Source organism: Brachyistius frenatus, unplaced genomic scaffold (genome assembly GCF_029030835.1).
Source record: "Brachyistius frenatus isolate BFR_SWC_R1_liver_20210118 unplaced genomic scaffold, ASM2903083v1 Contig_125, whole genome shotgun sequence".
In the NCBI taxonomy this organism is placed as follows: Eukaryota; Metazoa; Chordata; class Actinopteri; family Embiotocidae; genus Brachyistius; species Brachyistius frenatus.
This window is the reverse complement of record NW_027210724.1, coordinates 259,468-547,825: the sequence shown is the minus strand read 5'-3', so window position 1 is coordinate 547,825 and position 288,358 is coordinate 259,468. Positions and strand designations below refer to the sequence as shown.

Genomic DNA, 288,358 nt, shown 5'->3' with positions numbered 1-288,358 from the left:
TTTGTGCTGACACGGGATTCTGTATTGGACTGACAGATGTATTACAGGCTTTGGTGTTATGCAGGGTTGGTATTTTAATAGAGCTTGTTACAGGTCACATGACCGGAGTTTACTGAAGGGCATAACTGTAGCATTGTGGGTCAGAACCAACATGGACGCAAAGAAAAGACCCACAGCCCCGAAATAAGATCATTTTACGTGTGGTCCAAGCGGTGCACACGGTAACAGCCTTTCATTTGTTTCATAAATGGGATTTATTTTAAGTTTGTTGATGTGCCTTTCGATGGGCAGTGTGCTGGGTTTTTAGTCATTTCATTTCATTTCATCACATTTGTGTTGTGCTAATCTGTTCGATCCTGCTTATCATCCAACACTAATGGACACTAGCCTGAGAGACTTTAAAATGAATGAGATGTTTATTTTAAACCTTTCTGTCTCGTCTTCTTGTCGTTTTCACGGCTTCTGCTGACGAAAGAGAGAGAGAGATAGAGAGAGAGAGAGAGAAAAAAAATCAATCTTCAAAAGACATCTGTATGATGCATGGCCATTATTTCATTGCGCTGGTGTAGCTCGTGTTTGCGGTAGATGGATTAGGACTTGACTGTGATATAATTTGCTGTTCCGTACACACACACACACACACACACACACACACACACACACACACACACACACACACACACACACACACACACACACACACACACACACACACACACACACAGAGAGAGAGAGCTCTATTGCACAACCTCTGAGATTGTTATGTTGAATTGTGAATGTCTGATGTGTTGAAAGTGAAAGAATGGAAGGGGAACAGTTATGGAGCAGCTGACACCGAGCAACAGCAGAGTGTAGTCTTATACATGCGTGCATTACAGGCCACACACACACACACACACACACACACACACACACACACACACACACACACACACACACACACACACACACACACACACACACACACACACACACAGAGTGAGACGAAGACGATATCTCACCATTCAGTCTCCAAGAGAGGTACTCATCCTAATCCCTGATTAACAATATCAGTCTGTGGTGACAGTTTAATTTAACACAGTGCTTCTCAAGGATTAGTCGCTGCAGGAGGGTGTGTGCACACACTCATACACCCACACAGACGGACGCACACAATTCCCCTGTAGATTCAAGATCACGCTTATGTATCGTTCACTTTAGAATAGCCACGGAGGAAATACGATGATATTGGCTTCAAATATCATTTTTATGCAACACGACGGAGTTGATGAGAAAGAGACCATAGCACATACGTCAGGAGATTGTGTACATAAAGGTGAATATTAAATGTGTGGTTTTTTTTTTTTTTTTTTATATGACTATAAGCACCAGGTTGTGTTGAAGGTCTTCTTTGCACTAGTGTTCCAGCAAATGTTGGCCGTTTCATGATTCTATTCGTGTGTGTGTGTGTGTGTGTGTGTGTGTGTGTGTGTGTGTGTGTGTGTGTGTGTGTGTGTGTGTGTGTGTGTGTGTGTGTGTGTGTGTGTGTGTGTGTGTGTGTGTGTGTGTGTGTGTGTGTGTGTGTGTGTACCGTGTCTAAACCCTGCAAGCACATTTAGTTTGAACAGAGATCAAGCAGAGAGTTGCATCATCGGCTCTGATGTGCGTGGAATGATTGAGATGGATGCCCTTTAGCCAGGGATCAAATGTTCTCACAGGCCATTGTTTAATAATTACTGTGCACATATCAGGGAGTCGGAAAAATATGTATACTCAAATAGCCTCAGATGTAGTCATGGTAATGTAAAGCTTTGTACATCATGGGAGAGTTTTTTTTTTTTCTGGTACTGCCCTTCAAACCAGCTTTCAAGTCTGATAATGTTCTGCATGTGTGTTCTTGCAGTTATCTGCCTGGTTGGTCTTGGCCTGGTGGTCTTTTTCTTCAGTTTCCTGCTCTCCATCTTCAGGTCCAAGTACCATGGATACCCCTACAGGTAACTAAGGCAACCATACAGTACCACTTTACATATGCTATATACACAAACTGCATGCAAGCATCCGATGGACCCTAAAATCACTGTAGCTAATTCCAAATCACCGCAAAGATGTTGCAGACGGTGCAAAAACAAAAACAAAAATCCAAAATCCATCTTTCTTTCGAAACAAGTCTTACAGCTGCAACTTCAACAGAGATTCGCCGTCTCATTGTGTCTCTTTCATGTTTGGCAGTCCATCCAATATACAGTATGTTCACCTATTCTCCCCATTCCCTCTCATCATTAGACCTCATTGGATCCGTCATGGATGTTTTCTAAAGGATGTCTTGTAGCGAATGCGTTTGGACACTAAAACCCTGAAGCTTAGCGAGCCGGAAAAGCAGCAATTTGGTCCCACTTTGAGCAAAAGGTCGCCACTTCATAAAAAAAAAAGATTTAATGTATGACAGAAAATACTCTGCAGAGTCGCAGTCCAATTCATTGCCACTTGAGCAGCTGTAGGATATTACAGCACATCACACAAAAACCTCGGAGACTCGCCTCCGGAGCTGGAATGGATTCCGGGATGTTGCAGGCTCTTCACCGGGGCAGATCATTTACTGTCATAGGGGCTTGAACCCTGGTGTGACCTGTGGCTTGAAATAGGCCTAAATTGTAGTGTTCCAGTTCAGTGGAGGGGTTTAAAATGCAATAATTGTTGTCGAGAGACTTGAATGCATTTGGTGGAAGGTTTACTTGTGATATGAAACTGGTAAACCTCCATTTTACAGGTCTGTAATTTGCAGGTCTAGTTTACCGGATGTTTCTTGTAATTTGGTACAAATTTGGAAGTTGGAAGAAAAACATCACTTTAAAAATGAGTTTCTTGCTCACTTTATTCCTCATACATGTTGAAATTAAGTGAGTTCTTCTATAACACTAAAAGTTTACCAACTGAAGACCCCCTATGTTCCCTATAGTATTTATCATATCATAGCTGCAGAAACTTTATTAAAAAAAATGGTGAGAAAAATATGCTGCAGGAAAGGTCTGTAAAGTAAAGCATTTGCCGCAAGGGCCTTATTAATATTCCCTTGAGTCGATTCCTCCTCGTTGGCCATCAAACTACAGGAAGAAAAAAAATGTTAGCGATATTTATGAGCACTAAAATAGTGGCGAGATCTTGACATGAAAATACAGCCTGAGAGCCTTTGGGAAGCATTTTGAAATTCCTCGGAAATTAGATCAGTTTAGTGATGTTTATTATATTCTTTATACTTTTATAAGAAACACGTTAACATTTGAAATGTTAATCAAAAAGACAAACCGTGTAATGAAGGGGCTGTCGGTACCATCTCTGCAAAGGTCTGAAGCAGATTTTGTATTTAGTATAATTATGCCGCTGCTTATGTTGAGCTCCAAGGAGTGCCCTTTTAAATTGCCGTTATTTACATTTGACTGTCACGTCCTGTTTACGATTAAAGTACAAGTTCTGAATTTTGAATGGCATCCAGAGGTGCTGCTCCTCACTTCTCTCCCTGCGTGATCAACACAGATGCATCTTTGGGAAGCGTTTTGAGTAATTTTGCCTGATTACATGCTTCCAAAAACTGTTTGAACTCGCAGTAAGTATTTCAAACAAGATAATCACTGGCAGCCACAGGTTTTTGTTTTTTTTTCTTTTTGCAGAAAATGTCTTGTTGCATTATTTATATCCCCTCCTTCTTCTTTTCCTCCCTTGTTTCTGTTTCCTCCCCTCTTCTACTCCCTTTCAATCCATCTCTGACTCGCAGCTTCCTTATTAAGTGAAAAAAAAAAACACACGAGGAGGTCGGAGGATGGCGAAGAGGCGCCGTAGGTGGGGGGGAAAAGACGAGTCGAGGAACATACTTGAAGAGGAGGAGGCAATGTCACAATTTAGTGTAAAGTGCATGGTGTGGTTTGTTTTTGTGTGTTATTTTTATTTTATTTTTTCTATCAACTGCTCTCATCAAATGTTTAAGATGAGAGGAGGGGAAAAAAATGGTTCCTTTCGTACACTGGAAAATAAAGGTGGTTTGCATGTCTCTATCTTTTTTTTTTTAAGTCTTTATGACTCCTTTCAGCGGTGGAATACTGTGTGGGTGGAGTATTCAGTAGTCAGGCTTCTTTTTCTTTCTTTCTTTTTTTTTTTTTTACTTTTTCATACACGCATTGAAGCTTATTTATGATAACTGTAACTCACAGGTGACGCCGAGAGCTAAAGATTTTCAGTGGGTAAGGAGGAAGGCTCATTAACTAGGTGCAAAATCTCTAAATTCAGCCTCTCCAAGTACTTGACGTGTCTTTATTTATGTTGATGCTACATCGCTCTGCTTGCGCAGAAAGCACCGATAAAGATTTTAAAATGCAGCTGGGGATTTCCTGCATCACCTTCGGAGCTCGGTCAAGTTTAGTTTCGGGAGGAAACCCGTCCTTGATGCAGTTAGGGTGAAATATGAATGGCTCAAACAGTAAATGACGCATTGATTTGTACAGGCACACGTTAAAATGCATAAATGCAGTCATTTATAACTGAGGCGGTCGGGATTTCTGTTGGTATCCGAGATTCATGCCGAGACTTTAATCAGCCTCTGGTGCCAAACTGATCATAATATATATATATTTTTTTTAAAGGATAAAAACATGTTTCCTCCCCTGTCTCCAATCCTGTAATCTCACTGAACATGTATATGATATGTATCTGCATAATGTTGACTGCAGAAGTCTTATCGCCTTAATAATACTGTGTTTCCATCAGGCAGCTAAATTGTAGTTCGTGGGAGGCGACGGAAACCACTTGAGGGAGGGAAAGATTGTGATCCCAGTTTGATACGAGTACAAAATATCAAAATCGATAAATATGAAACGGGACACAAGCTCCGAGATATAAATGCGTTGGACCAAAACACTTTTTCCTGTTCACTTTCTTTCTCTTGCTGCTCTAAATGAACGATCCCATCCTTCCTGTGGCGACACGGGAGAACGGCTGCGAGAGTGGTGGAGCTTTTCTTGTAGAAAGTCAAAAGCAAAGCACAGGGTCACGTAGAGAATACATACATTTCTAATTCTTTTCACTTGTGGACTGCCCACTAAAACGGTGAGTGGGCTGAGCATTGCAACCGTTTATGTAAGCTGCTGTCGTGGGCAGGCAGAGGAATGCGTCTGTAGATAGACCCGTTTTTGGCAAGTGTAACAAAAATATTTCCGTTTTTGTTTTAAACCTTCGGAAGAGTGAAGCGTTGTCTATTTGTGTATTTGTGCGAGGTGATCTTACCAAACCAAAAATACATCATATTTGAATTCAGCCGCACATGCAGGCAATTGAACGGACTCGAAGGTAACGGAGATCTGCTTACTGCAGTGTTATAATTAAAGTGACTACATTTAGATAGACTGTAATAAGCAAAGTCACCTTGTAAGAGTGGTGATGTAACTCTAACACCTGGTCTCTTTATGCTCGTAGGAAAAGGAAAAACTTCCTTATTTAGAGTGAGTAATAATCAGTGTAATATCTAACTTTAGCGATGCCACACTCAGCTGATTGGTTTGCCCAGAATAAGGTCATTTTGTTTCGAGGGCAGGGCTGTCTCGAGCTAAAAGTTCCTGTGCTGCGATATATTTAAAACAATAGAACAATGCTGATCGTCAGCGCAGACAATTTCTCATATGTTTTACATTTATCTTTGGCCTTCACGTGTGGAGGAAGAAAGCGGAACCAATGTCACCTTCATGGAAGGATAAGTATTTGGAAATGGAATGAAATCAATGTGGATATTAGACAGAGGACAGTTGGAGAACAAAATACATAATGAGATGTAATGTAATCCCTCTGCAGCTTCAGAAAGTCCCAGTTTGCCTTCTAAAATCAGCTACGTATCTTTTACCATTAGATCACTGTGTTAACAACGGGTTTGAACATGGAGCCTACTGTTAATAATGTAATCCACATAAAAAGTGTGGCAAATGTATGTTTAACGTTATTGTAATTCCACTTCGGTGGATGCCATATGTACACTTGATCAGTGAAACCACATCATATGCAGTTTGATGTATGCGCTTTCATGAAGTATGTTTTAAAAGAAAAAGGTGCCGCTTGCAAATATGTGCATGGTGTCACTTTTGTAAAGTTGCTTTCCTTCTTTTCACTTTTTGCGGTGCTAATGTCACAAACTAAAATCAATGATCAACTCTCGTAACGGGAACAGAGTTTAATCTTTGAAATTAGCTTTAGTTCCTTATTGTTTGGGTCTTTCAGACCTCACTGCAATGTGTGCACATTGAGGACAATAGAATTCAGACTTTTTTTTAAATCTTTTTAAATGCAGTATTGTTTTTACTAAGGCACTGCACTTATTGTCCCTATTCCAAAAATGGCACATTCAATGAAGGTGACAGTACTTCGAGTCAATACTTGGAGTTTTTTTGACCCTATAGGGTGGTTTCAATATTTTTCTCTTTTTTTTTTTAACAGAGCTTAAAAGACTTGGTAGCTTCAGTGCTCGGCTGGAAAAATGTTTATTTAACTATGTTTTACTTCTGGCGAAAGATACTGGACTGGTTGGTCATGTCAACACTTCAAAATCATATTAATATCAATATCAAAGTGTTACAGCCAGTCTATTTTCATGAATTTAATGAAGCGGCATCCTGTTCAGGATGCTTTCAGTGCAGTGCATGCTGGGAAAGGCTTCTACCCCTGTGAATAGAGAACATTCACAAATTTAATGGAAATCTGCGGTACAGTTCAAAGGGATAACCTGTCCCCCTGCATAAATCCAGCCAGCTGGTCCCAAATTAAATCAGCTTGGTTAAATCAAATGAATAGGCTTTCTGTGAATAACAGAAGAGCACATTCAAAAGAAAGGAAATCTTTAAAAAAAAAACATAATGAAAGAGTAAATAGTGAAAATTGTTCTTTTTGTACAAGCTAATAGTCATTTTTGTGCTTCCATCTGACAATTCAAAATCTAAGAAATTTTATGGAGACAGAAGGTTTGACATTTCTGAGTCGCGGTAGTCAGACAAATCTTTCTACATTTTCAGGCGCCTCTTGTTTGTTTTCAGTCTGCAGCCAACAACCTCTTCTTGCACCAGAAAAAAACTGGTGCGCTTTCATCTTAGTTTTGAATTTTTTTTTTTGAACAGGTGCTCCTGCCGCGGCTGCTTTTCAGTGTCACAGCACCTATTCAGTACCTCTTCATTGCAACCTGCTTGTGTGTTAACTCATTTTAAAGCTTCACTTGGCTATTTACACTTCCATTCATGGACTGCTGTGTGAGGTTACTATATTCACTGGAACGAAGCTGGCATTACTTTTTTTTTTTTATATATATATATATAAACACCTTTTCTGCTTTATGACACTTTAAAACTGTCTATCACTTCTATTGAACTTCTATTTCCATTCAACATCATTTAAAACCAGTTTTTTTGTTTTTTTTTTTAAACCACTTCTCCGCCGCTGGTTGTTTCTCAGCTGCGATGCTTCAACCTGATTCGACTGCGTTGTCTGATGTTCTTGATTTGTCTGACCTTTCTGTCGGCGTACCGCTGCGTCGTGAAGAAACTCTTCTGCTGCCTGTCTGTTCGGGGGCATGAGGCCACCTCACTGTGGGCCAACCTCTCCTCTCATGGTGCACACGCACTTTCTCCAGGCAGCCACGCCTCGGCTCCAGCAATCATCATCAGAGAGGTGCTTCAGTCGTTGCTCTTTTGTTGCATCACTGTGTTTGTGAGTGTACGTTCCTGCTTGTATCTCTGTTTGTGTACAAGTATCAAAGCGTGTGTGTGTGTGTGTGTGTGTGTCCGTGAGCATGTTCATGTTTTTTTAATTTAATAGTTGGGTAAGACATGTGCTTTAGGATGAAACAGCTGTGTTAGATTGAAGAGTACAGGACCGTATGAGTACATCTTTTCGTGGTTCATCTCATCTCTTGTTTGAGCAACTTTCCCAACTTGAATCTTTTTTCCACCAGGATGGGCCAGGTTGCTACAAAAGTTAGTTTGTATTGGAAATGACTGAAAATGTATTTGTTTTTTTTTTTTGTGGAAGATTTTAAGAATAGATAGTAATGATTGAAATGGAGATCACTTCACAATGATGGCGCTTTCTTTTTCTCCCCTCTAATGATGCCTGACTGCTCAGTTCAACTGCTATTTTCTTAAAAACTCACACATAAGAGATTAGCTCTGTGTGTGCGTGTGCGTGTTTTTTTATGTGAATGACAAAAATCTTAATTAAAAAAAAAAAATCCCCCATATCTTTATCTCCCAGTCGATTTTTCTTGTTTAAATGGTTTATCAGTCATAAAATAAAGTTATGTGCTATTAGATAAAGTCAAATTCTGTTCTTTCTTTCTCTCCATTTTCGGTGGCCACAAAATGAATGTAGTTATTAAAATGCTCTTGTGAGCCAAATGAACAAGTGTCTTGCGCATGACATGATGTATGTATGAAACCTAATTTGCTCTGTCTTCAATCTCCGAGGGCCTGTGAACATGCTCTACAACATCCTACAGCAATCACGCCACTGATGAGAACAGATACTTCACGGAACTCAGAGTGGGGATGACAGAGACTCGGCAAAGTAGGGCTTTGATTCCATCCCCAACTCTATACCCACCGCTGATACCGCCATCGCCATTCCTGCCAAACCCAACCTGCAGATAAGCCTGGCTTTGCCCTGAGACTTAATCACTAAGATTTATAGCAATCACAGCAGCATTACCTGACACGGAAAAAGACGGGGGAGAAATGGCATAGTCTGTTCAGGAAAGAAAGACGCATGGATAAAAATGATACATTTACAGATGATGCTGACAGCCTGAGAGATGTGAGATTCAGAAGTACCGTCTACCGCATATGATATTACCACCTCTATTTACAGGGGAACTCATTTTGAGGAGACATTTCATCTATTTTTCTGATCATCAAACAGTAAGGAAAAAAACGTCAGAAAGTGTGTGTGTGTGTGTGTGTGTGTGTGTGTGTGTGTGTGTGTGTGTGTGTGTGTGTGTGTGTGTGTGTGTGTGTGTGTGTGTGTGTGTGTGTGTGTGTGTGTGAGAGAAATTAGAAGAGGACCTGTAATGTCATCCGTTTTGTGAAACTATTTGTTTTTTCTTTTTCTTTTACATAACTTCTACACAATGTGTCAAGACCTTCTTAAAAGTTCTTCCCACTGATGTTCCACTTTCATCAGTCAATAAGAACATGTATTTTTTTTTCTAAATCTGTTTAATTTGGGTCATGAACAAACACTTGTGCATTCCCATGAGCATCATCAGTAACATCTGCATCGTGCCAGTATCCACTGAAAAATAACTTGTGTTCTTTCTTCTTTTTTGAGGGGGGTTGTTTGTATCTCAGTCAGCAGGATGACAGGAGAACTAAATGCCCAATTTTCATAATACAGGGTGTAAGGGTGTAGCACGGGCAATGGAAGAACCCATACGATTTTGGAGCAGACAATCAAGAGGAGATCTGCAATTTTCTTTCTTTTTTTTTTTTTTTACTTATCCTATTTCTAGAATTGCTTATGTTTAGTCACTATTGAACTTTACCACCAACTAGGTTTGAACACGTATGGCATTTAGGAAGCCAAATGCCCGATCTGGCAATGTTAATGAAAGTGGAAACAATTATTCGTGGATCTTCCCAGCGATCACAATCCGCTCCAAGGTTTGATGGCTTCTTCCTTCCGTTAAATTGCGTGATAATCATTCCGGTAGATTTTCTAAAACAGTCCTCCTCCAAAAAAATGACCCCACCGGTCTTTTGCGCAAGCAGCTTATTACGACCCACAGTTAACGTTTTAACGCTGAGCGACTTACAGTACAGCAGTCGACTAAATAACAACAACCTGGTGTCCCTGAAAAGTGACGCTGTTCAGATGACGTCTATATAATGACATTTTTTTTTACCTGTATCATCAAGTCTAAACCCAAACTAAGCGCCTTGTGTCTCTGACCGACTGCCTGTCTGTCTGTCCAGCTGCTGTATACTTACTGACTGATGTGCACTACGATATATCACGTGACGGCCGTTTCCGTTTTAAAGAAAAAGGAGTGCGTGTTGACCACACTATTAAATTAGATTTGAAATATCTTAATACTTCAATCCGAGCTGCTCTGATTTTAAATAGATATTTTTGTGGGTTTTAAATCCTTGGTTTTTCTAAAGAATGAGCTGACGCAAATCTATTTTAAATCTTTTTTTTTTTATTTTATTACTGTGAAATTGTCTCAAATTCACATTGCAGCATGAATAGTTTGATGCAAAATAGCTGTCTCTGTTTTTTGTGTTCTTATCGGTCACACCCCATGTGTGTAAAGACCTTCACCGGGAGGTGGGCTGTGCAGATGGTTCAATACAACATTCCTTCCTATCTCCAACCATAAGTTGGAAAACAGTGTTTAAAAAAACAAAACACGTTTAATGTTGCGATGACAACGAAGTTTGCCTAACTTTAAGGACCTAATGCACAAGAAGTCACTTATCCAGTCAGATTTCTTACCGGGGATATAATAGTTTTTCTGTAACATGAATATCTGCAGTACTTTTAATAAGTGAAACTCATCTGTACTGTTACTATGCATTTTCTATTTCTCCGTGCATGACTCCCGTATGGTTTGAAAAATCAAGAGTGTACAGAACACAATACATGCATGAGGTCTGTTCCCGTTTGAAACCGCCTTTACTCTTCACAGCTTCACTGAACGTCCTGAATCCATCAAGAGACATCAGTCGACATCCTAAACAAGTCTGAAAGTTTCCTCTTGCAGCGACCTGAAAAGCTGTTGATCCTTTAACACCACAAAACATCTCCATGGTAACCACTGCCCTCAGACCTACGATACGGCATCCTCATGTCATCGAGATTGAGTGTGTCGGTATATTTTCTAAGTGATGTACGGAAAAGAAACGGGAACAAACAAACTGCTACTCAAACCGCCCGACCAAAATCCCATTTGCATTTCCTCCTCGTGCCGGCTAAATATAACTTTTACAGCTTTTAATTGTGTTGTGTTTAAACAGGATTTATCTCCATGTTTTTGTGTTCTTTCCTTTTTAAATAGCTCATTTTCATTGCAGTCACGGAGTTAAGAGGGTTCGTCAAGATTTGTTCTCCAGTGGTAAAGCTGTAATTGCACTTAACGCGCACACACAAATCGACACTTCCACGTTTCTACTCGCATACACGCCATACCATGCAGACTGTAATTACACACGCTTACAGAGGAACCTGTCAGGCTGCCACTTGTTCTAATACCTCAAGTAGGTACACCGTGTTGCCCAGAAATACACTCTCGAACACACACACACACACACACACACACACACACACACACACACAAGCAAGCAGCACAGTGATATTCAGCTGGTGCAGGAAAGTTAGATTTCAAGGTTGGCTCTTGACAGGCCCAATTCATTTCCTGTGAAGTGTACTCACTCGCCCATTTTCACCAATATTATCACTGTCTCTTAATCATTCTCTTCCCCCTTTCGCTCTCTCTCTCTAAGGATGAGGAAAAAGAAAACAATCACAACCCATCAAATCACCATCAGTTCCTAATTAACAGTATAATTGTAGATAATTAATAAATTGATTAAAGTGCCTCGGCGGGAACCAAACAGATCCCACCCTTCGTCTCCCAGAGGGCTGACAGCAGCGATGCCTCTCTCCCCAGCCTCAACACAAAACAAATGCCCCCCCCCCTCCACCACTTCAAAGGGAGGAATTAGATAAGTCACTGGTTGTCCTGCCAGGGAGCAGTGAGCTAATTTTCCTTCACAAACAAACTGTCAAAACGCACGTTTCATACCACGACCGGAGGGGTCTGAGATCATCGTCAACGTTGGCGCTTTAAAGAGAAGTGCTGTATTTAGCTGTGCAGTGGCTGGGAGTTGAGAAAAAGAGCCCTTCAAAGGATCGCCTTCAAAGGGAGTTTTAATTATTACACAGAGACTCTCCCTCTCTGTTGTCATCTCTCTGTTTCACCCTCCCTCTCTTTTCTCTGGTCCCCCTCCCCCTCCCCCCCAGTCTCATCCCTCAGCAACAACCTGCCAGATTTAGATGAAATAAGGTGTAAAATGAATAACCCCCCCCCCCCAAATTAGTTTTTAATTATATCAACACTCTGTATCTCTTGTCACCCACCGCCACCTCCTTCTCCCGCACTTGCCAGATTCACTAACAAGGTGGAGAAAGTATCGTGACACTTAGTTAAATGGTTCAAGACGCACACGAGTATCAGTCTCTGTTGTTCACTTGACCTCAGCCAAAAACAGACAGATGCCAAAACAGCGGTTAGCGGGTTTTGAAGGCTGATATATATACTGATAACTGCTGATGTAAACACTGTACACTTCTTCATTTGCTGAAATATTTACAGCATAGATTCGCTGGCTGTCATTTACGGAGCCCTCAAAGGGTCACGGCGAGGATTTCTTTTGAGGACCCCTATTGCGTTCCCTCACAGTAGCTGTTTTCAAACCGCAAGAGCTATTTCACAGTGGGAGGGTGCTCGCCTTTTAGTGTGTGTTCGCACAGGGGGAACCTAAAACCTTTTAAGTACCTATAACTCCATTTTGTGGTACTTTTTTTTTTTTTTTTTTAGCTCCTACCCGCGGTTAGGTACTTATCTTGTTACAATAGGACCTGTGGTGACGTAAGTGTTCAGTGATTGGTCGAACACATTAGCACAGGCTATCGCGGTGTTTAAAACACCACATAAAAGCTTGTTTAAAACAGCAGAGGAAAGAGGCGACAAAGTCCAGGCTTTATTAAGCCTATAGGCTACGCGTTGGAGCAAATACAGCGTGACTTCGAGTCCAAGAAGAGAGCTATCAGTTGCTCCGTTTGCAGCTTCAGATTCTGAGAAAGTCAAAACTACTTCTACACAGTTTTAAGATGTGTGATGTCGTCCAGGTTTGACCTGTCAAAGTATAGTGGTTTTAGATCTTTTTCACCGCAAGACTGTGGTGAAAAAAAGCAGTTATATACCTTTTTTTTTTATTTTTCATTTTCACAAATGAAAAAAAAAACGTTTCCCAAATTTGAAAGTGCGTTCCAGACAGAGTTAAGGCTTCATCTAATATGTATAAAACACTTTTACAACATTTAAGAGGTGCAAAAAACTGAGAATTAAGAATGTCAGAGGAAGTCAGGTATCCCCTCGAGTACTGAATCGCAAGCTTTGAATTAGAAGTTACAGTCGAAGATCGGCCTTTTTAAAATGAATAAGCACTGAATGCATCACAGTGTGACATCATCCTCCCTCTGTCCCTGTGGTATCTGCAGTGTTTTAACTGGTTCATGTGGAGAAGGGCAGCTGAGGACAAACAGACATGTGGCTCAGAGGAAACAAGAAGAAGAACAAAGAAGAAAAGTATCGCGAGGTAATGCAAAAGTGGTCCCCAATGAAATTCTCACTATGACCCTTCAGGGGCTCCGTACTAATGTGACAAATATTTCATTAAAAAAAAAATAGCCACCCTTCAACCCCCCCGACCTCACCCCCCTGCCAAAAAATTATGAAAATCATGGTAGCAGAATTAAAAAGCTTTTGATTTGAAGACACATAAAGACGATCAACAAATAACAACAAAGCATTAAGTAAATGTCCTGTCAGATTTAATCAAAATATCATATAATCAGTTAAAATATTTTGCACAATTTGACATTTTTTCCCCCCATGTACTCGCTGCTTTCAGTTTTCAGGCAGCAAAATATGAGAATAAACCCTTGGAGACGCTGTGTATCAAAGTGAATTTTCTCCTTACTGCATTCAAGGAACATCATAAAAAAAAAGGGAGCCAAAAGGCATTACAGAGAACTGGAACATCCAAACTAGAAGAGAAATAATATTCACAAAGATGGACTTTATAAAAACATAGTACGTGAATTTGATCATAATTTTAAATCTATTCTCAGACTCAAAAATGTGATGTTGGAGCGTCTTTAAAAACACTAACAATTAATAGTTCTTGTGTTATTTCTTTTGTGAACATAGCTCGAATCAAGGACTGCCTGAGCATTTATTGCATGATTTAAAGTTTCTCTCCTGACATTAAATAAACCTCGAACAACTCACACTAAGAATTTATTTTCCAAGAAAAAAAAAAATGCTCTGATTCCTTAAAATGGCTTTAAAGTAACCAAACATTTTTGAATGTATTCAGTATATCGATGAATATGCACATGATCCCTGCCTCTGTCTCCGACCCACCTCTACGCTGCTTACCTGCTGCTCGTGGTGGCAGTTCATTATGGAACGCCCCATCGTGGAAGTTGACGGGATTGGTTGCTTTGGTCTGTGACGTATGATACTTGGGTTTTCTGAATCGGTGTGTTTAAAAATGTCAGACTGTGACTTTCATTGGAAGGGGTCTTTAAAGAAACTGAAATATTATCAAGTGGATATTTCATGGGACATCACAACATTTGTTATTCTTTATGTCATATGTAGAAACAAGGAGCTCAGCTTGCAGCGCTGATTTAACACTTGTTGACAGATATAAAAGTTTCAAGCAATTTTCACGATCTCTTTTGTGTATTTTCTGACTCAGCAACTATTTATAAGGACCGCTTAGTCTCCCTTCTGCCTCTCTAGTGTTTCCCTGACTCTTCTGTTTGTCTACTCCACTTTTAGAAAACGTCTATGAACTCTTGGATAACCTTTCTTACCTCCTACCCAACCCTTCTCCGGTTTCCCTGGAGACACTTGCTTAACAACCCCCAAAGGCCCTGGTAACCAAGACAGCTGTGGTTATGTAGAGAGGGCAGGGGCAGTATGCTGAGCAAAAATAGCTACTATGCCAAGGAAGTCAAATCTGCATCTGCCCCCCCCCCCTTATCCCCCCACCCACCACCACCCCTCCCCTACAGGCACACACAGGTAGTAAATAATAAAATGAATCTTTCTCATAGGTTACCACGGTTACAGAAATGTGGGGCCTCATTTGCATACCAACTTTGGCATTTCTTTTTGATACTGAGGACGAGGAGGTAACTGTCAGCATTGCCTCTGCTGCTTGACACACACACACACACACACACACACACACACACACACACACACACACACACACACACACACACACACACACACACACACACACACACACACACACACACACACACACACACACACAGAGTCATCTTTCCATAATTTCAGAGGACATTACTTTGACTCACAACCTTTTCCATTACAATGTAAAACATAGTCTGTCCCACCGATTGTATTATTTGAATTACTTTCGTCAAATATTCTGTCATGTTCTGAACAAACATTGATTGTTGTTATTGTTATGTACGAACACATTGTTTTGTTATGTTGGAGAACAATGTATTGATTTACAATAATTCTCTCTCTGTCCAGGGACAAAATCTCAACCTTAAAAGGCCCAGTAAAGTTTTATTGTGAACAAATATAAGTTGTGTTTACAAGTGTCACCAAAATGCCCTGTGTCGACTAAACAATTGCGTACATCGTTTACCTCCATGTTCAGTAGCTCGCTGTCTTCTTTGCTGCCTTTGTGCATTGCAGGATATATTGGCATGCTATCACTACATGTTGAACAGTAATATAGTACCCATTGTAAGGACTGTGTATTACACCACCTGTTAGTGCCATATGTATTATATTGTATATCGTATTCAATATCAAAATATTAGCCAGTCAGTAACAGGACCGATGATCATCCATGCTCAAATCTTTGGCCAATTCAGCATCACCTGTCTTTGAACTGTGGGTGCGCCTGGAGAAACTCTACACGGAAAAAATCTCAGGTTTGAACCCAGAACCTTCTTGCTCTGAGCCAACTGGGGCCTCTATTGCCCACAGCTATAATAGGGGATTGAAACTTTACACGAGCGTCCTTACTTTAACTTCCCGAAGCCAAAAATCAAGTCGAAACCATTAAATTTCATGTTTTACCTTTCGAAGAGCAGCAATATTATCTGTAGTTCAATTCCTAGCACCTGGATTTAAGCTCAAGACTTGCCTTAATGATGCATAAATATTTCCTGAGTGTTTCTGTGCATGCATCTGTGTTTGTGTACAATATCCATGTGTGTCTGTGTGTGTTGGTTTAAAGTTGATTGCATATGCAGCCCAACCTGTTATCTACTCTCGACACTAACAAACAATCTCACCATGGTGCTGTCACTCAAATAAATTACCATTACTTTAGAGAAGAAACTGCACATAGGGGAAAAGAAAAAAAAGTCTGACTGAGGTAGAGAAAATCTGACTTCAAAAGAAGTTATAACTAGCACTTAACTTGTTTTTGTGTGACTCATAGTAATTTTCACTTTCCTAAGTGTTAATAGTCCTTATAGTCCTCTTGATATGAAAACAAAAGAAAAGTAACATTGTTACGCTGAGTCACAGAAGACTGGCTCCTACTTATCTGTCCGTTTCTTTGAAAGACTGAAACTATAAATGCAAGACATTTATGAGATACAGCCAAAAGAAAATCACACATGAAAAGAAGCAGCAACTAGATTTCATCTTGATCCTGCTCTGCATTAATGCTTTATGGCAACGTGTTTATCCACCCACATACAAGCTCACATGGTTATAGACACAAGCCAGGGACATCCCATTGAAACTAAAAACGAAATCAATTAAATACATAGATACGATATTCTTGACAGTAAATGCAAAAAGATAAACACAGTACACACAGTGTGCAAACCCACACTTTGCACAAAATCCTTACACACACACACACACACACACACACACACACACACACACACACACACACACACACACACACACACACACACACACACACACACACACACACACACACACACACACACTGGTACATATACTGTACATGCAGGCTCATTACGGAGTGAATACTGCCTCATCTTCTGACTTTATATCGTTCTCATTAGTTCAAATATCAGCTCAGTGAACAGAATGGTAATGGAGGAATGAGCAAGGAGATGAATGTCAGATGAGAGGGAAGTGAAAATGAGCATAGAAAGTAAAGGGTGAAGGGGCCTCGACAAGGAAGATGAGGCAGAGGAAATGGCCTCGGCAGGTGATTTAACAACAGTTTGTGGCTCTTTTTTTTGGGCAAGAGTGTCAGAGAAGGGCTTGTTCCATTGCTACATGCAAGTCATCTGTCCCCAAAGACCAGTAGTTAACATAGACGTTGCCTCCACGTCGGCCACCGCCGTCGCCAGGGGCAACACGTTTTCTGCTTGTTCGTCTCTCCGTTCACCCGTCTATCCCGTTCTCATGAACGCCATATCTGAAGAACGTATTGAGGGAATTTTGACATACTCTGCACTAACGTTCACGTAGTCCAAAGAAAGAACTGATTTGATTTTGTGAGTCATAGGTCAAAGGTCAAGGTCACTGTAACTCCGCATACCTCCCATCCTGCTGTCACAAATTCTCGTACACATGATGCGCCTTGAAAGAGTGTCTTCAAATTTGAAACGAACGTTCACTTCAGCTTAAAGACGTACTGATTATATTTTGGGGGTCAGAGGTCGGCGTCACCTGACACTGACCCACGTTCGTGAGCACGACGCAAATTTGGCATAAACATCAGTTGGAATTGAGGATAAACTGAATATATTCTGATGATCACAGTTTAAGGTCAACGTGACCTCGTGTCCGTCCCGTCCATCCGTAGATCCAGAAAGAGTTTTGCTTTCTCATTGACTTGAACACCAGTTGTCCAGGTGAAAGCCCTGTGTTTCTTCTGTCCAACGACCCTGCATCTCCTCCACACTCTTAACTTTATCAATCTAATGACCTCCGTCACGTGACCTCCTGGGCACACATGCGTGTACTTTTCATGCCTAGCCTTGGCAAAAAAAAAATGACACCGACGTGTTATCCTCTCCAGATACCAGGCTGCAAAAGATGATAGAATCATGTGTCAGGATGGTAATACTCGCCAGCACAGTCACAGTTACAATTAGTCAATTTGAAAGTTCAATTGTAGGTCACAAACTAAGCCACTTCGGCTTTGTAGAACTGACTTCAGGGAAATTTGGATTATTCTTGTGTGAGATTAAAAGGGTAACTCGGACAGGGACGAGGACAACAAAGAGCCTATTATTTCTAACAGTTTAGAAAACACAAAGACACTCCAATATTTATACAATTCTAAATTAAGCATCACTAATTCGCGAGAGCATTTTCAACAACAACAACATTATTGGTTATTCTTGGATTTGAGCCGCGCTGGTTTGCAGTTTGCTTTTTAAGTCTCTGTTTCTTTGATAATTTGCTGAATTGCTGCCATAATCCTGTATTAAAAAAAAACATTGAATAAAGTGTAGCCCACACCAGAGTGCAGAACTGCACTTCTAAACAGATTGCAAAAATGTATTTTCAGCATGACTACATAGGATCACAAAATGTGAAGGAGTATAATAATTACAAATAACAAATAATAATGTGTTGTAAAATGTTAACAAACAATTGAGGTAATAATTACGGGGCCAAAAATAAAAAATAAAAATTCAGTGTATGATAACAGTAAAGATGGTATAGTGGAATTTTTTTTACCTCATAGTTGCTCCTTTTATGTGTACTTGTTGGCTGTATTTTTAGGGTAGCAAGGAATAGTAATCTCAAGATAATGTTAGCTAACCGACAAATGAGCAGTGCTTCACCCCCAAACTACTTCACTGACAAGTAAACGCTGTTTTTATAAATTAAATATTCTCTTTGTTTTCTAACATTAAATGGTGTGTTTTTTTATACGTGGTTTGAATTTATTATTTTTGCTTTATTATGATTCTGGTTTCTCATTCAGGGTTTAGAGATTACAATTCTAGGTTGTTTTTTTTGGTGCTTTTTTTTTGTTTCAATTCACCACTTTTTTTTTTTTTTTTTCTATTTACCTTCCAGTGAACCCAATTTGACTTCCCCTGCTCCTTCACCACCTCTGGGCTATGGAAGTAATGGACTTCTTATTTTAAAGTGTCAGTTTATCAGTCTTTCCATTACTTTCTCAAACATCCTCAAGTATTTTTTTTTTTGTTCCCTTTCGTTTGGTCTTCCTCACCTCTCGTCCAGCGCTATGGCCTCTCATTGTGCTGTCTCTTTGTTAATATTCTAAGGATTGCATCAGGTTTGACCTCAGGGCAAGCCTCTGAAAAAAAAAAATCTCATTTTGACTGGAAGCTACCAATAAGGCCTTCATAAAGTTGTAAAGTAGGGGCAGAAATAAAACGGTAGCGCAGGCGCACATCGCACACATGCAGTAAATACAAGTGAGATATATATTTACACTTACAGGGTGCATACATGTATTCATATATCCCACTGTCAACCACTTGAGCTGAGAGTGTGAATAAATATGGTAAATCAAAGGCAATAAAGTGAGATTTTTACAGTAAAGGCAAGGCGTGGATGCTGGCGCTTGACAGAGTTTATTAAACAATAAAGCAAAGAATATTGCGACAGGTAAGGTTTACAAAAGCTGCACCATTATCCATGACTTGCGCCCTGGCGCACATTTGGTTTGACCTGAATGAGGAATGAGGAACAATGACTTAAATAAAAAAAAAAAAATTTTTTTAAAGTTTCTGCTGTTATTTAGACCTCCATTCCTGCATACAAATACAAACAGGAGGACATGTGTTTTTTCTCCCCAAACATATTATCTACATGTGCAGCATCTACCTCGAAGAAAAAAAATCAATTTACTGTAAATTGCTGTCGAATAAATTGGATAGATTATTGCTGTGGCAAGAAATTAAAGGCCTGGATAAACGCTGTATTTCTTAACACCTCTTTTCTAATCAAATTGTGGTGTTGCAAGGTTACTAAACTGGACATGTTAGCCTCCATGCTTCATACTTCCCAAACTTATCACCAGTGTATAATTTAATATAAAACCTACACAATAATTTCCATATACTGCTATGATCTCTTTTTGAGCATAAAGCTCTCACTATTTCCTTTGATTTGACTGTTTTGTTAGGTGTGTGGTACTTTATAAATATTTTGTACTATATGTTTGTAGTTTTTGTTTTTGTGTTTGCATGTCTATTTATTATTTCCTAATTAAAAAAAAAATTAAAAAAAGGTTTCCAAAATTAGACCCATTTTTTTTTTTACTTACAAGAATTACAAGCAACATACAACTACTTGAAGTTCCTCCCCTGGTATTGATTAATCCTGTGAAAACGTATCATACATATTTCATGTAGACTAGGTAAAAACATGCATAAATGAGGAGTTAAAAAATTGTTTGTCTTAATACGTAAATAAATAAATACAGGGTGTGTTAGTTATTTTTAACTTTTAAAAATTAATAAACACAAATTTTGTAGCTACATTGTGATATCAGTTTGTTCAGTTATATCTCACGGGTTTGTGCCATCCCACCAACCCTGACATCCTCCCTTTGTCACAAGACCTTTTTCAACTCGTCTTGACACAGTGCAGAACACATAAGCTACCTTGTGCCAATGGCTGCGACAAAACACGGCAGAATTTGAAGCCCAGGGAATGTGGCAGGGCTGGGCTGTTTCAATCCATGTCTTTGAAATTGTTACACTGTCACTGTAGTTCCAAAAAAAAGAAATGCTCAACCATTGATTGCTTTTTGTTGCTGTCTTGTTAAAAAACACCAAATGGGCATGTTACCTTAATTTGTGATTCAGAAGTTTTAATAAAATTTGGATTTTTCAGTAATCTTGCCCACAACCTAACTAAAAGCACTGAAAACATAACCCCCTGAGTGGAAGTAAAAAAAAACAACCAAATCACAACTTTCATCATATTTAAGCCAAACGTTTTCCCCACTTGTTTTTTCAGGTTTTCATCATGCATATTTTGACAAATCCCGTGACAGGCAATTATAGTTTTTATTTGAGAAAGAAATCCAAAACAAAAAGACAAAAACAGAAAGCCCCAGTTACAGAAAAGAGGATATCCCCATTAAGTCTGCAGTGTAGTGATCGGACTAATAGTGGGGGGGAGACGATACGCGTGTCTTCCTCTGTACGTGGGCGTTGAGATGGGTATCACTGTAGGCCATGAAGGTGAGGGCCGTTTATTTAAAGAGCCACTATAAATGTTGAAGCCGTGATAATGGCTGTGGGGCCGAGGGATGACATTTTGACAAACACTGCTTATTATAGAAATGGTTTTATCAATGTGTTTATGGCACCATCCAAGTTGCAGATAGCGTGTGAGCCTGTGTGTGTGAATGCGTATGAAGGGATGTGTGCAAGTGAAAATGTATGTGCTGAAGTGTGACAGAGTGCCTGAGTTTATGTGTGTGTATCTTGCCACTAGACCTTTGAATTGCAAGAACTGAGGAGTGAGAAAGACAATAAACACTAAATGTGCTCGTTGTCTCTCATTTATTCTCTGAAGTGGGAAGATGGAGCGGGAGGAGATGGAGAGAAGAATCTAATGGCTACAAAGAAAAGATAAAATGAGGGAGGGGTGGAGGAATATAGGAGGACAGGATGGCCAAGCGAAGCATAATAACTTGTTATCTTGTTTTTTCTTCCTGTCTGCAACTTTTCCACGATTGGTTTCTGAAACTAGGAGGCATTAATGGTTCAGATATAGCCTCACACACACTTAGACATGCAGGCGGTCACGTTCACACAGACATTGCTTTGATTTTCCAATAACTGCTATGGAAACTTAGCTTCAGAGCCATTTCTGTCTGCGCTGACGGTGAGGACGTCATGTCATTTTAATGTCTTCTCCATTGTGTGTGTGTTTATTGGAGGTGAGGCAGCATTAGTGTTATGATAGTCCCACTACTGAAGCATCATTACCAATTATTACACCTCCATGTTAGGGCTTGCTTTGTGTTTACGTGTATGCACGTGTGTGAATGCACACATATGACTTCATCTCGCATCTCTGTGGAATAGTTCATCATTCATTTGTGTTGTGGCTGTCGCGATTTCCCCTGTTGATCTGCATGTTTGGGTAGTTCATGCTGACAGTCTTCTGCTCTGGGTCTTTATGGGTCCATTAATCTGTCTACACCTCTTTCTATCTTTCGCTTTTCTTTCTGCAAGTCCTTTAAAAACCGTGTCACCCTTGAACATTCATCAGGTTTATTAACAACCAGCGACGGCAGACAGAACTGTCTTAGCATCTCAGAAATGACAACAGTGTCTGGGGTTTAATGAGAAAATCCAAAACATATCTGCACAGAAGAGACTGTCGTCCTCCAAAAATCAACCACGTAGGTCTTTCGTGCAAGAAGCTTATTATCCCCTACAGTGAAGTAAAGCAACTTCCTCAATAAATAACAACAATCTGGTTTATCGTGGGGTTGCTTCATCAAATGACCTTTGACCCTACGTGACATGGCCACAACCTCTTAGCACCACTGGCTGTGGCTCAGATTGTGGAGCGGGTTGCCCACTAATTGGATGGTTGTCGGTTCGATCCCTGGCTCCTCCTGTCCACATGCCTAAGTGTCCTTGGGCTGAATCCCAAGTTGCTCCCGATGGCGTACCATCGGTGTGCGAACGTATTCCTGATGGCGAGCACCTTGCGTGGCAGCTCAGCCTCATTAGTGTGCGAATGGGTGAATTGAAAACAATGTAAATACGCTTGGGACCGCTAAAGTGATGAAGCGCTACACAAGTGCAGACCACTTTACACATAATGTGTCGAAATGATGTGCTGTTACCACGGAAACAATCACAATGTTATGTCAGTCAGGTTGTTCAGATTACGTCGATACATTGTGTGTTTGTTCTTGCGAGGAAGATGCGGGTTGGGGTGAATGGTTGGATTTAACAGTGGGTGCAGGAGACCACTTTTCTGTTTCCAACCATCTGTCGGGACATTTCATTAAAAAAAAAAAAAAAAAAAATCTACTGTTGCCATGGCGATATAGAAGAAGTTATTTTAGCACACAAGTGGCTTTTTTTTTTTTTTTTTTTTAAATGTTTTGGTGCCTGAATCTAACTAGGAGCACTAATTTAGGAAACACCCCTGTGGGTTCCATTTAAAGTTAGTAGAAAACAACCTATGTGGTCGTATGTGTTGGAGGATTTATTGGCAGTACTGAGGGCCAAAATGTATTGTCAGCAGAGGTAAGGATCTTACAACCAAAGAGTACTGGGATACAGCAGCAGCAACCAATAGAAAGCTTTGTGTTTTTTAGACCAATAAACTGAGGTTCAACTTGATGATTTAGAAGAAATTTGACTATTTAGATTCATTTTGGCTTACAATAGTTTCACCTGCAGTTACCTGTGCATTGCAGGAGCATTACTTCCTGTCCACAATTCCAGCTCCTCAATAAAGTGTCATGTAACAAAACTTATTGTTGCAGGTTGCATTTTATAAAAAAATCTATACTGCCATATTGCTTCCTTATTTCCTTTTTATGGTGTTCCCATGCACTCCATTTCATTAAGTATTTGGACAACCAATTGTCTAATATCCAAGAAAAATAAATGCGGTAGCTCGACCCACTTTGTCAATTTAGCCTGTCGACCCTGTCAGATTCTGAGGAGAATGTGGCATCACATTGTTGCCGTTTAATGCCTGACGCAACGACAATACGTGTGGATGACATCGAGACAAAAGACACCAGATTAACACCCCCGTCTAGTGATCAGTAGAGGCTGAAATATTTAGGACACCTTGGAATAAGACCAAACACCTTCTCTTTTTTTTTTTTTATACATTTGTAGAGCATTACTATTATGTTGTCCTAAAAATGTGTGTCTTTAAGGTTGTGCTAGTGCAATGGATATAAGATCACTTTAAAAAAAAGTTCAAAAAGAAAGTTATCCACATTGAAGCATTGCTGGCAGCTTTAAGGGAAATGTCTACCACTGCCCTATAATATTTATAATTGTTTGGAAAATGTTATTTTCTGCTTGAACCTAACCATACTCCAACCATCTGCATCAAAAACACTTTTACTTTTAAGCAATAATTTGAAGGGCGCCAACAAACAATATGGTTTTGCCAATGGGGGCTTTAGATCAGAAAACGATGAACAATGAGTGTTTGATTGGTTGCTTTTAAGATTGTGTAGTCATATCATGTCTTTCAATTAGCCTTGCGGCTGGTAAAAAAAAAAAAAAAAAAAAGGGTGACTGATTAAATTTATGGGACGCAGTCGATCAAAAGGTTAATTCCCCATTCTGGTTGTGACATGACCCAAACATTTGTCATGGCCAATGGGCCAGGACCTCTGGGAAAGCCTTCTAAAACATTTTAAACCATGAAGTCAAAACTGCTGTTTCTTAAGGCGAAAGTCAGGCATACCAGATACGAATTGTGTGTCCTGAGTGTTTTCTATTTCTACAGCAGTTTGGGGGCATGAGCTGAATCACAAACTCCTGTGAAAAGGATTTAGGCACTTTAGATTTTTAGATTCTTTTCCATCTTGCATTACCATCAGGAAGACATCTGATTGCCCCAAAATTCATTCTGCAGCTTGACAACATCTCCAAACATACACAAAGAGTCATGAAAAGCTATATTTACATATTGTATCACAGCACCAATTTCAGATTACATGAAGCGGCAGAAGCATTCAAAACAGTCTAAATCCACATAGCTGTGGTAAATTCTCAGAAATGCTAAGACAAACTCAAATGTCAAGTACCACAAAAACTGTGAAGTGTACCAGGGAAAAATTATGCTAAAACCAAGTACTGATTCAATTTGTCTGCTTACTGCACTTTATTTAAAGTTAATTCATAAAAACAAAACTATTCTTGGATTCGTTATACAGAGTCCTCACTTTACGTTGGGTGCCAAAAATGTTGCACATTCATTTTAAGCCTGGTTCTGTATGTGTCTCCCTGCCTTTCTATTTCTCGCTGTCTTCCTCTCTCTTTCATATAACCACACACAAGCAAACATATATTGCACATACTGGACACACAATAGCTGTACAATTATTAAATTAATCCCCAGTGTTTTTGCCGAATCCTACGGTGCAGTAAAATCACAGGTTTACACGCATTTGTTACTGCTGGAGGAATAAATGTTGTGGGAAAGTAATTCAGTTATTCAACCTCCAGTACAAAAAAACACAAAAAATGCCAAATCTGCCTTTTCCAGTAACTAAATAAAGAAATAAACATTAAATGAGATTTTTGCATTCGCATAATATAGAATATGACTGTCCATATGCAAATACATTGACGGTAGGTTCTAATTAAAATAGTTGGGGTACTGTATGGTAAGAGGTCCCATTCAGTAGAGTAATTATGCTGTTTTTTATTAGTGTGGGACATTGGTGATAACAGGATTAATTTTAGAGATGGACTTCATTTGGTAGACACTATTTGCTGAGACACATTCCCATTTGCCTCCAATCACAAACACCACATTGACTCCGTCAATTAACTCAGGTTGATGAAAAACTGTTCATAATTACAGAAAATCCGTGGACAACATGAATTGAATTGGAGAAAACAAGGTTGTGTTACGAATGTATTAAGCCAATTACAATCAAACAGTGTAAGCATTGCATGGCTTCAGGATTTAATGCCATAAAAAAAAACTAGTTTAATGACTACAGAGAGCCAATGAGCTTTTAAGTGTTTGGGTTTTTGTGATTTCTGCCAAACACTGGTTGTAATGCCAGGCGGTTAGCAGCACCACCCTCTTCATCAGCTGTGAGTATCTGAAGTTGTTCTATTGTCATCACAGTGACCCACTAATAGTAGCAAGATAGCAGCACAAAGCCTGAAGGCCCTCGGAGCTATTATTGTAATCTGCTTGGGTGGTGGCAGTATCCAAGTATCCAATCTTCTCACAGGAATGTAATAGTTTTGAGTTACCTTGCAATACATTTTCATTACCTCACATTTCATGAGCTTTTCTTCCTTGGTTCACTCTGAGCTATATGTCTTGTTTGCACTCAGCTGCTTTCGACCTCATGAACGGTGTGTCGGTGTGTTTTGGTCATCCAGATCCTGCTTTACAGACATCGGGCTTTAGCTTTTGTAATAAGGTAAGATGACCATGTATTCATGTGCATTCATGCTATACAGTAAAACAATGCTGCACCACATCTGTGTCAACTATACCTTCCTGCAGCTCCTTTGCAGTGATTCGGACATCTTGCTTTATCTTTCTGCTCAGCAAACATGTAGTTTTCCCTGAATGTTTTTTTTTTTTTTTTTACCCTCACACAGTTTCCTTTAACTGTCATTGCTGCCTGAAAATTATAAGCTGGAAGTGTGTTCATTTTTTCTCTTCATAGCTTTCCCCTACTTTGCAACCAGCTACATTTTAGACCCTCCCTCAGTTGCCGGAGGCCATGTCGTTGAGGAGGTTACAAGAGTCGAAGAATTTATCAAACTCTGGAATTGTCATCAGCTCTTTGTTTTTGCTTCTTGACGTTCGCACACAAGCTGGAGCCGTTTTAAATATGCATTTGTAATTAGCATAATGATTTCATTGGATGTCTTCTGCACCACTGGTTCAGAATAGGGAAACACTATTGTGCTTTGAAGGAATCATTGCCTCAGAGAATTGACAAATCAGTTTTATTGAGAGAGTTTCTGCGGGGGCATGCAGTTATTTTGTCTGAGGCACTGCTAATTCTGCCAGCTGAGAACGCAAGGTAAATGCAGTTAGAGGCTTTATTTCAGGTTAAGATGGTGCAGTATATTGTAGGTTAATTAAGAATTGTAAAGGGTTGGGAAGAAAACGTTCTTCTGCCTCGAAAGTCAAAAAGTGCTGGATCACATTGAAACTGTATAGACTAAAACTTCTTTATAATAATCTAAGTGTTCTTTGGTGCACACTCTATCTTTATCATGGCTGGGTTTTTTTTATATAATACATTCGACGATTATTGTATTAAACAAAAGATGTCAAAATGTATGAAAAGATCAATGAAATGCTGCACCTGGCTTGAGGGGCGTGTCAGGGTTGAATTGACACCAGGTGTAGGAGACAACAGACAAAGGGCCTGATTTACTAAGATCTCAAATAACGGGTACTAAATTGCATGTTCCTTCTAAAAGTCAGCAAATTTTTATGGCGCCCGTTTTGCGTTTGATCCCATTGAAATTAAGAAATATAAATATGACAAGAACAAAACGCTATGGAGATTACCAGCAAGAAAGTCAATACTGTGGGAAAAATCTGAGAAAGTCCGATGTGGTTTTCCGTCAGACATGAGCAGAAAAACGCTATTTCACAATGACCCTCTGAAAGTTATATTTTTTTTTTTACAATTTTCAGGTCAGCTGGTGAGGTTCTGTAACTGTCGGGTCACGACCATGGTTAGACTCTGCTTCGGTGATACTGTGCAATGTCTCGAATGTGTTCATGAGCAACTCGCTGTATGGACGGTGTACGGGTTAGTCGCTTAGCAGCTCATGTCGAAGCGCTGGGTGTTGGACAATTTTTTTTATTTTTTTTTCAGAAACAACTTCACTAAACGTGTACCGCCAGACTGGATCTGCGTGACATCTTTCTGTGCCCAGCTACAAAAACAAACAAGTTTCAACTGACTAGTGTCGTGGGCAGACAATATGTTGTTAAGTGGTATGGCATTTTTTTTCCACAGAAGACATTTGGGCTTGTCTTTGCAGAAAAAGCACAGGTGTGCTTGTGTGGTAATCACAACATCGGATACCCTAATATATTGTAATTTAAGTCATGCAGAGTTTGCCTTCATAACTCAGGTAATAGCCTGCGTGTGAGGAAAATCGTTGTCTTTCCAACGGCCTCATCTTTTATCTCTGGGCCTTAGCATTTCCCGCATTATGTTACCCGCGTGAGTTTGCTAAATTGTTATCCCGAGTTGCCTCTGGAAGCCCTTTGCCGTCTGTCCACCGACTGTTGTTCTCATTGTCCTCCATAGTGCCAAAAACCTCCACTCTCCGATGGCACACTGCTAGTCATAGCATAGATTGGTGCTCACTCTGAAAATGGCGTCACTGTGTGTCGCCTTGCGAGTGACACAACAAATCTGCTCTAAAAGAAAATAAATAAGTGTGTTCACCAACCACACAGAAACCAACTCCCAGAGAGCTGTTATACGTTAAAGAAAGACCATGAGGACATCGAGTTGCGATGACTCATTGACCTCCTATCAGTCGGTTGGAGACAATCACACCTAGTTCATGTTAATGTTCCCATGTTGGTATATGTTTGTGTGTGTGTGTGTGTGTGTGTGTGTGTGTGTGTGTGTGTGTGTGTGTGTGTGTGTGTGTGTGTGTGTGTGTGTGTGTGTGTGTGTGTGTGTGTGTGTGTGATTACCTTCACAATGTCATATGTGATTATGGTAATTAGCAAATTACAGGATAAGATCAAGATCACTATTCAGCACACAGCTGTTGCGGAAATAGACAGGAACAAACACACACACACACACACACACACACACACACACACACACACACACACACACACACACACACACACACACACACACACACACACACACACACACACACATATAAACACAAACCAAATGAAGGGGATAGAGAATGAAAGAGTAATATATCAATGCAAATGTCAATGTCCATCTCCTAATGTCTCTGCAAATATGAGGCAGTGGATTAGAACCATCCGTACACAGTGTATAAATCAGAGTTTAACGAGCCCTAACGAGCCTTAACGATTCCTAACGAGCCTATAAACCCTTGATAAGAGGTTGATTATCAGGATGGAGGGCCAATGCAAATAGCTGTTTACCAGTGGCCTTTGCCTACTTGTGTGAGACGGAGGTAAGAGGGTGTGTGTTCACGTGAGAGTCAATGAATTTCTGTGTATAATGTTTACGCAGTGTGTGTGTGTGTGTGTGTGTGTGTGTGTGTGTGTGTGTGTGTGTGTGTGTGTGTGTGTGTGTGTGTGTGTGTGTGTGTGTGTGTGTGTGTGTGTGTGTGTTGTGTTGTGTTGTGTTGTGGGGAGGAGAGGGGTGAGGCTGGGGGTCTTTACACAAGTCTGATTGAGTGTGTGCTTTTGTCTGTGAGCCCTCAGGGATGAGGCATTGGGTGTAAATGTGTTTCCAATCCACCGAGCTTAGAGCAGGAAACATAAGGGGGAAATGCAGTCAGCCATGAAACAAAACGGACACTTTCTTACTCTCTCTCGCTCCCCTTCTGTTCGTCCACCTCGTTGTTATTTGTTAAGGACAGTGAGCCACCGTCTCGTCTGAGAGTAGAGAACACAGTAGACTGTAATTATACCGTGATGATACTTCACCGGGTGAGAGGCGGGGCGTTCCCCACTGTTCTCTCGCTCTCTCTCTCTCTCTCTCTCTCTCTCTCCCTCTCCGTGTCGCTCGTCTGTCTTCCTGTGTGACTGTGTGTCTCGCCTCGGACCGGGGGCAGACGCAAACCGCCCGCCTACTTTTTGGTTACAAGTCATCACTTGTCGTGGCTCAAAAATACAATACTGATGGCCATTATCAAAGAGAAACTCATTGGTTCAATGGTAGGACCTGCAGCACCGCAGCGCCGCAGCTGACAGGCTTGCGACGTGCAGCCGGTGTGGATACACACACACACACACACACGTGCACACACACACACACACACACACACACACACACACACACACACACACACACACACACACACACACAAGCTAAGATGCCTGTCAGAGGTAACACACGCCACGCAGGCAGTGTGTCCCAGGCCTGAAACAAAGTATAGCTAGACTGATACATTTTTCAGATTAACCAAAGCATTAAACAAATTAAATTTAACATTATGATGGCACTAAATGAAATGTCAGGGGAACACCAGATTTTTTTTTTTTTTTTTTTAAATACAATCTGAAGAGGATATGGATGACGGTAAATGTAATGGTCGTCTATCAACTCGTCGTCGGGACGTCCCATTTAAAAACGACAAAGATGGATTTGAAAGTTCCAATACTGCTCCTGTTGCGCGAAAAGAGTGTGCGGCGCCTTTAAGTAGCTACACGGAGCACAGAAACCTATAACCTTCATGAGGAGGTACTCCAAGTTTCGTCACTTGATCAAAATCAGCATCTGAGTTACACATCGTTTTGTGAGCACTGGTCCGGGTTCGTCTGGCATTTCTTTGTGGAAACAACCAGATGCCGCACATTTAATTTTGTGTTAAACTCTGTAAATCAGCTACAGAGACCTTTGAAATTGCTTCTGTAAGCCTACGGCAATGAACCAATACGCCTGGAGAGGTGTGACATTTGTATTTCTGAAGGACAGAGCATCGCTGTCCAAAACCGAAAAAAGGCACATCGGGTCAGGCGCGGAACCAGGTGGGTTTTCTTTATTATGTTTCTTTGGTGCACCGTGAATCAATCCCCCCGATTGAGACTGTAAACACTGAACCTTCCTGTGACTTTCTGAGGTATCTGAGGTAAAACATTTGGTGCAAAGGGTGTGAACTGGGGCTCTCCAACATGACGCTCAACGCACAAGTTTCTCACCCACAACAACAAAATTGTCGATCTCCACCACCCTGCAACTTCTTTCTGTTCCCCAATAATTTGTCACAAACTTTGACGTGCGCTCTTTGCTCAAGTTTCAAGGGCATGAAGAAATCACAGCCGCGTCGGACCGGCTCTCACAAAAGTGTGCGTAACTCAGGTTTGGATGTTGATCAAGCGGTGAAACTTGGAATACATACTCACAAAGGTCATCTCTGCTCCGTGCATGTCATGGTGCTGTGCACTGTTCACCAAAACCGGGGCAGAATTGGAACTTTCTGATCCACCATCAAATAATCAACCATCAAATAATAGCACCATCACGAACATACTATACGTCGTGAAAACAGCACTGAAATCACAAAACTAATTCTTGAATTACTTATTACAAACTGAAATACAGACCTTTGTGATTATTAGTGTGAACCCAACAAAGTACCAGCTGTTTTTGGGAACTTTGTTAAAAATCCATTTCGGCCTTTTAAAAGGACTTAGCAACCCAAACTAGATGCCAGCTGATGTGTATCCTATTGAGGCCCAGCCAGTGCACTCAAGGGTGCTCAACTAATGGCCTTTTCAGCTTAATGGCCCAAGCCAAGCAGAACTGAATGTTTATAAACTTATCATTTATCACCAGAGTTTATTCAGCCAATCCTAATGGATGTCTTCTAATGCCATGCTAAATGAGCTGGCTGTTCTTTAAATCTGCTGGTTAAATGGTATTCACATGTCGGGTTAAATGCAGAGAGGAAGAATTTGTTTTATTCATTGCCTCTGTTTGTTTTTCTCTTTTTAGTTCATCAGCAAGGAGTTTCTCTGAGAAATTGCAGGTGAGGAAAGCCCTTAATGCTGTAGGTGTTAGGTTAGGTAGTTACTTTATTAATCCCCGAGGGGATTTTTTTTTTTGCTACAGCAGCATTGTAAGGAAGAGGGGATTACATAACACTGCTGCAGGTTGACAACCTTAAATGTACAATAAAAAAATTTCAGGAGGGAAAGAATCCCAGCTGAGGATACTGGCAATTCTAACATTGTTTTAGAGTGGGCGTCACAAGGGTCCTGGGGTCATAAATCTTACCCAGCAACACTTCACTCCCCCAAGACTAAGTAACTTTTAATTCATTTAAAAAAAAATAAATAAATAAATAAACACCATGCTTTCTTCAACAGAAGAGGATAAAAGAGATGTACGTTTGGGAGAATGTAGAAACAAAGAACAGCACTTTCCCTCCGAAGCTTCATGGTGAGAGACTTGGCAAGATTGCATTGATTTTAAGCCACTCTCAGCTTGGTGCATTCACAGCAAACAGAAACAAACAAGTCACTTTATTTTCCTTTTCCTTTTAATGGAGTTCCAAAGGGTAAACAGGTAAACTATAGGGGAAAAAAATATTGGTAAGAAAATAGCTGTGCTATAAATACAGCATTTGGGAAAATATAGCAAGTTTAATTGGCCGGATGATTCATTGTTTTTCTCAGTTCTTTTGGAAGCAGATATTTAAGTTTCTGTTTCTGTCTGTCTCTCAAACAAGATACACATAAACAGAGCAACAGAAACATGGCTGGGGAGTTACATAAGGAACTCCGGGACTCCTATCTGTAATGAGCTGTAAAGGTTCCCTGGCTCTGCCGTCTCTGTCTGTCTGTCTGTCTGTCTCTCCCTGTCTGAGCGTTCCAGTCAATCAGTCGCTGTAGGGTTTTGCTTTCAAAAAAGGGTTTGCCACTGCGGAGGCAAGTCTACATGCCATAGTCAATAATATCATTTAATTGAGTCAATATAATAGTACTATTTTCAGCAGTTGTTCTGAATTATTCTTATTGTCAGATGTCTGTCACAACAGGTTTTTACAAGTCGTTCACGATAAAAGCCTTGTTCTGAAAGTACAGCGGTGGAGACCTTTTTAATTTGAAGTGTTGACTTTTTTTTATTAACAAGTTATGCCATAACTTTAACAGGGCAAACAGTAACGGATCAAAACTGCGCTTTGAGTTGTGTGAATCAATCAGTAAACCTTAAATTTCTTTCTTGCATGACGTATACTTTAGAGATGATTGGATCTTTAAGCAGATACAAAATGGAAAATAATTTCAACCTGATCAAGAGAACTGTGAACATTTCATTTTTTCACTTGGAGAAAAAAAAAGTGGTGGAGCGTTGTTCGCACACTCCGGCAGCACTACACTCATGAGCCATTACAATAATTTCATTAAACATATTTATAATTAATTCCACAACTCTAAGATATGCATAGCAGAGCTTACGTATTATTTTTTAGGGTTTAAGAAATTGTTACTGAAGGCTGATATTGAGGAAATGTACTTCAATTTTCCTAAATTAAAATTTTATTATAAACTAAGATTGTTGTCTGTATTGTGGTTTTCCTTGCGTAGGTGTCTTCTTTTTAGGATTTGTGTTATCTTGAGACTGTAATTTGAAACAACAACAAAAAAAAATGGATATCTATATGGTGCTTGAAACTGAAGTTTTGGTGTTGTGGCGTAGTGTAGCAGTGTCACAGTACTTCAGAGCCTCAGCTGGTTCCTCTTCCTCTCTTCTGATGTTGACTGGGTTGTGTGTTTTCTCCATAGGTGGGCTAATGATGAGGTTTCATGGTCAGGTCAGGTCAGTATGAAGTCCGTAATGACGCCGGCCTTGTTTTCTGTGAAGGTACACCAGGTTTGCAGTACTTTTTTGGGAGTTGTGTGTAAGGCTCTAACAAAATAGGGTAAACAATGTTTTTTATTTTGTCACATCTTGTTGAATACAAAGCGATATCTACTGCATGTATTTCTCAGTATTATACAAAGGCAGCTGGATTTGTTTGAGGTCACGCACACCTTTTCTATCTGCTTGTAAATGTGGACAGTGTCTACTATTTCTAAGTGTGTGCTTCCTGATAACACTTGGAAATACCCTCCCCTGCCCTCTGTGACTTTGTCGGAGAGGATTCATTGTTTGTCAGTTGTCTAGGTTTGTCTTTTGTCCTTTACTGTTGCAATGTTCTCAGCACCACCTCTTATAAACAACCATAATTCCCCCATATGTTTACACAGACTAACAGTTTTTGATGACTCAGCCCTCTGACCTCTTTATGGGGATATCCACTTGTGAGATATCACCAGTTTTATTTGTCTTTAGGCCAATTAACATTTCTCCCTGTTTTAACTAAATATGTTTTGAGGTCTGGACAGGTGAAAAACTGATTGACAAGAAAAAACAAGAAAAAGCAAAGAGCTGACAAACACCAAATCATTACTCCAGTATGTTGCTTGATAGTAGTTGCAGCCATCAAGTAATTAAAACAAATTTCAGCCGAAGAACTCTTAATTATTCAGTTTCATTCTTGTAACATATCTCACCACAGCAAAATAGTTTGTGACCTAAGCTAAAACAGCTGTATCAGTTATAAGACCTCAGGTTGATTTAAACACTATTGCAGCAGCCTTTAACCATTTGGCATCGACCCCCATTGGATGTGAGCTGTAAATAGAGCTGTAAACAGAAATCATCTTCCATTGTGGGCAGACTGCAATGGCATGTCATTTAATGACAAATGCAGATTCCATTTTTTTTTTTTCAATTTTAGACAGTGTTTCTACTTTGGTTTAATATTCTCGATATTTGCTTGCGTTGCTACAACTGTCATATCATTTCATTTGGCTCTTTCATTGACGCTGATGTTCGAACTACATTTAGAAACAAATGCTTGAACCAAACGTCATCACTTTTAGCCACCCCCACTGGTCACTGATTGGTCCGCCCTTTAAATTGGCTAAACGAGTCTTTACGCGAACACTGATTCCCGGCGAGAACTAAAGCTGTGAACAGTAGGATGGCGGAGCCGGGCCACTATCAGCCTGCAGGCTAAAAAGAAATTGGTTAAGCCAAATTTCTTTCAAATAATTACCACATGGAATAAAAAAAATACCTTAATTAGCTCTTCCTTGCTCCATTTTGTACTGTTTTGCCCTTCAATGATAAAAGTGTATGGGATATATGCATCAAGGATGCCCTAACTATTGTGTGTACATGACCGTGGGTCTTTGAAGAACAGAGTTTTTAATGTGATTAGTGCCAATCACTGCAGAAAACATGGCAAGGCAGGGACCCCGTCACCCAGAGGACGACACGCCTTACTCCCAACAAAAGCTCTGAGGGTTAAAGAGAGCTGATTGGGAGAAAGAAATGTCAAGGCTGGTGAGCACATGCATAAAATATTTTTGTTCACCTTGTCTGTTGCACATACTTGCTGTCTGCCAGTATTTCATTCCAGTCTTGACAGAAAATCCATTAAATCAGAAGATATAACATTTCAGTGCTCAAGATCATACTGCAAAAGTAATCTACATACCTTGTAAGTATCAGACCAGCTACCCAACTATCCATTCACAGCATTACGTGTGAGGCAGGCAATGAGCGGGACTGTCATTCTCCCAGAACGATTTGCCATCGTTCATCTCTTTGATAGCCTGGAATCCCATCACTGTAATTGCTAAGTGTGTGTGTTGGTATGTACTCTCGTGCCTGAATGAGGAGCATTACTATGCAAACACATAAGTAAAACACTCATTCAAATCTCATTTCACTTGAGACACACAGTAGCATTTGGATTTGAACATTTCTTTCTGTCTTACCACTGCTCATTTCTTGCAAGTCAAACCACTGCGGGGAAGACACTCCTACTTATGATCGGATACACACAGCTAGCCAATCTTCACATCATTACTGACAGTAAGACCACTGAGAGCAAACAATATGATGCAACCTTTTCTGAAAGGCACTGGGGCCAGTGGTCATGTTTTTATGTTTTAGAATGGAGTCAGTGTTGAAGTCCCTTGGCAGGGTGAAATGGGAACAGGTCTCTAAAGCCCAGCGAGCAACTGACAAGTTTAGACACTGTTGGACACTTTCTTTATTATTTTAAGACAGAGTGGTTTTAAATTAAACGTATTTGTGTAATTTTTAAGCTTACAGTCAAAACTCTACACCTAACCCTCCACTACACTCTGACCCTGGCCTATTTAAGCTTATCGTTGCCTGGGTTTTATTGGCCACAATGTTACTGTTTTGGCTAAGTTTCACATCTTTAAACATCAGGCAGCTGTTTTGAAGCCAAAAAGCTCTGATAAACCTCGCACCACCTTCACATCACTAAACAACAGGCAACCAGTAACTAGCTGCTGAACATATCAGCTAAAGAGCCAGATCTATCTGAAGCCCAAACAGAGCTGTTTCTAACATGCTTGCCACAACTTCATAATACTCTAGAATTTGCTTTTGTTGTGAATTTGTTGTTCCAACTTAATACCGTAATGTGAGTGACAAGAATTGATACTGCAAATTTGGTTAAGCAAATATTCTTTAACGATAGAGCTAAACTGGAGGCTAAACGTGTGTTGTTGGTCAAGTTAAGTCTCCTTGTTGTGGTCAAAAGTTCACATCAGTCATACGGAGGTTTATGTGCTTTAGCTAACCTCCATATATTACAACATGTTCTTTGAATTCTCAATTAATTAAAAAGAGATGTCCCTGGCATTTGAAAACTCAGACTAATAACATTCTGTGTTTACGTTAATAATAGAATGAACTCTATTTGCCATCTACAGCATGTCAGTAGTGACTGTTTTTTTTCCTACCCAGGAAAAATGCAATGACTGAAATTAATTCTGTCCCCAGTGTGGCTCAGCCTCTAAATATGAAAGAGAAATAGTACGGTGCAGCAAAAGAATAACATTTATACATTTTTTGCTCCGGTGTGGCCCACCAGAGTCTCTGCTAAGTCTCACATCAAAGTTGCTTTGAAACACCACCAGCAGAATGTACCTGTGTAATCAGAGAGAAATAGCAATGCGATATTGTTGTCTCAGGCTTGTGAATGCAATGATATTTAAGTAGCCCTTAAGGAGAATGGACAAGTGGTGGGATGCAGCAGGAATGTAATACGTATGTGGCAAGTAGTTGAATATTACCAGCCGGGGGAGAGAAAAGGTTTGGAGAGCAGGGTGATAAAGTGCACGTTGCTATAGGGTCAGCAGTAATTTGCATGTATTTCATCTTTTGATTTGAACTCCATGCACCTTAGGCGTACATAACATTTTCCTAAAGACCTACCATATATTAATTGTTTAAAAAAAATGTCTAACTGTTTTCAATTCTTGTCTGTAAAACTATTAAATTGTAGTGAAGCATTCACCTGTGTGGACCTGACACACTAGATCATTATCCACATCCAAAGTTGTTGTTTTGCACATGAACATGTGGGAGTGCACACCCCCACACATATGCTTTGACAGGTACAGCAGAGGTCTCCATGCTAAAATCAAGAGCCTTTGTTTCAAGTCGTATATCACATAAAGATGGATTTGTTGTGAAACCATGTAAACGTGAATATGTGTCAATGCATTCATGCACAAACACACAACAAACATGAAACCATCCTGCAAACCGAGTGCGATCAATCACCACATTGTGGCAGGCCACTCTCCAAACCAATACTACACTATCACATGGTCTCGAATGGAAGGCTTTGATTGGTTAAGAGTGTTTTTTTTCTTTGGGTTACAATTTACTCCATGTTGTGATATGACCATGGGCCCTAGCAATATTTGCATTATCACAAACTCATTCATTTTCTGTCCGAGCCCGGGCTGGAGAAAAATTAGTTGCTATATTGAAGTATATGAGTAAGAGGAAATTATGGGGTGAGTGTGGGGAGAGGAGTCTTGAATCAGTGTCCATGGAAACTGAGAAATGTTTTTAAAAATTGTATGAGAAAAAAATTGGACAGTAATTAATTACCTGCAGTGCATTTGCACATGCAAATAGATAGAGACAATGCAATAGTGATGAGCACATTTCAGGCCTCATTTCAGGCTGGGCAGGATGTTTAGTGCTAAAAGATACCAACCTTCAACCAGAGGACTGACATGTATCAGCCAAAATCATCTTAAAGCACTGACAAATCATCATCACAGATGGGATCTTAGACATAAAGTTAATGTAAATTGGTAATGTATACTGCAGTGTCACAAGAGCTGCATAATTCTTCTAAGAATCATTCACCCCCCCAGTGGACATTAACAAGCCAAAGACTGAAAACAACCCACTGATGAAAGAGGCAAAAGGAAGCTGGCACAACCTATGGCCAGCAACAGCTGTTAGCTGGCAGACCACCACACAAATGGTTATAAAACAGCCATGGAGGAATCCGCAGCTTGTCGTGCCCTGACAGAAATATGGTAGGGAGCCAGAATTATAGCAGAAATCCCACTTCTCTCAGCAGAAACACAGGACTACACTAGACAAAGGGGTAAAACACCAGGTAATGAAGGACTGTGTGTTGTTCTCTATTATGACTTTTTGGTGCCTTGTGTTTGTGGTATGAAGAGCGAATGTGTTTGCAACACAGCAGACTTGTTGTGTGATGGCGTAATGTGTGAGTCATAAATCAGGTTTCTTGAAAACAGAATATCAAAGCAACACTAACTGATATTTTATATATTAACAATGGTTCAAATGACTGTTGAACAGAGGGTTTAACTAGATGTGTTGAGATAACTACTCGCACAGCTCTGTAGTTCCTTTAAGCTCTACAACCCTTGTATCATCTTTCAGCTCGTTGTTTTGGTTTTAGGGCCTTTAGGTTTAGGCACCAAAAAAATGTGGTTAGGCTGAGAAAAGGTAATTGAGTTGGTTCAAATAAATAATGTAAGTAACATTATGTATGTCACTGTAAGTTATTCCTAGCTCAGACTACACAAATTCAGCCTGATTGTGACACTGTTTATCCATTCCCGACAAATATCCAGTGTCGGGCCCCGAATGTTAGTGTGACATAACTGAAGAGTAGCATCTGGGACACCTTACGACACCCTGACTGTTTTTATCTGCCATATTGACATATCCTACGAGGTCAACCAATAACATAACAGAGGGATCTTTTGCCTGCATTTGTAAATATGGTGAAACAGCTTAAATACAACAGGTGAAAGTATTGTGTCGGTTCCATCCAACCCCTGAACGCAACCTCCTCATTACTCTGACTTTATCACTTTCTACTTCATCACATTTACCACCTTCTTTGACCAGGGTGGTCACGGTGCCGACGCCAAAGTGTGTATCTGTGTGAGGCCAACGGCTTTGACAAAATGGCAGCATCTGACGCTCTGGTAATGAGAACAGGCTGTCTGCTCTCAGCAGTATAGTTTCAAGACACTGCTGGCATCTGTTTCAACAATGAACAAAAAAAACGTACCCCTGATTTTTTGCTAAACCAGCACCGCTGATTTTTTTTTGCTAAACCAGCACATATCCACCACCAAAAAAACAAGCGTGGAACATTTAGCAGCTCGAGAATCAGATGTGTTCCCCAGGAGTTGTTGGAAATGCATACAAATCTCAAAGGAGAGGGCGTATTTGTATTTGACAGTGGGACAAACACAATATTCCATATAAATGCTAATGGCAATCCTTTTCTGCTGAATGTGTGAAAAGGTAACAGTTCGCCAACATGTCTGCCAATGCAACTTCTTTGGCTGATAATATGTCAATGTTGGCGTCATTGATTGTTTCACTAACCATAAATGACCGGAAAAAAAATCAGTTACTACAACTTTGAAATAATCTGATATTCATTAGTTTGATGAGCCACTGTCCTGACTCATTATGAAGGAAATTGTGTTTTGCTTACAGTTCAGCTTGTTCATAAAATGACAGTATAAACCAACATACTGAGACAAGAACAATAAAGAATATATTTAATACGAACCTATCATAGTTAATGCCATTCTGGCATTTCCAAACTCTTAAGTTTTCTCTTATTATTTAATATTTGCCCTGCTGCAGCTATTTGTGTAGTTCTCATTCAAGTGCAGAATGCAAATTACTGTGTGCTTTTATATGCCATCATGCATAAGTGTGTGTCTTTACTTGACAATGTGATGATTGTTTGTTTTTATGTGCTGCACAGTGCAGCAAGGCGTGCTTGTAATTGCAACACAATACATTATTAGCCTCTGGCCGTTTCTCCCCACCCGGCCTCTCCAAGGTTAGAGAGGATTTATCAAATGGTGCCATCAACGGTAGCATCTTGGCTCGGTGTTAACTTGTGTGTGTTTCAGACATGTTTACTTTCCCCCGGGCAGACAGAGCAGAAACCCTGCAGACCCATATGGCCTGGCATATGGCTCCCCCTTCTCCCCGCCCTTCTAACTCGCAAGACACACACACACACACACACACACACACACACACACACACACACACACACACACACACACACACACACACACACACACACACACACACACACACACACACACACACACACACACACACACACACACAGCAAGCTGAATTACACAGTTGTAGTGTAGCCTTACAGGACACTAGTGCATGATGCAAACAGGTAGACAGAACACCCTGTTTTGCCCTGAATCCACCCACAGTATCAGGGCTGCTGCTCAGAACCTTCCCTCTCACTCTGTTTCTTCTTTCAACAGGGATGAAACGATTTATTTCATCTCTCTCATTGATTCAGGTAGATCTATCATTGACTTTATACCGCTCTCTCCAATTTGATCTCAGCAGCTGCCACTTCTTCTAGTTCTGCATAACCAGTGAGACTGCAGAACTTTGATGAATCGTTTGCTGCCTTGTAGGCATAGTAACTGTTGCTACGAAAAGTTTCCCAGCACAGAATGTGGAGGGAAGCTCAATAATGACTCGCTGGAGAAAATGCACACGAACATGCAAACATAATTTCCCACTTCGATTCATTACTCTATAGGACGCCAATGCACTCTCTGATTCATGTGTGTATCAAACTCCCTGATGGGTGTGTGTGTGTGTGTGTGTGTGTGAGAGAGAGAGAGAGAGAGCGAGAGACAGAGCGAGAGAGAGCGACAGCGCCATTATGGATGTGTGTTCTGCCAAATAAAAAACTGACTACAATAACTGTAATTAATAAACAATAGAGTCTAGCACTGACACATTTACAAACATATGTGTGTAGTTCTATCTTTGTGAGGACATTAATTGACATAATGCAGTCCCTTGCCAATTATCCTTAACCCTTGGCTTAACGCAAACCAAAACCTAATTCCAACCTTATTAAGCTCTAAAGTAGAAGGTGAATCGGAAAGTGAGGACTGGTTAAATGTCCTCATTCCCAAGGAGTTGAAACTGAAATTTGTCCTCACAAAGATAGATGTACATGAATAAACACACACACCGACACTCATCCGGGTTCTTTCTTTCTATTTGAACCATTAGACTCAGTATATTGACAGAATAAAGGCAGTTATTTTCAATACCCCCCCCCACACACACACACACACACACACTAATTGCATGTGACTTGCCCATGCGTCACGCTTGTATTTTCCATTCATCATAAATGCCACAAATGGCCACCTCATTTGGAAGACAGAGCACTAGCACCTTATCAGCCGAGCAGTGTCAGCTAACTCTTACTGTCACTAATTATTCTGAAAACCAGTCAGTGATGGGTTATCGTCTGTTGAGCTCCCTGGTTCACTGCTCTGATCCTCCATGTGACTGACTGTTACTGTGTTTTATTGGTTGTTACTGCTCGCTGCCTCATGCTGCTGTTCCTGATTATCCTGATGTCTCCCTCCAACATCACAGCTTCTTCTCATTTTTTTCCCCATCATACTTGATGGCATCTTGTGCCTTTTGAATAATGTATTTTTCATATCTCGGTAATAAGTGTTTCCTGTTTTCTGTTCTTGATACCCCTGTGGGGTCTCCTCCACACTCCTCGCAGAGTCTGAGGCCTGGCATCCGTTGGGTAGCAGAGTCTGTTCCAACTGTGTAATCATTTGTTGGTGTGAATGGCTGGTTCTCTTTTAATATTCAGTAAGAGTTCATAAACAAGTCTTTTTGGATTCTCAAAGAATATTACATTGATGGTAAACTTGTCTGTAAGTGCTAGATTTGAGTTAATTTGATTTTACTGGCGACTTTTTGAGCCCATGGGACGACTCTTCATCGGAGAGGTTTAACTAAAGCTTTGTTTATTCAGGTAGTTAAGTATTTGTTTCATGGTTTTCCCTGCTGAAAAATAAATGTTTGTAGAAACGACAAGAAAATTGTAGTCACACTGTCAAAGATCACGAGTTTTGAAGGCATGTTTCTTTGGATTTAACTATTGTTTTATGATGGCTGGCAAATCAAAAGAATATGACGGGAGACAGTGACCCAAAAATACTGTCTTTGGTCGAAGCCTTCGATCTTAGAAAACATCCTGCTTCCTATGCAATGACATAATAAACTTACAGTTACAATAAACTGCACAAACAGCATACAAGTTGTATTTTTCATGCAACCATATTCTCCTTAATTTTATTATTGAGCGGAAGTTGCCCTGATCGGTTATTCATTTTCACTGTATCATCATCTCTACAGGAACTTTTTTTTTTTTTTTTGAATAATGAATGTCTCATATTTTACGTTGCATTTCAGAAATGTTCCATCACTTCAAATGATGTTCCATTAATCACACTCTACCTGCAGACTGAGTGAGGGAGTGTGAGCGTGAGAAAGGGGGAAGAAAGGAGAAGAGTAATTGGTGAGACACTGAGTTGGTTTGGCGAGTCAGCGACTGTCATGTGTGTCATTATTTAATATCAGAGTTTTATTTTATTGCAAATGAAATGGACCAGTGCATTTAACTTGTTTCAATGAATAACATAAAGCCAATATGAGAGACTATTAAACTAAAAGTATCAGTGTGAGCATGGTTAAAAGACGGACAGTAGAGTTACAAGTCAGAGTGTTTGTTGCAGGTCCACCAGAAAGAGTTGGCTAACATCATACTGAACATTTTAATAAAATGATCAAGTACTTTGGATTTCTTTGGATTGCTGGCAGCATTTGTTTATTTGATTCCACATGTACATATTATATCCTGGTTACAGAAGCTCAGGAATTTAAATCAAAGCTATATAATTTGAGAAATGTAACTTGAACTCTAACTTTTGTGTTGGCCAGTTAGAGTAATTACAAAAAGGCTCTCAACACATGTTTACGTCCTATAAGCTCCTGGACTTTTAACCAATGGATAGAATGTTTTGAGCATCCAAAGCCCCGCGTAATGATTCGTTTAACCATTAGAATCTAATCCATTCAGTCCAATAACAATTTTAAAGTCTTGAAGAGCTACATGATTAAATTATTTTATCCTTGTTTAAGTTATTATAGAGCTAAACTAGAAGTTAGCCGGCTAGTCTGGTGTAAGATTGGTGTACATAGAGCATGTCCAGTATCCATCCATGCAGCCAGTAAAGTAATGTCTCACCAGACAACAGACTTGAAATATTGTGAAAAACAGAAATTCCTCTGATGGAGTTAAGCTTACTCAACATTGTGTGAACTTGTTGGGCGAAATGAACAGACGTCCATTTAATGTTAATTTAGGTTTAAAGGTTCCCTGTGGAGTTCTAGACTTCTAGTGTGCAAAAGAGCTGTTTTTCTGTGAGTGATTCCCCGTTGTGTTTATCTTGTGCATTAATTAGAGGATGCATAGACATAGGAACACGGGGTGTGTAAAACACAGTCCTGCCAATGGTGTCGCACTGGGTGGGAATGTGCCAACAGATGCGGAAATTTGCCAACAAAGGCAGGAGAGAAGAAGACTGCAGGCTGGTAAACAAGAAAGTACCATTTTTGTTCGGAACTAATAGTTTGTTAGACCTCGAGGATAAAGAACATATTTTGGTCAAGAACTTAAAATGTAAAATAAATCACTTATTTGCAAGGAAACTCCAAGGGACTTGGACAGCACATAAATCTACCATCAATGGTTTCTGTTTTTGATTTTTGGTGTCTTATTTTTTTCACCCTTCCAGATCTTGATATCAATGCGTCAAGGTGAAAATCATTGAACAGATGAGCGAGGAATCATTCATCACATCGGCAAAATAGTACAAATGTATCTCTCTTTTCTCTCAAACAAGAAAGAAAATACCACAAAAAAATAAATAGGCAAGACTACGATGCTTTGCTGAAATCTGATCAGTGGAATCTGTAAAGGATCTCACACACAATAAGGCCACGTGAGTATATGTGGGAAATAGATAAGGCACAAGAGAGGATTTCTTTTGAGTTTGTCATTATCTGAGGACACTTCAGTGTGAAGTACTGCACTTACACCACGTCATCTCTCTGTTGCCAAAACGAGAAATTCTGCTGAAATTGTCATTTACGTTTTGGAGTTGTCAATTTAATCCACAACTAGTTCTGTTTGCAATGTGGAGCGAAAACAGTGAATTACATTTGTTAAGGTTGTCTCTGGTTCAACATACTTTTCATGCTGACTTAAAACAGTTGATAAATTGCTCAAGTAAACTACTGCATGTTTGAGAAGTCTTGTTTTTAACAAATATTGTCAACATGTCTGCCATCCATTCAGAAATTAAGATCTTCTTTGAAAGTGGCAATATTTGTATGACTGTCTAAGATGCTAATTGAAGTACATTAGATGAATAATAAAACATCAGATCCATTTCTCTTTGCTTTATTTCACTGCGAGTGTCAAATGAAAAGATATAAGCAAACAAAGCAATCATTTTAGTTATTAAGTGATTCTTTCAAATTACGTTTTAGAAAAGCTTCAGCAGAATATTTTGTATCTGATTATTATCACAAACACCAGTGAGACAATGGTGAATTTCTATTAATACGACTCATTTGCTGTGGTTATCGCAGATTGTAATTGCAATCAATTGTAATCTTTTGTCGGGTTTATTTAATCGATGTTCATCTACATTTTCTACGTTGCAATTAGAGACTTCATACCATTATTATAATCAGCCTTGATGGATTATAATGCACTGTTGAGATTTCATTTACTCATTCAATTATCAGTCCCTATTTGTTTATATATATATAACCTAAAAGTGTCCCAGGAGCCACAAACTACAATCCCTACTGACTGACTAATAAGCCACAAGCACAAACAAACCAACCTGACATTTCTAAAACTCGTGGAAGCCCAGAGTTGTATGAACAACCCCATCACCAGATGGTTTGACCTGTTTGCAGCCTCTTATAATGACAGGATTATGAAGTACATGACTCTGGTGACCTCAACTGTGTCCATGGTTTTCCTCCCAATGTTCATTGCATTGTTGGTTCTAATTTACCTCAAAACTGTAGTGACCATTTTAGAGTTTAGAAAGACTTCTTATATCAGGGTTGATGCCTTCTTCCTTCTGTCCTCCTGCATATTTATTTTTATTCGGTCAAAGTTCCACTCACAAAAAACACATTTTGAAGTAGAGATGATGATATTAACTTGATATTAACTTGTTTTTCATTGACAGCCACACCACAATCAGAGCATTGTAAAAATTGTAATATAGTAAGCAAGTAGAGTGACTCATGTTGCTCTGTATTCGCGGTTGTATGTGGCCAAGCTGCTCTAATTAGACATCGTGTTCACTGTGAATGATAGAAATCTAACCATCAGTCACTTTTTTTTTCTTTTTTTTATGTCTGTTGTTACAAGAATTGTAGTAGAATTGTCAGGAAATCCAAACTGTTGTAGTTCAGGGAAAATGACACCTTCAATCTCATTCCAATATACAACTGATTTTTCACTTAAGCTTTGTGAAGCCCTTTGAGCACTACAGATAAGAACAAGTCTCACTTGAATAAGTGCATGAGTGACATGTCTGTCAGTTACAGCCTTACAGTGTGATGAAAGCTAACTGAGACTTAACTTTATTTTAAACCCTCTTCTTGTTGATAAAACTTTTGCCCAAACCCTAGCTGGGTGTCAAGGAATCCTTTCAATTCAGTTTTCTACCCGTGTAGATTCAAACTTTTGAAAAATGAATGAAAGGCCAATATCATTTGAGAGCCTTAACTGCTTGAGAGATTTTCAAAATTGCTATCAATTTGATGAATACTTGACAGAGAAAATGTAATGCATATGAAATGAAATGATAAGGGACCAAAGAACATTCAAAGAAAAATCACTGACTTTATCCTTGATTGGAAAAATAATTTATTCAAGTCATATTTTATGCAGATTGCTTTGTAATTTATATGAAAATTTCTGCAAAATATTGGAGTCACAGTTAATGGCACTTAAATACCATGAACCTCATTTCTTAATTCCCAGTAGCGGAAATGTAAAAGTTATTTCTTTAATTAATGAAAAGCCCATTTAGGAAAAGGCTCTGTTTTGCTCGGTGTCAGGTATTTTTCTGAATTCTTCATTTCTTTTCTTCTCTCACTCCTCAGTTTTCCCCCCTTTTCTGGCAGTTTTTGAAGCGGCAAATTAATGCAGTTCTTATAAGCAAGGTGATAAAAATGTATTATGAATCGCCTGCACTTTTGAACCTCACAGTGTGTGAAAATGCATTAAAATTAGCACGAACAGAAGAGGACGGACAAAAAAAAAAACTCGTGAGAGAAAATGAGGAAGGCCAAAAAAGGAGGAAACTTCATGTTGGTGCTTCGTCAGCAGAAGGACTGCAATATTTCTCTGAGGTGTGTGCGCGTGCACGTGCGTGCACTTTCGTGTGTGTGTGTGTGTGTGTGTGTGTGTGTGTGTGTGTGTGTGTGTGTGTGTGTGTGTGTGTGTGTGTGTGTGTGTACATATCTTTGTGGGGAACAATTTACGTTTCAGACCAAATTTTTAAAAAGTGGGGATATTTTGTATATTATGGTCAGACATTTTATTGTGATGGTTAAGGTTAGAGTAAGGGGGAGGAATGTATTATCTTAATGAGGGTCCTCACAAAGATAGAACTATAAATGTGTGAGTGAAACCTGTATCTCGGGCATTAAACAAGGTTGAATAGAAGAGGGTAGGAGAAGATGATGAAAGGAAACAAATGCAGCAGGTAATAACATTTATCAGGGGAGATGAGCTACTCTGTAGGTGTCATTGTGTGTGTGTGTGTGTGTGTGTGTGTGTGTGTGTGTGTGTGTGTGTGTGTGTGTGTGTGTGTGTGTGTGTGTGTGTGTGTGTGTGTGTGTGTGTGTGTGTGTGTGTGTGTGTGTGTGTGTGTGTGTGTGTGTATGGATATTAGTGTGAAAAAATGAGTTAGAGACACAGTATCAAGCACACACACACAGACACACTAACACACTGATTCATATAGATGTGACCGTCATACGGATAAATATTGTAATATCACTCCTGGTCTTACTTATCTGAAATGAACAGGCACGATAAACACATTTATATTAAATGGCACACACACACACATACAAACACACAGCATGACTATTAAAAAGACTTGTAGCAGATGTTGGTCATCACTTCAGTGCTGTCTCCATTGCACTTATCCCATGAACAGCTACTTTATCTGCAGCTCTTTATCTCTCACCCCCATTCACCCTCCCGCCCCCCCATATTCTCTCTCCCATATTAAATTTTCCTCCATTGATTCCTCACTTCTTTCATTTAGTCATTCTCTCTAAAGTGTTTTATTATTGTCTCTTTCTTCACTCACCTCTGTCTGGCTTTGAAATATCTTAACCTGACCGTATTTGTTTATATTAACGCTTGGTCGAAAGTCTCATTACTGTTCAGGCCATTGTGAAATACTAATGTGCTACTATTGGCGAGACATTTTCAGGCGTGTGCATCTTTCTTAAATCTAGTGTTGATTTCTTGGTACTAAAGGAGTTATTTGGACTATGGCTTGGTTTAATTACAACACACTTACTGCACATTTGGATATGTTTGATGTGATTGTTCGGAATAACTAAAATCCACTGACACGGGCTGCTTTTTACTCCATCACATGCACAGCAATTTCCTTTAAAATGTGTAATACATAATTGAACAGACCATAATTCATACTGAAGGAAATAGCTGTCCTTCTCATTTCCCTTTACTGTCTCCTCTCCTCCCCATGATCTTATAGCAATCCATTTAGAGCCCTCAGAGATGAGTTATGACAAATCGCTATCACATAAAATGATTGACGTTTCTATTAGAACGTACTGACCTGATATAATTTCTTCTTTCCTAACTATGAAATGCTTATATGATACCAATCGCTGACATGCACCATCAGTTTGAAATTACACATGCAGCTTATAAAGCCTAAAATGATGTTGTATTCATGACCCGAGGTCAAATTACTTTCCTTTTCCAGTGTGTTCAGCTACAAATGACAGTTTATGAGTTTGCTCAGATGGCTTATCAGGTGATCATGTGATCATGTGATCTGTCTGTTGTTATTAATTCATTTAGGAAACCTATGATTTTCAAGGTGAAGAATGATCGTTCACACCTAAATTCTATTTTCATTGTTTGTGTTTTTCTTTTTAATTGTTTTTATTAATAAAACTTGAGGTGAAAGGCTCCTTCCAATTCTTTTAAATGTCTGTCCATAATGTGTGATACCATGGATATTTTATTTATAATAATACAATGCAATAAGGTGAAAGGAAAAGACAGCAACTCCCTAAAATCAGTTTCACAGAGAAGGCAATTGCTGCTTCTCCCAAACACTCCTATCCCGGCACAAAAAGCCATTTTAAGCTCTGTAATATCACTCTACAAATATTAATCAGCATTCCTTCATATGTGAAAAGCATACATTCATATTGTGTCTGCAGATGTGTGCAATATTTGTATGGGCAGGCTTGAATGCTTTCTGAGAATAGGTTTGTGTGTGTGGGTGTGGGGCACGAGTGTGGGGGAGTACAAGGGCAGAGTGATCACTGGTGAATGTGTATGAATACATGCACTTTTGTGTGAGTGTCCCTTTACAAAAAATGATGATCTGCAGGCCCGTAATCATTATCCACCCTGAGATTTGAGCACAGAGTGGCAGAGTCATCTCAAAGACAATTAGAGTGAGAGTGAGCGTGAGCCTCTGCTGTGGCCTGTGCATTGCTGTTTGTTACTGTGGGTTATTGCATCTCTATGCGCTGGTATGTGCTTGAGTGTGCGTGAATGGATGTTGAGCTTAAAAGGCAACATGAGCCAGCAGATTGGTAGTGGCTTTGTAGTTTCTTATCTTCAGCTTTGAAGAAAATGATCTCTTCAGACTAGTTTCTCTATGAGCTCTTGCTCCAAAGTGAGAGCCATGCCGTGTGCTCATTTTCTTATGAAAATCAATGCAGCTTTATTTTCTGAACTTTGTAATTCAATGCGTTATTTCACACTGGCTACAGCCTGTAATAGGCTTTTGGGCCACTCCTCTCTGTGGATCAACACAAAGAATAATGCAAGTATCACTTACTACCTGATTTTGGCGGCCAGTATCAGGAAGGACTCGTGGATGGTGTCTGGATCAAATAAAGTTCCAGCTTTTTTTTTTTTTTTTTTTTTTTTTTTTTAAATCACCTTCAAAAACTGAGAATTTGCTTGTTTGGCTTTAGGGCATCATAAATGAGCTCCACCTGGCTTGACCTGTAAGATGGATCAGCTAACCTGGCTACAGAAGGTAACAAAATAAATCAAATTTCAAAGCATCAACTGGAGAAAATGAGGCCATTTTAGAGGTAATGTTGGGCACAATAACAAAACAAAGGTGTTGTCTTACTTAATCTTTCGCCCCCTGTTTACTTCTGATAATCTGTGAGCCATTCACTGTTTAATGATAGCAGCCCTTGCTGTTAGTCAAATGTGTATCCCAGCCATGAATAAATAAATGGCAACCAAGGAGTGTTCTGTTATGAACACTATGTCCTCTACATCCTGTGCATGTGATTCACTCTGCAGTGTGGCAACTAGCAGGGCAGCAAACACCACTGAGTCAGTGACCTTGTCATTTCGTCGTGTGGATGTGTTCTTGCATGCTTGCAGGTGCGTGTGTGGATGTGTGTGTGTGTGTGTGTGTGTGTGTGTGTGTGTGTGTGCATGCTTGCAGGTGCGTGTGTGTGTGTGTGTGTGTGTGTGTGTGTGTGTGTGTGTGTGTGCGTGCGTGCGTGCGTGCGTGTGTGTGTGTGTGTGTGTGTGTGTGTGTGTGTGTGTGTGTGTGTGTGCGTATGTGTGCGTATGTGTGTGCGTGTGTGTGTGTGTGGCCTGGCTTTACATCTCTGTGACAACTGCTGGCACAAACTGTTTGATTGACAGCAGCTGCACCTTACCAATGTGGAATTAAGTGCGGAACCAGAGCACAGCTTGTTTGGAGAGAGAGAAGCGCAAGAGGAAGCTTGCATTTAGGTTTGACTTCAACAAGATCTTGCGTATTTTAGCATAAAACAATCATTTATTTTCATATTTTACTGGATTCTGACGCAACTTGCAAAAGCTTATACGTTTGCTTTGGACGTTGTCTTTACTTCACATGAATGAATCACTTTGCCCCATGGCCAGATACAAAATACAAATACAAACATTGCACATGCACTCAGAATCAGATTTATACAGCTGTCACCAACAGATGGATGCAAGCATGCCCTTTATCACCTGTTTGCATATTAATACATCTGCATAAGAACATCAATGTTATAGATCATCTGTGTCACATTGTTCTCCAATAATGCTGGGGAAGTTGTCCTTCAGTACAATCATTATAGACAGCTGTCGCTATATATAGTATATGGATTATTGTAATTCATCACTTGTACCTGTAAATTATCAGCAGCAGTGATATCAAGTCAGCTTGCCCTAGAAAACTATCTGTACACATGTTTTGAAGTATCAAGATGGTGTAGTGTATGTGTTGGTGTTTTATAGTTAACTGTATGTATGGGAAATGATAACGCATGTTTTTTGTGTAAGTATCATTTATACATGTGGTCAGTACTCTTTGAACGGACGGTTCTCCGCAGGGTGTCTGGCCTCTCTCCTTCACAGACGGCGGAACCCTGACAGCTGGGAGGATTCTGAAGTTGTTTGATCTCCTCAAGAAAAGTGAGCAAGTGGGCAATATCTTGACCAGTAATCAGAATGAGCTGGCTTTTGGTTCATTCATCTTCTCAGAGGAGGAGTTGGACACAGTTTCCAAGGAAACAAAACATCTGAGTTATTCGGTCTTCTCAGCATGACCAAGAGCTCGGTTGACTGTCTAAAAATTGTCCCATCGATACTCGTGTCTTTGTGAAGAATGGCCGTCCCGACTTGTCTCAGAGAACAATCATCTCACAAAAGCAATCACTGAGATAGATTTTTTTGTTTGTTTGTTCTGGGCTGGTTGCTGATTGCTTGCACCATCAAGAGTAAGACCCTTGTATAAATGTTCCCATTTGTTTAGCTTGCCGTCTGCTGTTGAACCCAGAACTGTTTTGATGTAACACAGTGTTGACTTAGGTTTTACTGTTTGGACCCTGAAATCTTCTTAATTATATCAATTAATGGTTAAAAAATACCCAACAGGAACTCACAGGAAGGATGAAGATTGCGGGACAAGAACAAGCCAATTATGTTGTCAGTATTTATTTTTTTTCTTAGATCTCTAATTGACAATCATAGGCTGTGAAATTACTGTACTCTGTTTGACATTAGCTGACTTCCAACAACACCGAACTCACCCACAGAGATCAAAGACACTCTGAGGTTGTCACAGTTAGAGGCTGGGAAAAAAAGTGAGAAAGACAGTGACAGAAAATGCGGAGGAAGGGCTGATGTCCACATTTTGGAGCAGCTCAGCAGTCAGACTTGTTCACTCAGAGTATAGTCAAGCTAAAAACAAGGCTCATACTCTCCGAGTGCATCCTGAGAGCTGGTGCTTGCTGGTCACAACATCTATGTTATTATGTAATTACACTTTGGTTTCTTAATTAAAGCCTGGTTTTCCAAGCACTTAAGTACCTTCCTAATTAAGCAGCAATTAACTCAGTGTTACTATATTAGATCCTTTACATCTATAAATCACTGTCCACTGATATTAAGATACAAGTATGTAAATGTTAAATGCAATCTAAAACGACTTCCTGACTAAGCAGTCCATCCTGGGGAGAGAAGGTAATAAAACACCTTAGTACCAGAAAAAAACAAAAACAGGCTGTGAATGATGAGCTCTGCTAAATATACATTGGCCTACATGTTGAGCTGCATTTATTGATTACTCACGAAGGATCTCCTTCACTCTCTCTCTCTCTCTCTCTTTCTCTCTCTCTCTCTCTCTCTCTCTCTCTCTCTCTCTCTAACTCTATCTGGTGTAATAAAATGCACAAATTAACGAGGAGTGACAGGTGAAGGAAAAATGGATCTGGTAACATACAAATGAGTATGTTCCAAGCATGTTTATATATACTTAAGTGTAATGTATGACTTAATGTTCTCATTATGATTTCAGGTGCATCGTTTTGTGACTGAGAAACGTCGTTAGAAGTTCGAAGTTTGCTTTTCTCTCCTGGACAAAATTCCCTCCAGTCCTCACTCCCACACAAGCAAATCTGGGGCAGAGAAAACAGCCAGCTGTAATGTTATTATAATATGATGAGCATTGACTATTGTAGACCCCATGAAGTGAAAAATGACTTCTGGAGGTGCGCAACAATGCACCTCACTCAAAGGTTTTCGAAGGGGATGATGCAGGCAGAAAGTTTCGCAAAAAGTTTACCTGTTCGAAATGTGCCTTCAAAAAAAGACCCATTTTCTTCAAGTGTTTGGTAAATGTACTGTGAAGTTCTGATGTGATGCGCTCCACTGCTCATCAGCTTGGAAAGCCCATGCCTATTTCCTTTTTATCAAGTCCACCTGTTATAAAGTCAGCTCCGATCTCTATTTCATGGGTTCTTTAACAAAGTGTATTGTTTTGAATTATTCTCATGCCATGGAAAAGTCATTTTTTTAAATATATTTATTCTCACCTTCAACTAAATTTCAGACAGTAGATATTTTCAGTATTTATATAGCTACTGACTTTGTTTAGATATTGTACAGTACCACTACAGTCAAAAATCAAAACTAACAAAGAATCAGGATGGTAATGTTATCATGAATCAGTTATATTAACTGACAATATTGGCTGAGTTGCTAAAATTCACAATACATTTTTTTTGTACATACATTACTGTAATCCTTACAGTGTCAAAAGACAACAGAAACAAAGTATCGTAAAATGTTCGCTGTATTAGAGTACACTACATGACCATTTGTATGCTTTATACTAATAATAGGACTTTGACCTTTATTTGATGTCTCAGTATTACAAGGTGGGATCAAAAGGTTCCAGGACTGCCATCTGTAACAACCAAAAACTGTACCTGATTCAAATCTGGCTGCTTAAATCTGACAGCCAAATTAATACACTTGTGCAGCAATACACCTCTCCAAGCACTCTCCCCCCGCTTGGATCACTACCTGCAAGTCCTGTAGGCATGTCAAGCCCCATCTGCGATTCATACAGATCTCCCTCACAGTGGTAAAACAGTGACACTTCAGCTTCAACTTCATTTTGGGGAACAGTAAGAAGTCCCAATGAGCCAAATCCGACAAGTAAGGGTGGTAGTTTTCAACGTGCTGTAAGCAAGTATGTTATTATGTTGGAGAACCCAATTGCCATCACGCCAACGTTCAGGTCATTTGCACTGAATGTCAGAACATCACAGTAGAACTGAACATTAAGAGTCTGACCTTGGGAGACCATTTCACAGTGCAGAACATCAAAAAACTTTAAAATAAAAACCACCAGCATGCTCTCAGTTGTGCTCCTGACCTGATGTACTTTCTTTGGTCTTGGACAGTGAGTTTCTGCCTCTCTTGAAATGCAAATGCCACTCATAACAACTCATCCTGTTTGACACAAAATGTTATGTGCACTCTTTGCTAAAGGTTCAGGTCCATTGTGAAATCGCTAACATGCGTGTAACACAGGTGCTGACGTTGATCAAAGACAGTGCAATAACTCGGAACATTTACTCACAAAAGCTACTGCTTTCCCCTTGCTCCAGGTGCTTTACTGTACTGTGCTTTGCTAGTGAACAACAGGAACAGTCTGGAAACTTTTGGATTGCATCTTGTAAGTGCTGAAGAAACATTTTAGGAAAGAAATCAATTTACAAGTCAACCTCCGTGACTTGTATGCAGTCGTGAGCTGTTTAGTTTCATCGTGTCTTTATTTGATACAAGTCTTTTTTCTGTTTTCCAAGAAAAAGGTTACACTCCATGCATTGCTGCATGGGCCTATAACAGAATTAGCATTTTCTGGAAGCCAAAGCATCTGGGCTTTGTGCATACCCAGTGCTTCTATTTTTACACTCTGCTTATTATGAGCCTGAGGTCGACACTGGTGTTGCTTTGTCAGAAATTAGAAGTAGGGAGATTGTGGTTGTGTGTGTGCTGTACACACATGTGCACGTGTAGGAAAGTGTGTGTCTCTCCAATGTTATTACTCATCCGTGACTCCCTTACATTGTCCTCTAAGTCAGCAGGGAGCAACAATATAGGTGTATGTGTGTGGGGGTGGGTGGTTGTGCGTAAATGAGAAAGACACTGTGTTCACACAAGACGTACTTTGCAGATTTATTATGCATTTTCTGCTGTGTGTGTGTGTGTGTGTGTGTGTGTGTGTGTGTGTGTGTGTGTGTGTGTGTGTGTGTGTGTGTGTGTGTGTGTGTGTGTGTGTGTGTGTGTGTGTGTGTGTGTGTGTGTGTGTGTGTGTGTGTGTGTGTGTGTGTGTTTCACAGAGGTCTACTTGACCTCCTCTCCACCTTTTCCCTGGTCCTACTGCCTTCATTACCATCAGCATACTTCACACTGCTGCTGTCTGCCCACACACTGATGCATATAGAGGACACAAGATGCACATACACAACGGTGGCACGACAGAGAATGACGCCTTATCTCCACTGATCACATCACCCTCTGTGATCCAAGGATCGTTAGACCAACAACCGACATGACTGCTGTCTAACTAATCACGCACAAACTGAGAACAGGTGGCAGAGAGAGATGGTATAATAAAAGGGGAAGAAGAAGAGCAGAGGGATGGAGTGATGGATGGAGAGGAAGGTGGGGATAGAGGAATAAAGAGGAAATAATAGAGGTGCAAAAATGTATCATGTTCAGCTAACTGCGATGCTAGAGAAAGTATGAAATACAACAGCTTTACAAACTTGCCTTGCTCACTTACTACACTACTTTTGTAAATCACATTAACTCATTTACATTTAAAGTCTTTTGATTGTTTTTTTTTTATGTAAAAAAAACCTTTCTGGTCAATTATCTATTACAGTTAAGTTCATAAAAGTTCATAATTTGGTGATGTCTATCAAATATTCAAAGTTTTAAATGCAGGTAAAACTACGACAGGAAATTTCAGGATTGTAAAAGGCTACACTCAGCTACTTTATTAGTTGAGACAATCTTGCATACTACAACTTAATTTGTATCTATGCAATAGATGGGTGAATGACAAGCAAGAACAGAAAGACTGAACTTAAACATGAAAGATTTCCATACATACTGAATAGATTTGATAACTTGCTATTAATTAGGTAATTAGTCAATGTCAAAGATATATTTTGCAAGACAAACCTGAGAACTACAGAAGACAAATGGAAGAACACACAGAAAACATAGTCAGTCACACATATGTGTATAGATATGATTTCATATTGTTGACAAATAACTGTCATCGTCAATCAAGTCATTTGCAATATTATGAGAGAGATAATTGAACTTTGAACACACTCTTTGTTTGTACCAAAGTGGATCAATAAGTTCTGAGACTGCTCCTGTTGAGCTTGGATGACGTGGACAGAGAAGGAGGACGGTATAACCCTAATGAGTAATTGTTACAAATTTCATCACTTGATCAAAACCAGCAGCTGAGTTCCGCAAGTTTTTGTAATCACTGCCCAGTTCGCATGGCAATTTCTTGGGGGACATGGACAGAGATCACATCAAATTTTGTGTAAAAACTCTGGAAATCAGCAAAGTAAACCCTTAAAATGCTTCAGAAAGCCTACAGCAGTACAGTAATGAGCCTGGAGAGGTGTTTTAAGTGACAATCACTTTCCAAGTCAGAGTCCAAAACCAAAAAAGGCGCATCAGGTCGAAGGTTTTCTTTAACATTAACAGCATAGATTACTCTTTTTGGCAATAAAAAATTGATTTGTAACTACTGGTCAAATATTCCATTTAAAGTTACCTACTAATGAGATTTACAGTCATCCATAAGTTCTCTTGGACCCTTAACCCACATTTTAAGCAGACATTGAACTGTAATATTTATTTAATGAAAATGTTTGTTTGTTTCTTTATTAAGAAGAGGTTGAAATTGTATTTAGACAGAAATTAAGCCAATATTTGCCTTGTCTCATTTGTTGAAATTCAATTTTAAGAGTTTGTGATTATTTGCTCCAAATAGCCAATGAAATGAGCAAACTGCATCAATGCTATCTGTTATGTAGTTAGCAACTGACACATATCTAGTCTCTGTACATATATAAATCAGATTTATAAAGCCGACGGATATGCAAATTTGTTTAAAAAAAAAAAAAAAAAAAGTAAAACAGTTCTAAATCCTCTGGATGTGTCTTCGCATCAGTTCACGCCACCTCAACCGAAAGCATTCAAGTCCAGCATTTGTCATAGTAGTAGTACTCCTTTCCTTTCCTTTTTAATTTTTTTTTTATATTTTGATCCATATTTGCCCCGTTTGTCTCTACCTAGCTGGAGAGAATGTGAATGTGAGTGTGAGTGTGTATGTATGGAGTGAGTGTTTTTTTCTTGATGTGAATAGATGAGGTGGGCACAGCGGCTCCCATTAACCTGCTATTTCACAGTCCACAAAGTGCAATAATCTGGGGGCAGAAGACACACACACACACACACACACACACACACACACACACACACACACACACACACACACACACACACACACACACACACACACACACTGAAAATGTGTAGGAGGTGATTGCTTTGACTACACTTGTAATCACACCACTTTATAGGGCCTTCTAAGGTAGCCCTCCTCGCATGCACAGGGAATATTGTATCTGATATTTCCCTCTGAATGTTAGCATTATATCACATTACATCTGATTTAAGTTATTACAGATCAGATGTCTGATGGCTGATAGCCTCCAGACTATAATGGGCAATATTAAAGTGTCCGTTATTGCTCCTTTTGATTTGTGTGTGTGTGTGTGTGTGTGTGTGTGTGTGTGTGTGTGTGTGTGTGTGTGTGTGTGTGTGTGTGTGTGTGTGTGTGTGTGTGTGTGTGTGTGTGTGTGTGTGTGTGTGTGTGTGTGTGCATGCATGCCTCTTGTGTGTGGGCACACGTGTGTAAGAGGTTCATTACTTGTCTAACTTACACGTAGGCGGTGAGGACAGATGCAGCAGCCATCCTGGGTCAAAAACAGAGTCTTTTCCTCCATTTTGTCTGCCTCTTCCCTGAGTGCTTCAATTAGTGGTTTGCCAGAACATTTATATAAAAAAAATTGCTACTCCCCTGAAAGTAACCAGTTTTTTTCCAGAGGGGAGACAATGTCAACAATCAATTTAATGTTCCACACAAGACAAAAAATAAAAAGAGAGAAAAGAAAAGTAGTGGACAGGGAAGAACAGAGGCAAAATTTGATAGATTATATAACCTTTTTTACAGTTTGCCAATAGTATATTATATGGACTATGCCTCCCCACCCCCTCCCAGTTCATTATTTTTGTTTTTAATGTACAGGAAAATAATTGAAAAAACATCAACTTTGAATTACTCCCATTTAATGTTCTCATCTAAATTTGATCACCATTTTTTTCCCAGGTTATATGCTGGATCTGAAACTGGTGCAGTCTATCTTAGACTATGAAGGGTGATTGACAGGTCATTAGTCTGATATATTTTGTTTTGCCAGTTATGGTTTGAGTGCAACTCACTGATAGTGATAGCAAAGAAAAAAAAGAAGTCATAATGACATTTTTGTCATGTTTTGCTCTTATGCTTGTTTGAAATCGTCATGCACCACTGAAGGCGGAGTATCCGACAAACGATCTGTGTTATAAGAAAGTAGAAAAAGAAGTAAAAAAAAAAAAAATATGTATGGAAAAAAATGTAGACACTCAGAAGGAAAAAGCAGTTGAGAAAGTGGAGAGTAATGAGCTGGATGAAAGAGATGAGAGGTGACGTTAGGGGTTGTGCAGGAAGCCTCAGCACTATACAGGATGTCAGTCAGCAGATTTTTACACACTGGGACATGTTCCAAACTGTGCGCCCGGTCTCTCAGGGGAAGACACCACTGACATTTTCCAAAATGGTAGAGGCTTTAATGAATGTTTCTTTTGCGTGGACCAAACACACATAACTTTTTCTGCCACAAATTTGATATTTTTATGACATTAAAAAATGTTTTACTTATTAATTAACTATGTAAATACTAAATATATGTCCTGAAAAGACTTTCTGCATATGTGAGTAGCTAATTGTAAACAGAAGTACTTGTTATACTACTACATACTCCTTGAGGACAACAAACAGATGCATGCTGCTTCTCAACAGTCCTTTTTTTATTATTATCAACAATTTGGAATAGTGTCCATAACAAACACCACATATTCCCAAAGGAAGAAATAAACATAACACAAGCCAACTGCATGGATAACTTGTCCCTTAGATGGTGGGGTGCTGGGAAATGTTTCAAAAATACTTCATGTTTACCATTGCTCCATTAGAAACTGCCTTTAAGGGGATATTTACTTTGTTAGTGCACTTCCACGAAGATATTCTGACTTGTCCCTCGTATGGGTCAAGCTCTAAAATACTGGATTCTGTAATTACAGAAACATATCGAAACTGCATTTCTTTCAGAACTCTCTTCTGTTCTTCTCGTAAGGACACCCGCGTGCCTTTACGTAGTTGCTAATTGGCGAGAGGGCACAGACGAGCTGAATGACTCTTTGAATGTTTGCAGCATCAAGGACAATATACTCAAAGAAGAAGCAAAGAAAACCTATCGACCTCCTTCATTTTTCTGCTCACCATGACAACTCTTTTGGAGTTGTTCCTGTGAATGGACTATCTTAATCACGTCCTCTGTCTCCTATCTGGATCTCTCAGAGGGGTGTGGCAGATCCATGCCAAACAACAACACTGATTACAAATCAAACCCAGTACACCCTGCGGCACCGGCACAGTCCAACGGAGAATACGGGCTGCGGAACACATTTCAAACTAAACACAAATCTAAAATAAATCCCTTGGACTCTATAAATGAAACTGCAAATCCCACTGGCAGTCACTGTCAAGAAAAGCATGCTGACTGTGGAACATATTTCCAATTAACAACAAGTCAACACAACCAAATAATAAAACACTTTACCTCTTGAAACTTGATTTCCTTTCTATATAATATATATAATACCAGAGACTGTATGTTAAAGTGGACGTTGCTTCCGGACCTTAAAAATTAGGCCAGTACGAAACTGCGTTATACTGCAATACCCGCAAGGGCCACCAGAGTTTGGCTCCAAAAAGACTGTGGTTCCCCAGACTCCCATTTAACTTCTCTCATGAAATACAAAATCAATCATGTTTTTTTTATTCACAAGTTGTAATGGTGTCATTCGCCAAAGTCACTTTTTCTCATTGTTTTTCTGGCGGTCCATTTGAAAATAATCCCAACATTAATTAGATATCAGGCCTCAAAAAACAGTATGTTTGGGGGCATGTCTGTTTTGATTGACAGGTCCATGGTGCAGTCAGGTTTCCTCTATAGGTGGGATGCCGTCCTAAGAAATCGAGTCACATCCACTGCTCGTTCCTTCTCAGCTCGTCCAGATTTGGACACTTCTGGTTCCAAAATAGCAAGATGGCATCAGCCGAAATACTGAACCCGAGGCTTCGGAGCAGAAGTTCACAAACCAATAAGCGATGTCACAGTTGATTGCTGATTGACCAATACTCAAGACACCAATTATCAGCATGCTCTGCGTCCCACACGGTGTTTAACTGCAAACAGCTTGTAGAATCCAGAAAAATGTAATTCCAGATCAAACCAAACAACAATAGGAACGTGTTCTATTGAATTACATGGTCAACTATACTTTAAAAGACAGACATTGGAGACAAAACTGTGTCACTCGACCTCGGGCCAGATGCATAAAACTCTGTGTAGATTCGCGACTAAAGTGGCTTCAAGGTCATTTGATCTACAGGGACAACATGCTTCAAAGGCCGAAGTGATCCAAACAGATGAAAGAGATACATTTTACATATCAATGTAACACTGTGTTTTCCTGCCGTGCCGCCGAGCACACACCCAGCTTCTGGTCTGCAGCCACCCTGTTGCTCAGCGTACCCAGGATTGAGCCATCTCGTGTGCTACTGCTGGAATTTATGGGGAGAGAGACAATCAGTGATTCAATGCACCCGCGCTAATTAAGTCCCTCCCTGGCACCGTTCCCTGAACCACTCCTCCAATCAGTCCCTCCTGCAGTTGACCCCAAACCATCCCCCACTACCACAATCACATGCCAACTTCAGTTTTTCTCACTTGATGTTCAACATATGATGTCATGCAAATATCATTTACTTAAATATCAATTACAAAACTTTTTTTTTTTCCACTGGAGCACAAAGTTGCTTCATGTCACTTGTTTCCTAAATATTCACCATGAAGCTACAGCTGTGTGCAAGGATTGGACTGATTTAGCCTTTGGTTGAATTTTATGTTTCTACTTACTTTTGTTCCCACATTTTTTTCAGAGAATGATGTCCAGTGTTTTTGTAGTCAGCTGATAAGACTGAGTAAATCATTACAGTTTTTATGTTTGACTGACTTACCCTTTAAATCAGGAGCCCATCAAAAACAGTCACCATTTATCTTAGAGGTAAAAAATTATGTATCACCAGCACGGTCCAAATGACACAAATGGCTTTGCAAAATCGAAACAGACCTTCTCAGTAGCAGTCTATTATGCAGCACAAGCTAACCAAATTTAAATGTGTTACTATCAAACGGGAGTTGAGTCCAAACTTAACCACACACCACCAGCTTGGAGCCAAGAAGCTGTAAGAAGAAATTGTGTTTCTGTGAATCGTGAATAGTCTTTTATACAGTGAATTTGCTCAAAGCTCTTAATGAGATCTATATTTTAACAAAGGAATGTTGCTGTCGTCACAACCAGAATTAAATTTAGCAATAAAACTCAGAGATTTAAACAGACATCAATAAGAAGAGTATAAATATTCTGGTTCTGCTGTTGTTGAACACGACCTGAATACAATTCCTTCTGGCTACAAGCCTGTAACACACCTCTGAGAGAGAAGTGAGACCAAACGGCTCATAGATGCATCACACAAGAGGAACATATATTATGCAGGCATGCATGCTAAACATTCACATGCAGGCACAGATAAGTGCAGGCTTCAGAAATCAGTTTTAATATTGTACCTCTAATTCTGTAGTGATGGTAAAGTGTCCTGGGGATTAGTTATGAACCAAAATTAAAGAAGAAAAGTTTTAGATTAGGTGTAACATATTCTGTAAATTCTGAAGCTCTAATATTATATTATTGATATTGTACTGTAAGTGGCAGGGATATTCAAATGTGTTTAGCTGATTGGTTAGTGTTGCAAATGTAAAACGTATCAGTATTGTAAAATGTTCCTGATCCATCAGTTCAGATCAACCACTCCGGGGTGGCAATGACACTAGGCTGAGTCTTTACTTCATAAGTTCACATGATCAATTATTTTCAGTCACCCTCAAATCTCTCCTTTCCTGTGTATTTGCCTGATGTTTGTTCTTGTTCCTGATACCATGAAACTATTAACCATTGTAAATCTAAGCACAGCGCAAATGTAGCCCTAAGTTCTGTGCACTAGGATTGCATGCAGGTGTGGCCAACTTTTTTGTAATTTGGTGAATGCAAACAGAAGCGCATCTGGGGCACCACAAACTGGCATTAATAAAATGAGAAGCAATGTGCTCCAATAGTTGCTGATCTTGTGGTGTTAATAAACAAAGTGCATCGGGAGCTTTAAGTGTGCCTAATTTACTTTTGAATCGCTAAATAGCCCAAATTGCTGTGTGTAAATAGCTTTAACCTTTTGTTGTGACGGTGTCACACTCCATGGTCTTGCAAGGCTGGCTAGATTACTAAATCAGATGAGTAGGTGAAAAGGTTTTTGAATTGTTGTCACTTATGTGTAATTTAATTGCAATTTAGTTTTCAACCAGTGTTGCCTTTTATATTTTATGGCTGAGATTGGTTGGACAGAGATGTTAAGGAGGTACCAGAGAAATTAGCAATTTTTTGACTCCTGAAATCCAGTGAGATTAATGACACTTTCAGTATCTATACCAGCCAGGCCAGTCAGTGAAGATTTTGTGAATACTAAAAGGTACCAAAGGGAATAGAGGAGGTTTATTGTTCTTTGAGTCCAATATTTATTTAAACAGAGTGCTCACACACTATTTTAGTAGCCAGGATTTCTAATTTTCAATATGTCACTTCCTGCTGACTGAGAACATGTCATACAGGGTCTATACCCAGCAGAGGAATTGAATATGGGTAACCAATACAAATCTACTGGGTCTCTATTAGTGCAGCAGTTTTTTTGCTGAATCCCACATTTGGAAGTATAGCAGCCGGTATTTTTTATATAAATCTCTCGTTGAGGCTTTATACACATCTCAAATGTCATTTTCCACCATCTACAAAGCTTTTATGTTTCAGCTACACATTGCATGTTTTTTCAGGAGCCATCTGTTTCTAAAGTGATTGATTCCATGTCCAATTCATTTGCTCTGTCTGTCAGTCATCAGCTACGCTTTCTGTGGCTTGATTGTGGCATGTCCTAATGTCCATTTCCATCAGGTGCAAAGCCATATGCCTCTGTTTCCAATTGCTGTTCTATCAAGCCCTGCATGTCTGTTTAGAAAATAAAACACAAGTAAGCACACAGGTACACACACACACACACACACACACACACACACACACACACACACACACACACACACACACACACACACACACACACACACACACACACACACACACACACACACACACACACACACACACACACAGTATGCATGCTCAGTATTTTCATTATTATTTCTGGAAACGTCAGTGTGACTCCTGACTGCCTACCACTATTACCTCCAGAGAAGTTCATTTGAAGTACAGCAGGAAGTGGGAGTGATATCATGGCACTGGAGACTACTGCCGCTGCCAATGACACTCCTACCTGATAGTAAATGTAAGGGCAGAGAGACAATCAGATGAGAAACTAGAGTTACTGCCTTGTGGTTGTATGCTTCCCCAGTCAGTCAAGTTGTAGTTCAAATCCATGTTTGTCCAGATTCAAATAATATACAGTATGTAGTGAACACTTTGAAAAAACACTTGATGTGTTTACATCCTCTTAAGATCTCAACAATCACCACAGTTTCAATTTGGACCCCCAAGATTAGTGTAACACTTCATTAGTCCAAACATGAAATGGTCACATCGCCCCTCCTGTTCCTTAGTTATGGCATCAAGTTCACTATATTGGGACAAACATGGGGTAACATTGACCTTTGATCTTTAGCCACCACAATGTAATCAGTTTATCCTTGAGTTTAAGTGAAAATGTTTTGCTAAATTTCAAGAAATTCCCCAAAGTGGTCTCTATATTTTGTGATCATGATCCTGGTATAGATGGACAACAACCGGAAAACATAACGCCTGCAGCCATGGCTGTCGCTGGCACAGACATAAAAAGGGGGAAAGAGAGAGAGCAATAATCTGATGCAAATGTCCCACCCACATGGAACAAACCTTATCCAGGGGCCTTCAGGGGCTTGGATTGGGATGCATGTGTTTTAGCGGCCTTAAAAGTCAAGTACTTCAATTAAAAAAATTAAAAAAACTGATGCCCATATTGTGACGCAGCAGGGTGACCAACGCAGACAGCAAGAACATTCTTGGTTACCTGGCAAAAATTAAACTTAGCTCAACTTGTGCTGCACCTCAGCACAACATTATCTGTCTAGCTGATGCAATGGCAAATCGAATTTGGATGAAACAACATTGCTGGCAGTTCTACCAACTGCTGTGTAGTGATGTTAGAATCTGATAAACCTTCAAACTCATAGATCTATCTTTTTCACAGGTTTTCTGGTATGTTAAGGCCGTCTCCTAGAGCCATCTTGTTTTGTTGTGTCTCCTGGGAAACTCCCATAATTTGCATTACTATCAAACCCAATCATAATACACAGATCCAAAAATGTATCTGACGGTACCAAAGTTGCCAGATCATCATTGAAATACGATATAAACATATAATAATCTACATAATACGTACAATTTCAACCTAAATGTTACTGCAACCGGGCAACCAACAACTCGGTTCAGACAGCTTGAAAATGGTTGACTGCTGGCAAGCATGGAGTCTGAATGGACTGCAATTCAGTCACCTTTTTATTCTCCTCCTGTTGTCTGACAACAGAAACAGCTAAATATGTAAATAAGAACAGCTTTATTTGGAATTCAGCTGTATTAAAATACAGTACATGTGAGCACAGAGAGTAAGAAGCAGCCAGATGTAAACGGCTGACGCAATAGTCAGAATGCATATACTGTGCGATACAACCCCCACGCCCTCCCCCCCCAAAAAACATATTTTGAAATCCAAAATATTGGCAGGTATGACTATACCTTAAATGCATCCTGTGGAGAGAACATTTGAATTTGGGAGAAGGATAAAATAAAGATGAAATCAAAAAGGAAAGAGGGAAGAGCAGACAAGACAAAATAAAACAACACAAGAATGGAGAAGTGAGAAGCATGAGAGAGGAAGGAACAGTCTCTCTTCACCTGCCACAGCATCTGGGCCCTGTCAAAGCTGCTTGACTTAGTATTGCATGCATGCAAACAAACACACACACTCACACACACACAATCACACACACACACTTATTTTCCAAATCTGTATGTGAAATAGAGGGAAACAACTCAGAACGATTTACACACACACACACACACACACACACACACACACACACACACACACACACACACACACACACACACACACACACACACACACACACACACACACACACACACACACACACACACACACACACACACACACACACAGTACACAATAGCATGCTGCCATGTATGATTAATGTCTGTTTCTGCAGCCTCTGTGACCCACTTGAAGGGGATACCTTCTATTGCATCTACTAGCACTAACTCATCAAAACATATCACCCAGCCACGTCCTCTCCTTCCTCTTTCGTCCCCTTTGTCTCCCACTTCTTTCCTTCCTTCCTCTCATTCCTCTCTTCTCAGAATGAATGACCTTTTTACAGTTTGTCTCTCCAGTTGTTGTTTTTTCATACCCATGTCTATCATTGCATTTCTACTGTGTTTGCTCACCGAAAGTCAGTCAAAATTTTCCTTATTCTTCTTATTTATAGTTATGTGTAAAAGCAAGTCCCAATGCATTGAAAGCCCTTTGCAAAAATGTCCATTCTCAATACATTAAAACATTTTCTGTATAGAAAAGCCAATTCGGAATATATATAAACCTCCATATGCCAGTCCCTTTGTTTTTCCAATTTTTCTCTCTCTGTCCATCCTTTCTTTCATCCTTATTGCTATCAGTTGGGGACAATCCTCAAAAAGTACATTACAAATATCCATCTTCGTGCCTCTCAGATGGCGATATCTCTTTTGTATACATCTCCTCTGCTTTGTAACATGTTATCTTTTTATCCACCCAGCAGTGCATCTTTTCCCATTATCTCAATCCTTTCCCTGTCACCTTTGTCTTCCAAAATCCTTCACTAAATGATGTCCCTTCTATGGGCCTTTCCACTCATTTACCTCATAGCTCTCAGTCTCACTCAAGCATTGAGTCTGCCATTTTTTCTGACCCCATCTTGCTTTTTCACCAGAGGCGCCCATATTTGGACAAGTTGGGGAGGAGCGTGGGGTGGATATGACAGAACCACAAGACACCATCCCCTCCCACCTACGTTTTCTACCAGCACCATGGATGAACCTCAGGCATGTCAATAAAACCAGGCCGAATATCTAATCAGTTATGTAATTATTTTCAGAAGGACAACGAGAGCACTGATCAGAAGGACTGACTTTAGTGAATGACACCATACTGACTTGTCAAAAAAATGTATTGACTTTGTATTTTCTGAGAGAAGTTGAACTTTTATGAACAGAAACCTGCTGGAGCCAGAGGTTGTTTTTTTTAAGCTAGCCCCCTAGTGGCACAATTTACAAATTGTGATTTAAGGAAGTTGTATGCTTGACAGAAGTTTGCCTCATCTTATAGACAATAATTAATTTTTGTATACAATTATATAATTGTAACAATGATTAACATAACCTTCATCAAGGGTTTCAGAGGTCAAAACTTAACCATGCCTTCCTTCATCGACAACCACACTCTGCCCTTGTACCACACCTACAGTCCAGTGTGCAGATATTGCAAAAAACAAGCCAACACCTTGTTTTTTTAAGAACCAACTAGAATTGATGTCCTTGATTGCCAATAGGGTTGAGAATTTAAAAACAAAGAATGTTGCATAATTCCCTTCCAGGTATTCATCATCTATACCTTCTTATCTTCTGCAGGGTCACACATGGGGAGACTCTGCAGCTGAGTGATAGACGGAAGAAACCCTGAACGCAACAGGTAAAAGAAAATACTTACTCTTTCTCACTTTCCTCCAATAATCATCAAGGGTCAGTTCACTGTAAATGATATTATTCAGTGTTGCACCACTTTCCCTCTTTGTCTGTAGTATAGTCTTCCACTTTCACCAGCAGTAAGTATTCAACTTTCAGTGTCCTCTCTGTCTTCTTCACGACCCCTCATCTTACACTCCTCTCTTCTCTCTCAGATTCCCCCGACGCTTCTCAGCTCCCCCTCACCATTCACACCTTTTGACTCTTCCTTCCTCCTTTTTTTTCTTCCTGTATTCTCCACTCTGTAGACTTGCTGTAATACTTTCCAAGATAATTCTCTCTGTCTCTGCCAGAGCTTACAACAATCTTCCCTTCATGGCAGACCATGTTTATTTCCCTATACTTTCTTTGTTTTTTCTGTTACCTCCTTCCCAAGCCCTATTCTTAACTTCATGGTCCTCCTTCTTCTTACGGCTTTTCCATCATTCCTTCTGCTCTTACCATCATCCTCTGTACATTGCCCCATATTTTACTCCTTGCCTGTTTTCTTACCACCAGAATTTCCATCCTTTGATCATCTTTACCCTGTTCTATAGTTTCCTGATATCTTTTTTTCCCTTCCTTTAAAATCATTTTCATTCTCTTACCTCCTAGATTTCTTGAACAATCTCTCAGTTCGTCACTTCCTCCTGCAGTTTCCCTCCTTCCACTCCCAAACTCATACTTTTTTAAATTTCACCTCATCACTTTCACCACCCAATTTATTCCCTCCCTCTTCCTTGTTGCACTTTTCCATCATCTCTCTCCATTCGCCCTGCCCCTTCTTGCTCCCCCCTTGCTTGCTTCACTCTTCTTTTTAGCTCAGTCACTCACATTTGAATTTCTCCTTTAAGTTTTTCTACTTTCCTCATCTCTGTCTTGCTGCTGTTTTCCTAAACACCCCCCTTTTCTCTCTAACTCACTCTGTCACTCACTACTCGAGCCAACTCAGTATCCTCTGCTTTGCATTTTCACTCTCCTCTCCCTTCCTCCCCGTCCATACAAATCCTCCCCTCTGTATTTCTTTGGCTGCATTCATTTCTTTTCTCTCAGTTGGGAATTCTGGAGTAATTCACTTAACACTACACCTTCCCTACCCACACGCATGCACACTCTTACCTCACTGTGTATGCTTCGTACACCGTTTATTCTCCACTGGGTCTATTCTCCAGTCTTCTACCTATTATGCAAAAGCCAGACCAAATACATCGTCTTCACCAATACACCGTATCTTCTCACAAGGTTTTTATTCCCTCTTGCTTCATTCTATAGTAACAGTCTCCATACCTGGCTCTGTCTGTCTTTCTCTATTTGCTGCTGTGCCTCAAGTTTCTGATACCTGTTAATTGCTCTCTTCACCTTCACCTGTCTTTTATCCCCTCGTCCTGCAAAACTAATCCTCACCGTACCCTTACTCATGTTTTTTGCCTTTTATTAGCACTCATAGTATCTTGCATCTCCTCTTCCTCCCTCTGTTTTTTTGCGATTCTTTAATTCCTCCCTGATTAGCTCTCCACATCTCTCCAACACGACATGCCTTTCCGTCCTGTAACCCCTTGTTGCATCTGCTGAGAATTTAACTGAAAAAATATCAAAATGCAGCAGGGCTGAGACATAAACACAAAAAAAAGAGTTTAGTGTTGAGAACATCTCGGGTAAGTAAAAAATTGGAGGACAAATCATTGGGCAATGCTGCCATCTATTGGACTTTTGTTGAAACATTTTAAATGTTAACTGGCCTGTCTCACAAAGGAAGTTTTGGCTTGTCATAGTAGAAAAAGCACAATAAGACAGAATCAAACTAATGATGGCTCAGTTCAGTTTAGCTGCTTCAGTATCAGGTTCTTTGTACATTCAATGATACTTGAATAGATCAATACTTTTCCTACAGGACTAAGCAAAATGTCAAGGCCTGTTAAAGTAGAAAGAGTAAAAGCAAGTTTAAGACCTGTTAAAATGGTAGTATCTTCCAATAAAAGTTGACTCTGTCATAGAACTGACAAATTATGTTGCCACATAGTGGAGGACTCTAATAAATTAGAAATTAAAATATTGTCAAAGCCAAATATTACCAAATATAGTAAACATATGTATAACAATTACAGAACTATTTACTCTTCATTTCAGTTGTATCAGCAACTAGACTTCACACAGACTTCCCACGTGTTGTTAAAAACAGCCCTTGGTCAAACCACAACCGCATCGCATTAACACTCATGCAGGCAGACTTTCCTCTTTCACTTTGCACTCTTTCACTATAATAGATATTTTAGCAGCTGTCACATCTATCATGTCCAAATCTAATATTCCTACTAAGTGCATCTGGTAGAATCCCTGATTTGTATTATTTTGACATCTGATTTTAAACACTGATGATCACAATTTAATTCATACAGTACATTTCTTTTCCTGTTTTGTCTGTTTTGTTTTGTACTGTTTACAGAACAACAACCTTACCCACACGGAATCAAATTCAACATGATTGCACAGGCAAAATAGCAAGTAATTTGCATTTGAGCAGTACATAGAGGCTGCAAAGCAATTTTATTCATACATGGATAGGTCGGATACCACATCTCAGATAACTGCCTGAAATTGATGAACAAAATCTACCATATGAATGTAAGCCTAGTATTCAGCTTTCAAGGATTTTAGAAGGGCAGGTTCGGCACAAGTCTGTAATTTGTTAGCACACCTCTATTATGAGTAAGCTTTTTATGTCGAGATTTTGTTTAATTACGGTAACCTGAAAAGCCTGCGGAACATAGCTGCTCCTCTCAACCCAACTGGTCGAAGCAGATGGTGGCCTACCCCCAAACCCTGTTTTGTCCTCTTAAAAGGTAGCTTTTCCTTCCAGCTATTACTCCTGATGATCTTTGCTTTGAGCAAAAATAACGTTGCCAAAGTATGTGCATGGGCACAAGTCATATGTAAAACAGGTAGAGCAGGGATGGGGGGGTGTGAGTATTAGTTCTGGGATGCCAGGACTGTTGCTGAGACTTTCCGAGGTGTCGTGAGCCTAACTCAACTAAACACGGGTGAAGGGACATGACCACTTGATACCCCCAGTGATATAAACACACAATAAATAATCATATCATATGTTACAATAAATAAAACGTTTTAGTTAGAAATGTTAAATTCCAAATCAAATCAGAATTTTTCATATACTTACAAGGTGTTTTGAAATATCAACTATCCAGTCTATCAGAGGACAAAGTGTTGAGCAACTCTAAGATCAAAAGTTTTGACCAGACATGAAGTTGTCAGCAAGTTTTCAGAACTTGTATTTATACACTGTCACGTCCCAGACAGGACCCCAAATCTGCACGCACGCACGGACACACACACACACACACACACACACACACACACACACACACACACACACACACACACACACACACACACACACACACACACACACACACACACACACACACATACATGTTAATCTGCATGTTACAAAGAGATTTTCTCAAAAGCTTGTGAGTGTGCGTTACATTGTGGGTTTTGACTTTAGTATGCTGCATCCTGTCAAGGGAAATAAGGTTTGACTTCGCACTAGAAGAATGACACATTTGGTTTGTCAAGGTGTGACTGCTCAGAAAGATGACTCACTAACCAACAAATAATGAACTGAAGGTCCTTCTATCAATACAGTTTGCAACTGCAGGCTGTTTATATGCCAGATCAATCAAACCAATCTGGTCAGAACCAAACAGCTTGTAAACCATGGTAGTATGAATGCCAATTAGCAGTCTGTTAAATCCTAAACAAAGGAGGCAGACAGAACCAGTCGCTAACTAGCTAATTAACATTGTGGATTAATTGAGCTGCTGAGGAATAAGACACATAGCAAAGAGAGTGCAAAAAAAGGAGAGAATATTGCACTTCAATTCATCATCCAACAGAAATTCAGGGCAAGTTTGACAAGTTTATCACATTTCAATTTGGAGCTATTTTTGAGTGTCCTGGAAAGCAGTTAATGTGGCTGTACATGTCTGTAAATAATGACATGATGTCCCATCTTTATATCAGTTCAGCCTAAATTTAACAGATGACAAAATAACAATGATTACTCTGCAAAATTTCAAATATAATAATTTGTATTTGTATTCCTTGATTATGTGTCATGATGACACAAAAGCTCGGACACTGTGTTCTCTTCTTTGTTTAACAATTCATAATTCATAATTATCCAGCCATCCTACTTCACCTTTGTTTTCTGATCCCACTTCTATGTTGTTTTATTCCTTTTCTTATTAAATATAGAATTGTTGTGGATAATTCTGAACAACAAAACAAACAAAAATGAAATGAATTGCATCAATCTACTATACTAATTTACAAAAACTAAACTGTGAGGTGTAATTTAGTTACAATAATTGTGAAGTAGCACACATGAAACGCATGGGTTCAGAACATCAACTATGACATCTATGAGCTTTGTGAAGTTTATAATGCATATATTTTGCTCATACTTGTTTATTTGTCTTGGTTGAGATCATATTTAACATGGCTCCCTCTTCCCAGTTGTCTCTGTACGTCAGGCTGAGACTGGAGCTTGCTTTGAAAACATGAACATATTATAGCCTCCTTTGTTTAGGATTTAACAGACTGCTAATTGGCATTCATATTACCATGGATTACAAGCTGTTTGGTTCTGACTAGATTGGTTTGACTGATCTGTCATATAAACAGCCTGCAGTTGCAAATTGTATTGATAAAAGGACCTTCAGTTTGTTATTTGTTGGTTAGTGAGTCATCTTTCTGAGCAGTCACACCTTGACAAACCAAACTACAAGCTTGTGAGAAAAGCACTTTGTAACACATTAACGTGTGTGTGTGTGTGTGTGTGTGTGTGTGTGTGTGTGTGTGTGTGTGTGTGTGTGTGTGTGTGTGTGTGTGTGTGTGTGTGTGTGTGTGTGTGTGTGTGTGTGTGTGTGTGTGTGTGTGTGTGTGTGTGTGTGTGTGTGTGTGTGTGTGTGTGTGTGTGCATACGTGCAAATAAATTAGGACACAATATCCATCTCAACCAAATTTTGGGGTTTTGTTATATGTAGATTATTTATTGCTACTCACTAAAAAAAATTAATATAATACATATATGTTTTGCTGCTTCAAACATTTATTGTTTACATTCAGAAAATGTATAACACAATTATTTGGTTCATATAGGAATGCTGGCAATTGCAAAAACACATCAAAGATCCTTTTAGGATTGGTTGACCATGTTGTTGTTCAACATGTTGGTACCGAAGCCTGCAAAAGCTGCACTATGCATAGGGAATTTGCTGAACAATGCTAAATTCACAATTTAGTTGTCACTTTGGTCCACCAGTTCCACTAATATACTATTTAATTTGCAAGTTGGCAGTTTAGAAGGCTGATGTATCCGACACTGTGCAGGACATAAACGACCTCACAGTCATTCTGAGTAACTTCATCCTTTTTCGTTATCTGGAATGTTTCGTAGGGGGGGATGAGAACCTCTTGCTCTCTATCTTTAAGGTGTGGGTATTTTTTCAAGAAAGCTCCATAACAGGTTGTAATTTTAAAGCAGGTCTTTGTACCAAAGTGATTCAGATTTGAAAGTTTGGAGGTGGATGTGAAGGAACCGAATCGAATTAATTGGTCAACTTCCCCCTTAAACACATTATTGGTTCTTCGGTAAGTATTGTGACAGCCTGCTTTATTTTGGAGGATCTGTATGGCAGATGTCAGCCAGAAATGTAATGAATGGTATTGAAAGGTGGTGCCATAGACATTTTTCTTGGTTCTGACTGCAATATTGAACAGATTATACAAGTTTTTATAACCAGATGTATAAACACAGATTGCCTGCAGATGATTCATGGTCAAAGCTGCATCTTCTCTAGTTTCATATTTCCCGGATGCACATTTTTTTGCCTTTTGCCAAACATCTCGAAATACTCCCTCCAATTCTTTTGTAAAATATTTGTTCTTCACCATTATTGCCATCTTTGCATTGCAGTTGGAGTACATGTCATCCACAGCACCCATTTCCATGCTCAGTGGGATAGCCTGGTTGACATCTTGTAAAGTGACATTAGAACTGATCTGGAGGGAGAAGAAGGACAAACTGAGATGAAATTTTATGAACTACATGCAGTTTTAACCATTGTGCACTTCATCATTTATTTGAGTAAAAATAACAACTCAAAAAATACTAAGATAAATTAAATAAAATTCCAATATTCAAGTTTGACTTGAGTAGTATGTAAAATGTTCTTACAGTATCATAAATAGAAGTATCTATTAAGCAGAATGGCCCCTGTTACATTTGCTTGAACATTAGTATCAAAGTATTATAATGTTATCAGTTAATTGTAGTTTGTCACAATTGTTTTATGTGTAACGTGTTGATCAAAAAAGTAAACTCTCAGATAAATGTATTTGGGTATTTATTGAATAAATGTACTTTTTTTGAACTTATATGTACTGTTCAATTTGCCTCACATAACTGGTGAGATAACTTAGGCCTGGAACACACTGGCTGCCTGACATGTGCATTACCGCTCACGCACTTCTAGCTGCGGCTTGGTTGTGTGTGTGTATCCACGCCGGCTACCTCTCACCCAGCCTATCAACTGCAGTGCTGAAGCTGCAGCTCCTACCATTGAATCAATACGTTTCTCTTTGAAAAATGGCCATCAGTATAGTGTTTTTGAGGTGCGACAAGTGATGACTTGTAACCAAAAAGCAGGCCCGTGTTTTTTGTTTTCCCTCATACAGTGCGAACCACAGGCACAACGGCATTCACACAGAGACAGGGGAGTGATACTGAGAGAGAAGGGAGAGGGCTGCAGGGAAAACATCGCTCCCCACCTGGTATTATATCATGATATAATTAGGGCCTAGACCGGGTTTTCGCACACACGATACGTCAGACGCAGCTGAGACGCTCGTGTCAGCAGGCAGTGTGACTGCTCCAATTCTGTTAATATGGATGCTGAAATTAAATGATGCCACGCAGTAACGGGTAACGTACACGCCACACAGGAGGTGTGTGCCAGGCCTTATCGTGCCTCATCAGGGTTGAATGGTCCACTCACCTTCTTGGAGCCTGCAGGGAGCATCCAGGAAAGGAGCAGCCAAAGTGGAGCAAAACGCAGTGTGTTACTCTTCATCATTACAGCTAGGCAAACAGCTTCAGAATACACACACACACACACACACACACACACACACACACACACACACACACACACACACACACACACACACACACACATGAACAAAAGATATTTTACATTAGTAATTATCTGTACAACAGATTTAAGAAAAAAAACAATAATAAATAATCATATCATATGTTATAATAAATAAAACGTTTTAGTTAGAAATGTTAAATTCCAAATCAAATCAGAATTTTTCATATACTTACAAGGTGTTTTGAAATATCAACTATCCAGTCTATCGGAGGACAAAGTGTTGAGCAACTCTAAGATCAAAAGTTTTGACCAGACATGAAGTTGTCAGCAAGTTTTCAGAACTTGTATTTATACACTGTCACGTCCCAGACAGGACCCCAAATCTGCACGCACGCACGCACGCACGCACGCACGCACGCACGCACGCACGCACGCACGCACGCACACACACACACACACACACACACACACACACACACACACACACACACACACACACACACACATACATGTTAATCTGCATGTTACAAAGAGATTTTCTCAAAAGCTTGTGAGTGTGCGTTACATTGTGGGTTTTGACTTTAGTATGCTGCATCCTGTCAAGGGAAATAAGGTTTGACTTCGCACTAGAAGAATGACACATTTGGTTTGTCAAGGTGTGACTGCTCAGAAAGATGACTCACTAACCAACAAATAATGAACTGAAGGTCCTTCTATCAATACAGTTTGCAACTGCAGGCTGTTTATATGCCAGATCAATCAAACCAATCTAGTCAGAACCAAACAGCTTGTAAACCATGGTAGTATGAATGCCAATTAGCAGTCTGTTAAATCCTAAACAAAGGAGGCAGACAGAACCAGTCGCTAACTAGCTAATTAACATTGTGGATTAATTGAGCTGCTGAGGAATAAGACACATAGCAAAGAGAGTGCAAAAAAAAGGAAAGAATATTGCACTTCAATTCATCTTCCAACAGAAATTCAGGGCAAGTTTGACAAGTTTATCACATTTCAATTTGGAGCTATTTTTGAGTGTCCTGGAAAGCAGTTAATGTGGCTGTACATGTCTGTAAATAATGACATGATGTCCCATCTTTATATCAGTTCAGCCTAAATTTAACAGATGACAAAATAACAATGATTACTCTGCAAAATTTCAAATATAATCATTTTTATTTGTATTCCTTGATTATGTGTTATGTTCCCTGGAATAATGAGTGGAACATGACAGTTCAAAGATTATAGGTTCTGTTATGAAATTATGAAATTTTTTATGAAATTATGAAATTCAATACCAAAAAAACCCAGGCGATAATTATCGATTCAGGCCTCAAGTGTCACATATAGAAGAGAAGAGCTATCTTTAAACATATGAACCCCATGATAAGCACTGTAAAACGGTTTCTCTGAATCCTCCATAAATGGCAAGAGTATCACATTACAAGGAAGGTCCAGGTTGGATGGATGAGTGTATGCTGAGTGTTTATTGTCCTACAAGGATTCTTTATGTTGTGAAACTGTATCCAAGCTATTTCTGAAAATCCTCCAGGCTCATGTGAGGGTTATTTTATGTCAGATGAGCCTTTATTATTCACTGAGGAAATATACTTGAGAAATTTTTATTTTTCAGTTCTGTTACAGCTTTTCTTGTGTTTAACAGCCTGAAATATCATCTCATACAGTAAAATATGTGACAGGGTCCAAACTGCTGACAGTTGAAACAGTATCTTCTTAAAGTATTCAGTGTTATTGGTAGCAAGGCTTCACAACAGTATAATGTGAATTATGACGCACTGATTAAACCATATATTTAGTGAGATACCATGAAGTGCTGTTAAAGCTAAAGCTATTGTATAATTGTTTCTTTGACAAGATAGTATTGACATATATAATACATATTAAACATAAATGTATATACATAAATATTTCCCTAAATACCATGTGTTCATATTTGCCTCTGTTATGATGTTTTATTGGAGCATTTCACAACCCAAACAATCATATAAAACATACAAATATTGCCCTTTTGATACATTATTGATGTTTATTTAGATTTTTACATTCACTTTTCTTTAAATGCATTTTCATTCAGTGAGAAAATGAACATTCTTTATTCGTTGAACCGATGACGAAAACCAAACATGAAATGAGACATAATATAAGCATTAAGAATCACAGCATGATGACAAAGAACGAAATAAGAAGAGACTTTGTGAGATTATTCTTTACATTTAAGCTTCATTAGTGGAGTTCAACACTGTTCTTCACTGTTTGTTACATTTTATACCATAATTTACTGAAAAGAAATCATTAACTAAAACAATATAAATTATATAAATTCCATGACAAGAATAATAATGGGCAGTGATTGGTCATGTAGTAAAATGCATTTAAATGTAAAGTGACAAGAGGGTGAATTAGTAGTTACTGGGTCATTTCTTGAAACCAGCTACATCATCTGTTGCATCAAGGTCGCTGAGCATTGTAGCATATTTATATTACAGCATTTACACTCGCGGCTATATCTACGGTAAGGCACAATGTTAGTGCATATAGTGCAAAGCAGTTAGCAAGTAGTTTTGTCTTTTGGTCTGTGTAAAACAACAGTAAATATACAGAACACTATTAATTGTACATGCTATTCGCCATTATATTGTCTTCAAAAATGAAGTAGCCATAACATTTTTTTAATACCCCAAATTCAAATTATTGGTGAAACAAAGTTTTCATGATTTTTCATTTACTTTTTCATCATAAGTGCCGCTGCCCTTGTAAGATGACACGTAACCACTGGTGTCTGGCATGTCCTCACGGCCGGCCTTTCCTTTTCCTTTGCCGGACTCGTCAAACCGTCCCTTGTGTGAACCAGTGTACTTGGTGGTATCGGTAAGTCGGTCCACTGCTGCTGCCTTTGCCGCTTTCTAACAGCAATGAAAGGTCAAATGTATGCATAATAAAACTTGAATATAGCAAACAGGCTGTACTTTCACTCCTCATACACACACATACATAAAAATCCACATGTTTTATGTCTGCTGCCTCTTACTTTATCCCTCTAAAAGGACTGATGGCTGTAGAGGAATATCTGTTTCTCTGTTTCTATTCTCAAGAATAACATTTTGTTATTGAATCTCAGTCAAACAGAGATTTAAATTCCTCCAGGTTCTTACCCCAACCCTAATACACCACAAACATATTGAATCTTATAAAATTAGGTATTTTCTTATCTATTGTAAATTGTTAAATGTATGGTTTAGTCTACAACTATAAAATGTACAATTCTAGGTCAATCAAAACACTACGACAGTTAACTTTGGATTGATACGTAAGTGCAGTTTTTAGATGTTGCCGGCCTGAGGGCGGTAAAGACTGAAGATGTGGTTCTAAATAAGTACTCACAGTGACTCCGACGTTGGTAGGCTCCTTCCCAACGACGAGACCATAGAGCTGCTGAAGTGCCTCCTCTTTGCTCTTGCCTTTAAAACGTTTGGGAGCCAACTCAGTCAGGGCCTGGTGGAACTGCTCAAATGTGATGACACGAGCTGACTTCGCCCTGAAGAAACACAGTATGGTCAACTGTTTTTTGAGGAAAGTAACATTAAAGTTCAGATCATATTTGCATATGAATATATTGCCAATGGGCAGGCAAAAAGAGGAAGCTACTTACTATACAATGGACTTATTATGCCCTATATTCATATTAAAAAAGCAAGCGCCACAAACTAGAGTTGGTGGTACATATTTTTAAATGTCAGCTGAGGCTAGAGACATTAGATTTTTGGTTTGTCCTTTTGCCCATCCCAGGGTTGTGAGCACAATATCTCAAGAACAACTTGTAGGATTTTTTTCAAATTTGGCCCAAACACTTTCTTGGTCCCCAGGATGAAATGATTGTATTTTGGGGCTCAAAGATGAACGTGATATCTCAGGGATGCCTCATTGGAATTTCTTCAAATTTGGCGCAAACGTTCAGTTGGATTATAAAATTAATTGCTTGGATTTTGATGGTCAACGCTCACTGTGACGTCACGTCACGTTTTGAATGCAACATTTCGAGAGAAATGGCTTGACTCTGGACAAACATGGATTTTAAAGTACATTTTGAATGGAGGCATTATGAAGGTTTCAAATGTGGAAGGAGGAGCCCGGATGAACTCTTACTTGACTTTGCTGAAAACTATGTCGACATCTGTGGTTGTGACGTTCTTGCCATCGATGACATGGCAGTCTTTGCAGAGCTTAGCAAAGTTTTTGCCATTCATCTCCTTCCCCGTGGCCTTGGTGTCCCCATGGACTGCAAACTTCTGGAAGGAGTTCTCCACTTCTGCTACAGACACTGAGCCCTCGGCCATGCTAACAAATTCACACCCAGTTTAGTTGGTTAGTTCAAAATATAATGTTGTAAAGAAGTGTTAAAAATAGGTTATGTTCCTGTTGGAAATGATAATCAACCAGCGTGAAGCTGCTACAAATATACTGTAAGTGTCATGGATAAATATGGTCTACGTCTAAACCTTAAAATAGCCCTCAAATAGTGCTGGCAAAATGTCTTAGAGGGTGAATTTTGATTTACTTTACATTCTTGTGAGGACATCTGTTTTAATTTAAAGAATGTACTCTCAAATTCATAATGATTCTATTAGCTGATTGACCGCTGGTCTGCCAAGAGCAGGCTGCAATGTTGGGCAATCTAATTTTCTTTATCCCTTTCACTCTCACACACACACACACACACACACACACACACACACACACACACACACACACACACACACACACACACACACACAGAAATGAACACTTTTTCATCCATCATGATGTTAGTGTTGCTGAAGCTGCTCTCAAGCCAATTTAATTCAATCAACTCAATTTCCAAATGGCTGTTCTGCTCTTCAGTCTACAGAGAGTTATAAAACATGTTTCTTCTCTTCCTCTTCTTCTCCTCTACTCAGTGTCTCTCTCTCTCTCTCTCTCTCTCTCTCTCTCTCTCTCTCTCTCTCACACACACACACACACACACACACACACACACACACACACACACACACACACACACACACACACACACACACACACACACATGCATGAGGGCATTAATTGGCATAATGCATTCCCTAGCCCCCCACCCTAAGCCAAACCTTTATTCTTACTGTAACCTAAACCTAAATCTAACCTCAACCCTAAAACCAAGTTTTAAACATTAAACAGCCCCTTGGAGGGATGTGAGGACCGGCCAAAATGTCCATAAGATATCAAAATGTCCTCACATCAGTGGTGTAAAACTCAAACTGGCCGTCATAAAGATGGTTGTACAAATACACACAAACATAAACATAGACTTATCCATCACTTACACCAAGGCTGCATAATAAACAGTGACTTAAAACCAGACTTATAACTGCGTCAAAACAGAAACAATTTGCTGTAAGGACAACAGTTATTCCAAAACAATTGTACTTCATTGATGATAGAAGTCAGTTTACTAATGCACTTTTTATGCGCTCTGAAGTTGCAGGTTGCATAATTACGAGAAAAAAATCTCTCATAATTACAAGATCCGGATACATTTTGTTTTCGCGCATGAATGCAATGCGCTTCTGTATAACGGTGGTATAATAAACACCATAAAAACAAATAGCTTATAAAAGCTTGTACTTAATCAACAATGTAAAATAAATGTTGCATGGCTACATTTTATTTTGAGAAAATGCATCTCTTTCTAAATCTATTGTTGTTTGTAAGAACAAACACCATATAAATAATACAGATCAGTAAGCAGAGCATGAACTAAGATGCGTGGCATCTGTTAAATATCTAGCTCCGAGGTTTTTTTCTGCTGTTAAGACTATTTCCACCCATCATTACTGCATTACTGGAGGCATCAGTGATGCTACAATTCCTCAAAACGTAAGCTGTACCTGATGTCGTAAAAAGGAGGATCCTGCGTTGATATTAAGGAAACCCCTGCAGCCGCTTGATCTCTTCTTCCTCTATCTTCTTCTTTGTCTTCTCCTCCTTCCTGCCACTCCCAGGCTTTCTCACGATGATGACAGAGAAGGAGAGATACAGAGAGGGAAGAGGAGAGAGGGGAGGGGAAGGAAGGAGGGAGCGAGTACCGACCAGTACAGTCTATGACATCATCTGCACTCAGCCTCACTAGTGTCTATTCAGTCTCATTAGCTCCCTGTCTCTCTGTGCAGACTATGGAAGGATTTATCTTGTTCTGTTCTGTCAGAAGAATTTTTTGTTCTGTATCTTCTTGTTTTCGGGGTAAATGCTACATGAAGAAAGATTAGCATGTACTCGTTTCTCCCCATTTGTTGTTCTCACCCTTTTCCCCTCTGTGAAACATTAAACCCAATTCCAGCTTTCTGCCATGTCCTTCATCCATCTCTCATTCAGCCTCTTGCTTTGTCTGTGTTACTGTCATTGTCACAAGAGCTCTCTTGTTTGGGCAAAAATGAGAGTGGCCCTTCATAGAACAAAGAGCACTGACAACATAAAGCTGACACACTACAGGGTGAATCAGCCTGTCTCACAGCTTCACATCAATCAATGTGATTATCGATCCCAAATTCACTCTGCTGCATGACAATGAGCCTGAACATCGAAAAAACTATCTTTAGCAACAAGACGAACAAGGAGTTGTGCAATAGATGGTATGGCCCCGACCGATCGATGATTTCAATGTCATGAAGTCCCTCAGGTATTACATGAAGAGACAGCATGAATTCTGGATATAACTTAAGCGGTTGAGCATTACATGGAAATTGGGTAGTCTTGTGCTTTCTTACTGCCGGGTTCACAAAATGATTCATGAAGTTTTTATAGTAAAAGTATCAGAACATTTTTAAGGGCTAACATGTACAAATTCTTTCTTTTAAATGTATTGTTTGTAAATAACAGGTTGTGCTTTCAAGCGAAGCTAATTTTTTTTTTTTTTTCTTGCAGTGTTTTTTAAGTGCCAAAAAAGTGCTCTCATGTGGGAACCCACATGTTCTATATTTTGTGCACAGGACAAACAGACCAAGTTGTTTTGACATCAGGCACCATCATGAAACTTGTTGGTCAGTCAAACAAAAAGATGAAGGGTGTGAAGGACTTTGACTTTCACCTTCTAAATACTATCGAGCGCAGTCAGTGCTCGACACAGTAAATATTGGTTTAAGGGAAATAATAATAATGTAAAAACATCAGGAGGCAGTGGAACTGTTCTCTAATCACAAAACTGCCTCTAAGTCATGTGCTTTTTAAATTGCCAAACAGCTTTGTGTTGACATTATGTCATGGGGAAATTTGGTTTGTAAAAATGTTAAATACAGAGAGCAGAATCATTCAACTCACTGTGAAATACCAACACCATTTTTTTGTTTACAATGTTGATTATTATTTCCTCACATACGAAATTAGATTCTTTGATATTTTTGAATTTCCAAACCTTAAATTAATTATGTAATAGTTGAAAAAAAAAAAAGATGTTAGCTTTTTCAAGGTCCATTCATGCTTTGGCTGGCCAACAGTAGTTTTTGTTTTGCTGACAACTTGACCTTACTGTTTGAGTTTAACTGAAATTCCTGCCTGTCAAGTAAATTCCATCACAGTTGCACACCTCAGTACTTTCACTCAGATGCTGGAAAAGGGGTTGTGTGGGAAAACATTACCTGTCTGTTTATAGTATAAATAAAGCCTTCCCTTTAAATGTCAGCAGAAAACAGAATTGTCTGGTTAGAAAAGGAGTGGTAGGATCACAAGAGACTATATGGACTCTTTCTGGATCTCATCCTACTTGCAGGACAAGACTGACCATCGTTCGGTGGACTTATTAATATGAACAATTTGGGAATTCACATGCGACAAACTGACAGTAAACTATTCTGATCATTTTCCCAATTTAATTCTTAAAACATCATGGCTGAGTCTGGTTTCCCTTTACCACCAGATGCTTACTGTCCACTCTGTGCGGACACCCTGAGAGACCCAGTCACCATTCCCTGTGGTGACACGTACTGCCTGGAGTGCATCAAGATCTACTGGGATCAACTTGACCACACGGGTGTATACAGCTGCCCGCAGTGCCGTGCAACCTTCACTCCACGGCCTGTCCTGAGACGAAACCTGCCCGATGTGCACGATGAGCCACGCCAACATCTTCCGGAACTCACTCCTTTCCCCTACATGCACCGGGAATCCTTCTGCGATTTCTGTGTTGGCCGTCGCAACAGGGCTGTCAAGTCATGCCTCATGTGCCTGGCTTACTACTGTGAAACGCACGTCAAGCCTCATTATGAGTCGTCTACCTTCAAGAGGCATAAGTTAGTGGATGAAACGGGCCACCTGGACAGGAAGATCTGCCCCCAGCATGAGAAAGGCCTGGAGCTGTTCTGTCGCTCCGATCAGATGTGCATCTGCGTGCTGTGTACTGTCAGAGAGCATCGAACCCACAACATTACTTCAGCAGAAGAAGAGCGCATCGAAAAACAAGTGAGGTTTAATAGTTCTAGTCAATCTGTCTGGGTCTGAGTGACATATTTGCCTTATTTATTTTCCTCTTTTTTGTTGTATAGGACGAATGAAGGCAATTTAAACTTACATGAACCTTTCAAAACGGTTTCATCTGTGAATTTAATATCAGTTTTTTATGAGTTTCAAATATTGTTTTTTGTTTCTCATACAGAAGATGAATGAAAACTGACTGTGGAAAAACTTTGATTTACAAAATCCTTCATTTTTGTTTTCATGTTTGTTTTTTTTATTCTATCAGAAAGTCCTAGTGGTCACACAGTCTGAAGTCCAGCACATCATTCAAGAGAGGATGAAGGAGCTGCAGGACCTCAAGCATAATGTGGATGTTCTAAAAGTAAGATCAGACATAGCCTAAGCAAACGCATTGCAGAATCTATTGGCAATGGGAGAAGATTTTGGAACTCCAAATGTAGTATATAGTATTGATCAATCATGTTTGAGTGGGCTTTGGTTGCATGATGCAGGTAAACAGTCAGTGTGAAGAGCAAAAGAGGTGGAATGCATTGGCTGATAGGCAATCTCTGAAACCATTGACAATCATATAATGACAATTCAGCTTTTTATTAGATTTTAGTGGTTTTACACTTAGTGTAAACTGGCAACATGTGAAAACAATCTTGTCGTGGACGTTGTTTTTCAAATCCAACTTCGTCCTCAAATCACAAGTTGCTAATCGGACTGTATGACTGGCACACGGAAGAGGAGGCCCTGGGCTTGGGTATGAAAAATATTGGCTGATTAAGTAACCCTCGCTCTGTGGGATACAATCTGAGATGTGAGCTATTTTACAAAAATGGTCACTTTAATTAGCCTGTCTCCACCAGAATATTGCTCACCACTTCAGTTTTCCACTGTGATTAAAGTCTGGACACACTGCTCATAGTAACGTCCACTCAAGTTCTCTGGAGAGCGGATCAATCAGCAACCAGTGTCGGTGGTTACTGTAAGTGAGATGATATTGAAGTTGATTTTTTTTTTCGAGAGAGAGAGACAGTTGCAACGGTGGCAGTGTTTCGGCTGGTTTCAGCACATACTGATTTGTTAAAGCTGTTTCAATAGTTTCAAAATTAACCAGAGGTCTACACCCAGTACGCTGTAATTAAGCGTACCCAGACCCATATTTTGGTAATATTTGGGTAACACCAGGTTTCACTTTAATGCCTCTATGAGTAGAATTTCGAAATATTCTAAAATGGTTCAATCCAGTGGTGATATCAAGTATAGCTTTCATCATATAGAAAAACTTCTGACAAACTGACTTTATTTTTCAGAGTGGCGCCCAACGAGCACAGGCAGAAAGCGATAAGACCTTTCATGAAATGCTGCAGGCGGTGGAGCGCTGGAAGGCTGAAATCAATCAGATGATAATGGCCAATGTGCAGTCAGCGATGTCGCAGGCCGACGGCTACGTAGAGCGTCTGGAGCACGAGATACTGGAGCTACAGCGCCGAGACGCAGAACTACGGCAGATCCTCGAAACAGAGGACAACATTCACTTCCTGCAGGTGCTGGAAGATCTTACGGAGCTGTAATAATTAGCATTTGTGTCTGTTCTTTATCCAATATAACACAAGTAAAATACTAATGACTTGCCTTTACTTTTGATGTTATTATTTTTTATTTAGGCGAAAAAATAATAATATTGTATTGAATGTTAAAAAAAGCTTTTTATGTTAAGCTTTCCCTAGTTCTAGATCAATGTTTGTCAGTAGTTTTTCCTTCTATTATAACAACTGGCAGGCTGAGTATGAATTGTGGTTAAAAAATAGATAGCCACTGTACATACGCACTACTTGTGGGAATATTTTTTAATACTGACATCATTATGTGCTTTGTCAATATTACATATTAGTTGTAGAGCTGAATTAGTCAGGTCGGTACTACTTCTTTTCCACTTTGAGTTTCTCTTGTGTATCTGGATGACAGCACCATTATTCCTTGTTCAAACAGAATTTTCCGACCCTGTGTGTTCCTCCTGAGGCCATGGTGCCAAAAGTGCTCATCAACCCTCAGTTCTCCTTCGGAGAGATGAGCAAAACTGCCATGGAGATGAAAGAGCATGTGGATGACATATGTAAAAAGGAATTGGGCAAAATATCCAAGACAGGTTTGTTCCAGCAGATCATATTCACAATAAATCTGTATTTTGCGAAAACCATAAAGTGAGCCACTAAAAGGCTTATAATGACTTATAATGTAATATATTCACAGTGAATGAAACTCCTGTGTACATACTTTTGCCAAGAAATGGAGACAAACGGCTCAAAGGTAAGTGTCTGTAAACTGAATATTTTAAAGAATTACACTATATACTGTAAATTTAACCACAACAATATCCATGTTTTCATATCCAAACAGTTCCTTCCAGGGTTGATTTTCAGGAGCCAAAAACCAGAACAGACTTCTTGAGATGTGAGTAAACTGTTTAAGGTTCCTTAGATAACAAGCTGTTGCAAGTGAAAATGGGAAATACAAAAATGAATGACCTTTTCTTTTTTGATCAATTAGATGCTCCACATATCAATGTAAATACTTAAGAAAGGCATGTTGTGGCTGTTTTACTCAGATTCCTGCAAGTTGTCCTTCGATCCGAACACGGTCTATAAAGAGCTGGTCCTGACAGATGGGAATCAGAGGATCACCCGGAAGAAAACAATCCAGTTCTATCCGGATCATCCAGACCGCTTTGATGGCTTCTCCCAAGTGCTGTGCAAGGAGCCTCTGACTGGTTTCAGGTTTTACTGGGAGGCTGAGTGGCACGGGGAGTTTTCAGTAGGGGTGGCCTACAAGAGCATCAGCCGCAAGGGCAAGAATTCACACAGCCTACTGGGCTACAATGAGAAGTCTTGGAGCCTTCTCTGCTCCGACTCGGGCTACTCTGTTTGGCACAACAAAGTAGACAGAGACCTTCCTAATGCTCCCAGGGCTACACGAATTGGAGTGTACCTGGACTATTCAGGAAACACCGTTGCCTTTTACTCAGTATCACAGAACATGGAGCTTATCCACAGATTCAAAGCTCAGTTCAGTGAGCCTTTGTTTGCAGGATTTGGTGTGGGCTCCTCTGTAACACTCTGCCAACTAAAGCAGAATCCAAGTCCTTATTAATTAAAAACCATGCAGGGAAATTATCCATCGTAAGGGGTGTAGAACTCACTCGTATATCTTTCATGTTTTTGTTTAGTACAGTACACGATGTAAAGGTCGTTTCAGCAGAATTTGCTTTTCTCCTCTTCAATGTGCAGCACATTTGACATATTACTCTACTTGGGAATATATATGACTCTTTAGCTTCTAAATGCTCCACTATGTTTCCCAGTTTGTCCTTCACGCTGTCTGTGTGCTGTTTGATAGTGAGCTAGGGATGTACAGTAGGACTGTTGACCTGTTTCACTGAAAGCAGCTCTTTGATGCAGCCAAAAATGTTGCTATGAGAGGGGTTAAAGGTCAGAGGTGGTTGGTTAGAGAAGCAGTATGGAAAAGTAAAGTAGTGGGCAGCCAAACAATGAGCTTAAATTGAACGGAGCTACAGTTCCCCGGGATAATTTTCATCTCATTTCACATCATCACACTGTTATTGTATTGTAATTTGTAGCAAGGTTACTATAAAAATAGCGATTTAAGCCACTTGAAAGATCAACATCTCTCTTATAGTCTCAAATATATTCACACATTAATTATTATGTGTACATTAATTTTTTTTAAATGTTGAGTCAAATATACAGAACCAATCATTAAATGTATTTGTGTGTGTTTAAAATCCCTTTTTAAGGAGTGGCTTAACAACAGGATGAAAAGCAGTTTTTTGCTGCTCTCACTGGTTTAAACGTTTCAACCCTGTTTCACCTCTGACCTCACCCAACTACAGCCAGGCGTCCAGATGAGTGTGGTCAGAACTGTCCTGTAACCACCCTACAATGACATCATTGGGACCTGGACGACACCTGTACACTGCTGCAGCAAAGGGAGAATTTAAACCACAAGATTTTTAGAGGTGTTAAGTTATTTATCATCTCCAACTGTGCTTTAACAAATAAAGAACTTAATAAACATTACATTTATTTTCTGATCGAACCTTCTACATTTTATACCTTGAAGACATATTTTAGACATTTCAGAAATACACAAATATCTGCCCGTATAGACAATTCTTTTCCAGACAGTTACCTCACCCTACAAAGACAGAAAATAGGGAAAGCAAAATCTGTTATATCAAAGGACCAGATATTTACTGAGGAAATCATTTAAACAGGCAGTTTGGTAAAGTTCGGGCAGCTGTAACAACCCCCATTAGGGGCTGACACGTCTAATCAAAACTATATCAGAAGAGTCATAATTCTGTGCTGACTGAAATGTCTCTGATTTTCTTTCACCAAGGAATTCATCTTCCTTATCCAAAACACTGTCCATTTTCATATTTTGAAAATCTAAAATAAAATACCAGTTCATGGTTAGGGCTTAGTTGTTTTTTTTAAGTCTTTTTAAAATTTTCACGACCTGCAAAACTGATTTTTCTTTTTTTTGTGTGTGTGTCATTGTTGTTTAATTAGAATTATACACTATGTATGATTCATCATTCCGACTGCATAGTATAACAATTCTTCAACCCGGAAGACCTGGCATGAGCCCTCCTCTACAGACGTGAGGCTACAGATGTAAATACTTAGTATAAACACGTGGAAAGGCCCCACAAGAGAAACATGTATACAAATGCACATGTTCCATGACCTTCAGCTGCATGAACAAGTTAACCTCCCCAACAAGTAGTTGAAAAGCAGTATTTAGCTCAATTAAATAATTTCACGACTTGCATCACTAGTCTCACAGCATTAAGATGTCACTCTTTTTCATAACAACAAATAAAAGCATAGTTAACCTTAAGCTTTCTTTTAACACAATATCATATCAAGAATGGAAAATTCCAGGTTGTTTCTATTGACTGTGCTTGCTGGGAGAGTATCTTTACATACTGCTGTCCACTGCTTTAGTTGTGTTATTTTCAAGTTGTGTTATTTAAAGTCATTATCTGTCACTCTCATATGAAAGACAATAGTCTGTCATCTTTTAGCTCACAGGATTTGTAAGACAAATGACCCAAAGGTACAGCAGTGCTTTACATGTTTTCCGCTTAACAGACGAGAAGCACGACCCTAACACAATATGCAAAAGTGCAGGTGTTGGAGGCTACCTACCTGCAACTCTTATGTACAATAGAGTGTAATGGCATTTAAGTACATTATTCCAACCCAACAAATTCAACTAACTCTTAAACATATAAACACAATTAGACTGAGGTGCCATTTTATGCAATTATTCATTCTGCTCTACTGCGAGGGTCTCAAGCCTTTTTCCTCTGAGGTTACTGAGTAGATTGCGATCTACTGGTTGGAGACCCCACTCTCCTTTACTTTGCTTTGCTTTGCTTTGCTTTGCTTTGCTTTGCTTTGCTTTGCTTTGCTTTGCTTTGCTTTGCTTTGCTTTGCTTTGCTTTGCTTCGCTTTGCTTCACTTTGCTTTGCTTTACTGAATTTAGCAGCTATTCAATTGGAATTATATAAATCTATTATACTGGAAAAATACAGTATTTTATTCTACAAGTGGTATTCACAAAAATAATGACACACAGACTTTAAAAGGCAAACGGCTAAATTCTCATGAATTCTAGACAATTTGAGTCTGGAACAGATATCACAAGGAGTAGGTGAGGAAAGACTCATTTAAACTCAAACACAGTAACCTGCTGCAGGACAGATAGTAGTGAAACATCCATCTGTACACATATCTCTAAAAACCTGTTCAGGTTGCTGCCATGTCTCTCAGCAAAAAGAGGATAAAAGGAATGGCACAGCCTGGAAACAGGTTTTCAAGTAAGAGCTTTCAAGGAGCCATATTTCGAGTGTCTTTTGTTACTCTATAAAGTATCCTTTGATTTTTACTGATTTGCTTGTTGTGATGTTGTAATTAACTAGGCCAAGAGAAAGTTAAATTAGAAAAAAACTTTGCAAACACAAATATGAGAAGATATGACTCACTGAGAAAGTTTAGAGAGCATCTTTCTTTGTGAGAAGTCCTGAGTAAAGACGGGGCGGCGGTGGGTGTCTGCGAGGCAAGTTAGACAGACAGAAGCAAAGGGCTCTGTGTTCGTATGTGAGGAGGTACAACAGAAGGTCTGAACGCATGCAGTGATTACACGAAGAGGGAGGCAGGACAATAGAAGACAAGCTGGACCAGAGAGAAAGGCGTGAATGATCTTGCCTCCCTATAATTGTCAAGCTCCCATAAACTACCAATAATAAGAGCTTGCAGGACCATTTGCACATCAATTGAAATCTTCTCTTCACTCCTCGCTGACCAGAACTTCATAGACTGCCCAACTCTGTGCCAGGTTTGAGTCCAGGACTGTGTAGCTTCAGATTGAAGGGGTGAGTTTGTTGAATTTTTTGGAACATTACAATTCTTTTTGTTATATTAATGATAAATTTTAGGTTAGGATCTCTTTCTTCTTCTTTACAGACATAAAATGAACATCACTTTGGCAGAGAATGGTTCGTCAAGTCACTGGAGTGTTGCTGCGAGTCTTAATGTGGATTTAATCCTGGCTGCAGTTCTAATCGACATAATCCCGAATCTTCTTTTGAATGCTTATGTCTCGTGGCTGATATTAAGAGGAGCCAGAGGGACTTTAGCCTCAGACGTCTTTTCTCTCAACTTGGCTGTGTCAGAGATCATTTCCTGTTTATTTTCTATGTGTTACATTTTTGCCAAAGGAACATTCATCTGTCTTCAGATTTTCATGTTTTCACTTAGCTTTCTCTACACAGTCCGTCCTCTCTTCCAATGCTGCATCTGTGTTGAGTGCTACGTCGGGGTTGTCCACCCTGTGCTTTTCATCCCAAGATTTGTTCTACCTCTGTGATTTTTTTTTTCTGCTGTTTCTCTGTTGTCAGGGCTCTGAAACACCCTGGACCAGGGGGGAAAGCAGGGGAGAAGAGGAAAGAGCAACGCAATTAAGAAAAGGGCCTTTGAGATCATTTTGATCATAATGATTTCCATGCTAATTAATTTCTTGTTATCTCTGGTTACTATCCCACTGCAATGTTGCTTAAGTAAAATGCATTTTTATCAACACTATCACCATTTGCACAAGCTTAGCTTTAGCAACTGGGTTTACACAGCCCCTCCTCTACCTCCACAGGAACGGAAAACGTATCTGCTTCAGGGAGCTCTAATTATTATTACTATCATTGTACTATCCTCAATGTAGATATATGTGTATGCTCTGTATATTGTACAATAATATCCCATGTTATTCTCTTTCTCTTTTGGATTGAAACTTCTGCAATGCCAGTCAATGCTTGTGGCTTGACTACAGAGGAGCAATATTCCAAACTGAAGCCTGAGTGTAATTTTTTTCAACCTAACACAGTGACATCTTTCTTTTGTTCTATGGTGTAATTTTACTTTGTTTGTGAAAGATTCAACAGTTTGATAAATGTTATAAAAAAAATTTTTTTTTGTTAAAATCCACTGCTTAGTTTGTTGTAATGTTGGATTAATAATGTGAGGATGATGAAAAACGTAATATGATGATGATAATAGCCACTGTTCTAAAATCACCCGTCAATCTTTTATGTAATGTTTTGGTAATCTGTCGAGGCATGCGTGATAGATATTTGAGAGTTATTTGCGTGTTAAGTGCGGGTGTTGCATTACAAACATGCAGACTTCACATCTGATATGATGATTCAGCATTGCTCTAACAGGACAGACAAAACTTTGGTTTGTGTTTATTTCTTATTGAAGTGATTTAATTGGTACAAATCTAGTGTTAAATTTTGGATTTTAAATTATATTCTCTATTCAGTTTTAAGAAGTGGATTTGATAAAACAGTGACTATGTCTGATTTGAAAAGTTGGCCCTGAAAGGCTGAATTTAGAGATTTTGAACTGAACCCAAAAGGAAAATGAGCTTTTCTCTCTGACACCAAAGTTTTAACGAACAATCTTGTCCTGAGTTTGCCTCCGAACATCAACCTTGTGTGGGTTTGTCTGCAACGTGGATATACACAGGATGACATTTTTCAGGCATTAGTGATAGTGTTTAGTATTAAAGGTTGTTATGTTGGTCAGAGTGATGAGGAAACTGTCATTATTGCTGTTATGGTAAACCAAATAATAGACAACTGACGACAGTGCTTCCATTGTCTTTGTTTTCAAGATGAGAAGGGTCTGATAACTGACATTCACATGTGGTTTAAGTATGAGCCAGAGAGTGCCCAAACATGTATGCTTTCCCAATTATATTATTATTTTTCATTCTGGTACCAAATAATCTAAATGATGTAATATATTCAAGTACAGCACAAGTAAGCATCCTAATGTAACCCAGTAGTAAAACTGCGCGGGTTAGTTTCCTTTGTTGTTGTCTATTTGCTAAACACAGTGTCAATCACAGCCCAGTTCCTTCAGACGTAGTTCTCATTGGCTACATCAGGCAATGCAGGTTTCTGATTGGAGGAGTAGGCTAAGTCCCACCCCGTCCAGGTAGCAGGCTGAGCGCAGAGAAGTGAAGACGGCATGAACAGACGAGCGCGACTCGAGACTGTGAATTCTTCAGCTAAACACAGGACAGTAAAAACTGTGAACTGTGATTCTCCTTGACGAAGGAGATGGCGAGCCACATTTAACCCTGCAGAGTTGGACCACGATCACCTGTTGTGATGTCCGAGTGCACCGCTGTGGTAGGACAATCAAAGCCCTACCTCTCGGACTATTTTTGTGTTGAACCAAAGAGCTCTCTTTTGAACTAAACTGACTTGACTGGACCTATCGGACTAAAAAAAAAAAACCTGTTACGACCTCAACACGGAATCATCTTAAAACGTTTGGATCCAAAGAACTCTGAACTTTTTGCACTAAAGAGATAATTTCCTTTCATCACCTGTGATATTGATAACAAGTTCATAAATGTTGTGTTTTCGAGCTGCTAAGCAGTTATTGTTACTTTGAATGCACTAAGTGTTGCATATGTTGAAACCTAGAATGTGAGTGTAAATAGTTGAATGTTTTATTGTTTGTTAAAGTTGATTACACATTGCAGTTTGAACGTAACCCTACGGCTCCAGTTGATTATTGTGTCTGTTATCTCCTTACAAATGAATCTAGACGCTGGTCCGTAGCATATTGAGTCTTCTGTTAACCCCGTTTGGGTTACACTAACTTTGCGGGTTATTTCAAAAAAATCTAGTTGGACACTCTGAAAAAAGGCAAGTAATTGGACCTCGAGTCATCAGTGTCTGATACGGAGAAAGTTACCCATCAGCATCACAACATAATGTGTCTCAGTCTTCTTCTTCTTTGTCTGCAAGGAAGTGTTTAAATCCAACACCACAATATAGTTTAGTAGAGTAGTTACACCGTTTACTCCCCACTAATATGCATGGGATGTTTCTTGCTATTGCAATGAACTCTATTTAGCTGCATGCTTTGGATATCTTCACCTATTTCTAAAGCCATACAACACCAAAGACTTGTTTCTTCAAACAGCAGAGGTCCTTTGATATCTAGGCTACATCTTTTATTTGAAGTAAGAAAATCACATTTACAAAATGTGTTTTTCTTTAAATGTAGGCTATTTTAAGTATGTTGGTTTAAACATATCTCTGGTAAATCTGGCCATAATTCGCAATTATTGTGAAATGTTTAATTTATTGTGCTTCCTTATTGTTTGGTACACAAAGATGAAGTATCAAAATCAAATCCAACATGTAGAAAAGCATACAGGTGGTAACTTTTCCCTGAAAAGGACTTGGAAGGTGACAAAACAGGGAAATGACCAACGCTGTGGGAAGTACCAGCGCGCAGGAGGCGGCAGCACCTCCTGGTGGATGGTAGTGGACCTGCATGGCCACACGTTTAAAACAAAACGAAAACAAAAATGTTAAACAAGATTATATTTAGGTTTTGTAGGTTGGTATTTTAATCATATTTTGATTCAGTAAGTGGTTAACAGTGGATCCTAAGTTTTAAACTTTTGCCCCTGTAGGAAATTACGTTTCATAGCTCAAAGTTCGACCGTGACGACAACGTTTTACTTTGAAATTGAACTGTCTTTCAGAGGCTGCAGCCGCTCCATTTCAAAGCTGGAGGGCAGATACTGTTATCATTGTAAAACTAGAGGCATTCGCTGGTACCAACTAGGTCATGCTAGCTTGTTGCTGCTTCTTAAATTAATATTTCGCTCCCAGCTTTCAGATGTTGTTAGTATCGTACCGCTATCTCTCTGTAAACGTCCTCTGTCTGCCCTCAAAGATGACAGAAAGTAGTCCAAAGTGGGTCTACAAGGGTAAAAGACATACAAAAAATATATATATACAACAATGAAACGATAAGAAATATGCAATTAAAGCCACTTTAGTTTTAGAAGTATTCAGCAATTTACGACTTAAAATTAAACATTTACCATTTTGCATTCGTTTTTGAAGAGAACGTGTACGTTTTTAAACGTTTTGTGTTGAAGGTAGTCGAGGGTGAGACGTGTCTCACGTTCTCAGGAAGTTTGTTCCAACAATTTCAAAAAGTTTTAGTCCTGTTCTACGTGTGTGTGTGTGTGTGTGTGTGTGTGTGTGTGTGTGTGTGTGTGTGTGTGTGTGTGTGTGTGTGTGTGTGTGTGTGTGTGTGTGTGTTGGTCTTGAAATGTGTCATGTACACCTTTTAGCTTTGTCGAAGGAGCTTCTTGTGCAGTTATTTTAAATAGAAACCGGTCTTAGCTAGTTAAAAAAAAACAAATATTTACAGCTGTTTCCTGAGATGAGTGGCAAAAATGTCTAAATGCTGCAATGCTTCGTTCTGATTCTGGGAACAGTTAGTTTTAATGCTCTTGCTTTGTGAACACAGTCAGCGATGCTCTTATCGTCAAGCTTTTTTGTAAATCTGTCTTTTATAACTGCCATAGCTGACTGTTGCATGATGTTTGTGGTCACCGTTTTATCTGGTTTATTGTGTACGTCTGGCTTTCCGATGAGCCGGTGCCCAGCCACTGTTGTATGTGTGTACGTGTAGCCTATATTTTGTGTATGCTTTCTTAAACGCTTATTGTTCCTTTCATACACAAACATGCATATCCATCAAGTTTGTAAGAAAATATGAACAACCAATGCACATTTTAAAGCGTACATCATATGCAGATCTTTTTCAAATGGGTCCTGAGGGTGGTGACTTATTGCGTCCTTACCACAGCACACCCCTCCCCCCCTCTTGAAACAAGCTCCTACCACACATTTCCCTAATGACTCATAAACCTTCTAGCCTAGAGGTTATTTCTTTAAAGGTGGATTACTCTGAGGCCATTGACAGTCTGCTGTATCGGTGTTCTTTCTTGAAAATCTGTGTAAGGTTGAAAGCATGACCAACTGTGTTATCTGCACAAACAGAATTAACTTTGCTTTACTTGTAGCTCAGTGTGTTGTAAAACTCATGGTGAAGAGACAACAGGGCTTTATGTGCCGTACAGTACAGAGGCTGTAGATGGATGCAGATAAAGACATGGTGTGTGTCGACAGATGACATCAACTATTTTCACAAATTACCACGTTTTGTCGTCGGCAAAATCAGAATTGTGGATTATTTGCTCTTGATTTTGCGCAGTGTGGGTTCTGGAAGATTGTCTGTTTTTTTTTTGTAACTTTCAAAAACATAATCTATGAATTCCCACAGTGACAAACACCCAAAACAGAAAGGATCCCTTTATCACGCAGTCAGCCCTCTTTAAGTCACTGACTTAAGTCAACATTAACGCAACAGTTATCAGCACCAGCAGGGCCCCCAGCACTGCAGCCACAAAACGCTTCTGCTTGCGTTTTATTAGGACTGAAGAACTTATAATCAACAGTATCACGCATGCTGATATCATCAAAACACTGCTTCCATGCCAGTGTGTTGAACCAGCTCCAAAATGTATTTTTACTAGCCTTTTATTGAGTTTACAGTTTATATCCGTCCTTGGTATTTTGGTACTCTGGAGCCTGTAGACCACACGGCACCACGGGTCGTTTCTCAGGACATGTGTGACCGTGAACACCTCATAGGTAGGGATGAGCACCTGTCCTTCAAGGGTTGTGGCGGAGTAATATGTTACGTCAGCACCAAAGCACGTGTAGATCTCAAAACAGGAAACATTGCCGTTGAACTCAAACGCCTGCTTGCTTGAAGCTGCCCAGGTGAAATCGCCAAAACGCATGGTCGCGTTGACCATGTTTTGGTCGAACCGTTTCCACGTCCTGTGATAAGCGGTTCTGCACGATGTCTGGTTGTGTTGCAGAAGTTGAATGGCATCCGTTAAATAGAAATAGAAATAGTGGAACTTAAATCCATCTGTGCGGTACTTGTGTTTTCCAGTTTTCACCGCTCTGTTGAAGTGTTGTCGGATGTGTTTCATTTTTGTGTACATGTACACAACTGTGGCATGGTCGTCTTTCAGGTGCTTGTGCGCAGGTCTCTTTGCGTTTTTTTCAGCTGAAGCCCAGGCAAAACTGAAATTTCTGTTGAAGTGCCACTCGAACACCCCGAACATGTCAATCAGAGGAGCCACTTCAGACCTGCAGCCATCGTACATGTCGTCAATGGAATCAGTGGCCATATCCAGAGGTAAAACACCAGTTTTCTGCAGCGACAGATAAAAGATAGAGCAAATTCTACAACTGGAAATTGGCTGGAGAAAAAAAATTCAAATTTTAGTGAGTGATTAAATATTTGATTTTACCCTTCCTGGCGCACACATTCAGTAAACTTTAGGGCTGGGTACTGAACTTTGATAGTTTTACGGCACCGAATAAATGATCTCAATACTGTCGAGTATCTAATGATTGCTTCATCATACGGTAGCAAATTTCGATACCGAGGCTACATCCACTGTCTTGTGTTTTCAGTTTAAAATGCATAACATTTCCTAGATTGCATCAGCGTCAGTGAGTCAATACAGGGTTTCATAGGCTCCACTTGGGAGCCTCGACCAAGTACATGAAAATGACTGGGTTTCAATTTAGCTAATTAAATCTTACATTAGAACACCATTATTTCAAGCTTTCCAAACAAATTTCTGCGAGGCGTTTAAGGAACATCGATGAATTACTGCGTCTAGCGATAACTTGTGTCTAGGGAACTTGGGTAAATTGTAATGTGCTAGGAATAGCTTGCATGTGAGGCAATTTGGGAACATCTGTAAATTGTAGCTTCAGAAAATAACCTAGGTTACACCGTCTCCCTTTAAACAGTATTAAAACAGAACATTTGTACCGTCACATGTAGTGTAATTTTCCTTTTGTTAAAAAGGATTTCAAGAAAATGTTATCAAAAAAGTAATAGATAAGGACCCACCGTCAAAAGTGAGTGTATTGGTAGGCGTTCCGGGTATTTTTGAACCATACCCAGCCCAAGTAAACTGTCCATGTTTTTGGTTCATATAAAAGAAAGAACTGTGATCCTACCTCTGCAGGTCGTTGAGGCCACCAGAATATTAGAAATGGGTCATGATACAAGACAAACACCACCGCCAGCAGCACACAAAGGCTTCCCCAGTTTCTCAGTGATTTCGGCTCACACACTGATCTTTTGTAAAACGTCATATCTGAATGGAAAGAGTGGATATGGACTTTGTGTGATTATTTCATTTGCTTTCACATCAACATTCTGGTCATGATCTTAAATCTACTAGTAAAAACAGCAGCCTGGTGGTTGAAATGTAAAAGAAAAACAATAAATCATCATCAGGAACAACACAATTGTTCCATGCGTGATCCTTCAATAAATATTCTCATATTCTGCAGCAACAAAAAAAAGCTTACCTTTCCCCTGTCGAATGCTTTTAACAGTGGTATTCTGTTCCGGTGAAAACAGTCTCAGTAATGTAACACTGATGCAGTGTTGCTTGCCAGCAAGAAGTCCCACAACACAGGATTTACAGGTACAACCACACAAGCTTATGCTGATGTGGAGTTAATCTTGCATGCGATGTCTGCACAGAATTTAACTGTCTCCAAAAGAGTTTGTGTGTGTGTGTATATATATATATACATGCATGTATGGATGTGCTAGTGGTAAGAAAGCACATTACATTTTGAAAATAACTAATAGCAGTTTGAGGAATGTTACATTCTTGCATTGCTTTGTAACTTACTTAGTTACTTACTTAACTTAGCAGCACAACAGTGAAGTGAGGTCATTTATTTTAGAAGATAAGATGTCCTTATTAGACCTTTTCACGGTGTAAAAAAACGCCCCCTATTTGACATTATGCTTGTTCTGTGTTTTGCATTCAAATGACTTCTGTCGGTTTATTTTCTCCTGAGCAAGCTACCAGACAGGGTTTGTCAGTATAACCACATGTAGAAACTTGCAGTTGGCAATACAAACAGTGTGACACAAAGGTTTCATTTATACACAGCAAGTCAATATTCTGAAAATTAAGAACTAAGAATTTGTAGTAAAAATTATGTATTTTTAATATATATTAATATGTGTATATATATATATATATATATATATATATATACACACACACACACACATATATATATATATACATATACACAGACTGAAGTCAATAACTAAGCACATAACTTTAATAAGCAGAGCTGCATCTGTATTTGTATGAGATCAACTGGAATTACAGTAGTGCATGTTATGATATGACAAATTTTACAGGGAGAATCTCAGGCACTTTAAGTACATTCGAGTGCCTGTGCAGTCAGTTCATGTTGTATTCAAATTTGTGGCTGTTCTGAGACAGTTCGGAAAATATGGTCTGTGGTCGTGAATTCACAACAGTGGCTCTAGATCTCACCGAGACATCAAAGGATGCAAGTTTGAGCTTTTGAAACCGAAAAACAGCTTGCGGCAAAAATTTTCAGAAATGTAGGACTTAGTTCTCAGTGTGACTGCTGCTATGATCCACTTCTACAAACTAACCAATCAGAATACACCATGAAATGAGGCAATCGACTGGAACTAATGCAACATGTCGTTCATGCCATTTTTGAATAAAGTTCATTTTGCTCTCAGACTCTAGCAAAGAACAAAAAAAAACCATACATCTTAGCACTATGATTCACCACATTTTCACCACACAATCTGACATGCCTTAAGCGGATTTCGTCTTGTCTGACACGACGTGTCCATATTATTGCAGAGTCTATAAGGACGTGGGGCTCATTATAAATAAATACACAATTAAGGCAGGCACCATTTTTTGGGACATTTTCCCCTTGATTAAAAGAAAGACCATATTAAAAGCAAACACTTGACAAGGAACCAAATGACTGATCACCGTTCGTCAGGGCTAAATGTTCGATTTCTGTATTTCCAGGTGCACTATGCTTTCCTGGAAGAGGCAAACAATTCAGAGAAAAACCTCAGCATGTGCCGGTCTTTCGATGGGACTGTAGATTTTCGTCATCGTGTATCTATCAATGAGCCTGCAGGGGATTGTTGGAGAGGTATGTAACAATTTACGTTATTTAACACTAAATATTTGAAAGTAAAAAATATTCTTTACAGTAAAAGAGTTTACCATCTTTAAAAAAAAAACATTGACTTACTCACAATATTACGGGCATTATTGTGATAGCAAATTATGTTTAGAAACTGCTTTTCCATTTTAATGTCATTATCTAATAGTTTTGAAAGGAAAACAGATGTGGCCTGTGCAAAAGTGCTAACTCAATACTGTTCATTTAGTGTATGTCGCCCTCTACTGTATATTTTTTAACAAGCTGTTTCTCCTTATTTCAGAGTTCACCACAGAATGTGACCTATGACCTCAGTGACTATCCGTTTGATGACTGCGGATCCAAAACTTCAATTGTGACTGATACAGCCATGATGCAGAAATGGGATACCTGCAGTGCAAACTCCAGTCAAGCCTGGAGCACTGCAGAGTTAAACGCTCGAGAGCCTACACACAACTTTACTTTATACATGTACACAAATACTTTGCTCAACCAGGACTTCAAGTCTACCAAAAGAACTGGAAAACAGAGGGAGACATTTGGCTCCCACTGATTATATTCCTCCCTAAGTGAAGCCATTCAGATTCTGAAACACAGTCGGGTGACATGTCTCAGTACACGTTACAGAACAGAGACACTTTTACATGTGAACGACTAACCAACAGGTTCGGTTCAGCACCTTCATGCCGGGTTCTAATGAATGGAACTCTATGAAGAACGTTCCATGTTTCGAGGTGTACTCGTGTTTTGGTGCTGACGTGACTCCTTACTCTGCCTTGAAACAAAATAACCAGGTGCTGATTCCTCCTTGTGAGGTTTTTAAAGTCCCTGACATCCAGACTGAAACAACGAGATGTAAAGTCATCTACAGACTCGGGATCAACCTAAACTGTGTTTTTGACATAGAGAACAATATGTTCCATCCAATATCTGCATTACCAGTGGTGGGATTTTGGCTCATTTTTACCATTACTTGTCTTATTATTATATCTTTTCTGATACCTTTGGTTATTTTAATGGTGTACCACAAGAAGATGGCTGTTAACAGAGTTTCATCTTTGCATAACAGCGAAGCAATCACATTGTGGCCCGTATTGGGCTGATATTCTATGTTCTAAAACCTCATGCACGGCATAAAAATATGGGCAATGTTTGTTTACTTAAAATTAACTTTTTTTTTTTAAATTGTTAAGAAATTGTCTACATGATATTAAAGTTCCTCTCCGGGCATTCATTGAACGTCTCAAAGGTCATCTCTGTTCATCACAATTTCTGTTTTGAATTTTAAGTTGTAAGTCTAAACTTTTGGCAGCATTCAGTGCATGCAAATCTTTTTGAATAACCAAATAGTCCTGGCCTCTATCTCCCTCCACCACGGTCATGCAGCTTGATGATATGGACAAGCTCCGCCCCACAAGTTGATGTTTCATTGTTTCATTTGGTGTGTGTTAAACACCGGCTATCTGAATCAGTCTTTTTCAGACTATCAGTGGTACACTGCGGTACCTATATTCCTTATGACATGTCTTTCTACACATAAAAAACACCACATGTTGGTCGTTATCTTGTTAAGTCCACAATTCAGTTACAATGAACACCAGTATTTACAGGTAAATAAAACTTCACCTGCCAGTGTTTATAGTATTAATCATCCCTATACTGTACTGTGTACTGCAGACCCGTCACTACATAAACTCTTAAAGACGCTAAAGGGTTTTAGTTAGAAAATGAAACAGTAACAAGGTTAGCTGCCTTATTTATTAATGTTCCTGGTTATACTTTTGACTTGACTGGTAAACCCTTTCTGCATTGTGTCTAAAGGTTAGTTTCAGGGCTTCATAGATGTAATTACTACTAAGGTGTTACAACTGCAATTTAAATCAAATACACATGGTACGCCATCAAACCGATATCCATTGAAAAGAATAACTTTTACGTCACAACAAATCTCTATAGTAGAAAGAAGAGTCTGTCCATATCCTTCTGCTGCTGCTGCCCGTCCTCCTCCTCACCTCAATGTGTCCCCAGGACTGTCTGCTCTTTGCTCCCGAAAACAAATAAAATGTTAAAGCACTACACTTTACACCCGCAAAAGCAGCTCAAGTAGCAAAATATCCAAGTTCAGGTCAGCTGTGTGATCACTCACATCGTTTGGAACGGATATACATTTGAAAGTAATGTTAAACGGACTGAAACCAAGCAGGTGTCAAAACCTGTCTGTCTCTCTGTGGAGGCCCGGGGGTCTGTAGTGTTTTAATGTCACGTTGAGACATGCAAGGGACAAACATACATACAACGATCTCTAGTTTACAGTATGGATGTTATTCGCATGTACTCGTAGGTGCCGAGTTTGACGTGTAGCGAACCCGCTCGGAAGTATCCTTCTCAAAGTGCCAGAACCACATGTCCTCCCCGGTTATCTCATTTGACCTTGGATGTACCTTTCCCAATTCTCAACCCCCACGTCATGATGTAATTAAGGAACGTCACTGTCTGCATCACAGGAAACTCATTTCTCACCTTCCATCTCAACAACTCCAGAGGTGCTGTTATTCCTCTTATTTTAAGACTGGTTTTAATTGTTCCATCAGCCTTTTACTTCCTCCATTATCACCCACTGAAAACATCTTTAGATTTGTTTGTGCTGGTAGATGACGGTGATGTTTTCCCTCCTGCAGGTGTATCTCAGGATTCCAGTCAGTCCAGTTGTCCTCTGGCATCTCTCAGCTCAGTAGGAAACTTGCGTCGCTCACGCTTAAAAGCTGACATGCAAACAGGAATATGGCAAATCAGTGTTAGCTCTAATAACCTGTACTCTGTCAAGGTCATAGGTCAGTAATACTATAAAGTCAAATTTTAGCCTGTGAGACGTACATATAAAAAAAAAAAAAATTCAAAGATTTGACTTGTGCAGGTCTTTCTTTACGTCAGGTCAAAGTTCAGTGGACTGCATTTTCAACCTTGTGGAAGCGACTGAAAGAGTCCACGGGGGCTTCAATCTAAAGGAGGGACGTCCTCTTTCAGGTCAGATCACTTGTCATCGTCATCTCCATTTTTATAGTTTGTACAGTTCTCATATGTTTTTTTTCCACTTTGTGCTCAACACTGTCTTTTAAATAACCGTCATCTGCTGTTCCGTTCAGTAAAGTCCAACCCAAATCGTTTCCAAGTCCTCCCACTTCTCTATATTTATGTGGATGTTGTTGTCTTACAGCAAAGACCTGAAACAACGATGCTCATCTCTATTACCTTTTTCTCTTCATATTACTTTCAGGAGGAAACATCAGCATCTTGTTGACTGTGACAGGAAGTGAAACAGTAAAGGTCACAGAGGTCACCCTTTTTGACAGCTCAGGGCCAACTGAGGTCAATGGGTCATTGCAGGCATGTCACATATAAAGTCAAGGACCACACGCCAGTAGCTATTGTGTGGTATTGTATATCTTGCATCACTGTTTACCATTTTATAGACCCACGAAAAAGATTGAAGGAAACCATTGGCTGTGTTTTCTGGCAGTTGATTGTCAGATCTTATGTACTGGAATGTGCTTGAATACAAAACACCAGAGCCTTAAAATAACCTGATTGTTTGCCCTGCCCTTCAGCTACAGGGAGGATGATGCAGCCAAACTCGTGTTGTTTTGACTTTCTGCTGACGTCTATAACCGTTGCTGGCACAATAATCCCAACCATTTTCCAAGGAGATTTCACAATCACTTGTTGATGTACAGTAGTTTGACACCACTCGAAACTAGAAACTAGTTAAGCTCCTGTCGATACCTTATTGAGTGCGTGAAGGGGTGGAAGTATGTCAGTTACTTCAGTGCCCTGGCCATACAGAGAGGAAAGTTGATCTTATTGATTGTTGTATTAGTTCGTGGACAGTTACTCACAGTCAATATCTCAAACAAAGGTTCAACAAAAAAATATGCTGTTGGTCAAGATTGAGGTTGACGTTGTGCCACTGTACAGACAGGGTTCTTACATGCAGTCCATGTTGGATGTTTGGCCCAGGTTGGACAGGATTTTCATGACAATGTAAGATATTTCATGACAATTATGACTGCATAAGCCAAAGAGGACTTGCCTCTGTTCTTCCCCACAAATAAATTGTCAACCGCATATCATGTTAAGTGTCAGGTCTGTCAGAATAAGGAATATTTCACAAAGCGACAAAGGCACACAGTTAGTGTCTATCACACTGATCTGTTGATAGTAAAGAAACCCCCCCCAAAAAAGCTATGACGAGAGTGAGGTGGCAAGGTCACCGTGGCTGTCATCTGGCAACAGACACTCAAAACACTGATCAAATTTTATGACAACTTTGTCACTCTCATCTTAAGAGATCATTTCCTTTGTCCCTCTGAAATATTGTTACGGTACATTTTAAGACAATGTTTCTGTCTTTAAATGCACTTTACGGGCTATACTGGCCATCAAGTTGTGTATGTGAACCAACTGTCAGTTCAGATCCTTGTCCGTATCGGCACTTTTAGGCTGCTGAAAATAAACGTCTTCTTGATGGCTTTAAGAAGTCTGGTCCCATGGATCCTTATCGCTTCCTCAAAGGTGTCGTCACTGATAAATCTCCATGTCAGAGGGGGAAGAAAGAGAAGTGGGAGAGACATTTACTGACTGTTGTATATGTACTGTGTAAGCTGGGCAGGGTCTTTCTGTGCGTGTTGTAGATTTGTAAAACTGCGCTTGTCCGTCAAAGAGGTTGCTCATCATGATCGGCATTAAGGTTAAATAGTTACTTTATTCATCCCAGAGGGGAAATTTTTTCGCTACAGCAGCATACAGGAAGCAATAAGATAATAATAGAATAATAGAAAAGCAATAAAATAGCAGTAAAATAGCAGTAAAAAAAATATAAAATATAAAATGCACAGTATATACAGTACAGTATATATCTATATATATTAAACCTGACGTATTAAGATGATTCATTATTACTCAGAACCTTCCACGAAATATCATTGCACCTAACTTACACTGTTTAATCATTGCAACATATTCATAATTTTTTTTTTTTTTTTTTTAAAGTGTCCTTAGGTGGAGCTGCATGCTATTCTCATCCTGGGGCATCAAACAATTTTTTTTTCACAGTCACTGACTTAGGTTTAGGCACCAGAAACCCCGTGGTTAGGGTTAAATGTAACACGGTCGCAGTTAGGACAGGTTTAAACACCAAAACAATTTGAACGATTTGAATAGGGATAGGGGAAAACGCTAAGCTTGACTAAATATGCCCACACTCCAATCCATGTACCTACACGTTTACCAGTTACTTTAACTGGAAACTAAATATTCATATTTATGAATGGTTTATCAGTATGTTTTTTTATATGCTATATTGGCAACCTGTTCAGGATGTGTTGCTCTGACAGGAACTGATAGATGGATTTATTACTTTCAACCAAAAGAACACACACACACACCCATACTCTCCCTCAAACACAGCACATGAATTCATACAAAGGAAATGCAGTTTGTGTGGGAGTTCTTCTGAGGAATTCTAGTCACAGGCTTTTATTACTCAAGACAGACATGACCGTAAGAGGAACGAATGAGGGCACACACACACACTCTCAGGATACACACTGTTTTAACACACCCATCATACGTTTTCAGATAACAGATAAAATACATAGGCCTGCTCATAATATAATCTACCTGAGTGCAAACGTCACGGTCAGAAATAGTAACATAGAACAGGTGCCAACAGCTGAATAAGAGTGGACTGCTAAAGAGCACACAGGTAAGAGCAAAAGTAACAGTGTAAAGTTAATCTTCTGTATATTGAATGAGTAATTGTTTACATATTGTATTTTGTTTAAAAAAAAAAAAAAGTCATAAAACCTTTTTGGAGTGCTAGTATTTCTGCATTTCTATATATTTTTTTAAACAGTGATTAAAATCGTTCAGATTAGGGTTAAATATTGCTTTGAAAATTTGTTGAACTCATTTTCTTGAAGATAATGGTTAAACTATAGAAGTAGAAATCCTCATGTTTATTTGAATAATCGCTGTTTCTGTGCCACAACATGATCATGTATCTCCGATGCTATGTGTTTATTGTTATTGTTACTTTCTGTGTTTTTTTTTACTCATTTGTTCTTTTTCTTCCTCAGGTGTTTTCACTCCAATTATTTCCTCTTTACGCCTGTTTCTCTGCCACCTTCCCCCTCTCTATTTGATCACATCGTTTTCTCTTTTTAGCAGCCTATTTTAAAATACACACTGTGGGTGAGATAAATGACAACATTTGCTTACATCTCTTCAACTGATTTGTGGCAATAACAGACAGAGAGAAGAGTTAGTACACTTGAGTTTAGAGGAAGTGTCCATCCAGATTTATTGGATTTTCAGACTTCACTCTACTGCTTTTCCTCCATCATGACTGCCAGAGAGACGGTCCTGCTGCTGCTGGTCGTAGTCCTCTCTCTGCCCGGTCTTATTCACACCTTCAAACCACTCTTTACATTCTCTGGGAATTCCACAACTCACCGTGACATCACACGAAATGCGGTCCTCCGGAAGACAGCTGAGATCTGCCGAGACTTCGCTGCCTCTGAGGGACAGGACTTCACGCTGACTGTGAGTTTGAAAACAACTCTGAGACAGACACTTGGTGAACAATGGTGCATTCAAAACTGTGTTTTTAAAACTACATCAAAACAAATAGCTATCTCTTTTTAGGCCTTGAATTAAATGGCCTAAATGGTGTTAAATTGGCTATGCGCAAATAGCTGTTAAGGCAGGGACATAAGACTAAAGTGTTTTAGATTGTCCAACATGTTGTGAGTTATTTTTTATTTCTGTGTCTCCAGATCAATAACAACTTGTCAGTTGAGACGGTACAAAGGGCCTGTGTGTCCACGAGTAGCTTCACATCTCCCCTCTCCACGGTCATGTTCCACGACGCCATTATCAATATGTACCTTAGGAACGCAATAGTTGACCTGGTTTATACGCTGAGTGACGAGCACCATTTTGACAAGGAGACCTTCCAGGGAGGAAGGGATGTCATCACAGCAGGTACACGCGAAATGTTGACAAGATTGCCAGGAAACAATTAACTTAACATTCATACAAATAGTACATATTTTCCAAAAACTGTTTTGAATGCAGGTCTGCGATGTTTGAACGCTACATAAGAAAATGTTGAGAAAGTTAAAGCAAACTCTTTACAGACAACAGAGGGTACAAACAATGATCTAAAATGCAGTTTCTATTTTGTCTTACTTTTCCTTCATTTACAAAAGGGCAGCCACCAGTGCCCACAATAGTTTCATGTGTTTGAGGTAAGGGAAGGAATAGTAATTTTAAGAGACGTGGTAAATTAAAAAAATTTGACTCTAAATAAACCAATAAAACTGCACAGCTTATCGAGCTCGTTTTACCAAAATGGTGAAAAGAAATATTGTAAAATTGAAGTTTCAACTTCAGGGCTTCAACGCAGAAAGTATCTGTGGTGAATTTGATCTTCTGCTCAGTGACAGGTGTGGTGAAGGTTGTGAACGTCAGACCAGCTTCCCATGGATGAATCGGTCCCTTATGCTTATTAAACTCTTCTTCTCTTAAGATGTGTCAACCAACACACATTACTAGACAACAATATGAAAAAGATTTTCAGTTTTTCATAACACATGCAAAGACACTTTTTTAGTATTGATTTGACTACATGTTGTAATCCAGGTTTAGAGCATGATAATACCATGTTTTTACATCTTTACGAGTGCTGCTTGCAGCTAACTCTGTTGTATTCTGATGATGAGGTGTGTCCGCTGTGAAGGCCGCCGTGAAGCTGGAGAACTTCGTCGCAGCGAGGGGGATTCTCGGCCAAGTCTGTCACACACTACAGGTGAGAGTGCAGACTATTTAAATGTTTTTAGGAGGATGTGGGATGACAGCACAGTCAAATTCATGTTTTGTTATTTCAAGGACTTCTACAGCCACAGTAACTGGGTGGAGCTATCGAATAATGCCCCGTACAGTGCTCTTACCAGACCGGACCAACCACTCGAGAATCTGGCAGGTGGGAAACTCCCTTTGGTTTAGTCAGCAGTAACGCATGTCCACAAAATTCCTGCTAAGTCACATTGACGTATGTGCTTGACTGAAAAAAAATGCGATTGTTCTCACGTACACAAACCCACACTTGAAAATATGCACATTGTTATACAATAGTTTTAACACATTCTATTCAAAACACAAACCTGTTTCAGTTTTTGTTTCATTTTTGTTAGCAGCCCATTTTTTTTTAATTCACAAAATCGTTGTTTCAACTCTTTAAGATGAATTTGTACCTCAAATTAAAATCAATGGTGATTTATTCAGTAATAGAAACCATTTAATGATAGTTTGTTTTATACAACTTTACAACCTCTGTGCACAATGTAATATTTGTAAAACTGGTTTATTTGATAAATGTTACACCATACTGGTGGATAAATTTGATTAAAAAAAAAATATGTTTATTTGTATTTTATTTGATCAATTTGCTGCAGGACCAAGCACTCCGACTTGTAGAAATTGTACAGGAGGGGATTGTGCTGACAACCTTCTGCCCGACCTGCTACAGCAGGGGCTTCTGACTTCAGGCTACTTCAGCATCTTCTCCTCAGAAAAACCTACAGGTAACTTTAAGGAATCCTCTGCATTTGTGTTGCGCTCCACTGTTTTTGTTTTGAGAGTACATCTTGGTAACAGTAAAAATGTTATATTTATACTGTTTTAAGGTAAATGCAGCCACGGTGGGGTTTTTGATCAGACGAGCAGGCAGGATCCGGTGGGGGGGATCAATAAGGATGAGGTTGAGTCCAGTCACGGCTCGCTTCACCACAAAGCAGCGGATGTGGCTGTAGATGCCACTATGGAGCTGCTGGAGGACATCAGATTAGCTGTTGGAGACAAGAACTTTCTGCGGTATGGGCCACCTTTATCTGAGCCATTGCAAGGTCCTACACAACAGGCATAAATTCATGATAAAAATGTAGGATGGCTGGAGCTGCAGCATTGAAACGACAGTAAGATTCTGTATATGCCTGACGTATATATTTTTGGCTTATCATTAATCACAATGTCTAGATTGTCTAGGGTGCTTTTAAAGGACCTCTGTGCTGAGCCAGCAGTCTGATCATTAATAGTACTCACTGATCACTGACAGATAAGGATAAAGATAGTCCAGATAAGAATCGGACACCAATAGTATGAAATGGTAATTGTGAGTTGTTTTTTTTCGTCCGTCTTGTTCCTGCAGATTAATGGGCCTTTCGCAATCGTCTGTGCTGTGTTTTGTCATTGACACCACAGGCAGTATGAGTGATGACATCGCTGAAGCAAAGCGTGTTTCCTTTGAGATCATTGACAGCAAGAGGGGAACCCTACAGGAACCCTCTGCTTACATATTGGTACCTTTCAATGACCCAGGTAGGTAATAACTCACAAGGAGGTATTTGTGGTTCTTCACAGAAGAATGAAGACTGTTGTTGTTTGAATGGAATCTACTGACCTCATGCTGCCTTCGACTCCATGTTGGGGTCAATTATTTAGCCTCTCTATATATGTAAATATAAAAGAAATAGCTGTGCGTGTAACATACAAATGAAGTGACAAATGTATTCTGTATTCAGGTTTTGGACCGCTGACAATTACAACCAATGCAGACACCTTCAAAGACAGCATCAACAAGCTGTCGGCAAGGGGAGGAGGAGACACACCGGAGTTGAGCTTGTCTGGACTGCAGGTGTAAAAAATACGTCTTTAAATATAAAGAAAAATAAATCAAAATTGGAAACATGCTTATTGTCATATAACTTAATTGGAAACGGTTAAAACAAAAACAAAATTCTCTGCGTTTTCATGTGACACACCTGTATCTGACCCAGTTTCTGATGATAATGGATGCATGATGATGGCGTTATTTAACTTAAGTGCCAATGCCTACAATGTTTTGTCAACGGTTAGCTGGCCCTGACGGCAGCTCCACCCTCGTCTGAGATCTTTGTCTTCACTGACGCTCCAGCTAAAGACTTCCAACTGAAGGGCATCATCACTGCCCTTATAGAAAGGACCAAGTCTGTGGTAAGAGTTGACTTTTTACCATCAGTACACCCCATAAAGGAATTAGAAAATAGTACACAAATAGGAGGCATGTGTCCATATAACCTTTTTTTTTCGCGGTGCTTTTAGGTTACTTTCATGTTGACAGACGTCTTGTCCAGAAGGCGGAGGCGCAGAACGCCTACTGGTGTGCGTCCCCGTAAAATAGGTCAGTCAGATGCCCAGCTGTACCGTGACCTAGCGCAAGCCTCTGGAGGTCAGGTCATCGAGGTCACCAAGTCAGACCTCTCTCTGGCTACAAGTGTTATAGAGGATTCATCAGCCAGCGCTATAGTAAGACATCGATCCAAAAAAAAAAAAATCACATCTGGCTGAACATGATACTGTCTGTGTAAATGTGAAGTTCCTGTTCCTTCCTTTTTCAGGTGACAGTGTTTCAGGTGGTGAAAAATCCTGGAACACCTGATAACTTTACTTTTATTGTTGATGGTTCATTAAGGAACGTCACTGTCTACATCACAGGAAACTCATTTCTCACCTTCCATCTCACCAACTCCAGAGGTGCTGTTATTCCTCTTATTTTAAGACTGGTTTTAATTGTTCCATCAGCCTTTTACTTCCTCCATTATCACCCACTGAAAACATCTTTAGATTTGTTTATGCTGGTAGATGACGGTGATGTTTTCCCTCCTGCAGGTGTATCTCAGAATTCCAGTCAGTCCAGTGGTCCTCTGGCATCGCTCAGCTCAGTAGGAAACTTGCGTCGCTTACGCTTAAAAGCTGACATGCAAACAGGAATATGGCAAATCAGTGTTAGCTCTAATAACCTGTACTCTGTCAAGGTCATAGGTCAGTAATACTATAAAGTCAAATTTTAGCCTTTGAGACGTACATTGAAAAAAAAAAAAATAATTCAAAGATTTGACTGTGCAGGTCTTTCTTTACGTCAGGTCAAAGTTCAGTGGACTGCATTTTCAACCTTGTGGAAGCGACTGAAAGAGTCCACGGAGGCTTCAATCTAAAGGAGGGACGTCCTCTTTCAGGTCAGATCACTTGTCATCGTCATCTCCATTTTTATAGTTTGTACAGTTCTCATGTGTTTTTTTTCCACTTTGTGCTCAACACTGTCTTTTAAATAACCGTCATCTGCTGTTCCGTTCAGTAAAGTCCAACCCAAATCGTTTCCAAGTCCTCCCACTTCTCTATATTTATGTGGATGTTGTTGTCTTACAGCGAAGACCTGAAACAACGATGCTCATCTCTGTTACCTTTTTCTCTTCATATTACTTTCAGGAGGAAACATCAGCATCTTGTTGACTGTGACAGGAAGTGAAACAGTAAAGGTCACAGAGGTCACCCTTTTTGACAGCTCAGGGCCAACTGAGGTCAATGGATCATTGCAGGCATGTCACATATAAAGTCAAGGACCACACGCCAGTGGCTATTGTGTGGTATTGTATATCTTGCATCACTGTTTACCATTTTATACCCTTCAGCGATAAGGAGGATAATGCAGCCAAACTCGTGTTGTTTTGACTTTCTGCTGACGTCTATCACCTGCCAACATGTGTCTTTCTCCTTGTCCTGCACAGCCGATGGAAAATGGTATCTTCCTGGTGACATTTAGCGGAGTGCCAGCAGGTGACTTTGTGCTTCTCATGAAAGGAGAGAACAGAAGCGTCTCTCTCAAGTCAACACCCGACACCTTCCAGAGACAAGTCTCCACACAGATCAAGACCTCCAGCATCTCTATCACTGTGAGAACAGTCACAGTGTTTTCTGTCTTAGTAAAATAGTTCTTTGCTTCCACAAACAGTTTGTAAAGTAAAAATACATTTTTGTATTTGTTAATGGCAAAATTAAAAAAATGACCAATTATATCTTCTTAAATGAAGGCTACCAATATGGTTATACATACAAACAGCATCAATCTCTGCTTATTTGTGCCTCAGGTTCATGTCATTATCCATCAACCTATTGTTGTGTTCAATACAAAAGGGTTACAATTATCCTTCAAAACTTTATTCATTAGTTTTACCTTCCTTTTCCTCTTGCTCCACTTATCCAGACCCAAGCCAACAGTATCACTATTGAGCCAGGATCCAGTGTGACCATCCCTTTCACAGTCGCCACAACCACCAATGGAGTTGTTAATGACTCTGCAACTGGCATGATCACAGTGCAAGCCAACAATGACCGCAGCTATCCTAGCAATATCACTTTTGAAGTAGGCAGCGGGGGTAAAACTAACGGCACCGTGACTTTAAGAGCTCCACCCAACGCTACATCAGGAACAGACGTGACTCTGACCATTGAGGCACGAAATGCTGCTTCCGCTGACATCAACTATGCTGTAATCGGGCTCTCTGTGGTTGCCAAGGTGAGAGAAAAGGATAGGCAGGTGGTTTAGTGAAAATTCAGAGTGATAACAGTTTTATGAGAAGCAATAATCCAAGTGTAATTATTGGTAAGTCTTTTGTAATAAATAATGGTCAATGCATAATGTTTACAAAGTACAAAGAAATCAAATATTAATTATTTAAATAATTCTCAAAAAAATGTTAACCTATTTATATATTTCTTTGTTTTTTTATATACTACATGTATTTAATGTTGGTGTTTTTAAGTTACTGCTAGTATTGTAAGGTGTCAAAGTTTGTCATAACTTTTAGTGATATGATGACATCATACGTATGTACAGTAACTACTCAAATGAATTGCCTGGGTTTTAGTCTTCTTGACATTTTACTTTTAATAATTTGTTTGATTACCCATGCCTGTCTTATTTCCTACACACATCCAACCAACCCACCCCCTTCCCATCCTTCCCGTTTCTGTATCTCCAGGTGACAGATTTTACCAGCCCACTGTGCCAGGTAGTCAGTACATCAGCAACCTGTCCCTCCTCTTCCTCGCAGTGTGCTTCCTCCCAGTGGGAATTCGTCGCCAATCTCACAGATGGCGACACTGGAACTGGCATTCAGCGCATCACCGTCCGCCAAGGAAGCGGCACTCTGAACACCAGCACAGTGGTTGGAGCAGGGGGTGAGAACATTACAGTGGCTACCTACAACGCCTCCTGCTGTTCGCCGAATGTTGAGCTGATTGCTGTGGACAACATAGGAAATGTGGGGAGATGTGTGGGACAGGCTAGAGAAGATCCTACCGATCCTACCGATTCTACCAATCCTACCAATCCTACCATTGTTGTAGTTAAGCCAACAGGCACCGGAGGGCACACTTTGAGCATATCACACTCTCTCTGGATCAGTGTTGTGGTTTCTGTCCTTTGGAAGTAAAATAGATAAATAGGAATTACAATTTAAATGTGGAACTGCAGCACACGAATCAAATGCTCCATCTGTTAGTATTTTTTTTTCTTGAAATATATTTACATGTAATTACTGCTGCTACAAGATTATAGCATTTATCTTTCCATTTGTATGACATTATTGATGCTGACTTCTCCTTAATTATGGATTATGTAATTTATTCTAATCTTTATATTAGTGGCATATTATAGAAACATTGTTGTATTAAAGGCATATTCAGTTTAAACAGAACCATGTTTTTGGTGTCTTTGTTTGGTTCCCTACAGAATCCTAAAATTGCATGATATGTTAGTATTGTAGTGTACCATCGCTGTATGAAGTTGCAGGAATTTTGTGATTAAATGGTCCAACTTAATCTACAGTAGTACCTACACTGTTTCCTCTCAGTCCAACCTGTCTACTTTAATTATAGGCCCTAAAACCGTATTTTCTCAATTAGCGCCCTCTTATAAGTGACTGGGTGCTATAAAGACATGCTCTGCTCTGCCACAGGAGGAGCAGTTTTGGTTATTTCATGAGATTTTGGGATATGGTGTTTTGTCTGCGTGCTTCTAAGGAGTTTAAAATGCAGGTGGGGTGCTCTTAGTAAAGGTCATGTCATATATTTCCATTCACAAATAATAGTTTAGCAATATTTGTAACAGAATCTGATGAGTTGTGAAAGTATTAATGTTCCTTGACTACTGTCAATCCAATCTCCAAATAATCTTGGTGAATCACATTATATTAGTATTTAACATTCGAGCAAATAATATAATATTTTTTACAGACCATCAGTTCATATTGTTGCACATTTAAACAGGTGTTTAATTTGATATAGAATCTGTACCAAGCTTTATGGTTTGATTTCCTGTTACTGTCTGTGAAAACCAATTATAATTAATATAGTTTGTTGATTTGGTTTAATTCAGCAAATTTAACTTCAATTGTTGCCTATGAATATTTAGTGTAACAGAGACATACTGAAGTGGCGTTTTTCACTGACTTTGAAGTTGCAGTAAGATTTAAGTCCTGTTTTGTAATCCCACTTTGTACATTATAAGGCAATAATGAGTCACTTTAGCCTCTCTTAAGAGTTTCAGTAATTTGGGTCAATTTTGTGCAGGCCTATTCTTGCCCTGCTGTTAGTTAGAAGGTGACTTTTTTTTTTCTGTAACTGATTACAATATAGTCTATCTAAGATAGTTATATTGTGTAGGCCCAGAAGTGGATCAATTAAATGGCTAAATCGTTCAAGCCCATACTTTGCATTATAGCTATCTTATCTCTGTTATTAGCAAGACCATACTAACAAGGAAACAGCCACCACAAAACCATGCATGACAGCCATGTGGGATGTAAACTGGTTTGCTTCCGTTTTGCTAAGAGTTATGCAGCCATCATTGCGTTTATTAATTTCACTCAACATAACGAGAGGTTAGAATACTACTTTGTAAGGGCTCGTGTGCAGGAAGAATAACGCCTGCAGTCCTGACTTGTCACCCATCACCCGTTACCATTAGCTGGCAGAAAAGGAGCCAGAGATCAGGCTCCAGCACAAAGATAATGTTGACTTGTGTCAAACATGCATGGTAAACAGAATAAATGGTGACACTGTAGCAATAGCTAATAAAGTTTATTTGTCTATTTCAGAAAAAAAGTCAAACAATAATTACAACCAAATGAACCTCAAAGGGCAGTAAAAATATAACAAATACAATAATAGTTCAAGTGGAAGAACGAAGACCAACTTCCAGCAGCTAAACAAAAATGACACTGCTGGGGTCTGTTTCACAAAGCAGGGTTAATGAAGATGAATAAGCCAGAACCACACCTGCAAATACTGCAGTACACCGAGTTGTGGTTTTACCCAGTGACGTGTTCTGGCTAACTCTTGTTTGCGAGACATTCCCCAGTTTTCAGGAGACAGCACAACAGCCTGGCCGAATGAAAACCGCATCAGGAGGAAGGGAGGAGGAGTGAAATTATTGGTCCTTTAATCCAAAGAAATAATAATAAACTCTTTTTTTTTTTTTTTTTTTTTTTGTCTTTCAAACATTACAGCAATCACAAAATCAAAGTACAGCAGGTTTTACTAGATAAAAGAAAACCAAAAAGCCAATCACCTCTAAATTAACATGGCAAGTAAACGTCAAAGCAGCCACACCACTAAAAAGGAAAGCTTCAATTTGTTGTACAACTTGTCAAATAAATTTTGCCCTGGAGAGTCAAAAGTGCACCACAACAATGAGGAGTCTTGATACTTGATTGAGAAGAGTAAACTTAATTGAATTCAGTCTGCTCAATAGTTGACAATGACTTCATAGATACAGACACATCAACAGTTACCAGATAGCCTGGATCAATACAGACCTTTAATCCATGTCTGTGAAAATGCCATCCTTATCACACAAACATAAAAAGAATATCCTTCTGACTATTTTAAATCTTTGAGCACATTCATGTTACATCAGTAATGAAACTTGGAACAGGTTCAATGTAAGAAATCTACTATATTAATCATTAACAACAGTATTTACAATACCTAATGTTTTACTCTTTTAAACAGAGCAGAGCTTAAATGTTACACAGTTGGATATTTTGCATTAATTTAATAGCCCATGGTAGATCAAACGAGTCCCTGGATCTCTGTGTTCCTGACAAGAGAGGTGGTCAATACCGGAGTTGTAAGTTATCTATACAGAATAGATCAATACACAGGGCCAATAACTGGTATATAGCAAATTTATCCTCAAAAAGAAAAGACAAAAGCTACATGTACAGATAAATAGCTACAGTTTATTCTGTTTTTGTTTTTGTTTTGTTTTTTTGTTGTCAAAAGCAAGTCAGAACCTGTACAAATTATTAACAAGATTGTATGGCAAGACCACTGAGGACCTTCTCTTTGACCGCCTCTCCTCAAAGTTACTATGCTGCATTATAGGACTTTGGTCCAACAAACCCAACAAGACATTTATGTAACACATTCCTTCATTGTCAAATAAGGTGTCAAAGACTGGAAAGTGCAAAATGCATTTGCGCTGTGAAGTTAGTACTTGTATGAAGAGGGGAACAAAAGAATGACTAATTTCCTAAAATAAAATAACAAGTTAGCCCTGTTACTTGAAAGTCTGATAGCGTAGTTTGATATGATTGATTCGATCGGATTATGTTGTAAATCAGCTACTGTATCCCATGTTTATTCTCGGTTAAATACAACATAGAAAACAGGCAAAACATAATAATAATGCAATGAAATTTTGTGTATCTGAAGCTGAAATATAAGAGATTTTGGTTTACACACATGTATGTGATGATACAATTGTTGCATGCAGAGGCACTGAGTTCAAAGAGTTTATAGGCCTACAGTATATTCTCTGGACATGCTTACGTTTCACTCAAAATCTGCATTTTCTATTATACAAAATAAGTAGACTTCCAATGTAAGCATTCATGTTTTTCATACACCATAGTTGCATCACCAAATATACTGTACCAATCCATCCATTTACAGTATATCCATATATACTTCACATAATATGTATATATGTTGTTAACATCCCATGCAGCATATAAAAACCCTTTCTTTGAATAATATCATTGAATGGAAAAGGAGGGTTTTCCATCAAAATTGCTGTCCTGATGTAATTTGTTTCTCCTTTAGGGTTTTAAATGGAAACTTATAGTACAAGCCCAACACAAATAATGGGTCACTGCAAAGGATGTCCCCGTTTCAAAATTGTTTTCCGCTCCTATGAAAGCACTGGCTCTGTATTACCAACCAGCACCGGCAAAGCAAAAGTGCAAGCACTTCTGCAAATGCTAACATAGCACATACTCAAGTCAGCTTGATGCACGTGCCCTTCTCCTCAAATCAAAATGTAGAGTTTTTATTACCTCCTCTGCGCAAAGATCAGTCATTGATTAAAACCTCCTCAAAATGGCCTTGTTCCTACATGTGACATAAAAGTGATTTGCTGATTTGATCAAAGTGGACCATATTTATGTCACACGAGATGTCCAGTATTTGTTTCAGGCAACATTTGACTTTTTTATTTTTTATAATGAAGTATTGTACTGACCTCTCAGTCAACTTCAGTAAGATACACGCAGTAGTAAACTTCACAAATTCAATTTTAGCCTCATTAAATCTGTCATGTTAAAACTGCAAGTGCAGATATGACAGCTAAATCTAAAGCGTTGCTAATACGCAAATGTTCCAGGGTTTCTGATGTGTAAACATTCTCAAGGGTTAAGTAGACTGCTATAATACATACAATAGTTACTAAATTATAATCTCTGTGGAGGTATAAAATGCAGGTGTTTGGCAATAAGAAGGGAGAGAAAGGTACAGTAACATCCCTGCCTTTGGATTGAGAGCCAGGTAGAGTCGGGGAGTCCTGAGGTATAATCTCTTAATGATTGTACTGATCTTGCATCTCTTACGTAACTGGAGTTGGGAATGGGAAGGATGGGTACAGTTGGATCCACAGGCCAGTTTGGACAGCTCAAGAAAAATGTTAGGTGGATCAGGGTACTTGGCTGTCTGTCCAATGTGTTTTAATCTAACATATTACATCTACTGTGCTACTCTAGTTTGTTTTAATGATTTTATTCCTAATTGATTAGCAAACAACCACTAATTTGTCATTAATTTGCGCACATTGTCAAAACTAATAAACACCACTGGCTCTGTGGTGTTAAGGCAACTACTTCAAAGTTCAATAGTTCATAGCCAGCTTGTCTGATTAAATAAATATAATTAAGGAAACAATGAGAATAATTTATTCACAAAGTAAAACACTGCCACTCAACAAAAGAAATTACCAATGATCTTTGTTTTGATTAAAGGGGTGGTTGTTAGAAAATATGTGATGTATGGCTGGCTAAACTCACAAGAAGAGGAAGTCAGCCACGTCAGCGTGGCTGAGTCTACAGCTGCCTGGATGGTATTAATGACACTGGTGAAGACTTCTAGAGTGATTGCTATGTGTCCAGGATTATGGCAAATCATTGAATATGGCTAGAGAACATGAATCTCTGGGCACTGGTGTTTGGAGGTTAGGCTCGGCTCATTGGGCTCGTAAGACATATTGGGGGAATAAGTAAAACAGAGGGTGGGGGAAGACATTCCAAGGTCCCTCTACTGCTCGTCCGCCTCAGCAAGGTCAGAGTTGGAGGGCGGTGTGGATGACTGGACGTGGTTTGAATCGGTTAATGGGCTCAAGGTGGAGCCCTGAGGGACGTCGCTTGGAGCAGGATCAGAAAGGGTCAGGGTTTCCGGAGCAGATTTTTTGCGGAGTCTGTCCTTGGAGACAGAGAGGGACTCGGGCGCATCAGTGCACATGGGAGTGGAGGGGGCGCTGGCGGGGCCAGTAAGGGCACAGGAGGATATGGGCGTCTCGCTGATGGAGATTGACGGGGGAAAGATCCCGATCTTCTGGTTGGTGGCCTCCTGGATGGTGCGCTCAAACTCTCTCACCTCATCCATTGTCATGTCTAGATTGGAAAGAGATTAATTAGGGATTATTTAGAGGGAAAATTAAAAAATATTTTTTATCAACTATATTCTTTACATTTTTAACCATTCATGGATGCACGGTTTGACTCCATGTTGGACATAATGGAGTGGCTGTATGAGGACAGTTATATGTAGCCTCGGAGGCATGTCACCAATGGTTCAAATACGAGACGGAGAAGGGGCAATGGAGTAAAAAAAAACCAATGAAAAAGACACATACGCTTGCTTTGTCATGGATCTCTATGTCATCCAGTGAAGATGGGTTTGTTGTGGAATGGTCTTGCTGCTCATGGCAAACTTTAATGTTGGTTTTCTCATGCATTTTTCTCTCGTAATCCCGCACGTCATCCAAAGTCATATCTGGAAGAAGGGGGAGGGGTGGAACGAAGGTCGAAATGTTGGTAACTCCCATTGAGAGACAGGTGGGGGAGGGGAGGGTTACAGTAGGTGGCAAAGGTGAGCTTTGTTGAGGTTAAAGTTAGTGGTTAAAGTGCTAGCTTCCCAGGACCCAAAGAGTGTACAGGAGACAGCTAGACATGGCCGAGTCACACCAGGAGGAGAGGATGAATTAGGTCAAGGATGTTTCAAGATTTAGGAAAAGCATGAAGGCGTTGGATCATCGGAAGCACAAGAAAGAAACACCTGCCAAGATTCACTTATTCCACAGGCAAAATCATTCCAGGTGTGAAAAGATTTCAGGAGCATTTCAAAAAACATCCAGGTTGCAGGGAGTTGTGCTATTCATCGAAGAGTAAGAGGAGTATGTTTCATGGCAAAGATAATGAGCTTATTTTCTCTACGTCCTGCAGGTATGAAAAAAAAAAAAATAGCTGAGAGTGAGTAAATGTGTTGCAGCCACTTGTGGATGTAAACAGCGCAGCCGCTTGAGCAAAGAAGATACTCAAGGAAGCAAAAGCAGCTTTTATGTTCCAGTCAGTATATCATTCTTAACTGATTTAAATGTCCACTTGTTCCTTCATATAATAGATACCAATTGGTGTGCAAGATTTTTTTTTTTACCAAACTCGTACGTTTGCTATTTACAGCCACATACTTTGTTTTACTGATATCTAGTTTCAAATTAAGTTATTTAAGTAAATAATAGAGAAACCGTTTTTCAAAAATGTTCCTAATATTGTGCCAACTCTCAACTTTGCTTCAGTATATAGATACATAAACCAAAAAGTATGAATTTATCTATCCAGAAACATGAAAGGATGTGCATTAAGGCTTATTTTCAATGTGCAGGTTGCAATTCAAACAAAGTCCGACCATGCCTGGAGAGGGTTTACAGTCATTAGTGAGTTTGTGGTGGGAGGAGGATCCATGCTGTTGGATGATGAAAAGGACTGGCAGTGAACAGGCAAGATGCAGGTGGAGTGATTGCTCATGCATGCTGGTGAATAAACACTAATCCGAATACAGTGAATATTACAATCAGAGTAGCTGAAAGTACTAACATTTTAAAGAATAACTAGTTGCAGTGGAAGAAAAAAAGTAAACATTAATGAAGAGCTGCAAGGTAATACATGTCAAATATAAAAGGTTTACTACTGTATGCAGGTTCAACATTTATTCGGATAAGAAAAAGTAAATTATTTTATAATTTAAATAAGTTTAATAGTCTTGCAGACGTACCAATCCACTCATCCACCCAGGCAAAAGCCTGTCTGTGTCCCAGCAGCAGCACATCCCGAACCACCTATAACGCAACACAAAAGTGATCCAACATCTTTTAAGTCTTTTATTATTGAATGTTTAAACCCCAAATACTTAAGATTTAGGCAGTGAAGGTGTGATAGTTCCCATGAAATGATAAGAATTCAATCTTAGCGTCAGAAATATACACAAAAAAATTACCTCATTACTACATCGTAAAGTGACAAGATAAAATGCAATCCTATAATCTATCCAATTACCAACCATGAGATGGACCAAACAAGTGGAATTCAGACATTCAGAGCTGTACATGACATATACAGTATATGACCAACTGGAATTGTTGTGTGTGATTAAACACTAAGCCAAGTACAGTGATATTCTCTATTTTTCTGATAAAGTATATATTTGTGACCCCTTTTAAGTGATTTATATCATGACGAGGGGAGTCAGATTGTTGATTAGGATATTTTTGATAATTAAAACAATATAGAATAATGGCAGCCTCATTCTTTAAGTACAACCAAAAGGTTGGACAAGTGGATGAAATTAAAATAAATGTAGCCAAAGAAAGCTGTAAATACAGTTTGTATTACTGCAAGTTAAAAACCATTCAAAGATTTGAGGAAGTTTGATTATAACAAAAGGTAAACATTCATCCCGTGGTTGAGTTCTCACCTTGTGTACAAACTGCTCCACTCGTGTCTGCAGACCCCACACCTCAAACTTGACCGTGACCAGTTTGTACGAGCACATGATGGGATCCTGCGTGTCCCTCCAGCCCTCCTGAAGCATCCCTCGTGACGTCTTGTCAGATTTAAAATATCTCAAGTCCTGCAATAGTGTGTGTGTGTGGGGAGGGGAGGATGACACACAAACGTTTGATATGACAATAATTAACCCAAACCTTCAGGCAACGTTGTTTCTGCGCCCGAGTGGAGACAGACAGTGAGAGTCTAAACTTAGATGCATGACTTAACGTCAGTATTAAATACCACTCGAATTAACCCCTCTGGTCCTTAGAAAATCTCAACCCAGCCTCAATAGAGCTGAGGCAATATGTTATTAAACAGCTATGAAGAAAATTACCAGCTTTCACTTCACAGACTCTGAACTACAAAAAGGCTTTTAAAACTAGCGAGGATAGCTGCAGGACAAGTAGAAATAAGCTCTCAGATCCCCATAATTTGTAGAGGCCATGTTTGGGCAATTTTAATTTTATATTATCAAATATATTTTTATTGAATTTGTGACGCTCCTTGTAGAATAGAAGAGCTTTCTTCACTGGAAATTATTAGATACACAGTAAAATAACGTAGAAACAGAGAAAACAATCACAACATCAACTGAAATCATACTGCTCTGTGTAAATCCCATTGTCTTACTACCGTTTCCAGATTCAGCAGTACACTTACACCTCTCCAGTCGTGTTATCTCCCAGTAGCCCTAAGCATCTGAAAACTCACACCTACACAAGCTCACCTCAGACTCTTTATAGTAGCGCTCGGGGATCTCATCGTAGGCGATGTCGATGAAGCACACATCCCTCTCTTGCTCCTTCAGCTCGCCGTCGAAGATCTGAAAACAGGGCAGATCGGTTTGCCTCCCAGTGCCACTCAAAGTAATCTCCTCCAACTCAGAACTGTACCTATTGGGTGACTGAAGCTACTGATGTTTGACTGTGTATTTTGTCACACATTGCTTCTGTATGCTGCTGTAGCGAAAAAATGTCCCCTCGGGGATTAATAAAGTAACTACCTAACCTAACCTAACCTGTGTACCCTCATCGAAAGCCAAGCAGCTAGAAGTACACATTGTCATTGCCTACACAGCCATTAGGGGTCGCTCTCTGCCCATGTCTTCCATTCAATAGTGTAAATTGACACAGTGCTGACTTCAATTACTGTGTCATATGTTGATAAGTCAGCTGATTGTACAAAAAGTGAGTGCTTCTTTCCTTTTTCTCTTTTGTAATGTCTTTATTATTTGTAATGCTTTTTTCCCCAAGGATAAGCTCCTAAAAACTTAACAAAATTATGTTCTCTATGACAAGAGCAAGGCTTGCTTAAACATGTTGCTTTTGTATATTACAGACTAAATAGTGTGGTTGCTGTGGTTGAAGGTTACAGTTGAATTTCAAAGATGTGAACAGAGTAGGAGAAAAGGATGTCAGAAAGTTGATAAAAGACTGAGAGGAACATGGATTAGTTTAAACAGATGAAAAAAAGGGGGAAATGAGTTCACTAATTAATTGAGAGAACAGTTTTAAAGCAAATATCTTCAGTAGGCTTCAGAAGTTCGGCAAAAATACTTTAACAGACGGGAGTTTTGCAATTAATTAGTTTGTAGTTGCACTAATGCAACTGTACAGAAAGACAGAGGTTGGAAGAGTGAAAGATAAAGTGAACGCTACACACATTGGCAGCCCATGAGTGAAACATTCCTCGATGCCAGTGATCAAGACTTGTCACCTGTACATGTACTGTTAAAGGCTTTTACAGTGAGTTATTTTAAATATGCTCAAAGACACACCTACCTTAAAAGTAACTACAGCTCTAATGCTACTGCTTGTAACGTGACAATATTCTGTATGTTGTGGATCAATTGTTCAATAAGGGAAAATCTCAAAGTCTGTCAATGTTGTTTACTGGGCGTTGTCTCTATCCTGTTTGACGTTTCTTCCTGTTAAAAGAGAGTTTTTCCTTCCCAAATAGTCGTTCATGTGGGTATTGTTGAATTGTTGGTTTCCTTTCTATAATGGTATAATATTCTGTTGTTAGGACTTTACTATGTTCAGTGCCTTGATATAACTTGTGTTGTGATTTGACGCTATATAAATATAATTTATCTGAATTTGCCAATACACTATTTAAATATGTATGCCAGCATTTTTTGGTACACTTCATCTTGTTAATTTTTATGTCCGATTAAACTACAAATGCAAAACACAAGCAAGTTATTTCAGTAATATTAGCAGCAACATATTAATAGACCAAAAAAAAAAAAAATAGAAAATGAATTGTGTTTGAAGGTTGAAAAGTAAAAGAAGAAGAAAGAAACAGATGTGTTTTCTCATTCTGCTTGCTGTGTTTTTTAGGAGTCCTTGGAGAGATTAGAGCAACAGGAGTATTTAAGTATGAGCATGCTCGTGTGTGTGTGTGTGTGTGTGTGTGTGTGTGTGTGTGTGTGTGTGTGTGTGTGTGTGTGTGTGTGTGTGTGTGTGTGTGTGTGTGTGTGTGTGTGTGTCTTTGAACAGCAGTGTGGAATCCTGCATGTCATGTACTCTTACCACACCCTCCATTCAAAAAAGTAAAAAAGTGCATCACGTCCAGACCACTCACACACCCACTCATTTCCTGTCCATATAGCCATGATTTTTCTCCCTCACTTACAATATTCTATATTTTTCTTTCCTTACATCCTTTCGTCCGTCCTCCTTTCCATGTAGTTGGTCCTTCTCCCTTTCACTTTTTTTTTTGTTACTTGCTTACACAGTGTAAAGACGAGCCGAGAGGACAGATGTGGGTTACGCCCTAATAGTGGCTACAAAAGGGAAACATGACTCATGTTCAGAGAGCCTGTAGTTAAATTAAATCTTCAAAAGAACGCAGCCCACAGCTGAATTCGTATTATTTGACAGCCACCTTTATAGCAAATACACATCTCACAGTCATGACCTGGTCATACAACATGTAAAGGCTTTTGTTTATTCGCCCTAAAGATGTTATACAAAGTAGTGCACAGCTGTGTTATTGAATCAGTGACTCTCAGTGTGTCTGCGTGTGTTTCTGAGTGTAGACAGCACACACTCTTGCATCTCAACTCATATCCACAGGCATCTCAAACAGAATCAAACACACACACACGCAACCTCATATTTACGGGACACAACAGTGAATTCTCTTAGTTCTTATCCACGACTTGCATTTGTTGAAGGCGATTTCTGTTCTTAAAATATCATTTAAAAGGTCTTTGATCTATCGCCTTGTCTTGTCAGACCAAACAAGCATCAATCCAAGACATCACTCCATGTTTAATGCACACTGACAGCTTGTCCCTTTCTGTCTCCGTGCTTTATGAGCACATGTAAACCACTCAAACGCATCAACAAGATACTTGAGGCACTGGGAGCCATGCTCGGTGTACACATCTACCATTAAAAGCAACATATAAAGACACAATAAAATTACCCAGCTGGCCCCACACCACAATATATTTCAAGTTGTTTGTTCTTCTGCACACCAGCCGACCATTCCACTTCCTCACTGTCCAAGCACTGGCAGCCTTTCATTAAATGACTAATGCCTCCATAAACTGGAGCGTAGAGTGAGAGTCCAACAGTCCAAATGAAATTAGCTGCCCAAGAAGTGGAGCACTTTTTGGCAAACTCTCAAGACTCATGTATAGTTGGCAGAGTGATATGATGCACATGCGACTGTGAATTACCAAATCTGCCTGGATAATTTTACCCGCGTCGCCTTTGCAGAGGTCTTGTTATTCTACCATATGCATGTTACTGTATGTGCTATTTTGTTTTTAATTGGCTTATTTTGCTTTAAATGTTTCTGTACGAGAACAAGAAGAGACAGACGGCAGAATTACATGAAGCTGAGAGATTTCTGTGGGAGTTAGAGCTTCACTGATTAACAGACTGGGCCAATGGGCTGACATTAGCAGTAATGGTGTTTATGTCAACTGAGGAACAAGAAACAGAAACAGCTATGTATTATGTGTTCAGTAATGAATAAATAAGGAAGAGTTTATTTTTCAATTGTTAAGAGTTTCTGGTAGCTCATATATGGGTCACAAGTAGTGCATATGTTAAATATACTGTATACAAGCTGGTGTATTGTCATCAGGTTTTAAACTGTCATCCATCCATTATCTATCAATCCATTGCTATATCCTGAACAGGGTCACGGGGAGGGGGGGGGGGGGCTGGAGCCTATCCCAGCTCACTTTGGGTGAAGGCAGGGTACACGCTGGACAGGCCGTCAGCCTATCACAGGGCCAACACGTATAGACACATTCACACCAATGAACCTGACATGCATGGAGAACATTCAAACTCCACACAGAAAAGCCAGGATCGAACCCAGACCCTCCTCGCTGTGAGGCGATGGTGCAAACCATGGCACAACTGTGCCACCTTAAACTGTCATGTATGAGCCAAATTTGGGACCTTGCAATCTGTGCAGCACAGCACACAATGGAAGCAAGCTACAAACAGCTGTTTCTACACACCTCCCACCACTAACTTGGAATCATTTTTGTTATCTGGCCTTTCTGAGAATATTACCTGGTCAAATCAGTTCATTTTATGTTTTTGAAAAATTACTTGGTACTTGGTATTTTTTTTTTTTTTGACATAGCTGCACATGGTCCGAAAGTTGGAGAACTTCTGCCCCGTTCTTGAGGAGACATGCATGCAGATGTACAGGGCACTCATACTGTGTCCCATTGGGCATGTGACTGTGAGGAAACACCGAGATCACCATTCAAAGCTCCCACCTTACAATCAGTGTACTCACATTATCGTTGCATCCTTTGTTGTCCTCGTATTTTGTCTCTATGTGGATGGAGAACTTGGGCAGGAATGAGCACTGTGGATTACACAAGAAAAAGATGTAAAACCACTTGTAAAAAAACAACAACAAAAGAAGTAAGTATAATAAAAAGCAATGTGCTTGACAAAAGCACTGTGTATCAGAGTTTTTCCTTTGTTGTTGTTTAACTGCATTTTAAGGTTTTTAAAGAGTAAAAATAGAAGTTAACACACATTCACTTGTGATAATCAAGAGACGGTTACATGTTTGATGTTATATTTGTACTCTATAAAAGTGGACATTTCTACATGCTTTGTTGTACCATGTTTCAAAGTGCTTTGATCAGCGCAGAACTTTCTTCTCTCGCTCTACGTTTTTCCTCAGTGTATAGTAAGAAAACAAAAGCCCAAGCCGTGACAGACGGTGCAGGATTTCAGTTTCTATCTGCTTGTCAAAAGTGACAAATGCCAAGACAATTCTTAAGACTTTTGTGAGTCTTGTGCCTAAAAAACTAAATCGTGCATGGGTGTATTTACACTGACTCACACATGAGCACAAAACGCTCCCACACATAAACAAGGGACAATATTAAGCTTTCTGTCACTGTCACAACATTGTCCTCTTTCCCCTCTCATCCCCGCGCCCTAAAGCGGCCTGACTCGTGCTGTCGACATTTCTCACTCTGCACAACAGAAGCCCTACAGCTAAGCCTGATCACATGCATGTGCATCTTAAAATGTGTCATCTTGTTCTGCCAAAGCTTTAATGTGTTTCAAGAGTTAATCACAGGTCACATAGGGCACTCTGCTTATTAGTGAAAACATGCTGGTGGGTGTGTTTGTGTGCCTATGCTGTAGAAGTTCTTTTAATCAGCACAGATGAAAAAGATGTAGGTTTTGCCACTAACGAACCTAATCAGTTTGTGGGTGAATTCAGTAACCGTCAGATACTGGGGCTACACTTTAAAAGACCTAAAGGCTGCATGATTCACTTCTGCAAACAGGGTTTACAGCCTCTGAAAAGATTGAACCACACATACGTTAATGTGGTAATGTTTGCATTTCTGTAACATTTGACTAGTTACAGGCTAACCAGCTGACTCACTTTAGTATGTTTAGAGTATGTTACTAGGTGTTTATCATGTAAATCAGGGGTCTTCAACCCAGAGCTCGGGAACTACCAGTATCCTGCGACCCAGTTCTGAGTAGATTGCTGAAGGTTTGAATAATATGCAGCGTTTCCCCTGCATACACTTACTTCGGCGGGCAGGCGGGGCCAGGTATATTGAGGGCTGCCCAAATATATTTGGTAATGAATTTCAGCAATTTTTTAGTAATCTATTTTTTAATCTGTCCAAGAAAAAAATCTCCCTTTTTAAACGTAAAAGTCCCCCAGTCACACACAGGGTGCAGCCATATACCGTTTTGACCTAGACGTGCGTTTCTCTCAGGCGGGGCGGGCGGTCCCAATCGAAGGGGAAACACTAGATATCGCTAATTAAATCTTATGCCAGTGCGCTTTATTTGACACGTTTTGAACCAGTTTGGCCACACACAAGTTGCGGAGGAAAACAAATTGGATCCCCTGATGTAGATAAAAACAAACAGTGAAAGAGTAAATGTAGGAGGGGCTATTAGACAGCTTCAAGTGAAGAAGTGAGACACGATTCCTGTTTTTCTTTGTGTTTTGAACTCCATGTTGCCACAAATCCAACATGATGTGATCATAAAGAAATTCAGGGCATCTTCTATGTCTTCAATTAGCTCTAAATAGTTGCAAAGCAAAAAAAAAAGAAGGTGTGAAACACGCATCGAGAATACTCACAGTATATTCTTCAGACAGAGGTGACAGACATCAGGTCAGGGCACAGGAAAAACAACAGAGACAAGATTAGTTACACAGCCTTACAAGCATTTCCACAGAATGAAATGTGAAGGCCACAATAGATTAAAAAAAAAAAAAAAAGTGTCAGACTGCATAAAATCCTGAGTGTCACATATTTGATCCCTCACTTCACCCCCTCCTTTGTGAATTTCTTCCCTACTTTCTCTGAATTTGCGCTCATCAAAATAAAAAAAAATCCCTTTCATCCGTGTTCCTCATCTCATAGCAATTTGTTTTTAATGATCAGAAACATTAAAGTATCACAGGAATATGTCCTGTGCACCGGTGCTCTGATCATTGCACTCCTGAATACTGGTTGCTTGTGATGTTGGTGATTCACGCAAGGTTCCACTGCTCATCGAGAGTCAGCGTGTATTGAAAGCATTTGCATTCTGGCAAAAAACTGTAAACATGTAAATATGTGACAGCTTGAGCATGTTTCCATGGCATTAACATGTTTGCTTGCAAGACACCATGTGAGAAAGGGCAAACAGTGATAAACAAAAAGCTGCAATGGTGCGTCTGACAGTGTCATCAGTGTCGCATCATCACTTCTGAGTTCGCATTAGATCTACCGTATCTGCTGATGCTATCACTTGTAAATACCGTCAGCTTTTTGAGTTTAAGTTTATACTTTATCGATCAATGTTGAAAAATCCTCCTTCCTGACCTCACACATTTCATTAACATTTTGCTTAGGTTGCAATAAAAACGTATTTCCTGTGTCGCAGTCTCCAGCTCATGATCCACATGTCCATACTTACTATAAGCCTGACTGTGGTCAAACCTCCATATGTCCTTCACATACCACATATGGAGCAGCTGAAAAGTGAGCATCAGAAATCCCTAGATTATACAACATTATGTCTGGGCCTGCACAGGGGCTTTGGTGCAAAAAGCTTTTTCCACAAAGTAAAAAAAAAAAAAAAAAAAAAAAAGCGCTGTAAAGATCGGCAGTCCTGTATCATGTCTCCTCTCCATGCTTTTTGAAAATCATCATTTCACACCAAATGAAGTGTTTGCACCGATGGTGAGAGCACAGTGAACTGTGTCTTGACAAAAAAAACCATTTTAAAACAGAGAAGCTGACTCAAGGAAAAAAAAAAAAAAAAGTCCTCATGTGACTGCAGTGCTGAGCCTCTCACTGGTTCTACACCTGACAAGAATTAGCGAAGTCACAGTGGGGCTCCTTCTGTAACAGCAGCTACCTGGATTTGATACGAGGTGAGTGGTGAACAGCTGAATAGTCTGGCAAACACATTTGCACTGTAGACTCACCTGTTATGGTGTAAGGGTAGTAGTTCCATGCTTTCTCCGTCACGTAGAAAATTTTAGGAACCACTGCTCGGGCCCAGGTGGGTAATTTACTGCAGGGAGACATTGAGACAGACAGAGACGAATGAGGAGCGGGACAGGGAGCGTGTATCAGCGAAGGATTTATTGGGGGGTGAAATTGGTTCCAAAAAAAAAGAAAAAGGGCTTCCAAAAAAGCTTTGATTTTAGGAAGTTGGTCTCCTTTCAGTCTTACAAAAAGAGACCAAAACATATTTTACTGAACATTAGGATATCTCCATGGTGCCTATAAAACCTTTAAGGACCCTTTTGGAACTACAAGGAAAAGTAAGGACCAAAAAGCAACATGAGGACCCAAATCTTCTAATCATGGATTAAGTACTGCATGGCTTGGTATTAAATTGGAAAATTGGATCTGTTTTCAGGAACATCCAGTTCACATTCACACAATCACCGTTTGATCTGCTGGTTATGGAGCAGCATCAGTGGAATAGCTGGAAGTTAAGGCCTGTAAGTGCTCCAAAAGTACGCAAGCGGCGGGAATTAGGGAGGAACAAGTGCTAGTCTTTCTATTTCCCATAAATCAGCTGCGTAGCAGCATAAAGAATGCCTTTATGAAAGCGGTTACTCACTGAAGTAAAAATATGATCTTAAAAATAGAACTTGTTTTCAGAGTATTGGAATATTTCAAAGGCCGAGAACAATTTGCTTTGCAGAGTAGATTACCTTTTTCTCGCTTCACATCTATGAATATTTGCTGCTTTTCTTGTTTGTAAATAGGAAACAACATTTTGTGGTCTGACAAAACAAGATTGATTTGTAAACCAAAAAAATCTTTGCAGTTTGCCATGTTCTGGTCACTGCACAACAAAGGAACAAGATATAACATGTTAATGTGTCCCAGGTCGACAATTTCTTTGGACGGAGCCAGACGAGCAATTTCCCTCAGTGTCCAGTGTTGTGCTGAACTAAGATAACAAGCTGCTAGCTGTAGCTTCATATTTAGTAGAGATATCAGAGCGGTATTAATTAAACTCCTGGAAATGATGAACAGTTCCTTAGGTTGCAGCCTCAGATTGAGACTTGAGACTTTTCTTAACCTGTTAGCCCTTTTCTGCACCCTGAACCTCCGTATTATATGTTATGTCAGTATGTGCACTCAGGTGACTTGATCTGCGACTTTGCATGCTTGACATTCTCTAATGTCGAACTCTGAGCTCTGGTAAGATTTTAATTAAGGCTGCGCAAAGAACTTATTTATGAGACGTGTCAAACACCAAAGTGTTTGACTTCTATCGAAGGAGAAATCTCCGGGGTTGAAAAAGTGCCAAAAACTGCATTTCCTCCAGTGGCGACTTGAAGACGGCTCCAAAAGTGAGTACGTCTGCATATACTTCAATTTCAAAATACTTAATTTTACAGAAGAAATAAACATCTTTTCAGTATGGTACAAAACGGTTTTGGTCTGTTTCAGCTAGGTTGGCTTGCCATCTTCAAGTTTAAGCCATTGACTTTCAGTCAGAGCCATACAAGCAAAGACTCTTGTTGGCGCTGATTTCAGCAACCAGGCTTCACTGGGCCCACCTCAGCTCCACCCACGCACCTCCTTTTGCTAATTTTTGGATTAACTGGGAGTACGGCTGACTCTGGCACTGCCAAGATTGTGATGGTCAGAGTCATCGACACCGAGTTTCGAAACCACTCTGCAGCAAATTGGCGACATTACGGAGGCCATGTCCATTATTTCGACAGGCTCGATTGTTTGATTGATTGACAGGAAAACATTTCCTCAAGGAGGGACAAAAATGGTGTTCGTTGCGTCGTGATCGCTGTGCATGAAATCAGCCTTCGATGGTCACATATTGTGAATGTTGGCAGGCAGGCTCTCTCTCGCCTCCCTTTAACAAAAGAGACTGACACTCCTCCCACACGTCCATCTGTTGATTCCTCCCATTCCCTCCCTGTCCTTTTAAAAGGTCTTTGCCAAAATCTGCTGCGATGGAGCCCACGTTGCTTTCATACCAAAGCTGGTGGTTGTATTTAAAAAACAAAAACAAAACAACAAAAAAACCACTTAAGGAAAGGCAACACTTATTTAATCATAACGTCAACCATTCCTTCTCTGCTCTTGAAATGAAAGTTATTGACAGAACAAACATGGACGTGTTCGGGTTGGATGTGATCAAGCCAAGTAGTAAAGTACTGTACGAGGCAGATTGTGGAGAGCTAATGAGGTGGCTGAAGCGTGACAGAAGGAGTCCAGATTGAGTCCCCTGCTGGTGTATCAAAGCTAAATGTTTAGTTGTTGCAGAGTCACAAGGTAGGCCAGTTGAATGGGCCAGATCAGTAGTTAATCATGGTTATTGATTTCATGCGACAAAAACTGGATTGTACATGACTTTATGCAAGATCAGGAACGAGCACCTGCACACCTCTGAACAACCAGAAATTACTAATAGGTTAGATTTTTTTTTTTTTTCTGTTTCTTGTCTGAAGGGTATGTTCCTTTTATCATTCAGAGGTGTACGCTTTTAATAATAGCACAGATGTGTTTATCAGGTTCATATTTAGAGCTTTTACATTCTATCAGACACAGAACCAGACTAACACCTTTTCGGCACAAAGACTTACAGGTCAACAGGTGTGTGAGGGAACCACAGTAAGTCATGTTAGTGGGGTTTTTTCCCCAGTATGCGTTCATAGATTTTACCTAAAAGAAATTAGAGTTACCATGGTGACAGGTCAACACTGTATTTTTCGATATAAACAGATTCAAATGGACATAAAAGCTAAGAGTTGGGTGGTTGCTGTTTTTTTTATTGGTTTTTTTAATGTCTCTTTCTACATTCCTTTTCATTATTTTTTGCATTGCCTCAATACAAATTCCTCCTTTGTAACAATAGTTTTAATAAGCTGTTGAAATCTGGTAAAAAATTAATTGTGAATTAAATGAACTGGCTTGAAGAGAGTACAGGAAATATTTGTCCTGAGATGTTGGCCATATTTTAGAAAAAACAAAGCTGAACACACTTTAAAATGCATTAACTATGGCTTTTGTGTGTCCAGGTTGTCATGCATGGATATCTTTGAAATTAAAACTCGTTCTGAATGGGTGTGTCAAGACAAAAACCCGAGGCTTATTTATTACACTACAATTATTATGCCTTTGCTTTTCATCCCATGGTTTCTGTACCATGAAAAAAAAAAAAGCCTCAAGCAACTGTTTTTTTGATTTGGAAGAATTTGTTAATAAAATTCTTCATTTATATTCTTACTTTTCTAATTCAACAGAGAGAAAACTGAATAAAAAATACCTCAATGAAAAATCCTATTTATCTGTTTGCTGCCTTTGCCTTCTCTCGCTCCTCTGCAGAGAAGAGCGGTGCTGACTCAACATAATTAGTTCCCCGGCATAGCGAACGCTGACACAGGTATTTGTGCTCAGAGAAATGGCCTATGGCACCTCTGCCTCTTTCCCTTTTCTCTCTCACTCTTGACATTTTTTTGTTTCTTTTCTCATTTTCTTTTCCTCTTTCTTCTCTTCAACATATTCTCTTTCCTTCTTTCTGTCAGCTCGCTTTTATTCCTGTAAAAAAAAAAAATGTTGTATGTAGAACAAAGTCCACAAAAAGGCTAATGGGATGCAGTGAGATGCACCAGGATAAGTACGTCAGCATGTCACGTACAGACCTCATCAATAGACTGAATTTAATCCAGCTGCTTTACACACCCAGTACACCAGGAATTTCTAACTTTGTAAAAAAAAATTAAAAAAAATCATGGCTTAAGATGATCTCTTTTTTGAATAAGTGAGTTTCAAAACAGAAGATCAAGTCCCAGGTGGCAAACAAGCCTTTAAGAAAGTGGCTTTTGGCTCATTTGGCATTTTTGTAATGTTATTTATTTAGTGTTTCAGTTCTGCAGTGCGCTAAGGGGCTCATTCAGTCAACCAATGTGAGCTTGATACCATTGATGCTATATTGAATGTTGAGAAGGTTTCTGTGAACAGTCCTATTTTCGTTAACTGTTCAAACACAATGGCTAATGTCATTCTTCCCAATTCACAAAATATGTCCCGAGGGAAAGAGGACTGTGCCAAACACAGACATCTCTGTTCGGGAGTTGGCTACAGACTGAATCAAAATGACATTACATCAACTGCAACAAAGAGTCTAACAGTACCCCACACACCATGTCGTAATCACATGTCGAGCACTGACCTGTTGAGGTAGACGCGTTTCTCTGTGAACTGTCCTTGGCCGTGCGCCGGGTCTTCATACGGTTCGTTCTGGACGACCTCCACCCCTTCTCCTCGATCACTCTGCTCGTGGCTGTGTTTACTGATCATGTACAGCTGTCCGATCCGGTACTGAAGGAGGAAACAAAGACAGGATGAGTTCACATACTTCAGTGTGACAGCAACTGACTCCAATTAAAAGTTGAGACATTACTGAAACAGGCATAAGGCACATTACATTCATAGACAACCAAACTGGACGGCTCAACAGTCAAGTGTTAAACTGAAAAAACAACCTCATCACAAGGTCCATTTCAGTGGCCGTTATGAAGCTTTGGATCATATCACACAAACCTGATTATCCGTTAAATGGACCTTGTTATTTTTCAACCGTTTAAAGTACTGCTTCACCACAGCCTGCATCCTATTTCTCAAGGCTTCATTCAACTTTTGAAAGTCACCTAAACTGAGAAAACATTGGAAAACAAATGTTCAGCCAAAGTTCGAACTTGTAGTTTAAGGCAAACCAAAGGTGATGTCACTGTTGGTTGCCCCTTAGGTAAAATTTTGCGTTTAGATTACTTTAACCATGAATCGCCTGAATGGTCTGCATATTATGATTTACTTTACATTATATACTTTATTTTAGAGGATTGAGTGAATTAAAAAGATTAACGAACCAAGTGACATCACGTCCACTTCTTCATCAATGTCTTTAATGAAAGGTCAGCGTCACAGTTTGTTTGTGGCAAAGCACTTCTGTTTTAATGAACTCTGTGGCATTCGTGCGCACTGGACCATGTTCAGTTAATTAAATTCTGCGGCCATGTAACATCAGATTGTCTTTTAGTGTCAGATGCCCGGGAGCAAGTTTCTTTTAGTCAGTCCATGAACTATAGATCCGCCGAATGAACACGACACCTCTGTCTGCTTTTGATCTACCATCTTTATTTTCTCAATCCAAAACTTTGGCTTGTGACAAAAGTCACAGAAAGAAGAAAGAGAGGTACAGAAACGAATGAGCTGACTGAGGAGAGACTGAGGAGCATCGAAGGAGGGCAACTTAATGAGAAGGAGGGGCTGAAATTAAACCAGAGAAAAGAGACAACTAGACATTTGACAGATCCGCAAGAGTAAATGAGAAACGATGAGAAAAATGAGGCGTTAACTGCAAGAAAAAGAGGGTTGGATGATGGCCGATATAATCCTTTTATCTATTACGGGCTGTGAACAGCTGCACCCTGCTCACTCACCATAGACTTTCTTTCCCATCTGTGCGCTTCTCTCCCACAACACGAGCCTCAGTTTAAAAAGACATCTCAGCAGTGAGAGCTGGGGCCTGGTAATAAAGGAGAGTCAAAGCAACCATATTCCCCTGGATTCCACACTGCCTCCATTCCTGACCTTTACCTGAGCTGTGAAATGCTGTCAGGGTAAAATGTGAAGTGTTTACCCAAAACAGCTCCCAGAGGTGGGCTCTTAAAATGGCGTCAGCACCTAGCTGCGGGTGTAAATCTTTGATGGATACACCTATTTACAGGTGTGGTCTGAAATGAATAAAAACGATTACTTAAAACCTCCATAGTCATTAGTCCAGACTTCGATCCCATCATGGTGGGATTTGCATGGTTTGGGGCATCTGAGGTTTCCAGGAAGCCAATTTTCACGCAATACAATTACCTCAGAGTAAACGTAGGACTGTTAAGTGCTGACACTACAATATACACAGAATATAATCGTTTGTTTGATACTGTACATTCATTACGTTTTCCTAATTAACTAATAGTCTGATGAACTAATTCCATGAATCTAACAAATCTTAGTGTTCTGCTGAGGTTGTGGTGATGATCACTGCTCAACAGAACTCTCCGTTCTGCCTCGAGGACAAGAGCGTAATCATCTGAAAACACTCCCAACACAGTAACGAGGCTGTAACACGGCTGATGATTCAGTCGAGCCTTTGATTGATTCTGATTACGTATGGGGCAGGAGGCAAAACATTGTTTTTTTTTTTTTTTTTAAATCAACCCCTTTTCCAGTTCACACACTTCATGTGTCTCACTTATGTCCTCAGCTGATTGATGTCTGGTCACTTTAATGAAAGGAAGACTGCTGAAAATCAGAGTTCAGCTAGAATGTAAAACAGCAGTTAGTCGTGGCATAGACCTTTAACAGACCTATTCCTATAATATTAAGTCCCTCCAGGAAATCACATGTTCCTTTCCTGGACTTACATTGTCTTTGTTTTTTTCATCAATCACAAAAAAAACTGCAAAATCCTAGAGGGAAATATAAATCTACCATTTCAAATATTCCTGGTTATCCTTAAAATAAATATATCCATGAAACTAAATGAGAGACTAAGACTTTTCCCAACACATCCTCCTCCCGAACCTATTCAGACCTGGTTCAGGTAGTAGTTGTAGGTGCAGTACACCTGACACATTTTCATTTGGACACACAACAGGGGGAGGCTTTCACCCAGATGTAACATCCACACGTGTATGCAAAACAACACAGATGTGCGCACAAACAAGGACAGTATTTCGTGCATTTACTCCCTTATGACGCAGTAACGACTCATTGTTACAGTGGTCTTGTATTCTAAAATCAACATGCAGGCAATATATTTTGCATTCAATACCACCGGTAACCTGATATAATGGGTTTCCTGTGCATACATTCCTCAGCTGCCTCAACACAATTCTTCCTCACAGTCTATGCACTGAAGGTCACAAACCCAGCTGCAGCACCTTGGCTCTGTGGCTGCTTTCAGTGTAAAAGTTTGAAAGGGCAGTCGTGCAATGACTCACTTCCTCTGTATCTGTTCACTCAGAGGCCCACGGTCTCCAAACAACAACTTAACGGCTGCGTTCGAATGTCAGAAAATAAATTGTGATTACGAATATTAAGGAGACACACACACAAACACGCTTAAAATGGCTGAATGACAACATTCCCAGAGTAGAGCCAAACATGGCGGCAGTTTAAGATCAGGGCTGAACAGTTATTAAGACGCGCCGTGTTTGGCTGACCTCAGCCACACAGAGACATGTTATATAAAAATGTTTTCCATCTCTTTTTTTTTCCTTTTTTTTTTTTCAGGCTTGTTTCCCTCCTCGCAGAATGTTTTGCATTAGTCTACTGCTGTAAATTGATTACGCAGCGACTGCTATGAAAGCCAGAGAAAGAAGGTAAACTTTGTTTATGCTTCCAACTACAATTCTCTTTGTTTTGATTAGAGGATTCATCAATCAATCAGTCATTTATTTTCCAACCATTTTGATAAGCAATTCACTGTTTATGATTTCTTGCTTGTTTTTGTTCTTGCATTGCAGTAAACTGAATTTCTTCGGATTCAGATTTTGCGGTCAGCGAAACAGAAAAACAATTAAGTTAACACTTGGTTGGTAACATTGGGCACCAGGAAATCATTCTGGACACTTTTTAAATTGTTTTCTCATGGTTTGGAGACAAAGTTATGAACAGAGAAAATAATAGACACTAATAAATAAACTAAAATGATCAAATGAGTAAAATATTTTGGTGAACTAAAACCACTAGATTTAACCCCTTGACAGTTAACTGCAAAATTCGATGCAACAGAAATGAACAAATACGCCACTCAATTAAGTCATTGTAGTACCAGCGGCCTCTTCGGTGAATGTGCCTCACTTGGCAACATATCAAAATATAGCGCCGGTTGATACGACCCAGTGCCAGTACAGAAACCTCCCGAGAGGAAAGGGTGAACCGAAGTGGGAGTTACATTCTATAACGACAAAGTCGGTGCCAAGGCGACAAAGCACTAAATACTGAGTGGTTGTACAAATCATTGTTCCTCCGGGTGGACAGTATTATTGTATTGTATAGTATTGTTAATTAGCTTGCTGTTGAGGTGCTGCTACTGCAGCATTTTTGAATTTTGGACAGAGTCACGAGGACAGGAGGAGCAAGCTATGAACACAAACCTAACATTTTTATAAAGCCGATACACTTATTCACAAGCGGTTTACACATTCAGCAGATACATAACTACTGTTCAGTTGGATTTGGGTCAACTGATGGATGTCCAATGTTCACTCTCTTTTTAGTTCTGTTTACCAACTCCTGAGGGAAATATGTGGCTCTGTACCTGCTAAGTGCACCACTATGTTAAGTTCGTTGTTTCCCCAGCAACAAGCAAAGGGTTGCTTTTTTTCTGGTTGTTGTCTTCTTGAAAACAGTAAAGAAAAACAAAAAGATTTGCAGAATTATGGCATAAGGTGAATTGTTGGGTGATAATTCTCTGCAGGTTTATTTGTCACTACAGCACTACATTTTTCATACAAATAGTCGCATCATCTATTGTTAATATATTAATAATAGATCATTAGTTATAGCTTTTTTTTTTTTTTTTTTTTTTAGCAATCACTTACACCTAAACTTTTCTAAACCAACTTTCACAGCCACTGAAAAGTTCAGGAGGAGTTCAGTAAGTGTCGCAGGGACATGTCACGTTGCAAGATTATGAAATTCATTAGGCAAAAGGACATTTTCAGCACCCGCAGCACACCTTCAGGACATTTTGAGAGTCGGCAGGCCGAGTCCTCATACGACCTGTACGCAGTGCGAGGACCCGTGCAGCACAGTCAGAACTGCACTTCATCATGTGTTATCTAATAATGATACGGGGGTAGCCCCATTCAACCATGCGTAAGTAAAGAGCAGTGGAACATTTATTAATATAGATGAGGTCTCTTTGTGCTTCAGTCAGCCTGTATTGTGTTGGTTTATGAAGCAGTTCGCAGTCTGTCACAATAAATGAATTTTTTTTAAATGTCAAGAGGATCAGCACTGAAAAAAAAAAAAAACTCTGCTCATTTCTGATATTTTATTAATGCAGCACAAAACCAAGGCTGTATGATCTTTAATTACCAACATTATTTCTCTTATCTCTTACCAAGCAACAGCCAAAACAAATCGATGCGAACATATTCTTTTTGGATCCTGTCGATTCAGTCTCTCCCTAACCTGCTCGATTCATCAAATTTCACCTTTTGAAGCCTCGAAAGCAAAGGCGTTTCTAAAAATAGCTCTGGGCAGTGGGGAGAGTGAGCCTGCCAGGTTAAGAGCTACTGTAAATAATGCAGATGCACTCCACCCCTCTTCTCAACGTCACATACAAAATGAGGGAGGCGAGTGGTGTGGACTCAAAAACACAGGAGACTGCAGAGGACAAGCGGAGGGAGACATCCGGGGGAAGGTTTTGTGAGTCCTTTGTAAGGACAAAGTTGCCGTGAATGAGAGAGAAGTACAGACAGACAGAAATTAAGGCTTAGGACACGGTGTTACACAGGCAGTAAAGCATGACATCAGACTAATTCAATTTCTGTTGAGGCAAAAGATGCCCTTATCCATTCATTTCGTCATCGATGAACTGCAGTGGCCATCAACTTAATATCAAGGACTTGCATTATCCAAGCCTCTTCTAAAGCCCATGTGATGATTTGAAATGTTAGAGGACGCCATGAATAGGTGAAAACAGGCCGCTACCATATTAGGGAAGGTTTGCAGAACAACAAATAAAATCTACTGGCTGGTTGGAGAGCACTGTTATTTTTCCCCATTGGGGCATTACAAGCAATCATTTCAGAGAAAGCTGCAGCACTGGAGTACTACTCACTCTGTCTCTTGTCTGGAATCTTCACAGCGTGATCAATCATTTAGCGGCATGATGCAGCCGGCACAAAGAGGCCAGTACTTGCCTCCCCTTCATTCGATTTGTCTGATGACAAGGCACTTTGGTTTGCTGTTGCTCATTAATCAATGCCAATAAACTAGAGCGTGTTGTCATCATCACCCCTGTTACATAGATGTACTGGAGGTCATTGAAACCCAAATCCACAGATTGACAGGGCTACATTCTTGTGAATGTAAGATCAAGCCACGGTGGTGTCCTGCTGGTCTGTAGCACCTCAACTCCATATAATTTCCGCTTTTCAGAAAAATAACAAACAATGAAGGGTAAGCCATTGATTTTTTTCAACTTGGGACTCGATCTTAGGGTACACCTCGTGCAAAGTGGCTCAAAGCGCAACTGTCTTGGGTAGCTTCAGATTGAAACAGTCGTCACTCTCCTGTCCAAGGCCCACGCTGTGTAAATAGCAAATGTACCTGCGCCCATCCGAGCGCCCGTAAGTGTTATTAAAGAAGCTTTGTCTACTATGAAGCTACCTGACCTGGCTGACGTGCTGAGCTCTCACCGTAGGCTATACTACTTGCTGTTTGTTGTGTTAAATAAAGGTCTGCAGATAAAAATGCATTTATTGCATCCTCTATGCATAAAATGAACAGTCAATCTTCCATATTTCCATCAAAAAAAATTCTCTAATCCCATAACCCACCACGAAATTAGCACCAAGACCATCAACACCCCTAAGTTTTCAAAGCACTTTACTCCATTTCAAGTTGAATTTTTTAAATAACAAGAATTTCACGTCATGCACATTAAAATCTTGGTCAGCAGCTGCACTCTGTCACATGGCAGTGCCATACTCTGACAGGATTAAAGAGGGAATGGTCTGACATGAAGTTAGATACTAACTAAGTAGTGACCTGCATGAAGAACCTGAGTCAGCTGTCCAACAGAGACACCTGAATTCACCCTCGTGTTGTCCTCGGGTCAAAATGACCCGCAGCTGTGTTTAACCAAGTTCTATTTTATTTCTATATTTTTATATTTTTTTGGGATCATTGGTCAACATTCTTTAAAGAAACCCTCACAGCCTCCGTGTCACCAATGATCCCAAAAAATATGAAAATAAAATAGAACTTGGTTGAATACAGCTGCGGGTCATTTTGACCCAAGGACAACACAAGGGTTAGGGAGATCTCAGTAAATTGGTAAACTATGTGGATTCTTTTAAAATCACTCCATGCTCAATGCAAAATCGTCTAACAAATTTGCATTCAGTGCCTCTGGGTTCTCCCTCAGAAAAAAAACAACACACTATACTCACTTGCATCTCAAATAATTTAGATTATTCATATTTCAGTCATTTTAAATTTTTCAGTCCAGTTCACTTTTATTTATTTATCCATCTATCTTTTATCCACTTTCAGTCCTCTGTTTATTAACTACAATCTAAAGGACCAATCAACACAAATATTTCCATTCATTCACCAAAAACAAGTAACAATTTACTGCTCACATTAAGAAGGGCTTAAAAAAGTCTAGACAAGCCGTCAGGCAACCAGACGCATGGCTGTGCTGGCGATATGAATAAACAACTAGCTGCGTTAAGCTGTATCGATCAAGATGTGGTCTATCTGGACTCCTTCTGCATTCCTGTGCAGTCAATAATGATACAGCGCAGTCATCAAGAAAGTGGAGGAGGAGGGTGAAAGAGGAGAAGAAAGAGAGGGACTAGCATCCTTGTATGGTCTGAAAAGCCACAGTGCTGTCGTCGAGGGGGATGGGAAGGGAGGTCAAATAAGGGATGGAAAAAAAGAAAAAAAAAAGAGAGTGAGGATAAAGGGGGGAAACCGATAGAACAGAGGATGAGAGGAAAACGGGAGGGAAGAAAGAGACAGTAACAGAGGAGGAGTTGTGATTAACAAGCTGCATATAATTGTGTCACTGTGCTTCAAGGCTTCTGCATACAGAGAACAGGGAACTCAAATGAATGAGCGCAATAAAGCAAGACAGGCAAGAATGGGTGGAGGACAGAGTGGAATAATTTGCCTTCCATTGAGAGATGATCTCCCTCGTTATTCTGGGTGACAATATCCCTCGGCAAAGATACAGAGGCCCTGAGTACTTTGACTTCAAGGGCACGCAACAGCAAACATAATGATGAAAGCTTTTCAGCTTGGCTCTTAATTATATATGGGAGAAAGGCTGTGGCTCTTAGTTAGGGAACAAGAGTCAGATTAGCAAGCAAGCCTGTTTTAAGTGTATTGTTGTTGAGGACGTGTTAATAATGTCAACTTTGAACCTGGTAAATAAAATGCTGAACAACTCAAAACAATTTCTTCAGCGTAAGCAGCATGGGCCGTCTCGTGTGGGAAGTTGAAATACAATGGGAATAGCCGAAAAACAAAGCTGAAGTCTCACCTACATGTTTCCTGTATAAGTGCCATTTCTAAGCCTGGCTTAAGTTTATAGGTTTATTGTTTGGAGTATCTTTTTGTGATGAAGTCCCTGATTTGCTGACCGTGTATAATCACACAAATAAAATTGACCAGTCCAACGTATTACAAATGTGATTTTGAATTTCTATCCCTCATGTGTTGTAACATTGAGGAATAGATTATGGATTAACTTTTAAATGTATGCTTTTCAGAAGAAGAAAAATAAATGACCTTCAGGATACAGAAGTCCTTGACATCAGCCAAAGACTCCTATGAAAAACTAAAGTATCAGTGAGGACATAATTAACCATCAGTCCAACAGCGCTGCTCCTCAGCAGCCAGGTCAGCACACCTCTCTATTTAAATGTCAATGTGAGGTAACTGCTACACTAATAGCTCTGATAATCACTGTGTTCCACTTGTAGAGGCCCACGTTAATGCCCTCCAGGACCATTTGGTGCTCGGTAAGAGACGAATTGGAAAGAAAATGTCAGGGCTTGTGCGATTTTAATCGCTTAATTTCCACCTGAAATAGTGAAATCGTTTCTGAGAAGACCAATGTAAAAATAATCCTGGGACTCGCAGCCCGTATAAATGAGCTCAGTGTGATTTTCTTACCCACTCTGTGAATGAGTCTATGTGGGAAGCATGAGTGTGAATTGAGCTATTATGATCGCACGTTGAGGATCTGTGATGACGTAAGCAGAGACGTGGAGAGGTTTTTTTTTAAATTATCGTCTGAGGACATTTTTACTAGAAAAAAGCACACCTAACAGTCACCCACACGGTGTTAAAAATTGTTTTTCAGAGGGAGTCATACACCCGTGTTAAATTAAAAAGAAATACCAAGGATGGCGCCGATATCGGTATTTGAACATCGTTTATTAGGGCCCGGGCACCGAATGGTTTGTTTTATTTTTTTTGTCAAAAAATATCAGAATATAACCCCATTTTATTTAAAAACTGATAAGGGAGTATGGCTATGATCAGCGACAGATGCAAGTGCTGATTAACAGTGCTTGTAAAAATTGTGGTAACTGTGGCTTCCCACTTCATGCACCTTCTTCAGTCTTGGACAATGGTATTCTCCATCTTTTGAAACACAAATGCCACTCAAAACACATCGTCCGGCTTAGGTGCACGCAACAGTTGTAAAAAAATAAAAATAAAAAATAAATAAAACATGTTTGATATAGGTCCTGATGTTAGTCATGCTCCATGCTTGGTTGAGCTCCGTTAAAAAGCTATGGGAAGTCTCAAAATATTTTGATCTTGTAGACAACCTAAAAAGGTGCAGAAAAATGTAAATCTTACCTTTCTATGTAGAAAAGATTACACAGGTTTACAACCTTTCTTACATCCATCTATCACGTGTGCGCGCGCGCGCACACACACACACACACACACACACACACACACACACACACACACACACACACACACACACACACAATCCCATACTGCTGGCAAAGTTATGAGCCCATTCCTTTACAATTTCATTACCCATCATGGTAAACACACACAAACGCACACATACACACTGAGCCACAGACACATGCAATCTTCTTGCCCTTTTCAGTACACATTTAATCAACTGGGTGGCAGTGAGCGGTGCTGCTCTCCTTAGATAAGATTATCCTTTAGCTGTAAGCCTGACAGTCAATACGTGGACCAGAGTTATAATTAGTGCATACGCGTGTGTGTGTGTATGAAGGCAAAAGAGAGAGACAGGGCAAATGAACAAGACAGACCAAGATAGTAAAGATAGTGAGTGAGTGAGAGAGAGAGAGAAAAAGACGAAGAGAACTTATCAGTGTTGCCCAATCTGAGCACCATAAACACAAGAAATCAATGTGCAGGTAGAAAAAAAACGTCCGCAGTACATCTCTCTCCCATCCTCACGCTTTCATCAGGGTCTGACTGAGAAGGTGACAACAGTGAAGACTGGAAGACAGAATTCTGACTGGACTAACATTTGGAGCTATAGCTTTCTTCCTATAGCAATCACACAATGTGTTTTATGGGTGTAGAAGTGGAAACTGGAGCTTTTACTGCCTAAGGTACTAAACCTTCTATACAAGTTGATAACATAAAACAAAGAGACCTACAGTATTAAGCCAGCGTTATACTCTGTCAGCACTGCTCGTCAGATGTAAGACAGCTGCAGTCATGAGCCAAAACAGATGGAGAAATTCATTTAATGCCATCAGTAGGGCTGGCTACCAAACTTTGCTACTTTTATGGCACAGAACAAATTGGGCCGGGGCTATTTATCATTAAAAAAAAAAAGCCTCGTCATTCGGTATGACATTTTTATATATATACATTATACACTACTTCCTCACTAAATCATTGCCATTGTAAAAACTCACAAATTTCCCAAGACTAGGCTCGACTTGGATAACTTACTCGGTTTCAACTTAACTGGGTAAATCTGTTATGAGGACACCTTATTTCATTATTTTCAAAGACATTTTTGACCAAACACCTGTCTGAGCTTGGACGCTGCAGTAACTGGAGTTTTTTTTTTTTTTTTTTTTTTAATGGATTTTATAAGATTGGTATCGAAATAAATGTTGTTCAGGAACCAGTATTTGAGTCAAGGTATCGGTACATCAGACATATATAAACGATACCCCGCCATAGCCATTAGTGAGGCATAACATCCATGTGTGTAAAACCTAATATTTTCTTTTTGTTTTGCTTAGTCTGAAGTACCGGCTAGAAATTGCGTATCTAAATTGTACAGATTGATAGAATATTAAAGCAAAAAATAAAATAAAAAAAGGAACAAAGTTTGATCCCAAAGATTATAGACACTGATTTTAACTTTCTAACCTCAATGCAAATATGCATAGCCAGAGTTTAAGGCTTAACAACCACTGAAATGGTAATTGTATTGTAAGAATTGAGTTTGATGGCTGCTGCCTTGACCTTTAAGGGAAACAAACGAGGTGTCCAGCTGTGACTTAACCTGGTACCTGTCTGTTCCGAGTTCCTGCTAATACGAGATAAAGTGCTGGCCAGCTGAGGCATACAACCAGAACGCATGTCTCGCCTCCGACAAAATCATGAATCACCCAAATAATTGTTATCATTATTCACCATATTATCACACACACACACACAGGCCCATGAAGATGCAGATTTATACACACAAATCCAATGCTAAAGACAGTTAGATGGCTATTTTCCGTGACTGAGATGACAGTCATGACATGAGAAATAGAACCATGAAAAGTGTAATCTTTGACTTTAATAGTTTTAGATAAATGTTATTTTAACTAGAAGCCTAAAAATAAAAATGCAATAAATAAAAAGTAAAATAAAGTGAGATATTTACATTTATCAAAGTACCAGTCAGTTGGTAAACTGTGTGGGAATAAAAAAAGATTGGAAATATATTCACATCTTTATACAATGATCAATAACAAAAAATAACTGATTCTGACTGGCCAGTAGTGTGAACTGCTCCAACTTAGCATCCCATACACAACTCTCACTCTAAATTATGATGCACAGGCATGTGCATACAGGTTAGTTCAAAAGGTAATCTATTACTGGAAACATGCCTCCCCAGAAGCAGGGGCTGAAGCCTTAAAGACATGCCAGACCATTTGGCTATTCTCTCCACAAAAAAAAACATTTACATAGCACCTGATTCAAATGCTGGCTTGTCACAATAATGTTACACCTGTCTGGATTGAAAAATGCTCGTCACAGAGTCAAATCCCTGGCCCTGTACAGAGCTGGGCTCGGACCCAGCAAGGTGTTGGCATTGAGGTGAAGGTCACGGCAGTGTGCTATGAATTGCAAATCGGCGCCTACAGCTGCTGCTGCCGCCACCTGTGTGTGTCACAAGAGAACGGTGCAAAGATCAGCCTCTTACATGCCACCGCGGTGTGTGTCTTTGTGCATGTGATGGTGTGTGTGTGGTATTTGGAATAAGGTGAAGCGTGTGCGTGGGTGGGACATATGCTCAATGCTCTGTATGATCGATCGATCGATAGATAGATATACATACACAAATATATATATATATATATATACACATACACACACACACACTACATCAACATGGATGAGAAGGAGTGAAGTTACTTTGAGTGATTTCTGTATTCCGTTGCATGCCCTCACACACACACACACACACACACACACACACACACACACACACACACACACACACACACACACACACACACACACACACACACACACACACACACACTCTCTCTCACACACACACACCAACGCAAAACACTTAACACCTTTTAAATATAATAGCAGCAGCAAAAACATAATCATTATTCACTGCAATCGGGCTCATTTTCCATTGCTTTCACAGTTTGAGAGATTATTTAATAGACTGCGCTCCTTGACTGATCACCGAGTCGGCATTCAGAACAATTACTTCATGACATTTGCTACAACAATGGATGCGAAAGGCTTTTGGGAGAAACCTGGAGTAGACTGGAGGTAAGTGGAGCCTAATTGGTAACCTCCTGCTATCTTGTCGTTTGTGAGTTTCAAATTTAATTGCTGAAATACCATTAATATTATTTACTCGCAGGTAAATTACATTTCTTGACAGCTTTGATGTTTGGAATTCACAAACTGTAGTCTGACTCTGACTTTGAAAAATGACATCCTGCTGACATGATTTGCTGCTTCACGGCCTCTAGATGATAATTTACAAGATAAACCTTTTTCATCCCTAATCAACAATTTTTACACGTTTTATCGAGAATCACGTGTCAAACAAATTAGTGCGATAAGCTCTACCTGAGAGAGACAAATGTACTCAGAGGGAAGGTCAGAACAGATCTGAAATGCAAAGTGTGTTCGCTCTTAAAAGAAGGCACAAGCTAAAAAGCATGTTATACATGGCAAAACATTACAAACCAAAACAATTTTATACTGAACACATGATTTGACAAAGACAATGTTGGACAACAATATTATTTCCTTCATCTTTTAATATTCCAAACAGAAGCTATGAGCGACCATTGCGGTGGGATAGCACAGCCTCAAAGCTTGTTACTGGAAATCATCTGTTCAGCACTCTCAAATGGTCTCATCTTCATGTTATTAAAAACCTCTTTAATTTAAATTTTTCTTAAGGGGATGAAAATGATGATGCTTGATTATGATCCAAGCTTGTGTGTGCCTGACCTACGATTGAAGAACCAGAGTAAAAATCGAGAACGTTACAAATGTTTAGGCGAGGTTCTCGCACAACTAATTTGTGATGGGGTTTGATTTTTAATATGTTGGGTAGAAACAAAACAAATATAAAATTTAGGGGGGAAAGCAGTGCCCTGAGCACACTAAAAAGAAAAATGGATACCAGGACAGAGGAATACAGGAGTTAAAATAAAAGAAGAAAGCAGCACCCAGCACCCACAGAAAAGACAGAGTAAGGAAGATAATAGCAGAGAAACTAAGTGAAAGAAAGCCGAGAATAAGACATGTGATGGAGCAAAAAGGAATTTGAGTGGCATATGAGTGTGGAGGGAAAAATAAAGAGAGGTACTGAGAGAGTAAGGATTTTAGGGGGAGGATGAGACAATGAAAATGAGTAGACAGCAAAAGGTAGAGAGAAAAGAGGAGTGGGAAAGGTGTAAAGACTTACCTTGAGAGAGAGAGAGAGAGAGAGAGAGAGAGAGAGAGAGAGAGAGAGAGAGAGAGAGAGAGAGAGAGAGAGAGAAAGGAGGTAGAGGAGGAAGAGAATGCGGATGAAGAGGACGACTGTTCCTGACGCAGTGGATCCTCTCTGCTCCCTGGCCAACACAGGGACTGTAAATCCCCCGAAACTTGAGAGGATGTAAACAAACCATTAGCCCTGTTCCACTGGAGGGAAAACCATCCTTCACACACACACACACACACACACACACAGCTCAAATAGGTGTAAATGTGCAGACTTGCTCACCTTGGTGGCACGCATACCAACGACTGTGCATACGTGCAAGAGCAAACGTACACACGAGCTACAGGGTAGCCAAGGGCAGAGTTGATGTAAGCCCTCTGAAAACATTCATCTCTGCAGAGCTCCTGTTCACTGCTACTTTGCTCGAACAATTTTCGTCCATCGGACAGAGGCCATCTTCTTTGGGTGGACCCATATTATGAAACCTTCTTATGTCTGGCCACTTCTGGATTAAATGACTCAGTTTGTCCTGGAACACGGTGGGCTACCAGCTCCGAACACAGAGTATATCCATCAATCAACAACACGCACACTGAAATCTTCATTCAATGCTTGGCTCCTTTAAAATGTGTCCCATCTGAGTCATTTTACACCTGTGTTTTTCTCTATTTTCAACCTCAAGACATAAAAGACTAAGCATCTGCTTGATGTTTAACAGTCTATAGTCTCCCTGAGAACATGCTGATTTTTAAAAGACCTTGATACTGTGTTTGTCAGCACCTTAGCATGCCAACCAAATTAGCACTGAATACAAAGTACAGCTAAATAGATATAAATAAATAAATATAAATAGGTAACCAGGTATTTGGTCACAAAGTGTTTGACAATTTCAAATTTTGACCAGATGGGGTGGTACATCAAAATTCAGGGGATCACCAAACTTTTTACAATTCATCCTGAAGGAGACATAAATCTTTGTTCTAAATTTCACCGCAAACCATCCAATAGCAGTTAATACATTTCTTTTAAAACCTCTGGGAACCAAAAATCTATACCATCCATCCACCACAGATCCATTTTCTGCCCCTTATCCAGGGTTGGGTCACAATGGAAGCAGGTTGAGAAAATTAACCCAGATTTCCCTCTGCCCAGCAACATTTACTCGCTCATACTAGCAGATGCTAAGGCTTTCCAAAGCCAAATACGATTTATCACTTTTCCAGTGTGTTCTGGGTCTACCCCAGGGTCTCCTACTAACTGGACGTGCCCGGAAAACCTCCAATGGAAGGTGCCCAGGAGCTATCCCGATTCCGTTTTCCTGGCTTCTTTAAATACAAAGGAGCAGCCGCTCTACTTCGAGATCCCTCTGGATATCAGAGCTCCTTATCTTATCTCTAAGGCTGAGCCCAACCACCCTGCGAAAGAAACTGTTTTTAGCCGCTTGTATTCTCAATCTCATGTTTTTGGTCACTTCCCAAAGCTCATGACCGCAGGGAAGGGTCGGAACGCAGGCCCTGTCCAAGGCCTTCTTCACTGCCGATGCCACAGCGATCCGCCTTTCAATCTCATGCTCCATCCTACTGAAACCCAGTTTAGAGCCATAAAGTCTGGTAACAAGAATGAGAAGCAGCAGAGGCGACTGACCGGAGTGCCCTTCGTATCATCTGAGCCCTCAGGCAGACCGCTTTTCACGAACTAAAGCCTCTCGCACACCTTCACGCAACCAAATAACTCTCACCCCACTCTGGTTACCTCTAACTATCTCAGTCTCATTGTCTGTCTCCTGTCCCTTCATTCACTCCTCTAATATGTCCTTTCATTTCCTCCCTCTCTGTTCATATCATTTTCTTTTCGCCTCCATGTCATTTTCCGAAACCCTTGAAACTTTCAATCTGCCTTTCATTTTCACATTCGTGAATTCTCTCTTCCCACTGTCACCGTGACCGCAGATGGTCAGATTTCCTAGACTTGTGATAATGTCATGAATAAGAAAAATATGTCAAACTCAATTCGGTATGTTGAATTTTTACTGTTCAGACTTCAGTTTGGAGGGTTTTATTGATTTCATGCAGCTCTTGAGGTAGCCGAAATTTATGGTGTGAATGTGTATGAGTGATAATGAAAAGAACTTCCTCTTACATGCATATGAGACCCAGACAGGCAGTGTTGGTGCAGAGTGACCACAGCAAGCAGGAAACAAAGACAATGCTCCAAAGTGACAGCTCGGAGACAGAGACCAGAGTCAGCTGCACAGTGATATGCACGTGTATTTGCTATTAATACATTGTCCCACCTTCTTTCCTTTACTTAAAACACATATTCATCTTCATGTAACTTGCTTCTACACTCTGTTCAGGGCTGCCTACACCCAGTGCTTCAGCTTTATATATAGTGCCATCCTTTTAAAATGCCACACTTTTAACTACCAAAGAGAGCTATTTGTGAACAGCAAGACGGTGTCACATCTTCAGTTTTTTACTACTCGCTTTTGAGTGATAGAGATCTGGTGTTTTCTAATTAGTGTGAACACAGAATTACACTAAATCGGTGTAGTGTCATGTGTTTGTTTTTTTCCTTGTGTCTGAACTGAGATCTGTGGCCTGTGAGCACTTATACGAAAGCAATGACTCATTCCAACACAATTTGGGCAAAATTTGAGAAACAGGACTACTTGCCGAGATCTGCACGAGGAGATTCATACCACGTGCACATCTGTTAGGTAAATTTGAAGCTACTACCAGCAGCATGTTAAGCAGGGGGAGACAGCTCACCTGGCTATCTCCAAACAGAACAAATCCTGCCTCTATGCACCGCTAAAGCTGCCAAGCTCACAGCAATGAAAATCATTCATCATTGAGAATGGTATTAATGTCATTAATTCACTCCTTGCAAAAAGCAAATATTTCCCCAAATGCCACCCATCTCCTCAAAAGAAAGACTATTGAGACGTTCTACAGTTTGCAGGAGAAGAAAAAAGGGTGTACGTGTATAAAACTAAGTCACGACACCCTCTGACGTCATGTTCTGTAATTTAATGTGACCACCAGTCAGAGCAGTTCAAATTCAAACGCATGATTCGATGAAAAGCACCTGCAAGCAGATACACAAATACTCACATCGGTTCTGTATGAGACTGAAAACACAAGAGCTTTTCAATTATAGACTGCATGTCTGTAAGGTCTTCCTTATCAGGCCAATGTACTGTACAAAAAAATATTTTTAGTTATTGTAAGTGCTGGAAAGAACATCTAAAGTTCCAGGCCAACTGGGCAAATGCCATCTTCTACTGAAGATCACGTTAGCCCCAGAAATGCAACTAAACAGATCTCAAGCTCAGATGCTTTGTCATACAGAAAATGGGAAATTGCTGCCAAAAAAATAAATAAATTGCTCTCACTACAAAGATTTTTTTTTTTTTTTTTTTTTTACCTTCATACTCTTAAAGCACTAGATTTAAGAATAACAGCCAAAAACACATTAAAATGACAACAACAGAACCCCTTTATGCCTTCATGTCTCGGATGTCCTTGGCTGCACATCACACAGTGTGCAGTGTACTCATATAAGGCCATTCATGTGTCCTTTGCTGCAGTGTTTTTTTTCTTCACTTAGCAGTTCAGTTGTTTGAGTACGATGCATGATGAGAAAATTAATGTGAAAGTCATTCAAATGAATTTTCAAAGAACATGTCTGCTGTGCAACACATGGAAAATCAGAGGGTACTGATATAAAAGACAGGTTTTGTGTGATCTGTACTGAATGCGTGTTGGAAAGGATGCGGATAAAAGAGTCACAAAAGGTCTGTCTGTGTATTTGTGTGTGCACGCCTGTTAGTGTTTGTGAATAGTGTGGTCAGTGTAGGAGTGCAGGTGAAAGGTTTGTATTGCACAGGGAGGTTGTGAATGGTGGAGTGTGAGAGTGAGTGAGTGAACATAACTTAAATGAAAAGGTCAGGATGGGTGAATGCTGCTTTGATGGGAATCCCCACAGACCTGTGTGTGTGTGTGTGTGTGTGTGTGTGTGTGTGTGTGTGTGTGCGTGTATGTGTGTGCGTGTGTGTGCGCGTGTGTGTGTGTGTGTGTGTGTGTACACAGTCTATTTTTAGCCTGGCTGGTTGAAGTTTAACTTCATCATTGGGGACTCAGGACAATCAATTGCCACCAAACAATGTGTGCTTTATATCCATCTCGTCCACAAGCAGCTTTACGTCTGTGTCAGAAAAAAAAAATCCTTTTCCCGTTTTTCGTCTCTTGTGTTGTTGTTGGCGGAGCAACAAAGCTAATTTTATATGATTAAATCTTCTAAGTTGCTTTGAATTAATCATTTCTGGTTGAATTCTGGCACGATATGAGGCTGATCGACGTACAAACATTTCCGTGTGGATTGTAATTTATAAAAGGGAACATTGCGTGCGGGTGCATTATTTAAAAAAAAAAAAATAAAAAAAATCAGAATATGTTTTGCGTAAGCCATTTGAAGCACATGTGCACTTTTTGACAGAGCAAAGTTTTATTAATGAGGTCCGAAGAACTAATAAAAAGGCTTCCATATACATCAGATGGGAGCATTTGTTATGGAAAGTTATGGAAAAAACCCTTTGCCCCCATCTCTCCTGAGCCTCACTCCACCTCTCCTCTAACCCTTGTGCTGTTATAATAATAAAACCCTCAGGTGTAATGGCCTGTGCATACACTTATTTTCCCTTTATGTCAGCCATTTCCCCTTCTCCCTCCCCTTGGCCCGGCCCATCTCTGTCCTTCACTTTTATCATCCATTAACATCTACGTCACCCTCTCCTCATGACTGATGCAATGTAAGTGTGAGTGGCATGCTGGGCTATTGCATAATGACTGCTCAGATAGTGTTACTGTCCACTGCGGTGTAATTCTACACGCTCTAATGATTCTCAATGTAGCATGACAGCGCTGGCCAGAAGCTGAGGTTGATTTCTCACCAGCCGTGCACACAATCACTCCTCCGCCATCAAGCACATTGTTTCATCAAAGACAGAGTCTATTTACATGAGAATGGATTGGCAAAGTGATTTTAAACAAAAACATTTAAAGACTCAAACACTGGGTGGTTGAACTGAGACTCACACTGACACCGTGCTACGTTTATATCCAATAATGCTGAAGTGATTTGATGTTGGTAGTGAACTTTATGAACCCTGGTGTGAAAAAGGCTTGTTTACATCGCAAGGTTTGTCACATTGACAAGCTGAAAGAAATCAATAGTGCATTATTGGTACAGCAGTTGCTTAGGCAACATATGACGTAACACGCTATTTTCACATCCTTATACGAACCACAAAGATAACCAATAGACAATGCTGGCAGTGGGAAAGATTGAAATGCATCTTCAGTGAATAATGTCAGAGTTATCTTTAGGTAGAAACCTAAACCCCCAATGCTCCAGTGAGTCTGTGAGCGACGAGTAAAACAATGGGCTCTGTTTTTGTATTGTTATACAGATTAGTGCAAAAAGCACCAGTATCGCTGGTATTTTCCGGACTTCTCTTGTCCGTTTGATATTTTGGATGACAGACCACTGGGGAAAACACTGCTTGTGCTTTAATGAAAAGTGGCATTTTGACATCCCCTGTTGACCAGACATGCCAGGAACTGAGGGCCAGGTGTGTTAGTAATTTGTTTTGGGTCCAAAGCAATTGACAGATGAAACGCAGGGTTTAGGCAGCAGTTGGCGTCCTGCTGCACAATAATAATGCAAGATAAATGTAATTGATTGTAACCTTTAGGGTTGTGACAGTATGTGCATTCATCCAAAACCTTTGGGTACAGGATATTTAGTTTGGCATGAGACCACACGGGTTCAAATATTACCGTCAGTCTAGAGCTTGAGTTTGACCCCGCAGGTGCACCAGTTCGGTGTGTGTCAGCAACCGCATGCTTAATCTCACACGGTGTTAAATCGCAATTCACATTTCACAAATCATGCACGGCTGGTCCGTGAGACTTCTCTGCTTACACTGTGTGAGAAGACCAACCGGCCTCTGTGTGAAGTTAAAGCTGAACATAAACACGAATCGCTTTGATTTTGTTCAGTCACAAAGAACACCAACAATTCTCATCTAAACTAGAACACTAAATGGACATGTTTTATCTTATGTATTCTATACTGTAACATATATAAATGAGCAGTGCTGACATTTGTTACCTTATTTTATTATTCTTATTTATCGTATGCCAGCAAGTGCCTTAGCTATTATGGTAAAAAATTATGGTCGATGGATATTTGCATTTTTCAAAATAAGAAAGACAAATAAAAATGATTTCTTCCTGCATGCCTTATGTTTTGTTTGCTGAACCCAAAAGGCACCAAACCCTGACTCCAAAACTTAGTAGTGAATCGTAGCTTTTCTGTGCCAATACACCCTCAGTAGTCATACTTGCTGCCAACTGGGTCCAACCTTATTAATTTCCAGTCTGTCACATTTCCTTTCAGTGATAATGGAACACGCAAATTGCCTTTCATTCTCACCACCCACAAGCATTAATTAATCGTTAATGGAAAAGCAACAAGTTCACAATATCTAGTAACGGTGTGTCGCCACAACACCTTTATTTTATTGCTGTGAAAAGCCAGTCTGGACTTTACAATTTAAATTCCACTTTACCAAACCTTTAATACACTGTTTTTCTACTTAGTTTATCCTAAACTCACACTGTCTATGTCATGTAAACCAACATTTATAAAAATAAATGTCACACTCAGTAGCAACAAATTAAACAGACAAAATTCTGGCAACCTGTCGACCGCCCCGGTTAGTGACTCTAGAATCGCAGTCCAGTTGCTGTAATGTAAACTAAACATACTGACCTGTTTTGCCTTTACTCTGTTATTTATATTACCTAACTGTTCTAATTCCAGGAAGGACCACCAATAAATAGCTTAGCATCGGTCCAGTCCAACAGCAGTTTGCCTTTATTTGTGTTGTTCTAAGCTTCCAAGCCTGAGGAACTGCTGGCTGCTGCTCATGCTTCTCTATTGTAACATTTATAAAGCCCTGTGGTGTACCTTGGGTTAGGATGAATTTTTAATGAATGCCCCGTTTTTTACATTGTACTGTTTGTTGCCATGAAACAAGACCAGAGTTTCCACTAAACTGAAGCACAGGGTATAAATAAACTTCAAAGAAGATTGCTGATGTGAATTCTGTCACTTTTACAACCATGATTCAGCTCTTGGAAACAACTGCTAGAAACTATTCTCTTCAGGTCTATCCAAGCTTATTTTGTGCGTCTACTTTGTTCAAATGAGCCTTGTGTGCCGATCTAAGAGCAGCTCGTGGAGCTTTGTTTCGGTGTGTTTTCGATGCCACATCTGCAGAGATGTTGGACGATAAGGGGAAAATGTTTGGAAGAACTATCAGCTCAGCTCAGCTCAGCTATGAAAAGAGCGAGGTGACAACTAGCTGTGGTGATTGTTGATCAAAATGCTAGTTCAAGACTAGACTAGGTTATTATGAGACTGTCTGTATTTGACTTACATTTTTACTACAATTCAAGAAACAAGTCAGTGACACTCAATCTTGTATCAGTACTAACCTGAATATTTCTCAATAAATAAATGCTTTCCGAATAGGAGGAGACTTGAATGAGGAGGTTTCAAACCTACCTTGTTTAGTCCGGACCTTCTGACCTTTCAGTTCGAATCAAAATAGCAGGTGTAAAAGTTGCCCCAGACCACAGCCCGAAACAAAGGACCCAGACAGTCTAGGTCCAGATTAAACTGGATTCATTTTCTTAAAGTACATTTACAACTTATTTTCCAAGAGGAAACTAAGTGCTGGTGGTAATACCAAAATAATAACAGTACAGTGATAATGAAAGGAATCTGTTCAGACATTTTTCTCAATTAAAACTGAAAAGGTTACCAGCTAGATTGACAAAACGCCGACATGATATGCACACCTGTCTACAAAACCTATCAATATCAAGTGTTGGAGACGCAGCCCAAAGGCCAATGAGTAATGACGACAGCACATGTGCAAGTCATGTAAAGTTCTTTAGTGTGCTCGTAAAATAGCAAACCTTGGTCCTGACGTTCAGGTGTGAAAATGAGCTAGACATAGTTCAGGTGGAATTCTGGGTGAAACAAAACCCATTCCCCACATATCTAAATGCTTACGGTGGGTCTCAATAATTATATGTAACATGATACAATACACTGAACTCTGTTTATTATGCAACAGAAAATGTATATTTTCGTGGTTGTAGACTGTCTATATACTCTTTTTCAAGGCGAGCATGTTGTGGTAGAAATGTCAATGTCATTATAATCTAATAATTTCACTTAACAGTGTATTTTACTGTTGTGGAATCAAGAGCGTGGAAGACACTTTATCAATGATACCTACTTGTCAAAATATGATTAAGACTGTGACTGCGGCTGAATTATTTAAACATACGTCAAGGCTGTCCACCAATTTCAGTGTATGCGGAAGCTAATGTTAAAATATGCTGGAGGACGTACAACAAACATTAGTATTGCACAACAACCCTGAATATATTTCAGTGATCCGCCCTCAGCTGCTGAAATCACAAAGATATTCCTTTGGGTGCTGCACCACCAGTCATACAACTCAGCAATGTGGTTTGTGGTGTGAAGTTTGCCACAGACAAGAGTGGATAAAAATAGAAAGTGAAGGCAAAAATTGTATACAAAATTAGATATTCTGTTGCAACTACAACAACAACAAAATTCATGCATGTGTTCTCAGCTGCCAAGTCCTATGTTCTGCGTCAGGACAGTTACTTGGCCTTTTAAGATGAACATTTGTGCACATATACATAACATGTCTTTAGTTGTTGTTGTTGTTTTAACTCAAAGTCTTTCTCCCTACCTTTCATTATCTCATATCTCTAAAGTCTAAATGCACAGATTAACCTTTTCAAAATACTTTTTTTTTCTTTTATCCATTTACATCCCTTCATTTTGAGAATTTCCTTTTTCACTCCTTAAAATCTCACTAGCAATTTATACAGCCCCTTTTCCTCTCACATCACAGACACAACAAGCAACTTTCTGACCTTAAAGCAGGCTCAGGTTCACGCTGATTAAAACACTGTTCCCGAGTGCTCCTTTAAGACTGCTTGGTGTGTTAAGTTTGAGCACGTACAGGTTTATCCCAGCCTATGAATGTGGACTGTAATGCGGAGTCATCGTATTTCTAGACTAGCCCATGCAACACAGGTGCTTGAGCAGACCAAGTGTGTGTATGCCACATAAAAAATGTGCCGCTGTGCTGAGAGACTAATGTTGTTTTGAGAGATAAAACCATAAACGGCAGCATTGCAAAGTGAGTTAGCATCAGGAAGTGATACGATGTGCTTGCTGCACCATCAGACATGACACACAGGATCCATGATTAGATGCATGGCATCTCAGAGGCCAAATGCCCCATCTATTAAAGTCAATATCAGGGAATAATAATTTATGGCTCTACCCCCCGATTCAGATCTACTCCAAAATTTGATAGGTTCTTCCTCGGCCCATGCTGCACCCTTCCACCAACTTTGATGAAATCACACGGGTAGATTTTCAGTAATTTTGCTGACAAACAGACAAACAAACAAAATAACCCACAAACAAACTGTATCAAAAACATAACGTCCTTGGCGGAGGTCATATTAAGTAGGGCAACGAATATGAAAGGCTCTACAACTTATTCACACGCAGCATTAACCTCTGGCTGCAGTAAGAAACAAAATCATCTGGAACCAGTGATAAAATACTTCACATAACTCAGTTGGTTAGCTGGAAGTTCGATGAAATGCAGGTGTCAGCAGTTCCTCCGAGGAACTAACTCTGTGTGTGTGTGTGTGTGTGTGTGTGTGTGTGTGTGTGTGTGTGTGTGTGTGTGTGTGTGTGTGTGTGTGTGTGTGTGTGTGTGTGTGTGTGTGTGTGTGTGTGTGTGTGTGTGTGTGTGTGTAGCCATCCACGTGGGTTGAAAACACACTTCAGTACCATGGACAGCTACTATTTCCTCACAAAGTGGATGCAGTCAATTATAACCTGCACTGGTTCTGCATCAACTTCCTCTTTCCTGTCTATAAATCACTCTCCAAGCAGCTGTATCAAAACCACATTTTTAACGTTTAAATGCACTGCAAGTAAAGATGTACAGTATCTATTACATTAACTAAACTGCACTTTATCATTAAGTATGTTCAGTACCCCAGGCTTTAAACTCAAAACAGAACAGCCTGCCTTTTCACATGTGCACACACATGCTGGGCACACTAGACATTGCTCACCCTTAAACCAACACATTCCTGCATTGCAGAGATGTCACTTTAATTGCACTGCTATTATCAGATGACTCCTGAGTTCAGTGAAAACCAGCAGGTGATTCACTCGAGATTTAACGGTGCAAATTATGGGGGATTACAATTGCGGATGGACTGATAATTAAAATTACAGAGCCCACCACTGTGAATCTAATCCTGTTTAAATAAGATGCGAGCCTTAGTGTGTCCTCACAGGAGTGCGGATAAACAGCTACCGGGTAAACTGCAGACATGCAGTTTGAATAACAGGTTAAAAGAGTAATAGGACTGCCAAGTTGAAAATGAGAATGAATATCTTATATTCCTCATTCAATTTATTGATTTTCATTATCGGCAAAGGACCGGAATGTAATGTAACCTTAGCACCAATGCTGCTCCCACTTTACTCGTGAAAAGCTCATCCTCTTAATATACAACTGTTACTTCTCTTTTCATTTACATTTATTATTAACTGCTGAGTTTCATCTCTGAGCCTCTGAGGTCCGTTAGGACAAATCATAAGCAAAAATCACAAGAGAGGGACTCCTGTTTGATCATTTTATCAATTTGAATTTTCTTGACTTATTTTCTGTCCTTTACATGTATATCAAAATATATCTATTAAGTTAAATGCACATATAGTCATAAAGGATGTTATCTACATTGCCCACCTCAGTTACTGATGTGTAGTGCTGAAGGGATATTCGTTATCACAATGTAGAAACCTCCTTCTGGAAGAGTCCAAATGTCTCAAAAGAACCAGTGAATCCTCAAGATCCAGATGGTTAATGATATTTTATGCCAGCTGTCTTGTATTTCTTAATGTGAATGATTCCCCGTTTTCTTCTTAGCATGGTGAAATGAGAGAGGCAGACCCCACAGAGAGAAGCGGACAAAAGAAGCAGATACTGAGCCAACTCAACTGGCCTTTTAGAAATATTTTCCTAAACTTCCACAGACAACCAAGCAACAACCAAGCAGCAACCAAGCAACAACCAAGCAGCAACCCCCCCCCCCCCCAAATCCTCCGCTTTGGTAACATAGCCATAAACAGACAGCCGAAACAAATCAATCTAATAATAACGAACAACAATGCCTCAAAACCCAGGAACACTGAAGGCACAGAAATGAGCTCAGTTGGCAGAGCGTCAATGTGGGAACCAAAGCGTTTCCAAATCGCCTCTCTTTCTTTCTTTTGAAACACCACAGAACTTTCCGGGAAGCAAAGAATGACTTGATTTTCCCAGAACTGCTAATTGGAGCTTTATGTCAGTTGCCATGGTAATGGTGTTGAGTAAAGGTCAGAGGTCAAGGGAAAGGTGCCACAAAGCTCATCTGGAAGTGGGGATGCAGAGAAATGCGACGACGGTAGCCACAGAATTCTTTTATTAACGGTGTAAAACAAAAGTATGTCACGCTACTACATGTGCACGTACACACAAAGACCTTTCAGAATCCAAATGAATGACAGCCAGGGAGGTTAAAGTAGGTCAGAAATGTTGAGCCACAAGATAATCATTACGCACTCGATCTTCCTTCCCTGTTTTTCAGATTTCTCACTTCTGTCAGGAATCGTTCCTTCTTTCAGGTTAGTCTAACTACCATTTCTCTGAAATTACACTTGAATGAAAAGCCTGACTACAGCTGGCTTTCCTGGAACATAGTAACATTACCAGCAGACGAGTTGAGTCAGTCAGCCAATGCACCGTAACAACAGTCTCGGTGTCAGTCACAGGCAAAGCTGTGTGCCACGCAGGCCGAGTGACAGGACAGGCTGAGTGCTGCAGAGTCTGCATGGCAGGCTGACACAGGCGAGAGTGTGTTATTGAAGCAGTAATGGTGTCTCCTTTACCTCCCCACCTGCAGGCAAATCAATAAAGCTCTCTGTATTTAGTGCCCATTGCAGCGGCTCCCTCAGCAGAGGACCGTGTGTGAACAACGAGAATGTGTGCGTGTGCGACTGGGATGTTTGGTACAAATTTCTCCCAGCTGTCTTAAGACTGAAAACCGATGCAACAAGAATCTCAGACATTTCCGCGACAGCAGAGCGAGACATCGCTGAGTACAGAGCCCCTCTGACCTGCTGCTGAGTAACAGAAAATAATTAAATGTACGAGCTTGTCTCTATTCCAAACTGGCCGGCGTTTCTGCAGTGACTCACAGGACCACAAGCCACTGACACTGCAGTGTCAATGAATTAAATCTGGCCATTCACAATCTACAGCAAGAATTATATGCGTCTACATATTGGCTAATTGAAAACAATTTTTGGTATTGCATCCATTTTTGGTTTACAAAAAAAGGAAATTACCAACACATGGAGAATTACTCCCTAACTATTAACCTTGAATGAACTTTTAAGCCCTTTATAGCAAAATAATTAATTAGTTAACTTTTTTCATGACTGGCAATTTCCAGCAAAACAAAAACTATTATTAAAAAAAAATTCAAATTGTCACTATTTATGTATTTAATGTTTTCACAAAGGTTCTGTGAAGATGAAGTTCAGTGAAAACTCTGCCGGTGGAGCTAGCATATATGAAACTAAAGACATGCATTTCAACAGCTCTGTCCAAGACGAGGGGTTTTAGAAGTTGGATGGCATTTGTTAAGCCCCAGTGAGTCTTTCCTTCTCTTTATGTGCCTGTATGTGTGATTATGTTCCGCCGGATGGTGGGGGCCAACAGTCGATTAATATTAGTATAGTTCATTTTGAATTTCGAATGGTATTTTTTGCTTGAAGTGCCCATCCCTATTACCTTCCAGCACCAAATAACACGGAGACAAAAATAAACTAATGGCAAACAACACCATTCAGAGAAGTTAAAAGGGACAATTAATGCTTCACTTATATTATGCTAATGTTATTCTGTATCTGTTCCATGCTATTAGCATTAACAAGTGCATCTGTCAACATATGTTGCCATTTTGTTATCACCCATCAACCAAATATCAATTAATGCAGAGAGCATTGCTCTCTGTTCCAAAAGGTCTTCTGTAGTGTGACCCTCCACAAAGAGTGACATTTCATACACTGTATTTTTTTTCTGTAGGAGTGTAAGTTAGTGCAAACCGTGTGTGTGTGTGTGTGTGTGTGTGTGTGTGTGTGTGTGTGTGTGTGTGTGTGTGTGTGTGTGTGTGTGTGTGTGTGTGTGTGTGTGTGTGTGTGTGTGTGTGTGTGTGTGTGTGTGTGTGTGTTGGAAGAGAGAGAGACATTAGAGGCAGGAGGTGGTGTGGGCCAGAAAGGCAGCCAAGACAAGACATTTCAGGCCTTGTAAATCAGCAGACATTTATTACTTAATGGTTGGCTCTGCATTCAAAGCCAGCAGCAGCAGCCTGGGACATTTCTACAAAAGGTAATGTCGGCTTCGGTAATCTCAGGTGAAACGAAAGCCAAGAAATATTTGCAAAACAAAATTTTTGGACATTAACAAAGCAACATAGAATTATTTGTAATTCAGCTGTTCTTTTTTCAGTAGCAATTAACAAACAACATCTCGAAAAAGCCGAACGATAGCGCCGCAGGTCGATAGCTTGGAATACCAAAGCCACGTGAGAGGTGAGCAAAGGAAATGAACAGGAAGGGCGGTTAAAGTCAGGGTATTGTTGAAACGAACTATTTTGGATGGCATGCCGAGTGGCCTTGTATGAAGGAAATGTGTTATTTTTAAACTTACTTTGTTGTGACTGTACGTCCTTGAAATGTACACTGGAATATTTTTTTAGTATACTGTTGTATCGTCATGAATATTGACCAAGGAATATCCTGAAATATCATAATATTATTCAAAGGCCACATACACTAATGTGTACTGGTACATTTATTTAATTTTTTTTCCAAAACCCAATGATATAAACCCAAGGGTGTCAAAATGGTATTCAGATTACAATGCAAGCGTCTTTCCCAGATTAACTGTCTTTTCTCACACTTTTCATTTCTAACACTGATGAGCAGATCTCACAATGAAGAAACGGTTTGTTTCCTTAAAAGGTAAGGACGTTGAAGGGAAACTTTCCAGTCTATTATTTTAGGAACTGGTAAAAAAAAACTCCTGGCCTGTGCCTGCATCCGTCAGTATCTTGACTTTTTCACCTCTCGCTCGTTTATTTGGTCAACAAGCAGAAAGAGGGCTGACACATCAAGCCACTTTCTTCTTCAGCAGCCAAAATGTCAAACAAGCAGCTGCTGGTACAGCATGGTGACTGACTAAAGAGGCTTCTATCAGACTGTCCTTGACCTTCAGTTTGTGTTTCTGTAGCTAAAGGAAAACTAACCATGTTTCCATAACAGTGTTGCTAACAGGGGCCACTGATCCAAGGTCAAACAGAAGAAACAGATAGGTAAGTAGTCAAACAGCATTAAAAGGAGAAAGAACAGACCGGCACTTGAAATAAGAACACTCATAAGCATACACACACGCGCAAACGCCCTGAAAAATATGGGCTCGGGCCTGTCACCTTTGTTTCATCCAAAACAAAAGTCACCAAGATGAAAGGAAAGAATTTTTACCACAAACACTAAGAGTAATTTGCTACCTTTTCCCCTTAACTTTTCAGGACGGTAAACAACATAAAAGGACACAGAGGGTGCAGTCAGTGAGGCTGCATGTCTCACAGGGAGATTTCTTGCAGTTTGAGGAAAGACGTTTGCTGCAGAATATGCGAGAATGATGTTATATTTAGAAACGAGCATGATATCTTATCAATAACTGTGAGAACCCAACAGATTCGAGATAAACAGTTTAATTCTCCACACATTCCATAAACTATAGCAGACGACGGGGCGACTTCCTTAAACGAGCCTCAGTCAAACCTCCAAAAGTGAAGGAAAAAAAAAAAAAAAGGAAATATCAAGATCAGGCAAATTTGTAAAAAATTATGAACAAACGTACTATATCTTTCAACTAGAGCACTCACAAAGTGTTCCAGCTAAAAAGAACATTCCCGCTTTTTATTTTTCCCAACTTTTTAAACTTAATCTGTAACTCATTTCTTTCAGCCTTTTCCCCTTCTTTCTTCCTCCTCATGTTCTCTTCTCTTCTTTCTTTCCTTCTGCACATGTTTCCACACTGGAGCAGAGAAGCCACGCAGTGAGAAAACAAATAGAGAGGCTCAGCGTAGGGTTCAGCCCTCTGGATCAGCTCCCACTTCCCTGACCAGCTGCTTGCGTCATCCATCTGCAAACACGCAGCCAATTTGCTTTTCACACACACCCATGACTAGAGTCAATCCCTTCAACAGAGAAAGTAAATTTGTATATAATTAAAGCCACAAGTTTATTATTTATCCATCTAGCTCGGTCCGCGTATCACTTAGGCATGCAAGTTGGTCAGAAAAGAATCTCAAGGAGGAAAACCAACGATAAATTTGATTACTAAAGATTACGATGGCAGATTTATTGTTTATAAATGAAACTCCATTACATGAATCTGATAACAAAAAGCTTGTTCAACTTTCCAATGTGTTACATTTTGGGTAGACTGATAACAATATTTGTTAAGCACAAACATATGGGCTTCAGATGGAGCACCAAGTCTGATCAGGTTCACAGTAACCGCATAATAAGAGAATGTAGAGGGTCCTCCATTAAGGCCTCTGGCTGCAGCCCTCACAAATATGCACCTCGGTCCAGTTTCACATCCCACTGACGTCAAAGCCCTATTAAGGGCAAGTGAGCCCGGCAGCAATTCCCCCCCCCCTTTTTTTTTTCTTTTTCGAGGGAATCACTGCTTTTTCCAAAATATCTGCACAGCTAATCAAGGCCAGCATGTGAGTTTCGATGTGTGTGTTTAGTAGTGTGTAGCTGTGTGCGATGATATCATTGGGGGTGCAGAGGGGCAGGAAGTTGGAAGGAGGAAATGTTTGGAGTGAGACGGAGACAAGGCAGAGGCATAACCTATTAAGTACCCTACAAAACATGGCTGCCTCACAGAGAGGTTAAATGCTGGCTTGGCTTAGTTTTACTACTCTCATTCTTTCTTTACGTCCTTCTGCGTCCAACTGCTGCTACTGTAAAATGTATAACATCAACATAACGGCAGTTTTTCCAGAACATCTGTATCATCGACGTAAACAAAAAGAGGCCTTCGCTTAAATGAAAGGCAGCCTATGTATTGTAAAACAATTCTGATTGTTCATTATTTATTTATTTATTTTATGTATAAAAAAACTGGAAAAAGCAGCTGTTCCTCTAGTAGAAATACAGCCAAAACAAGTTTCTCCCAATTAGAGACGACAGAACAAAGGCAATCCTGATCAAAAATTACTTCCAACTCGTTCATCTTCGTCAGAAAAACAACAGTCAGAGAGAGGCTGTGTATTATCATCCTCTTCTGCATCAGTAAAGGTCCAGATACACTAATGACTGCCAAATTATACCAGTGGTAAAAAAATATATATATCTTTTGCTTAAGTGAAAGTAGCAATATTGAGCATTTTCCTGTTTTGTTAATGTTTTTAAATTATCTGATTCGTAAGTAGCACATAAATTAATTCCTCATCATACTGCCCTCCTCACTTACATCTTCATTTACAGAGTTGTTGCCATTAAACCCCGCCTGTATTAAAGATAAAAGCGTCTCTGAGCTGAACTTATAACCCAGCTGCTGCAGCACCATTTTCTTGTAGTGACAGTAAGCCAAATAGAGACACTTTTGTAGTCGTGTGTCTCCGTTTAGGCACTTTAACAGTAAAATATAAACCCAACCAGAAGGAGCCGTTTGCTGGTCTTTTTATAGTTTTAGATGAAGAGAAACTGAACAGATGCTAGTGATGATCAGTGAGCCAGATACATCTTTTCTTCTGTCAAATCTGTATCTATAACAGACAAAGTTCTTTTTTCTTATTATTGGAAAGAAAGTGCATACACATGCCTACACAGAAAGAGGCCTATGCAATGGTCAAGATGAGAGGAAATGCTATTTGTTTGGCAGGAAGAAGATGTGCTTTATCTTGTCTGTACATTTTCTCAATGTCCAGGAAAGTGTACATGTGTACACATGTAGATTTACATGTCCAGTATTTCTATTATAGTGTGTGGCTCTCTTTAATGGACGGTATACTTTCTATGCAGCACTTGTCCTAGCAGACACTATACACACCGGAAAAAGATTCAACGCTCCCTTCCTTTCCTTCCCCCGGTGAATTCCAGGATCATAGCACAGGACTTTGAAAAGGGTTGTCCTCAGAAGAGAAGGATGTGGGATGACAATGAGTCATACACACACAAATATATACGAAAAGAATTGTGTGGGAAGTGATCAGCACTGTGCTAGCACCAAACAAGAACTACATTTTTGGGTTAGAAAGCAACAAGCAAGAGAGTAGGAGGGGGTAGGTTCCTATTTTTCAAATAGTCATTAGCTCGTTAAATAATGAAGTGTATGCAACTATTGTCTTGTCTTAAAATATATTTTCCATATTTTTTACTGGTGCTTGGCAGTAACGCATTAATACTGCCAGAAGGTGGCAGTAATGCCCCTAAAAGCTGTTTGCCAACTGGCATTAAGCCACAAAAGAAGCAGAAAAAGAACCCATTATTAATGAACGGTGGTGTGTGAACAGCGAGATTAAATACTATAGCACCAAAAGCAGATACATGCAAAACCTACAAGAGCAATCAAAAGTTATGTTTGGAACTTTAAAAAATGAAAATGAGTTGCAGTACAAACTTTGCCAGCTAAAGCTAGCTTATTATAAGTATGGTCTAATATCTACAGTCATTTGAGAGGGAAGTCCAACCACAGATCAACAATCAAAGGCAACACCCCTGACATCAAAGATGACCTCTAAAGACCCGTTTCTCATTAGCTTTGTCAAAGCTAAGAGCTTTCAAAGTTTGATGACATTTGTTGAGCCCGAGTTTACAGCATGAACGGCTCTCGTTCTGTTTGTGCGTGTGTGGCAGAAGCTTGGCTCTTTGAATAATAGTCGAATGGCTCTCAGTAAATATTAAATTGTATTTTTTATTTAAAATACCCACCCCTTGTTTATGCATCTAAACTAAACTCTAAATTAAAGTAAAGTATCAGATTTTGCCCCACTCCTACCGTGAAAAAAAGTTTTCTTCATTATAAATCTTTCAGCAGCAGTTCTACAGTAGACAAATAACAAGCTAACCAAAAATAATCTAAAAAAACAAACAACCTAACTAGAAGATAAATAGCAGTAGTTGTAAAGGATTTCTGGAATTTGCGACGAGCTGTGAGGGGAAACCGGACTTTAACCAGAGCCAGACCTGAGTAGTTTTCTTGTTAAGACCTCTTAAGGTCTATTTAAAGAGCTGGCACATCTGCCCCCTGTTTGCCTTTCCAAGGCTGTAAAACCTGAAGAGTGAAAGGAGGGTGAACCGTGACAGAAGAGAGGAGAGATAGTTTTTATGCGACGCACACTTAGATTGTTTGCACCGATGGCATCAAGTGAACAGAAACGGACTTCTCAACCTTCTCAAGTGTCTTTTTTTTTTCTTCTTCTTCTTCTTTCCACTAGCTGGTACATTTAAAATCGCTGTGGAGAAACATTACACTGTTGTTGTGGTAACTTAAAGTACTATGAAAATGAAGCCTCATAGTAAGCACCTTAAACCTTTATAATGCATTTCCCCCCAAACAGTATTAGTTTGAAATTTGAGGACGTTGATACCGAGAAATCTACAACACAAATTAACTGCACACAGCACATCCTTCACAACAAAACTGGCATTAGATGCTTTATATGAAAGAACACCAAAAGGGACTTTTCCCCCCAAAAAAAGACCCTTTATACTCAAACAAACAGCTAAATCTTACCTGCTAATTTGTTGTAATAAATACCATGATGACAATTTTTCACTGAGGAGTCCAGCAGTAGCGCTTTAGTTGATCTAAAGAAATATACAGATCCATTTAACAAATAATGCACAGAACCACACTTGCAGGTGCAGCTGCTCTGAGGGGCCTCAGTTCTTTATCCACTTCTTTTTATAAAACTGCACAGAAAAGCAAAGCGCTTACTGTCTAATTAAAAAAAACATTGATTTCCTTTTGTTCTGTCCTGTGAACTGACTGCCGACCATCAATATGATCAACAATTCTGTTATCGAAATGAATGGATAAGCACACATCTCTCATTTGGCCCTCCAAACATTATTCCTCTTGTCTCCTCTGTTTCCTTGTGCGCCATGTAGCCTCCATGTGCACTCACACACACTTTCTCTGGTCAATACATCTTAGCTGGCATTTTCGCTCCCTAATCCTCCAAATCACACTACAAATCAGCCGTGGTCAGGGCTGACTCAGTTGAGGCAGATGCTAAAATAGGGGAAAATACACACACACACACACACACACACACACACACACACACACACACACACACACACACACACACACACACACACACACACACACACACACACACACACACACACTATTAATTTTTTAAAAGAAGGGTTGAGCATGTGACCTACCCTTACTTTACAATCATGTGAGGGAACAGTAATTCTATTCCTTCACTCCCTCTCTCACACACACACACACACACACACACACACACACACACACACACACACACACACACACACACACACACACACACACACACACACACACACACACAGTCTGTCTCTCCCATCCTATCGCTCTCCCTCCAGGGGCAGAGACTGACTGAGCATCAACCGTCACTGTAAAGTTATTAAGATAAGACATGAGGTTTATTAGCTTCATTCAGTGAGTTGATGATCTCTGAGCTTCTTCATCAGAATTCCCTCACGTGAAATATTGACTTCACATATTTCTCAGGTTTTTAGAACACTTGTCTCTGGCAAACCTTGTACCTGTGAAAAACCTCTAAGTGAGACAAACTGGCTCAGTTTCCAGGTGACACTAGTGAAGCTGTGAATCTGCCCCTAAATGGCCGTCATGGGTGCGATTTAGTATTTATAAATTAGATAGTTATACCTGAAAAAAAACTGCAGAAAATGCAGGATGCACAGATGATGGCACACTGAATATCCATCTTGTCATCATAATCACTACGGGGGGGGATCGATTGTCAAATTGTCCAATCCACTAGAATTGTCCCCTTCAGAGGTTTTCGATTCCTTTTATCGATGCTGGCATGTCTTTCTGACAGGTATGCCTTTCAAAAAGTCCCATGTCATGACATAAAAATGTAAACTTTCAACAAGAGGTCATGGCAATGAGGAACAATAGCTGTCCGAAGAAAGACGATCATAAATCGACTACACTCGGGCGGCCCATCCAGGTGGGTAAATTCATTCTGAATATGAAAATATCATAAAATGGGCACAAAAATTAGTACAGACACTCAGAGCTTTCAGATGATTAATCTCCTTTTGTTCAGTGCCACCAGGAAGTTGACTTTTGTAGATTCTAGTCTAAACAACTTTCGAATGGATTCCTCTGAAATTTGTTACAGACAGCCGCGTCTCCTAAATTCGCATCTGGCTTAGTTGTTCAGTACTAATAAACAAGTGCTAGCATGCTAAAACACTATTAACTAAACATCACAGCTGCTAAATTTAATATTGTGAGGATGTAAGCATGCTAATGTTAGCTTTAAGCACAACGCACTGCTGGCCAGAAAGAACCACCAGCATGGCTGCAGACTGTTAGTCCTGTTAAAACTGCACAAAACATGATCCTTCTATTGATAAAACACAAAGGAAACACTCATTGCTGGTTGAAATGGGGGGGCACCACAGTTCCACACTGTCCTTTTGAGTGGTGAAGGAAGAGAGAAAGATCGTCAGTGACATTTCATCCGCATGGGCCATTTAAATTTGCTACTCTCAGTATGCTGCATTTCCGCAATACGAATATACGACCCCCCCCCCCACCGACTCTTGTAAACAAATGCTGCACAGCCTATTTACCCCGACATTAATGTGTCCAAGCTCAAACACAGACAACATACTGCAAGGAAGTGATTGGTACTAAAGCCCAGGCTTCAGGGAGGGTAGGACTATCAACTGTTTCATTATTTGACAGTTATCTTAGGGATGGTCTTACACTGTAATCACTATAATCCACTCCGCTATTGGGGTAATGGTAGGGACGGATGGCAGTGGTTACTATAGTAACAAAAGATGATAATGAAGCGTGTCAGCATATAGCTATCTATAGCCTGTCTAATTTGTCTGTGTGTGTGTGTGTGTGTGTGTGTGTGTGTGTGTGTGTGTGTGTGTGTGTGTGTGTGTGTGTGTGTGTGTGTGTGTGTGTGTGTGTGTGTGTGTGTGTGTGTGTGTGTGTGTGTGTGTGTGTGTGTGTGTGTGTGTGTGTGTGTGTGTGTGTGTGCTGAGCTGAGCCGATAGTTCTTCCAAAGACACATTGCACCTGTGTGTGGGCTGCAGGCATAGCAGAACAGCATGATGACCAGTGTGCGCCAAAGTATTCTTATCTGGAGTGTAAAAGCATCCTCAGTGGCAACACGATGGAAGCAAATCTTTCAAAACTTTTTTCCCAGCAAGTGCAAAATAGAGCCACTTATGAATCCTTTTAAAACAAATGCCTTTTGTGCACACATGGGCAGTGACGCACATGGCACTTATATTTAGGAGGCAGCAAAGTAGTCGAGAGAAATATGCGCGTATACATTTATACTCATTACTTTTAAAGCTATCATTACAGGGGTATTATCATGTTAATGAGGCACTGTTTCTCTGCCTGAGTGTTAAAGAGCATCTTAGAAAACCACTGGCTGCATTAAATCAGAAATTACTTCCTGGTAAACTTATCCCATATTCTTCATACTTTACAACTACTTAGCCCTCTTCAACACACTCTCACTTTTCTTCCTCTCCTTTTCCATTTGCATGTATTTTACAGTATGATAGTATCTGCTGAACCACCACTATCTTCATCCGTCTACCTCATCCTCATCTTGATTTGGTAAATCTTTACTTCTCATCTCTTCATGGATTAATTGAAGAAAAAAAAAAAAAAAGGAGAGAGTTGCTGATTATTTTATTTTCCGATTCTCTGCTACGCCTCCTCTTATGTTGCACTTCTACTCTCTCAAGAGTCTCTCAGTGGAGTTAAAGCACGGACAAGCAGCTACTGAATAAGAACAGGTCGTAAAAATGACTCTGTGCCTTTGAACATGTACATACACACAAATACACATGCACTAATGTGAAACTACAAAACAGTGAGAAAAGACCAGCAGAACATTAAATCAGATCAGATGACAACTCGCAGTTCATACCTCTAGTGGTAAAAGCTGGTCAGAAATAACAGCAAACAGTTAATAATACAGCCAAAGCCTTCATCGGGGCAAACCACACGGGACACTGAAGATAGGTTTTGTCGCCAAATAAACACGAGGCTGCTTAAAAGCCATTTTCACGCTTAACTGAGAGCATTATCAAGGCGGCATTTGTTGATGCACTGGAGACATTACAAGCCTAAATCATGCTTCGAGTACCACAACGGGCTTATGTGGACCTTGTGATAATGTTTCTCTTCAGCCCTCTTCAAAAGAAGGTCACTTTGTGGGATGACCCACATAGCAGGGCAGCAAACAGCTTAATGTAAACAGACTAGATGTCGACCTATACTGGATTTTTAAAGGCCGGTATCATAACGGTAGTCAATAGCAGGAAAGGGCTGACAGTCAATTAATAGACCAATATGTATGTACAGCCAGAGACAATAAGTTCGCTTTCGTTAATGGATTGCTTGATCAGCAAACTGTACAGGGCTTTATGGCACCATAGCAACAGTGTTTAGTACGATGCAGCACTGCAAACTATACTGAAGAACTATCTACAAGAGGACACAAATCATCCTTGAAATCATAATAATACTGATAATTACCCTTTGAAGAATTTTCTGAATCAAAGCCAGAATTTTCATTCAGCACTTTGTGTTATTGTAATCGCCAACATTTTACTGTAACAACAAAGTCATGTTTTTAGTCTGTTTATTAAACACCACCTCTGCTTTTGGCAGGAATCTACTCAATAATTCATAAAACAAAAACGGGGTTGTGAAAATTTGGTTGTGGCAAGGTAAATTAGTGTGAATAAGCTAGTTAAAGCCATCATTGAGAAATCCTGTGTTGTTGTGGGAGATAGAGCCCCACGGATGGCTGGGGAAATAAGTCAGTTGTGAGTATTATGAAACCAATAGTACTGTCAGTCAATTCCAATCATTTATCCGTTCATTTCACTCTTAACATCCCACTGTTAGCAGCATAGTCAATTGCTGACATCAAGATTAATGTGGATGTTGCCGGATGTATTGGACTGACAGACAAAACAAGACATGGTGGGGGGTGGGGGTAGGAAAAACGTAAAGGGAATGTTCCACTATTTTCTGACATGAATTGGGAAAATAATCAACAGACTATTTGATAATGAAAATAATTATTCGTTGCAGCTAAAGCATGACCGATTTAGCCGGTTCTTGTATCGATATATCAGTGTATTTGTTGTCCAATATGAAAACATTTTATAGAACATAATGCAGAAGAAGGTGCTTGTGGCGATTTTAAGATTGTCCTACTTGTGCTTTTTTTCATCTATAGTTATGTATTATTACGACATTTCCAGTAAATTTCCCTGTTTCAGTTTAAACTAAAAGGGGTTTAAACTTAAACTGTATCCTGCCTCCATTTTTGTCACAAGAGTTTTGAAACCTCTTTTCGGACAATATAGAAATGTTGGAATTGTTTTGCTCCATCTTAATGCCATCGTAAAAAAAAAAAAAACACAGCATCAGTCAGGCTCCAGTTTCAGCCCTTAAATGCAATAATATGATAAAACTGACTCAGACCGACCAACACAGCACACATCTCCAAAAGTGTTATGGATTTTTGAAGCTCAACAGACTTCTCTGTCACACTAGAGCTATTATTAGTCACAATAACAAAACAAAAAAATATGGCCACATAAGTCAGCTCTTATCTGTGCATGTATACTGTTACTGTATGCGTGTACAACTGTGGCGATGGCAAGGGAAACCTCCCATTGATCAATGTACATATACCACATGACCATATCTGTTTTTTCCATGTCTCAAAACAGTTATTGTGAATAGAAAAAAACATGCATATCACATTATCATCAACTCCCCTATCATCATAAATTTGAGACATATTGATATTGTGAATACATCATAGCTGTCATTGGCACCAACTAATTATTCCACACATCACTGCATTAGGGAAGAAAAAAAAAACACAAAAAAAACACCTAAACTATTCCATGTTACTCCTGTCACCTTTCCTGTCAGAGCTGCTCTGCCACAGCCTGTGACATCTGTTCTGGTACACAACAAAGAAATGTGTGCAGATCCACTTGGAAGTACTTGGCCCAGTGCAGCAAATGTATGCCTGTAATGTCAAGTACTATAAAGAGGCTGTGAAGCTTCATCTCTCACATAATTCTATTAACTCCCCCTCTTATCCAGCCTCTCAGCCATTTACTGTATTTGTTCATAATAGAGTGATTTTATTCAGAGATCTTTCACAATTACACTGCATAATAGTATACAACATCAATCCTTCAAATTCGTGGGTCAGGTTACCACATTGGCATGTGAGCCCACAAACAGGAAGTATTGTCAGCGAAGATGTCCAAATTGAACACAGCGAGAAAAGTTGCTTTGGTCTAAAGAATCAGCTGCTTGGTCTCTATTTTCAGCAACACTTTGACAGATTTAGCAGCCACCTACAGACTGTGGCTGCCAGTAGAAAAACATCTCTTATCCCTCCCTTGATTTGTTAGTGCAGCAGAGAGTTAATGGAAGAAACTTTCGGATTTTTTTTTTCCATGGTGACAAAAGGCTGTTTTATACCAAAACTTGAACAAAAAGAGGCTGCACCACATACAATTCAAATAAATGTAATTGCGGCGTTTGTTTTTAGAAAGAAACACACAGAAAATACACTCTGTACATTTGCACTTGTACATATTTTTGTACTTATGCTTTATCAGGAAATTTAATTTGTATACAACCCTTTCTTTTTTGTTAGATGTATTTTTATTACTTTAGATAGACTTAGTTATGCATTGTAACCCAATGGTTTGTCGAGCCTCAAGCTTGGCATTTCAGCCGTCACCATGTTGTTATTTTAGAGCCAGAAGTGACCAAAAAATGACTTTGTATTAAATGAGATATATAATACCACTGGCCCTCAGTGGCATTGCACTTTAAGGCACTTCTGCATCTGCATCACTTTTCAGACCCTGAAACTATGTCCATTTCTATAGACAGTCTGTGGCACCAGGACAAATTATTTTTATGTAAAAACTGATGAAAAACCTAATTCTGATAATAGTATGATCAAGCAATCCTCCCTATAACAGTTGAATGTAATATCTGTAAAGTTAAAGTGGCTAACTTTCAAAATGTTAGAGAACTCACTTTACTCTTCATGAGCCCACAGAGCTCATCAGCCGTCTCATCTGACCATCTATGAACTGAAGTGCTACCTGCTGCTATCAAGCACAGGTCGCTGAACAGCTTACAAAATAGAGACACTGATTATGTGTCACAGTGCAGTGTGTTACTATTAGATAACAGCGATAATGGCGAGTGTGCACAAGATAGAGGAAGAGAATCTGTTCCATAGGTAAGTGAAACAGCCTCTCTCCAGAGTGGAGTGTGACTTTCAGGTCAGCATGGCGCGACAATTTCATTGTGTTATGAAACTGCCTTTCCTGCTAATATCTCTCTCACACACACACACACACACACACACACACACACACACACACACACACACACACACACACACACACACACACACACACACACACACACACACACACACACACACACACACACAGAGGAAATGAGAATAGTCCTCTCCGGGGATAATGGTCCATCACAACCCATGATGGTTTCCTCTAGAAGAGTAATTGTCAGTAAATGGGATGTTGATTGAATCATAGCATTGTCAGGTATACCAGATGGTAAAAAGGGCTCACACCTTACCATGAAACTATGGAAACAAACAGCGTCTAACAGGCCTGATTTCCTAAACAAATTCTGGAGTGGATGCGAGGGGTCTAACCATCAACAAAGAAAACAATATTCTGAATGAATGAGGAGCAGTGATTGTGAAAATGAATAGGGACCTGGTGGTACTATCATGAATAACGTGGAGCTTTAATGTCATCTTTAGCCCTGGTTGATGTACTACAGCAAACTTCCACTTAACCATAACACCTGACCTCCCTCTGTAAACAGGGACAATAGAGCATGTCCCTACAGCAATCGTTAATGTCTCACTTACCCAACTTTATACTACATTTTATTACATCACCCGTTCAAAATTCAGGAACAACCAGTCTTCCGAGGACAATGTCTTCTTTAGTCATTTCATTCATTCATTCATTCATTGATTCCTCCAGAAAACAGTCTTGCAGTCCTGGTTGACCTTTAGAACATTTGTTCTCACTGCTTTTCAGCTCTGTGGATAGATGAAATTAATGATGATATCATGGAAATTAGAGGCCTACAAATATATCAGTTGGCAGATCTTATCAGCTGATATTGGCTAATCACAAATATATCAGTATTTGCGTATACCAGTAGAAATGCTTGGGGTAATTTAGAAATTGTTCTATTTGTACTTTTAAAAATAAAAATCTACTTATTTACAATACTAAATTCGCAGTGATTTTCACTGTTTTAATGCATCAATGTCATTTTGAAAAAAGGGTTGAACTGTAAAATATCCTGCCTTCATCATTTTATTTTTTATTTTTTTATTTTATACAATTTATTAATCCCCGAGGGGAAATTTCTTCACCAGGTCTCGCCAGACTCCTTTAGGGACTGTTAATTTTTAAACTACTGGAGCAGCCTTAAACTGATTGGCATTTACCAACATGTACAGTATGTTTTGTGAAGAAACTCTACTATGGCCACCATTGTTGTAACTTCTTCAACATCATTGCACTTAGCCACTCCCACTTGTCGCTTACCGATCCGACAATTAGAGTAGGTGAGAGAATCTTTAGGCCAACAGGGTTTCCAGACTATAATAACTGCAAAGACTGACCCTGTCAAGCAATAGCTGGCAGGGGCAGGATAATCCATTTCGGCCCCAAAAATCCAGTATTGGTTGAGCTCTAATGGAAATATGTTTTGTGATTTAACAATGGCAACCAATCAAGTTAAACAGTCCTGAGTTTTTTCACCAACATGAATGAAACAACCCACAGAAAGAGACATTAAAGCTGACAAATATGCAACCTTCTAGTGTCTTCAGTGACACTTCAAATAAAAACCTTTTTCACATCTTAATGCCTTGAGCCATTAAACGTAGTGTTGAGTTGAATGGGTCAATTGTCAAAGTCCTGCTTGAGGGCTGAGACCATGTCTGTACAACACAAAAACTTCTCTGCACATCTATAACTGATAATCCCTCGTGGGAGAAACAAAGCCATTCTAAACCTGTTGTAGGACTTTGTAGATCAACTACAACACGAATATCACATGTTGACTGAAACTTTGTGTGCCACCTGCTTTTACATAAATGCTTTTCTCTTTTTTTACTTAAGCAATATCCGCTGTGCACATAAAGCTGAGCAGCTTACACCACAGTGTGAACTCGCATATAGTAAGTTGTGTTGTTTTCTTAGCGGGTGTCGGGTTTGCTAGATTAAATTATATTAATTTTCTCTAATGAATTCTGGCAAGAAAATAGATGAGACGCTAATGGCTTGAAAAATGAGCCAACAACCCAGGTGTCCTTCCAGTCATCCATCCATCTGGCAACTCATTCAAGCAGCCTGCCCCGCATCCTCCCATTTATACAGTCATCCTTCCACAAATCCACCCATCTATTCTCTCAGCGTGCCAACAGGACAAGCAACTTCCCTTTGCAAAAGTCATTTCAGAATCTCAAAGGGGACTAGATACAGGACAACCACATTTTACATCCATTCAGAAACTACCCACTCATAACTATGCCAAGTGGAAACAGTGGCATTATCTTTAATTCTGAGGCAGAATTGATTGACCTCTGAATGGATACACCTTTGGGCTTCCTGTGCATATGGCAGCATGAGCCCAGAAAAGATGTCAGATTACAGTTTTTGTACAATCAGATGGTGTCATGACCCTTCAGTTATTGCTAGAGCTAACACCCCAGCAAACAGCCGTTCAGCCAAAGGATATGAGCGCCTATCAGCTACATAAAATAGACTTAAAACACATAGATATTCAGTTAATTCAACTTTGAATGGGTGTCTTTTTTTTTACTGTCCTTCTCTGAATGTCATCATGTTCTTAGTCACTGCGGTAAATGGGAAGGAAAAAAAAATAGGAGTTGTCCTTCTGCAATGGAGACCTACTTCAGTTTTGTAACCCCGAATGCATCCTTTTGCTCTTGTAAAACCTTATTCAGCTGATACAGTCTGGCTCTTTGTAAATCTGGACACAAAGATGCAAACCTCTGGTGCTCTTTTGACCATGCATATAAATCTATCAGAGTGTGAAATTGTAGTTGTGAGGAAAATTTCAGATTCATCAACAAAAGGCTATGATCTGAAAGGAATCATGCTGCTGGAGGGATACAGTGACTCAGGTCAGTCAAAAGGTCAGCAAATGACGGCGATTTTTTTCGTGAGCTTGAAAAGTACATGTCAGACAAAGACAGGGAGGAGGAAGTTAGAGCTCCTGCAGCGGAGAACGATATAATGGTAGTAAAAACCCACAGAACAGCAGCAGAAACACATCAATTTGTATCTGCTGTGATGCATCACCTTTCAATCCTTTCCAGGAAAAAATGGTGGCTGATGAGTAGCTCAGCTAGTTGGAGAAGAGAACAGTTATTCCCAAGGCACGCAAAGGGGTAAATGATTATTTCTTGGCTAAGTGGTTCCGGTGTTATATCTAAATCGTCTGAGATGGAACTTTAAACCAATACTCCAGTAAAGAAACTTTGCTGTGACTATACTCTTTCAAAGTTGCAGACTTGAGTTACACCGAGTCATCTTGGCCACAGATTAGCAAATGTTTTTATATGCGAGGAAAATGGAATCTACAAAAAGGCCTGGAAGCTTTTCAGCTGTCCTTTTCTATCTTTGACCCTTTTTGATTTTTGCAGAGATAACTAATTAAAAAGGAATCCTGGGATTGAATTTAAATTTAATAGATTAATACACTTACTCACTTTCTTGGCAAGACTGAGACGACAATAGGGCTGGGTACTGAACTTTGATAATTTTATGGCAGTGATATTAAATGATGTGTCATCAGTACCAAATTTCAACACCTTGGCTTCATCCAGACGTTTTCATTTTTAAAAATGCATTGACGATGTCTCTATTGGACGGCTAAGAAAACCTATTTCACTCTTTTCAAACCAGTTTGGGTCACATACAGTACTTGCTGCACAAACTGAATGCTTCTCTTGCTAGCGTCTACTGATAGTACATGAGGCGTTTAGGGGACATTTAATAAAGACTTGTACGGTGTAAATAAAAAAAAAATTCAAAATGGATTTTATGGTATAGAAGTCAAGGCAGCAGAACTGATATTGAAAATGTCAGAATGAGGCCCAGCCCATTTTAAAAGGACAAGTTCCACACGTTGGGAAATGCACATACCCACTTTCCTGTCATGAGGTCTTTGAGAAGCAGCAGCAGATCAGTTTAGCTCATCATTAAGACTGAAAACAGGGGGAACCCGTTAGCCTGGTAATGTAAAGGATTATTTATTGTCAGGGTGCTGTGAGTTCCTCTGTTGCCTGGCAACCTCACAGTAACAACACTCCCGATGATGACTATAGCCTACCGTAGAACCACAATTAGTTATTTTTACACTTTGATTTTTTTTTTTTTTTGAAAGAATTAAACAAACAAGATGTAAACGTGTTTATGTGTGCGCTTTAAAAGGTCCCCGTGGGTGCTGGAGCTCTCAGTTTCCCCCTCGTCTTCACTATAAAAAAAAACTAAAAAAAACATTGAACTATTTCTTTAGGAGTATGGAGGGGAAAAGGAACGTCAGGCACGCAAACATCCAGACAGGCCAGAGATGATGAAGGAGACAGAGAGCTGGGAATCACAGAACAGTTCATACTCTCTGGTATTGCTAAGTCATTTCTTCCGTGCGCATGGTGTTTGTTAAACTTGTATAAACACAGCGCGGCTACCCGGTCCAACATCTGTGGTAGTACGGCCGTGATGACGCAACTCAGCCAGGGAGCAGACAGTAATCTCTTCCCAGAGACAATACACAGAAAGACGTGACCTTGCATGTCGCCGGGACTCCAAATCTAAGAGCACGCACACACTGCATTAGTGTATGACCCGAGGGATCTTTAACGGAAAAAAAAAAAAAAAATCTCCCACAACTTCCCGCATGACCTCCACTCCCGCCTCATCTTTCCCTCTCTCTCTCTCTCTCCCTCTCTGCCATCCTTTTCCTCCCTCTTCCCCTCAACCCCTCAGCGGGGCAGAGCAGTTTGTCCTCACGCATCAGCTGTCCACTCTATCCTTCCATCTGTCATTCCATCAATCCCCCCTTCCTTTCCCTTCCCTTCCCTTCTCTTCCTTTCCCTTCCCTTCGGACAGGAAGGAAACTCGGGCCGAACTATACGGAGAAGAGGGATGACACTCAGCTCAATGTGCGCAGCCACGATAAGAAGAAACAGAAACAAGCCACCGCCTCCTCTGTGTTTCCCCCGGACCATTGAGGAGGTTTCTCTCCAAGTTGCCAACAAACAATGAAGCTCTGCTTCCTGGGATGCATCCAAACACAGCTTTATCTTTGCAGAAAAAGAAGAGGCAAAGTGCAGGGCTGATCTGAGCAGTGACAGACAGCTACTCTACTTCTTGTTTGCTAAAATGTGCAATGACTTCAATGTTACATTCTGAATACAGTTGAAGGGCTTCAGAGGTTTTCAGTGATCTGATACACACAATATCTCTGGACTTATACAAATACTTCCAATTATATTATATTTCTCTGACTTTAATTAATCAAGTCTTAATTGTAGGTATCCATTATGGTCTAACAGCTGCACCAGCTTCTGAATGGAGAATTATCAGCTGATTAAAGTGGTTGAGTCGTTAATTGTAAGTTTGCATGTGCACTTCACAGTTTATGTTTCTGCCTGCATTATAAAGAAAGTAAATTTTTCTCTGTAGCAATTCGCACTGACAGGAAGTTACAACAGCAGGCGCCGATATTCAAGCTTTAATGCTAAAAGAACATTCAATCATTTCTGGACATGAGATTTTAAATAGATCCACAAGTATAACTGAAGAGACAAAACTGTATTGTGTCAGCAGATTGTTATCGATTATCAAAAGTTTATTAAAAAACAATTTCCAATCATTACCAATGTAAAAAATCATTTAGTTATAGTATAAACATAATATATTTAGTTGTTTAACCATCCGTTGGCAGAGTTGTCCATTTTGGAATGATGACGCCATCCAATGCTGAATTTGGAACTTTTGTGGTAGGATAACCCTTTTGTTTAAATTTGACATCAGACTGATCCTTTAATTGAACTGTTCTTGGTTCTCATGACAGGCAACTGTTAACAAGTTCAACGTGACAAAAGAGCTCTCATTTCTCTGCAAGGCGTGACTATGCACGGTAAAGTCTAATGCTGGTTTATCGAATGGAAAATGCATGCACAAATGCAAAAGCCCACATGACACACACACGCGATGTCTCTGTCCTTCAAGCACAGACACTTACACACCGCAAAGGTATTCAAGAAGGCCTGTGAGAACACATCTATCCACTTGCATTAGAAGATGACATTTCCGCAGGTTTTTACATGAGTCAGTGGTGTAACGCCTTTTTCAATGATTGCGCAGAGAAAATGGTTCTGGAAGCTCAGTGGTGACAATGGTGACATCCCTGGCAGATGTAAAGCCATCTCATCAGCCCATATTGCACCACTTCAGTGAGAGTTGCTCTACTCAGTCATTTCTTAATATCCTATAATGCCTCCTAAAAGCCACCATTAAAAAAGCAGAAACTTGATTCAGTTATATGTAGGTGACACGTGTAGGTGAAGTCAAGAGAGTAAAACAAGGGAAATATGAGTTTGTGAGTGCCCACTAAATCATCTGAAACATTTTCTGCCTTAATTTCTCATTTTCTTTCCTAAAAATAACTTTGCTGAAATTTCAAAAAAATAGTCTGATTATTTTCAAGTATCACAATATTTGTATTTCTTTTGATAAAAGCCCCAATCTCACGTTTATTTTCATCTCAAGATGTGATTTAACAAGATGTAATGGAGACACGGCACTGCAGTAGGACCATTATTCCACCTGACTGCCATAAGGAAAAACAAAAACAAAAAAAGACCACACATTCACAGCAACAAAAGGGACATAGATGAAAAAGAAAATGACAGCATGGGCGATAATTTTGGAAAAAAAAAAAAAAAAAAAAAAAGGCTCTGCTGTGCTTTACAGCATGCATGCCAGGACAAGGGAGTCTTCACCTCCTAATTTTAGACCTTGCCTTGTTAAAAAAAAAAAAAAAAAAACAGAGAAACAAGATGAATAAGAACAATGTATTTCTGATGTCAATCATTGAAACACTTCTAAATGTGGAGAACCCTACTCTGCATTAGTGTCATCATGTGCAAAGGAATAGGGCGAGGAATTTAACGCAATTCAATTTACATTTAACTCTGTGTGTGTGTGTGTGTGTGTGTGTGTGTGTGTGTGTGTGTGTGTGTGTGTGTGTGTGTGTGTGTGTGTGTGTGTGTGAGCAAAGAAAGAAGCTCATGATGCCTCTTTAAGCGTGCCGATTGGATTATAATGACCCCTACCTCTTTAACATTACAACCAAGTGATCAAGCAAACTATTAGATCTGTAATATATGTTAATTTGATGGAGGAAAAGTGTGCCGTTTGTTTTATATATTTCTAATCTGGGCTATTTAAGAAAGACAGAATCAGGATTGTGAGAGTTCTTTATATGGGCTTTGTGTGAGCCAACAAAAACGATTGATTAAATTGTCTAAGTGTTCACTTAGGCTAAACAGAATGGCTTGCAATGGTTTGCAGATAAGTAGGAAGACAAGTAAAAAAGAAAAGAGGATGGATTGATGAAGTGCTTCAGGTTCATCTAAAAGCAGTTCTCACACTTCCCCTGGCACATGTCTGGAACAGAAAAACCCAAGAGCTGCAGAGGTCGTCTGAGCAGGACTGAACCCAAGTTGAGACAAAGAGGAGTAGAAATTGGTAGAAAAACTCACCTCCTCCACTGTGAGTGGCATGCATATCCTGTACTCCTTCAGCAACATCTTCCCCCTTTACACGTCTCCTCTATGTATTCACAAACGTGTCAAACCAGTAAATGTTCCCTCCGCCGCCCGCCGGGATGTGTGTAGTATCTGGAGACGTGTCAGCGGCGCATGTGAGAGGATGGTTAGCCCGAGTTAGAAAATGCGCCCGGACTCGCAGCTGAGTGTTTTCATCAGAACCTCTCCGACACTGACCGAGAGGAGGAATTGGGGAGCTCGGTCGGTTCCAATTTATCCCCTCCTATCACAACGACGAGTCAAGCTGCGAGTATACAACGCGGAACAAGACCGGAAGACTAAGAATTTAACCCTTCAAAATAAAAGCATAAAATTGGCCCATGTCAGATACCACAAATCAGTCTCTAGTTTTTCTAAAAAAAAATTTTTTTTAAATGCGTTTAAAAAAATAAATCGTATGTCAAGCTTGGCAACCTTGTGAAAAACTCCAGTTTTAAAGGATCCTGTATTCCAGCTTGTAAAGGGCGTACTCTGTACATGTTCCTCAATGAAGCTGTGTTGAAAAGAAGAAAAAAAAAACGAGACTTACAGACTGTTTTATTGCAGTAATGGCTGTCATGGACTTTCCTAGAATGTGGAGGTGACAAAGTACAGAGAGCAGTGGATGTTGGGATCAATATGGACCAAAAAGCAAATTGCTGCCCTTGCCTTGCCTCAAGATAGTGACACCAAATAATCTATGATTCAAAGGACAAAAGGAATCAATATAGATAAACTAATTTCATGAAGAGTTTATGCAGAGTAGCTGGCAATTTATTGTCTTTTCTGTAAGAAAGTTAAAATCACATCGATTTCTAACAGGTATATTTTCAGGCGCGATAAAATAACCAAATTGCAGAATGAGCAAAGTACATTGCATTTTATTAAGATCTGGAACACACTGCAAAAATATCAAATTGAATAGGCATATTTAATTTATTAATGCCTAGCGGAGATGTTTCCCAAGGTCAAAATTGACGTGTTGTAGGACTACATATGGAAATATGGAACATATAACATGAAGGTTAACAATTTACTTATCTTCTTGCTTTACTTTTGCTATTAATGGAAGTGCATTTTCCGTATTCCAGTCTTAGTATGATTACTGACTAACATTTTCAGTCAATCTTCATTAACTCTTTGCTTTTCCATTTATTTTAGGCATTTATTTTGAAAAGTGTTTTGCCGGATGTAACATTGCCTCACGTCGGCTGGCCTAACACTGGACTGTTCGGGATACCGCCAGAAGTAACTGCCCAAATTGCTGATAAGGAAATAGTGTGTTTTTTGTCAAACCCCCCCCCTCCCCCCTCCCCTCCTGCCGAGGCAAATACTCAGCTTTTATAGGTTGTCTTCAAAGTAACAGACAAGTCTTAGAGTCGGATGAGAAGGAGGCTCTGTGCTCTCTGTGGCTCTTGTAAAAGCAGCACGCAGAGTAATCGGAAAATATATGCGGTTCACAGGAGCCTCGGCCCCCCCCCCCCCCCCCTACCCCTACGTCTCTTCCCTCCGCTTGGCCGGCTGAAATACGACTCGGTACTCGGTGGAAACATCGGTCCACTCAACCACAGCACAGGAAACATCAGCTCATTGCTGCACTGCAACCCCCCGCCCCCTCCCACACACACACACACACACCTTGCTTCTGTCTAAACCACATAGGCGCTTTTCTTCTCTCACACATCTAGCGCACACAGTTCATAGCAGAGCGAGATTTGCGTCATGCTTTCTCGACAACCATATTCAGCAGGCAGTACGGGAGCTTTTGGACAGTAACACGACATTAAAAGGTGATTGAGGGTGTATTACTGTTGGGTCAACAGTGCCCGTAGTCCCCTTCAGTTTTTGTCAAACGCAGATGGATTTGAGACCCCAGACATATAGCTGGGCAACATGGAGACAGGAGGCAATAAAAAAAACAACAACACCCAAATCAAGCAAAGGGTGAATATGACTTGTGGAGATTGATTGTGTCTGTGGATATGTGTAGTTACAATTTGCAAGTGCCATCAAATTGAATGATTTAGTATTATTGTTTTTGTTTAGTTTAGTTGTTTTTTTTTTAGTTTGGCTGCATTATCAGCCCTTCACAAATTCTGACAAACGTATGTTCCATCAAATACAAATCACTGACTGTACTGATGTTAGTCATCCACTGCAAAGTAAACAAATTACATAATTTACTGAGAGTGAGTCCCTATAAAAACAACAACTCCATATGTTGCATAACATCTGTATAAGGAGGAGATCAGAGTGGTTGACAAAACATTTGACTTTATTATGGCTCTTTTGATAGTCAAAATTACGGTTCCTTAACTTTAACCCTGTCTATTCTTGTAACCATGACATGAAAGGCCCTCTGCTTTAAAACAAATGAGGATCTTTTTTTTTGAGACCCAACCAAGTTCTTTTTAAGCCTGGACCTAGACAGACGTGCAAAGTATTGGGAACTACAATTCCTGGCGATGATCAAATTTAGGAAATCCTCTTAAGGGTTGTATTCAGAGGTCACAGACAAACAACCACTGTCGTTCAGGTCATATTAAATCTAATGTAAGTGCAAAGGTCCTTATCTTATGCCTACTTGTTTATCTCATTCTGATCTAAAATGACACACTTACATACTCACATTTATAACACAATTTTTGTAGAGTTTGTAATTGCAACTTGTGAACACATTCAGGAGGCGACACTAATGCTGATGTACATGAAAAGATACTTGCCTACTGGGCCACAGTGGACAGCAGCATTGAGCATCACTGAATGCATGACAGCTTGACATCTGAGATGACAGTGTTCTTATTATTAATAATAATTAAAAGATTAGGCACACTTACTCACTGTGAGCCCTGTTTGTCTTCACAGAGCAGAGAGAACAATGTAAACACATGATTAAATAGTCTCTCTTAATTAATCAGAGTTGCACTGCTGGCTTCATTGACATATTTGATGTATTTGAGTCTACTCAGCAAAATTCATGCTCATATTTCTGCTCTGAATATGCTGACAAACAGTATTTTGCCCTGTCAGCAAGCGTTTTCTCTAAAAAAATACATTCATACCAGGCTGCCAAACCCTCTGAAATGGAATTTAAATTCCCTTAATACCCAAACTAATGTGTGAGCCAATCCTTAAAGCAAGGCCATTAACTTAAAATGTTATTTACAGGACATTTAATAAACAATACAAATGACACGTCTTTGTAAATCCAGATAGTTTGTGTAGGGCTAACTTCATTATTAATAAAGGCATATCACAAGACTTGAATCCCTAATATTTAATTAAACACATAACTTCTCTTATGCATAAGTGTTGTGTAGCTTAAAGAAATACATAATTAATTTATCAGTTATTGAAAGCAGTTGTTGCTCTGTGTGTCTTTATACAACCTTTGGCACTTAGTTTCACATTAAAGTCTTATATCAAAGATTCCGCCAGACATGTTTTAACATATCTTCAATTACACGGCTTTGAATAATGGTTTGTGTTTGACATGTTGTTTTTTTTAATACTCCATAACTTGTTTTAAAATTCATAACACTACATCAACGCCTGCTCCCAAAGTGAAAACTTCTATATGAGTTTCTAGGCTGTGGTTACTGGCCCTACCATTAGTTTATTGTTTCATGTATCTCTATGCTGTTCTTTTTTTTCTGTATGCGCTCCCCTCACCCCAAACAGTGGCGGTAGATGGCCGCCCAGCTCTAAGCCTGGTACTGTCTGAGGTTCCATCCAGTTAAAAGGAAGGTTTTCTCTCCAGCTATTGGCCATGAGGGAGAATTGTTGGGTTCCTCGCTATTATGTTGTCAGGACTTTACTATGTCAAGTGCCTTTTTGCTTTCAAAAGTTTACTGATACGTCACCAAAAGCCCATTCTCAGTGTGCAATGCAGGGTTCACATCTCCTTATAGTATAAATTGTCTATTGGACAAGCATTTGGCTTCCTGGCTTCCTTGGCGGCCAGATACTGTCATAAATCAGATTTTACATGAACTGAGACAAACACTTTCAGCAGAAGAAATGTTAATCTCTCAACACAGTGCATACAATAAACAATAAGCACTCAACATAACATTGATCGAAACATATTTTTGAGTGGAATGGAACTTCCTGACGTTTTCCAATGTGTGTTCGTGTAAATGGTCTAATGTTGAATAGCAGTATATCAGCCCTTGAGAATGAGATGAGTCATGCTTTCAATTAAATAATTTATATAATAGCACTCATGAAAAGTGATCCATTTGCTAAAGTGATAAAGCAGTTCAAGATTATTGTAAACCTCCAGAAGCGAAAAATAATATTGCAGTTTAAGAGCAAGGTTTACTGGAGCCCACAAAAAAAACAAAAAAAACATTCATTCGAACTGTGTTCACATATTTGGATTCAAAACAATAAGTTATATTTTTATACAGAGGCAAACACTAAACCTAATGGAAGATAGAGCCACAAATAAAAGTACAAATAGGTCGTATTCATCCAACAGAACCCATTCTATGATCCCTCTTACATGTATCAAACACCATACTACTGCTTTCATGAAAGGGGTTCAGTATCATACATTGTGCATACTTCGGTGATACCTGTGTGGCATTTTTCATGTATTTCAAGAAATGGAAAACTGGTGATTTCTGAAAATCTGAATTACCGTAAATACCAGGGTTTTTTTTAATAGGAAAAGCCATGATAGTAACAGCAAGTAAATATTGTCGAAACCGAGACAAGAAGGGGAAAATCTAAACAGCAGTGAGGTCTTGGCACATCTTCAGCCATTATTATAAAGACATCATACAACTATCTTACAGCTTTATAGTCATTGCCTAGATAAATAAGACATTCCTTTAAGTTGCCTTAAGACCTCATGATAATAGATGTTTTCAGAGAGGTCCTAAGATATCACAAACATAATGATCGTTTGGTGTGCGGTCACAAAGTTTTCATTATTTTGTCTCTGACGTACAATAGAAGGAGGAGCTTTCTATAACAGCAAGCCTGTATTTCATTTGTGCCAGTCTCTGTTTATCTTTAAACCTAAAACCCTGAAGCTTAAAGGGCCACGGGACCGACAGGTTATCACGTGAGCCCTATCTCTTAACCAGCAATGACCTAATGACGACCTAACAATTTCAATAAGGTCTGTGTTGATTAGAAAAGAGATTAGGGCCTAATGTCGTCTGAACTGCTGCATCACGCCAGTAATACTAAGCAAATCTTTAAGCTCTGAAACAGATCTACCTCTGTACAACTTTTTTTTTTTTTTTTTTTTTTTTAAAACAGAGAAGCACTGCTGAAATAGATTCAACATTTCCAGGGGAAACATTCAGATTTGTTGGGTTTTGGCACTGCAGACTGTTATTTTAATCAGTTGTATTGATGATGGCAGAGGCGATGATGGCCATTTAGAGCTTCTCTTTAGCTGAGCTCCTCCGGATGGTTTCAAAGTGTGAAAAGCTATGCTCAAAGCACTGAGAATATTTTTTTATGCCTGTGCAGTCAGAGTTTTTGCTCCATATTTGATCTTCCTCTCAGTAGACCCGAGTCATGTTCCATTTATCAGGCCTCCAAGGTCTGTGCTGAGCCTGCATTGGGATCAAACTGACTTTAGCTCAGGACTTGGGGGCTTTCTCTGCCAGGAGCAGGAAAATCACTGACCCACATTAGCTTTATTTACGGGGAGCCTGTCAAAGCATTAGACTGTGAAGACGGATACAAACGTTAAAGGGACACCTACTGGCGGACTGTGGTCATTACACCACGTGTTCATTCAGACGCTCATGTCCATTCACAAGGTTCTTCATTCACACTGACCGATTGATTAATGAGTGCAGGACACGTGCTACACTTTTATTGTATCTGTGTGTATGTGAAATTATTATCTCCGTGTTCTTTCATCTCATTGATGTCCCTTATCCTCATCCTTGTAATCACCAGTATCGCCATTATTTGTCTGGGTTTGAGTTCCCTTGAGCCAAATACAACCCAGTACCCCAAATGCATTTTGACAAAAAGCATCCACCATATGACACATGAACATCACCCTCAGCCTCGTCATTTGATTCCAGTCAGTACTAAAAAGATCTGATTGATCTTTATTATTATTATACCAGGCATTTACTTCAGAGTATTTAAATTTGTCATTCTATTGATTGATTGATAAATTGAAGTAGTGGGGTATAACCGCATATATTTACTCTAGTACTGTAGGCCTATCTAGAATAGTTTTTTTTTTTTTTTTTTACTTTGCTTGAGTATTTCTATTTCATGCAACTTTATATAAAATCCACCACATCAAATATTGTGCTTTTACTCCACTAATTTGTGACAGCTTCAGTTACTTTTAAGATTAATATATATTTATTTGTTTATCTTTAGGGAAAAATAAGTGTCTTCAAATGTTTTATTTTGAATTTTTATTTTTAGGATCAATTGAGGGATTATATGTTTGTTTTTAGGTATAGAAAAATCTTTTAAAGCTAATTCTTTTTTTTTTCTTTTTTTTTTTTTAAACCACTTGGATTTACTGGAAAATACATTGTTTTTATGAGCTTGTTGACTTCATATAGAGATTTTTTTTTTTTTTTTTTACAGAACCAAAGCATAACAAATATATTATAATCTTATAGAATATGAGTCATTACTACAGATAAAACCATCCAACAGTACATTGAGTTTTTAATAGTTAATTAGAAGCACATCGCTAAATAGCAACAACAGTAAAATGCACATTAAGTCAACAGTAAAATAAAATTCAAGAATATCTAATAGCAAAAAAGTGACATGAGCATTTACACTACTTTTTTTTTTTTTATTACTTTTCATAAGCTACTTTATGTAGGCTACATTTTGTTGAAAAGACTTTAGACTTTTACCAAAGTAAGGTTTTGAATTCAGGGCTTCACCTTGTAGTGGATATATTCACAGTATCGGCTACTTTTACTTAAGTAAAGTAGGCTTCCTGAATGGTTTGGTTGGAGACTAATTATACAACAATAAATGTTTTGTTTGTGTGCCAATACGAACTTACACAGGGAGGCATTTTATGATTTTTTTTTTTAATTTTTTTTTTAAATTTTTTTTTAAAGTGTGTATAAATTGACTGATAATTAGAACAACAGCAAGGGCGGAAAAAAAAAAAAAAGGTCACAGAAAAAAAAAAAAATTCTGGCTTTTTTCGCATTTACCTTAGAGGTCCGTAGCGGGTCCTTCAGGCGCCTCCGGGGCAGCTGGTTCACGTCCTCTTTTGATTGGTCATCTTTCCAGTTTCCTTCATCTGACGAGCAAAACAGTGCGAGGCCATCAGGAAAAAAAAAAAGAACAGTTCCGTACATTATCCTGTCTTGTTCGCCGCAAACATGTCCGACGAGCGAGCCGAAAGATCCGATGGAAAGATCGTGAAGATGGAGGTCGACTACAGCGCAACCGTGGAACAGCGTATCCCGGAATGTGAAAAATTGGCGAAGGTAAGCGGGACGTGAAAGAGGCCGGCGCCGGCTGAGTCATGGTTAGCATCTACCGTTACCAGCTTTAGCACCAACCAGAAACCTCCTCGGAACAATTCACTTTGAGCGCAGATCACTTATAAATCTCGATGTATATATATTTATTTTTTGTAACTTTCCAACATTTTTTTTTTTTAACTGCCTTTTATTCACCCATACGCGTTTTTTCTTTGCTATTTAACTCGCTTCCACCGGTGGTTTTTAGTAGGCTACGCGTTGACAATATCTTCCGCTAACTCGCTTTACGGCAAGGCGAAGTGGACTTGAAGTTAACATTATACACGTTAAGTTTGTGTATTGCTCTGCTGCAGGAGGGCAAGTTGCAGGAGGCCGTCGAGAGCTTGTTGTCGTTGGAGAAGCAAACCAGAACGGTAAGTTAACGTACCTATTTTGGCTTTATACAGTATTACCGTAACTTGCTTTACGATACCTTTTTTATTTAGCTGCGGAAGTTCCCTTCGTCTGGAAACCTGATGTGAGAACGCATCCTCAATTCACAACATCTCTCGGCTCATCTTGAACCACACGACATTGGAAAAACGGCCTCGAGTGCAAATGATGGCATGTAGTCACCGAGAGAAGAGTTGGCTGGGAAGCCTCAGTAATCCTGGAAAACGTGTGATTCTGTACTACTGCTTCCCTTTTCCTGTCAGTGTTATACTAAAATGTCCTGAAAAGTCCAGCTGACCTGGAATCCCGACTCAAGGCATTGACTAACAACCTATAGCGGTAAAATTATCCAGGAAAGGGGGGGACTCCTCGACATCAAATATTGTACAACAAAGTGACATTTTACGGAGTCGAGTATTGGATTAATTAATTATTTTATGCAATTTGTGTGTCTGTTTGTGTATATTTTAGTCTGTGAGTTTACTAATCTGTTTTTTTTTAACTCGCGCTTAGGCATCGGACATGCTGTCCACATCCAGAATCCTTGTGGCTGTGGTCCAACTGTGTTATGAAGCCAAGGACTGGGATTCCCTGAACGAAAATATCATGTTACTCACCAAAAGGAGGAGTCAGCTCAAACAGGTCAGATTCTTCTTCTGTTTTAATTGTTATTTTCAACAAGTTACTTGCAAACGTAATATTTTGAATCACACAATCTGAAAATACATGTCATTGTGGAATGTCTTTAAAGTTTTGGATTTGCTTGGGAAACGAGCTTTATTGGGAAGTATCTGTGATCCAAAATGATTGTTATGGCAAGCAAATTAATTTACAGGACTTTAAACTAACATGCATAACTTAATACTCTGCAGGCATTCCTTGTCCAGTTGTAGTTATTGAGACCTAAATCAATTTTCTTACTTTTTGCTTTCTGTCTCAGGCTGTTGCCAAAATGGTGCAAGAATGTTATAAGTATGTGGATGCTATAACCGATCTGACCATCAAGCTGAGACTCATCGACACACTTCGCACCGTGACTGCTGGCAAGGTCTGGAATGTTTTTGTGTTTTATAATTGTGCTTTTTCAGAGGGACACCAGAAAATGTGGGTTGATTTGAACTTCTGTCAAATCAGTTTGCAACTTGTGTCTGATGTGTTCTTCACCCAGAGATTTGCTACTGATTTTGCCAAACAGACATACCACTTTGTTTTGTTTATCTGAAGCATGTTTTTGTTAATAATCACTGAAATGTTTCCCTTTTGTACAGAATCTATTAAGGGACCAGTGTGTAGCATTTATAGGGATCTATTGGCAGTAATGGGATATGATTTTCATAATTATGTTTTCATTAGTGTATGATCACCTGAAACTAAGAATTGTTTTTTTCTTTACCTTCCATTGAGTCCTTCATATCTACATAGAGAGAAGGTCCTCTTTCACAGAGTGCACCATGTGTCACCGTGATGTTTCTGCTGTAGCTCAGAATGGACAAACCAAACACGGGCTCTGGGGAGAGCCTTTCATGAGTTTCGTGGCCACTTTGGTTTTCATCCCATGCCATGAAAGGGAGTGTTAGGGTATCCAGAGGTTTTGCTATCTGCAGCCTCACTGCTAGATGCCACTAAATTGTACAGCCTGCTCCTTGAAAGAAAACAAATGAATTTACTAGTCTTTTGCAAAATGTATTAGACTCTGGTGTACTTAAAATTTCTCCTGCCGATGTGGTCAGGTATATTAAGGGCAGGTTGTGATGAGGAGGAGGTAAATATTCTTCTCAACACAAGAGCCTACTGTTTGTCACTAATACACCAACTTTGTCCAAATCGCAGATCTATGTGGAGATCGAGCGTGCGAGGCTAACCAAAACCCTGGCCGGTATCAAGGAGCAGAACGGAGAGGTCAAAGAGGCAGCTTCTATTCTCCAGGAGTTGCAGGTAAGAGACTGATAGTAAAGACTTTATTTAATTAATGTAGAAAGAACATTTCTCAGTTATTAAGAAAACAAAATCTGTTAAGATTTAGCAGTATTTGCATTCCCCCCCCCCCATATTAATGTAGAGCAAGAATATATAAATGAGTTCCCTGTAGAAGTTTTTGACATACTGGATTGGAAGCACTCGCAATGTATACCTATTTTTCGCTGGTCAGGTGGAGACTTATGGCTCCATGGAGAAAAAGGAGAAGGCGGAATTTATTTTGGAACAGATGAGGCTTTGCATCGCTGTCAAGGATTACATTCGCACCCAGATCATCAGCAAGAAGATAAACACCAAATTCTTCCAAGATGATGGGGCTGAGGTAAGAGAGAGACCAGGACTTGAATTTAATGTTTCTAAAATACTGTAATGTACTTTCACATAGGCTTGACGACCATTTAAAAAAATATTCGGTGGCAGGGCTGTGTGTTTATTTTGTAGTAGCGTTTTTGGAAGCTTTTTTGGGCAAATCTGAGCTGCAAAGGTGGATGTAGCTAAATACTAACACACTTTCCCTTTTGTCTAATGACCAACTCAGGAGCTGAAGCTGAAGTACTACAACCTGATGATTCAGGTGGACCTGCATGAGGGCTCCTACCTGTCTATCTGCAAACACTACCGGGCCATTTATGACACACCCTGCATCTTGGAGGACAGCAGCAAGTGGCAACAGGTACATTGGCTTTCTGTCGAGGCACACTATGCAGAATACAGTTGGAGTATGAAGGTTGTTTTGATGATCAGATTTTGAAGTTTGGACATAACAACTGCTTTCTCACTGGTTTGTTAAGCATTTCGAATTTAAGGGTTACTGCTTAAATTACTTATTATTAAAAAAAAATATGATTAAACTTGATTCAGATAACAATGGAAACGATGCTGTTCTATATTTTTATTTATTTACCATGACTGAAGACACAGCACAATGTTTGAAATTTCTGTAGCTCAGTAAATTGTAATACTCTACCAACCCTGCATTAAAACTGGTGTTTTGGAGGGAGAAGTTCTCCTTAAGTAATGGCCCTGAAATATTGACTTATGAACAACAGCTCTTGATAAGGTTTTACATCAAACCTGCACTAGGAACACATACCCAGGTTGTGACCATCTGTGTGTTCAGTGCTCTTTTCTATGTACAATAACAAGCTAGTTTCCAATGCTAACCAGGGAGGCTGGGGCTCAGACGGTAGAGTGGGTTGCACGCTAATCAGAAGGTTGGTGGTTCGATCCCCAGCTCCCCCTGTCCACATGCCCAAATGTCCTTGACCAAGACGCTGAACCCTAAGTTGCTCCCGATGGTGTACCATCGGTGTGTGAATGTGCTCCTGATGGCAGCACCCTGCATGGTGATCTGTCTCATTAGTGTGTGAATGGGTGAATGGGAAAACCATGTTAAAGCGCTTTGAGACCAAAAGGTGATAAAGCGCTATACAAGTACAGACCATTTAACAATAAAAGCAACACTATATATCTGCTTTACTTGTTGCCTCTTTGGTGTTTCTTGAAAAGCAATGAATGCATTTGTGTTTCAGGCCCTGAAGAGCGTGGTGTTGTATGTGATTCTGTCTCCGTATGACAACGAGCAGTCCGACCTCGTGCACAGAATCAGTGCAGACAAGAAACTGGAGGAAATCCCGAAATACAAGTAAGATATGTTTTGTTTTTCATGCCTTGATGGTTCCACCATTAATTCGGTGAATAAGCCACAGACACGATGTGATGGCAGTCTACTTTTTCTAAGAGAAAATATGTATTCGCATTACTAACACAAACACGCATACAATTTTTACTGTGTATGTTGATAAACAGCTTTTCCCAAACACTATGTGAATCTGTGTGTGGAGTTTTGTGCACAACAGCCGTTCGTCATTTGTTTCCGTGTAAATTCAAGACAAATGTTGTTGTGTGCTACTCAGAGGAGCTGACCATAGCAACTTATGGTGACATCAGGTGACTACCGTCTGTGCATACAAGGGAATTTTCAATGTATCCTTCCTCTATTCCCAGGGACCTTCTGAAGCAGTTCACTACTATGGAGCTGATGCGCTGGGCCTCCTTGGTGGAGGATTACGGGAAGGAGCTGAGAGAGGGCTCACCCGACAGCCCAGCAACAGATGTCTTCTGTTATTCAGAGGAGGCGGAGAAAAGGTGGAAAGACCTGAAGAACAGAGTGGTGGAGCATGTAAGTCCCACAGTTGGAGCGATGAAACATGGGTGTAGAGTGGTTTAATGAGTCCATGCTCCCTTGATGTCATGTTTTGCATTGGGGGGGGGGGGGGGGGGGGTTGTAACCATCCAGAACCAGGCGGGCACATTCGGACAAATGCAAGAACATCGTAAATAAGAGTGATGAGCATTGAGAGAAAGCATGCAAAGTGAAGTGGTGAGGATCACTACCTTTATATAGTCAAAGTGGTGCTCTGTAAGTTTGATTTTATTACTCGGAGTTAACACACCTTAGTGATGGTAGTACAGACCATACAGCGAATATGAGTCTCAATCACTGGCATGAAGTGGCCAAAGATCAAAATGTATTTTTTGAATACACAAAAGACTGCTTGGGGTCTGTTGAAATGGATCTGATCTAACTAGACTAATTGAATAAAATTGAGAACGTGAGAACAACAGAAAAGCAACACAAGCAGTCGGAAAAAATGATGGTGATTGCAGCACTTTGACAGATTGCTCTTTGCAGCTCAGGAAACTTAGTCTGACAATTATCATAGAAATAACTCTAAATTAAAAAGTTGTCTTTTTCTGGTTATTTTATCACATTTTATATTATTTTTAAGCCTAATAGGTTGATATTATACATATACCTTATGAAGGTTGACATTGAATATAGGAACATATAAATAACATATATTAGTGTTTGCCTTTCATTTCACAGGGCGGATATGATAGAAATAGCAACTTTAATTCTAAAACTATTACTGAAATATACAAGTGAATTACTGACCATTACAAGTCCCGGTAATCAAAATAAACACTGTACTATGGCACTCAAAGGTCATTGAGCCACATCAGAAGAAAGTGGCTCGAGGTGATGATGTCATAAAAAAAAAGCGGCACTCTAACCTCAGAGACATAAATGGAAACAATTCCAACAAAAAGGCACAATTATTACGGTCTGATCAAACAATAGCGATCAAGCCATTGTGTAGTAATTTTGACAGGCCGATGTGCAGTATTAAAATAAACAAAGTAGTTTGGAAATTGATGGGACCCAAAAGCTCCCATGTTGTAACTGCAAAAAGCATGCAAAATATTGTACAGCAGATATGCGTGTTGATAAAGTTCTCATCTGTCCTACAGAACATCAGAATAATGGCCAAATATTACACCAGGATCACAATGACGAGGATGGCCGGACTCCTTGACCTCTCCATTGATGTAAGTGACAGATTTACAATAAAAACTCTTGCAGACTGAAGATCAAGTTAACAGTAGATACAAAACATGTTTGATTTATATACTGTACATACGTATATTTACTTCTAACTGGTTTAATGTGCTGATGTGGGGAATTATGGGTCATTGACTGATGACATGGTTATCGTTGGCCAAATAGCCCTCCCGAATATATATATATATATATATATATATATATATATATATTTTTTTTTTAAACAAATTGTCAAGTTAGCCATTGCACTAGATGCATACAATGCAAATGAGTCAAATTAATAATTTAGGTATTATAGTTCAGAATTATGAGGTCATCAAATTGGACCTGCAGAGTTCCTTTTAATTGTAAGCAAACTCAACATCAGGATTTGCGCTCACTGAGGATATTTTTGAAAGACACTAACAAAATCTCTGTCTTCTCCAACACCGCACCAGGAATCCGAGGAGTTCCTCTCCAGCCTAGTTGTAAACAAGACCATTTATGCCAAGGTTGACCGGATGGCTGGCATCATCAACTTTCAGAGGCCCAAAGACCCCAACGACCTGCTCAACGACTGGTCGCACAAACTCAACTCTCTCATGTCTCTTGTCAACAAGACCACGCATCTCATTGCCAAGGAGGAGATGATCCACAACCTGCAGTGAAACAACAGAGTACATTATTTTAATGTTTTGGTTCATGTTTGTTTTTGTTTTGTTTTCCTTCCGTGGCAATGTTTTTGAAAATATGGTATATTGGCAGACTTTGAATGCAGCCTAAATTCAATGTCATAAAATTGGCAAAAACAGTTTGCAACGCATACATGGCACCCCAACATTGTTCCTTTTCTACTGTTCAGTAAAACACGAACAATAAACACACGAGCACCTCCCTGTTTGGCATCTCTGTCTCTTTTCACAGTGTCATGCAAGACTGGATCTCCCAAGTGCGTTACCCATTGCCATTTGATAAACTATAAACAGTTGTTTAGCATTTATTGCCTTATGAAAATAATGGTTAAAAACTCTTTTCACTGTGTATTTACGAAAAAAATAAACTTCTCGTATTTGGTTAACAGTTTTATGCCGGTGTTATGTTCAACCAGACTGACAGATTCTAATATGATGAGGGCTGGAAACGGGAATGTATGAACATTGATCCAAGGATCAATGTGAAACACACAAGGACATGCTGCATAGAAAATCCCAACTTAATATGGATGTGTTGAATTCACATGATGATGTTAACTGGAATGGTCACCCAGGTTGAGGCTGTCAACTGAACGCTCCTGGGATTTACTGAATTAAGGTAAAATGAAAATTTTGGTTTGCATAACTACAAATTCTTCACACATCTTCTGGACACAAACTTAAAAGAAAGTTGTTTTCCACTCTAAAATAAACTACATGTAGCAGGATATTGATGTTTAACACTTAAATAACTTTGAAGTACATTATTTTGATAGTCATGTTATATCCTTGTGTTGTGTTTTTTTTTAGATCTCAATGCATGTAATCCTATCAGATGATTGTTGGGAGAGAAGGGAAGAGCTTCTTTTTTTTTCATATACAAATTTGTTTTCAGGATTTTACTTTTGTCTCCAATCTGTGACTTTTGGTGAGATATTGTATCATTTGAACATTTATAAAAATTAAACCATGTTAGACACTTAGAGGGGGAAACAAACAAAAAATCACTATTTGGTTGAGCTGTTAACAACTGAAACATCTGAAATGTGCCCCCGACTACACTCCGCTGTCCGAAGCTAAAAAAAAAAAAAAAAAAGGTTGGAAACCACCGTTTTAATCTTTTAACGAGTTGAATTATTTTAAAAGCAAATTTTCAAAAAAAAAAAAAAAAGGAACAAAAGCTGTTGAATAGATGTATTGGGAGTAGAAAGTAGTCTTTTCTTCTGAAATGTGAAGTTAAAGTATAAAGTAGCATCATATTAAAAAATAATAATAATAATCACGTCAAGAACAAACGCTTTCAAAATTGCACTTAAAGTACAATACTTGAGTAAATGTACTTCGTTACTTTCCACCACCGCGGATCCTTGAATGGGGAACCAGTGGACGAAACGACTCGACTTGTCTCCAGTACTTCTCAAAGTAGCTCCAACTGCAAGCGGGCTAGCAGAGTAGCATGCTGCGTAAACGCCTGATGTTTCGTGATGTCATCAAACATTATCAGCCAGAGGGAACAAAACCAGTACTTTTTTATTATTATTATTATTATTATTTATTTTTACGCTTTACATTTCGCTGCTCGTACTTTTGCGAAAGTAGGATTTAAAATGGAGATTTACCTTTAATGGAGTATATATATATATATATATATTTTTATTTTTTTTTAAAATTTTTTTAACATTGCTGTATTGGTACTCGGGACTTAAAGCAGGACGAATCATGTTGCATTGTTAATAACCCATTAACCCATTTGAAGGAGAAAACGCTATTTGATACGGAATACCCCGGTCATCGCGGGCTACAATACACACAGACTACCGCACGCACGCACGCACACGCGCACGCACGCGCGCGCGCACACGCAGCAGTCCTCTCAACCTTCAGATCAGTACATCCCACTATGCTTTGCGATGGTCTGACAAGTGGATCCAAGATGGCGTAGAAAGTAAAGCTAGGTAAGTGTTGACTTCCCATTTTCAGCCCTTTCGCTCGTCTTTTTAACCGCGGAGCCGCCGGGCGCGAATCCCCGCCGCGGGTCGTTGGGGTCCCGACGAACGCTTCGAGTTCGCGCGCGGGCGACAACACGATGTCACGGCGACGATACGAGCCCAAACACCGCGGCGGAGTTACAGGCCCCGGACCCCGTTTTGTTTCGGCGAACCCAGGCTAGCTCGGCTGGCTAGCCCGCCTTGCTAACGTGAACAGCCCGCTATTCTCGCTGGGAGCTTTTTTTTTTTTTTTTTTTTTTTTGTGGTGCCAGTTTGGTTCCAAGAAAGGCCCTGTTTTGGGGCTATCGAGGCTAGCCGCTAGCTACGCATACTGTGTTCAGCGACGACATTGTTTACACCCCACCGTGCAAAACACCCACGATAAGTTAAGCGGCACTGTGGGAGACATTTTTTTTTTTTTTTTTTTTTTTTCTCGTTTTTGTAACGCCAGCGTCATCGCTCCGACTCACAGCAGTCCGTGACAAGTTTGGCCAGACAAACAACAGCTTCAACTACCTGCTCTTTTGAGACGAAACAAAGTCACTCTCTCCGCGCGTCTCTTGTTTATCTTTTAATTTCTACTTATTGGGCTCCCGGGAATATTTTACAGCCGTGTTTTGTGCTCGTTGTTACTGATGATGCTCGCGAAACCAAATTAATTTGTTATCTTCGATCGCTGTCTGCCAATGTTCCTCTACAACTCTCCTCGGATACTAAATATATTTTGTCAGCCGCTGTGCAGCGCACGAAGCTGTTGTTGGTGCGTTGAACGCCAGAAAAGAAAGAAGGCAGGTGCCCTCATTGTATTCCGGCAAACTATTTACTAGCCAGCTTCTTCATTGGGAAGTCGCTTGCAAGCACAAACATTAGGTGACGGGCATCGTTGCGGTTACATATAACCTCTCTGAATTTAGATGATGTACTGTGGTAATATCAGTCCTGTGTTTTTTTTATTATTATTATTATTTTTTTAATTAATTAATTTTTTTTATTTTTATTATTATTATTTTTTATCTCGGATCATTATCTTTGTCCTTCACTTTACAATCCACACATTTGACAGACTAGAGTTTGATGATTATGCATTAGGGCTGCAGTGTGTGTGCCATGATGGCAATGTTATTGTAACCGCCACTACTTGTAGAGGACATGTTTCCAGGTATGCCATGGACACCAAACACTTCGCAGCCTCCACCTACCTTAGCCTGACTTCCTCCAGTGAGGGTAGGTGTGTTATTCATTATTATGATGGGTGCTGCAACATTGTCCAGTTCTCACATGTGCTTAGTTTGCAGGGATAGTTTTGTCATACAGCTTTAAAATAAATTTGAGTATTGTTCCTCATCTGAATCTTTGAATTTTTTAGAGGAAGTGAACTCATCAGCAGTTCACTTTTTCTTCTTCTGGGAACGCTAACATTATGGAGAACCTGTACTGGTTTGTCAGACACTTGCATGAAACGGCAAAGATGCAGCTGCTTAGTGCAGTTCGTCTCAACTGAGCCATCCTCAGGACCCACATTTTACTATTGTCATTAAGTTGACTCAAATTTATTTTCCACAAAAAAAGTAGTGTAATAATACACAATTGCTTCATCTACCATTGAAAATTTGAAATAAACATTAAAAAAAAAAAAAAGTTAAACAAAAGTACAACTAGGGCTAAAAAATAAATAAATAGTGAAATATATGCTTTTCAAATACGTTTAAACTGGCAATGCTCATCAGATTTCTGGAATAAACGTTGAATTTGATAAAATATGAAATTAAAAGGCAGACTTACCTAATTCTGAACCTGTTTACAAATGCTCAGATGAGAGTTTACTACTCATGTGATGTTAGTTTGAGTGTTTCTGTCATATCAATGCTGGCAGGAAATGTCTACTGTATTCACACTTTGCCATGGTAAACGCATGTCCTTCAAAATAAAAGCGTAGCAGCACAGGCACAGTAGACTTGGAAATGGAAGTCTTGTGTGTGTGTATATATATATATCATTTTTTTTTCTTTTCTTTTCTCCCCTGCACTCATTTCCCAGTTAGAAACCACTGGCTAAGGGCATGCACCCTGCACATTTTTTTTCATGCTCACTTTGTTCCAAGTCATGTAGTGATTGTCTGAGGAGATGGAAGATGGAGAAGGTTCTTCTGTCTTCAGGAATGTCAGGGGAAAAAAAGAGTATGTGGTGCAAGTATGTTATGTTAATTAAGTGTGGAATCAAAGCACTTAATATCTACATCAGCACTGAATTCAGATTAAATCCATGTCATGTGTGACCAACATGTACTGAACATTAGCTGAAGAATTTGTATATTCTGGTCCACAGGCATAAGAACAGTCTGAATCAGGGAGAAGCAGTTGGGGTAGAGCAGCTGTTACAACCATAGTTGCCTGTTGCTTGGTATTCGAGAAGTAACTGTCTGACAAACTTATTACAAGGTTATCATGCTCTTATTTAAACCCTCTTCTCGCATAATCTATTTTTGATACCAAAAAAAATACCCAATCAATGTTGTTTTTTTTTTTTTTTTTGTGGAAAACGGCTTTCTTTCAAATTGTGAGATTATCTTTTGTGTGATGTGTTCGTCATGCTGTGCAGTGCAGCTTTAGCAGTTTAGAAGCTGTTTGTTGTATCCTTTTCAAGGACTAGATATTGCAAATATGCCCAAGATTCCTGGGCTACAGGCTGCAGTTTCACTGTTCTTTTTGAGCCAGTCCTAATCAAAAGCTGAATTCCAGGCTGTGGTGAGTGCTTGGATGGAAATTCAGCATCAGCTAATTGTTGTGGAATTTTAATTAGCAGCTGAAAGTTTGTTTTGCCAGCCATATTTGCACACAACAATAATGGGTCTTTTGGGGCAGCATTTTTTTTTTTCTTCTTTTTTTTGGGTGGGGGAGGGGGCTAAAGAGCTCTTAATCTGCCACTCTGAGATAAATTGCAATGCCAATGGTAAAACTGGTGATGTGGAAATGCCACCAAAAGTTACTCGGCTATCGGCCAAGGTTGAGCATTTGAGGCTTTGGTGTTCTCCAGCAGGTCATGGTGTACCCTCCCTATCCTCATCTGCGCTGGTTGTGTAGGAGGTTGCGCTGCTTCATGTAATCTCAGACTGAGGTTCCCGTTCACATGCTTTTTGCCTGACCGCTTTTTAGCCATTTGGCAACCTATTATTTAAATATTTCTTGATGACAGAGACGAGGGTTTGGCATTATACAGTAAATTTAGTCTCGCATCAATTCTAGGCTGACACATTTTCAAGCTCTGTAGTTAATAAAGAGAAAAGCATTCAGACATCCAGCAATGGCAATGAACCTGCTTTTGGGTCAACAAATGTCATCTGGCCAGGTTTCATCATATTGCTTAGCTTCAGTATAAAAAGGGTGAACACTGGTTTCTGCAGCAACTACAGAGAATAAAGTGAAATGCTTAGCAGGCCAGATTACCCTGTTTACCCACTGTGACCTTCTCCAGTGTTGTAATATGGTTAGTAAGAATCCTAAAATTAAATTTGGTCCTCTTTGTAAGGCTGTGTTGACAAAACGGGCCACTGAAAATTATTATTTTGTGTTATTATTCATTGTAATTTTGCCCATGGGTAAGTTTCCCCGTCTGTTTTTCACCATCCGTTTATAATCTGAGTTTTGCACTCTGCTCCACATTAAAAAGTGTTGCACTTTATCTCACACAAGTGCCTCTCTTCATTTTATCCTAAGTGTGATGATATCTTAAGGTAAAGGTATTTTAAATATTTCTGGGAAGATACACAATCCCTCTTTTTTTTGGTTTTTTTGTTACGTAACAAAACAGAAGTGTCATCTGAGAGACTCTTTAGTGTCATTTTTGTATGGAGCCATGCCTGGTGTTGTGGAAAAGTTGCTAAGGTATTTTGAAATAGCTTTGTAAACTTATACTTGCTGCCCAAAGGTTATAGTCAGTGGCGCTAAACTGAAAACTTAACACGGACTGGATTTATAATAATGAAGAAAACAAAAAAAAAACAATCGCATGATTATTTTTTTTAATGAATTTATTTGATGTGCTCCTTGAAAGTTGACACGTGAAATGATTCGTCAGAGACCCAACAGTTAACTGAGATACTTCAAAAACACTCAGGGTTTTCTGGTTGGGAGCGATGCCAAGACAAGGGGTTGTTTTTGAGCATGCAGGTCCCCACCGGTCGCAGGTTCAACCAGGGGAGGTCTGAGGGCGTGGATGGGGAAGTTGAGAAGCTTTCAAGCAGGTCACCTGAGGCACCTGCATGGTGAGAGGGGAGAGCGACGTAAGGCGACACCTCTGCCATAGAAATCAGATCGGGCTCGAGACCCATGGCAATCCAAAGGAGAGCATGCTGCAGATTTTCTGATTGCCCGATGTACAGTGGGTACGGAAAGTATTCAGACCCCTTTAAATTGTTCACTCTTTGTTTGTCTCCACTGGAGAGGATCTGCAAGGAAGAATGGCAGAGGATCCCCAAATCCAGGTGTGAAAAGCTTGTTGCATCATTCCCAAGAAGACTCATGGCTGTACAAGCTCAAAAGGGTGCTTCTACTCAATACTGAGCAAAGGGTCTGAATACTTATGACCATGTGATATTTCAGTTTTTCTTTTTTAATAAATTTGCACAAATTTCTACATTTCTGTTTTTTTCTGTCAAGATGGGGTGCTGAGTGTACATTAATGAGAAATAAAATGAACTTTTTTGATTTTAGCAAATGGCTGCAATGAAACAAAGAGTGAAAAATTGAAAGGGGTCTGAATACTTTCCGTACCCACTGTATGTTGGGGGGGAAAAAAAGGAACAAATAGTCAAATCTTTGTGTTGAACCCCTATATCAAAATTTGGCCGACAAATTTCTGAATCAGGTTACAGCCCTGGAATTGAATGTCGTACCTTCTATTCATGCCACCCTAATGTGCAGAAAAATAGAACGATTTTTCTTCCCACCCCCCATCTACAACCACACACAGCCTCTTCGAGCACACAGAACCAATGATTGCTCCTTCTTAAATATTGTGTTTGTGTGTGTTTAGATGTACATTTTATGATGTTCAGATAGGATGGTGGATGGCGGTCACACACAGCTGTAATAAAAAATAAAATAAAAGGGGGGGGGCAACAGGTCCCATGCAGAGAAAGCTGCCGTCCAACTGTTGTTCTGTAAACTTGGATTCTCTAAACATATTATAATTCACTTCTGAAACTCGGACGGACGCTCCATGACTTGGACCAAACAGGCAGTAGATGTAGTATTTAAACACACGACCTACTGATTCTTCACAGTTTTATCATCTTGGATTGCATGCACTATGTCAGATACTTACTTCGTAGGCATTTTTAAAAGGTTATCTATTAGGACAACATTACATGGACGATGGTACACTGTGTTGATCCACATATTTAAATAATGATCTCAGTCCAAAAAGATGGCCCTTTTTATATATAAAACAAAAAAGATGTACATAACGATACAGTCTCATCAGTACATATGTGGGTGATGCTGTATGTAAAGAATAATACATATTCAAGTAAAAGTCCAGTGGAGATGTAGCATATTGTCATGTATTCCCATTAACACAAGGTTAGTGTTGACTGTTGACTCTCTATTATGACACACCGGTTTCCTTCTGCGTACTGTCCAGCATGTCATACTGTATTGTATCAATAAAACCCTTATACCTTGCATTATGAATTATGCCCCTAGTCTAAGGAGTCACATGACACCCGACCACTGACTCCACCATTACTGACTTGAAATCATAGAAAAGTATGTCTTATGCTTTAGGCGTCTCATATGACTGCTTTTGTAGCTCATAGAGGTACAGAATATAATGTATCGAGGAAACACTCTTCAGAGTCTCATCCTTTTTTTTTGTTGTTGTTAATTTATGACAGATCATTCACATGAGGATTTGACTTTTGACTCGAGAGAAAACACGAGTTAACAACGGGTTTTCTCTGTTAAAACGGTAAACAATTCCCAAGTAACTACGACTATTTGTGCAAGAACGACAAAAGACGAGCGCAATGAAAAAAAATAGCAGCGCTCGCATGGCCGGGTACCACCACGTCATCCACGTCTCGTCATCTGCGGTGACACCGGACAGTTCGGCAGCAAGTGTTGGCGGGTTATTAGTTGTGCGCCACTAAGAAAAAGAAAAAAAAGATCATTTCATCCTCTTCCCCAAAACCCTTATTGTTGAAAGGATGTTCATTCTGTGTGTCGTTCTTCGTCCTCTTCTTCTTCCTCTAGACGTTTTGTCCCTGAGTCATGGCGGACAGGAGAGCGGAGAAGTCATGTGAAGAAGCCAGCAGATCGTTAGCCAGGCGGGAGTACGAGGCGGCAGTCAGCCACAGCACGGACGCCCTGGTGGTCCTTGCACCCCCATCATCCAGTGCCCCTGTCCCACCGAGCCCCCCATCCCTCGTGGCCGCCGCCGGACCCCTCCGCAGCCGTGCCCTGCTCTACCGAATTGCTGCCTTCTTGCAGCTGGTGAGGACGGAGGCCGTCTTCAGTGTTATTGTTGATGTTGCAGAAAGCATACAACCTATAATCCGAGATGATACTTCTTTTCCCTCTGGCTTTCTGTCCCACAAATTCTTTCCATTTTTCATCATACCTGTCGCTCATCGTTTGACAAGTGTGCAGAGTAAAGGAATTGATAACTGAAAGGGATTGTTGGTTGACTTCTTTGGGAGAGGGGAGGGATATGTCTCTGACTTTTCTGAAAATCATAATATTGAAACGGCTCTCAGCAGTGTTATCCTCAAATAGCATATAATTTCCTCATATCCCTAAATTAATACATTACATTCAAATGACATAGGCTGATCATTATGCTTTAAATTTACTGTGGTACTCCTGAATCACCGAGTAAATTACCATGAAGTGAGGGTTAGAAACGAGAACAAGAACCTCTACTTTTTTTTTCTTTCCATGGTACCGTTATGTTATCTTCCCAGAGTACTAAAATTATACCAGTTACTTGAACCCTGAGATTATGGAAACTTCTCAAGTCCTATAATGATAGTGTGAGGGACTCTGCTGTCAGGCAAAGACGGCCATCCTTGGAGCTCATGAAACTCTGACCCTCAAACACAAAATATTCCACTTTCTTATGGTTATTACTTTTCTTCTCTTTTCTCCAACAGAAAAACTATGATGAAGCAGATGAAGACTGCAAACATGGTGAGTAGCAATTCAAATTGGAACCATCTGCTGATACATACAGTTTTCTGTTATTTGACCTATTCAACAAAGTTTTCAAATGCAATGTGCTGCGTTTATGAGCAACTGGGAAGTCGGAAAGTTCTGACCTCTTGACTGGGAAAATGCACCTGAACACCCGTCAAAGTGCAACTATCGCACTAAGGAAGTGGGAGCTTTTTATAGAGCTTCTAGAAGCAGGTTTGTCCTCACCTGACATGGCAGTCTTAGTGTTGAAAGGAAGAGATTTGCTTGCTCAAAAATAGGATTAAATGGTCAGACGTGATTAAACTGACCTGCCTAGTTTGCTTGCGGCGTTAAATTGCAGTTCATCATATCGTTTATAAATGTATTGTACAAATAATATTGCGCTCCTGAGCTCCATTTCGTCCCAGGGTTTATATGGATGATGATTAGGTTCTTAATCACTTTCCTGTCCTCTGACAAGCAGAAATGGAGCCCATTTTCTGGAGGCTGCCATGTTGCCTGTTTGCGACCGATCTCAGCTCGTAAGTGGGACACTCCCAAATGGGAATTTTCCCAATTCCCAGCTGCCTGATCGCACAATTGGTCTTTGTGTAATAAGAAGAAATCTTGAATTTAGTCTCATTTCCCTCTGGTGAATTTGAGCATTGTATTTTGTGTAAAGGTCATTGCTGAAATTCAGAGCTCAAAGACAGAGGCTAAAAAAGTAAATGAATTGTGCCTCAATGCGTGCAAGTGTGAGTCGCATGACATGGTTGGCCAAACTGAAATAAAGCCGGTGTATCGGGGCACTGCTGTAGCCTGATTTGCAGAATGGGGTGTGCTACACTATGACCATTGTCAGTCTGTATAAAAATATACAAAACCAGAAGAAGATACAATTTCACATTTACATTAAATTGTTCATAAATTTCTAAACTGCAACCTGGTCCCTTTTATCCTTTTTTTCCCCCTGAAAAATAGACTTGGAGACTTATTACATAGATTAGGAGAAACCTAACGAATTGAATTCATTCTCTCCTTACCTGTTCCCTCTGTGTTCTTCATCCGGTTCCAGTCCTGGCAGAAGAAATTGCCAGGGGAGATGGATCACTTCAGGCCAGCTTGCGTTCCATGTTGTTGGATGGCAGCCTGCAGGAGGTGGCCAACATCCTATCTAAAGCCTTGTATGGAGAGCCAATGGTATGGTGAATGTACAATGCATAAATATACTCTATTCATAAAGGCACAATGACAATAATTAAATGGTTGGGCTAGAATATTATGGCTGGATATTCAGATCAGATTTTTTATTTTATTTGTTTTTTTCAGGGACAATCCACATTATTCAGCATCACTGTAGTTGTACAGATGTTAGCCAAAAGGCAACATTTTAACTGTTGTCTGTTTGCCAGATGTTAGATTACATGTAATGCTGTCACTACAGAAAAAATAAAACGGGATCAAACCAAACGGGATAAAAGAGTGAGGAAAGCACATAGAAAAATAGACCATGTACAATGCAGACACAGTGCAGGATGTTGAAACATGACAACAGTAAATTACATTAAATTACATGCAGTTTCTAAGAACAAATTAACATCATATGGTGGTCATTATTTGAATTAAAGCCTTGGGTCTTTTAAGGAAAAAATACACAGCTCAGTTTTGAGTAATAAAATGTGTCTGCAACAGAAAATGCCTCAATAATCATCACTGATCAGGACGGCATTTTCCGAGACCCGACCATTCACCGTGCGTAGCATATGGGGTCAGGTAGAGTTCATGACAGAAAGTCCACCCACCGAGGTGCTATATTGAAAGAGCAACAAATGAACTGTAAAAAATAATCAATATGATTAATGACCGGAATGGGTAGAAGTGCTTGTGACTTGTACTCCTTTGATGCATTAAAGTAGCAGATTTTGGCAACGGGGAGCTCAAAAATTGCCATTTAGAAGTGTAAATGTTTCAACTTTGACGATGCATACAGTGTGGGTGACACAGCTAAATCTTGAATGGAAATATCTAGAAAAATGATAACATGATTTTTTAACATGTACCGAAATAACTAATTGCTGTTGATTGTAATTAAGAACTGCTTTTTCCTTCTTCTTTTTGTTGTTGTTGCAGAATGGAATTGTTGCAAAAGACCTCACCAGATTAAAAATGCTCTTCTCAGAAATAGAGGTAAGTGCCTCTGGTTTCCGATCCTCCTTGGTTGGTTCTTGCCTTTCTGGTGCTTTTTGTTCACGTAGATGTTTTAATGGCTGAGAATCATAAAAAGTCCAACACCAATTTAATTATTTTGTGCTCCCTTGTATTTGTAATACATGTATTTGTCAGTTAGCTGCAATTAGAATAATGGCCCAGCTGCTTGCACACAGCTGTTACTAGTTGATATAATAATAATAATAATAATAATAATAATAATCTTCTGCGCCCACTCTGCCCCATTCCCATCTCTTTCAGGCTGTTAATAGGGAGATGGCACCAGAATACACAGATGAGCCGGATGAAGGTGAGAAAATGTACTTCGTACAATGTGTTGATTTTAAATGCTTTATTCAACTTGGGAAAAAAAAAAAGAATTGATAATGTGCCTAGTGTAAAAATGTTCACATGTATTTGAGCGCTTTCTAAAGAGGATACCAGCTGGCTGAAGCCAATCTTTAGATGCTTTCACGGTGCTTTCCCACTTGGTACTTTATACTGTACTTGAGTACATTTTAACCAAAAGACCAGTAAATGTGAGTTTAAACGAGGCGAACTTGGGTACCAGCCGTACCACTGTTGATGATGTAACGTGAACATGAATCGACTTGCTGTCACGTTTTCAAACTTAAAAAAGTGGTTTGAATGTTTGAAGACAGGCGAGCGTGTTGAGTGCCTTCTTGTCTGTGCGTCCAAAACAAAAGCAGCAGCAACACGAGTGCTACTAGACTGTAAGACCTGTGGCCATTACATTTAACACACATTTTTACTGTGAATACAAATGCCGTGTGGATGAGGACATTAAGCGTACTCTGGTCTTTAACATATATGTGTTGTGAACACTGGGCAGCAGGGGAACAGGGAGTCATCATACTCGTGTGGAAAAACCCTCAGAGGTCTTATTAACCACTTGGCTTGTGTATTGACAGAGGTCCAAGATGGCTGGCAGTTCCGGCCTCCTCCCAGAGGAGTCACCAGCAGTGAGGAGTACACCCTCTGTAAAAGGTAATAAAAGCTTTCGGGTAATTTGCACGCAAGAATTTATGTCTTGCATGAAATAATGCGGCGCTAAATTGATATGCCATTTCCACTATTCTGGTCTGTGTGAAATGCAGGCATTTGATTGCAAAGGAGTAACTTGTAGTAGGTAGCAATGATGGTGTTTCATTACAATGAGGGCTATGAAATCATTATTCAAGGCAGTAAACTGCTGTGAATTTAATTTTTCTTGTATTATACGTCCTGTTATCTGTGACAATGAATCCAAAAGAATTTGTTAAAATCTTAAACTTACTTTTGTTACAGTCTTTTTATTTTTAATCATCAGCAAAAATGACAAGAACTGAAGGTTACCCTCTATGCTATGTCTATTGTTGACATACGAGAAAGTTTTTTCTTGTAACCAACATCTGTCTGGTAGTCTGAACAAATTTCTGAAGTAAAACCAATATCTGTATATTTGATTAAACACCTACCTGTGTTCAGCACGCCTGCCTGCCTGCCTGTCTGTCTGTCCGTCCGTCCGTCCGTCTGTCCGTCCGTCCGTCCTGTAGGTACCTGGAGCAGGGTCTGTGTCGGTACGGGGCCCAGTGCACGTCGGCGCACTCGCAGGAGGAGCTGATGGAGTGGCAGAAGCGCTACGCGTCACGCCTCATCCGCCTCAAACAGCAGCAGGAGAGCAAGCACTTCACCGAGAACTACATGGAGACCCTAATAGAGAAGTGGATGAATTCCCTCTCCCCAGAGAAAGTGGTGAGTGGCTTTGTGGTGCTTGCCAGCTCAAAAGTGGCTCAGTGACTAGAAAACATCCCAAATCGCGTGACAAATTTAGGGTTCACCCTCTCATCCAGGATTTTATTAAAAGCCTCTTCAAACATCTGTAAACCCTCCGCCGTGTAACTGTAGCAGGGCTGCAAGCAACATTGTGCTACCAAGTCGGTAGCTTTTAAATGACAAAAACAAAACCACAAAAACTTTCAATGCTCTGTATGAGTAGTATGTTTGAACTCAGTAAGGTTTTCATTCTACTGCTATAATTAGAGATAAACGCTCTATTATTTAGCTTTTCTTGTCACGCGTCTCCTTGTCTATGCATTGTGATTGTATAAGTGAAATCCCTTAAACACAAAGCAGGAGCAAACATTTGCTCAACATGTATTTATACTGGAGAAATCATTGAGGGTGACCCTCATTTACAATGACATCGAGTCATTTACAGAGCAAAGAACAAATAAAAACAATAACAGTGATTACAGCAATAACACTAGCTGACAGAGATACCATGGTATCACAGTTGAACTTATAGTTAACCATTTACTGTCAGATGAAGGAAGACTAACCTGAAAGATGAATTAAAATCAACAAAAATATAAAATAAGAAGGTTGTAGAAGAAGCATTCAAATATAAGTTAGGTAGTTTGAGTAGATAAAACGGAGTAAAATACAGTTATATAAAACAATTACAAGTACAGGTTTGGAGATTTAAAATCAAGCTTTGGAAATGTGTAAATGGAATAAGTGAATTGATTTTAAGGAGATTCTGTATTTTGTTCCGGACGTCCAAGAGGTTTAAGATTTATAACACTGAATCTTTTTATACTGCCATAACTGTGTTAACCATACAAACTCATAATAAAGATTTTCTGCAGGGCTGACGGTGAAAGGCACACATTCACAAACCTGTCATAACATTATTAAACCCTTCATAGCCAGCTCATAACTGTTGTTGTGATATATAGTATGTGATAGATACTTTTAAAATGTTTACGTTCATGTTTGTTTTATGCAGCGGTGAACTTAGGCTCATTCAGTTTTTCTTGTGAAAAATGTCCGAATAGATTGGCAGTGATAGTTCTGACTGAGCATGGGTCTTTCTTCTTCTTCTTCTAGCTAAGTGACAGTTTAGAAGGAGTGAATGTAGAGACCAGCTCCAGCCTCTCTGTTACCGTCACCTCCAAAAGATCCTCCCACTCCTGGATCTTCTCCTTGTTGTGCAAGGTAGGATAAAGTCTTTTCTTCGTCTAAGCAGATCATTTATCAGTGTGCCACGGGGCAATTAGGCAATGTTTTTACTGTTGGCCTGCCAGTGCCGCTTGGGTCTGTATATTAATCATCCTTAAATTTTGTGAATTATCTGATTATCTCACCATCGCGCTCTTACACCAGCCGGCCAGAAAGCTGTACCGCATCGCCCTGCTGTACGATGCCCACAGACCACACTTCTTCATCACAGGCGTGTCAGCTGAGGAGCGCCTCCAAGTAGTCCCCAAGAGCTGCCAGGAGTGGACCCCAGGAGAGGAAACTCCAGGTGAGACATGCACATACCCAGCGTAATATTTTCCTCCACCTTCAGGACCCTCCTCTACTTGTCCTCTGATTGGCTCTAACTCTGATACGTTTACCTGAACCATCTCACTCGTCCTTCCTAAAGCTAACCAACCTAACCCAAGAAAGCAACGAGTACCAGTCAATCAGCGGCAGAGCAGGGGCGGGTTCAAAAGGAAGTTGGATGGGCGAAAACAATTATGTGCATATCCATATGTCATGACCAGTCATGGGATTGTGGGGTCAAATTCACTTTTTCTTCATTTAATGTCCTTTGGTGCCAAGTTGTGTGACAATTTTTAAGGATGAAACTTTTTTCTTTTCTTTTTAAACCCGATTATTACTTGACCTTTGACTTTTCAAAACTTATAAAGAAACGTAAACACGGAGATTGTGTGTTTTCGGCTATGCAGAAAAATTCAATGATACACTTGTAGTAGCAATTTTGGCACAGACTCTGCTCAGACTACTTATTGTAGTGAGCACCAGTAGGCAATTTGACAAAGATCATATGATGTCTGTACATAAGTGAAAGTTGTGCTATTTTATGACCTGAATAGGTTTTGCGAGGTCCTAATCTTTTACTACATTGTTTTACTTTGACCACGATGTCTTAAATTACATAAATTGTGGTCATGGCACATTTTGACATCACGTATGTTTTTTTTTGTTTGTTTGTTTTTTTTGTATGTGTCTGCAGTTGCTTTTTATTGGCCGTATTTGCCGACAGTTTTAAATTAAAAAATGTCTTCCATTCATAGAGGAGTGGAATTCACAACCTGCGGTAGTTTACTTTTTTAATTTTTTTTTATCTTGATGAGTTTTGAAGTGACAGTGCCGTTTCTTTTTGTAACAATGGATTGCAAGTTAACTCACAATAAACTTTGCTTTTGTGACAGTGACAGTAGACAATGGCCTGGACCATTGTGTCTACAAGGTCGCAGTGGGCTTCAGCACAGAGATCTTTGGTACCTTCAGACAGACCATTGTCTTTGACTTCGGCTCAGAACCTGTGCTGATGCAGCGGATCATGGTGGACGCTGCCTCTATTGAAGGTATGATAAAAGCAAAGAGATCATTTGGAGGTCATTAAAAAGTCAGAGCATATGAAATGACACAGCTAAACTACATTCATGATTTGAGTCCAAACAATATATTCAGAACCGACAGGTCAAACAGTTTTACATCAGTGTATAGGCTTCATTAGTGCCTTCTCCTATTCTCCTGTCCTTTGCTCTCCAGACCTTGAACACCTGCTGGCAGCCAGGCAGCAGCTCTTGATGACAGCGAAGCGCTGGGATTCTTCGTGCAAGACCATCGTAGAATTCTGTCCCAATGAGACGATGGCCGAAATGGAGCGCGGTCTCCTATCCCGCTATCACATCCCTCTGTCAGCCGACCAGCTCTTCACCCAGTCAGTCCTGGATAAGACCCTGACCAAAGACAACTACCAGGCCCGACTGCATGACCTGCTCTACATAGAGGAGATTGCACAATATAAGGAAGTTAGCAAGTAAGTCAAATGATTCAGGGTTTCTTCTTATGAGGGCATTTGAATAGACTTGTTTCAACACTACCTATTGAATTTGAGTTGAATAACAAAGTACAAACGACACTGATAACCGAGAGTTTAAAAACATCTACAAAAGCAATGTAAATGAAATTTGAATAGAAAATGAACTGAAATGAGTAATACATGTATATTAAAACACCAATATAACAAAATGCATTAATATGATGATTTAAATACTAAATATAATGTGTGCAAATGCAGCCTTTATAGATATAGATATATATATATATATACATATATATAAAATATAAAACTGCAAATTGTTCAGTGGCCATACTACAAACAGTTGTGCTGCACAAAAAGACATATATAGTTTTATATTTTATATATATGTTTTTATTGAATACATGTTCTCTTGACTGCTTTGAACCAAACATTTTATTTACAATACATTCACCAATACAGCCCTTGGCTGTCGTTGAGTGGTATAAATATTTTGTGTTATGAAATCTCAACCCACCACAAGGTGTCAGACTTGACCATCATTGTAGTGTGTGTGTGTGTGTGTGTGTGTGTGTGTGTGTGTGTGTGTGTGTGTGTGTGTGTGTGTGTGTGTGTGTGTGTGTGTGTGTGTGTGTGTGTGTGTGTGTGTGTGTGTGTGTGTGTGTGTGTGTGTGTGTGTGTGGTGTGTGTGTGTGTGTGTGAGAGGGCGGGTGTGAATCTCACACCCAGCTTCACTAACGGTGGCAGTGCCATTGAATCACAAGTCTAAGGTGATTGTTTTGAAGACCATGAGGAATGCGGCTTTTTCTCTAGTTTTTTTGCTTGAAAAAAAAAACAAACTGAACATGCTGCTGATGATGTCACAGTAACCACTTAATCCCCCATTCAGTAAAATAAGTACGGCAGACCCTCCCCCACCACTTTAAATCTCTTTTATTTCCTGCCGGCTCTTAAAATGATCTTGATTCTTTACTCACAGTCTCATTTGACTTGGTAAGGAATCGAAGAATGGATCCTTTTTCTGTTCTTACCTGTAGCATGAAATATTCTTTTAATCTTCATCTTTTCAAGTATGCATATGAACAATCTCTCATCTATGCTTGACATTTTCTAATGCTTTTAAGGGCTGATCCAGTTTCAGCAGGAGGTTTCCACTTAAATGTGGACTCTTGGATCTGCAAATGATCATTAATGGCTTATTTCAGTCATTTAAATGCTGTCCAACCTAAAAACGATTTCTTTTTAGAATAACTGAATAACTTCAAACTATATTTTGCTTTACCCTTTCTGTGTGTGACATTTTTCCTTTTGGCAGCTTTGTATCAGGAGGAACGCTGATTATCTAAAGTGAGAATGGAGTGACTTAGAACCAAGACCTCTTTGCTGTCTGCTTTTGTCTAAAAATGTTCCCTCTTTGAGAATTTTGCCAGAAAGCTGATGCAAACCCATGACAAGAAACCTTAAGAGCTCCCCAGGCTATCTAACACCACTGGTTTGTAAATAAATACAGGACGTGTTAAGTGATCTGCACGTGCCAATCATCCATCAGAGTTCATCGCCAATGTTGCTGGCTATTTCATCATTTCAGATCCAGCAGAGACCAGAAAGGCAACACTGCAGAACTGAATTTATATCTCTCCCAAAAGTGCTTCAATGTTCCACTAAATGTGTGCATGAATAAGCTTTGTGCCACTGGTTGTTTTTCTCTCAAGGACCATCTTAATAAAATGGATTTAGCTGTTTTTTAGGTTCTTCGCTGTCTGGGTTTTATTTGGTTGGCCTTAGATTTTGAACAGCTTATTAGGCTTTCACTTTTACTTAAAACTACTAGAAAGCAGAACAGGGTTAAGATGTCTGCAGTAAAGGAGGGACTCACCTGTACCCGAGTCAAGTGAATGTACCGTTGCGATGCTGCTTGTTTATTGACATCAGTGATGCCTTCATTCTTAAGTTGACTTACAAGTGCAGTAATGGGGTCTTTAAATGCATAACCAATGTCCATGTTCAACCCCAGGTTTAACATCAAGGTGAATCTGCAGCTGGTCAATAGCTTTATGCTGACTGGCATTTCTGTCGGAGCCAAGTATGCCCAGAATGGACAGCTCTTTGCACGCTTCAGACTCACTGAAACACTCTCTGAGGTAAGTGGACTGTCTGCAGTGGCGTCTGCCAACCACACATTGCCACGTTGGTTTCTGCCATTTCACTTTTAAGGTTCTAACTACTCCTTAGTGGCACTAAGAGTCCAAAAGTATCTGCTAAACTGTTATTCTTCTTTCTTTTTTTTCTTTCCTTCCTCTCGCGTCAGGACACACTGGCCGGGCGGCTTGTGATGACAAAAGTAAATTCAGTCCTGCTGCTGCCGCTGGGCCGTGAGGGGGTCAGCAGCCAGCCACCTCCTGGGGTCAAAGAGCGTGTTTATGAGGCTGTGATTGAGGAGAAAACCAAGGACTACATCTTCCTGAGGATCTGCAAGGACTGCTGTCAGGAGTTGGGGCTACAGTCTGACAGAGAATTACAGGTATAGGCTTTACCGCACTTCTCATGCTGAAGCAGGTGGTGTCTCTGTCCTACTGTCACCACAGATATTTAATAAGACTGGTGTCTTATTAAGATTTTTGTGCAAGTAATTTTTTTTGTACAAACTAGAAAATGATAATTAGACAATTTTCTTTCTTTAAAAACTTGAAAGTTTCACCTTTTTTTGTTGGAATAACTACCTCCGGGAGACTCTTTTTTTTTTTTTTTTTTTTTTTTTTTTTCTCCTCTTCTGTCCTGAACGTCAGCAGGGGCGCTGTGTTAACAGTTATCAAAACAACCCTCATTCTATCTCCGCGGGAGCATAATCTCCTTTGTCTTCTGCATATGCCTCTCCTGCTTGCTTATATGCTACAATTAAATTTCCCTATCTCTTTTGTGTGTTCTTATTCCACACAGCCTTGACGTTTCGCACACTACTTGCTATTGCATATCTCACTTTAAATTCCCTTGTGTTTGTTGTTTATTTCACTCTATTTCTTTGTCTTTTTTTCCCTATTTTCTTCTTGTTTCCTCTTTTCTTCTTTTTTTTAAATCATACATATATTCATTCTTTATCACTCTGCTTTTCACACTTGTAGCCCCCAAAGCCATTGCCTACTTCACAGTGTACCTGTTGGAAGCCTGTTTCTCTCTCAAGCTGACTACGCCCTCCAGCAGTAAAACAAAACAAATCTTAACGCATACACCAGGTGTAAGATATGGGAATTAAATAGAAATGTAAATGGACTTGGTGAATTAGTAAATGGTTCATCAACTGTTCAGCTGTGGCAAAGCCAGTGCACAACACTGTTGCAGGTGTTACTGTCTCCCACCTCGTTTCAGTGGGAAGGATCTCCACACCATGATGCTGCCACAAGGTTCTAGGTCTTGTGTGTCAGTTGTAAGATCTAGAAATCTGTAGGTCTGTCACCACTCATAAAATTTTTATTTTACAATTAATCGTCAAACAAATAATTGCGATTAACCAATTAGTTGTCTTTTCCTGTTTATTTTGGACCACTATTCTAAGCCTGATCAGTTTAATGATAAACATACAATTTATGAAGAAGAGACATTTATTGCCTGTGGTGTTTCAACTCAATCCATGATGGTTAATGTCAGTAAATGCTCATTTGAAAAGCAGTCAGTCGAATATCAGAAGTTAAACACCTCGAGATAAACAGTTGGTGGCACTAGTTCTCTACTCATGTGCCATTAAACCATAGCAGGATGATGCTGGATGAGATGATGTCATTAAAAGAGCATCAGTCAAACCTCAAATGGTGGAAAATGACATGGAAATATGACATAGTTTCATCCAGCGGTTTTTATAGACATGAATGGAAACAGTTCTGATGACTATACAAAATAGTGACGACTAGGCTCAAATAATTGCGGCCAGGTGATTGTGTACGTATTGTGGCAGACCTAGAGCGCTCCCAAAAGAGAATTGGGAGAATGCAACACATCAAATTTCGATTTTGCATCTTAGTTTTAAAGAGACATGAATACGCGGCTCCAGAGCAACTGGCAAGACTCGTCTTTATGTGAGGAATTTAATTAGAGCTCATACATGTCATTCATTTTTAACATCTTTTTACAGATGTCCAATTTGCAATATTGATGCAATTCGTTGCACCACATTGCATATGTTATACATGTATGATTTTTAATGGATGTGGATTCTCAATACCATAAATCATTAAAGAGAATCATCGGTTCTAAACCGGAAATTGATTCTCATTTTAAACAGAATTGTTCTAACAAACAAAAGGTTTGCTCCATGTATTGATTAAAATGTATTGCGTTGATTATTTCCTGGTATCCCTAGCCTACGGATGGATGGAGATAAACAAGCTCTCTGTGTTGCCTCTGTGTCAGGTGGAGCTCCAGTTCCAGTTGAACAGACTGCCACTCTGCGAGATGCACTACGCCCTGGATCGCATCAGAGAAAACAACATCCTTTTCCCTGATGCTAGCCTGGTCCCCACCATCCCCTGGAGCCCCAACAGGTGTGTATTTCACCATGTACACCATCACACACGCTTGACTGCGATGAGCAGTTTGTGATGAAAAAAAAAAAATTATATTTATTGTTACCAAAATTAAATCTTCACCTCCTTCGGACACGGTCTCTTACGACATCGAATTGATAGGAAGTCTCCTGTGTTTGCATACAGCATATACACCCATTTTTGCATAATACATGCAAGTAATCCTCAACACGTATATTATACAGGCACTCCTCTATTACCTGCACGTCGTATTAGTTTGACAAATACCCGAACGGAGGGTACACCACATCAGTTCCATAGTTGACTGAATAACCCTCGCCTTGCTGGCTCGTTGGCTATTTGGAAATGCTTGCAGCTCCCTTCAGCTTTAGAGCTCTCTCTCTGAAGTTGGACAGGTGAGGGAAACGAGGCAGTAATCTTTATTGACAAGAGCCAAAGTCAAATATAATCCCCCTGTGGTTTTCTTGGCTGCTGCTTTATCTGGGCTCCAGAATAGGATTCATGTGGACTTTTGTTTTAATTGGAATTTGGATAAGTCCGAGTGTTTGATTAAAGAGACCAAGGGGGGAATTTAGCTGAAGTTTAAGCTCACCTGTGGATACAGCCGTAGTAGTGATGTCATAAAGCTGATTTGATTTTGATCTAAACTCTTAAATTGTCACCTTAACTGCAAACTAGTCAGAAGTATACTTTGTGGTTTAAATCAGGGGTCTTCAATGTTTTTCAGGCCAAGGACCCCCAAACTGATAGAGAGATGGAGCAGGGACCCCCTACTATATATATATATATTGTATAACATTGTGTTTTATATTAAACTGGAGGAGTGCAGGAGGCTTGGAGGGACAGGCCCAGGCTAGTCTCGCGCTGTGAGTGAACCGGTGCCCAGCTTTAGAGAGCTCCTGTGTGTCGCTGAATGTGTGCATTTCTGACTGAAAGATAACATCTTCTGCCTCCATTTATCCATTCACTACAATATGTCGGATTCATGTTAATGTGTATTTAAAGACATTTAAATTTGTGAAAAAAAAAATATATATTATTTTTTTTTTACAATTTTCTAATCAACCACAAATTTCACGGACCCCCTGCAGTACCTCCGCGGACCCCCTAGGGGTCACGGACCCCCTGTTGAAGACCTCTGGTTTAAAGCAACACATCTCGGTTTTGAGGTAAATAGTTGCACCATTAACGTTATTCAACATTAATATCTTTATAATAATTTAAGTGAGGAAAGATAGCAGTTAAATACCAGTATTATGTAGTCCTCTCCACATCTTTCACCCCACTAGTTGGGATGATGATGTTTAGAGGGAAACGGTGCAGTTTGCTAATATCATGTTGGTACAGACAGTCTATGAATTTCAGCGAGCCTCAAAGTCTCACAATACAAATAGGGAAGAATTACAGGTAAATAAAATCCCTTCCAAACCATACAAATGTTTGATTGCCGTTTGTACTGTGATTAAAAAGTCGTACTTTTACATTTGCACAAAAAGAAGTGATGGCAAAATGAGCATTAGATGGCCATTAATATTACACGCTTGTGCCTTGTTTTGACCAATCAAACTATTATATTTGGTAGCCCAAACCAGCAGCATTGTTTGACTTTGAACGAATTACCTTAACAAGCCAGATGTGGCTGCATTGCTGTAATAAATGAGTTGTGCCAGTGATTGACATGTTCTAATTAGACCCAAACAAGATGTTTAAGGAGAAAGTATTGTTGGCATGAAAGACTTAAGGCTTTTGAAAACTTGTAGCAGAATCCCTTGATCTCAGCCATCCATCTCTGTCTCACACACACACACACACACACACACACACACACACACACACACACACACACACACACACACACACACACACACACACACACACACACACACACACACACACACACACACACACATAAATGCTGAGAAATCTCTCATGCCCCCAACTATGTCTCAGTTGGAGATCAGTCAATTGGTGTTGGTGGATTCACAGCTTCAGAAGATGCAGGCTTCGTAATGAGGACAGTGATGCTTAGAGACAAACAGATATGCACACATGATACATGCACAATAACTCACTCTTACATAAATCCCTCCTTCCTAGTCATCTTTATTATTTAAACAAACACATACACTTTCCTGTGTATATGATATTTACTGCTCATCTGAAAACGATTTTCTTTCCTCTTGCATTTCTGCCACGTTTTATATTCATGGTGGGATGGTACCCATGTCTGTTGCACCTTCTCTGCTATGGATATTTTTGCGTATAAGACAAAAATGTGAAACTTACAATATTTAGATTCTTTACATGACCAGCAGGCACGTAAACATGTCTCACCTATTTAATACTGTAAATGCCAAACCTAAAATTGAGTAAACTATATAACGCAAAAGTAGGAGGTGCTTCGGGCAGCCACAGCTTGTCTGTAATCTGAGATGTGTATGTTGTCTAGACTTATACATTTCTGTTTGTTCAAAGATTGACTAGTTTGATTTCTCCTTCACTTCTTGTTCAGAACTTCTGTTGTTTCAGCCGCTTTCTTTCCCACACTTCCTTCGACCACAACTTTTATACCGTCTTTGCTTTCATCACTCATCATTTTGAGTATGTGCGTGCATACCATTCCTGTCATTCTGTGAAACACCTTGTGTTTGTCACTCCTATCACTGTCCCACTGAAGTTAATTAGATCAACAGACAAGTCTCTCATATTTAAAGCTATTCATTGTTTAAAGTGTAGTATTTTGTTGAAATGCTTGAAAATGGCTTTTTTAAGACTAAAAGTTCAATTAATGTTGGACTCTTCCTCTGATCATTTCTCCTTCCTCCCTCCGCCCTCAGGCAGTGGGACGAGCAGCTGGATCCCCGTCTAAATGCCAAGCAGAAGGAGGCCATCCTGGCCATCACCACACCCATCACAATGTCCTTACCCCCAATCCTCATCATTGGTCCCTATGGTACCGGCAAGACCTTCACCCTGGCCCAGGCTGTCAAGCACATCCTTCGCCAGGAACAGAGCAGGTCTGTGTGTGTTTTATTTAAATTCTGTAGGCGTTGTTCAATGACTTCTTCTTCTCCTCCTCCTCCTCCTCATCATCCTCCTCCTCCTCCTTCTTCTTCTTCTTCTTCTTCTTCTTCTTCTTCTTCTTCTTCTTCTTCTTCTTCTTCTTCTTCTTCTTCTTCTTCTTCTTCTTCTTCTTCCTCTTCTCCTTCTTCTTCTACCTCTGTTGGCAACCTTGAAAGGTGTTTACAGATGGAAAGCAATTTGTCTTGACATGTCAATGGGTGTGAGATTAAGTGCTGGCTCACCTCATACCTGTGAAATAAATGTTCAGTGATTGGTATTGATCAGCAGACCTGTCAAATCCCACGCTGACTGTGGTCATTTCATACAACATACCAGTTGATTAGGTACACCAAGCTAAAAAAAACATGGTGCAGTCCAACCGATTCATTTTTTTGTCAAAGCTTGTTTAGGGAGATGTTGATTCAGCTTAATGATTATTTAAAATGGTTATGATAAATGGTGCTGCTGAATTACATTTTGTAATCTTTTTAATAAACCCTTTTTTTTCCCATACATAGATGAACTAGGCTACTGGCACTCCTTGTGTAATGATAGTTGTTGCTAAGGGGTGAAAAATTACATCGATATGAGCAAGTGTGTTTTAGCAGCAGTCATAAACACATGAAATGGTAAGGGAGGTCAATGAAAGGACATGATAGAGGTGCTGGGTTGTGCAGTGGTCTCAATTTTAGCTTCAGGGTAGAGGCTGCCATGGGTTTGTCAAGCTGTGGTGTGTGTGTGTGTGTGTGTGTGTGTGTGTGTGTGTGTGTGTGTGTGTGTGTGTGTGTGTGTGTGTGTGTGTGTGTGTGTGTGTGTGTGTGTGTGTGTGTGTGTGTGTGTGTGTGTGTGTGTGTGTGAGATTAGGACTCTGTTTGTGGTGTGCTTCGTAGTGTGCGTGTGCCATAACTCGCAGGAAAAGTGTGATCGGTCGTTTGGATGAATATGTGTCATTTGTGGTTGATGCACATGGTTAGATTGCTTACATTGCTTTTCCTGACCCGGAATGAAAGTCGATGTGATCAATCGAGTTATGTCACTTCAGTGGGCCACAAAGTGTTATATATATGTACAATATTACATCATTGAAAACATGGCAAGATTTTTCATCATTAGTGAGCTCCTTCCCTTTGTACAGATGTCCACAGGAAATTCTGCAGTTTGTTGAGTTAAAAGCATAGCCATGTAGCACAAGGCTCCCTGGTCTTTATGAAAAATGAATGGAATATCTCGGACAGTGTCCCCCGTACGGAAGGGAGAGCGCGGTGTGTGTATATGTAATGTTAAAGGGGGAAAAAAAAATCAGCCTTTGAAAAATGTGAAGCAATGTAATATTCATTTCACATTGAATACATCTAATATTCTATGTCCAATATGAATTATAGATGTGTTAAAAGACAAGAGAAGGGTGACCCCTCTGGACCTTTACTACCAGCTTGTCATGCAGTTAAAACAGTGAACAAGACAATATATAGACCGTAGTCAAGTGTTCCCAATATATGTTATTGTGTTCAATGCTGTACGCTCTTTTGCGTTGCATTAAAAAAAATGGGGGGGGGGGGACACTCTGGCTTGTTTGTATATTGTCTTGTGCAGCACTAAACCCAGGATGCAGTGACGCTGCCCTTGCAAAGTAGTGTTGGGAGGTGGGACTTGTTTTGGTGGAATATGTGCAAGAAGGGAGGTGAGCCCGAGGATTAAAGTGACTTAATTCCCAGCAAATGGCCAAAAATAACCGAGCGGGCATTCCTTATTGCGTGCGATCCAAACATGCCATTTTTGTAGGTTGCTTGTTCGGCAGTTGTCATCATTTCCTGTTGTGGCTGAGATTTATAAAACGGGAACACACCAACGGCAGGTTTATACCAACTTGTACTGTAAATCAGCGTGGTATTGACAGTGAATGAACCCTACTTTTTTAACTGCTCAGATTTTCGGTTTTATAGAATTAGTTGAGTGTAAAAATTGAATTACGTTCTATTTACATTTTGATATCAAAGTCAACGCTAACCCATGGTATCCTAAATGTTTCACATACTAAATGAAATTCAAATCAAAGCCTCTAGCACAAGAACATGCATTGATGGGGCTTTAGTCCGTATCTTTAATGCTTTGTCTCTCAAAGGTTCATTTTGCAGGATTTAGGGGGATCTATTGGCAGTATTGAGTATTCATGCCTGACATTGTTTGTCTTTTTTCTCTACAGGGTCCTGATCTGCACCCACTCCAACAGTGCGGCTGACCTTTACATTAAGGACTACCTTCATCCGTATGTTGAAGCAGGCAATCCTCATGCCAGACCTCTCAGGTATATGAAACCAAGCGACATTCATCAGCGCACATGCTATATGCCTGGTGAATTTTCGTATATTGTACAGTTAAAATATGTAGCGGGGCCTGAAGGGATACATTACATACATGATGTTAAAGTCTCTTTAAATTTGTATGTATTCGTTTAGGCTGAATTGAATACATATTTTGAGAGGAAGGTTCATGAAGTAGCTACAGTTCTGTCATTAAGTCGAGTTTCGACCAAAGATTGATTGAGAGATGATTGGATGTTAGCGCCTACTTGCAATTCTCTTTCTGCAACATTCTGAAACCTGCCAGTTTATACTAAAGCACCGAGACAACAAGGTGTAACAGCTCCATGGCAACAACTCTGTACTTAGTGATGTTATTGAGAATTTGGAGCTGGCCATGGGCACATCAACAGAACAGAAGGTTTATGCAAACCTATGCCGTAAACCTGTGTCATACAATACACGGTTATTCCTAAAATACATTGATTTGGGAGGGGTGGGGGGAAATCCTCTCTTTCTTCTGTCTAAAACTTCTGCCATTTCAATCAGCGGACAGTTTGTAACTGATGAGACCAGCAGACCTCTCTGAGATGATTGGCTGCTGAAGGATTTCACACTGCTGCGACTTTTCCTTGCAACATTCTAAAACAGTTCGTCCTATCGCAAATCTTTGGTCTGAACTGGGTCTGAGGCACCCACAAAGGACCATGTTTCCATAATATAAATTATGATCCTTTGTAGACACCCAACATTACTCCAGTGTATTCATTAGCCAATGCAACATATCTCAGATCAGTAGTTAGCGCATACTTCAGATGGGAAAGTGATATCTTGCTTTTTTAATTCCTGGTATTTAACATTAATGTTTATTATATTTAGATCTTTTGTGTTCAGTGTGTGTGGCCTGTCTTGTCAGCATACACCGTCTTCGATTGAGAGCAACTCTGTGACTCTCACACATACATCAACTGGATTACCAGTATTGGAAAGCCTGCCACAGCTGACTTTGGGGATGTGAACTCAAGAACTCCCCCTGCTTTTAGAACTACACCTTGAGGCAACAAACAAACACAGAAAGACAGGGGTACTTCTTTTCCCTGCATTAGTGACTTCTAATCACATTTCAACAGCCCCAGAGGTCAACCAAGGACAGGGAAGCTATGTCTGCCTTGACCAGCCTCACCCTAATGTGACAGCTGTTTGTATGTGTGTGAGTGTTTTCACACACAAGTGTTTGGTAACATATGGGCAATCAAATGGCTGGTTTCACATGAGTGGTTAGTCTGATTTCCAAAGGCTTCAGTGTAAATTGCGCCATCATCACTGTAGCAAACGTCTCTCTGGTCTGCTCGCCTCCTTTGGGTGGACTTATTCAAGACAAAAGACCTTGTATGAATATTTAGTGGGAAGAAATTGCCAAAGAACAACATCCGACAGAGGACATATGTAAGGTCTTGCCTGCAGGCTGTCTGTGTTGATCAGTTTACTGACGTAATGTCATGTGCAACCATGCTTTTTTGTTGTTGTTATCCTGGAAAAATTCTACAATTCCTTAATGATTTCTGAGCTCTTTTCACTGCCTTTTTTTTTCTTACTATAAAGTACTAATTCATAAGTTGCCCTCTCTAACCTGAGACAAAAGACATATAAAAGTGAATAACAAATTGTACACACTGCTGTGTTTTATGGTTGTGAGCCAACATGCCTCAGAGGCAAACAATTGTTAGACTTTACAATTTCTCCAGTTGCTCCTGTCTTCCTCTATTTGTAACTCTTTCTCCTAATCTTTCTGCTTTTTTCCCCCGCTTCCTCCAGGGTATACTTCAGGAACCGCTGGGTGAAGACGGTCCACCCAGTGGTCCAGCAGTACTGTCTGATCTCCAGCACACACATCACTTTTCAGATGCCCACAAGGGAGGACATCCTCAGGCACCGCGTGGTGGTGGTCACCCTCAGCACCTCCCAGTACCTCTGCCAGCTTGACTTGGAGCCTGGTAAGTCATGAAAAAGTACCGAGTCATCTCAAGTGTAGTAAGGCTGCCGTGTGATGGTTGATGCAGGCAGCCATTCCCCTCAGCAGCTTTCATTTGGTTTGGTTTTAACTGTAAAACACCATTTTTATGTTGTTGTTTTTTTTATTAACATTTGAAGAATTAGTGTGAAAGATCCTGTTGACAGGCACTGCTTTGTCAGACATACTGTACACGCCTAATACACACTAAAATTAAGTTTCTGTCAGATAGGTTGTTCCAACCCAGAGTTTTAAAAAAAACATTTTTGGGACCGCTAGCAATGTAAATAAGGTTGAAAAACACCAATACAAAAACCACAAAAATATAGTCTCTAATCAACAGAATTGACTCAACACACAAACAAAAATGTGAACAGCTTAATCAAAGTGAAAAAAAGTTTGTGTTTTCTAAAAGTGCTTCTTTTCTACATATAAACATGTTGATGCACATTTTTCAAAGCTCTTAACTACATGCAAACACGGCTCGGTGTGTTTAGTCTGGTGTTCTTTGGTCATCCCCACTGACGGACAACCGGTGATGGCAGGGGCCCACCATGTAGAAGGATGGAACTCATTTAAGTTGTGTAAAAGACACGGAAAACAAACCAATTTTTCAGTGCAGGCTAATAACCGACACTAATGTGTCAGCGGAGGGGGCTTTGTCTGTTGCTTGGGAACACCATCTGCCTGTTTCTAATGTATTTTACATCATTAGCCCTCCTCCCTACGTCCCTTCTATCCTGCTCTTTCGGTGTTTGATGGTGATGAAAATTGCCCGGAAACGAGGCAATTAGTAGTGAAAAAGTCTACTAAGTAACAATAACAAATCTCCCACCCCAAAAACACAGGTTCCCCCAAAACAGAATAGTGAGGCTGTTATCTATTTTACATTTGGTTTGTTGAATTTCCTCTTTCTTAATGACCTAAATACAGGATTTGGCATGTTGAAACTGTTTCATGTGTTGAGTGTCCCTGTGTATGTTTTGATTAATTATATTATTGTTTAAAGAATAATTTGCCCAGCCCAAACAGGCTTACATGATCAAATTTTTTTTTTAGAACAAGAAACTTTCAGATTCAGAGTAGCAACATAAATTACACGTAATACTAAAAAATGAAACCACCCTCATGTTTTTTACCCAAAACTTTAGAGACAAAGGTGACCTTTTTAAGCATTGAAATTAAACAGCCATTTCATACTGTCATCTTTGCGGTAGCAAAATATTTCTGCATTTAGAACTGACATTTCTGGGGGGCTGTGGCTCAGACGGTAGAGTGGGTTGAACACCAATCGGAAGGTTGGTGGCTCGATCCCCAGCTCCCCCCGTCCACATGCCCAAGCGTCCCTGAGCAAGACGCTGAACCCTAAGTTGCTCCCAATGGTGTACCATCGGTGTGTGAATGTGCTCCTGATGGCAGCACCCTGCATGGTTATCTGTCTCATTAGTGTGTGAATGGGAAAACTATGTTAAAGCGCTTTGAGACCGAAAGGTGATAAAGCGCTATACAAGTACAGACCATTTACCATTTAATTATACATGAAAATATATTTGAAATTCATCATGATAAGAATAATACAGAACAAAGTCTGATTCACACTCAACTTTTCCTAATTTGCAGAACTCTCACAGATTGTATTCTGCCTGAATTCATTGCTGTTCTCAGTGCAACTGAAAATCTTAGAATTTTGCTTGCAAATGAGATTCAAGGTGATAATTGTGCTTAATTCGGATATATGTTTTAAATGTTATTTTTAATGAGATGTCTTTTAACCATTTTTGTTTACATGTAGCGAGTAATGTCCCTTAAATTGTGTTCAAGGCACACAATGAATTATTACTAAGCATGCATTGTTATTGAGCCTCCCAAAAATGGCTTAATACTCTGTAGCTGATGGAGAATTGTGTAGTTTACTCTGAAGAAAAAACGTCTTATTTACCATCCTGTTCTGACACATTAAAGCTGGGGTATAGGCCAAAAATAAAAGATAATAGAACATACCATCAGGCTTACTGGGACAAATCCCCCCCAAAAAAAAATCCATTAAGTTTTTACCATTGCTGTCTGTTTCTTTATTGGCCCTCTCGGTGTGCCTCTCCTTCAGGGCACTCATGACAGCATGAGAAATGGGTGTTTTGGGACTGAGCTCACTGGCCTATTACAACCAATATATAATTAACACTCACCGGCTTGATAAGAACACCCCCTTTTTATAAAGTTCATTCCCCCTTTTTTGGGAGGAGGATTTGCGCTGTAGGCAGTTTGTTGCCAAAGTTAGTAAGCAACTTTTTCTCCAGGATTTTCCACCATTGAATCAGACTTATCTGATATCGGAAGGGATATGCACGCTAATCTGCATTTGTAGAACAGCTGTGATTGACCTTAAATCTCCAGATTTTCCCAAACCAGAATACAGAGCCAAGAGGAGGAGTATGAGGCTAGTTTTTTTTTTCCCCAGAAAACTTGAATTGCAATAAGCTCAAAGGTTATTCGGGACTTTTTGCAGTGATGCAGAAAGAAAAAAAGAAAAAGCTTTAAGCCAACACCAGCTTTAAGCCAACAATTCTACAGTCTTATCGTTTTGTATTATTGATCCAAGAATCTAGCCTTTATCACCCTGAATGGCCAAACACTTATGAATGCTTTAAAAGACAAAGTGCAACTCTATTCACAATAAAGTGATATTTTATACTTCCCAATAACCTGGAAGTAGAATTTATTACATGGGAAACACATGCATCGTAAAGTCATTAGTAACTAAAATACTCAAGATCTCTACATATTTGTAACTTGTTCCCAGCAGACCCCTTTGATCTGCCAGCTGAACATTACAAAATTAGATTTCATAGATCATACACTGTGCAAGATTAAATCCTAAATATTTATATTTGGGCGCGTATTCCTGTTACAAACGTTATATTGTTAGAAATTGTGTTTCTGCTCAGAGCAGGGTAATGACATGATTATATTTTGACAAAGCTTTCAAACCCAGTTTTACCAAGCTTGTTCTATTGGGGTAAATGTACATGCATAGACGCTGTCACACTTACAGACTTTCCAAATCATTTTTACAGCGTGAAAAGGGTAGAGAGAGACTAAAAGGAAGCATTTGAGAGACCGGGTGTGCGAGTGGAAGGAGCTGCCATTCATTATTAACGAGTCATCTCTCCCACAAATCTCTTCTGTAGCATTGTGCTTCAGAGCTCTTTCACCTCTGCTTATTGTCCCTCCTCCCACCTCTTTTTCTCTTACCACTGTTTTGTCCATGTTCAAACACCATAATTGGCCCAGTGACAAATAGCCACTACATAAATGTAAATTTGGACCTCTGGTTTAGAGAGAGATTCCCCAAGGCAGGCAGCTGTATCCCAGGTGAAACATTAAGCACCATATTCGTTTATGTTCTTTTCTGTCAACTTGGTGCTCATAAAGACCATCTTTTTCCTCCCTTCTTGCCTCCCAACTAATCACCGCTTCGCTGCCCGGGGAAACATTCTCATTAGTAATGACCCATGTACATCATTTGTGAGCGTTATTAGGCCGTTATTTGTTCGTGTGGATGGAAGTAAAGAGCAAGAAGGGAGCATGCAGCAGGGCTCCTGTTGTCCACAATGCATAGCAAAGGTCACCAAAAGAGCCTGGCTTCATTAATTAAGGGATAACTCATCTACATTAAGTCTTTGGCTGCATTGTTGACCAATTGATATTCCATGCAGTGATAAAGAAAAACAGGGTAAAAGTAAAGATCTCAAAGCAAAATGTAACAGCACTGGTTGAAATTACATTTTCATCCATAATTTCACTTCTCCAAATACAGTGAAACACTGTGCAGCTTGGCTGTCAACTGACAGAAATCTTGATAACTCTTTTTTTTTTTTATCCATATTACACGTAGGCATGTCACAATCGTAACGTTTTAGTTGACAATTATTTGTCAGGCAAATAACTTTGATTTGATATAATTGTCTGTTTCTCTTCATTTTATGTCCCTGTTATAGTGTAAGCCTTAAAACATTTGAAATAATGCCTGTATATCATATGAAGAGGAGTCATTACTGGCAATTAACATGAAAACATATAAATTGAGTTCATTAAAATATTCTGTTTGTAATTCAGGGGACATGGCATTAAATACAACAACTTAAATATTCAAAACCTTTTACTGAAATGTACAAAGGATTTACTAACAATGACAGGTACCACTAATCAGAACAATGCACCATAGTGGCACTAATTCTCCACTAAAGCGCCATTAAATCATTACAGAAGAACAAGTGTGACAATAAGTATGACCTCTGCAACATCTATCAATATTAGTGTACTATCTGACAATTATTCTATTATAAGAAGTAATTACATAATGTAAAAGGCAAAGATTCTTACAATGTTGTATTCTATATATATAGCCTGTTTATTAGACGTTTTTATTAGCTTTTATTTGATACATCACTTTACAACTCGGAAGGTATATGTTTCTCCTCACCAGCTGTAACCAATATGCCCACTTGTATATTCTGCCAATATGTATGTAGAAACATGGGTCATTGTTAACTAAGTGTATATAATTGTATAAAGCCTGCTGTCGGGGGGACAGTGCCAGCCTATGCTTTAGTGAAGTGCACACACGGAGAACATTGGTTTGAGACATTAGAGTTGGGGGGGAAAAAAAAAAAAAAAAAAAAGCTTGAGAAATACATTTTGCAGGCATTTGTTCAAAGGCTGATACCAAAGAGTGAACGTTGCCTCAAATCAAACTGCTCCACCTCTTTTCTTGCCAACCCATCCATGTTTTTGTTGTTTGTTTACTCTTTGACAATCCCTGAGTTTATTTTGTTATTTCCATCTTGTCACATTTCATGTCTGTATATACTTTCCTGTGGAAATGGTGTAGCTTTACAGGCTGTTTGCTGGTTGGTATTCAGCACCTCTCTCCCTGCTCCAGCACTCATTTGCCATGCTGTTTTATCCCCTTCCCCTCATACTGCCGAGCACCGTTTGAGCTTTTTAAATCAGGGCTCGGCTACTGTTCAATCCTTTTCAAAATGTCCACAAAACCTTGTCTTTGGTTTGCAGGACTGTTTAGAAGAGGGAAAGGAAAGCATTTTTAAAGCCCTCAACGAACACAAAAATATACTGTCTTTTAAGAATGGTATGGGGTGCAGGTGACTTGGCTTTTATTGAGTCCTCAGTATAAAATGCGCCCATCTTTCTCCTCACAGAAGTTGAAAGCACTGTTACTGCTATGAATGCATTGTTTAGATAAATGAAAAGATGTGAAGCAACATAATGAGATGGTTGCATTGTGGGATCAATATGATAAATAGCTCATATAGTTAAACTTGAAAAAAAAAAAAAAAAAAAGCAGCGACTGGTTTAAAAATCAATATTAAATTTGTAGAATCATTGATTAAAGAACTACATATAAACTCACATTTCAAATATTTTACCCTTTATTCAGCATAAGTATTACATCCTCTACCATCTTAAAACTTTAGATGGGCTATGGAAAGTTTTATGTTCAACGTGGGTGTTTTAACTTAACAAATGCTACTGTTTGATTTTTTTTTTCCCTCTCTCCCCAGGTTCCATTTATACAGCTCTTGTTTTTGCTTCAGCGGTGACAGTTAAATTGGGCCAACACTTTGACATATTTGTGCAATATTGTTCAGTCAAAAAAAGCTCAAATGGTATATTTTCCTGTTATCCACAGGATAGTTAAGTTAGCCTTGTATTACCAGATCCAACGTTTCTTTGCGAGTAGGCAGGGTACGGCCATGCTCCATTGGGGATTGTTTCCACTCATTGCATCCTAAAGGGGGAAGATCTCTGATTAAAATGTTACAACATCGTATCAGCCTGTGACCAGTCGGCCTTGAACTCCATATGATGTATGTTGTTTGCCGGACCCCACCCAGCTGTAAACGATTGACTCCCCCACTCGTGGCTGAGCAAACCTTCACAGAAACAGGGTTTCCAGACTGTAATCATGGCAAAGACTGACATTTTCAGTAATATGCGAGTGGAGCCTGGTCACAATTGAGTGTGAAATAAAAGTGTGCCATTTTGAAGCAGCACAACTGTGTACATTGACCATATAATGTATTTCCTTTTATATTTACGATGCAAAGTAATGTTACGTATGTTGGTACGTGAGTAATGATGGTGTTTTGTCCGTTTCGACAGGGTTGTTCAGTCATATCCTGCTGGATGAAGCAGCCCAGGCCATGGAGTGTGAAACCATCATGCCTTTTGCTCTAGCTAGCAAGACCACCCGCATCGTGCTGGCTGGAGACCACATGCAGGTCAGTAAAGAGGCAACAAGGGCATTGACCAAAAATACTAACAGAATTCAACTTTAACTTTGTCGAAGCTGCAAGTTTTGCTGGTTGAAAAAAACAACAACAATATTTCTGTGCTTATTTGTGAATCACCACATAATGCAAGTGCACATTATAAGTGTTGGGATCTTTCTCTCAGATGTTTCAAGAGTTCTCTTTATAAAAGATTTCAAAATACATAGTTAGAAGGGGGACGTATCATAGCAGCAGGCAGCAGCTGTGACATCACGGAGAAGTAATAACTCCATTTTCACTTTACTGTTTATTAGACTCTTTTCTTACCTTCTAAACTAAAAAAGAGCAGACACTGTGGAGCTGCAGTTTTAGAGCCCACTTCAACCGCAGATAACACAAATACAAACTCGCGTCAGTCAAGCTTTCTAAGCCAACACAAGGAATTAAAACCTCATCTCCTCGTCTCCTAGTTTTTAGACAGCGCACAGGATTACCACGAAGAAGTGGATGAAGATGAGGAAAGAGTCTGCCATGCAATAATTGCTTTAATTACTTGATCTCTTTCTCCTGTTTCTTGGCGCAAAGAACTACGGGCTTAAAGCATAATGTTCACCTGTGTGTTCATCTGTTTCTTTCTCAATCACTGTCTCACGCTTTCCTCTGTCTCCCCTATATAATGTGTAGCAGCTTATTCACTCTGCAGGACAAGGAAGAATGTCTCTCTTTATATATCTTTGTCTCCTTACTCTGTGCCTTTTGCTCCCACTACAACATGTCTCCGTTAAGTGGTGTAAAGGGCAATTGAATTGTCAATGAAAGGGAACATCTCAACTAATTAGGTTAATTGGCAACAGATCAGTAATATTATCTGGTATAAAAAAGAGCTTTTCAGAGAGGCAGTCTCTCAGCAGCAAAGATGGGGAGAGGTTCATTACTCTGTGAAAGACCGTGTGGGGAAATGTAAGAATATTGTTCCCCAACGTAAAATTGCAAAGAATTTGGGGATTTCATCATATACAGTTCATAATATAATTAAAAGATTCAGAGAATCTGGAGAAATCTCTGTGCACGAAGGACGAGGCAGAAAATCAATATCGGATGGCTGCGACATCGAATTAAAAACGGACACAAACCTGTAGTGGAAATCATTGTCTCAGAACTGATATGATGAGAAAATGATAACCGTGTGATCTGAAACTAGCAAAGACACTCGTGTTGCACTTGGCGCCGCTTTGTGCTTGAAGCAAGGTAGAGCCCAGGGCTGTTTGTTTAACAGACACCACATGGAAGAGAATGCAAGATGCACTGGGATGAGACACAACTTGAAAGTACCTTTAGAGAAGAGATAAACGGAACACAAATAGTCGTCCAGGCAATTAAAGGAAATTTGCAACCACGCCAAATTGGCAAACACTTCAAATCTACTACTTTGCTAATTGTCAATCAAGTCAAAGTCAGTCAGTCATTCCATATGTTTTATGAGATGAGGGGAAAGCCGGTGCCAGGTCTAGGTTTTGGATCGGCAGCTAACATCATTTCAGCTGAAGCTGCACGAAGTGCCAAATGATTCTTTTTTTTTTTTTCATTACAGTCAAACACTACCTGCGATTTCACGTATTAGCATTGCATAGCATTGTTTGGTTTACATTGGATCATATGGTTTGACGCAGCTGTTAGACTAGAGTCAGTATACCAAATTGACCCGTGTCACGCTTTGAACTAAATTTGCTTGTCTCCTCTTCCTCCATTCTCTGCCCCCCTGCAGCTCAGTCCATTTGTGTACAGCGAGTTTGCACGGGAGCGTAACCTGCACGTGTCGCTTCTGGACCGACTGTATGAGCATTACCCCCCTGAGTTCCCCTGTCGCATCCTGCTGTGCGAGAACTACCGCTCCCACGAAGCTATCATCAAGTAGGTGTGAGCCCTCAACGCTGCCATGTGTGGAAGCTCTGGGGGTAGATAATAATAATAATAATAATAATAATAGTAATAATAAACTTTATTTGTACAGCACCTTTCATACAAGAAATGCAGCTGAAAGTGCTTCACCACAAAATAATTACATGCAGTGTTTCACATAAAAACAGATATAAAGGAACAATTAAAAATATAGAAAAGAAATTAGATAAAACAGATAAAATGCACAAGAAGGAATGTAAGTGGAAAATGTCAAATTTAGCAATATGCATTAGATGCTAAAAAGGTGGAGGAGAAGGAGGTGGTGGGGGGTTGTTGTTATTCATTAATAGCGACAGTGGAAGGCAGAGTCTCTCCAGGGAGACATTGATAGTGTTGCAGTGTACAAATACAATTACAATACCTGGCTGGGTGTTGGGTGTCGGACAATTACAGGCAATAGTAAACACAAACATCCGCTATCTGACACGGGGAAGGTTGGGGTAGAGGGTGTTTCCGGCACTATCCGGACTGAGTGTAAATCCTGCTGCCTATTCAGACGCAGTTGCTTGTATTTTATTTACAATAAAAGTACCTACATACATTAAAGTAAATAAAGTATCACCACCAAAAAAAATTATGTTACGTTACCACAAATACTGGATAGTTTACACATTGTATCCATGAGTTCTGAAATAAAAATGTTGTATTGGGCACCACACTTTATTTCTTAAAACGCCAAATATATGTTGACCGATCTGTCATTTGGTCCCCACAATAGTTTGGTTAATAGATCAAACTTTCTCCTATGCTCTAACACAACAGGTTGTATTACAGGAATGCATTTTAATAACACACGCTCTTGCGCAAAGATACTCCATATTAATTTTTCCCTTTTTGTTTGTTATTTTTCTTCACGTCTTCCTAAAGCTACACGTCAGAATTGTTTTATGATGGAAAGCTCATGGCAAGTGGGAAGCAGCCCTCCCATAAGGACTTCTACCCTCTGACCTTCTTCACAGCCAGAGGAGAAGATGTCCAGGAGAAGAATAGCACTGCCTACTACAACAATGCTGAGGTATGGCCTACAACATATCTACATTCATGGCTTCACTTATTTTTCAGTCACGTGTCTCGCGTGCTTCTGACAGAACCGACGTCATCCTATGTTAGTCAGTGGAAACTGGTCAACTATTGTGAAAACAAGTAACCACATTTGAGTAAATAAATTCATATTTGGCCTCAACAAGTTGGTTTGATTTTAGCACAGTTTATTAATATGTGTGAAAGGAATCATTTCTTTGAGCTTTTTAACTTCATATGTATGATTGTTGGGCTTTAAACCCCACTTTGATATAGATATTACATTACATAAAACATTTTAATAATTTGGATCAAAGTTTGGTCGACTGTCTAAAGCAGTCACAAGTAGAGTGATTAATTAAAAGTGATCAGCAGATTTGATCTGGCCTCATCATTATTCATTTGGAGCACTCGCCGTCATTTTATCGTAATTAAAGATGAAATCCATAAACCTAATTATTAGATCAACTAAGATCTTTCATTTGACACTAGTGATGCATGAGTCACTGACAGTTCTAGCGATGGATTGGTTCCTCTGTAGATTCACTTGGTCGTGTTTATTGACTGTCTGTGGCCTCTGACCCTTTGCTCCAACCAATTAATACATGGGTGCCTCTGGATTTTGCTCCCAAACTGTCAGCAATGCCAAATGAATTACTTCCTGTCTCTTTGATACAGCAGCCATGTCAACACGTTAAAAACATCATCATAATCTTGGGGAATTCAAATGCATTGAAAAAACAAAACAAAACAAAAAAACATATCCATTTGTTTGTCTTGTACAAGTGTCTTTGTTTTCGTTTTTTAATACTTTAATATTTTATTAAGGTGTTTTGTTTTTTTACAGCCAACAAATCCCTTAAAAATAATATAAAATAAAAAATAATTAACCATGCAATTGACAAAGAAAGACCAGGAAGAAAAAAACACATTAAACAAATAAATAAGTAAAAAAAAAAAAAAAAAAATGCATCAAAACAACCATACAACAATCGTGTCAACCATAAATTCAGCCTAACAAACATATCAAAAAATATATTCAGAGGGTTCAATACACAGGGTTTCATTAAACTTGTATCTAGATTTACATATTGTAGTGGCACCCTGCTTGAAGAGCAAGTGTACAAGTGTCTTTGATGGGCTTAGCTTCAAGTAGGAGACAATATTGTCATGACAGTTCAAAGCCTCCTGCAGTATGCCTCAGCTCTGAAAAGAAAAAACTGCTTGTATGACCAAAAACAAACAAACAACAAAACCATCGAGATTCAAAATAACAAGTCTCCCACTATTAACTAACATTCAGGCAAATTTTAAAACTAGCATGAAACTCAAAATTTGCTCCCATGGGAACTTGTCAATCTCAAATTGAACTGCAGCTGTGATATTAGACCTTTAGGTCAATCAATCTAAAGGTCCTTATTCGGAGCTTTTGAAGTTCCAGGTCATTCATCAGTGTATGGTTATTTAGCGCTGGTCAGCCTTTGTCTCTTGCTTTTACCGCACGTCCACTTTCATTAAGCCGTATCCTTTTATAGACTTTGATGCCTCGCTGCTGTACAGAACATAAAGCTTCCTTTGTTCTTCAAATATTGTATCCCCCACTGTTGCCTTTTAACCTGGGTTGAATGCATCCCTCAGTCCATGACTTCCCACTGCTCTTTGCAGGTCAGAATATGTGCAGGGATCCTGGTGTGAAGGCCACATGGGTTTTTCCCAAAAAGGTTTAAAGATACTTCAGACAAGCCAAATGTTTTATTTCGTCTTGCAGTAAAGGAGGGTAACCTGACTGCTGTTAAGATGGCAGAGATCAACTATGAGGATCTCTTTATGCAAATGTTTTTCTGATCAGTCATTACTTTAGCAAGATAATGTTAGTTCACACATCCTAAGGTTGGTGCTCGTAAAATAGATAAATCAGAAGACTTCTAAATGCACTACATGTTCAAATGCCGAGCAAAGAGAGGTGATATGCCAAGTGTTGCTTAATTCAACTGGAAAAACTCCCTTATCACTGTAATCATAATGGATAATTATGAAAGGCAAAGACTGTTGTAAATATAATTTTAACCGGGAAGTATTTTATACATGTTTTTTTTTTACATGTTTATTTCTGTGTGCGGTATTATTCAAATGCATCCCGCAAGAATGAGATACTTCATGTTACCATTCAATTTGTAGAAATCTCTGTTTTGTAATGTTCTTCTGTTTCCTTTCAGCCAGATGTTGAACTTGCTTGAAACTAAAGCAGCTAAAAAGGAAAAGTGTTTGTTACTTTGTAACGGTAATGTCTTCAGTTTCATTGAAATGGTCTTTTAAAAGGCCATAATTTAACGTTTCCAAACCCTGTCCATCTGCTCAGGTGTTTGAGATTGTGGAACGGGTGGAGGAGTTGCGCAAGAAGTGGCCGGTGGCCTGGGGTAAACTGGATGACGGGAGCATCGGGGTGGTGTCACCGTACGCCGACCAGGTGTTCCGCATTCGTGCTGAGCTCCGAAAGAAGAGGATGCATGAGGTCAGCGTGGAGAGAGTGCTCAATGTCCAAGGTGAGAAACCAACATGCCCACGCTTTGTGATTACATCTACGTGACTAAAACTACAGTAAAAAAAAAAAAAAAAAAAAAAAAGTGTTACATTAATGAACCACCATATTATCATTTTGAGATCACGCATCCGGCACATGCAAATGACAGAACACGTATTACACATATTCAAAGCCTGTAGTAATTAGCTGTTCATTTCAAAATTATGAGAAAATTGGAAAAAGGCATCTAAGGTCTGGCGGTAAAAAAAAAAAAAAAAAAATGCAGAGGTTACAAACAAATAAAACAAACAAACCTAAAATCTTGAGTCTCCAAGTGCCTCATTAATAATTCTTCGTGAAGCTTGTCTCCTTCATTTCTGTGTGTTAGATGATAGCGTCTAACTGCAATCAAAATGATGCTAAAATGAGAGATGCATGACCCTAAAGACGAATCCCTACAGTCCTCCACTGCACTTTATCAGTGTTCATGCTGTACTTCATATCACCAAGTCGGAGTAGAGTGAGGACGTACAGTAAGGGTTTCTTTTCCCCCAGTCTCCCCTCTGCTTCAGTTCCATGCAGCTCCCACTTGTGTTGCATCCAGCTGCTTTCTGCAGGTCATTAACTCCCTCATGAAACATGTTGAAAACTGCAACTCGAGTTGGTTCGTCGAATTTGAATTTAACACGCATGGACTGTGCTTGTTTGTGTATTCTGTCAACAGCCTCTAAAAATTATAAGAAGATTGATTTGTCACTATTTTTTTTTTAATCATTTTTTTGTTAGTTTTAGCAAATGTTCTCCGTGCTTTATTTGCAGCAACATTTTAGGATGGCATCTGCGTCAGAAAACATCAGTCAAACAGTTTCCACTGAAATCAAATGTAACGAGAGCTAATGGAGAAATCGAATATGTCCGAGTGTTGTGTTGTCATTTTGTTGATTTATTTTCAGTAGGCGTGTGTCAACTGTGAACTAACTTTTATCCTAAATTAGTTCAGCAGAAAGGTTAGATAGAAAGTTTCTAAGATGATCTTTGCTTCTTCATTCAAAATGTTATCCAGTTTACGTGCTCGCCAGTGTGATTAGAAACGTCATAATAATAATGAAACCAATTGTTTGCAGGTAAACAGTTCCGGGTGCTGTTCCTCAGCACGGTGCGCACACGACACACCTGCAAGCACAAGCAGACGGCCATCAAGCGTAAAGAGCAGCTGATTGAGGACTCGACGGAAGACCTCGACTACGGCTTCCTATCCAACTACAAGCTGCTCAACACGGCCATCACCAGAGCTCAGTCCCTGGTTGCAGTTGTGGGAGACCCCATAGCACTGTGCTCTGTAGGGCGGTGCAGGTAAACCCTTTTAACCATAGTTTTCAATGCTGTGACGTAGCAAGACTTTATGATTAAAGTCTAATTTACAATTCATTAATATTTGTGGGATTCTTGTGTACAAATGGTCTTTGTTTTTAGCTTGTGTTATTACACTGCATCTCATTTGATATCATTTCCTCAGTCCGGTGCGCCTTTGACAGATGTGTGCATGAAATTACACAAGTCACAGAAAGTCAAATCGATTAGATGTATCAAAGTTATTTAGTGATTCTGACCAGTTTGTTCAGGTTAGGTGTGGTCACCTAATTATTTTCATCCACACACTGAGCTACCATATAGTTCCATACAGCCATGAGGCTGCCAATCTCTTCCTCTATTTGACTCTGTCTGGCCCACCTCTGTAATTGTCTCCATGGCAACCGTGTTTTGTCTATGGTAGTCGCTGCAACATGTCAGGGATTTTACTGTTTGGTTGTTTGCGAATGTCAGCCTGCAGACACGGATTAGTTAAATTGATGTGTTTAAAAAGTGTTTAGATGCAGCACTCTGGAGTAGCTCAGGGGAGTTAAAATGCACTAAAAGGTAAATAGAAAAATCACAAAAAAAAAAAATTCAGGTTCTGCATTGTGAATCAGTTTTACAAAGTTAACTGGATACCTGACGAGCTGCAGGTAGTCGGACAGGGTGAAAACAAATTAGCCTCAAATGAGAATTGTAGTTCTTATTTTCTCTGATTCTCAGATTTTTTTAAATAACCTTAATTACTATTCTTGTTAATATTATTTTTACCATCAATAAGAATTGCCATCAAAACCAGTTGGCCTTACTGTCAGTTAAGATTCATTTACAGCTCAGTGGGCCAAAGATTGTTAAAAATCAAGATGGATTTGAAACAGTAAATGCTTGGGACAGTTTGCTGTTGTAATGCAAAAGGCCTTTACCGCCACATACTTTTAAGTACACATTTTAAGACTTAAAACTAGGATGCTATTGTTATTTATCATGCCTATAAAAAGTATTGTGGTACAAATGTTAGCACCTTTATAGTCCAGGTTTTAATTTTCCTTTTTCCTTATTCCCCCCCTAACATGTGCTTTTTCCAAGTTAGTTTTGAACTGTGTTGATCTCTTATATTCAGCGTTTAAGGATGCATTCATATGTATGCTGCCAGTGGGGAAAAACATAGAAGATAATCCATTAAAACTTCTCTCAATCTGTTATTTTCTGTTTTTGCCCCTTTCCAGAAAATTCTGGGAGCACTTTATTTCCATCTGCCACGAAAACTCGAGCCTACATGGGATCACCTTTGAGCAGATCAAGGCTCAGCTGGAGGCACTAGAGCTGAAGAAAACCTACGTCCTCAACCCACTGGCCCCGGAGTTCATCCCACGAGCCCTCAGGCCAATGCAAGGACACCACTCGTCTTCGCAGGCCCTCCATCCGCACCATCACCCACATCCTCAGCATGCACAGCCTGCCCCCAACAAGCAGGGTCCACAGCAACAACAACAACAACAACAGCAGCAGCAGCAGCAGCAGCAGCAGCAGTCACCCCCTAAGGTAAGGTGTTTCTCAGTAGGGAGGGCGCAGTGGAAGGCCTTACCGTTTCCATTTACCTCTTTCTCATTCGCATTTTCAACACGTGTATTAAACAATACAGACACTAAACAGTAGAACAGTACAAATAAAAAGGTGCAAGTCGAGGTTGATGTCATCAAATCAGTAGAAATGCAAAACAAACAAACAGGTGAGATAAAGCAGTGGTTCCCAAATTCGGGGCCTTGAGAACAGCGTCTTGTATATTTGTTGTACATTTAACCACATTAAACAAATCTGTAACATGTGTATTGACTACATTTTATGCTACATTTTCCAATCAATAAACATCACTTGAACCAAAACCTGGAACACTCATGACAACATACGGTCGTCGGTTGTCATGGTAACACAACACGCACACGGAAGGTGTTTCAGGGGCTCAGCTGTAGGACAAATTATAACCGTCAGAGCAAGCAGAGAAAAGATTTGACAGGGCAAACGGACCATGTCTGAGACGACTGAATCCGAGCCGACTAACGAAACTAGACTAGACCAACAGACGAGTTTTGGCTGCTTGTGGAAAACTGACATCTAGCTCTGTCTTTACCTAACATCGTACAGGTGTAATCTGGGTTTCTCATCCCTGATAAACATGCAAAAAAAACACAAACCTGTTTTGGTTCTATTTGTCGTTGTTCACCTAAAATAGAAGCAGGGAAGAAAATGTAAGAAATACACTTTACATATTGCCGTGTTTAATTACATTCATTGTTTGTTTTCACTTGAATATTTATCTGTAAATCTGCAGGTTCCTGCTGGCTTTTATTGGGTGACTAACAATGAGTTTATTATTTATCTCGAGGTTGATTTATTTTATGTTTTAAACTGAAATGTGGGTGTAAGAATATGTTATATTTTATGTTTGGTGGCTCTGGTAATTTAAATGGTCAAGCTCAATCTTGTAGGATTTAGTATTTTAATGTCATATATAAGGTAACCACTTATTGGTTTGTAGAAACAAACAAAATTATCAGACAGAAATGGAGTGCCTCTTGTTTTTCGAAAGAGAAAATGATTAAAAAAAAAAAAAAAAACTTACATATGCGAGCACAAAGCGCCTATCAATTCAAATGACTCAGTTTAATTTTCGCTGCAGGAAATCATTTCACAATTACTCATTTCAGTCCCAGAAAAGAAAACAAGACCAAAACAAAAACACAAATAGGAAATTGGCATTGCTGCTTTCATGGATGGATCTGTTATTTGATTGTTTAGCTCAGGTTGAAATGTCTTTCTGTGTGTGTGTGTGTGTGTGTGTGTGTGTGTGTGTGTGTGTGTGTGTGTGTGTGTGTGTGTGTGTGTGTGTGTGTGTGTGTGTGTGTGTGTGTGTGTGTGTGTGTGTGTGTGTGTGTGTGTGTGTGTGTGTGTGTGTGTCACACTCTCTCTGTGTGCCTGTGTGTGTCTCCTCACTGTGTGCACTGAGGTAAAGGTTAACGAAATCACCACAGCTGCCAACCTGCTGCCGTCACCCACTGGGCTTAATGAGCTGAAGCTCCGCTGTATCAGCCGGCTTTAGAGACAGACAGACAGACAGACACACACACACACACACACACACACACACACACACACACACACACACACACACACACACACACACACACACACACACACACACTTCTATCTAACGCCAAAGTCATACAATGCAGTTCACAGCTATACAGCGTACACAGATTTGATGCTACCACTATACAAAAATAGTGTTTCCATCAGTGTGTACTGCTCGGTGTTAATTCACAGTAAAGTGTCAGACCATATTAGGTGTGTCTGTACATGACAGATGCGCTCAAGGTACAAACAAAAGTAATTTATTAATAACGAGTAATTCTCCAAACATTAAAATGTGTCCTACAGTGGCTTATGGTAAAAGCTATGCTGCTGAGTTCAATACGGTTGCTTCAAGGAAACGTTTTCCACCTCTACCTCTAATAAATATTTAGCTTTTAGCTCATCTTGTAAGTAATTATGAAATTCCAAATTATAAGATTCAGTTGTCAAAGATATTATAGTGCCTCACAGCATCACTGACTTTTTTCAGCTGATCATCTGCTCTGAGTCATCGTGTTAATCAGCAGAGGACTTCAGAACAGTTCTAGTTTCAGCTGCTTGTAAAACTAATTTAAAAACAAAGCATGCAGCATGGTCATTGTTGGACATCCATTTTACCAGACACAAACAGTACGCTTCAGTTGATATCAGATTGTGTTTTCCTGGCTCAGATGGTGTTTTGGTGCAAGTGTGCAAGACTGTGACACTTGTGCTTAAATATGTCTCATTAAAAAGCTTTTTGCAATTTCAGCTTGTGTGAGGAAAGAGGATTTACAACTACAATTATCATTTTATAAAAAAAACCTATTTATTTATTCTATTCCTAATCCATCATATATTTTGAAATCGTAACCATTTTTTTTGTAGTTGGTACCAAGGAGAAATGAACTTGTTGGTAGTAAGTGGAGCTTTTCTGAGTACTTCTATTTTATTCGTTCGCTTGTTCTTCTCCAACAACCTCCTGGCCATCGATGCCCAGCACAATACTGCACATCACTGACAGATGGAACATGCTATTGAGAACAACACCACTACACTTCACCACTCAAAGGAGTTTTACACTGACACACTAAAAGCAGTTTTTCAGAGCTCGTTGTTGCAGCAGTGCATCTGTGATTAGATTTAATAACCACAGTGTTCGACTAAAGGCACCAGGTTCAGTCCAGTGTGTCAGTTAATGTTGCAACCTAAAATAGCAGCCAGGCGAAGCTGCCTCTGCCACAAAATGTCAGACCTCTGTCACTTTTAAGGAGGGGGGGGAGGGTCTCACTCAAGATGTATAAAATACATTCTGCACATTTGGTGTATTCTTACAAAAATATATAGTTCTGTCAATTTTTCTATTTTGGGAGTTTTATATTCCATTGCCATGCCAGCACTAAAGGTGCAATGTTTATTGAAATATTTTTGTAAGTGGAATAAAAGTATTTGATATCTTTCCTGTTGTATATGAAGGTGTAGTTTGGCTGCTCCTGAGCTCAAGCTGGCAGGCTTGCTATCTTACAAATGTAACCATGTTTTAGGGACCTGCACCTCCAGCAAATTGAGTCAGAAAAAAAAAAAAAAAAAAGGCAAATTGTTTACTTGCTTAACTCATATTTTGGTGGGTACCACGGCTGTGCCTCTCAAAGTGGTTTTAACAAAGCAAGGCTATATTTCTGAATAATATACATAATACTGGATTCCTGCCATGGGCCTAAAATCCTCTTTTGCAATATTAGTGTCTTAGTGTTTAACAATTGGTCTTTCAGTATTGTTACAGCATGTCGGCCCCGTTATGTTCCATTCTGTGTCGAGGTCTTGTGACCATTTTTCAGGGTGTAGTTGCATTCACTGTTTAAAAAAAACAACAACAAAAAAAACTCTTTAGTTGATTGAATCTGTTGAAGTTTTGTTTTTTTTCCCTCCAGTTTTTGTACATAAAGAAAGTCTGGCTCCGCATGCCTGTCGCTCACAGCATCCGTTTTTGCTGCGTTTTATTTTTTATTTTCGTTTTTATTTTATTTAGTTCCAACAATGGCAGTAGTGGAAGAGCTATATGAAGCAGCATGAACAGTTGTAGCAACGCCAGAAAATAACGAGGAATCGAATCTGGACCAAGAACAATGCTTAAAAATAACAGAATATGTCTGAAATGTTCATTTACCAGCATGGCGTCACGCTCTTATCACATTGGGGGAGGATCTCTGTTCTTTGTACAACAAAAATCATCGAGTGCTCAATGAAGACGGGTTCGAGGCTGAGCTTGTAGTTTCAAAATGAACCCGAGATCTACGCTCACTAGCGTGCAGCGACTGGAATCAAACCATCTATTCACACAGTGACTTTGGTGTGGTAATACCAGGCTAACGTAACCACTTGTTGACCTAACGATTTAATGGAATCACCGTTTTCCTTGTAATATGACCAGTTGTCTACACCCCCACCCGCCCTTGCTGACCTTTTCTTCTTCATTTGCCTTCAATGGATTAAGTCTTGCTTCATGACTAATGATTCTTTTGTCTTGCAGGGAAAACATACCAACCACACAGAGCACCTTCCACCTGAAGGATATGGTGAGTGTAGACTACTGCCCATGTTTACTACTGTTGGATATAAAATCTATCATTTTGTCCTTTATATTGATGTAAAAGTATTGCGTGTAATGTGGTAAAATGGGAGATTTATCCCAGGAAGGTATACATTATAAAGATATGGACTGGCTTCAGAACACTTCTTAAACCCATTTAGTAGATCTCATTTTTGTAGTAGAAATCTGGCAAATTTCAAAACATAGTTTTAAAAGCCCCCCCATATCTGCTCTCTTTTTCACATCTGCGGACATAGTTGTTGTTAAAAGAGACAACTTGGTATTATAAAGAACTCGCAAGCTGTTTGTAATCACTGTTTCATCGAACTGTGTGAGGAGCGAAAGTCGACAGCACTATACTGTGAAACCAACTGATTTCTAACAACGGCAAAGTTTACACACAGTACAACCATGTAGAAGTGACTCCATGCTCATCTCCTATTTAACGGTGTTACGTGTACTCTGGTCAGGTTTTACAAGAAAGCAACAGTTTCTATTGTTTCATTTTACTGTTTCCCTCTACACATACAAACGCGCATCTCGACAGCTTAATATCAGACAGTTTAATGTAGCGGACCAGATGGATGCATGAATCCTGTGGCAATGAAAGCCATCAGAGCAACGCTGCATATAACAACACAATTTTGTCTAGAGGAAGACGGTCTGTTGGTTTCAGCTGCTTACTACTGTAAATGTCAGTAGGATTCATGAGGGTAAACTTTAAAAAAAAGATCCAATCAGTGAAAGTCATTTCTTTTTGCCTGCCTTTTCAAAATGTATACAGGTATGCCTCAACTATATTTCATGTTCCTCTTATAGAATTCAAGCTATGAATATTACTAATGGGATGGTTTTTATCAGGATATCATCATATTAAGAACCTTTTCCATTTTTTTTTTTTGTATTAACTTGCCAACTATTCTCTTTGCAGTCCAACCCAACCCAGCTGTGTTGATGGGAAACCCTATTCGGGCATTCACACCACCTTTGGGTGGCACACCAGCTGGTATGGGCAAGTCGCCCAGTCCTGTGCAGAGGATCGATCCTCATACAGGTGCCAGTATCCTCTACGTTCCAGCTGTGTATGGTGGAAACATGGTCATGTCCATGCCCCTGCCTGTAAGTATACCTGCTCCTGGTAACGTACTGACTGACACAGATTTCAACTGTTAAAAAAGATTCTATCAATTTGTTCTTTTAGAAAAGTGTAATAGTGCACCGCTGCCAGACCTGGTTAATTACTATCAAATCCAGCAATTACAGTATTTGCCTCAGATATATAATTAACATACGATAGGAAAATGTTACTGACCAATAATTTCTCATTATTTTCCTAAGCTGCCTTGGCCAGGTTACCAGAATCGCTTTGCCGTGGATCCTCGCATCATGAGTCACCCAGCAGCCATGGCCTACAACTTCAACCTGTTGCAGGCACAGAATCGAGGCTCCCCCATTCCTTACAGTGGAGTGGCACACCCCTCCCCTCTGGGAATGGGCCAGCCCAGTCCTGACAAGGAGCTGCAGGCTGATCCCATCAGAAATGGTGTGTCCTGATTTTAATTTCTACATGAAGCGATCAGCAAAAATCACTCATGAAAATCAAACATTTTATGTAATCACAGAGAAGAAATTAACTTTAAGAAATAGCCAGGTGGTTTAAAATGTTTTTGGTTTTTTTCTTTCTTAGGTAAATTAGAAGGATGTCCAAAGTCAGAGCAGAACCGTCTCCAGACCCCAGAAAGAAAAAACACAGACATGAAGGAAAAACAGGCAAGTTACACCCACTTTACCAAAGCTGAAACTGAAATGGTAAAAGTGTTGCGACTGGGTGATGATGATTAAATTAGACAACTGAGATGTGTTTGATAATGGTGCTTGGGTTGGTGTTTAATTTTTGTGTCCAGGGAGATTTAGACACAGGCCAAAGTCGAAGTCTGGATTCACAGACCGAAGGGCTGGTTGGATTTCCCAACACGCTGCTCCATCGAAAAGACCCCTCAGCTGCCCAAAGACCCCTCAACTACCACCTGGCACCACCCAACCCAGCTTTTCCTCCGCATCCCGCCGCTGGAAGAACCTTCCCCCAACAGTATCCAGTCTCTCGGCTCCCTTATCGGGTCGGCCAGCCTCAACACCCAGGGATGGCCCAACAGAGTCAGCAGCTCAGTCCTGCCTACACGGGTGGAAGCCACAACGCTTCCTTCTTCAGTGGCCCCATTCCCGCTCACAGATCTGTCCAGTCGCCTACTTTGGATGGGCCGGAGGCTGGAGGGGTGGAGGAGATGAGTGGCACCATTAGGACTCCAATGGGCCACCCAGCAGGCCACCACCCAGGCCTGTCACAGCATAACAGGGTCAGCAGCTTTGGGGAGGACGGACAAGATGGAAACCTGGGAGATGGTTTGGGTGAGTGGAACGCCATATATATATATATATTTATTTATTTTTTTATTTATTTTTTTATCATGATGTTAAAGGAAATTGCCAAAACTTTCATATGTACATTACTGCCAACACCAAATAAAAATGTTTAGTCAGCTAATAAATTAATCAGCACCACATTTTATAGAAAAGGATCTGAAGAGAAAGTAGATAGAAAAGTCTCACATTGTCTTCACTATACCGACTTGCTCATCTTTGAGGTGCATTTCAATTTTACATTAAGTGTGATTCTCAATCAATTTATTGCTCACATAGATATTTTTTCTAAAGCATCCTTTTAAAAAAAAATTTGAATGAAAAGTAATAAATGAAAATTAAGGTTGTCTTTTTATTTATTATTTTGAAAGGTTGATATTGTTCTAGTGGCTAAACAGTAGCTGCCTTAACCTCCAGTTACTCCAGATGTAATGTCACTTTGGACACATTATCTCTTGGTATTTCATCTATGGAAATAAATAGTGCACTGTTCAAACAATGATTTAATTACCAGTGAAATCATGACTTTTCTGTGATAAGGACATTAGATTGCAGTACAGTTTGATCACATAGCACATTACAACTCAATGGGACGAAAGGCAAGACTCCTTAATTAAAGTGTCTTTTTTATTATTATTTTAAATCTGAGAATAGCAATAATGCTCTTCACTATAAGATAAGTTTACAAAGTGCTCATTAGTTGAGAGAGTCACGAATTGACTTAATGACTAAATCGTCTTCATATTAAACTTGATTTCACTTTATAATCAGAACATTTTTCAGAAATTTGCAATTTCTGTTGCAATTTAACATTCAATATAAACAAGATTTGGTCGTGGAGTCCGAGTTTTTATTTAGCAATAGTTTGCAGCTGGAGATATACTTGCTTTTTTAACAATTGCGTAGAATATGGGCTGTGTGGTGAACGTAATTATTTACATACTTGCTTTGGTACTTTGCTTTTTACTGGATGATCTCACCAGATGGCACACCAGAGAACTAAGCATATAAATAGAACTTTCAGATTTGCATGATGTAAACAATTCAAATGCTGACTTTACTGTATTATTTTGGGAGAAATTGGACTCAGTGGAGCAGCGATTGTTAAGATTACTTAGCCAGCTCAGGAGTCTGATGACTGAGGAACAAAACACGCCATCAGTTCCGTCCACACTCTTGTTTTCCCAACATTTCCCGCTGCGCATCAGACTTATTTCCTTCATCTGTCTATATTAAAAATATTAAAAAAAACACAATCACATTTAAATTTGTGGTACATTCTATATATTGAATTGACTTCTGTGTTCAGTTGCCCTAGACCACAGAATCATGAGGACCGCACCAGTGGCTTTAAAACTAATCACACGGTTGCCCTTTCAGACCTCCAGGGTCCCTTGGCTCTAGAGGCCCTGAGCCAGCAGCAGCAGGCAGCGAGGTTAGGCCAGTGGGGGGAGGCAGCAGGCCCTTTCCTCCAGGGCGGCGTCGCCTTTCCTCTGCCCCAACAGCTCGCCCACCTCGCTCAGCCCGGCGTGGCTCGCTTCCCCCATCAGCTGCTCCGGGCAGCTAGCTGGGGCCTCGGTGCCAATATGGATGATGAAATTGTTCCTCCTGCCTCTTCTGGACCAGCCTTCACCAGGTTAGATGTAACACCAGTTTTCATTTGTAACAATCTGCTAACTTGATAAAAAAAAATATATATATATATATATATATATGTTTATTTGCTTTAATATAGAACATCAAAAATACCGTGTATATTTAAGAAATTGTTTGAAACCCGATTTGCATTGCTGTGTTCTCTTTTTTTGTTTGTTCCCCCTGAGATATTTAAGCCTTCTTATTGTCCTTACCAATTTTGTTTTATTTTTTTCCTTTTGATGTTGCCTTAAAACGTGACAGAGTTCAAGTGTAAAGAAATTTTTAATTCCCAGGTACCCAGGCCTCTTGAGAGAGATGGTCCCACAGGAGCAGCCTGATCCCAGGGAAGCAGCTGAGATGCAGCCCCCACCTCAGTCTCGTCTCCTCCAGTACCGCCAGTCCCAGTCCCGTGCCTCAGGTGACCCTTCATCCTCTTTAGCCGCCATCTCCAATCATGCCGGCCCTTTTCCATCAGGACTCTACTCCCACGACGCAGGTCGCGAGCTCCTTAACGACAACCTTCTCAACAACCAAGCCCTGCAGCAGCAGCAGCAGCAGCAGCAGCAGCACCCGGGGAACCCCCTGTACAACACTGGTAGCTACCCACATCAGCCACCAGCTCACCCTGCCAGCCCTCCTCCCTCCCAGGTCAAATACCTTCTGCAAGAGGCCCAGTGGTCCCACGGTGGAACTGCATCTGTGAGCCCACCACAGCAGAACCACCTGTTAGGGAACCAGGGCCACGGGCTTCCTTATGGACTGCCCATCATGGCTCATCCCAGCAGGCAGGAGCAAGTCCACCTGATGCAACTTCACCATCAGCACCAGCAGCAGCAGCAACATCAACAACAGCAGCAGCAGCAGCAGCAACAACAACAACAACAACAACAACAACAACAACAACAGCAGCAGCAGCAGCAACAACAACAACAACAACATCACCAACAAAATCAAGGTCCAGACCAGGAATCCTACCATCCACTGTCCCCCAGAACATCAGCAGCCACAGCCCTTCACAATGTAGATGAGGTAAGATTTAGTCATTCATTTAGCTCATTACCTTTCAGGCTGATCTGGTAAACTAAAATCCTTTTATACTAAAATAATGTGTCCAAACTAGAGCAGTTCAGGAGACACAAACTCAAAATGATTTAAGAAGACGCTGCAGTCAGTGTTTTTATATTGGTGAAACGTCTGCTTTCTCTGTATGTCTGTCCTTCCAACAACATCCTGGATTGTGTTTTGTCAGAATGACTTAATGCCAGAACAGCTTTGATTTTGCCAGCTTGTTTACCGCTTTTGTTCAAATATTCAGCGATATCAAACTGCCCTGGAGAAATCAAAGTGACCTGCGTCAACAAGCAAATGTGGACAATTAGGGGCTCAGGTCTCTCAAATCTGATAAGCAGAATGAAGATAACAATGTGTTCCTCAAACGCTATCTAACAAGACGAAAACAAATAAATTCAGACGTGTTTGCTGGACTCGGCCCTCTCTCTGTGTTAAGTCCATTACAGGCAAGAATGATCAGATCAATAAGAAACGTCTTGCATTAGTATGCTTGTTAATATTATTGTCTCCGTAACTGAATCACTACGCGCTGCGAGAAGGCGACGCTGTTGTTCCAACACTTACTCGAGAGCTGCAAGTCAAGGTTTGAATATCTTTCAGATGAATATCTCGTTCTCACCTTCTGTCCTCCTCATCCTTCCTCTATCTGTCTGCACAGTATGAACCCAGAGGCCCCGGTCGGCCTCTCTATCAGCGCCGCATCTCCTCCACGTACCCAGACGAATCATCTCCAGCCAGCACTCACAACGCCCTGTCCCAGCAGTCCCAGCAGTCCCAGCCCTGCACGTCAGACTCCCAGGACCACCCGCATCCACACATACAGCATCATCAACACCCACATGCTCCATACGGTTATCCCCCACATGACCACCTCTGGCCCAGTAACGGCGGAGGTCCCGCTTCGTTTCAGAACATTCCATGTAACGGAGCCGGCACACTCGTTCAGCATCGGGAGCTTCTGGGTAGGTTGTTTTTTTTTTTTTTTGTGTTTTTTTTTTCAGGCATTATCTCCTTTTCACTTGAGTACTTTTTGTATATTTTATGTCACAGCTGTTTATTCTACAGGGTTATTTTTCTGTCCATGTTCCTTACGCACCGGTTAGTAATGGATACTTTCCCCGTTATAAATACTTTCCTTGGGCAAAATCATTGCATCCATTTCCATCGTTAATCAGACGACCGTGCTATTCGTTTTCAACACGGATGATTTTAAGGAGTTCACTATTCATTTCTTTCTCGTCGTATTTTGTGATTGTGAAACTGCTTCGGGATCACGTTACAAGCCGACGTTTACAGTTAAAATGAAATTGAATGAATTGACCGTATCATTTTTTGGGCCACCTCTCCATTTTGCAGCTTCCAAGGGCCTCCGTCAGACAGAGGAGCAGGTAAAGTCCGAGGTCACAGCAGCACAGCAGACGCACCCACACTCCCTCAACTCCCTTCAGCACCAGTTTCCTCCTCTCATGCCCAAGAACAAGCAGCAGCAGCCGCCGCCGCCGCCGCAGCAGCCGCAGCAGCAGCAGCAGCAGCAGCAGCAGCAGCCGCCGCCGCCGCCGCCGCAGCAACAGCAGCAACAACAACAACAACAACAACAGCAGCAGCAGCCGCCGCAACAGCAGCAGCAGCAGCAGCAGCCGCCGCCGCCACCTCCGCCACCACAGGCTCCCACAGAGCCCAGCCAGGGGGCTCCGAATTTAAGCAAGCCACCCACCATGTCCTACGCGAGCGCCCTCCGCGCTCCACCCAAGCCCCGGGCTGTTCGGCCTGAACAGGTCAAAAAGAACAGCGACCCTCTCTCCCTCCTACAAGAGCTGAGTATAGGAAGTTCAAACGGTAGCAATGGGTACTATTCCTACTTTAAATGAGTGTCACTTCTCCCACGTAATAAACAAATGATAAAACTAAAAACAAACACAAAAAAAAAAAAAAAAAGTTACAAAAAAAAAAATAAGCAAAATTGTTTCTAAAAAAAAAAATACCCCAAAAATAGTGCAAAGTGCATTTACAAATTGTTTCTATCAGTAGGTTTGTTTTCTGCATTTTTGTTTCATTTTAACTTTTTATTTGTAACAGTATTTTTTTTTTTTTTTCTCCTGTTTCACATATCTGTGAAGAAAGTAAGTATATATAATGAATGCATTACTGGTATATATACATACTCATTATGTATATATGAATATATACTTATATTACCTACACTTGTATATGTACGTAATGCAAAAAAAAATTAAAAAAATGTAAAAAAATGTTTAAAAAAAATTTAAAAAGGCAAGACTTGGTTGACCACTTAGCCTTCTGCTTTCCTTACTGAAGTTGGTTTTGTTGATTACTAAAGAGGTATGTTGACGTTTTTATTATTATTATTTTTTATTCCTCAGTTTTGAGTGGACATTACGTCTTGATTTTCATACTACTGTTGTCGCGGTAACGGACACAAGCTAAGCGGTCAACCAGGACAGAAACTACATGGAACAGTGTATAGAAGTAGATAAAATTTTTCCTCTAATCTGTACATATAAAGAAAATAAAAGACTGAATTGTATGCCACAGACATGTCCTTAAAATTCCTGTATGATGCTACCATTTGCATTATGAGTTCTATTTCTGTTTTTCGGCTTCTCATCTTTAATTCTTAGACATCCTTTACCTGGGACTTGTCTTCCGTGATTAAATAGTAAATGTGATTATTTATGGAGGGGAAAAAAAAACAAAAAAAACAAAAAAAAAAACAATAGAAGTGTTGATTGCATATTTTACTTTTCACTGAAGTGTCATCAGCAAAAATAGAAACAGTGTGAACATGTCAAAATAGCAACAACCATGTCATTCCTCCTCTGTGTGCTTTAAAGATCAGACAACAGCAGACATCGCTTTTAGTGGTGAGATAATCCTAAACTGTTTTGCTTGTGGCTGACATGCAGTCCTTTTTTTTATTTTTATTTTTTATTTTAATTTGATTGTTTTTTCATATTATTTTATGCCATCTCTAAGACGGTCATTTTATTGCGGAGTTAGTTCTCCGCTCATATCAGATCTTTACCAGGGACTTTGTTTCAGTAACCATTCAGGATGTGAAATGTTGTTTTGTCACTAATGGACAGTGAGTTTCTTTTATATACATATATTTTTTTTTTTAAAGGTTGCAGTACTCTGAAGGTTTGTGTAAGTGAGGAGAGAGTGGTGTGTCCTGAAAGGTAAGCTGAAACTGATCAATACTTCCAGTCAGATGTTTTTGAACTCACTAAAATATTAATTTTTGATCTTAAGTCTGTTACAACTGCAGGGTAAACACTCTGAAATTTAAAAATATAAGTAAAGACTGCTGTAAGTGTGAAACAGTTCTGGCTTCTTTATATAGCTGGAAACCATCTGGATCTTAAGTCCCTCTGTAGCAAACAATTCAGTTGTCAGTTTTTAACATGCAGTTGTTCTCGCAGATGTTTTGCCATCAGAGTTTCTCAGTTTCTAGACGCTTTTTCATTTTATAAGCCAGAATGGCCAAAGATTCTTTGCCGATTTCTCTTTGAAAAAGGCCTCGAGATAAATGATAATGATGACTCGTGTCTTTACTGAGTAGATATTTGCACCACGTATATTGATCATTTCCATCACATTCAGGGTCAAAAAGCACTTTTTAAGTCTTTAGTTATGATTTCAAATTTCACGGCGTTTACCCCAACATAAGATTTACAACAAAACAAAAAAAAGAAAAAAAAAAGAAAAACAAAACCATGAAAAGTTACAAAAACTCACTCTTAAGTCGACTGTTCAAAAACCTGTGACTGTCAGTATGTCATGTTGTTAGGCTGTGCATGATAAGAATGAATTGGTAATGTTGTGGAAGTCGTTCCCGCTCATTCACAAAACACCTTTTCTGATTGGCCTATTGATGTTGCAACAGAAGTTGAGTCTCTTTAATTGAATTGAACAAGCTCTAATCATGCTTTGCATTAGCTACAGCCACAACAGGGTTTTTGTTTTGTTTTGTTTTGTTTTGTTTTGTACACGTACTGTAACATCCTAACATAACAGAGGATAATGAGTCGGTTTGGCACACAAAGAGGCCACACAGCTACATGCACATGAAGTCACATCCAGGTGAAAGATGCTGATTCACTATCTGCCTTTTTTTTTTTTGTTCTTTTTTTTTTTTTTTGCGTGCTTGGTCCTGTTTTATGTAATTCATTAACTGTTAAAACACCACTGCCCCATCTGCAAATTGGTGAAACGATAAGAATAAAATCACCCTACTTTTTCCATGGCTTCCATATTGCAGTTCTTAGTCACTGATCAATCTCTTTAAATGTCACTTCCTCTGAACCCCGCAGCTAGTAGCTTAGATGTGTTTCAAACGGTCAGCAGAGCGCTTTCATACCAGGTTTTCTTTTCAGAGTTTTGACATTGTAACTCGAAGGTCCCGATTTTTTGACTTAGCGGAAAACACGTACTTGTAAATATGCATTTTCTAGGGTATTTACAAACAAGAACTTTGGGAGCGCCTCAATTTTGTAGAAGCTGTTCAAAGAAGAGGTTTGCCCTTTTTAATTATGCAAATTCACAAAAAAAATTATAAATCTACAAATGGACAACAACAACAACCCGGTTGGTAGTTGAAACATCTTGTAACTTTTTAGAGTTGTTTTTTTTTGTTGGTTTTTTTTGTTTTTTAAGATGGTGTCTGGCTGATGTGACAGAGGAGAATTTATGTTGCAGCTGTTACAAGATGACTTATTTCACTGTACAATGCATATTTTTTAAATAAGTGTTGCTGGATTTGTCCTGTTCTGTTTTGTTTTTTTTGTCACTGCTTCACAGCTGTACAACAATCAACATAAAAAAAAAAAAAAAAAAACTTTTTTTTAATTTTTTTTTTTTTTATGTGAAGTCTTGTTGTTGTTTTTTTTTCTTTTCATGCATGTTGAAATGACCTGGCTGGTTTTTATCCCTGTTTTTATCAGTTTGTATTGATTTATGAATGAAAAAAAAAGAAAAAAAAAAAAGCTTTTGTTCAACCTACAGAGTCAAATTTTGGTATATTATTTGATGTGTACAATAACTTGTGACATTATCAACAAAACTATTATACTATTTTACTAATGTGTCAATCAAATATGTAATGGTCATGTAAGTTCTTTTTTTTTTTTTTTTTTTTTTTTTTTTTCTGCAGTTACTTAGCGGGGCTAAAGCTGAGGTTGCTCCCTGGTGTGTTATCGGATTTTATGAAGCTCATAGGATGTTTGTTTGGGGAATCAGTTTGCCACAAAGCAGTCGTTGGCTAATCTCTGAAGTAGTGCAATACAAATATTTCACCGCTTCTACAGCTACAGTTTTATTTATTTTTGAAGCAGAAGAGATTGAGCCAAAGACATTTTAAAGGGATTTTATTTTCCATTTTTCTTTATTGACGTTTTGTTTTAATGCTTCATTTCCCTGCCAGGAACATTTTGTTAGAAAAAAAAAAAAAAAAAAAAAAAAAAAAAGGATCTATTTGACAGGATGTTTACTGAAAAGGTGTTTTTACTCCTCCCATCAATGCTCCATATAATCACCATATGAATTTTTTTTTTTTTTCTTGTTTTTTGGAAAGTGAAACAAACATGTATGTGGCACATGGAAAGGGAGCAACCTTTTGCCCAGCCAGCAGAGAGCACTGTGTTCAGCCTTCTATAAACGCCATCTTTTCCTGTTATCTGTCGGCTCTCCTCTGTTCTTCCCTTGCTGCAGTGAATCAATGGCACACCTGTTCTCCCAGCTTCCCATTGGTTCCTCCCCTGTGGGTACAAAATAATGAATAGATCTGTTTTACTCTTCTTCATTTCAGTTGGTGGTGGTTATAATAAAGGATTTAGACTGTGTTTTAAAGGTTTATTTTCTTTTTTTTTTTAAATTTGTTTCTCTATTAAAGTGTTTTTATTGAAACTGCTCGAGATCTGTTTCTTTTTTTATATATATATATCTTCCACGTCAGTATAAAGAGGCCTTTGTGCCTAGATTGTATAGATCAGCTGGGTCTACAGCTGAGGTTCCCGAACTTGCCACGCCGCAGCGGTGTTAAGGAGTTTCGGTACATACAGTGCTCAATGCTGTTTGGTAAATGGCTGCTTCAGCAGTTTCGTAATTAACCCGAGGTCAGTTCTCTGTGGAAAGTGAGTTCAAGCGGGATTCGTGCAATGCATTTGCGTCTGGAAACACCAGGCTACATCGAAGCCGCTGTTTGCAGGTGGCAGCTCTCGCAAAGTGTTGCCACTTTTGCCCGTTTGACGTTTGTTGGACCTTGAAGTCATTTTAAAAAGAAAAAAAGAAAATTGCTCATCCCGATTAATAATAAAATAAAACGACTCAAAGAGTCCGAATCCGACTGTGTCAAGCTAACGGCAGTCGCCGTAACGTTCAATACAGGCAAATTGTACCCCTGAATATTTAAATGATTAACCGATAACGTTCATATCATCGTAATGCGACGTGCATGTTACCACCGTATTCGACTTGGACCACTTGGACGGCAGTTGTCGGGCCGTTCGGCGGAGCCTCCCGGCGTCCTACACCACCGTACCACAGTTTGGGAATTGCTGGGTTTACGGGAACCTTATTTCTTTGCTATTCATGTAAACAAAAATATTCACAGACACAAGGTTTCCCAAGCTTATCAAGTTTTAATTTTCATTACAAAGTTATAGCATATAACAAACACCCAAAAGAAAAAAAATCGACTGCATTCCAAAAGTGTTTTACTGCCTTACTCAGTGAAAAAGACAAAAAAAAAAAAAACACAAGTTAAGAATTTAAGAAGCTCACATCTATTGTAGTCTCTACTTTTAGTATTTCTATTTGATTTTATTACCTCAGTTGTGACAGTCGGAACTACAGAGCCCCCCTGAAGGGTCACGGCGAGAATTGATTGAAGGACTCCTTTTACGTTTCCTCGCAAAATGTCTTGCACAATACGTTTGCGTTACTTAACAACACATTTTGCGATATCCCTCACAAAAGCTTTGCGTTACCTTTTCTTCTTCCATTCAATCGGAGCCGTATGTCTATTTTCACTGGTCCTCATAAACAGTAGTGTGTTGGTCCAGTTTAGTTATAACAGTCTTGCAGGGGAAAAGGAAGCACTCTGCAGATACTGCAGGAAGGAGGGACGATGTGACACCGTGTGGTGCATTTAGTGCTCTTTTAGGGCCCGATTCCGATAGTATTAAGCTTCATGTTGTGAGAGCAGTTTGCAGCTGCTCTGCCTGCTGTGACGGGTGAAGCTGTGGCTATATACACTTACCTCACAATGTGACGGAGCACAAAGTTTATCGCGAGATAACGCAAAAGTATTGCGAAGAATGCAAAATATATCGCGAGGGAATACAAAAGTGGTCTTCAAAAAAAACAATCTCTCGCCATGACCACAAAACAAGTCAAGTCTAACTCAATTTTATTTAAAAAAAAAACAAAAAAAACAATGCTGAGTAGATTTGTTTGCCCTGAACAAGCTCATAAAACAAATGGTTGCAGGTCTGGCAAAACAACAGCAGTGTGATCTCGCTGCTGCTGCTTTTAGTGTCTCAGAATACCCCTAGCTGTTGAACCTTTTTGCAATTAAAAAAAAAAAAAATTACAAATAATTTCTTCACCATAAGATCATCTGAAAGACTGTATGGCAGAAAGCTTGAGGCCTATTGATCTTTTGTTACACAGTCAAGGCTAAACTCTGCCTTGGAACAGGTACAACAGTACAATGTGGTGTATAATTATTTTTTTTACTTCTCAAATCCAGCAAAACCGTCATTCACTGAAAAAAAAAAAAAAACACTGGATCGATTAAAAAAATCTCACACAATATGTTTGACGTTGACTTAGTGTCTGCCTGGTTACCAGTTTAGATTGTATCTAAATAAAACAATTGGGTTCAACCATAAACATAAATTAGAATGTTTTATTAACATGAGCAAACTGATCATTTTCAGCTACTTTATTGAAAAAGAAAGAAAAAAAAACACATTGAATGAACAACAGCCTTTGAAATTTGTTTGTGTACTTTGAACTTGCACATTTTCTTGAATTTTTGTCCAATCTCTTACCTAAACCTTAATTTGTAAATTTGTTTCACTTGAAATTAGTGTAAATACAAATTTGCCACATGTTTGAAAGGGGTCCTGATGACACACACAAAAAAATGAACAAAGAATTTTGTTTGTACCAGTTTGGTTTGGAAGCTGTCAACATAAAGTAAAAGGCCTTGTGTGTGCACCTGCTAGTACTGAACCTTTTCCAACACGGTCGGAGTTGCAGACTGTGTGGGTGTTTAGCATTCAGCCGGACACACACACACACACACACACACACACACACACACACACACACACACACACACACACACACACACACACACACACACACACCTGCTCTGAGCAACTGCTTTGCTCAAAATCTTTCATTTAACCATGAACCTCTTAATGTAATGCGACATGCCAGCGTATAACAGTTGTTAATAAATCCTATACAGTGTAAAATATAAATCTTGACTCGTCTTATTTAACTGAAATTGTACAGTAAGTGAGAGATTCTTTGAGTGATGCCATAAAAAAAAAAGAACATTATCTATGTACAAGATATAATACATGCAGTAAATCAAGTTATGTTGACTTCAGGCCATTAGTGTATTTATTCTGTATTAAACATTTTAATGACAAGTAAATGACAATGACACATGGGAGCTAAAGTAAGACCATGGTCACAGAACAATAACTTATCATCAATCAACATTTTTTTCTAAATATCCCAGTAGTAATGCATGAGTTGTAGAAGGAAAGGGAAAGCTTTTAGATGTTTGCAAATTCCATACGGGCAAGGTCTGCTCTTACTAAGAGGCAGGTTTTAAAGCTAAAGGTCAGATTTGAAGGATGGTCTACAACATGAAAGGTAGGTGATGCAGAGAACCACGTTTTTCTTTTACACATGCAGGATAAGGCTAACATACTAAACTCATACAAAAGGCCCACGTTGCTGTAAGAAAAGTACATTTTCCATCTCGGTTATGATCCACCAAAACCAGCTCCGGTTCTTCCTCATTTTTGACCTCACTCTTTGATGACAAGCTGTTGTTCTTGAAATGGATGTAACATGGGTACTAAAAGTTAAAAAAAAAAAAAACAGGCAGTCAATCCTGTCCCACCTTTATCCGTCTGTCCGGCTCTCACTCAACTTGCTCCGGTTCTGCGTCCATGCAGGTTTCCCACGGATTCCTGGGCATCTGGGGCATGGAGAGGAGAAGGAGTGCAATGCCGGTAAGAAAGAGGAGGACGAAGGCGGTGCAGGCGCAAGCAAAGGACCAGGCGTAGTAGTACTCAATCCAGATTGTGTCCTCGCTCTCGATCATGCGTTTAACCGACTGACGCATCACCTCCAGAGAGATGAAGCAGCAGAGGCCTGAGGAGGAGAGAGATGTGTGAAGGTGAATCAGGGAAATTAGCCCGGAGTAGAAGACAGGGACTACTTTCAGGTAATGACACATCTAAGCAGACAAAAATCACATGCGGAATTCCTCAAGGCTCAATTCCGGGGCCTCTTCTGTTCAACATGTACGGGCTCCCTCCAGCTCAGATTACGGCTAACGCAAGAATATGTTGACTTCACAAGGGGACTATAACGCCATACGAGCTCTGACTAAATGCAATAAACAAATCAATGATTGAATGGAGATTGGCAATAAACAGAAGCAACTGTTTTTGGAGATGAGGAAGAACAAATAGAAGTCAGCGCTCACCGTCATTCAGATAAAAACCACGAATTGAGGTAAAAATCTTGAAGCAGTCATGGCTTTAGGCCTAAATTTTATGAGTCATATTAAGAGAGTAAAAGAGTCAACCAACTATCAACTTAAGAACATATTCAGGATGAAAGGACTAATGTCTCAGCAGGACTTTAGAAAAACTGTCCATGCGTTTAGCTTCAGTCGACTTGACAAATAATTATGTGTTTACAGGTCTCTCTAAAAATTAAATCCTGCACCTGCAGCTGCACCAAACATGACACGAGTGATGGCCGTGAATACAAACCGAGGTTTTGGCATCCCAAACGGTGTTTGGTTAACGGAACCCACCTGCAAATGCAAAAAACATGCCAGCAGGTTTCAGGAGGTAGTCTCGTCCTTTCCCTTTACCGGTGCAGGATCCAATCAAACACAGAGAGCCGAGGATCATGAAGGCCAGACTGAAGATGGAGATGGCTGCAGCAGAGATGTTGTACTCTGAAAAAAAAATAAGAAACCAACCAACATGACATGATGGGGTTCAACTGCATCAATAATCAATCACATCTCTTGTACAGGTTCGAGCAAGGAGCTCTACAGATGGTTGCAAAGCTAATAATGAGACAGCTTAGATGTAAAATGGCAAAACAAAAAATATGTGACTGAAGTACAAAGTCAATAAAAGGGGTTGAAAATCATGTAAACGGCATGTCAAATAAATGAATACAGAAACCGACAGGCAACTGATGTACGGACTTAAAGATCGAAGTAATGTGCTCCCTTCTCCTGGTCCTCGTCAGCAGTTGGGCAACAGATTTATGAAGCTGTAACTGATGTATTGCTACCTACCAGATCAAATAGGAGGGTATTACAATAGTCTAGGACACAGAGAGACTAATAAACTCTTTAATCTTTCTGACTTTTCACCTGAAGATATACATGTTTTTTGTTTTTTTTAAAGGCAGGGTTCCAAACATATAGATTAATTCTCAGTTACTTTTTTAAAAACAATTAGCTGCATCATTAGTCAAAACAGGAATGAATCGTATATTCATTCTGGACTATTTTCAGCGGTAAAGTCACATATATTTGTTGCTTTAATGAGTTTTTACAGCAGCGGGACAAAGAATACGGGATCAAAAGTAAACACCGCAGTGCTCGTGTTCATGCTAATGAAGGGACATGTCACTCAGGGTGTCTCACTGATGTGTTTTAATGTTTTTGATCAATGACCGAGGTCTCTCACACAGAAGAGGAAGCTCTCAGGCTTTGGCTACACAGGCAGCACTTTGCAGGGTCATTTCATTCTCTGATAGTTTTGCTATTAATGCAATAATCTCGACGTTCACAACTATACCATTCTGAATGTACGTCGGTCTTTGTGTTTACAGATCCAGTGTATGGCTTGAAATGGAACGGCAGCTGGCTATGTTTTCTGAGCAGAGAGGTGGATGAGATGTGAGGCCTTTGATCTGCCTGTGAGCCTGAGAGCCATGCCCAGGGGAGAGGCTCTCCTCTGGGGGGGGGGAGAGAGCCTTCATCTTCTGCTGGCAGGGGAGGCCGAGCCTCACCCCGAACATTCTGTGCTCGCCGAGATACTGCGAGTGAGTGAAGTTCGTTGGCCAACTCAAGTCCTGAAACATTTCTCAACACCAAAAGCGAGGAGAGACATCAAACAGGGTATGAGCGTTTCATTCATGCAGGACCTGCTTCACTGGAAGATTCCTCAGTCTGCAGGAACATGAAATGAGCACGTGACCAAATTCAACCCTCTACCCCAGAACAGGGCCGTGTTTTAAAGCTTTGATCAGGCCAGAAGGTGTCTCAATTTAACGTCACAGTTTGTGTTTGTGGGATTATTTATGCATATGTGCATGTGTGTGGATTGTGAAATTGACAGAAAAATTTGAGGTTAAGATTGTTTTCATTCCCTAACTTAAGTAGATCTGGCATATTATCAGAAGTAAGTTTGGTTCATTCACACTTTCTGCGGCTCGAGGAAGGGCAGAAAATAAAACGACATAATGTTTACATAGATATAGTTATGCATCGTTTACATATTTTGGTAAAGTGTATGAAGAACCTCCAAATGCCTCGATCCATGACTGTAGCATTCCTTCTTTTCTCAAATGATACGATTTTTACTTCAAACACTTCATTTATTCTCCCTAAGCCTAACACCCCTCACCCCCCGTTGCAGATAAGCATCTTGCTGTATGGATGGATGTGCCTCTGGTGACATACATCCACCTTGTGCACCATTATGGTATAGCCAAATGGCTCAGTCAAGAGTGAAGTAAACTATATATATAAGGGACTCAGGTCAGAGCTGCAATTATTCCAACAAACTAGCAAAGTGTTTCCCAAGAGGCTAGCTATCAGCCCTTTGAATTTGTATGTGTGTGTACATATGTAGGTGTTGGAGGATAGGGGGAAAGGGTACCCATGAATGCTCGCATTAACATCCCAGGGTTAAGGGTGTGGGGTATGACTTCACGCACAAGTCTGTTCACATTTACACCCAAATAATTGCGTGTGACAATGCACCGCATGTGCTTTTAAAAAATGAACCCGAGGTCGACGGCCATTAGAATGCTACGACTGGGAACAATCACCGATGGAGCATGATGGATTACACATGATGGATTGAAGCGACCAAGAAAACGTACCTTTTTGTGTTTTATATTCAAATATCTCAGCATCCAGTCCTGGAGTGAAATGCCTGAAGTAAGTGCAGTTTTCCTCTGTGAAAACAAAGAAAAGAGGATTTAGTTCAAAGTTCTCTTCACATCTGCATGCATTGATTTTAGACCACTTGTTGGCAACACACACAAGTCGTAAATGCAAACCTGACAGTTGTAATGGTTAAAGTGTAAAGTGGCCCTCGGTGGTATTGCAGTTCGAGGGTCTTCCACATTGACCAATGCTGATTGGTTGACGGCTGCTCCTATAGTTTCAAAATTTATCCAAGGTCTACGCCCATTAAGATGCAATGACTGGAACTAAGTCCCAAGCAACATGGTGAGACCCTATCTATTTTGCAAAAATGAATTTGGGTCTGGTGATACCAGGCTAGTTAAATGCCCACTTCTTTAAAAAACAGGAAAGTCGGTGGCTGTAAAACCAGAACAACGTCACAAAAGACACTAACACTACCTGAAGCGTTCAGAAAAACTGCAAAATGGAGTGGCAACTCTGTTGGTTTGCCTCCACTAGTTCTTTACATTACACATTAATTTGACATGATGTATATATATATATATATATATATATATAACCTAATAATTAACTGAGTTTTATTTAACCGTTGCGTGTTATGTTTTTTTTTTTTTTAAGTTGGCCTGGTCTCATGAAATTTAAATGTATTCATATGCAAATATATGCTCTGTGCGTAACAGGCGAGGGAAGCATCAGGAGGATTGTGTTAAAGACATGACTATAATCAATAATTATATAATTAAATTGGCACATTGGTGGTAACCTTAAACTGCTTTCAACTCTGATGAGTGTGTGTGGAAGACTTTTGCTTTTGTGTTCATTTGTTTAAACCATAACATTACCATTAATTGTTTCACCACGTGTCACCAAAATGTGTTTGCTTTTGATGTTGTGCCGGAAACCTTTTACTTCCCTCCTTCACCTCATCTGTGTTTTGACATGAATTCATATTTGACAAAAGAATCTTGAAGTTGCTTTAAGGGCCTTGTCTTCTTTCTTTGCTCAGCGACTGAATTTTTACACATTTCAATTCAAGCTTTTCCCTACATACTCTTGCACCATTATCTGTTGTCCACCTGCTGTCACACACCTTGTGAATATGGTATTTGTATTGAACACCTCACACTGTCTCAGATCTATCTCACATTCCTCCACCCAAAGCATCTGCGCCTTTGTATAATATTACCACTAAAACGCTTGTCACGGTCTGCTCTATGTGGTTCAACTGTCAAAGCGAACGTGGCTTCAGAAGACATCACATTCAATTTTTCTCATGCAGGCGAGGTGTTAAACCTTGGGGATTTGCACAAATAAAGCCAAGCCGCCTCATGTGATCACACAGTGGTTCGATAGATGAAATACTTTGATGCTGTGCCAAGTGTAGAAAAAAATATATTGGTATCCAGTCTAGAAACAATAGTTTACTGTCAAATCTTGATTACATTTGACTTATTTCATATCACATGTGAGCTTATTGGAGTACGAAAACCTATACATGGGGTCGCACTTAACATCTGAGGCTTCACGACATGTAACATGAGTCTCGGAAAGCACAAGAATGTCTTATTCATTAAAAAGATCTGACACACAGGTTTAAATGATGGTATATGCCTAAAGAATGGGAACGTTCATGCGTGTAACATCACACTGCGTTGTCACTTAGTCACATGTGAAGTAAAGTCCATGTCAGGAATCCTGGCAGTGTGAGTTCTCCACTCACTTGCATGTTCCTAATCCCTGTTTCCACACAGTCAAATCATAGGAAGTGAAAGGCTTTCATGTGGAAATATGCAGTCCTGCGTTGTGTCGTATTATTGTAAAAGCTCGATAACCCGTGCTGGGATGACTTTTTTTTCATATGTCCCTTGAAAAGCATGACTATGAGCTGAAAGGGATGGCAGATGCCCCTAAAAGGATATAACACAGTAATTAAACATAATAGGCACAAACAATATCTCAAAATAATATTTTTCCAAGTCAAGACAACATTGCAATGTTTACAAAAGCGTTGCTTGAAATTGAAAGCTTTTAATGCTGTGTGCTGCTGTGTGTGGGCTCACACACAAAAAAAGATGTTTTTATGAATGAGGACAGGGACTAGCCATCAAAATAAAAGAAAAAGAAGAAAAAAACAGAGGTTGTTACTAAGCAACAAGCACCGCTATTTTTCCACTGTAGACGGCACATGTAAGGATATGATAAAGGCTTGTTAACTGGTTGTACTTTTTGGTCAAGCCTTGCATTCAAAACAGAGAGGCTGGAAAATATCTTTGAACTTCACCCATTTTCCAAAACTCTGAATTTTCCCATTTTTAAGGACAGAGTATTCCATCTCAGTTCTCAACACAGGAAAACTTTTTTCACGACAGGAAACACGAGTTATGTTCCGAATATACTTTCCTTGGTACACTTACAAATAGTACTCTTGCATGTTAGGACTGTATTGTATTGTATTGTTTTGAAGTCCGACAGCATAGTGTTGTCTCAAATCGCCCACTGACAGGCACTGACCGGTAACAACCAGTGCATCACCTGCCAACATACAGTATCTGCCAGCTTTACATTTTTTTTTTTTTTACCAAGAAATGAACATGTTTTTGTGCCCTCTGTTTAAAACAATCAATAAACAGACTGATGGCATCTATTAAACAGCAGTATTGTGTTGCCATAGACTGTATATAAAAGTGGACATAGCTTCCAGGTCTAAAAATGTGGCTAACCACTAGTGTCTCTGGAGATTGTCTTCAAAAGCCTCCAGCTCCATATAATACCATTCAACTTGGCTCATGAAATATAAAGTCACAATTTTTGTTGTTGTTGTTGTTGTTGTTATTTTGGACTTTTTAGCTAAAGTCTGTCCTTCTCATTATTTTTCTAGTAGCCTCAAAGCTTTTTTGGTTTGCTGGGGATTTTTTTTTTTTTTTTTTTTTTTTTTGGGGGGGGGGGGTGTCTGATTGATCGACAGGCCTGTGGTGCAGTCAGGTCACAGGGATCGGTGGGCGGGACGTACTATTGCCGTGTTTCCAATCAGATCAAGTTCAGGTAGCTCTTCATTTACTATACACAGATCTGGTTTGTTATGTGTGTTTAAATGGAGCCACTCACTGTTTATGAGATCTTGGAGTGGATGTCTTGACTTCATTATCTGCATCCGTCAGCTTAATAACACCTTTTATTACCATCTTTGATATAAGAAAAATCGGAGAAAAAAAATTGCTGCTCACAAGTCAATCCTTACAATCACACGCACGCATACACTCATGTTACACCACTTGTTGTTGGTCCGTGCCATCTCAGGCTGTCCTGAAAAGCCCTGTAAGGCCTCCCTTGTTCCAAATTCGTGATCCTTCCATAAATCAGGCTAGGACTTGGGATTAGCGGCATCTCTGCACATTGTCGTGTCACAGGAGTGTCTATTATAGCTCTGATGCGTGCTGTCAATTCACTTCGTCTACAGCAGGAGCTAGGTTTGGCCCAGACCCCTGAGCCCATGTTTTAATTTGGTTGTTTGTGTTTGGCTCTTTAGTTTTTTTGCAATGACAAGTGCTATAATCCTATAAAATACAAACCCACAATACCATATGACCACATGACAACATACAGTAGGTTTTAAAGATATCACTGTCACTCTATCCCCATATACAATGGCCATCCCTTGGTGGGTATGTTAGTCAAGTGCCTATAAAGGCAAAATATCAGTGATTACACTTTCTTTTTGGACGTTGCATCCCATCCCCAGGGAGTGTTAAGTAATTTGAGTGGGCTGCAAGGAGATGCGAGGCTGCAGGACGGTCTTGCGGGAACAGTTCGGTGGAACAGCAGTCCTTAGAACTATGTCTGACTCTTTCAGGCGGCCCCGTCACTCAGAGGAACGCTGCACTTGGCGTGCACACTTGACCCTGGTGGCTTCCACCCAGCACAGCTGAGTATTTACATGGCTTATATTTATAACTACAGCAACTGCTTGCTGAGCAGTTTGCACCGTATTATTATTTTTTTTAAAACATCACACATTTTCTGTATCTGGAGACCTTATGGATCCATGATTGTCACTCTTGGTTCGCTGTGGCCATTGAAACTGACAATATGTCATCCGAGCACAAAAAGTGTTTTCAATTCCTCTGAAGACTAAACATGGAGTGACCAAGGTGGTAGCTTAAGTGCTTAACAGAATATCCGATGTTGCTTATTTACAGTTCGCAGCTGCTCAGAAGGTCCATTAAAAAATATACAATTCTAAAAACAAAAGCAGGACAGCCTTTATCACAAAAATTGTCCTCAGATAAATGTATAAATGGACGTAACTTTCTTTCTTAGAGTTGTCCAAGCTGTAATTTAAATCAGGATTATACACATTTTACAAGTTTTTCTGAGAACACCTCTCCATCTGGGCTTTGTCACCAGTTGACCCAAACAAAAAGTCAGCCCATATTTTCCAAGTTGAGTGCCTCACAGTGAACAGGATCTTGTCGCACACTGTTTGAGTCCTGCTTTGGATCAGACGTTGACACGTCTCTGAGGACGTGTCGCTATGATAAACACTAATGTTCCTCTCCAAATACAGCTATTGGGCCTGGAGGAGCGCTGTAGACTGATAGGACATTTGCCACACTACCTTACCTCTTAAATAAAGGCTGCCAAGGTGGCCATCACAAATCACATGTATTGCTTCAGACAGGGCCACTGCTTGTTTGTTTTCACTTGGCTAGTTCAAAAAGATCTGCCTCTTTGCAATAAATACACAATAATAGCCCCAAAAATTACAAACCACTGCATTGACTATTTAAACATTTAAAAAAATGTCTCATAAAGTGTCTATTATCAGAAACATTTGCCACCTGTCGTTGCTGTCTGCAGAATTCCCTGTATGGGTGGGTCAAGCTTATTTTGAATATTCAGCACATGCCTGCACCGATGAACCATCCTCAGGCATTTCATCTGCTCCCAGAATGGCCCTGCAGCGCAGACAGTGTCCGGGATTCCCAAAAGCCTAACCTAACTATCAGTCATGACATATTCTGGGAGTTTTTCTTTGTCAGTGGAGCGACTTTGGTTAGGCCGTCTATCCTTGTTTCCAAAAAAACGGAAAGGGGAAATGGAAATTTCCCCCTTGTGGGATCAATAAAGTATATCTATCTATCTATCTATCTATCTATCTATCTATCTATCTATCTATCTATCTATCTATCTATCTATCTATCTATCTATCTATCTATCTATCTATCTATCTATCTATCTATCTATCTATCTATCTATCTATCTATCTATCTATCTATCTATCTATCTATCTATCTATCTATCTATCTATCTATCTATCTATCTATCTATCTATCTATCTATCTATCTATCTATCTATCTATCTATCTATCTATCTATCTATCTATCTATCTATCTATCTATCTATCTATCGATCTATCGATCTATCTATCGATCTATCTATCGATCTATCGATCTAAAAACTGACATACAAGATATCAGGTATCAATTAATTAATTAAGATCATTACAACTCAGATAACGATCAATGCGCCAGCAGGTTTGCCCCCCATTCTACAGACCAGTGACTCTCACCACCAATAATTAACATGTGAGTCATTGCTGGTTAGCAACGGCTCAATACTGTTCACGCCCATTCCACTCAATTACAGTCTGCTTTTCATTAAAGCAGCTGTAAGAGTGTCATATAAAGTTTATTTAGAGACATTCATAGCAGGGTGAGACTTTGTCAGGACATCAGAATACACACAACCCATAACCTGTGGTGGACAAAGTACTCACATCATCCACTTGAAGTATTAACACCACAAAGGAAACATATTCCATCATAATCCAAATTAAAAGCAGTATTAACAACAGCTGACTGAGCTACTTTAGTGTTTCATTGTGTGTTATATTAAATTATCAGACTTTTAGCTTTGAATAATGGATGTGATTTTAAAGTTGTATTAGCCTAAAGGGGAACTGGCTCAATGTATTGTTGGGTAACTATTCATTTACTTTTATATGTGCCATTATTCTTCATATTTATGAAATTGTATGTTGCATATACAGCTACACAGAAAGCAGACTTCTTAATCTGGGTAGTGATTACGTTAATAAAAGACAGATATAAATAAAAGGTTTTAAAATTGAACAGCCCCACTCGCCTGTTTTCATTCAAGCCAACCTTACATTTCAGTTCATTCATAAGAATTTGACAGAAAACTGTGGGACTTTAGAAATTCTGCATTTTGAGTAAAGTATCTTAAAACTGTACTTTCAAATAATGCTTGTGTCAATGCTTTTCACTGAGGCTGCTCTATCCAGTGTCTGTGTAAGTCAGGGACAAGCACCAAAGTTGTGTGGATATCAGCATCTACTGTATGGCTATTATTATTAATTATCTGAATCATCAATCATCTATATAAATCATCAGCCAGGAAGAAGGAGCCAACCAGCAGAAGCAGCTGTTGTGGTGTTTGGTGTTCAACTGCAGTCTGTTGAACCACACATGCTTGGGTGTCTCGTTTTGATGCAAAATATCTCCTGGTTAAGTATTTTCAGCTGACTGAGAGTTCAGGCATTCCCTTACTCGTCTCGGCACAGCTGATCAGTCGGGCGTTGTTTCTACATGAACCCTGCTGTTTGTCCAGAGGAGGGATGTCAGACCACCACGGTAGCTTAGTATTAACACGTTAGAAAACATTTAAATAGCTTTCTTCAAGTGTGTTTCTGAAATCCAGTCAGACTTCAGGTGTGGTCAATACCCATAGCCCAAAACAGTTCATGACATGATAAAAGGCCACAAACATGTGAATTAACACAGGATCTTTGTGTTACATAGGGAGGTTTAGAAAGTCATGTAACATGTCTAGTGATCCTGCATCAGGAACTCTATTCTTAGTAGCCTCATACCTCACGAGCAGGGGCTGGGTTGCCAGGAGCACCTCACAGCCGTGCAATATTCATGCAGTATAGGAAAAAACCTTTGGTGCAAATGGTTCAGCCACCGAGACAAAAAAGTGAAACAGTCTTTCAGCTTTAATTGAAATTTCATGTGACAGTTACCAAAAGTTGTGCTCAGATTTTCTCTCTTACCTCCAGGCAGGCTGATGGGTCCGCAGCCATTCCCCTCCACGTGGTTCTCTGAGCTGATGTAGATGTGCTTCTTGCACAGCCTCCACAGGCCGAAGTGGGCCGCCTCGCAGGTCTCATTGACTTTATCCACCCGCGGGCTTAGCACTGCCCAGTGGTCCGTCACCACCGCTGTGAACATGCACGCCATACCCACCAGCAGCACGAAGATGGCAATCTTTATCTTTGTACGCTTGTGCATGTCTCCAGATGGTGAGATCTCTCTTCAGTGAATATTCTTCCCCTGATCTGAATCTATAAAACTGGATGTTCTGCGGTGTGGACACGGTGGTCTGTGTCCCAGGGCTTCTTCCCTCCTTGAGACTGCAGCAAAGTTTCCAGAAAATCTCTTCTTCTTTTCCCTCTCCACCCAAGACTAGTGTCTTCTCTCCCCCTGTCGCAAATCTGTGCTTCTGGTTCGAAAGGAAAGGGGCCAGACTGCTCTGTCCTACTTACAAGTCCCCTTTTCCTTACTCACTATCAGTTGCTGCACAACTGAGGGGCTGCAAGTCTAGATATACAGCTGTTGAGGTAGATCAGGGAAGTTGATGACCAAACTGTCTGCCATGGTGGGTAATGGGTGTTGGGGGGGCTGCTGCATGTGTTGGCGGGTGTTTTTTTCTGGGGGTGTCGAATGCTATAAATGTGACCGGTGACTCAAGTTGTCAGGCTGTCTTCTTATCCGGTTACAGTGTGGGTGGAGATGTGTAACGTGCCATAATAACTGGACTAACATAAACAGTTTTCTCTTTGCATGCAAACTTTCAAAATGGATGTTTCAGCAGGTTGAGAAAAGTTTCCCCGACTTCTAGTTTCCATCCATCAACAGTGGCTGTGTTTTCACTCTCTGTCTCACCTCAACACTGCCTTGGTGTGGATTTGTCTCTGTAAACTATTTATAAGGAAAAATATGTGTTTATAAAGAGCAGCAGCAGTGTTCCAGCCGACAACAGAAGTGTTTCCCCTGATGGAACAATATTTAGGGAGGATACCCGCCTAATACCACGCCTTATAGTTCATAATTACCATTAAACCTTTTTTCATTGGGATGCACAGTATGTCATCTCCACAGTTTCAAGGTATGTTTACTGTTTCTCTTAAGTAGTTTATTTTGTTCTACCAGAGAATATGAGTAGTTAATTCTACCTAAAATCATAAAAATAACAAAGTCCTGAAAAACAGAAAACATGAGCTTTCATTCAGGTATGTAAAGTTCACCAATTTTCCTGCAAGTAAGGCATAATATGGAGTGGAAGTTATGGACAATGACAGCAAACAAAATGAGCAGATGTAGCTTTTATGAAAGCCCAAAGTTTTGAATGCACAGCTCTCATTCTACAGTCATTGGTAGGGTCATTAAAAACATTTTTAGATATTATTCTAACTGATCTGTCTGATTGCTTCAGGCTGTGTCTGTCTTGTCTACTTCTGCTTCAACAATTTCCTGGAGAAAATACTTAAACTTGCTCCTTTCTGCTGAATTTTTGTGTAAAAATGTAATTTCTTAAAGGCCACAGCAAAAAGCCTTCCCCATTTGATTCTGAGTCTCTTATACAAAACCCCGCGGTTTACCAAAGAAGTTTTAAAAAGCTAATATGCATGATTGACATGTTCTCCTCAACATTAGGCCACTTTTAAAGAAAAAAACAATAGTGGTCTTAACAAGAAAGTGATCACAGAACAAAATCACCAAATGTTGTATTTTCAGAGATTTAAATAGCTTTGAAAATGAACTCTGTATACTATTATTACAATAGTATAAGAAAATATCTGGTTCATTTTTTTTTTTTTTTTTTTTTCACAAAAACAGCTGTAAAATAAGTGAAGAAAAAGAAACGGTAGACAATTTTTTGATTATAAGAAAACCACAGCGCGCTAATCCCTTTGATAACCCCCCTACAGTAAATCACGTTGGTATGTTATTTTTTATTTTAAGAGTTGTCCCACTTTGAGTCTCTTCATAAGAATTGTGACCCAATTCCCCCTGGCGAGAGCAAAAGGCACCAGTGAAAGTCAAAGAATCGTCACAGCACCAAAGTAGGACCTTGAGAAAATAAATCACTGCAAGCCGGAGCACACATGACAGAGACATATGCATGAGCCTTCAGCTGAGGGATCAGTCACTCACCTACTACACTCACACACACTGTAGCACTTCCACAGACCCTCAGTGAAATGAAAGTATTCCACTCTCTTTTCCCCCTATTGCTGTTACTGTCGTGCTATAGTTATAGATTTTCTTTCGGTTTCATAGTTTTGTAGATTTGCCCTTTATTTCCTTTATTTATGATACTATTTTATCTACCCGCTGAGAAATGGCAACATTAAGACACCACTTGGTTTAAATTACATTAGATTCTACATCACATTGCAAACAGAATCATCCTAAATTGTTCAAATATTTTAACCCTCCCGTTGACCCGCAGCTGTGTTCAACCAAGTTCTATTTTATTTTCATATTTTTTGGGATCATTGGTGACAAGGAGGAAACCCTCACAGCCTCCTATAAAAATAAAAATAAAAAATATTAAAATAAAATAAAATAAAATAGAACTTGGTTGAACACAGCTGCGGGTCATTTTGACCCGAGGACAACGGGAGGGTTAAGCAGGATTTGGACATAAAGTGTATGGCGTATGCACCCGATGTGTACCTTAAAATCATCCATTCATCTGATCAAGCAGTAGAGCTTGAAAGCCGGGGAATATCAGACAAAGACATCGGTCTTCACCTTCGTTTTCATTTATGTATAGGTACTGTTAAAAGCTGTTAGGTTGGTCATGTTTGAGATGCTTCATGTACTCCTTTGTAAAGCTCACCTGAGCCCCCATGTCGGGACACCATTAAGTGAAAATGTCAAGTTTTTACTTCGATGAGCTGAAAGCTCGTCTATCACTGGATATCTAAATTGAGACAATGCCTTCTACCCAGTAAACTGCAGTATTTCTGTCTCTATTCAGAGGAATATTTCTGTGGAAAGTGAAACACATATTTGGAGTTTTGACAACAACTGCAGCCTTTGACTTTAAAAATGTGTCACCTCACAACAAAAAGGTCCTGGGTTCACTGCCTGATTTTACATGTGCTCATAATATCTGCGCTGGCCTGCCTCCAGACCTCTGAATCCTCACCCACATTCCTCGATTGTATTCAGGGGTCTCAGAACGAAAAAGAAAATTTAACCCTTGTGTTGTCCTTGGGTCAAAATGACCTGCAGCTGTGTTCAACCAAGTTCTATTTTATTTCTATATTTTTATATATTTTTTGGTATCATTGGTCATCATTCTTTAAAGAAACCCTCACAGCCTCCTTGTCACCAATGATCCCCAAAAAATATGAAAATAAAATAGAAATTGGTTGAACACAGCTGTGGGTCATTTTGACCCAAGGACAACATGAGGGTTAAACGAAATTCACTCACATTATCGGGGATTATGTTGCCTGTTGCCTCACGGCAAGAAGGTTCTGGGTCCGAACCTTCTGGTCAGCTGAGGTCTGTCTGTGTGGATGGTTGGATGGGTGGATGGATGGATTTATCGGCATATCCATCCAACATCCAGCAGGCAGGTTTTACAGGTCCCCTTATGTGCTATTCCTGGACAGACGAGCTGGAGTTACCCCTCAGTTCCTTTGAACTATTCTTGGAATATAGGACACCACCACTATGACACAGCATTGCCTTGTTTTTGTACTTGTGCTTGATCAAAATATCTTTACTACTCCATGCCGGTCTATTTGAGTTTTAAGAGTCACACCTTTCAAATGCTTAGCAAGTCTGTGCTGGTGTATTAAGAGGTCATATAGTATGAGGCAGAAAAGCATGAGAAAACAATTATGTTACAACTATTTATACTTATATGCTATATTTCATGGCTGAAATAATTACTTGATTAAACTATTAGTCAGTTTGTCAGGTAAGTAATTGCCTTTTTAAAAAAATATATATATTAACTACCATTAATTACCATTTATCAAGGAATTCAAAACCAGTTTAAATCAAACCAGTTGCTGTGGAAAACTTTGATGATTATTTTGACAGATGTTAGGACATTTTTAGACTGAATGATTTCAATTTTAATCAGAGACATTTTTATGTAAATACTTATTTTCTATCTAATTGTACATCAGTTTCAAAAAGTATTTAGTCCATAACTCCAAATACAAAAACAAACAAAACACAGCACAACATCTAAAGCTATATATTATACAGTGAAGTAAATATAGACATATATTATCTTTATAAAAAGTGATAATTATGATTTTTTTTTTTTAAATGAAATATTAGGTGATAAAGATTTTTGAGCGGATGGCTCAACATGAGAGGAGGAAGTGCACAAGTGTTGGTATGCTATTTATATGTGCGACGCTTAGTGTGCGGTGGCCCGGATGATTTAACAGATAAACAATCCACAGTGAATCAGTCCGGTCCTTCCAACAACTCACCATTGTTTTGATTGATGGCACTGACATGAGGACTATTAAAAGAGCAACAACCTCAGATACATTTGCTGCTTCACCCTTCAACCTTTTCTGCACTGATAGAGCCATTCGGGAACTGTAAGTGTAAGTCTGAGTCCTCGGGGAGGCTTCTGGCTATATGAACTCCTTCCAAGGGAAATAACCTCATCCTGGGGACAAATGGTGTGGACAGAAACTAAGCCACTAAATCCCATTGATTGTCATCACAGAGGACACAAGGCTGAATTGATTATGGCTTATTATGAAGGCTTCTTCATCACAGGGATAAAACCTTAATGATATGGTCAAAGGAGCTATCGAATACTTTGTGGGAAAGCTTGCCTTTATGAGTTGAAGAGGTGTTCATACAGGTAGGTTCAGTTTCGTTTCATGCCTTTTTTTTTTTATAATGATTTTAGTTTTTCCTACTTTTGTGAAAAGATTTCATTTACAAACTGTGTATAAAAACTTAAACATGTAAAGCAACATGGAATTCATGATTCAGTGGTGTCATAACTAACTTGTAGGATCAATTGCCTACCTGATTATCAAGCTTCCCTTCATTTAAGCACATATTCGGACTGACTTTTATTGACACTTTGCGAAGTAGTTTAAACATAAGTATGTTGTTAAAATCTGCTGTTGATAAACAATAAAAGAAATAAAGCCTTGATCATAAAATTACTTTTCTTTTGATGCAGGATTTGGGATTTTCTGTTTTGTGCATTTTAATTATACAATTTTATAAATACGAGACTGCTGTTGTTCTTTTGGCTGTTATGAAGATTTAATATAATCTGAAATACCACTTCAGTGGCTTCTAACAGTCTCATGTCACCCACTCATAACCATTTCATTTCTGTTGATGCACCACAGCTTCTGTCACATGTGAGTTTCATGTATCTGAAGTCAAACTTTCTATTACTTTCCGCTTGTGCTCCAAACTTCTTCTTTTTTTTTCTTTTTTTTTTTTTTAAGTCCCACGAGTTCATTGTTTTGGAGTTTTTCTTTTTCTTCTTCAGGTCTTATTCCTGAGCTGACAGCTATTACCCTTGTGGGCCTCATAACCCTCTGAGTTCTTGTATGTGATATAAGGCAGTCCAAGTAAGCTTGACTTACTTTACTTGTTTCCATGGGGCTTAGACTGTTTTTAATTTGTTGAAAATGCTAGTTTTTTTTTTTTTAGTTTTTAAAAAAAAAATTAAAGCAGATGATGTCAAAAATAAGTCACTGATACATTTTAATGAGGAAAACTTTATGGCCTCAAAAAGAAAAAAACAGAAATTTTATAAACTCCTAATAATAATAATAGTAATAATACAAGTTCTCAAACTGAGTCAATGTAGGTAGCGACCACGCCCAGATTACAGACAGTTGAAGGTTGTGACAAATTACTGTATGAGATAGAGCTCCAATCTCACAAATAAACCTGTATTAATACAATTTCAGACTTTTCTTCTTCTGTCTTTTGAATCTTAGAACTAAACATGGTGTAGATCCCAGTTCTCTTGTATTTTTTTCTCATTTCAACTGAACAAATTGTTACAAAACTTAAATACTTTTCTAACAACATCATCTAATATTTTTAAGGTGTTTGTTAAGTTATCGTCACAATTTGTCAATACTTAGTATTGGCTTGATGTCAGATAAGATGCAGTTTTGCAGACATTGTAAAATAATTGGACATGTTACACCACACCATCTTTATCTGATGGTTTTCATGTGTCATAACAGATGAAAAGGGTTAAGTTCCAAATGCTGCTAGCTAAATCCAGTCTTAGCACAGTGACAGATGTCATCCTAATGGATGCCTGCGGTTCGTGGATCGACAGTATGGCAGGAGTATCAACGGGGAGCGAGGAACCGAGCCCCCTGCTGGGAAAAATGTCAGCCATTTTAAATTCACAGAAAGAGCTTGGGAAAGAGAGACAGGGCCCGTGGAGATGAGATCGCACAGAGAAAGTCGCATCTGACTTTTACATTCGTTCTATAAAATGCCCGCTGTACTAATAAACAGTACGACGATCATATGGAGTTTAACTCAGTAGCTTACATTAAACATATGCAATATATATATTGTGAGGGAGACAGTAGGACCCATCAAGGCGAGAGCACCTCGTCTTTTGCTCATGGAGCACAAGTATGTCCATTTTTAATATGTCTGTGAGCATGTGCACATGCCTCCTTAGTAAGCCAAAGAAACAGTTTTAATAGGTGTATGATAGGGTAAAGTATGGGTGTATGTATTATGTTGCTATGTAAATATTGAATTTATAGGATGTTTGAAGTATGAAATGTGGTTTTCCAACAATTCAAGCAATTCAATGCAAGGTTGAGAATGTGTCTTTAGTATGTCATTTTTATTTTTTTTTTTTACTTATGAGTGGATGGAAATGAACATGTGCTGTGTTTAGTTACTGGCCAAGTGCTCGAAGCTGTTTATAACAACCACTTTAAATATTTCTATCTGTGTTTTAATAGATGCAGAACAGTGTTAAACTCTTTAAATCTACCTCTTTTAGGGCTGTAGGGTCCGTCGGCCTTCAGTCATGTGGCAGTGATATCATTTACACCTTGAGGTGTCACTGGCGGCAGTCTGAGTGCAAAACAATGTTACCTGACCTTCATGTAGTTTAACACTCAGTCCTCTGTGGTCGAGTGTTTACAGTGTGAAAAGGAAATTGGGTGTGTGGCCATGTTGCGGTCCACGTCAAACCCACCAATGTGAAGTCTGAATAAGTGTTTGTCACATCCATTATGTCCAATTTATCTAGAGAGCTCTGATTCACAATCAAAACTGGTTTCAAAAGCAAAATTCTGAAGGCTGATTAAAACCAACAAAACTGTTAAGAAGAATTTGTATGCAATCCAGATCATTTTATTCTCAGTTCATCTAATTTTACATAAAAACTTGATTTTTGATTGCAGTGCAAGAAATTTGCTCTCAAAGTTGTGTTTTATGCTTGCATAAAAAAAATATAAAGCTGCCTTAATGTACTCAGTGGTTTAGAAAAAAAAAAAGGTTCAGTCCCCTTTAACTCGACCGCCCCTTTAACATGCCCCGCCCCCCACGTTAACATGCCCCGCCCCAATGTCATCCCAGTGTGGCAGCCATAATTTGAAGCACAGCAATGACAGGAAGTATTGAAAAAAAATTGTGGAAAACGTCTTGTAAAGCCAGAATATTTTCACTTTTAACTCGACAAGTTCTGGGTTTATTCCAAGAAAACTGGGGATGGCGATTTTTGAAGCAGGGGAAAGGCTAACCAAGACGTATTTGGTGAGTGTTAATTGTTTTTGTAAAGTTTGAAGAAAGTCTGCTTTTTTTTTTAAACACTGAGTGTTTACAACAGAGTTTTTAAGCTCGTCATTGTCTGGGAAAAAGGGAAAATTGATTTCAGATGGTGTATTCCTTGTAAAATTTGATACACGTAAAGAAATATTACATGTCTTGACATTTTGTGAGTTTAGCTAGTGTTTATTGAGTTCACTCGGCACTGTCAGGAGAAATTAAAATAGTCTCCATTGAAATGTAACTCTACTGGAGTAAAACAATGTATTTTTTTGATTGTTGTAAAGATTTACAGCAACTCTGCTTTCTATATTGCCTGTCTTACAGATCACATTTGTTCCCTGCTCCAGAGACAGGATGTGGAGTCAATCTTTCTCAGGTGTATTTGTAGCTGCGGGGAAAAGTGTGCATGCGCAGTTCACCAGATGGTCGCCTCACCTGGAGTACTTTTACCTGCAAGTATAGGAGACATTCCATTCACCGGTTCACTTGCATGCAGTTTAGCTCACTCAAATACTGCTTTGCCATTGTTGTGGTAGGATTGTTGATTTTTCTTCACTCTGACTTGAACTAATTGAGCTGAAATATTGAACAGGAACCAAAAGAATATTGTGTTTGAGTCGCCATACAGTAGGACCAAAAGTGCTCTTTTTACTGTATTTATGTTTGAGGTGAATGGTAAATCTTGTGTTTCTGCTGTAAAGGTAAAATTAAAGGGTCAATTAACACAAAAAAGTGTGATTCTAAAAACCTACCTGTTTACCTAAAAACAAGGGATGAAATGAAATAAGTCTAACCTGTTAAGGGCTTTTAACTGATCTGCATCTGTGCTACATGGACAAAATCAAATATCACAATATTTTTCAACCAAATACTAGATCATTATTGTGACAGTATTATAAAGGTTACTATTGGGGCTTTTATAAAAAAAAATTTAAAAAAAAAATCACTATGAGTTTTGATACATAAACATCAGTAATGTGAATATGACAATTAAGTGGGTCAAAGCAAATAAAAGAACAACTTGAACAGTTTTGTAAGTTCATGAATTACATCACTTTATTGTAAGGCAGCCTTGAAATCCTGGAAAAGACATTACTTATGCCACATCATGATATTACTATATCTACTTGGGATCACCACATTAATGCATCGACATATTTCCCAGCCCTAATATGGACTGGTCTCAAGTTAAACAACCAATATCCAGTTGACAGATTATCTTAAAAACATAAACCATACATAATGTCTTTGAAGTAATAAAAGGGAAAAGCGAAGATAGTTTAAGTGTAACTTCCCTTGGTTCCACCTGCTTCAGTATATTACACAAGTGTTTTGTGTGTGAGCTGTGACTTTATGTTTTGTTGTTCATAGTAAACTGCCAGCTTGTTTGTTCAAAGGTTCTCATCTCTATTCTACCATTTTATTTAACTCAACCACTCCCTTGAATCAGGTCTTGGTCCAGGAGTTTATAATTGCCTGTGATACAGGGACAGGAGTCGAGCGCAACAAATCGGTCTCCAAGCATCAACATGGTTTATTGTTATGCTCCCACCAGTGATGACTAGATAGCAGTATGTGACATAGCACTGGTCTGTATGTATCGTTGGTTAGAAGACAGTCACTGTGACAGTAAAACGTTCTTGCACAAATATACCATTCTGTGTGTAGTGTATTGATATATGATCTTCACTTCAAAAAGACTTCAATAATAACTTACCCTTCATCCTATGTTAGAAAGCCCAATTCATTGTCACTTCATTGATACAATTTATTTATTTTTCCAAGTAAAATAAATCATTGCTAACTGTAAATAACAAATTATTAGCCTTTGTGTAAAGTATGAACTGCTGTGTCTTCCACCAAACGAGAGTTGAGACCCCAAAGTGAGTTACCGATGCAAACACGCATGTAGGCACATGCTGTGACTGCATGGAGAAGTGACCCTGCCATTTTCCTCTCAATTACTGGAGTAGATGTTTCACTGGCACACAACAGGAGGGAGAGGGGAGCAGCTTTACTGTGGATGAAAATCTCAGTGAGGGTCCATGGCATTCAAATTCACAGGGCTTAACAGCTGGGGCGATGGGCAGAGACGGGTGAAAAATGTTTCAAATTGAGAGCTAGAATGGGAAACAAGGTCATCAAACCAATTTTGTATAACAAAGATACATCACACGTACGCAGAGTGGGAATAAGTCCATTCGAATTCAAGGCATCACCCTCAGTGACTTGAATGACATCTATAGCTGGGAGAGTAGAGACTATGTGCCCTCTCAACTCTGTATGTTTAAACACACACAGCAACCACTCTTCCACTGATCCACAAACCAGAAAACAAATTAAACCAATTTGAACTTCTGCTAAAGATATTGTACTGGGAAACAAAGCATGAAAAGTCAAACGCAGTCAAGTGTGTACTATTCCAAGAATGAGTAATTTAAATTTCTACTAGCTCACCGCACACACAACACCCACTTTGCTCCAGCTCTTGTTTGGTGACAGGGAGACAAGCTTTCGGAAGTCTGGATGAGCATTTGGGACCCTATTAGTTCAGTCAAGCAATAAGTTGGCTGATGCCGATTTCCTTTAACACCCTGTAGTTGCCCAACTGTCTTCCATGCAGTTTCATAGCAGAACATAGCAGGCCCATCAGCTTTACGTCATTACTTAAATACTTCCTCTGAGGAGAAGCAAAGGCTGTGAAAAGTAACAGTATTTTGTCTCGTCGGACCTTTTCTTAGCCCATATTTTACATACAAAGCAAGCAGCAATCACCCATGATGTCACCTATTGAATTGTGAACTGCCGTTCTGAAGCTTCGAGTTTGGTATTTTGGCCGTCACCATCTTGCTATTCTGGAGCTAGAAGTGACTGCATTTGGACGAGCTTGGGAGGACCGAGCGACGAATCTGATGGGGAACCTGCGGACTCAATGCCTGCCAACCTATAGCAGAAACCTGAATGTATCATAGGCCTGTCAATCAAATAGACACCACCACAAAATATCCCTTTTTGAGGCCTAATATCTAAATAATGATAGGGTTATTTTGAGATGGACTTTCAGAAAACTAATGGGAAGAAGTGACTGAAGTGAATGACACCATAATGACTTTTGGGAAAAAAATTTTGACTTTGTATTTAATGAGAGAAGTTGGAAGGAAGTATATGGACCCTGAGGCTGTTTGGAGATGACCCCTAGTGTCCCCCGGTGGTATTGCAGTTCAAGGCACCTCTGCATTGGCATCACTGACACAGTATTTGTTACTTAATGGAAACAGTAAAAGTGAAATAATTAACTCGTTAATTGATTAGTTAAATAGAAGATAATCAACATTGTTCAAATAATAACCTACCTACAAAGTTGTTACTTTTGATCTGCAATCACTGATATTTATTAATCGAAGCACTCATGTAAATCGTGTTTAAAAAGATAAAACTACAAAAAAAAAAAAAGTAAATTTGTATGTAAATGATTTAAGATTCAAACTGCTTCATACTCCACTGGACGGACTGTCATTTCAATGTGATCTATTGATCACATGTTTAACTTTTATAATTCCACTTTGTTATGGTGTTTTGTTTTGTTTTTTAAATGCTATAAAGATGTACAGTATTATATATTATTTAGTCATTTCAACTATGTGCATAATCATTGTTTTGCCCACATTTTAACTATGGTGAAGTCTATAAATTTTACTCAAATAAATTTGTTATTTGATTTTTTTTTTTTTAATTGGAGTTTTAATCAATTCAATTTCTAAAATCAGTTTTCTGGGAATTATATAATCAAAATTCAATAAAACTTACATTAGTTAAAGAAAATATTTTGTGTCCTTGTATTCTCATCAAAAGATGTTTCAAAAGGCTTAGTATCATTAAAATGTTCTTGGATCCAAATACCTGATTTTTAAATTTTTTTTTTTTTTTAGGTTACTCAACAGCAACTGTTTTACTTTGTCTTTTAATTGAACATTTTTAAAGTTTTTTTTTTTTTAACCAACTGTTGATTCTTATTTTAAGAGGAACAGGTAGGCTGTATTAAATTGTTTAACGCCTATTATTTGACATTTGATAAAGAACTTAGTCAATTATAGAATATAACCAGAAGATTAATCCATAATAAAAAGAGAATTAGTGGCAGCTGAAAGAAGAAGTTAAGTCAAAATTGACTATATTAAGTCAAATTTTTCAACACTATGCAGCAATTGCAAAACAAAGTCACATAACTACATCCTGACACAAACATTTTTATTGTTGTCAATTCATTGAAAATGCTCATTTAGATAATTTTCCAAACATTTTTTTATGGATGTGGAGTAGTAAGAATACAGAAAAGACTTTATTATGAGTAAAATGTATTTTCTCGCTGGATGATCAAAAATGTGTACCAGACAAAAACCTTCAGAACACAAAGGCAGTAAATGCAGAAAGAAGAGTCGTGTTAGTTAACAGGAACACACACAGCATGACCTCACCTCTGTTTTTACACATACCAAGTGTAACAGTCTGTCTGGCTTTAAGTAAGGAATTAATTTGTTCCATACATCGTCCCTGAGTGAATGGAGAGCAAACTACACAGGCAGTCTATACAAATCGTGTTTACACTAATACACCACACAGCATACTGGGATGTACTGTGAGCCTTGTCATTTTTGTTAATTCATATCTACAGAAATCTATATTCATAGTATGAATGTATCGTAGAGTGGCAGTGTTTCAGAGCCATAACACACACTCACATACTTTAACACACATTTGTCACACGACTCAGACAAGCTCGAGAGAGGTTATTAAGATACAGTAAAAGTATTTAAATTGGAGTTGAGAAGGCATAAGACTATCAAAGGTGTACAGATAAAGTTAGCACCATTTGTGTTAAATTACAAACAAGTACGATACAATAATACTCTGATAACAAACAATCACATAAATCACTTAATTATAGCAAACAATTTTGGAGGCAAACATTTTGTTTTGTCTCAGAGTAAAAGAATTTCATTTTCAAAACACTGTTTTAGAAGAAAAACATAACTACCATAAGTTTAATATTCAGAATTTTGATTATATTAAGCATTAAGTTTGTAAAAGGTCAATCTCTTTACTAGGCAAAGTCAGAAATAGACTACCTTCAAAGAATACCAGCACAAGCACAACATTTTTTAGGCTTTTACTTTTTTAAATAGTAGATTTTAAATACAACTCTTTAAATATTGCTAGAAAATTCCTGTAACCACTTTTTCAAGAAATTATTGAGTCCTATCATAGAAAGTTATTTTGATATCAGATTTTCGCCACCAAATGAAGCACTTTTCTGTCACAGAGGGGCACAAGAAAAACGATGTCAAGCTCCAACCTTTCAACACTGTTGCTGCCTAGACAGTCTTGGGGAGAAATGGTCCTTTTTCATTAACTGTACAACATCTACTATGTTCCACCAAGCTTATTGTTTAATACAGCAATATACTCCTGACCTCATACCGGTGTGGTCCTCCTGTTCACTCCATCTTTCACATCTTTCTGGAAGCAGTTGTGGACTTGTAAAAACCCAGAGTCCCTATCGGGGCTATACGGCCCCGTAGCTCCACTTCCACCCTTCAGAGGGTCCCTGCTGAGGGTGTACATGGATATATCACCCATTGGCAAACCCATCCCCAACCCTGTTGCCCCTCCACCGATCTTCATTCCCACAGGGGAGGGATCACGGGAGGGGTCCGTTGACCTCGAACTGGAGCGCGAACGCCTCCGTCGGTAGCGGTAACTTGGGATGCGAGAGTATGGTGAGGAGGACGAGGTGGTTTTGATGAAGTCATGTTTGGCTCGAAAGCGTGTCTCTTTGTTTTTCTCGATATATATATTGACCGCAAGAACACCCACTGACTCGGCCACGATGAAGGAGAGGGCTCCGAAGTAGAAGGACCAGCCGTAGTTGTAGTGATTCTTCTTGTCCTCGTCTTTCTTGTCACTGGGATCTCCGGCATTGCTGGAGATGTAGACAATGATACCGATGATGTTGCTCAGGCCTGAATAGGGGTCAGATGAAAAAAAAGGAAAAATGTTTAGGTGCAAAAATGAATGACAAATCCTAAAGTTTTTGTTACAGCGTATGCAGATTTTTACTTCTGCTGTGCTATGCTTCTCAAAATAGAAATATACAAGTTTTTTGAAAAAAAGAAAAGAAAAGTTAATGGCTTTAAAGGGAAATGACCAAAATGTATTTGTAACACAGACACTAAAAGGAAGCCTTCACCTTCTGTTTGCTTATTTTCTTGTCCTTCTTTCACACTCTGGCAATGTACAGAGTATATTCATTGTTAACCAAATTTGTGAGCTGATCTGTAGTCCACTTTCAGGCTCGTCTTACCTGCTGCCACAAACAGGATGCCTGCACTCAGCAGGATGTTGTTCTTGCCGCTGTAGATGCGTCCAACCCCGACACACAGGCCGCCCAACATCAGAAGGATAGTGCTGAGAATTGGGAATAGACTTGATGCCCGCACTATACCTAGTCACATGAGATAGAAACAGTGAAGCCTCCTTGTCAAATGACAAAGTAAAACGCATCAAAAGAATTACATAAAGACTGTATAGTGGAGCCCAACCAATAAATGTGCTGGTCATCTTTTACGGGTACATATGAGCTTATCGCTGGGTACCGAACTTCGATACTTTTATGGTTCGAACAGAATTGCTTCAGTAGAATCTAATGTAAAAAAAAATGCCTTATCATTCATTACCAAAGTAGGCTACTTCCACACAAACATTTTTATTTTATAATTCATAACTTTTGGTTGCTCACCCAGAAGTAAATCTCATCAGTGAGCCACAGCATTTACTATAGTGTGTACTTGGGAGAACCAACCACATATATAAATTCAATTGGTTTCAGCTAAGATCAATTTTACATTACAACACCATACGTCAGAGCTGCATGCGCAGCAGTAAATTTAGAGTTCTATTTGTGCAGCCAGCTAACTTGCATCTACTGATAGCATGTGATGCATTCAGTGAACATCTGTAATGTATAGCATCTAGCGAGAGCTTTAGTGTACACCGTTTAGGGAACATTGGTAAATTGTAGTGTCTCGCAATAACTTTGTCTGAGGCGTTTAAGGGACATCTGTTAATAACCTGGGTTACAATCTCCCCCTCTAAACTGCAAGATTTGTACCAATGTAATTTTCTTCTTCTTACAATGGTTTTATAAAATTGATATCAGAAAATTGTTCAGGAATCAAAGTCAAGGTATCGGTACTGATATCAGTGTCAACAATTTTTTAACGATACTCAGCCCTACACACAGATGTGTTGGCTGATGAGTAACACAAGATTAAAGAGTCAAAGTACAGTTGACGGTGATGGGTTTTATCTTTGCAGGTATTTTGTTACAAACTACAGTACTGAACAAAATGAAATTTTGTCCAGATGATGGCACTACAGATATCGTCTGGAGATCACCAAAGTCATTAGTATACATAATTTTTAACCATGAATATCAACATCTGAAACTCCACGTAAAACTGAAGACCTGCTGGTCGCACTAGAGGAAAGGTCGGGGATTACAAAACTATAAATAATCTTCAAGAGGCCATGAATGCCTGCACAAAATTTCATAGCAATCCATACAACAGTTATCAAGATATTACAGTCTAGACAAAAGTGATCGGCTGAATGACTGACAAAGTGACAATGACCTGACAATGACCTCCCTGGAGGCGGTTCGCTGCTGCTAAAGATAGAAAGTGAAATGGTTGCTCTTAGTTAATCCAACAAGGAGTGTTGACAAGTTTATTTCTCAACTATAAAATATCCTCTTAGAATAGGTCATGGTCACAGCCTTTTAATGATCAAATTTTAAGAGGTCCTTATGAGGAACGGTTATTTATTTTTGGTTAAACAGAAGCTAATATCTGCCAATATACCGTATAATAATCAGGTCTAATAACTCTCATATTTGTATGTCGGTATAGGCCGTAATGTCCAGTCTTCGTCAAGATTCAATGAGCAGTATGTGTTACATTATTAAAAGAACTTAATTTGTTAATTTACTTTGTGTTGCTATTTTTATTAAAGTTACACATCAAACACATATAATTTGATTCACTATTAGAATTATTTGTTCTTTCAAATTGTAAAAAAAAAATACCAGCAGCTTCAACTTAATACGATTCACTTAATAAAAACCGATTATTGGGTCAAGTATTTTATAATACATGAATATGCTGTAACTGTAATATTCTCCTGTCCATTGATAGAATTTCTGCACAGCCTAAACTTTGCCACAAGTGAACTAAAAGGATTGAAAGAGAAAAAACTTCTTTCTCAGTATATCTGTGAAGATTCTCATTCATCCAGGTCACTACCATTCTCAGTTTTTTTTTTAGCGAAATGCAACTGGCCTTGCTTGAAATTCTTAAAGATGTTTTATCTCTCATCTGAAAGGCCTCTTGAGTTCTGAGTGACTGGAGTGGGAGTCCTACCTAACCATCATGTGAGTCCAATGAGAGGGGAAATATCTTCAAGAATTTCAACCAAATCCAGTTGCATTTCGCTAACACTTGACTTCTTTTTTAAGTCCAACAGATGGATGTTTCTAAAGATACTACAACCTGATTAGCAGATGTTGCTGCCTTTCCGTGACACTAACCAAGTGAGTGTAGAATCTAAATTTCCTGAGCTGATTGAAACTCATTAATATTGACAACAGAAAAAAATGGGAAAAGTGTTCTCGGGCCACAAGGCTTTAAACTAGACACAAAATATGATAAGCTGAGTGTAACTGATCTGAAACCTCAAACAAAATGGAAAGATTGATTGGAATGATATTACCTAGACTACCAGCAGTGTTTGGAAAGTTTCCGCATGGCTGCTCAAAGTATAATTTTTCACCATTATTTAAAATTTTAAATACCTTTGTCAAACGTAAAGTGTTGTCTTATGTGGGTAACGTCTGGCCTGTTTTAGACGAGCCCTATTACTCAGCACACAACAGACTCTATATCTCCATAGCTCCATTTACTGTCATGACATCACGGCTTTTGTGGGGAGGGCTCGAGATGTCACGACACATTAAGTACCCTTGAAATAAGTCAATCACCACTCAGGAAAGAGAGCGAGAGAATTAAGAGTGAAAGTGTTTGATGATGAAGAGGTTGCAGTGACTTACGTAAGATGTACTCTGAGCTGTCTGTGTCGTAGTCGTTATCCTCTGGAAAGTGATTGATCCGAAAACAGCTCCCTTTGTTAATACCTGTGTAGAAGCCAAAAGCACACTGAGTGAGAATGTGACTCATGACAGTAACTGTATTGGGAGGTAGGGAGTGACAACAGCTAAAGGAAAACACTGTGTCCTCATAAAGTCTGATGTGAGAAGCTCCAAGAAAGAAAATATTAAACCAACCTTTCACTCAATCAACATTCAACTTTCATGATCCTGAGACAAATAAGGTGCAGGTAACTGGAGTCTCTTTTTGGCCAAGGAAATCTGTGTTTGAGATGAAAGGTCCTGTTTTCACCTCTTACCATGTCAGAAACTATGTGAGGACAGACTGCTGTGGATCCCAGGTTCTGAAGTTCTCAAGCCCTCAGGCACCTTTTATTCAAAGACCCAGTCTCTTCACTGAGAAAATCTTCCCTCCACTTTTAAGAGAATAAAACATCGCAGGGTTATGAATATTGAAAAGTTAGACTTTGAATTAAAAGTCTGACTCCTGATTTTTCTGCCGCCTCCTGTCATTGCTGTCTTTGTTTTAAAATATTAAATATGAATTTGTATATGTGGCTGTCGTCCTCCTTATTTCCCGTTTTTACCAGCGCCTGGTTGTAATGTGTTACTCCCATCAGAAGGTGGCGGTAATGCACCTAAAAGCTGTCTGCAAGCCGCCATGAAACAACATAAAGAGAATAAGAGGAGGCAAATAGTCGATTTTTTTTTATTTTTATTTTTTTTATCGAATAGTCCAGAGCAATTTTTATTAGTACATTTGCTTGAAAAGCCCATCCCTACACAGGACCTAGCAACTTAAAACATTTTTTTTGGTATCACCCCTGTTTAAGTTCCAGGTTGATGCTAAAAGGTGATGTGAAAACAAGGCAGGTCACTTACTGCTCAGGGATAACTGTCACAACCACTGCATCAATGCTTGTGTGTCGCAGCACATCCTACACAAACATGCCATTGTTACATTGCCAAGCTGCTATAATGGCCGCAGGTAGTCACTGTAGTACTCGATTAAAAGGCAACCTGCAAATTTGATAGTTCCTCTGTTTGGTTGTCAACAAAAGGACCAGCGAGTGTGTCGTGTTGATGATGTCACACAAGTTCCATGTGGCATCTCTCCACATTGAGAAACATCCAGAAAATAGCTGGTACTAAAACTGAGTAGAGTAGAGCAGCTGTTGGCAGAGGCAAAGGGGCTTTGATAAATCATGACAATCCAAACTGCTCGTGAACAAATGCATAAGATTGGAAAAGCCCAGAGCGGGTATCAAATATTACATGACACTTCAAGTGTAAAAATGATCTGAAAGTGTGATGATAAAGGGTGTAACTTCCGTTAATTGACCAAACATTATTTTGAATATTCTACTCTTATTTTACAACAATTAAAAATGTAAGCACTGATTTGTTTGTATCAATGAATTTAAGTTACACCATTGAGAAATCTGAAGTTTTACATCACTTCACTTAAACACTTGGAAGTCATCTGTCAAGATCGTTTGATTCAGCTAAGTCCCTGCAATGGATGTCTGTCTCTGTTCTCTTTTTTTCTACTAACAGATGGGGGTCTCTTCAGTAACAGATCACGAAACATAGTGATGCACCTGCAAAGGTAAGAAAGTAGCGGACTGTAAACTTGTAAACCTGGATATAAACTTTGCAGGATTCTGAAGCCGTGTTTAGACCGAACAAAGCGAATATTTTGAACTTGCATGGACGCAAATTCGCGTCCTTTCGCGTCGCCCGGCGTCAATTCGCGTCTTATGTAATCGCTACGTGGGAGTAATTCGCTTTGCGTTTGGTCTGAACACGGCTGTAATAGTTTAACAATTGGCTTCGCTAACATTTTAAGATGGCAAGAAACTTTGGATAAATTTTGCATGTTTATAAAGAATCTTCACAGGGAACTTGCAGCCAGTGCACTGCATGTAGGAGTCTGTTGTTCACTGGTCCATTTAGCCTTACTGTGCTGTTGCGAATACTGGAAACAGGACTTCCAATTTGTGGAGTGTTTTTGATGGGTTGTACACCATTTGTTGTCAGTGTGGTCAGTAGTGAGCTGAGTTTTGGCTATAAAATAAAAATCAGTGTCAACATTGGCTGATCAGATGCAATCACTGGCTGTTTGTTTTACGCCTGAGTGGCTTTATGCATCCTCTGGCTGCGTGGTATCTTGTGGCAGACAGCTCATTTGGATGAGGTGAGGAGGTAGGACGTGTATTCACTATGTTTGTTTGACTATCATAATACAGTGTGGCACAATGAGTGCAAATAAAACACAAGCGGTGCATGTGTCATTTTTAGTATTTTTGATTTATTCTATTGTATCCACCAGCACTTTTGATGTGTCACTTGTCTGCAGAATTAACGCTTATTTGTGGTTAATGTCTGAGACAGCTGGGGAAGAGAATTAAAGAAAAGCAGAGATGAAGTGAAGAAACATATTTAACATCCCAGACTTGGTCTGTCAGCTGCACTCTCTCCACCCCTCTTTCAGTCTCTTTCAACACTTTTTTTTTTTCTACATCACTTTCACCACTATCGTGTCTCAATAACTCACTTGCCTCCCATGTTATAAAAAAAAATGTGTCCTCTCTCGGTTTCCTTTTGAGTTGTTCTGTTCCGAGGACAATCTTTGGAACGATACAGAAGCACACTCATTGTTTAACATTATTTTTGTCTGTCTGAGTGTGTCTGGCATATATGTTATATTTATGAGAATAATATTTCAGAATAATAGGAATAATTTTCTGATTCTGTCGTCCGAAAGATCCGGATAAAAGTAGTGGTAAGTGTGGGGTAAAAGAAAGGGTCAAGATATTTAATATAATGTATATAAAGTAGATCTCTCTCTCACCCGCCACTTAGAGTGGGTCGTTTTTGTATTTCCAAAGCTCAGATCTTACATATATTATATCACTTGATCGAGATCAGCACCTGTTTTACACGTTTTTGTGACCACTGCACATTTCCAATTTCATCATGGACTTTAGCCGAGAATGCACATAAAATATTGCGTCAAAACCAAGTGGCAACTAACAGTGACGACACCCATTGGTTTGTGAGCGGCCATTATAAAACCTTGAGTTCAGATATTAGCCGGAGCGATTTGGAGCAGGAAGTGACCATATTTAGACGAGCTGGGTGGGAGCGAGCGGGGGATCTGACTCGATCTGATTGGAAACCCAACAATATTATGTCCTGCCCACTGATAGCTGTAACCTGACTCCACCACAGGCCTGTTAATGAAACAGACACGCCCCCAAAAACACATCTGTTTTAAGATTATTTTCTAATTAATGACGGGATTATTTTCGGATGGACCGCCAGAAAACTAACAGGGAGTAACTTTAGGTGCAAAATTACTTGTGGAAAAAAAAAATGTTGACTTTGAATTTCATGAGACTAATTGAATGGGAGTCTATGGAGCCGGAGGCTTTTTGGGGCCAACATCTAACTACACTCAATGGTTTTGCAGCTTAAGGTACTTCCGCGTCGGTCTAATTTTTCTGACCCAGAAGCTGCTTTTATATACAATCTGTGGCCAAACCTCTGAGCAAGGTATTTGGACTGATGTTGGCGTTTCAACGGTAGCAGAATGTCACTGTTCAAGACTGAAGAAGTGTCTCAGGGCACAAGTGCAACCAAGTGGGGATTTTTTTTTGTTGGTGTTCCCAGGATTGGGCATCCTGAATTTTTCCCTCATGGTCAGACTGTCAACACTGAGTTCAATTGTGATGTTCTGAGGCTTCTGGGGGGAAAACATTCAATGCAAACCACCTGAACAGTGGCGCAAAGGCACTTGGGTTCTCCAACAGGACAATGCACCTGCTCACAGGAACATGAAAAATGTGTAAGAACAACACAAACATCAATCCCCACAACTCGATTTGACTTCCTGTGACTTCTTTCTGTTCCCTTAAAAATTTGTCATAAAATTTGATGTGTGCCCTCTGTTTGAGTTTCATGTTTAAGTCGCAAATGTGCATACGCAAGCTGTCACAAAAGACAAGAGCGACAAAACGTAGCATACTTAGTCATGAAGGTTATAGCTTCCCCATGCTCCATGTGCAAGTTGTTGAGATTGTTGTTGTATAAGATTAAACAAAAACTAAAGAAAAGCGAAGTAAAGATTAACACATAATACACAAAAGGCCAGTAAGAAGATGGTTAGGGCAATGATGGTATAAATAGAGAGAGTGAGCTCACTGGGGGAGGTATCTCCCCAGAGTCCATCTGTCTGAGAGACCGAAGCCCATCTTTTATTACTCAGCATAGCTTCACCATGGCAACCTCCCCCCAGCAACCCAGAATCACATTTCAAGCTCCGCTTCTCAGAGGACGCCTTTGACATCTTGCTAATGCATTCACCAGGCTAACAAACACACACACACAGAAATAATGAAACACACACGCTCACATACATACTAACAAATCCAGAAAAAACAGAAAGCAGCCTTTATGATGCAGAGAAGATCTAGAATCACCTCCAGACAAACGCTTGAAAAGATTAAGAGCCATCAGCAGGATTTGACCATGTGAAGTCGCACCGAATGTTTGCTTGAAACATTTCAGATCTTTTAGTGGCATTCCAGCATGTTCAGCAATTAAGGTGGGGAGATCCTTAAGTGACTTAAGTGACTGGCTGCAGAAATGGATCCCACTTAGTCCTTTTAAAGTTAATTTTTTTCCCAGTGCTCACGTCAGTGAACCTCCAGCTTGTTCTGCAAGACACGGCACTCATACAGATGCATGTCAGGCACAGGGAGACAAGCGTAATTTCTCCTACGAGGTTAGCCAACATCCCTTGAGGCTGACACATCATTTATGCAGCTTATACAATTGATTGGACTCTATATTGTCGAGTGGCTGTGAACGCTTTTCCCTAAAACAAACAAATCAACCACAAGGAGAGATAATCCACACAAGATTGGCAGGAACTAAAATAAGGATTTAAATTTTTGGACATTTGAGGAATGCCTTTAGAAAAAAGAGTTACAGGGAGCGTCCCGATTGCTTCTTTTTTTTTTTTTGTTACACTTTTAAAAGCAAGTCTTTGATTGGATATCGCTAACATTGTTCAGGCCATGGGCGCAGCTAAAGGTGTGCCACTAGAGGCCATTTAGATCGACTTTCACAACACTGTCGCAAAAGTGCTGATGTGATGCATTTATAAGCGATAATGAAAAAATATTCAGTTTCCGCTCAATGTGAACAGGATTCATAATGAGCAGGGAGTGAGAGCATGGTGGGGAAGACGGCAGATGTTTAAGAACAGCATGCATGCCATCTCAGTTCTGCTCAAGCATTTTTAGAAGCCAGACAAGGAAGGAATGTGTCTTTTGATTAACTTTACATGCAATCCATGAATAGAAAAGCACTTTGTCTACATGAAATTCCAGTAAAAGTAGTAACAGTGCAGAGCTGGTGTCTGAAGTGTGAATTTTATAATTGCTGTACTCATCAGCATATGAGACAAATTCTAATGGGCAAGTGTTGCCTCTTGACTTGAACTCCCACACCCATGAGACATGTCTGAGACATGCTGCCTTTGAGTCTTACGGAAATATAGGAGATGCAAGCTTCTTTTTTCTAAATCAAATACATCTAAACACTCAATTTATTTTGATTTACTAACTTCAAGCTCATCTGGTGTTTAATACATGAAAGCCTGAATGAATTCCCATACCTCCCATTCCTAACTCTCTACTCTGATATGATTATTATTTATTGAGATATGATTTCTGTGAAATGTAATCATAGTACATAACACATTGCCAGATTTGCTTTCCTTTAGTAGCTGTAACTGCAACATTTGTTTGGCTGTAAAACATAAATGAGCAAGTATATACATGCAGTATCAAATATCACTTGTAGGCAGTGTCAGAAGCTTTTTTTTTTTTTTTTTAAAAATAAAATCAGTAAAAAAAAAAATGTAATTCAAAGTTATCTATGTATTAGATGTAGCTGGTTTGTTAGTTAGACGAAAAAAATATCATACAGACAAAAGGGTTTCAGGACCACTAGCAGTGGACAGCGCCACAACAGGCAGAGATTATGGAAGACGTCACTGGTGATTACTTTCATGACTCAACTGATTGATTTTATTGATTTGGTTTCTTTTCAGGGAAGCAGTCGCGCGCAATGGTGTGCAGACGTGTCCAATCAAAAACGTTCTCGCAACGTGCGAAGCCCTGCTCAAAACTCCTCAGGCGTGTTTGTCGGGGATCATGGGTAAGCTGCAACACAGCTGAGAAAACTACCAAACCTCCTGAACCAACAAGTCAAAACAGCCCTTCTGTAGCTAAAACTTATTTTAGTCTTTACTGGGAGGAGTTTCCAAGCAACCGTCTCTCGTTAACAGGGAGATGGGGACGAATAATTAAATCATACCGGGCAAGACAGATTAATTTCATGTTACGCAAAACGTAAAACATTAAATGATCTGAGTATTGTTTTCTCTTTTTTTCTGAGACTAAATGAATAATTTACAGGGAAAACGTATTCGAACGATTCCTTACGCACATAGTACACCACCTTTGCTCTCAACATGCAGCCGTTTCCCTCCAATTTATCTTTGAAAACATTACCATGTTGTAATTTAAACACTATTTCATGCCATTCTAAAACAGAAATATGGCTGATAATGCTGTTCAATCACTTGGCTGATGTCTACTGTCGATGCGTCGTAATATCAGACAATATAGGCTATTTGTTGCAAAGGCACTTTTTGCGTCAAAGAAAACGTTTCTGGATTTTTAACTCGGAGTTGCCAGGTATTTGTTCCACTAGCAGAACGTAATGACCATTTGATCCGTTTCCCAGCGTCTACTGTCACCTCCCCGCCCTAAAGAAAAATAACCAGAAGAAGATCAGCTGGCACAACACTGGACTAAATGCTCCGATCGCTTCATATATGGCAAAAAAAAAAAAAAAGTTTGTTAACTTACAAACACTTACTTATTAGACTTTATTTTACCTTCGATACAACAGATCCTCCACAGCCCGGAGTGCGTCAGGTCGCCTTTGACTTTCTTGGGTTGCATCTGGGTTTCGTCGGAGGTGACATTAGTGGTGTTGCAGATGTACGCCCGGGAGTAAAGCCAGTAGTCGGTGCCGATGGCGATCGTCATGAGGCTAAAGGCGATGAAGGCCCCCACGATAGCCAGCAAAGTCTGAACCCCTCGGTCACACCATGCCATGGCGTCTCATAATGTGTGGGGGGGGGGGAGGATCAGCCACAGCAAGCTTACGCACGCGGCGAGGAGCGCATGGTGCCAGTGATCCTGGATAGAAGAAGCGCTGTTGGCTGTTCCCAAACCAAGTGTCGATCCGAATTACTGCGTGATAATGATCCCGGTTCTCCAAAACTTCAGTCGGAGTTCAATCCAAGTTGCAGACCTCGACACGATCGCAGTTTTCGTTTTATTCCTTTGAGTAGGCTGGTCATCTCCTCAATCCTGCCACAGGTGGAAATTTTAAGAAAGAAGTGTGGAAACGCATTGCTTAAGCAAAAGCACTGTTATCATGAAATGAAAGGGCGGTGCTATGTTGACCACACACGGTTAAAGCTTCTTTACAGTTTACTAGTCAACATGAAACTGCACGGTGTGACAAAAGATGCAGCATCGTTCATGCAGACCACACCTTCCACGGCTGGAGCCAATTGGAAACAGTGACGATAACAGCTGTTGGAAGAAACAAACAAACAAACAAAAAACAAACAAAAAAAAAATCCTCTTTTACGCTGACATATACACTGATGTTAGACAGCAGCAGGATCTGAACAGCCTTTACCGTTGGTACGACGATTTGATCA

At 39.6% G+C, this 288,358-nt stretch overlaps 11 protein-coding genes and 1 long non-coding RNA gene across 15 annotated transcripts in view; 6 read left to right on the top strand and 6 right to left on the bottom strand.

Moving 5' to 3' along the window:
• Positions 1–4,021, top strand: part of LOC138629998 (tumor suppressor candidate 3) — a 67,241-nt gene extending 63,220 nt beyond the window's left edge. Inside the window, exons 9-10 of the mRNA XM_069714076.1 lie at positions 1,883–1,973; positions 3,749–4,021. Coding sequence (XP_069570177.1) covers positions 1,883–1,973; positions 3,749–3,764 — 107 coding nt within the window. The 3' untranslated portion in view covers positions 3,765–4,021. The remainder of the gene's footprint in view (positions 1–1,882; positions 1,974–3,748) is intronic.
• A 67,053-nt stretch (positions 4,022–71,074) lies between these two features.
• Positions 71,075–73,372, bottom strand: LOC138629987 (ecto-ADP-ribosyltransferase 4-like). Its single transcript, XM_069714045.1, has 3 exons — positions 73,358–73,372; positions 73,026–73,120; positions 71,075–72,030 (listed from the first exon to the last, which is right to left on the bottom strand). Exons 2-3 carry the CDS (start codon positions 73,101–73,103, stop codon positions 71,308–71,310), a joined length of 801 nt encoding a protein of 266 aa, XP_069570146.1. The 5' UTR covers positions 73,104–73,120; positions 73,358–73,372; the 3' UTR covers positions 71,075–71,307.
• Positions 73,373–75,148: 1,776 nt separating this feature from the next.
• tppp2 (tubulin polymerization-promoting protein family member 2) lies at positions 75,149–79,177 on the bottom strand. Its single transcript, XM_069714044.1, has 4 exons — positions 79,043–79,177; positions 77,286–77,477; positions 76,524–76,677; positions 75,149–76,045 (listed from the first exon to the last, which is right to left on the bottom strand). The coding sequence occupies exons 2-4, from the start codon at positions 77,474–77,476 to the stop codon at positions 75,851–75,853; spliced, it is 540 nt and encodes a 179-aa protein (XP_069570145.1). The 5' UTR covers position 77,477; positions 79,043–79,177; the 3' UTR covers positions 75,149–75,850.
• A 1,699-nt stretch (positions 79,178–80,876) lies between these two features.
• Positions 80,877–85,714, top strand: ftr84 (finTRIM family, member 84). The gene is made up of 7 exons (XM_069714089.1): positions 80,877–81,605; positions 81,886–81,981; positions 82,919–83,152; positions 83,598–83,754; positions 83,859–83,915; positions 84,006–84,059; positions 84,214–85,714. The coding sequence occupies exons 1-7, from the start codon at positions 81,033–81,035 to the stop codon at positions 84,753–84,755; spliced, it is 1,713 nt and encodes a 570-aa protein (XP_069570190.1). The 5' UTR covers positions 80,877–81,032; the 3' UTR covers positions 84,756–85,714.
• Positions 85,715–91,462: 5,748 nt separating this feature from the next.
• LOC138629997 (T-cell ecto-ADP-ribosyltransferase 2-like) lies at positions 91,463–95,539 on the bottom strand. Its single transcript, XM_069714075.1, has 3 exons — positions 95,488–95,539; positions 95,131–95,270; positions 91,463–94,307 (listed from the first exon to the last, which is right to left on the bottom strand). The coding sequence occupies exons 2-3, from the start codon at positions 95,266–95,268 to the stop codon at positions 93,426–93,428; spliced, it is 1,020 nt and encodes a 339-aa protein (XP_069570176.1). The 5' UTR covers positions 95,269–95,270; positions 95,488–95,539; the 3' UTR covers positions 91,463–93,425.
• Positions 95,540–99,897: 4,358 nt separating this feature from the next.
• On the top strand, positions 99,898–100,703 carry LOC138630008 (uncharacterized). The gene is made up of 3 exons (XR_011311604.1): positions 99,898–99,980; positions 100,081–100,173; positions 100,424–100,703. It is a non-coding gene; the product is annotated as an uncharacterized lncRNA (long non-coding RNA).
• A 1,951-nt stretch (positions 100,704–102,654) lies between these two features.
• Positions 102,655–110,891, top strand: vwa10.2 (von Willebrand factor A domain containing 10, tandem duplicate 2). Its single transcript, XM_069714086.1, has 18 exons — positions 102,655–102,910; positions 103,284–103,749; positions 103,983–104,190; positions 104,931–105,016; positions 105,097–105,190; positions 105,663–105,791; positions 105,894–106,080; positions 106,415–106,584; positions 106,788–106,900; positions 107,122–107,238; positions 107,347–107,550; positions 107,643–107,778; positions 107,914–108,066; positions 108,168–108,260; positions 108,511–108,620; positions 108,810–108,974; positions 109,286–109,597; positions 110,064–110,891. The coding sequence occupies exons 2-18, from the start codon at positions 103,549–103,551 to the stop codon at positions 110,514–110,516; spliced, it is 2,931 nt and encodes a 976-aa protein (XP_069570187.1). The 5' UTR covers positions 102,655–102,910; positions 103,284–103,548; the 3' UTR covers positions 110,517–110,891.
• A 1,258-nt stretch (positions 110,892–112,149) lies between these two features.
• On the bottom strand, positions 112,150–178,149 carry LOC138630003 (cytoplasmic phosphatidylinositol transfer protein 1-like). The gene is made up of 9 exons (XM_069714081.1): positions 177,922–178,149; positions 130,652–130,800; positions 126,417–126,505; positions 125,079–125,086; positions 123,240–123,311; positions 119,191–119,286; positions 118,387–118,542; positions 117,688–117,751; positions 112,150–116,027 (listed from the first exon to the last, which is right to left on the bottom strand). The coding sequence occupies exons 1-9, from the start codon at positions 177,967–177,969 to the stop codon at positions 115,672–115,674; spliced, it is 1,038 nt and encodes a 345-aa protein (XP_069570182.1). The 5' UTR covers positions 177,970–178,149; the 3' UTR covers positions 112,150–115,671.
• Positions 178,150–185,211: 7,062 nt separating this feature from the next.
• Positions 185,212–192,292, top strand: psmd12 (proteasome 26S subunit, non-ATPase 12). Its single transcript, XM_069714073.1, has 11 exons — positions 185,212–185,423; positions 185,774–185,833; positions 186,366–186,494; positions 186,793–186,900; positions 187,683–187,787; positions 188,002–188,151; positions 188,368–188,502; positions 189,362–189,474; positions 189,837–190,011; positions 191,145–191,222; positions 191,673–192,292. The coding sequence occupies exons 1-11, from the start codon at positions 185,316–185,318 to the stop codon at positions 191,880–191,882; spliced, it is 1,371 nt and encodes a 456-aa protein (XP_069570174.1). The 5' UTR covers positions 185,212–185,315; the 3' UTR covers positions 191,883–192,292.
• Positions 192,293–193,772: 1,480 nt separating this feature from the next.
• On the top strand, positions 193,773–249,922 carry helz (helicase with zinc finger). 4 transcript variants are annotated; one of them, XM_069714061.1, is made up of 34 exons: positions 193,773–193,861; positions 200,146–200,385; positions 201,045–201,081; positions 202,142–202,266; positions 203,197–203,253; positions 203,536–203,584; positions 204,207–204,282; positions 204,831–205,029; positions 206,167–206,274; positions 206,443–206,584; positions 207,507–207,656; positions 207,844–208,114; positions 210,132–210,258; positions 210,426–210,638; positions 212,519–212,649; positions 213,744–213,821; positions 215,490–215,669; positions 217,919–218,020; positions 219,831–220,009; positions 226,210–226,328; positions 228,085–228,230; positions 229,146–229,293; positions 231,658–231,841; positions 232,944–233,172; positions 234,399–234,714; positions 238,811–238,856; positions 239,802–239,989; positions 240,209–240,413; positions 240,558–240,640; positions 240,775–241,276; positions 242,669–242,924; positions 243,220–243,955; positions 244,656–244,959; positions 245,354–249,922. In XM_069714061.1, the coding sequence occupies exons 2-34, from the start codon at positions 200,164–200,166 to the stop codon at positions 245,863–245,865; spliced, it is 6,420 nt and encodes a 2,139-aa protein (XP_069570162.1). In that variant the 5' UTR covers positions 193,773–193,861; positions 200,146–200,163; the 3' UTR covers positions 245,866–249,922. The 4 variants fall into 4 exon arrangements, with proteins under 4 accessions (XP_069570162.1, XP_069570161.1, XP_069570164.1 ...); XM_069714060.1 differs by having other exon boundaries at positions 207,501–207,656; XM_069714063.1 differs by lacking the exon at positions 213,744–213,821 and having other exon boundaries at positions 193,774–193,861.
• A 711-nt stretch (positions 249,923–250,633) lies between these two features.
• LOC138630004 (voltage-dependent calcium channel gamma-1 subunit-like) lies at positions 250,634–264,132 on the bottom strand. The gene is made up of 4 exons (XM_069714083.1): positions 263,534–264,132; positions 256,409–256,483; positions 254,091–254,237; positions 250,634–253,417 (listed from the first exon to the last, which is right to left on the bottom strand). The coding sequence occupies exons 1-4, from the start codon at positions 263,769–263,771 to the stop codon at positions 253,185–253,187; spliced, it is 693 nt and encodes a 230-aa protein (XP_069570184.1). The 5' UTR covers positions 263,772–264,132; the 3' UTR covers positions 250,634–253,184.
• Positions 264,133–275,566: 11,434 nt separating this feature from the next.
• Positions 275,567–288,119, bottom strand: LOC138630005 (voltage-dependent calcium channel gamma-4 subunit-like). The gene is made up of 4 exons (XM_069714084.1): positions 287,519–288,119; positions 280,486–280,569; positions 277,684–277,824; positions 275,567–277,342 (listed from the first exon to the last, which is right to left on the bottom strand). Exons 1-4 carry the CDS (start codon positions 287,739–287,741, stop codon positions 276,795–276,797), a joined length of 996 nt encoding a protein of 331 aa, XP_069570185.1. The 5' UTR covers positions 287,742–288,119; the 3' UTR covers positions 275,567–276,794.
• Between the last annotated feature and the right edge of the window lie 239 nt (positions 288,120–288,358).

Coding starts and splice junctions, on each gene's coding strand:
- helz (XM_069714060.1), top strand. CDS start 200,164: ATGGCGGACAGGAGAGCGGAGAAGTCATGTGAAGAAGCCAGCAGATCG. Junction 231,842..232,943: donor GAGAGTGCTCAATGTCCAAG/GTGAGAAACCAA, acceptor AATTGTTTGCAG/GTAAACAGTTCCGGGTGCTG. Junction 234,715..238,810: donor AGCAGCAGTCACCCCCTAAG/GTAAGGTGTTTC, acceptor TTTGTCTTGCAG/GGAAAACATACCAACCACAC.
- LOC138630005 (XM_069714084.1), bottom strand. CDS start 287,741: ATGGCATGGTGTGACCGAGGGGTTCAGACTTTGCTGGCTATCGTGGGG. Junction 280,570..287,518: donor GAGGATCTGTTGTATCGAAG/GTAAAATAAAGT, acceptor GCTTCTACACAG/GTATTAACAAAGGGAGCTGT. Junction 277,825..280,485: donor CAGCTCAGAGTACATCTTAC/GTAAGTCACTGC, acceptor TCATGTGACTAG/GTATAGTGCGGGCATCAAGT.
- LOC138629997 (XM_069714075.1), bottom strand. CDS start 95,268: ATGACGTTTTACAAAAGATCAGTGTGTGAGCCGAAATCACTGAGAAAC. Junction 94,308..95,130: donor GGCCTCAACGACCTGCAGAG/GTAGGATCACAG, acceptor CTGTCGCTGCAG/AAAACTGGTGTTTTACCTCT.
- psmd12 (XM_069714073.1), top strand. CDS start 185,316: ATGTCCGACGAGCGAGCCGAAAGATCCGATGGAAAGATCGTGAAGATG. Junction 186,901..187,682: donor GCACCGTGACTGCTGGCAAG/GTCTGGAATGTT, acceptor TCCAAATCGCAG/ATCTATGTGGAGATCGAGCG. Junction 188,152..188,367: donor TCCAAGATGATGGGGCTGAG/GTAAGAGAGAGA, acceptor TGACCAACTCAG/GAGCTGAAGCTGAAGTACTA.
- ftr84 (XM_069714089.1), top strand. CDS start 81,033: ATGGCTGAGTCTGGTTTCCCTTTACCACCAGATGCTTACTGTCCACTC. Junction 83,153..83,597: donor ACAACATTCACTTCCTGCAG/GTGCTGGAAGAT, acceptor TTGTTCAAACAG/AATTTTCCGACCCTGTGTGT. Junction 83,755..83,858: donor GGGCAAAATATCCAAGACAG/GTTTGTTCCAGC, acceptor ATATATTCACAG/TGAATGAAACTCCTGTGTAC.
- tppp2 (XM_069714044.1), bottom strand. CDS start 77,476: ATGGCCGAGGGCTCAGTGTCTGTAGCAGAAGTGGAGAACTCCTTCCAG. Junction 76,678..77,285: donor ATAGTTTTCAGCAAAGTCAA/GTAAGAGTTCAT, acceptor GTGTTTCTTCAG/GGCGAAGTCAGCTCGTGTCA. Junction 76,046..76,523: donor CTACCAACGTCGGAGTCACT/GTGAGTACTTAT, acceptor CATTGCTGTTAG/AAAGCGGCAAAGGCAGCAGC.
- LOC138630004 (XM_069714083.1), bottom strand. CDS start 263,771: ATGCACAAGCGTACAAAGATAAAGATTGCCATCTTCGTGCTGCTGGTG. Junction 256,484..263,533: donor ACCCATCAGCCTGCCTGGAG/GTAAGAGAGAAA, acceptor TTGTTTTCACAG/AGGAAAACTGCACTTACTTC. Junction 254,238..256,408: donor TGAATATAAAACACAAAAAG/GTACGTTTTCTT, acceptor TTTTTTTTTCAG/AGTACAACATCTCTGCTGCA.
- LOC138630003 (XM_069714081.1), bottom strand. CDS start 177,969: ATGTTGCTGAAGGAGTACAGGATATGCATGCCACTCACAGTGGAGGAG. Junction 126,506..130,651: donor AAACGCGTCTACCTCAACAG/GTCAGTGCTCGA, acceptor GTCTCCCTGCAG/TAAATTACCCACCTGGGCCC. Junction 117,752..118,386: donor TGGAGCAGTTTGTACACAAG/GTGAGAACTCAA, acceptor GTTGCGTTATAG/GTGGTTCGGGATGTGCTGCT.
- LOC138629987 (XM_069714045.1), bottom strand. CDS start 73,103: ATGATGAAGAGTAACACACTGCGTTTTGCTCCACTTTGGCTGCTCCTT. Junction 72,031..73,025: donor TCCCTGCAGGCTCCAAGAAG/GTGAGTGGACCA, acceptor TTCTCCCTCCAG/ATCAGTTCTAATGTCACTTT.
- vwa10.2 (XM_069714086.1), top strand. CDS start 103,549: ATGACTGCCAGAGAGACGGTCCTGCTGCTGCTGGTCGTAGTCCTCTCT. Junction 104,191..104,930: donor AAGGGATGTCATCACAGCAG/GTACACGCGAAA, acceptor TCTGATGATGAG/GTGTGTCCGCTGTGAAGGCC. Junction 106,585..106,787: donor GGTACCTTTCAATGACCCAG/GTAGGTAATAAC, acceptor TTCTGTATTCAG/GTTTTGGACCGCTGACAATT.